The sequence below is a fragment of the Pseudophryne corroboree genome, chromosome 11 (genome assembly GCF_028390025.1).
Source record: "Pseudophryne corroboree isolate aPseCor3 chromosome 11, aPseCor3.hap2, whole genome shotgun sequence".
Taxonomy (NCBI): Eukaryota; Metazoa; Chordata; class Amphibia; order Anura; family Myobatrachidae; genus Pseudophryne; species Pseudophryne corroboree.
Genome location: NC_086454.1, coordinates 232,123,633 through 232,411,990, shown reverse-complemented (window position 1 = coordinate 232,411,990; position 288,358 = coordinate 232,123,633). Strand labels below are relative to the sequence as shown.

The following is a 288,358-nucleotide window of genomic DNA, read 5'->3' as shown; positions in this document are numbered from 1 at the left end:
GTCAAAACCATTCTGAACATATTGCCAATATCACCTTTTTCCACTGCACAGTGGTCCCTTGTCTGTGCTCTGTGCACCACTGAACTCGCAAATGGGCGATGCCAGTATAACTGTAATATCTTGCTCTATGGAATCCTTGTCATATTGTTTTTGATAAACTGCTCACACAACAGAATAATATTTGCAGTCATTTCATCAGCACTTGTCATGCGTGGCACTTCTTATCCATGCACAGGACCCTGCAGCATGCGCATCCACCCACTGTTGCCCTTTACCGATGATGTTTTTCTCCCGGAGGTTCATGATAATATCATGAAACATTAGTGAGTTGAGATATGTTTATAATGGGATCCGGTCAGGATCCTGAACGCCAGAATCCCGATCAGGTCTTCACTGGTAAGCCGCCTACTGTACATGCATACGTTTGCATGCTTCTTCATTACTCAATTCAACTTCTAAGTAGAAAGAGATGTGACCACATCCGCATATGGATAGAACCTATTTTATGCGCATGCACAGTACGAAAATGCAGATTTTTATATCAGTATCAAAAACAGAATACATCTGACCAGGGGCGGATTGGGAACAAAAAGCGGCCCTGGAAAAATTTGTACTAGTGGCCCCACTTGGGCAGCACCAGAGGTGTAAGGCCTAGCCATGGGCCATGGCAGCAGCACCCTCCCCCCAAGACTTTCCAGATAGTGGGCATGTCCAGCATCAAGGGGTAGTTAAAAAGAAATAAAATTAAATGTTATGAGCACATTATATAATACACCTTCAGAATTTAGGAAACTATATAATTCTTTAGAAAGATATATTTTCTTGCTTATTACACCAACCGTATCCCAATCACTATTCACTCAATGTTATATGTCAGCCAAGCAGTCAGACAGAGCATACACTAGATCATCTGCAATCACAGGCTAAGTGGCAAAGTAATTTTCATATATGCAAATTATTTTGCATCTTATTCATTATGTCTATAAATAGGACCACATGTCCTCAAACTAAACAGGGTGCGTCTGCCCACCGGGGATCTTCCCTATAAACCCTATGCATCCCTCTATAAACCCTCTGCATCTGACTGTACATCCTGCCCTATATTGCTGTTAGCTCAGATGCATTCTTTCATGGCAATAAATATAGATAAGCTAACCCGTATGTTATGTCATATTTCATGTGAATATTGCTGGCTTGCGGATTCAGAACAGTTTCTCGGAGTGGCAAACTGGTTTTTCTCAGGTTTGTGGTAGCTCCAACCTAGAGAACGCTGCCGGAGTGACGCAAGACAGAAATTGGTGAGTTCTAAAAGGAAATGAGGTCAGCAGAGTATTCCACGTGAAGCAGAGTATCTCATTTCCTCATTTACAACAACCCGCAAAGTAAACAAGCAATCGGTAAAAGGTACATCAGCAGGTGTGCTTCAGTACCCACTGCAGGCATGCAGCATGCACTTATGCTAATGTAACTAATTGCAATTTAGCCAGGAAGCATCAATAGTTTATACATCACTGGATTCAAATGTCTGACCTAGCAATAATAATCGCTCATCATCATATTAAAGTAAACGATTGCTACAGGAGAACAAAAGACATGCCACTTCATAAAACTCCAATTAGGAAGAAGCTACTCGCATTCCAAATGGAATAACATGCTCTATTATTCAGAACAACTTTTATTTTTAGCAAGCTTTGCTTTAAAGGAGATAATTTGAACTTTATCTCTTAGTATCTACCTCCTTAATTAACAAGTGCCAGCTCTCATCTTCGTTATGCAGAAGAAAAAACAATTGCCACATTGCTCATTGTACTGTACCGCGGTCCTAGCAATGCTGACACCCTCTGCTGTCCCACTTTTCTCTGGCAACTTATTGCTGTGCTGGGATGTGTAATAAGACAAATTTAAAAGGACAGATTTCAGCTTCTCAAACAATAGGAACATGATTTGCGTCACCACAAATTACAGACTGTCAACGCACATGTTGGAACTTTGGAAAAGATTAAATTGCTGCTGCAAAGCTGCCCTGTGTCAAAGCTTAACTTTACAGGAGTCGTTCCTAACCAGCGTGTGGTAACATACAGTAGTAGCTTAGTAGACTGAATATGACACAGTAAGGTTGGAATGTTCTGGCAAATATCTTGTACAGAGGTTTCATGGTGTGATAAAGTTAATTAAAAAATATTCAATTTCACAATACTTTTTTTTTTTTTGGGCGAATATCACAGAAATGGAAGAGTATTGATTTCTGCACAACATATGTCCCTAAAATGATATCAAAGACTTCTCCCATGCTGCTCTTGTCCTCTAGAACTCGCTCTCTCTGACTTCCTACCCGCCTGCATTCTTTAAAAGATAAAGCACCTGTCCAAGATAAAGGGGTCTATTTACTACTAAACCTTGGATGGAGATAAAGTTGCTGGAGATAAAGTACCAGCCAATCGGCTCCTAACTACTATGCCACAGGCTGTGTTTGAAAAATGACAGTTAGGAGCCGATTGGCTGGTACTTTATCTCCAGCGACTTCATCTCCATCCAAGGCTTAGTAAATAGACCCCAAAGTCTCTGATAAAGCATCTGTCCATAAAGGGGGGTACACACGGAGAGAAGCAATCTGACTAGATTGCTTAGAAGTTAAGCACTGATCTCTCCGTGTGTACCCCCCACAGTGATAGCGATACGCGGCGCTACCGCCGGTGCTAGCCTGGCCTGGTGCTAGATTGGCTCCCCCGTCCGTCCCCCCTCACTCAGCATACATCACATTGTGCTGAGCTGGGGGAGAGATGTGTCCTGGGCGGTCTGTGTTAAGATCGCTCAGCACACATCTCTTGTCAGTACTGGCCTTAAGAGCCTTAAGGGGGGTATTCACGGAGCGATATTCTAAGCAATCTGACTAGAATTTAAGCCTGATCGCTCTGTGTGTACCCCTTATAGCGATGCGCAGCCCCGCGCATCGCTATCGCGGCTGCTAGATTGGCCTGCATGCAGGCCAATCTAGCGGGTCGCTCACTTCACCCGCTGGGTGAATTGAGCGCCCCCCCCCCGTCTTCCCCTGCACGCTCAGCACACATCGCGCTGTGCTGAGCGGCGGAAGAGATGTATGCTGAGCGGTTCGCTCAGCACACATCTCTCCCACATCGGCCCATCTATATGGGCCTTTATAGCCACCCTCACACTCTTATCTCGTGCACTCTACCTTTGTCCTGTTCACCACACAGTTATACTTCCCACAGACTAAAGGGGCCCATACATCAAAAATCGATTGGGGCAATTTGTCAATTTGCAGATGATTTTGCAAAGAAATTTGCAGTGTATGGGGTTGAAAGATCGCAGATTTCAGCCACAAATCGGTTGGGATTGTTAAATCAGATTTTCCAACATGTTTAATTTCACAGAACAATTAGGACTGTAGATTGCTAGTGTATGGATAACAATCAGCAGATCTGCAGACCATTTCTAGTAAACTGATGAGTATTTCAAGATTGGCAGATCTGCTTAACTGAAAATCATTGATCTGCAAATCATTGAAAAATATCTGTAATATATGGGCAAGTCAGATGGATTGCAAACACAATAAATCTTGGGGGGAAATAACAGGATCTGTGAAACAATAAATTCTGATTGGTGATGTATGGGCCCCTTGACACAAGCAAGGGTCCTCCACCTTCTTGTGCTCAAACTGCACTATCCTTGTCTCCTGTGAGCTCCTACTTGCAGTCAGTGGCTGATCCTTTCTGCCCACCCTTCCCAGGGCCCTGAGTCATTGAGTACTACTTTATTAACTGTCACTCTGTTGTCTAAATAAATCACTGCCCCTTGTATTGCTCGTGTGTATAATTGTAACTTTCATAGTTCGGCGCTACAGACACTTGGTGGCACAGGCATATTTATAATGGGTGCAGTGTGTGGTGCACATGCGGTCTCGTTGGCTCGCTGCATGCGCGACATGTTCTATTCCAACTATATGGGTGTTGTGGACACCCACAAGTGGGAATAGCCCCTGTGAGGTGGGATTCCGGCTGTAGGTATTGTCAGCAGTTGGGTTTCCAGCGTCGGTATCCTGACCGCCAGGATCCCGACTGCCAGCAAATTAACTGCATCCCCCCTAGTGACCATAGTACCCAGAGCTACAGCACTGCCGGCTAGAAAAGAGGGGACCTAGATGGAACTAGCACACTGGCCTCCTCCTCTCTAGATGCACCCCTGCTTGGTGGTGCCATATAAATAAAATCTGTAGAAACTGGTGTAGGGGCCACAGGAAAAAGTTTGGCAGCATAGATTGATTGAAAGCTATCAGACTTTCTGCCAGGGATTGGGGCAGGGACTCACGTGAGTGGATACATATTCTCTGTACAGTGCTGCACTATGGGGGTCATTCCGACCCGATCGCTCGCTGCAGTTTGTCGTAGCGCAGCGATCAGGTCGGAACTGTGCATGCGCCGGTGCCGCATGGCAGCTTTCGTTACCTAGCGATCACCTCTGAGACAGAAGCGGGAGGGGGCTGAACGGCGGCATTAAGCCACCGTTTAGGGGGAGCAGTCCGGCCAACACAGGCGTGGCCAGACCGTTGGGGGGCGGTAACGCAGCCGCTGCGGCCAGCGGGAGCGACGAGTAGCTCCCGGCCAGCCGCAGGAGCTGCGCTGGCCGGAAGTTACTCCTCAAATATAAAGGCATCGCCTCTGTGCGATGCTTTTGTATTTGTGCGGGGGGGGGGGGGCGGCACTGACATGCGGAGCGAACTAGCCCTGTGCTGGGCGTCCCCCCGCATGTCTGAGTTAACGATCGTAACTGTGCTAAACTTAGCACAGCTATGATCAACTCGGAATGACCCCCTATATGTGTGTGCTATATAAATGTACATAAATAAGTACACTGCATATATTCTTAGGTGTTTTAACTTAGTGTGATCTCGCCCTTAAATTGTCCTGAATTCCCTTGTGCTGTGTAAATGGGGTCAATGCTCATTATACTCCTCTCTACCTTGTTCCTTTCTTCTGTCTTTTGTAAAGGGCTCTTAAGGTTAAGGTTTGGTTTTTGATGGAATAATTTGACAAAAAGGCTGAAGTCTTCTTTAAATATTTGTAAAGAATCGTGCAGAAGATACTTATTCTAGTTTTACACGTGACAATGAGATAGAGCCACGTCATAAAGATGACTATCACTTGACATGGAGCTACGCAAGGATTAGAGGCAAAGTGATAGTCACTGCTAACGTTTTACTTCCAGACTTGGAGCCGGCAAGCGTAATGCACGTGTGGCTGACGTGCTATGCATGCATCAGTACAGGGGGAAATCCTACATGTTACCCATATCATCTGAAAGACTGTCCTCTTTCAATTAAAGATGCTTCTGAGTTTATTGAAACCAGGTTGAAAGAGATTCCGTCATCTCTGAACTTCATAATGATTTTTACACTGCAGGAGTATTCTCAGACGTTACCTTATCTGACATAGGGTACCCCTGAGTATGTGGGTGGCAGGATGGAGGAGAGAGAGAACTTTTAATGCTCCATTATTTACTGGCTTTAAAAGCTCTCCAATGCTTATTCTGTTGGGGGTTAGACTTAATGATGTCATCATAGGCAGACGTGATGATGCACAAAGCCCCGCCTCCTCCCTAGCACCCACAACCATAAGGGGTGACTTTTAAGTTAGTCCTACCTCCATATGAACCGCTGCAGAGCTTTGGTTGAGTCACACTCCTCGGGAAACATAGGGTTTAGAATGGGCTTATGAAATGGATGCAGAAGAGGCAGACATTTTGTACCTGTTACCTACATACAGTGAATGTATCATTCTGGTATGCAAAACGAATATTCAGAATACTGTAATGCAGTCTTTGAACTCATCAGGATCCTAATAAACTGATGTATGTTGTTACAGATACACAGTAGCGGCATTAACTATTATTAAGGTATGGGGTGTGTGAAGACCAGTAATACTATAGGACAGAATGCTAGGTACTACACAGGCTTCACATTTTTGAATACAGCTTAATTAGCACTAAGCATACAGATCATACAGATTGTTATAGTGTGTAAAAACCATGAACATGACAGTGGACAAGCTGCTTGCATTGCCAGTGGTCACAGTACGGATCGGTGCTTTGTTTATTTAACCTATTTGGGTCCTTTATTTGAGAATAGTAAGAGTTAATCTTAGTACATAAGTGTCCTAATTGTGACCTGGTTTTGAGCTTTTGCATGCTTGCTGTTTCAGGACTGGCCGTTACAGTGCGGAGAAGAATAGGCCTACAGGGTTTAGACTTTGTTTTCTGTTTCCGATCACATTGAGAGCTTGTCACAACTGATTATCATAGCTGGGGTAAGATCGGGCTGCAACCCAAACCAGACGATTAATGCAATCCCGTTGGTTCCTCCATGTAACTCATTAGGTGAGCATTGACAGTAAGTGTGTATGACTGTGGCTCCATGTCGTGTCTCTAGCGTGTACCATTAAAAAGGGAGCACACAACTCCCAGAGTATTACTTTACTCTGTGCTCACTATTCCTAAAGTCACATACTTTGAACAAGACTGACATTTCCATCCAATCCACATGGTATGTTTGCCTAGTTATATTAGAGGTTACATGTATTACAGTCTTTGTAACATCATCATGAATAGTCATCAAATTACAAGGTATGAGAAAACATTAACCCATTAACAACATTCAATCATTTTGACACGCTTGTTGCAAATATTGGCTTTTTAAATGTTTCTTTCTAATTGTCAAAAGTACCTTTTTTTCCTGCTGAATTCATTTCAGATTAAGTCACATGATTTATTTAGAAACTGTTCCAGCTTTTGTTGGATTATGGTTTATAATTTGGATTTAATTAGAGGTGGTTTAACACAACAATGTTCCTACAAGGGTCATAACTAGGGCCTGTGAGCAGTGCCGTCGACCCTGGAGACGGCACCATCGCTGCCCCACAACATCTCCATGTGGCTTACAGGGTGCCTAGGGCGGCACCCTGCATCCAGTGGCGCTACTGCAGAGCCACCCGGAGCATCCAAGTACTCTACTTCCTAGTCATGATCTGGAATCTACGTTATAAGGATAAACTCAGATGCATCAAACTGTAGAGAGAGATAAAGTACCAACTAATCAGCTCCTATAATTTTTCAAGCACTGCCGGTAACATGACAGAAGCTTATCAGTTGGTAATTTATCTCTCTCCACTTTATCTCCAAGGTTTGATACATCGCCCCTCTGTTTTCTGTCATCAGATTAGTTTCTGTTGGAGACTGCCAAAAGAAAACACTTCTTGCATGTTCTAGCATAAAGATAGCTAAAATGCTGCTATAGACTTTCACTCTAAGGGGGAGATTTATCAAATCTTAGAGATAAATAAAGTGGAGAAGTTGCTTATAGCAACCAATCAGTGATTTACCCCTTCAGTGGCAAGTTTTCAATTTAAAAACACCCGGGGGGGGGGTTTAAATTGAAGTGTGAGCAGGGGGGGGGGTGCAGGGGGGGGGCGTCTGATGGGGCAGGGCGAGGTAATCGCCTGATGATCACCAGCGCTGATTCAGCATAAGTGGTATGAACCACAGGTAGTGGTTCATTCCTATTTTATGTTTATAGTTGTCTTGCAGGCCAGGTTTTCCCGTTGCTCTGGTTTAAGAATATTCTTGTTTGCTGCCAGTGGTGAGTCTGTGTAATTGCAGCTTGTTCCCATGTGTTCAGCCTCACCTGTCTGTTGATTGCACCTCTCAGTTGTGCAGCAGGGCAGCTGCACGACATAATTAATTAAGACTCTCTGTTAAATGCTGGCTCAGTGCAATTCACAGACGCTGGTGATATTTCCAGGTTTCTAGACTTCCAGAGTTCTTGCGTTCTGAGCTAGTCCCTGCCAGTTCCTGAGCTCCTGTCTAGCAGTGTCTGTCTAGCTGCTTCCAGTGTTGGTTCCTGTGTCGATTCCTGTGTCGGTTTCTGTGTCCTGCCGTGAAGTGTTCCTGTCCAGAAGTCCTGTGGCTTTGTCTGTGCCTAGTCGAGTTTCTGGCTTCTTGGTGTCCACCGGTCTGTCGTTTGGGATTCTGCCTGTCCTCCGGTTCTGAGAGTCTGTGTCGGCTACATTGGGGGTTCCTGTCCGTTTGCCAGTGTTTGTACCGGTTCCGTGAGTAGCGGCTTTGCCGCGCCCGTCGGCCTAGGCCGCAGTATTCTTTGGTTATATTTTGTTACTGGTGTTTTGCAGAGGGTTCTGCTTATGCTGTCACCGCCGGTACACAACAGTATTGTGTCGGCGAGTGGACAGCATTTCCTTGGTTGTTCTTTTCCTTTGGCGGCGTGCCGCACATATATTTAGTTTTAGGGTAGTATAGCCCCTAGCTTTCTGTTGTTTTAGTCAGAGGTCCCCTTGTTATTATCCTGTCTCGGTTCACGCCTTGTCTCACGCTAAGACCTGGGGGCATCGGAGTTGGGCAGACATAATCCGCCCTTCAAACGCGGCTGCCGTGGGCCCAAGAAACCATAGTCACTCAGGCGTGAACTGACCACACGGGTAAAACAACGGAGGTAGGGTGCTAGGGGCTATTTCCACACCACACCTTATTTCAGCGTCACGTTCTGGTGCTCTGGACTCACTACGCAACATCTCCCTTGTTCTGAGCACCAGGAACCTAACAATAAGCAATTTTACTGCTAAGTCTGCCCCCTGGCAAATGGGAGTCCGGGGGGCGGGCTAAACTCCATAATGGAGTATTGCTGATTCCCGTGTGCCGTGCAGTCAGGGAATCAGTCAGTAGTATGCCCGGAAGATTTCCAGGCAAACCACTTAAGCAGGTTAACTGTCATTTTGTCTAACACAGGCTGTAAAATAACAGAAGCTGATTGATTGGTATTTTATCTCTCTCCACTTTATCTCTCTTCAAGATTTGATAAATCTCCCCCTATGGGGCATGATGTCTCAAATCTTGGAGAGAAAGAAAGTACAGCTAAATCAGCTCCTGTCACTTCACAGATTGTGTGTTTGAAAAATGACAGATACAGTAGAAGCTGATTGGTTGGTACTTTGGGGAGATGTATTGTATTATAGCGGCACGGATCGGGCTGCTATAGCACTTCCTGCTTAGTCTCATTACTGGGGCGAAATAAGAAGCTACACTGACAAGATGTACTGTAGCAACATCTTGTTTGCCAGAGTGGGGGAATAAACCCCCCCCCCCCCCCCCCCCGAGCGATCCCACCCTGAGCACACAGCGCTTAGTGTGGTTGCGCTGTTTCTCCCCTGGCCGGCTCCTCTGGGCATGCGTGAGATCTTGCTAGCATCTCCTGTGCAGCCCGAAGCCAGCAGCCACCGCAGTGCTTAGGAGGCTGTGGTGAATTGGTTTTTTTTAACCATATATGGTGGACATGCCCCAAAATAGCTTTATACTGGGATATGTATCAGGTATATGTATATGGTCAGCGTCCCTGTATACACCTGGTCTTTTCTGTTAGGTCTACCAATTACTACACTAGATACAACCATTGGCAAACTGTTAGACCACATACTAAATGCAGCCAGATGCTAGTTGTGCTACACTGGAAACACGTAGAGACCTCTCCTCTCCGCCTAGTTATCGCCAAAAATCTGATATCTAGCGAGTATGGAAAAAATTACTGTATGCCTTAATAATAGATCCTACAGACTCTTACAGATTTGGGATCCATTTGGGATCCATGGTATCGCTTTCAAAATCCCACACATAGCTTACATGTGCCCTGTGGACTTTCAGCCCTGTGGACTTCTGTTCTGAATGTTTTCATCTTCTTTGTACTTAATGTGCACTTCCTCTAATCTATATCAGTACCATATACTGTATAACTAGCCCCGCCTATGTTTATTTTTACTGTAGTAGAAGTACTATATGTTAGGAGCCTGTGTAACGTCCAATACTCTTCAGGGAGCTGTACCAGCAAGATCCCCTCTCCCTTATGGTGGAATATAGTGCACTCAGGGGGTCATTTCGAGTTGTTCGCTCGCAAGCTGCTTTTAGCAGCTTTGCACACACTAAGCCGCCGCCTACTGGGAGTGAATCTTAGCTTATCAAAATTGCGAACGAAAGATTAGCAAAATAGCGAATAGACACCTCTAAGCAGTTTCTGAGTAGCTCCACACTTACTCGGCATCTGCGATCAGTTCAGTGCTTGTCGTTCCTGGTTTGACGTCACAAACACACCCAGCGTTCGCCCAGACACTCCTCCGTTACTCCAGCCACTCCCGCGTTTTTCTCAGAAACACACCCATAAAACGGCCTGTTTCCGCCCAGAAACATCCACTTCCTGTCAATCACATTACGATCACCAGAACGAAGAAAAAAACTCGTAATGCCGCGAGTAAAATATCTAACTGTATAGCAAATTTACTTGGCGCAGTCACACTGCGGACATTGCGCATGCACATTAGCGACTAATCGCTCCGTTGCGAGAAAAAAATACAGAGCGAACAACTCGGAATGACCCCCTCAGTACCTTGTCTCCTGTGTATACATTACACTTGGTGCGCATCCTCTAGTGTTTACCCTCTAGTGATGGAGCATCAGGAAGGTGGAGATTGATGACACTGTTCCTCCTACAATGGAAAGAGAGAGACAGTTCCTCCTGCAGTGGAGAGAGACAGTTCCCCCTGTAGCGCGTGTCACACTGCCTGTGCGGGACGGAGAGCAGTGGGCGGTGTGTGTTCCTTCCAATGGGAGTCAGTTTGCACGGATGTACAGCCTTCCATCCCAATCTGTCAGAGTCACTTCCACAGCCGCATAACGTATAGCGATTAGTACCACGCTTTCACTGTACCAGCCTGTTATATACTGTATATGAGTGAGTTACTGCTGCTGCAGAACATCTTCTGCATTAACAAGTGTTGTCTTTGTATGTTAATAAACAAGCGTTCTGGTTAACTATAAATCAAACACCGCAACAGTCTGCCAACAGGTTATGGGCTCAGCCCCGCATGTTTGAGTGATAGCACAGAACAGAGGTACACAGAGCAAAAGTACAAAAGATTAATTTAAAGAAACATTTTATTAAAATGCTGAGAAGATGCATAGCACAGGGCACAGCATGAACTTTGCAAAAGTGAAAGGTTCAGAGAACTACACTACATGGAAGTTTGCCATTGAGATGCAGCTTAAGCAGGAAAATTGTGGAAAGTCACAATAGACCCAGGAGCAGGTCCTAACCCAGATGATGTAGACAGCCATCGGCACGAATGGCTTAGCTGTGGAGCAGCATGTTTATTCTATAATCAGTGGGAAAGTGTCAGCTAAGGATATGTGGACAGAAGTACAAAAGGCATATGAGGACAGAGGTCTGATGAGAAGGATAAGTTTGAGACACATGCTATATGGAACAAAATTGTGTGCCTACAAGGACATGAATGATTACATTGATAAGATATTGTCAATAGCTCAGCAATTGGCATATGTGGGGGCACAGGTGGATCAGGAAGTGGCAATGGCGATGTTACAAAATCTGACGCCAGAATTTGTTTTTTTAGTGGTTGCTTTGGAGTCTAATGATACCAAGCTCACAACAGAAATTGTAAGGGCCAAGCTACTACAGGTCCAAGAACGTATTCCTGTCGAGACCATAGCTGAGGGTTCTGCTTTACTCACAAAACGAGACAAAGTCCAAAAAGCTCAAGTTCAATTGTTTTGTGTGTCACAAGTTGGGGCATGAGGCTTTAGATTGTAGGATGAGAAATTCCAGTGGTGCTCAGAAAAAGTGTGACAAACCAAACGAGTGAGCAATGAATGTAGCAGATAGTCACAAGAAGGATTGCTGGTACATGGACTCGGGGGCCACTATGCATTTCAGTTGCTATCAACATTGGTTCAGTTCTTTAACACTGTGTGAACCCACTACAGTAAAAGAGATTGGAAATCAAATCCTTACTGCATCACAAGTTGGGACAATCACAGTGCATTTAAGAATTGGAGGAGAAACAGTTGTTACAGATATCCAAGATGTATTATTCGTGCCAGATTTGGGAAGTAATCTCATTACTGTCAGCGTCCTAGAGAAAAAGGGTTACAGAGTCCAGTTTGCGAAGGGCAAGTGTATGGTGTAAAATAAAAGAGGGGCTGTAATTGCTTCAGCAACCCGGTGCAACCAACTATGTCCTGGACACTGAGGAGTGTACTGCAATGATGGCTACTGATCCAAACCAATCAATGGAGCTGTGGCACTAACGTTTGGGTTATCTAGGATATGACAACGTCCAGAAACTGCTAGATGGAATGGTAACCGGGATCACCGTAACGAAAGACCTATGTGTGAGAGCTGTATAAAAGGAAAGCAGACTCGCAACCCGTTTACAAAGTCAGTTAGTAGAGTAGAGACACCACTAGTTTTAGTGCACACCAACGTATGTGGTCCAATGGAGGTGGAATCAATCAGTGGCTACAGATATTTCATGACTCTCTTTGATGACTCCACAAGAATGACATATGTATATTTTATTAAAGAAAAGAGTGACATTGTCAACAAAATTGTGGAATACGAAAACCTGGTGGAGACTCATACGGGTCTGAAATTAAAGGTCTTGAGATCCGACAATGGTAGAGAGCATGACAACAAGGTGTTAACTGCATTCCTTAAAAAATATGGCATAAAGCATCAACTAACAATTGCCTTTACACTGGAATAAAATGGCATGAGTGAAAGGGCAAACCGCACAATTGTTGAGAGAGCACGGACAATGTTAAGTGACGCGGGCCTGGAAAAAAGATTTTGGGCAGAAGCAGTATCTACTGCAGTATACCTAAGAAATCGTGCACCTACAGTAGCTGTAAAGGGTAAAACGCCACTGGAGGCATGGTCCAATAAAAAGCCAAGTGTCAGTCATCTTTGTGTCTTCGGGAGCAAAGCTTTTGCACATATACCTAAGGAGAAAAAGGAGAAAGTTTGATCCAAAATCCACAGAATGTATTATGCTCGGATACTGTGAAGAAAGCAAAGGATATAGACTTTGGGATATTACAAACAAACATCTTCTTAAATCCAAAGATGTGGTGTTCCATGAAATAGCGCCAGTAACTGGTGCAGTGTAGCAAGGGGAAAAACAACATGTATTATTGGATGTACAGGCAGCAGAAAGCGTATCTAAAACTGAGATTGTCAATGTAGACAACCAATCAGGAAACAGAAGTTCCATGAGGCGCAACAAAGGTGTTCCAGCCAAGAAATACAGTGAGGAATATGCAAACATAGCTTACTGTGAACCCCAAAACATACAAGAAGCAAAGTCAAGCAGTGATTGGACAGAGTGGAAGTCAGAAATTGATACAGAGCTGTCAGCACTGGATGATAACAGTACATGGACTGTTACAATTGATCAACAAACATACTGTATAGTGAAGCAATACTCTCCAAGTATGGAATGTCTGACGCAAAACCAGTAAGCACTCCCATTGACAAAGGTGTAAAAATGGTAAAGGCCACGTCACCAAACAGCCAGGAAGAGATAGAGGAAATGAAAGAGATTCGTTATCAGAATGCCATTGGTAGCTTAATGTACGCAAGTATTGGGACTCGTCCTGACATCACACATGCAGTAAGTCGAGCAAGTCTGCTTGCAATCAATCCTGGGGGGCAACACTGGATTGCAGTTAAAAGAATTTCAAGATACCTTAAAGGTACAAGTTCACTAAAGTTGGGATTTACAAAGTCCAAAGATTCCAGCTTAAAAGTTTTCTGTGATGCCGACGGGGGGTCAGATGAGGACGACCGTCGTTCCTACACAGGGTATCTATTTGTATTGGCAGGTGCAGCCGTCAGCTGGGCGAGCAGGAAGCAATCCACAGTTGCCCTTTCTACTGCAGAAGCGGAGTATATGGCACTTACAGAAACATCAAAGGAAGCACTATGGATAAAAGAGACTGTGAATTAAGTCTTCTTTATCACAGTGAAACCATCAACATTGCGTGTGAGAACAAAGGAGCAATAGATTTGTCTACTAGCACCAAGCATTATGGATGGTTTAAGCATATTGCCATAAGACGTCACTTCATTCGCAAATTAGTGGAGAATAAGTCCATCAATGTGGAATATGTGGCAAGTGAGGACAATGTTGCCGACATGTTAACAAAGAGACTATCATCATACCTGCTAAAGTTGATTTTGATTTATTCTTACTGTTTTTGCTTCTTAACCATGTTTTCCGTAACAGGTATGACTATATTGAAAAGTTTTGATAAAATGTTCTTTTATATGTGACCGGAGACGGTCCTGAGCAAGGGGGGGCTGTTGGAATATCGTGCACTCAGTACCTTGTCTCCTGTGTATACATTACACTTGGTGCGCATCCTCTATTGTTTACCCTCTAGTGCTGGAGCATCAGGGTTGTGGAGACTGATGACACAGTTCCTCCTGCAGTGGAAAGAGAGAGAGACAGTTCCTCCTGCAGTGGAGAGAGACGGTCCCCCCTGTAGCGTGTGTCGTACTGCCTGAGCGGGACGGAGAGCAGTGGGCGGTGTGTGTTCCTTCCAATGGGAGTCAGTCTGTCAGTCACTACCTTACCACAGCCGCAAGGCGTATAGCAATAAGTACTGCGCTTTCACTGTACCAGCCTGTTATATATATGAGTGAGTTACTGCTGCTGCAGAACATTGTTTGTCTTTGTATGTTAATAAACCAGTGTTCTGGTTAACTATCAATTGTGTGGATTAACATCACTATCAAACACCGCAACACTCTGCCAACACCTTACTCCCTTTCCCGTTCCTTCTCTTTCACCTTCCTCTTTTCCAACCACCCTTTTATAGCAGCTACTGTATTTCTAGCGTGTTAAGCATACTGTATTTCTAGCGTGTTATCACACTATATATGACTGTCTAATTTTGCTAGCGATACTGTTTTTTACATTGTCATTATTGTATATTACAGATGTAAAGTTGTTCCCACCATGTATACCTATTGTCATCTGGATGTTTGTGATTTTTTAATCTTTTATACTTAAAATTATAAATAAACCATAAAAATAAGAATTAAAATGTTCTGATTTGAAATAAAGTTAAATAAATTTCTTAGCATCAACATGATATTCCACTGATGCTTTGACAGGAGGAAAAGATCGTCAGGGTCAAAAGGTCGACACAAAAAAGGTAGACACATTTTTGGGGGTGTTTTGTCACTTTTCTGCCACATACAAGCCACTTTAGTGTACCATGTCCCCTATGTACCATATGTGTGTCGACCATTGTCATGTTGACCTTTTGAACTGTCTGCCTTCTACATGTCAACCTTTTGACCCTGTCGATCTTTCCCTACTGTCAACCTAATGCATGTCTACCATTAGTGGTAGACCTAATGACCTTTTTATTGTACTGTGGTGCTGCGGATCTCTTGTGACACCATATAAATAAAGGATAATAATAATAATAATATGTTCCTTGAGATCCTACAGATGTAGCCACGCTAATCGTGACTCCGTCTGTGCCAGGGCATGCCCATCGCAGCATCTGGGCCACGCGCACGTCCATTCGCTGTAATGAGAGCATCTCAGAGCACAGATGATGTTGCATTATCTTAGATCAGTGCTCGAAGTGGGCCGGTATACACCGATATGGCATACTGGCACTTTGAGCACTGACCGCTGAAGTCCCCCGCCGCCAATATCCTTTCAAATTTAGCGCTATTCAAGCGCCAATTGGAGCTCTCGAACTGGCATCCAATGAGTAGCGGCCACTCCTGATTGGCTGCTGGTCTGCAACAGCTCTGGAATAATAGGTGGACTGGATGCAGGGGGGGCAACAGAGCCGCACTGAAGGCCACAGCAGCTGTCACCATCGACCACAGCCTCCTCCTCTGTACCGCCGCCACCGACTATGACCACAGCTTCCTCCTCCACACCACCGCTGCAGCTGACCACAACCTTCTCCATACTGGCGACGACGACCGCAGCCTCCTTCTCCTCCTCCGCACCGCCGCCCATTAGGTAATCTTAACCTGCTGCCTTTCTCTCTCCCTACTGTATGTCCTTCCTGTCCCTCTCTCTCTCACTGTCCCTGCTGTCACTCTCCCTGTCCCTGCTGTCCCTGTCCCACTGTCATTTCTCTGTCCCTACTGTCACTCTCCATGTCCCTGTATTTTGGCTCATTCCGTGTGATGTAATGTGAATTTTGGCTCATTCCGTGTGGAGCAATGTGAATTTTGGCTCATTCCATGTGGCGTAATGTGAATTTTGGTTAATACTGTATTGCGTAATGTGAATTTTGGCTCATTCTGTGTGGCGTAATGTGAATTGTGGCTCATACTGTGTGGCTTTATGTGAATTTTGTCTCCTACTGTGTGGCATAATGTGAAAGGGGCATCAGTACTAGGTAGTATAAGGGGTCCTACTATTGTGGTGCATAATGTGTATAAGCGGTATATGGTGCAGTACAGTACACTTTAGGCCACACCCCCTTTTGAGAGGCCACGCTCCTTTTCCAGAGGGCGTGCATAATTAGAGCCTTTACATTTCCATACCCTCGCTTCAAAATTTCCACTTCGACCACTGTCTCAGATACAGTAAAACAATGTGAATAGTATTTAAGTCATTATAGAAGTTGGGTAGGACTTACTAGAAATAACTTATTGCAGGTAGCTTCAACAAGAGCTTATAAAGTGCCGGCATGCATAAAGGGGGGTGTGAGGATACGGGGTTCTTCTAATCACTCATACACAGAGCCGATGAAGCCAAAGTAATGGTTTATTTCTCACCGCACACAGGAGTAGACAATTCACAGGAAACAGAGGTAAATATAGCCCAGAAACAATACGCAGGTAGCAGTCCAGATAGTAAGTCCCAGTAGAGGATTTAGGTCCACAGCAATTCAACACAGAAGTTACAGAAAAACAGGTCCACACAGCAGAACTATCACTGAGTCCACCCAGCAGTGATAGTAGATTAGTCCATAGGAGAATATTTGTACTATTTCCATGCAGGAGTAAATACGTATAAGTCCACACAGCACTGGTGATGCGTTCCACAAGGTACCCTGGCAGAGAATCACCCCTTAGCCAAAGTCCTGTGACTAACATGAGGAGCTGACCTGCGCAACCTCTTTTAAAATCTTTCAAATGCCCATGATGCCGTGCTCACCTGGGGAGGATACACAGGTTCCTGATTGGTGTATTCTGTACAGTACAGAAAAACAGGTCCACACAGCAGAACTATCACTGATTCCACCCAGCAGTGATAGCAGATTAGTCCACAGGAGAATATTTGTATAAATCCATGCAGGAGTAAATACGTATAAGTCCACACAGCACTGGTGATGCATTCCACAAGGTACCCTGGCAGAGAATCACACCTTAGCCAAAGTCCTGCGACTAACATGAGGAGCTGACCTGCGCAACCTCTTTCAAAAAACCTTTCAAAAGCCCATGATGTTGTGCTCACCTAGGGAGGATACACAGGTTCCTGATTGGTGGGATTCCATTTCAGGTATCTCCCTCCTCCCTCCCACAGCTGGCCTTCTCCTGCTGACCACATGCTGGGTCAGGCTCCGAGTTGTCTATCAGAGCCCAGATTTTAACAAAAGAAAGTAAACAGAAGGAACAATGACAGGGAAATTGGTTTAAATCCTGATTGTCCCCTGTGGAGGTGCTTCTTCAGTGAGAGATTATCTGTCCCTCATGTTTACTTCCTGTGTGACCATATAAGGATAACAGATGGGTTAATTAGTATTATCAATGCTAATTTGTAACCTCATACACAGAATGGCATCATAACGTAAAACCGCAGCATGACAGTACTACAGTATGTGTCAGGTCTCCGCACACCTGTATTTACCTGAGTAAGTTTACAGTACAGAATATACAGGTTAATTCAATAGTTATAGTCCTATAAATGAACACGCACATGGGGGAATAGTGGATACAAGCCAGAGAGACAATGGAACAGAAGGAATAAAAATTACATTAATCACTACAAAGAATGAAACACCATAAATACAGTTTTACCCTATGCCTCATATCTTCACAGGGGTAAAGATGCCCAATAAGTGCACATAACTTTAAGCCATACCTCTATGTAAACTAATTAATTAAAACACATAGGGGTAAGACATGTCTGCAGTGAGCTCCTGCTCTGTGCTCCTCTCCCCTCGACTAGTCCCGATTCCCTCACATGTCGGAACCCGTGGTGCCCTTTTTGACACCCCCGGGAGGGGGTAGCTGAGCTGATCCTGCTGGGGAGCGCGTCTGAATGCTCATCTGTGTGCGGCCTCTGAGGAAGGGGCCCTGAGTGTGATCTGGCGCTGCTGTCTCGGTTATCGCGGGTGCACCTGGCACAGGGGCACCCTGCTCTGGCAGATTGAGCTCCTGTGTGGCGGTAAAGCCGCTCCCGCTCCTACTTGTGCAGTGCTGCCCAGCACCTGGAGGCTCCCTCTGTTGCTGCAATACTGCTGGCTGCACTGAGATGGCTGGGGCTGAGCTGGCTCATTAGGGGAAGGAGGCAAGCTGCAGGGAGATGTAAATATATGCCAGCTTCAGTAATTTTATCTAGCTGGCGAATGCCTTATTCATCCAAGAGGTTTCTATTCCTTAATTTTTGTGGATTATCCAAAATTATGCTCCTGTTATTTACTATCTGCTCTCCAACTGTAATGATATCTCTCAATGTCCTGGCGCGCCATCTACTGGCTGTCTGTTTCTACTGTGGATATATTTCACTTATTGCTTCTACAGAACTGGCAGGATTTTAGGAAGTGCTTACAAGCTCACTACTGACCTCATATTTTATTTTTGAGATGGTTCTGCTCTATCCTAGAGGGAGCTCCCTCTTGATGGAGTGACATGCCTTTAATCTCCTGTCGCTCATTTAATTGGTGGAATGATATAACGTTTCTCTTTGTGGTGGAGTTGTAATTTCAGCTATATTTGCTTTGTTACTAAGTCTCCTTCTGCATCTTTACATATAGCCTCATTATGCCTCCTAAAAAATTTAAGGTGGCTAAGACTGTTTCTCAAGTTGCTTTTTTTAAGCCGTCGCCTAAAACCTCTAAACCTAAGGTATCGGAAGTGTCTCCGTCCGGGGGAGATTACGCTGCTTCATCTTCCAGTAACAGTGCCTCTTCCCTAGTACAGGATAACGCTGAACATAGTTCTTTTGATGACAATGCCGTACTGACTGTTGGGACTATGAAAGCACTGCTATCAAACTTTAAAGATGAAGTAACAGCTGAATTTAGAGCCACCCTTCAAACCTGTCAACAAAATATAGATGAATTGGAAGGCCGAACCGATCATCTCAATACCAAAATGGGAGAGGTAGTCGGTCCCACAATGGATTTGTAACATCACACGTAGCTCTAGAATTAGCGTTGAGGGATAAGATAACTGATTTGGAGAACAGGTTTAGAAGGAACAATCTGAAACAGAGGGGTGCCAGAAATCTCTAACAGTAGTTTACATGATTATGATGTCATCTTATTAAATAAACTGATTCCTTCATTAGCAGCATCTGACCTTCTTTTAGATCAAATACATTGGTTACCCAAATCCAGGAATGCACCTGATGACCTACCTTGAGATGTTCTGATGAGGGTAGATTTCTTTCATATAAAAGAGACACTATTGAAAGCTGCTAGACCAAAATCAGAAACAGCGGATGCTCTCTGCTCCCTCCAATTGTTTGGGGATTTTTCAAGAGGGACATTACTGTAAAGACGTTCATTTCAACCAATGGCCAGCATTCTTAGAAAAGCTAATATTCCCTACAGATGGGGGTTCCCTACTAAATTGTTAATTTCATTTGACAACTCCACAATTGCAATTAATAGCCTTGCGGATGGTATGAAGTTGTTGGAGCGGTGGAACTTAGCAGAACCTTCCACTACTGTATCCCCGACCCGTGGACTTCAGCAGAACTGGTCTATGGCGGGGTCTAGTTGATAAGTAATCTGAGTGTCTCCTTCAGTTTCCATACTGTCATTTGGCAACAGTTGGTTCTGAGGTTTAAAAGGTTTATTGAATACTGAAACCGTGGGGCGAATAATACTGTTTTTTTCTGCAATGTTCTTTCCACTTCTAAAGATTCATATCTTAACGGTATGGTTTATTATGAGTTTCTACTGTTATATTTACTATTTTTTTGGTGGGTTCTTCTGTGCACCTGGATGTCTATTATCGACTTACTGCCTGAAAGGTGGTGGTCTGTGTGTTTATTTCCAGGGGCACAGGAGTAATCCAATAATAGTGTTATTGGGAGTGACGGGAGAATGGCCACTAGTCCCCCGTGATACTTTTCAGGCGGCCATGGTATGGCGCCTGTTTTAGCCCCATTTGGGGTCAATTTGGTTTACCTTTTTTTTCTTATGTGTTTGTATGTATTTTTCTATTTGTGTCTTGTTTTCCCTAAATGGCAGATTTGTCCTTATTGCAGTATTTCATGTGACCGTAGCTATACGCTGCTCTGTCTTAGATTACAATGATTAATATAGTCTATATTAACGCTAAGGGGCTGAACTACCCCCAGTTGCTCTGCACTATTTTCATAGATTGAAAGCACATATTGTTGCGGTTCAAGCAACCCACTTTAAAAAGGCAGCACCTCCACTATTTTACAATCCCAAATATCCCCTTTGTTACACAGCAAATGGTGCAGAGAAAAAAGTAGGTGTCGCTATCTTAACCTCCCAACACTGCTCGTTTAAGCTTTTGTCGCAATTTTTGATCCAGAGGGTAGATATTTGATTTTAGTAGGGAATCTGGAAAATATTGCTGTCACCTGGTTACATTTTATGCCCCCAATAGTAAACAATTTTTTTTTGCAAGATGTTCTGTAAGGTTTTACAGAGCCATGTTAAAGGAGCTCTTTTAATTCTTGTGGACTTTAATATGGTATTAGATCTGATTATGGATAGGTTGTGACCAACTGTTTCCCATAGCTCTTTGCCTCATGTCTCTGCTAAAGGATTTCGTCAGCTCATAGCAGAATATGATCTTTTTAATATCTGGAGGTCTAAACATCCTACGGTGAGAGACTTCTCATTTCATTCCCATGTGCATAGGTCTTATTCTAGAATTGATCTAGCATTTTCAGACAAATGGACCCTAGTCTCTATATGTAAAACAGATATTTTGCCAATGACATGGTCGGATCATTCCCCTTTGATGTTAGTTTGGGAGATAGGTGCTAGGAAAATTGGTATTTCATGCTCTCTCTCAGCCAGAGGCTCGACAAGCCATACTGCAATTTGTATCTTTTTATATTGGTGCTAATGATCCTAAAGACACTTGAATATTTAAACATTGGTGTTCCCTCAAGGCTGTAGTTAGAGGCTCAGCAATACAAATTGCTGTTAAATTAAAGAGGGACTATAAACGTACATATGAACAGGCTGAAACAGAGGCTTTTGATTTAGAGAGGGTGCATAAGGTGAATCCAGCTGCTAAAATGCTTATTCAGCGACTTCTATTAGCTCGGGAGAAGGTTCATTCATTCTCATTAAGAGAAGTACAGCGTAACTTGGCGCGCCTTAATCAAAAGTCTTATGTTATTGGTAACAGAGCCAGTCAATTGTTGGCACGTAAATTAAGGGGGCGGAAAGCAAGGGATCGAGTGCAACATGTTTATACCACTAGAGGTTCTAAGGTATCTGATCCATGTGAAAACGCTAACGCGTTTGCAGAATATTATTCAAGTCTCTATAACTTGAAGAACGATTTAAAAACGCTCCTCAACCAACAATAGCTGATATAGATTCTTTTTTACAAACCTTATCTCTTCCATCACTAGACTGTCTTTAAGCTCCCCCTGGTTAATAGATGAAGTTGTAGCAACCATCGATTCCCTACCACCTGACAAAGCGCCTCGGCCAGAAGGGTTCCCTTCAAATTTCTATAAAGTATTCAAAGTGGACCTTGCACCAGTCTTGACATCTGTGTTTAACGAAGCTTCAGCTGTTAAATGCTTCCCGAAAGAAATGTTGATTGCGCAGATTGTTACCATCCCTAAGCCAGGAAAATAATAATAATAATAATTTTATTTATATAGCGCTCTTTCTCCAATAGGACTCAAGGCGCTTAACAGATACATAGCATAATATAGTACAGAAAATAATGACGTACAGAAAAGCTTTTCATAAAATACAGAAGCATGTAGATACTAAAGGGACATTATGGGAATGCTTGAGTAAACAGGAAAGTCTTGAGTCTACTTTTGAAGGATTATATAGCTGGGGCCTCTCGCACTGTGCTGGGAAGTGAGTTCCATAGAGTCGGAGTCACATGACTAAAAGCTCGACCCCCAGATGAATTACAGGAGATTCTAGGTACTGCTAAAAGTGTGTCAGGAATCGACTTACCGCTGTTATGTCTGTCCGCCGGAGCGGACTCCGTCCGGGGTCACTGCATGTTGCTGTCGCCTGTCACCCTGCTCGTGGGTGCCATCTCGGGCCTGGGAGCGCCCCTGGAGTCAGCGGGCGTGTGGGCGCGCCGCGTCCCAGCCGGGCCGCGTCATGGGCGCCGCCATGACAGTTTTCCCCAGTGTAAGTGCGGCAGCCAATCCGGAGCTTGGCCGCACCTCCTCGACTCACTCCAGCCAATACCTGCCGGTCAGGGGGTATATCAGGAGCTGCAGGGTGAGTCAGAGGTTGTCCTGAACTTTGTGTCACTCCTGCGACCCGTGTGTCTGGACCTGTTCTCCTGTTCCTCCGTGTTCCTGGATATTCTCCTGATCCTCCGTGTTCCTGGATATTCTTCTGTACCTGTTACTCCCGTGGAACTACAAGTACCAGCACCAGCAATACCTTTCTGGCTTCACACCTTCTACACCTGCAGTGTGCTCCAGCCTACAGCAGTAGAGACTCCCTCTCCAGGTGCATTCCGTCATCTCACCTGTGATTCAGCCTGCATGCTGATTGTGCACTTCCAACAGCACAGTGAACATTACCATCCAGTCTCCTGCATTGCTACCAGGTTTGCTACCATTATTCCACCTCTGCTGGCTCCACGTTTTAATTACTCTGGTTCCATTTCTGCATTACAAACTCTGCCATAGACTTTCAGTTTCAAACCATATTATATCATTGCCATTACCATTGCCGTTACCATTGTCATTTCCATTGCATTCGTTTGTTTTACTTTCTGCTGCATTATTATCTGGACTTTCTGTTATTAATAAATCTACATTGTGCACATGCGCAGAAACCCAATACTGCCTCCTCACTTCATTCCACCTACCTCCACTGACCCACTAGCGCCCCCTCCGGGGACACAAACTAAACCGACTCTGACAGTAAGTTCAGGACCGATGGACTCGGACGGTGGTCAGAGTGTGGGGTCAGGGGCCTTACAAAACCTGGTCTCCCGTTTGGATGGACAAGAGGCTGTGCAGCAGCAGATCTTCCAGTTTCTGCAAGGGATGTCCTCCCGGATTGATACGTTACAACAATCTCTGCTAAGTGCGCCTGCACCTCCAGTTCCTGTTACCCCTGCACATGCAAGTGTAGGGGGTTCTTCTTCTCCGGCTGCATCTGCTCCTGTATCTCGTTTGCACCTGCCTGTGCCTAGCAGGTATGATGGCAGTCCGAAGTTATGCCGTGGGTTCCTCAACCAGTGTGAAGTCCAGTTTGAACTTTTACCTCATAATTTTCCCACGCCAAGATCCAAGGTTGCTTATATTATTTCACTGCTCTCCGGATCAGCCCTGAGTTGGGTGTCTCCTCTGTGGAAACGTGCCGACCCGTTGATGAACAACTATGCCGAGTTTGTTTCCATCTTCAGACGCATCTTTGATGAACCGGGTCGTGCAACATCAGCCTCCGCAGATCTTCTCCAGCTCCGTCAAGGGACTCGCAGTATGGGCCAATACGTCATCCAGTTCCAGACGTTAGCCGCAGAGGTTCAGTGGAATAACCAAGCCTTGGTAGCAGCCTTCTGGCATGGACTCTCGGAACGGATAAAAGATGAACTGGCAACCCGTGATATCCCTGTGCAATTACCAGAATTAATCTCCCTATGTATCAAGTTGGACTCTCGCATCCGCGAACGCAATAGTGAGCGTGCTCGTGCTGAGTGTCGCAAACCAAGTATGGTACCTCCTGTACAGTTTCAGCCTCCACCTTCTGACGAGCCTATGCAAATTAATAGGTCCCGCTTAACCTCTGAGGAGCGGTCAAAGAGACTTCGTGAGAGACTGTGTCTTTATTGTGCGGCAGTAGGTCACCAAATAAACTCTTGTCCAGTGTGTTCGGGAAACGCCAGATCCTGACTTGTAGGGGAGGAGTCAAGTTGGGATCTTTCAAGCAAGCTCCTTCAACCCAAGATTTCATTCTTCCTGTGACCTTAGAGACGGCGGCTGGACTCCAATCTGCAACTGCGTTGGTAGACTGTGGTGCAGCGGGGAATTTCATCACTCAAGCTGCGGTAGACAAGTTTCATCTGCCGGTCTATGAACTTCCATATCCAGTCTACATCACGGCAGTTGATGGTAGTCGTATTTCTAAGGGGTATATCACTCAACAAACCCGGCCAGTGATACTGGGGGTTGGGTTCCTGCATTCTGAGTTAATAAAATTTCTAGTTATTCCTCAGGCAACTCAGGAGATTGTGTTAGGTATGCCCTGGCTCCAGCTACATAACCCACAGATTGATTGGGCTACCTTACAACTAACTGCTTGGGGTTCACATTGCCGTCAGTCCTGTTTAGCCCAAGTTGTTCCTGTCAAGACTTCTGAAATCAAGACCCAGTCTACTCTTCCTATGGCCTATCAAGATTTCGCTGACGTCTTCAGCGAGAAGGCCGCTGATGTCCTGCCGCCCTATAGAGAGTGGGATTGCCCCATCGACCTCATTCCTGGCAAAAAACCACCTAGGGGGCGCACCTACCCGTTATCTGTTCCTGAAACCGAAGCGATGAGCGAATACATCAAAGAAAACCTACAGAAAGGATTCATCCGTCCCTCATCATCACCTGCTGGGGCAGGTTTCTTTTTTGTTAAAAAGAAAGATGGAGGACTACGTCCATGTATTGACTACCGGGGACTTAATGATATTACCGTTAAGAACAGCTACCCGTTACCTCTTATCACCGAGTTATTTGATAGAGTCAAAGGAGCCCGCATCTTCACCAAGTTAGATCTCCGCGGTGCCTATAATCTCATCAGAATCCGCAGCGGTGACGAATGGAAGACAGCTTTCAATACTCGGGATGGCCATTACGAGTACCTGGTAATGCCATTCGGGTTGAGCAATGCTCCAGCAGTGTTTCAACACTTTGTTAATGAAATTTTCCGTGACGTTCTGTACAAGTATCTCGTTGTTTACCTGGACGATATCCTCATCTTCTCTCAAGACCTCCCTTCTCATCGTCTCCAAGTCCGTGAAGTCCTCCGACGTCTTCGTGAGAATTGTCTTTACGGCAAATTATTTAAGTGTACTTTTGAGGTTACCTCCATACCCTTCCTGGGGTATATAATTTCTGGATCGGATCTCCAGATGGACCCGGCAAAATTGGAAGCTATTGCCAATTGGTCCATTCCGAACACTCTCAAGTCCATTCAACGATTCCTGGGCTTTGCCAATTATTATAGGAAATTCATCCGAGGCTTTTCAACTCTCATTGCTCCTATTACTAGCTTAACTCGGAAAGGGGCAGATCATTCCAACTGGTCAGAAGATGCCCTGGCTGCGTTTCAAAAAATCAGGATGGCTTTTGTTACCGCTCCAGTTTTGTTACAGCCCGATATTAATAAGCCATTCGAGTTGGAGGTGGATGCTTCCACAGTAGGAGTGGGAGCTGTTCTCTCTCAGATGGGAGCTGACGGGAAGATTCATCCCTGTGGATTCTTTTCCCGTAAGTTTCTTCCTGCAGAAGTTAATTATTCCATCGGAGATCAAGAGCTTCTGGCGATTAAACTGGCCCTTGAGGAATGGAGGTATCTCCTGGAAGGGGCGAAGTTTCCATTTAATATCTATACGGATCATAAAAACCTGCTCTACTTGAAGGCAGCTCAGTGCCTTAATCCTCGCCAGTCCCGATGGGCTATGTTCTTCTCCCGTTTTAATTTTAAGCTCCATTTCCGCCCAGGTTCTCAGAATACCAAAGCAGATGCCTTGTCTCGATCCATGGAATCTGAGGACGAGATATCCGATCCAGTACCACGCTCCATCCTGGATCCTGTTGCTTTTGCTTCTTCACAAGTTTCTCCAGCTCCGCCTCCTGGTAAGACTTTTGTTGCTCCTGAACTCCGTTCTAAGTTGTTGTCTTGGGCTCATCAGTCTAAATTTACTGGGCATCCTGGTGTCCTAAAGACTTTTAAATTTCTCTCTGAAACATACTGGTGGCCGAAGATGAAAGTCGACATCAAAGACTTTGTGGCGTCTTGCCCTAAATGTGTGCAGCACAAAACTCCTCGTCAGTCTCCAGCAGGTCAGTTACAGCCATTATCCATTCCCAGCCGTCCTTGGTCACATCTGTCTATGGATTTCATCTCTGACCTTCCCTCCTCCCAAGGATTCAATACCATCTGGGTAGTGGTCGACAGATTTACCAAAATGGCTCATTTTGTTCCACTCCAAGGACTTCCTTCCGCTCCAAAACTGGCTCAAATCTTCCTACGGGAGATTTTCCGTTTACATGGACTACCCACTGAAATAATATCTGACCGTGGAGTTCAGTTTGTGGCAAGGTTTTGGAGAGCTCTCTGTTCTGCCATGCAGGTCCATCTCAAGTTCTCGTCAGCGTATCATCCTCAGACGAATGGGCAGACAGAGAGGGTAAACCAGGAGTTGGAAACTTTCCTGAGACTGTACATATCATCTTCCCAAGATGACTGGGTAGATTTGCTCCCGTGGGCTGAATTCGCTCACAATTTCCGCTACCACACAGCTACTGAAACTACTCCGTTCTTCGCTGTTTATGGGCAGCATCCACGAGTTCCTGATTTTCAAGACCTTCCTAGCATCGATGTTCCTGCTGCCACTACTGTCCTCAGTCAGTTCTCAACAATCTGGAGGAAGATTCATACTTCACTCAAAAAGGCTTCTGCCCGGTACAAATTCTTTGCCGACCGCAAGAGACGTGCAGTTCCCAGCTTGAAACCTGGGGATAAAGTCTGGCTGTCAACCTGGAATCTTCGTCTTAAAGTGCCTTCGATGAAGTTTGCACCACGCTTCATTGGTCCTTTCTCCATCGAAAGAGTTCTAAATCCTGTGGCTTACAAGCTCAAGTTACCCTCTTCATTGCGTATTCCTAATGCTTTTCATGTCTCTCTCCTCAGACCATTAGTCCTAAATCGCTTCCAAAGAGCTCTTCCAGCTGGCCCCAGCATTCCAACTCAGCGGGGCATAGAGTTCGAGATAGAGAAGATCCTGGACTCCCGTCACCGGTATGGTCGTCTGCAATATCTCGTCGACTGGGCCGGCTATGGTCCTGAGGAGAGGAGTTGGGTGAACTCTGCTGATGTCCACGCTCCCAGGTTGGTCCGTGTTTTCCACAGGTCTCATCCTTCCAAGCCACGTGGGTGTTCGGTGCCCACCCATAAGGGAGGGGGTACTGTCAGGAATCGACTTACCGCTGTTATGTCTGTCCGCCGGAGCGGACTCCGTCCGGGGTCACTGCATGTTGCTGTCGCCTGTCACCCTGCTCGTGGGTGCCATCTCGGGCCTGGGAGCGCCCCTGGAGTTAGCGGGCGTGTGGGCGTGCCGCGTCCCAGCCGGGCCGCGTCATGGGCGCCGCCATGACAGTTTTCCCCAGTGTAAGTGCGGCAGCCAATCCGGAGCTTGACCGCACCTCCTCGACTCACTCCAGCCAATACCTGCCGGTCAGGGGGTATATCAGGAGCTGCAGGGTGAGTCAGAGGTTGTCCTGAACTTTGTGTCACTCCTGCGACCCGTGTGTCTGGACCTGTTCTCCTGTTCCTCCGTGTTCCTGGATATTCTCCTGATCCTCCGTGTTCCTGGATATTCTTCTGTACCTGTTACTCCCGTGGAACTACAAGTACCAGCACCAGCAATACCTTTCTGGCTTCACACCTTCTACACCTGCAGTGTGCTCCAGCCTACAGCAGTAGAGACTCCCTCTCCAGGTGCATTCCGTCATCTCACCTGTGATTCAGCCTGCATGCTGATTGTGCACTTCCAACAGCACAGTGAACATTACCATCCAGTCTCCTGCATTGCTACCAGGTTTGCTACCATTATTCCACCTCTGCTGGCTCCACGTTTTAATTACTCTGGTTCCATTTCTGCATTACAAACTCTGCCATAGACTTTCAGTTTCAAACCATATTATATCATTGCCATTACCATTGCCGTTACCATTGTCATTTCCATTGCATTCGTTTGTTTTACTTTCTGCTGCATTATTATCTGGACTTTCTGTTATTAATAAATCTACATTGTGCACATGCGCAGAAACCCAATACTGCCTCCTCACTTCATTCCACCTACCTCCACTGACCCACTAGCGCCCCCTCCGGGGACACAAACTAAACCGACTCTGACAAAGTGCTTCATCTACAGATCGCAGTAATAGAGTGGGGCAGTATGGGGTCAAAAGCTGCTTCAGGTACCTTGGGCCCTGGTCATGTAGTGCTTTGAAAATCAGTAAGCCAATGTTGAAGATGATTCGCCATCTTACAGGCAGCCAGTGAAGGGAGTAGAGTATGGGTGTTATGTGGCTAGAACGGGGCTGGTCGGTTAACAGCCTGGCAGCTGTGTTTTGCACCAGCTGTAAGCGGTGCAATTCTTATGCTGGGAGACCAAGGTAGAGGGCATTACAGTAGTCTAATCGAGATGATACAAATGCATGGATGACTTTTGGCAGATCATCTGAGGGAATTAAGTGCTTGACCCTGGCTATGTTCCTCAGGTGAAAGAATGTGGATTTGATTGTGGCTGATATCTGATATTTATCTCCATCTTCTGTACAAAATTATCGGCCCATAGCGTTGCTGAACACAGATGTCAAACTTTTTGCTAAATTGATTGCCAATCGTATCTGTCCTTTGTTGCCTACTCTTATAAAGCCGGACCAGATGGGATTTGTACCGGGCAGACAGGCTCCATACAATACACGTAGAGTTATTAATGTTATAGATTATTGTGAATCTTCCAAGTCCCCTCTTCTAGTTCTGTCTCTAGATGCTGAGAAAGCCTTTAACAGACTCCACTGGGGGTTCTTGCAAGTCACGTTCTGCTGTTTTGGCTTTCAAGGTCGTATACTTAATTCTATTCTTGCGCTTTACTTCTCTGCCTCTGCTAGAGTTTATACTAATGGATGCCTCTCACTGGGCTTTGATATCACCAATGATATGAGACAAGGATGTCCTCTATCGCCTCTTATTTTTACGTTGGCGCTCGAGCCCCTGGCTGAGAGAATTCGATTATTAGACTCTATCCATGGTCCTATCATTGGGAATATTTCTAATAAAATTAGTCTCTTTGCGGACGACATTCTCTTATGTTTACTGAAACTGGAGATTTCACTTCCCCAACTGCACTCAGTCCTGAGGCAGAACTCGGAGGTTTCATACTATAGACTAAATACCTCCAAGACAGAGGCCCTTACTTTTAATATACCTGCGGAATTATTGAAGGAATTACAAGAAAAATATAAATTTGCTTGGCAACTTAAATCTCGCAAATATTTGGGTGTTAACCTAGCTAGGGACTGTGACTTAATAGACTGCAACTATAGACCCTTACTGAAAGCTTTTGAAGATCTGACTAAAGAGTCGATGCTGCAAGAAGTTTCTTGGTTGGGATGTATAACAGCTACTAAAATGGTGCTCTTACCTAAATTGATGTACCTTTACCTTACTATTCCCAGACCCCTTCCTAGACATCTTTACAATAGACTTAATTCTTATGAAATATATTTGAAATGGTTCTAGGCCCAAAATAGCTAGGAATACTATTTCTCTTCAAAAATCCAGAGGAGGTGCTGCCTTTCCAGATTTTGAAGCATACCATTCCGCCTGCATATTGAGCCAGCTTAAAGATTGGTTTCAACCTGACTTTTTAAAACCATGGGTGATTATCGAAAGTGCTTTGATGTTACCATTTAGTCTTTCAGACCTATTATGGCTACCCACAATGGTAAACCCCTCACAAATTAAAAGTAAAGCAGTGTACACGACAATCCAAGTGTGGCACAAATTTATATCTTTTAGTAAGGAAACTGCATTGCCATCTCTGGAGCTTCCCCTAAATGCTGTAGCTGCCCTAATTCCGTCTCTACAACTTGACTCATGGGGTAGACTGGGCTTAATTTCCCTGAAAGATGTGTTTCAAGAGGAGGGATTGGCGCCTTTCTATCCCTTCAAAATAAGTTTAATGTCTCGACTCAAGATTTTTATAAATACTTCCAATTGAGACACCGGTTACAGAGTTATGTGTCGCTGCCATTTAATAAATTACTGCTTCCCCTACTGCCAGTGTCCAAACTTAAAAGTTCAACGCAGAGAGGTAACATCTCCTGGTGGTATCAATACATGCTTTTGGAAAGGTCGAGTGGGATATTACCCTCCCAAGTGAAATGGGAGAAAGACTTTTCTCAAGTTCTGAACAAAGAGGATTGGGTTGTTATCTTTAAAACTTGTTTTAGGATATCTAAGTGTGTTTATCATTCTGAGAATTATTATAAAATTATTCATAGAGCCTACTTCACTCCTGAGCAGCAACACAAGATATGGCCCTCATTGTACCAGTTTTGCTATAGGAATTGTGGCTCGATAGGAGACATTTTTCACATATTTTGGGTATGCCCAGTTCTACAGCCACTCTGGAAAGAGGTATTTATTATGATTAGTGAAGTGCTAGGATTTGCTGCCTCTGTAGACCCATTGACAGCTTTGTGTCACTTTTACCCGGGTAGCATGTCCCAGGGAGATAGGTACCTTTTGGTGCGCAATTGTGGAAATCCCCACTGATCCCTACTACTGCAGATTCATAAGCACTATTTATATGAAACGGCAGGGAGCGAATACTCTTCTTCTGCTTTATCTATCCATATGAAATGGTTTAGATGGGGTGAGTCAGAGGCGTCACTAGGGTTAATGTCACCCGGTATGGTAACTCATGGTATCACCCCCATGGCACAATGTGTATAATGTGATCTACCTGGTGCAATGTGTATAACGTGCTCTACCTGATGCAATGTGTATAACATGCTCTACCTGGCGCAATGTTTATAACGTGCCCTACCTGATGCAATGTGTATAACATGCTTTACCTGGCGCAATGTATATAATGTGCTGTACCTGGTTCAATATGTATAACCTGCTCTACCTGGTGCAATGTGTATAACGTGCTCTACCTGATGCAATGTGTATAACATGCTCTACCTGGCGCAATGTTTATAACGTGCCCTACCTGATGCAATGTGTATAACATGCTCTACCTGGCGCAATGTTTATAACGTGCCCTACCTGATGCAATGTGTATAACATGCTTTACCTGGCGCAATGTGTATAATGTGCTGTACCTGGTTCAATATGTATAACCTGCTCTACCTGGTGCAATGTTTATAACGTGCTCTATCTAATGCAATGTGTATAACGTGCTCTATCTGGCACAATGTGTATAATGTGCTCTACCTGGTGCAGTGTGTATAATGTGCTCTACTTGGTGCAATGTGTATAACGTGCTCTACCTGGCACATTGTGTATAACGTGATCTACCTAGTGCAATGTGTATAACGTGCTCTACCTGCCGCAAATGTGTGCAACTTGCTCTACCTGGAGCAAATTTTATAACGTGCTCTACCTAATGCAATGTGTATAATGTGCTCTACCTGATGCAGTGTGTATAACGTGCTCTACCTGATGCAATGTGTATAACGTGCTCTACCTGGCACAATGTTTATAACGTGCTCTACCTGGCACAATGTGTATAACGTGCTCTACCTGATGCAATGTGTATAACGTGCTCTACCTGGCACAATGTTTATAACGTGCTCTACCTGGTGCAATGTGCATAACGTGCTCTATCTGATGCAATGTGTATAACGTGCTCTACCTGGCGCAATGTATATAACATTTTTTACCTGTCGCAATGTGTATAACGTGCTCTACCTGGTGCAGTGTGTATAACGTGCTCTACCTGGTGCAGTGTGTATAACGTGCTCTACCTGGCACAATGTGCTCTACCTGGTGCAATATGTATAATGTGCTCTACCTGGTGCAATGTTTATAACGTGCTCTATCTAATGCAATGTGTGTAACGTGCTCTACCTGGCGCAATGTGTATAATGTGCTCTACCTTGCGCAAAGTTTATAATGTGCTCTACCTGGTGCAATGTGTATAACGTGCTCTACCTGATGCAATGTGTATAACATGCTCTACCTGGCGCAATGTTATAACGTGCCCTACCTGATGCAATGTGTATAACATGCTTTACCTGGCGCAATGTGTATAATGTGCTGTACCTGGTTCAATATGTATAACCTGCTCTACCAGGTGCAATGTTTATAACGTGCTCTATCTGGCACAATGTGTATGATGTGCTTTACCTGGTGCAGTGTGTATAATGTGCTCTACCTGGTGCAATGTGTATAACGTGCTCTACCTAGTGCAATGTGTATAACGTGCTCTACCTGCCGCAAATGTGTGCAACTTGCTCTACCTGGAGCAAATTTTATAACGTGCTCTACCTAATGCAATATGTATAATGTGGTCTACCTGATGCAGTGTGTATAACGTGCTCTACCTGGCACAATGTTTATAACGTGCTCTACCTGGTGCAATGTGCATAACGTGCTCTATCTGATGCAATGTGTATAACGTGCTCTACCTGGCGCAATGTATATAACATTTTTTTATCTGTCGCAATGTGTATAACGTGCTCTACCTGGTGCAGTGTGTATAACGTGCTCTACCTGGTGCAGTGTGTATAACGTGCTCTACCTGGCGCAATGTGTATAACGTGCTCTACCTGGTGCAGTGTGTATAACGTGCTCTACCTGGTGCAGTGTGTATAACGTGCTCTACCTGGTGCAATTCATACAACGTGCTCTATCTAATGCAATGTGTGTAACGTGCTCTACCTGGCGCAATGTGTATAATGTGCTCTACCTGGCGCAATGTGTATAATGTGCTCTACCTGGCGCAATGTGTATAATGTGCTCTACCTGGCGCAATGTGTATAATGTGCTCTACCTGGCGCAATGTGTATAACGTGCTCTACTTGGCAAATGTTTACAACGTGTTTTACCTGGCGCAATGTGTATAACGTGCTCTACTTGGCAAATGTTTACAACGTGTTTTACCTGGCGCAATGTGTATAATGTGCTCTACCTGGCTCATATATACATATATACACACACTTTTTTAAATAAAATAATACTGGATTATATTGAAATTAACCATTTGTTAGTACAAACAAATGGTACTAATTTCATTATAATCCATGTTTACCACATACAATTGACAGTGTATAATATTTTTTAACTGTAAATACTAACTTATTATTAAACTTTCCACACTCAACTGGCAGCTGAAACGACTTGCAGGGAGCCAGGGAGTGACAGCAGAAGGTTGAGATTGAGGTGCGCACTGAGGGGCAGATGTATTAACCTGGAGAAGGCATAAGGAAGTGATAAACCAGTGATCAGTGCAAGGTGATAAAGGCACCAGCCAATCAGCTCCAATATGTAAATTAACAGTTAGGATATGATTGGCTGGGGCCTTTATCACCTTGCACATATCACTGGTTCCAAGGCAGGTCCTCCCTAGGCTCCCTGTAGTAACAGCAGCACGAAGCAGAGCAGCTCTTCCCACTTCTCCCTCCCAGCAGTGCAAGTGGCCCGGCCGCGGCGGAGTCTTCCAGGCGGGGGGGTGTGATTTCGAGTCAGCAGGGGTGCGATCATAACTGTAGTGCTTGGTGCCAGACAGCAAATAGAGCACTGCAGTTACGATCGCACCCCCGCCAACTCAAAATCACACCCCCCCGCCTGCAAGACTCCGCCGTGCCGCGGCACAGTTACGATCGCACCCCTGAACTGACTCGTGTGTACGCCGCCGCGGACATGTCAGGAAGGGAATGGGATGCAGCAGGTGTGAGTGCGCAGCTCTATTTGGTGTCACCCTATTGAAGGGTGACACCCGGGTGCGGGCCACACCCCCCGCACCCACCTTCTGACGCCTCCAGGGTGAGTTCAGGGAACGAATGGGGCATTCTATCATATACAGCACCCCATTTGATTTTTAACATTCTGAATTCCCCTATTTCGAGTTTTAAGTTATCATTTTGAACTGAGTTGACATCTGTGATATCTTACGTTACTTATCTTGAGTGACATTGTTTGTTTCTCTTTTTACATGGGTCTTCTTGACCCTCTGAAGCAAGACTTTCCTGGCGATCCCCCCCCCCCCCTCCTTTTTATTTTCTATATAATGCATCTCTCTGTGTATTCTTTTTTTGTGTTCTGTGCTTGTTTTCTTTTACTTTTTATTTGTTTAGAGTCTGATTGTATGAGGTTTTTTTTTCTATGTTTGATGTAAACTTGAAAACCTAATAATCATTATTGTGAGAAAAATAAAACACATAGGGGCAACTTTATCACGATATACATGTCAGATGCAGATGAGATATGAGAAATTTGCCCCAATTTGCACTGCGATTATTGAATACATCGCAAGGATGTATCAAATATTGCATACAGGGAAAGTTCTGTCCCTGCGAATCTCTCTCCATATTTTTCACGGTATTATTCGCAAAACATACCCTGAGTGTAACCGTGCGTGCGCCACCGAATTCTACAGTGCCCCACCCTATTGTGTGCGACACCTTACACTTATCTGCACTTTACAAACAGTGCCTGGTGCGCTTGCTGTGACCCCTGTGATCGGTAAAGTGAACAGAGATACCGGCCGGGACTTTGCATCATCTTAGCTCACTGTACTGATCAGGTGACCAGAGGAGTACAGGAACAGATTACTTTTTCACATTATTTTACTAAAAATAATATTGATAAATATGCCAGATAGTATGGTATGGAGTACGCAACATGCTGACCTATCGATAGACATACATGTAGTGGTCAGAATTCTAGAAGAACCTGGGTAAATGGTCTTCAGGAATAATGAAAGCAAGGGTTTCCACCACAAGTGTAACACGTGTTAATTAAGAAAATAACACCCTAGCATGGTCAGGGGCTATGTATACAAATGCTAGACTGCACTGGTTGTTAGTGGGGTGCTGCAAGAGAATACATTAATGACTTTGAGAGAGCCTTGATTGTTGGAGCACATCTGTCATGAGCTGTAAAGCCTGATTCTGAGGTGGGAGTAAAGCAAAAGGGAGCATGATGATGTGACTTGACCCGAGGGAAAACCATACTGCACTGCAAGAGATGCAAATGAATAGTTTACATGCAGGCCAAACGTTTGCTGGTTTTGCATGTAGCCCACAAATACTGGACTGCTTTACTTTTACACTGCAATTTAGATGGCAATGCCCATATCAAATCTAAGGGGGGAATTAAATTGCCGGTGAAGGTGGTGAATTGCTGTTGCCATGGTGTTTAAACACCATCAATGTTACCCGATTTACACCCTTCGCCTGGCCTGATTCGCACCCCTTTCTCCCAAAAGTGCTTGCTACCCTATGGGGTAGTGAACACTTTTGAGCGCGATCCCGCCTTCGTAAAGTACGGTGTGTGTCACGCTAATTTGGCCAGAGGAATCTGTTCACCCATAATTGAATTCCTACCTTAATCGCTGTACATTTTAAATCTGTCCCACCTGCAGTATAGCATGGTTTGTCCAGATGAATAGTTACTTGCTCTTTTTTACTTTATTCCCACCTCAGAATTAGGCCTTTAGTGGTCAAAACAACTCAGCATATCACTGTTCCATGAGGTGTCTGAGGTGATGAGAATTGAATGCATAGGAGAGAACATAATTTAATTGAGGCGTGTGCTGGGCAAAACATGGTGTGTACATATAGGAGGTTATTCAGATATGGAAATAAACCAAAAAAGCAACTGGGCAAAGTCATGTTGCACTGCATATGGGGGGTAATTCCAAGTTGATCGCAGCAGGAATTTAGTTAGCAATTGGGCAAAACCATGTGCACTGCAGGGGAGGCAGATTTAACATGTGCAGAGAGAGTTAGATTTGAGTGGGTTATTTTATTTCTGTGCAGGGTAAATACTGGCTGCTTTATTTTTACACTGCAAATTAGATTGCAGATTGAACACACCCCACCCACATCTAACTCTCTCTGCACATGTTAAATCTGACTCCCCTGCAGTGCACATGGTTTGGCCCAATTGCTAACTAAATTCCTGCTGCGATCAACTTGGAATTACCCCCATGGGGCAGATGTAACATGTGCAGAGATATTTAGATTTGGGTGGGGTATGTCCAAACAGTGTAAATATAAAGCTGTCTTACATTTGTGGGCTACATGCAAAAGCAGCCAGTATTTACCCTGCACAGGAAAAAAATATCCTAAACTTAGGTGCTTTTTCTGCCTTGCTTCCAAGGCCCATAGTGATGATGATCACAGAACTACACTTGGACTACACTTTGTGCCAACTGAATTCAGGCTGCATGCACAGGGAATATGGTGGGCTGGTGGTGTGATGATGTAATCCCTGTCATGTAATTGATTTCATATGGTGGTGGAAAGGACGCTGAGGGGGCAGGTGGGTTTTACAAGCTAAACATGATTACAGTAAGAGGTGGGCAGGGATTCATAAGGTTGTGGAATAACAATTTGTTCTGCTTGCAGAAAACGTGTGAGTGACTATAGTAATTCAGCCATTAGTGGCATTCCTATGCAGCTACTGGTGGTGTGGTATGACTAGAGCCATCTTAACATATATGCTCACTGGGCAGCTGCCCAGGGCCCCACAATTTTTGGGGCCTCCGAGGAAGGGTGGGTGGTGGTCACACAAACAGAGCCGTGAGGTAGCATTCTAAGCCTGCCTCCCAGCCTGCAGCCAGACCGTGAATAACTGGAGCTATCCTCCATTCAGAGCGCTGACAGGCAGCTATTTGGAGAGATGGCATAGGACCGCAGGAGGGGCATGTTATGGATTTTATTTTTAAATAGGTTCCCGTGAATGGTTGTTTTAGGGGCCCAGGTTCATTGCTTTGCCCAGGACCTACAATGATATTAAGACTGCGTGGATACGACTGAAATGAGAAGAGATGGTGGTAGGTTGAGCCATGAAAGATGAATATTGATATGTTATGTGAAGGAAAGTTGAAGATTGTTGCAACCTAGATCATCTCTGTGCTCCATTTCCTGTTGTCATCATTCTCACATATGTAAAACGTATTCTTTGTGGAGGCAGTGGGAAATTACTGATCAGTACTGGGGAGTTTCATTGAACTGAGGATGGGGTTGTTGAAGACCGTTTAGGCAATTCTGGTTTATTCACAGCCTGTTTGTGTACCAGACTCCGCTAAGCAACCAGACTTCAGTTCTTACCTGCATGGGAATGCCACATCTGGGGTACATTTGGCCGGTGCTTGGGATCCCGGTACTGGGATCCCGACCGCCGGAATGCCGGCAGCAGGGCAAGCGCAAAAGTCACAGGTGTCACTGGTGAAGAATAGAGGCTCGTCTGTGCTTCTGCGATTGCCAGCATAAATCCAGATTGCAGCAAGTGAGTCAGCTAACCAGCTTGATATTGGGATACATATATTTATATGATATAACTGGTACACTTACATGCTAGTTTCTTCTGATTTGTGTGTTACTAACTGTACAGTGCTATGGAATTTGTGGAGCCTCGTGAATAAATGATGATGATGATGATGATGATGATGAAGAACTACTGTAGTTATTGTAGAAATCTTAAAACCGACAGCTGCTGGCAGCCACAACTACTATATCTTTTATCTTCAAGACAGGATTTCATTATGTGTCTCTGTCAAAGACCATAGAACAACTTAAAAGGAAACAGAAACGTGCAATATTAAGTACTGCAATAGAGCTACAAAGGAAGCCTAACCAGATTGTGTTTGTTTACACTGGAAAAAATGGCCCCTCAGAGAGGACTTAATTAACATGTACAAATATATTCAAGGTCAATACAAAGATTTGTCTAATGAATTTTTCATATCCAGGCCTGTGCATGTGAACAAACGAGACATCCTTTAGGGATGTAAAGTATAGTGTGTTCTAAATATTACCTGCAGCTATTTTAATTGTTTCTCTTTCCATAAATGTACAGTATACCACTACAGAACCATAACCCCAAAGGAAAGAATTGTCTCTGAAACAAAATGGCATACTATACAGTTGGATCTATATATTGCATAAAATAGCATAAAAGTCCTACAGATACCCAAACTACTGGATGTGGTTATGTACTTACAACTTAATCAGACTCAATCATCTCCTAACTGCCATGTTACAGGCTGTGTTTGAAAAATGACAGGAGCTGATTGGCTTGTACTTAATCACCATGAAATGTATCACTTTTCAAGGCTTAGTACATCTCCCCCTTATTGGGTTTAGTGGTATCAACATGTGCCCCATTGCATTTAACAGGCTCATTAGACTGTGTGGGTTTTTTTTGCCATTGAAGTAAGGGATTAAATTAGCCTTAATAAAAAAAAAAAAATTGCATAAACTTCCTAGGTCTGCTTATAATTCACATAGCTGCTATCAATGGGTACACAGATTTTAAATTTTTAGATCTTTAGAAGAGAAAACATACATTTGTGCAGTCGTAAAAAAAAAGGCATGGAATACAGCCAAACTGAGCATCGGAGAAAATACAGCCACAGTAGTACCCAATAGTAAGATATAAAAACGGGCGCGGACATCCATTATCTAGTGGGTCCTGTTACAAAGATAAGTAAAATATAGCTGAGGATCAAATGACTGACAATTGAAAATCGGACATACACTAATGTTACCGAAACAAATAACAATAAAAGTAGCAAAAGAGAGTGAAAAGAAAACAGAAAAAAAAGAGAGACAAAACTAGAGGGGGAAGGGAAGGAGGGACATAGGGCACGAAGTCTGAATCAAAAATGCACAAAAAACATTTGTAACAAGCGTAAGACATAAAACAAAGCGTGTGATATGACCAATGAAACATGGATGGAGGCCAACGGTGATCAAACAGCCCTCTCAGGGGTCATTGGCAATTCGACGAAGCAAAGGCCATTTAGTTGAGTCAAATAGAGACAGTACATGTTGTTGATGAGAGGAGTCTAAAGATTCTATAAAGGGGCCCCATTTTCTATAAAATCGTATAACATTACTTTCAACATTTGGCAGAGTGGACTGACAGTCCAAATATAGAGTGTGGATAAGGCGAGAACGTAAAGTATCAAGCCTAGGAGGGGATTTAATAATCCAATTAGTGAGGATTAGTTTTTCCCCAACGTCAGTATAACATATAATAAAGGGATAAGGTGCCTCGTTTGTGATGGGATGCCCCAATCTGAAAAGTGTAAACCAAGCATTGCTTTGCAGTCTAACTTCAACCTAAGATGGAACGTTGAGTTAATAAATCATAAAACCTTAAACCAAAATTTCTTTATTTTGGGGCAGCTCCAGAAACAGTGTAAAAATAAAACATTGGGAGTCCCACACTTTAAACATTTCCCATATTCGGACAGGACCATATGTTTTCTTTGACCAGGAGAGATATAAGCTCTGTGTGTAAATTTTATGTGAGTCTCCTGCAGTTGTCGAGTGGAGTGCTTTAAGGATATGGGAAAAATTGTCCGTCAATTCCTTATATGATATAGGAGAAAGGTAATCAATTTCCCAACTCTTAACAGTCTGGGACCACAGTTTTGTTTCAAACCCAGCCAAAACATCCCAATAAAGATATCAAGTTTTATATGGGGAGAGCTGTACTAGAGCAACAATATGTGTGAGAGGATCAATTTCCAGGGTTGAGTCATATGGGGGAGGTAAGGAAAGGACATAATGTCTTAATTGTAAGTACATAGAGAAGTCAGCACGTGGGACCTGAAATTTGTCAGATAAATCAGAGAAGGACAGTAAAACACCACCAGGATCGAATATATCCTTAATTGATTCAATGCCCTTTTGTTGCCAACGAGAGAACTTCACATTGTCTAGATCCGCTGGAAAACATGGATTGCCACAAAAGGGTATAAATTTGGAGTGAGCCGGGTTCCTCTTAAGCTATTTGTTCACATACCACCATGCCATGTAGACATCCCAAAAAGGAGGGTTATCACGAGCAAAGGGGGGAAGAGTAGCTTTAGGGGCATGAAGTAAAGCCCGCAGATCATATGGAGCGCAAAGTGTTTGTTCGAGGGGGTAGTTAGAGTAGGTAGAGCGGGAAAGCAACCAATCAAACACATACCGGAATGCTACCACTTTGGTAAAAGCAGATATATCTGGCACGGCCCGACCATCCGCACATTTACATAGCTGGAGCTTAGCTAAAGCTATACTGGGGGCGTCTTACCGGACCATAAACATTCAGTAAAAAGTTCATCACAGTGGCGGAGATCCGGCCGTGTCAGAGCATATGGCAGCATCTGAATAAGGTAGGAAAGTTTAGGAATAATGATGCTTTTCAGCACCGCAACCCTCCCCATGAGGGATTAAGGTAGAGATGACAAGGATTCTAATTGTGTAGCAATTTTGTGTAATATGGGAGTAAAATTGAGGGCACAGATATCAAATAGAGAAGGCGGAATATAGATTCCCAAATATTTCAGTTTAGAAGTATTGTGTTTAAATAGAGATAGGATAGAAGAAGAGGTAGAAGAATACAGTAGAGTGGTTGCAGCAGAGGTCAGTGGGAGGAGCTCAGACTTGTCATGATTAATCTTAAACCCTGAGAAGCGGCCAAACAAATTAAAGAAGTGAAGAATGGCTGGAATAGAGGTGAGGGGGTCAGAAATAAAAAGCAACATATCATCCGCAAATAGTGCAACCTTGAGGGAATGGTGGGCAATATGGATACCGTGAAATTCAGGTAAGTTGCGAAGGGCAATTGCTAAAGGTTCAATTGCCAATGCAAATAAAAGTGGGGAAAGGGGGCAACCTTATCTGGTGCCTCTGCCTAGGGGTATAGGAGCTGACAGGTAGCCATTACAAATAATTCTAGAATATGAGTCGTTATATAGTATTCGTAGAAGGGAGACTAATAGGTCAGGGAAGCCAAATTTATGAAGGGTGTTAAATAAATGATCCAAGAAAACTAAATCGAATGCTTTCTCAGCGTCAAGCGATAATAAATAGGAAGCGTTAGAATCTGAAGTGGAATGCAGCCAGTGGGAAGCTGCAATAACCTTGCGGATGTTGGCCGAGGATGCCTGCCGACTATGAAGCCCCTCTGGTCCGAATGAATAACCCCAGGGAGCAGGTATTTTATCCTGTCTGCCTTAAGCTTCGTGAACAGTTTATAGTCCACGTTGAGTAGATATATAGGTCTATACGAGCCAGGTAGGTGGAGGTTCCTGCCCGGTTTAGGCAATAAGCGAATAATAGCATCCGTAAAATATTTGGGCATAGAGGGAGCAGTAAGTAGGGCATTAAAAACCGAAACCAGAGGTTCTATGAGCTTCGGTGATAGTATTTTGTAATACTCCCCGGAGAATCCATCCGGGCCAGGGGACATCACAGGTTTAAGATGTTTTATAGCATCCTCAATTTCCTGGGATGTGAACGGGGCACAGAGGGACGACCGTGACTCCACCAGAATGGGGGGGAGGTAGTAATAGATTCCCAAAAGGAAAATTCACCAGAGATATCCCTAAGTGGTTGGGTATAAATATCTCTATAAAAATCTTGCAACAAAGGCAATATCTTTGCCAGTGGAGGCAAATGTGCCATCAGGTCGCTGAATGGAGTGTATAAGTGATGGGGGAGTAGAAGACTTCACTAAATTGGATAGTAAGCGATAGTAAGGTTTTATTACCGAACCTGTAAAACCTGTGATCTTTGTAAAATGTGTGCCTATCACCTAAAGAAGAAAGAAGCCCATCAAATTTGTGTTTTGCCAAAACAAAGTTAGATTCGTTACCAGGAGTCGGGGTGGTTTTATAAGCTTGGTATGCCGCCATTAATAGAGATTGTAGTAGTTTATATGAGGAAGTACGATCCCTCTTTACCTGGGAGATATATTGGATTATACGCCCCCTAATTACAGCTTTAGACGTCTGCCAAAATAAAATAGGGTCAGATTCTAGTATGGAAAAATTATCAGGTCTGAACTCCTCCCAAAATAAATCAAGTTTATTACGAAATCCTAAAGAAAGGCAAAATAAGAAATAAAGCACCATAGTTTATAAGAACCTACATCTAAAGAAGAAGAGAAGGATACCCAGATAAGGGAGTGATCTGAGAGGAACATTGGCTCAATATGTGCATCGAGTATATTAGAAAATATGGAGTCTGACACGAGAATGTAGTCTATTCGTAAAAGCGAATCATGAGCGGCAGATGGACATGTGAAGTCCCGCTCAACGGGGTGTACGGCCCTCCACGCATCAGTTAATAATAAATGTTGAGTAAGAAAAGGGATACCGACCCAGGGAGGTGGTCTTCTAGGTGTAATAGAATTGGAGTCCATATAATGGGAGGAAACAATATTAAAGTCACCCCCCAAAACTAAACGGTTGGACATAAATGGAGCCAGTTTATTCAAAATCATGTGAAAGAATGGGGTGGAATGAGAATTAAGAGCATATATATTACAAAAAGTACATCAAGAGGCATAAAGGTTGAGGTCTACCAGGAGATACCTGCCGTCAGGGTCAATATCAGTATGTAATACTTCTATAGCAAGGCGCTTCCTTGCCAAGAGAAAAATCCCCCGAGCCTTTGAAGTATAAGGGGCTGCTGCAAGGACCATCCACCCGAGGGTGGACAGTTTATTTATTTCTGGAAGCAGGAAATGGGTTTCCTGCAATAGTACCAAATCTAAATGCAACTTATTTAAATATAGGAGGAGCTTTTTTCATTTAATCGGGGAGTGTATACCCCCCACATTCCAAGAGCCCACCTTAATCGCTGCCATATATCACAAAACACATAAAATAAACAATCAACTCAGACTTCCTGGCAATCAAAACAGTAAAACACAGGGCGGGAGAGAAAGAGAAGGGGAGAAAAAGAGAACAATAGGGGAGGAGCATAAATTATACTTCAACAACAATTCTAAGAAAAAGAACTTCACAATTCGCATTTCTGAGAAAAAACAGAGTACAAATTCTTGGAAGGCGGAGCTCTCAGCCTAATCCGCTTTAACTAAGAATGTGTAAGAGGGAGGAATAATCCCTCCTAAAACCAAATCAATGACCAATATAAAAACAACAAAAAAGACATTATGGCCACAAAAAGCAATAACACTTGGAAAAGAACAAAAATATAATATAATGCTACATCCCCTGAGTCGAGATAAAAATAAAATAGCATTCTGCATAGCAATATAGCGATCAGCATATAACAGATATTACGACAACAATAAATAGGAAAAATAGAGGGGTAGAAATAAATGCATAACCAATACTTCACCACAACTGAGTATGCCAGAGTGTAGTCAATGGTAAGAATACTGCGAAGAACCGGCGAGCAAACAAGTCTCAGTAGAACCCCTGCAGGTGTAATGAGGCAGCAGGAGAAGAGTTTGTGGAAGCAAATCGCCAACCGTGGAGAGAGTCTGACATGGCGAGACCAAGAAAGCAGGAGTCAGTGTCCGATATCATCTTCCACCACAGGATGAACCTGCTCCTGTAGAAATGCAGCTGCATCATCGGCTGAAGTAAAATCCTTGAGGGGTGAACCATTGAAGATTCTCAGACGAGCCGGGTAAAGGAGGGCAACGTTCCCTCCCCCCCCCCGCCCCTTCCCCTTGAGCCAACTGCGAGCACACTGGGTTAAATGCTTTACGAATCCTTGTCAATTCAGGGGAATAATCCTGCAAAATAAGTCGTTTGGTATCTTTCCACATAAGAACCCTCTTTCGTCGAGAAGTGGACCAGATGGTCTCCTTATGTATATAGTTCATGCATTTAAACAATACGACACAAGGTCTAGAAGAAGAAGAATCACGGAGCTGTCCCGTACGGTGGGCCCGTTCAATCACAAGATCCAAACAGACGTCTTGAATTTCAAGTAGTTCAGGCAGGGTCTGTTTCAAGAAATTATATAATGCTGGTCATTTAAGAGATTCTGGCAGTCCCACCACCCTCAAGTTGTTCCCATGGGAACGATTCTCCAAATCGTTGAGTTTTGCCCAGCCCTGCATTTCAGATTGTTTCAGCTGCGCAGTTAAATCTTGCATGGATGAAATGGCTTGGAAATTTTCTCCAGTAGTATGTTCAACTGCCAATACCCGCTTGGCCAGCTGTTTACACTGGCTCTTAATGTCATTAACTGCTTGTTGCAGAACAGCTGCATTAATTGTGGCTTGTTCCTTTACATGGGCTGCACTGTCTCCCTCACAGCCTGCACAACATCAGCATAGGTGAGGGGAGAAGAGGGGAGAGAAGTGGGGGCATGGTGTGCCTTAGCTGGGGCTGTAGAAGGTGGCTGGACCTCAGTGGGAGCTGCAGAAGGTAAGAGTACCTGGGGGAGGCTAATAGTAGATGCCTCCATTCCTGGGTCTTTCGCGGCGGCCATCTTGTGAGGCACGCTGCAGTCCACTTCCAGGCACGGATATTTGTCGGGCATCTGGATTGACAAATATTTGTTCATACGGTGCCCGGGGTGTTGCTGCAGCCTAGTGGGAGGTCGCTGGACTGGCTAGGCAGACCGGAGAGGCCCTACCAGGGTACAGTAGGCGGACAGCACCGGAGCTGAGGAGGATGCCGCATCACATCAGCCGCGCTGTAACCGGAAGTCACATTTTTAGATCTTAAAAGTGGAACCCATTAGCATGTAACAATAAAAGGACCATATATAGTTTTTGGTTATTTTTTGGGAAGGACGGCTGTCCGTCTCTGGATGCTGTCATGGCTTTCAGGAAGGCAGTGATGACTGCTGTACTTTCTGAGCACTGTATTGCAAATAGTGGACCCAGCGGTGTACTAAGGCAGAGATGCAGACCCAAATGTTGTTTGTCACATATCTTGTGCTCCTGGTTTTTCCTCACAAGTATCCCTCTATCAGAGCAGATGTTATCTCTCATTCAGATTCAGTAGCAGATTCTAATAAATCGGAAAATCTTCTACTGGAAAAATCTCATGCTGGGCGCTGCCCAGCACAGGGCAACGCCGCCTAGCATGAGAAGCACTGCCCAGCGCTGCAATCGCATTTAAAATGTGATCGCAACGCAGGCATTTCGACCTTCAAGCTTACCAGTAGCCCCCTGCATACACAGCGTGGCTGCGTAAGCATGCGGACCGGTGCCATATTTTCCCTGCAACGGCTTCATCCCGTAAAATGGTCCAGACATGCCTGCATTGTCCGGACCACTCCCTCCAAATGCAGCATTTCCAGTATCCGCCCCCACCCCTGACGGCCGCCACTGTCAATCACAGTGCTATCACATCATGACGGGATGCGATCGCACTGAGATGCATGTGCAGTGCAAACACTGCACATGCACAGACAGCTGATAATCGGTCAATCTGTGTAAACATTGCTTACTGAATGAGGGCCTTTGCATTGCTTACTGAATGAGGGCTTTTGTATAGGAAGTCTCAAAGGGAAACAGAGATGTCAAGCAGATTAATTCTTCTGCGCATGGTCTAGTATTGTGTTGAAGTATGCAAATGTAATAGAAAAAAAAGTTTATTTGGCCTTGGGCCCAATGGACAGGGGAACGCCAATTTTTATATCCATATTATTGATACCCTTGTTTCATCAGTATGGAGTTTGTTGCTACCAAATATGAAACTTATAAACTGTGGCTCTTTTTTCCAGCCCCACAAATAGCCTTGTCATCATTCTGTGCCCTGTGTATTGTACTGTGGGTCACATTCCTGTCCTTCCTACACCTCTTGTGATTGGCAGGATTGACTGTCATGAGAGTAGGGTCACTCGGCCATCACTTCATCTCTGGCTCTTTATTGGGGGATTGGAAGTGATAAATATTGTTGGGATATATTTAAGGATATACTTAGTATTGCACTTTAATCCTGTAACAATTCCTTGTCGCTGTCCTGCTTCTATACATTTTTCAAGACTTACCAAGTAAAGGAGTTCCATGCACCTTCCTCTGGATGTGTTTAATATACCGCCTGTCAGGATCCCGGCGTTCAGGATACCGACGCTGAAATCCCGACAGCCGGGAAAATGCCGGGGGCGGAATCCCGACCACAGCCCGGTATTCCCACTCGGGTGGTGGATCCACTCCACCACTCAAGTGGGAATATATTCTGTGGTGGGCAAAGCTCGCAAGTGGGACCAAAGTATGGTGAGCGCAGCGAGCCTGCAAGGGGACTTGCTGCCTCGCTGCTGGGATTCCGGGTGACAGGATGCTACTGTTGGTATAGTGACAGCCGGCATCCCGTCTGTCGGTCTCCAGTATGTATTCCCATTCCTCATACCATAATGGTTATCCTTTATTTATGTATAACTTATTTTTTTATTTCATTTAAATTCATTTTGTTTCAGGGAGGGCGGTGATTGTAGTTAGATGCTTAGACAGGAAGTGTAATGTATAGTTACGATCTTATCAGTCTACAACATAAAAACTCCAGGAGAGCCGCCCATGCTGAATACTGTTCCATAGCCTGTTTCAAATCTTATTAGCCAGTTTCTGTATGGAGTCTTTGGTATTAGCAGGGTTTTCCACCCACAGAGAGCTTTCATTTACTGACTTGTAAACTCCTATCTGTGACTTTTACTAAATACATAGAAATATACACAATGTCAATGTTTATTTGGTCGACATGTGAATGTTAATATGGTTGTAATGTTGACATTAAACATGCCGACTTGTTCATAATGTTGACATTCTTGAAATGTTGACAGTGTCTATTGATTGTAGTTCTATCCTTAATCCTAATGCTAACCCTAATACCACAAGAGATGTCAACATTATGAGAATGTTAAAAAAATGTTTTTTGCAGAAGTCAGCATTAATGATGTTGAAACCATGTCGCTATCGCAAATGTCGATATTCTGAATGTCGACATTTTAAACCAAGACATAGTGACTGCATACCGTGCACAGACTCCAGTAGAACTTTGTTATATCACAAGGCAGCCAAAATAACAAACTGTACATGAATGACATAATACATGGCTAAAAAGCAAAGACAAAGCTATGCATTTAATAAAATTTGCATGAGGACATGTACAAGACAATATTTATTTATTTATCAGCAGTTTCTTATATAGCGCAGCATATTCCATTGCGCTTTACAATTAGAACAACAGTTATAGAACAAAACTGGGCAAAGACAGACAGACATAGAGGTAGGAAGGCCCTGCTCGCAAGCTTACAATCTAAATGAAAGTAAACTAAAACTTTAATTTTCCACTGTATTGCCTTTCTGATAATAAAATCCTGGTAGAATTGGTAAAGACCAGCACTGAATCGGAAACTTTTTTTTTTCAAAAGCTCAAAATAACAGAAAGACTAAGTAAAATTTAAGGCTTTAAAGAATTAGAGAAAAAGGGGGGAGTCGGAAAGTTGGTGGGTTATCTATATATTTTTTATTTTTGTCCGTCTTCATATTTTTATGTTATAGTGGGCTCGCACACTTATAAACCAGAGGATTTTTCCATTAAAATATCCCAATTTTGTGTTCGAAACTTCCTGATCTCACTCATCGGGGACCTTGGTACTTGACATCTCGGCTGATATGTTTATTACTTTCTGTAGCAAACAATAGCACCACAACTGCTCAATAATTAAAGTAACAGGTGCAGAACCAAGCAAAGATATAATTGGCGTACGTGAAGGAAATTGGGTGGTGATCATAAAGCGGCATTTTGTCCAGCAGGGCAGTGCTCGCAGCACTTGTAATGATTGTGTTGTGTGTTCCCCGTCTAAAAGCAATTTAACTGTGAGTTATTGAAAGCTGAACAGGAAGAGTCTAAATTGGATGGCTCGACAAGGAATATTGCAGTTGTGCTGTAGAGAGTTCAGAAGGCAAAATGCCATGGTATCCAGTCTGTCATCATGGAGCTGGAGCATGACTACTTTACATATTTGAATTTGTCCCTTAATAATATTTCTTTGCAAGATTTCATTTTACCTAACCAACTGGAACTGCTGGGGACATGTCTTATAAGCTTCTTTCTGCGGAAATACTTTTTTGTTCTATTACACTATTCACATAGATATTATGTATATAAGGGACAAATTTTACTTACAAAGAAAGCTACAGCTCATGCAAATATTGACCAATGTACGGAAACATATATATTTATATATGTCAACATAGAGGAAGAGATTAGTCAAATCTTAGGGAGATATTATTGGGCAAGTTGTTTGCAGAAATCAGTTAGCTTCTAACATTCATAGAAGCAAAATTGCTATGGGTAACTTCTACACTTTTTCTCTCTATAAGGTTTGATACATCTCCTCCATAGAAAAACATTTGTGTATGACTCCTACAAAGAAAGAAAATGGTAGTAAATATTGGTAGACGTGTAGGTCAGAGTCTCAATAAGATCCCATGAGGTGGCTGGTATTCATATGACCAGCGGTCGTTAGACCAACGGTCACATGACCTCCACCAACATCCCTCCCCTTCACTATCCCGACAGTTGGCATGCCGACCAACAGGGACTATTTCCACTCGTGGGCGTCCACGACACCCATAGAGTGGGAATAGAACCCATCTCCTGACTTCCGGTCAGCCATACCACACCTGTGAGGCACTGTCCAAGATACTGGTTTGGTCCCCCTCTCTGTTTGTAAATAAATAAAACAGGTTAGAGTAATGTGGGCTGAACATCTATGGCCTGATTCCCCATTCTGCCGGAATCTCATTCACCGATCTGTGGACATCATTGATCTGTTAAGGAATCGGCAAAACACAGCTTGCTAAAAACCCCAGACTTGCAAATCCCAATTATTCCTTTGACAGATTCTGTGAATCAAGAATTTCTAAAACGTTTAACTTCCTAATCTCCTAAAGCAGACTTCGGGAGAATGGAGAATTTCCCTGATACTCCCCTAATGTGTGAGCCCCATATAATCTGGGTTCTTCAGTACTCACTGTGACCCAGACAGTAGAATAGGCTAACTAATAGATGATCCCTCTGTTATATATAAATTTAAGTAAAACATAAAGACTTACTGTATATAGGGGGTGTTTCAGACCTGATCATAGCAGCAAATTTGTTAGCAGTTGGGCAAAACCATCCAACCCCTATGTCTGTCTGTTTTTACCCAGTTTTGTTCTATTACTGTTGTTCTAATTGTAAAGCGCAACGGAATATGCTGCGCTATATAAGAAACTGTTAATAAATAAATGTGCACTGCAGGGTGGGCAGATATAACATGGGCAGAGAGAGTTAGATTTGGGTGGGGTGTGTTCAAACTGAAATGTAAATTGCAGTGTAAAAATAAAGCAGCCATTATTTACTCTGCACAGAAACAAAATAATAACCCACCCAAATCTAACTCTCTCTGCACATGTTATATCCAGTGACGTGTGGTGAAGTCAGTGTCTAGGGAGGCACTGGCAGCTAACACCCCCACCCCCCTCCCATAGAGGGGAAAAAAAAAGTGTAGTCCCCCACACATCACTAAAACCAGCACCAGGCAGAACCAGCCAGGGGGGTTAATGCCATAGCAGGGGAGACACTCAGTGTGGGGTCCCACTGCCATAACATTGATCAGCCCCCAAGCCAGTCAGCCCAGGGCTGGAGTTCCTCGGAAAGTGGGGAGCCCAAAAAATAAAAACTGGGGTCCCCCCTCCCGAGCAACAACCACACCCCTGGTGGCGGTGGGTGTGGGGTTAATTGTATGTTAACATTGTTCTTTACAGGTGGCCTACAGGTCCCAGCAAGCCTGCCCCATCATGCTGGCACTTGGAGAACCACAAGTGCCAGCATGCCCAGACATAAAGGGCCCGCTGGTACCTGTAGTCCACTTGTAAAGAAAATATTAAAATAAAACACCACACTGTCTCCAAAAAAAGTTTTATTAGACAGGGTCTTCACCTGGGGGCGGCGGCCTTTAATCTCTTTTGAATGGCCGCCACCTTCCCAGGGCTTCCGTCGTCTTCACCTGGGGGGCCGCCGCCTCCCCAGGGTTTCCGGCGTCTTCACCTAGTGGGCGGCGGCCTTTAAGCTCTTTTGCATGGCCGCCGCCTCCCCAGGGCTTCCAGCGTCTTCACCTGGTGGGCGGCAGCCTTTAAGCTCTTTTGCATAGCCGCCGCCTCCCCAGGGCTTCCGGCGTCTGCACCTGGTTGGCGGCGGCTGTAAAGCTCTTTTGCATAGCCGCAGTCTCCCCTGGACTTCCGCAGTCTTCACCTGGTGGGCGGCGGCTGTTAAGCTCTTTTGCATAGCCGCCACCCATCCAGGACTTCCACGGCGTCTTCATTCTTCAGGAGCTCTTCACTGCTCCTCCTCCGCCGTCGGACTGACGCCGCTGCCTCGCGCTGACTTATACAATGTAGTTGAGGTAATAATATTTTGTAGTGTCGTATGTTTTGTTTAAAGTAATATAAAATGTGTCCATGCAGTCTAGAGGCTGATTCATAGGTGGACGCTATTAACACAGACACTGCGCAAAATTATGCAAGAGCACTTAGGCACTTAAGTAAAAATACGCCCATTGCCAGCTTCTGTGATCCGCAGATGGGTCCGAATAGTTGATCCCATGACCAGCAAAATCATGCTGCTGGTGCTAGTGAAGCTGTGTCCGAGTATGCAGACACTGGCTTCATCACGCCCAGAAAACGGGGCTGAACGGATTATAACATTTGTGCACAAGCATGGATATCCATATAACCTCTACTGTTAGGGTGACTTGAGGATTACGTTTTGGGTAACCCTGGCATAAACTTCAAAATAGCAGCCACCTCTGAATTTGCCCGATAGCGTGCTATTAATGAGTGGGTATTAATGTGTTGGGAATTACAGTAGTGTAGGGGCTGGTAGGGGCTATTAACTAAATGTGATTATCCTATCTGGGTTATTAATGTAATTAGTGTTATAACTAGGTAGGGTGAACAAGACTTATTTATTAAATGTGGGTATTATTGATTTAATGTTTTGCAGGTAAGGAGAGGGAGAGTGCTCAATCATTGCTCAGCTTGTCAGGAAGTCACATTATTATTCTCCATGATGTGGGCATTCTGTGTAGAGCACTCAGGGTCGTCACTACATAAATGGTGGTGGGAATTGCTGCAGAAAAGACCAGATCTGAGTGCCAGCAGGGTGGGTTGGGTGTTTGGGTATATGGGAACAAGGGAGAATAAGACATTGATGACCAGCGTATGTGACAATGGGCAAGTGGGAAGAGTATATGCCTTCACGATTTTCCACTGTCACGTATTGTATGCTCCTCTATGGTTTGACAAGCCTTTTCTCTTACTGTTATGTAGGATACGAAACAATAGAAGAGGGGTTAGAGAGCGTATGTGTCAAGATACTATGGGTGTGGGCACAAAGTAACCCATGACCAGGGCGGGGTTCATTGATTAGAAACCTTTATTAGATGTGATAGGAAAATTAAGTATTGCTTATTTTATCTCAACATTTATGTTGGATGATTTGTTGAGTAATTACTGATTACTGGTTACTTTATATCAGCTATATTTTATCCTAAGTCATTTTATAACGATATTCTACCCAGGGGTAGGCAACCTGTGGCACTACAACTGCTGTGGAATTACATATGCCAACATGCCCTGCCACAGTTTAAGGATACCCCAACAGCGAAACTGTGGCATGGCATAGTGGGAAGTATAGTTCACCAACAGCTGGAGTGCCACAGGTTGCCTACCAATATTATACCCTATCTATACACATACTTAAGAATCATTATATTTCCAGAATACCTAAAAGCAGATCATGTAGCTCTGATATGCCGTAGCCAGGCCAAAGATTAAACTATAAGATGCATTCATGATTGACACAAAATATGGCTGTCGGTGTAAAATAAGTTGCGCTGTTTCTCAAGCTGCCCAAGGGACAAATACAGTTGCTCAGCCAGAATTACCCAAAGGATCAGTCAAATACTACCATGTCCCCAACAATGCGCCTCTTGTTCTACTCAGATAAGAAATCTAGAGGACAACCCCCTATGTCAGTGGTTCCCAAACCTTTTTGAATCACAGCACTTTAGAGTATCAGAATTGTTTTTTTACAGCACCCCTATGCCAAAGGTTTCTTATTGAGAAATATAAAATTAAATGAAGTAAATTGTGTTTATATGTCATCCTTAGGGTCAGTTACGTGGTGAGGGACAGGATTCACTTCTGTTTGTCCACATTTCATTATTGGAAGCCGCCAGCACTGGTTTTTCCTAGGTATTCGGATGATAGATCTACACTGTCAATAGTTAGACAGTCAATAGGTAGAAAGAAACCATATGGTCGACATGCATTAGGTGGACAGGTACAAAGTGTCGACAGTGCTTAAGAATGACATGTACAAAATGGTCAGCATGATAATGGTCGACACGTGTTTTGGGTATTTCACTTTTCTCAGTACTTGCTTGATTTACAATCCACATGTACTGCAATTGAGAATAGTAACCTGGGCGAGTGCAGTGATCCATTTTCGCCAGAGCGTGGTGAGCGAAGCGAGCCTGAGATGGCCTACATTTCTGCTGATGGTGGTCACAGAACATGAAGTATACAAGACGTGGCCAAAAAAACATGTTTCGAGTCGACCATAGTCATGTCGACCTTTGTACTTGTTAACGTATTGACTGTCTGTCTAGACCAGGGGTGGGGAACCTTTTTTCTACCAAGGGCCATTTGGATATTTATAAAACCCTTCGGGGGCCATACAAAATTTATCAACTGAATAATTAGCCTGCTCCCAGTAAATATGCCCCCAGTCAGTAGTTATGCCCCCAGTAGATATACCCCCAGTCAGTTGTTATGCCCCAGTAGATATGCCCCCAGTCACTTGTTATGCCCCATTAAATATGCCCCCAGTCGCTTGTTATGCCCCATTAGATATGCCCCCAGTCAGTTGTTATGCCCCATTAAATATGCCCCATTAGATATTCCCCCTAGTAGCGCCACTTACACACACACATTAAAAGAAAAAAAACACAATACTCACCAGCCCCACTCCTGCTTCCGGACCGTTGCCCTCCGCCTGGCCGCCCGCTCCTCAGAACTATGGGAGAGACGTCATGACATCTTTCCCATAGCACCGCACAGCCGCACATGCACACTGCCAGAGCCGTAAGCCGGAGCTCAGGAGTGAGCTCCTGCCTCTGGCTGTTGCTGAGGGGAAGAAGCCAGGCGCCCACTAGTAACAAAATTTCAGCGGGCGCCCGGCATCTCCCTCGGTTAGGTGAGCATGGCCTTATACGGCCCGCAGGCCTCAGGTTCCCCACCCCTGGTCTAGACAGTGTAGAGCTTCTATACCACACCCTTTTGCCTATTACATTGACCATAAATAATTTGAATTGGTCCTGGACCACCAACTCAGGGCACCCCTCCAAGTTATCTGAGGTACCCCAGGGTGCCGCAGAACACAGTTTGGGGAACCACTGCACTACGTGGATCTGTCTTAAAGTAGGGCAAGACAAATTATATTGCAGTTTAGCCCATGTTATAACTACTGGGTAGTGGCATTTTCCAGATTTTTAGTACATGACTTTACGATAGGATATTACAATGGATTTTTTTTTTTTTTTTTTGGGGGGGGGAATATATGTGTGGGTTGCCCATTTTAGTACAAACAAGAGAGGAACTGTGACCTAGACAGAAAGTCTGACTCTTTTTCTAATGGTGCATGGTAACTTATTCCTCACTAACCCACTTTCCGAACTTTCCTTCAACAGTTAGAACATGGCAACATGCCAAACATTGCAGTTCTGTACAATAATTCTGACTTAGCAGAACAATACTTGATATGAGGAGCTGAGCCTTTGTGGGGACCTATATTGATAATAAATATGATTTTTTTATTATTTTTTTGTTGTTAATTTCATGAACCATTAATGTAAATGTTTATCTGATTGTTTTGGAATAGGAAAGTAAAGCAGTTCACATAGGCGATTATCTGCATAATGCAACAGCAGCACATAACAATGAGTTCTAATTGTGTCCTGTGGGCCCTTTGACATGTCCGCATACAAATGCGGTCATCACATTAATGCAACTTGATGTAATGATAGGGAGGGCTGCATACTGTAAGGCTTATTTTAATGCAGTTGTTAGAATTACGCGTGAATAGAAATATTAATAAAGCACAAATATTCATTGATTGTGTTCTGTAATTGCTACTGCTATTGTTTAGCCCTCTTAGCTATGTACATTTAAAAGTAACACTATGATTTAAAAAAAGAGGATTTTAATAAATACAAAAACTACAATGGATGCAAAAATGGTAATGCATAAATCAAGCTGGAAATGAATTATAGTGGCACAAAGGTGCAATCACAAATTGGATAAAACATGACAACAATCTTGTAATAAATTGTAGGGAAATTACTTTGTAATACATAATGGCCAGATTTGCATAGTAATTTGAAGTTCTCTGATTGCACAGAAGCTTTACAAATGCACAATTGATAAAAAATTTCTTTTAATTTATACAAGTAATTTTCGTTCCAAAACACCTAGTGGCTTAACCTAGTCCCCTGTAATATGTTAGATAATGCACTTTTTTTTTTTTTTTTGCAGAGCTATACAATAAGTGGAGTGCACATTAAGCAAACCCTGGAGCAGGGTGACATTACAGGGTTAAAGCAAGGATCAGTAGATTAAAACAGTATGGAGTAATCCGGTTTGGGAGAAGGAAGCTAGGACTGAGTAGTGTCCAAGCAGACAGTAGAAGATTTTCCAGGTCCACCATTCTAGGCCACCTTAAACCTCATATAATGGATTGGGCAGCCACTGATTTTACACAACTGGTTGTTCTATTTCATTGTGATCGCATAAATTGCTTTTTATCTGGCAACGTTTGACATCAGGCATAGGTCCTTAACCTCCAGCCACCAGGGAAGACACTGTCTGTAACTTGCAGTGTCTTTCTTAGATTGGGAGGAATCTGATTGACTGTACTGACTAATGGCCCCCATACATCTTAGATGTATTAGGGCAAGGCCCCGTTCCCACAATGGCCGGGACCAGGGATTGGGAACAGTAAACAAGTTTAAAAATCCTAATAACTCGATCCCGACCATTTTCGTTTGGGATCGGGGAATCTGGCATTTTTAACATGCTTAATTTACCTGATTCCCTTATGGATTGCTGATAAACGCTGGCCGCCAATCTGCGGGTCGGGGCATTGCGGTCAGTGATGGATGGGGGCCATAATATATTTGGATTGAGACAGTTTTCACTTGGATGCAATTAGACAAGGGGTGGCTGAACATATATGCATAATGAGCCTTTTGATATCTTTTGGTATGCCTTGGACCAAGAGGGGAAATAGAAATAATTTGGAAGCACTAGGTATTTGGATGCCTGTGACAGATCATATCTGGATACCAACCTTTGACCAACATATTTTACTTAAATGTGACAGCTTGACCACAGTTCCTCCAGTAAAATTCAGATGTGGAAAGTTAAACAACATGTCCGTTTAATGTGGACAAAAATTGTCTAATCCTGACCCAGTTCTTGGTGTCTAAGATCCCTCCCAGCGCATGTTTCTGTCTGATGACCTGTGGCTTTTACATTTGTACTGATGGGGATAATACCATGTTACTAGTCCTATCGGAGTTATAGTGGCCTCCATGGGTTTTTTTTTTGTATTTCATAGATGGTAGCCAACTATTCTGTACCGGCTCTATGTTGTTGCCCTGTGTGTTAGTTCTGGGTTGAACATTGGCATTGACAGTACAGCAATTTTCACATGTAGTGGCACAGTGACAGGTGATGTAATACAGGTTGAGTATCCCTTATCCAAAATGCTTGGGACCAGAGGTATTTTGGATATCGGATTATTCCGTATTTTGGAATAATTGCATACCATAATGAGATATCATGGTGATGGGACCTAAGTCTAAGCACAGAATGCATTTATGTTTCATATACACCTTATACACAGAGCCTGAAGGTAATTTTAGCCAATATTTTTTATAACTTTGTGCATAAAACAAAGTGTGTCTACATTCACACAATTCATTTATGTTTCATATACACCTTATACACACAGCCTGAAGGTCATTTTAGCCAATATTTTTTATAACTTTGTGCATAAAACAAAGTGTGTCTACATTCACACAATTCATTTATGTTTCATATACACCTTATACACACAGCCTGAAGGTCATTTAATACAATATTATTAATAACTGTGTGTATTAAACAAAGTTTGTGTACATTGAGCCATCAAAAAACAAAGGTTTCACCATCTCACTCTCACTCAAAAAAAGTCCGTATTTCGGAATATTTGGATATGGGATACTCAACCTGTATTTCTGTATATGCAATATGACTAATGTAGTAGTATGGAGTTAGAGTAGCATTGCGTATTGGCTTCTGAGACAATCTAATGTTACTGTGGAGATACTGGGTCCAATTGTATTATGCGTATAACATAACATTATTTTTATGGTGTGGTTGTACAGCAAAAATGACAGATGGAGCCACGCTAATCATGGCTCCATCTGCGACTAGGTGCACCCCGCCGGGAACGAATGGGATGCGCCCCATTTACTTTGAATGGGAGCGTCTATGTACGCTCGGCGGCAGGCCGAGGCGCAGGCACACCTAAGCACGCTGCTCGTGCCCACCTGCGTAGGTTGTTTAGAGCATTTTTTCTTTATAGGGGCACCACAGGGTACAGCACTTCAGTAGAGCCCTGTGCTTAAGTACCCAAGCAGTACCATGGATTGAGTGCACTGGTTCCCAACCTCATTCCTCAAGGACCCCCAACAGTACATGTTTTCCAGATCTCCTCACAGAATCACAAGTGAAATAATTAGCTCCACCTGTGGATTTTTTTTAAATGTGTCAGTGAGTAATGAATACACCTGTGCACCTGCTAGGTGACCTGGAAAACATGAACTGTTGAGGACTGAGTTTGGGAACCACTGATCTAGGGTAACTACATAAATACTGAGCGCAGATGCAGAATATATCTTTTGGTTACCTCCTGACTTCCTTAAGCATTGCAGAAGTGACATAAAGATTGCCACAATGCTGCCAATGGACACAAGTCTAAAGTACAGTAAGTAATAAAAAACTAAGAATGGGAATAAAAGGGGTGAGGAGGAATGGGGAGAATGCGTGTTGGAGAGAGGGAAAAATTGATTTTTAAAATTTGAAGGAGGAATAGAAGCCAGCAGTTTGAGACAACCGGAATACATATTGGATTCAAACACTTCCATCTAACATCTAAGTCAGAGGAAGTAGGGTCAACAAAAATTGATTGACTATATTGATTGAATATGTAGAACAATAGTCCAAATCTGACTGGAGAACATTCTTAATTCAATTAAGAATTGGGAGAAGTGCCCTAGACCCAAAAAGTAAACCCTATAGCCATTAGCCATACATCAGAGAATAATGTTTTGCATGACAAGTACAAGTAACTTGTATACCGTTGTGCCTGGGGGTATAAATTGCAATGTCACATAAATTCAGATCTATTATTAACATGGCAAAATAGGCAGAACTACCTGATGGGGAGCACTCTCCGTGTGTGTAAAAATGTGTTAAAGTAGTTAAATTGGCCATTAAGGTAGAAGGAATATCTGCCCACTGTCCTGAATAATCAGCATCTTTCCATGTGGGAAGAGTACTGAAGAAGTAGTGCAGAAGAGCAATATTACCAATAGGCATGTGTCTATTGGACATTTCCTATCAAAAGGATAAACCGCTTATTGGGATTCAGCTTTAGACCAAGCAGTGTGATTTGTACTGTGTGCATAATCATTGTTGACTAGTTACCAGCCAGTCAGGATGACAGACCAACATAACAGTGATGTCAGCGCTGGCGGCTGTGAGCGCCCAAACGGAGTAGCACTTGAATTGCTCCATTGGGCACCATCTAGTGGCCACTGGCATGCATAACACTTGAATTCTCCCCATAGAGGTGAGGAGCAGCATTAGCCTTTTATTATATAGGATTCTTCCTAAGATGTTGGGTAATGAGCAAATGGTAAATCAAACAAATCCAGCCTCACCAAGCAGACAACACATTACGTGATAAGTGTCTCCTGAAAACATGTTGTAAGAGTAATAATTACATTCATATTTAATAGAATCTAGTACTAGTGATCAGGGTTGCCACAACCTTTTTGGTTGGGGGGGACAAGATATAATTTCAATTTGGTGCCCCTAAATCACTGAATGCCGCCCCTTCAGGGTCACCTGGACTTACACACCACCTACCTAATGACAGAGCTATTTATCTGTCTACAGATGCGGTTGCGGTTGGCTGCGTCCACACTCGACACGTGAATGTGTGCGTACACAACCATGCAATCCTATGGGTTTTGTGTGCAGACTTTACAGGGTACATTTTCAGCTGAGCCCAGTTGGAAATGGGGGTAAGTCAGGGGGTGCTGTGAGGTAAGGGGCAGGAAGGGCCCTGAGGGCAAGCAGAGAAGGTCTGTGGGGAGGATGTAGAGCAACCAGAAAGGGGATTATCTTCCTCCTGACTCTGCCTGTATTAACTGCAGATGGCAGCCGCACTGTGCCGCTCAACCTAGTACTTTGACTGGTGCCCAATATTTTGGGGAGTGGGGATGTGTGGCCTCCTTGCCCCACGTCCTGTTCCAGCGCGTATGCTACTAACCTCTTAAGTCTATTAATTAATCTATTCCATTATATTAACCTAAATAAACGCTGCCAACGATACCACAACTCACCCCTATCTCGTCCCATACTATGATAAAGCCAGATAGCAGGAGGACAGTAATTTGAGGGTTTCCAACCCCATAGTCTGACCCCACAGCAGTGGAGACTGATCTTGATTTTTTTTTCACTCTCTAAAAATACGCCCATGTTGGTGTAAATGCTGGCAAGAGGTCTTTTCCCAGCTTATTAAAAACCATCCTCCACCCCCAATTTTTTTTATGGGGGAAACTAGACATAGACCTTCTCTATATAATAAAGGCTTTTCAAAGGTAATAAGGTTTCCTTTATATATCATCATAAATCATGAAAATGCTACTTCATTTTTTTGGACCAATCAGGATGAAATAGTTAACAGAACAGAAACAAGAGCTGCTTTCATGATTTCACTTCAGCATGCCATCTAATTTAAAATGGAAGGGGCCAAACCCGATGAACGCATGTCCACGCATGTGCTGAAACGGGGAACACAGTAGATAAATGTCGCCTTGTATTAGAAGACAGCAAATTTTCAGGAGAGTTCTTCTGTGAATATTGATAGTTAATACCAAGTTGACATTGATTATGATGTAAACCTTCTCCCAAGCATCCTTATGTTAGCATGAGAAGAGGGCTGCAGTCACAGAAGGGTTAATAGTTTTTCTCCATAACATGTGTCAATATCATATGACCTTTAGGATTCCACTCTGATCATAACAGGCTTTGCATAAGCATCTTCCCTCACACTGTCTGTGAATATCGCCTAATCCATAGTGCTCATTTTGTGGCTTAGAGATCTCAGCTACGACCCTTCCCAATTCCGAGATATCTCTTCGGTATTAAGGGCAATGCTTCGCCGCATCTTTTTAATATTAATCAGGAAAGTTCTGATGCCCTGGTTATTACCTCGTATAAGATGCTTTTGCACTTCCATATGCACTATTATGAATCAACATTATTGCTTTTTAACCCTTTCAGTACCTCAAAGAGTAGCACACACAGTGGAAAAATCATGTGAGAGCTGTGTTACAGATGGTGCTTTCCAGTCACAGACATATCAAATGGGAATAATACTGCAGCTACTCTAACAATGGATGCTTTACCCTTCACAAAAGGGTGATTGTTAAAAGTAAAAGATATTGTACTGTAGTTACTCTGGGTTCCAGTATGCCTTCCAAGCCTGTAGGTGTGCCAGTGGACACCGATAATCGATGCAATACAGGTACACCTATTGGCTTACATTTGAACTCTTGCTACAGTATCTCTGGTGAAAATGGGTGCTTTTGCCATAGATGGCACATTTCCCTATTTACGTATTCATAGCCGCCAGTCGCTTCTCCCCCTCTTATTGCTATGGCCATCTCAGGATTGTGCTCGCAGGAGAGCTCTACCCTGATCATTGATAAAGCATTTTTCCACATTGATATATTTCTCTGACGTCCTAGTGGATGCTGGGAACTCCGAAAGGACCATGGGGAATAGCGGGCTCCGAAGGAGGCTGGGCACTCTAGAAAGATTTATGACTACCTGGTGTGCACTGGCTCCTCCCACTATGACCCTCCTCCAAGCCTCAGTTAGATCTTGTGCCCGGCCGAGGTTGGATGCACACTAGGGGCTCTCCTGAGCCCTTAGAAAGAAAGTATAGATTCAGGTTTTTTATTTTCAGTGAGACCTGCTGGCAACAGGCTCACTGCAGCGAGGGACTAAGGGGAGAAGAAGCGAACTCGCCTGCTTGCAGCCGGATTGAGCTTCTTAGGCTACTGGACACCATTAGCTCCAGAGGGATCGACCGCAGGCCCAGTCCTTGGTGTTCGGTCCCGGAGCCGCGCCGCTGTCCCCCTTACAGAGCCAGAAGCAAGAAGAGGTCCGGAAAATCGGCGGCAGAAGACATCAGTCTTCACCAAGGTAGCGCACAGCACTGCAGCTGTGCGCCATTGCTCCTCATACACACTTCACACTCCGGTCACTGAGGGTGCAGGGCGCTTGGGGGGGGCGCCCTGAGCAGCAATAAAAACACCTTGGCTGGCAAAAATACCACAATATATAGCCCCAGAGGCTATATATGTGGTAAATACCCCTGCCAGATTCCAGAAAAAAGCGGGAGAATAGGCCGCGGAAAAGGGGCGGAGCTATCTCCCTCAGACACTGGCGCCATTTTCTCTTCACAGTGCAGCTGGAAGAAAGCTCCCCAGGCTCTCCCCTGTAGTTTTCAGGCTCAAAGGGTTAAAAAGAGAGGGGGGGCACTAAATTTAGGCGCAATATTGTATATACAAGCAGCTATGGGGGAAAATTCACTCAGTTATAGTGTTAATCCCCACATTATATAGCGCTCTGGTGTGTGCTGGCATACTCTCTCTCTGTCTCCCCAAAGGGCTTTGTGGGGTCCTGTCCTCAGTCAGAGCATTCCCTGTGTGTGTGCGGTGTGTCGGTACAGCTGTGTCGACATGTTTGAGGAGGAGGCTTATATAGTGACGGAGCAGATGCCGATAAATGTGATGTCGCCCCCTGTGGGGCCGACACCAGAGTGGATGGTTAGGTGAAAGGTATTAACCGACAGTGTCAACTCCTTACATAAAAGGGTGGATGACGTAACAGCTGTGGGACAGCCGGCTTCTTAGCCCGCGCCTGCCCAGGCGTCTCAAAGGCCATCAGGGGCTCAAAAACGCCCGCTCATTCAGATGGCAAACACAGATGTCGACACGGAGTCTGACTCCAGTGTCGTCAAGGTTGAGACATATACACAATCCACTAGGAACATCCGTGACTTGATCCCGGCAATAAAAAATGTGTTACACATTTCTGATATTAACTCTAAAAATGGGTTTTTATGTTTGGGGAGAAAAAGCAGGCAGTGTTTTGTTCCCCCATCAGATGAATGAATGAAGTGTGTGAAAAGCGTGGGTTCCCCCTGATAAGAAACTGGTAATTTCTAAAAAGTTACTGATGGCGTACCTTTTCCCGCCAGAGGATAAGTTACGCTGGGAGATATCCCCTAGGGTGGATAAGGCGCTCACACGGTTGTCAAAATAGGTGGCACTGCCGTTTTAGGAACGGCCACTTTGAAGGTACCTGTTGATGAAAAGCAGGAGGCTATCCTGAAGTCTGTATTTACACACTCAGGTACTAGACTGAAACCTGCAGAGCGTGCTGCTGCAGCGTGGTCGGTGACCCTGTCAAACATACTAGTTTGCTAACATGAGAACATATTAAAGACGTCGTCTTATATATGAGGGATGCACAGAGGGATATTTTGCCGGCTGGCATCCAAAATGAATGTAATGTCCATTCTGTCAGGAGGGTATTAGAGACCTGTCACTGGACAGGTGATGCTGACTTTAAAAGGCGCATAGAGATTCTGCCTTATAAGGGTGAGGAATTATTTGGGGATGGTCTCTGGGACCTCGTATCCGCAGCAACAGCTGGGAAGAAATATTTTTACCTCAGTTTTCCTCACAGACTAAGAAAGCACTGTATTATCAGGTACAGTCCTTTCGGCTTCAGAAAAGCAAGCGGGTCAAAGGCGCTTCCTTTCTGTACAGAGACAAGGGAAGAGGGAAAAAGCTGCACCAGTCAGCCTGTTCCCAGAATCATAATTCTTCTCTCGCTTCCTCTGAGTCCACAGCATGACACGGGGGCTCCACAGGTGTAGCCAGGTACGGTGGGGGGCCGTCTCAAAAATTTCAGCGATCAGTGGGCTCGCTCACAGGTGGATCCCTGTTTCATTCAAGTAGTATTTCAGGGGTACAAGCTGGAATTCGAGATGTCTTCCCCCCGCCGTTTCCTCAAATATGCCTTGCCGACAACTCCCTCAGGCAGGGAGGCTGTGCTAGAGGCAATTAATAAGCTGTATTCCCAGCAGGTAATACTTAAGGTGCCCCTACTTCAACAAGGACGGGGTTACTATTCCACGCGGTTTGGGGTACCGAAACCGCATGGTTCGGTGTGACCCTTTTTTATATTTAAAATCCTTGATCACATACATAAAAAAATTCAAGTTCAAGATGGAATCGCTCAGGGCGGTTATTGCAAGCCTGGACGAGGGGGATTACATGGTATCCCGGGACATCAAGGATGCTTACCTGCATGTCCCCATTTACTATCCTCGCCAGGAGTACCTCAGATTTGTGGTACAGGATTACCATTACCAAGTCCAGACTCTGCCGTTTGGACTGTACATGGCACCGAGGGTGTTACCAAGGTAATGGCCGGAATGATGATACTCCTTCGAAAGAGGGGAGTTTTTAATGATCCCGTACTTGGACAATCTCCTTATAAGGGCGAGGTCCAAGGAGCAGTTGCTAGTCGGGGTAGCACTATTTTGGAAAGTGCTACAACAGCACTGTTGGATTCTAAACAGTCCAAAGACACAGCTGTTTCCTACGACACGTCTACTGTTCCTGGGGATGGTTCTGGACACAGACCAGAAATAAGTGTTTCTCCCGGAGGAGAAAGCCAAGGAGCTGTCATCTCTAGTCAGAGACCTCCTGAAGCCAAAACAGTTATCGGTGCATCATTGCACGCGAGTCCTGGGAAAAATGATAGCTTCCTACGAAGCAATCCCATTCGGCAGGTTCCATGCAAGAACTCTTCAGGGGGACCTGTTAGACAAGTGGTCCGGATCACATCTTCAGATGCATCGGCTGATACCCTGGTCCTTGGAGACAGGGTTATCTCTACTGTAGTGGCTGCAGAGTGCCCATCTTCAAGAGGGCCGCAGGTTCGACATACAGGACTAGGTCCTAGTGACCATGGATGCCAGCCTTTGAGGCTGGGGGGCAGTCACACAGGGAAGAAGCTTCCAGGGACTTTGGTCAAGTCAGGTGACTTCCCTACATAAATATTCTGGAACTGAGGGCCATTTACAATGCCCTGAGTCAGGCAAGGCCTCTGCTTCAAAACCGGCTGGTCCTGATCCAATCAGACAACATCACGGCAGTCGCCCATGTAAACCAACAGGGCGGCACAAGAAGCAGGATGGCGATGGCAGAAGCCACAAGGATTCTCCGATGGGCGGAAAATCATGTGTTAGCACTGTCAGCAGTGTTCATTCCCGGAGTGGACAACTGGGAAGCAGATCTTCTCAGCAGACACGACTTCCACCCGAGAGAGTGGGGACTTCATCCAGAAGTCTTCCAAAGGATTGTACACCATTGGGAAAGGCCACAGGTGGACATGAAGGCGTCCCGCCTCAACAAAAAGCTATAAAAGATATTGCGCCAGGTCAAGGGTCCTTCAGGCGATAGCTGTGGACGCTCTGGTAACACCGTGGGTGTACCAGTCGGTTTATGTGTTCCCCCCTCTGCCTCTCATACCAAAGGTACTGAGAATAATAAGAAGGCGAGGCGTAAGAACGATACTCGTGGTTCCGGATTGGCCAAGAAGAGCCTGGTACCCAGAACTTCAAGAAATTATATCAGAGGACCCATGGCCTCTGCCGCTCAGACAGGACCTGCTGCAGCAGGGGCCCTGTCTGTTCCAAGACTTACCGCGGCTACGTTTTGATGGCATGGCGGTTGAACGCCGGATCCTAAAGGAAAAGGGCATTCCGGAGGAAGTCATTCCTACGCTGATTCAAGCCAGGAAAGATGTAACTGCAAAACATTATCACCGCATATGGCGGAAATATGTTGCTTGGTGTGAGGCCACAAAAGGCCCCTACAGAGGAATTTCAACTAGGTCGATTTCTGCATTTCCTACAAGCAGGAGTGTCTATGGGCCTAAAATTAGGCTCCATTAAGATACAGATCTCGGCTCTGTCGATTTTCTTCCAGAAAGAATTAGCTTCAGTACCTGAAGTTCAGACATTGTAAAGGAGTGCTGCATATTCAGCCCCCGGTTGTGCCTCCAGTGGCACCTTGGGATCTCAACGTGGTGTTGAGTTTCTTAAAATCACATTGGTTTGAACCACTAAAAACCGTGGATCTAAAATATCTCACACGGAAAGTGGTCATGTTATTGGCCTTGGCTTCGGCCAGGCGTGTATCAGAATTGGCGGCTTTGTCATATAAAAGTCCTTATCTGATTTTCCATATGGATAGGGCAGAATTGAGGACTCGTCCCCAGTTTCTCCCTAAGGTGGTATCAGTTTTTCACTTGAACCATCCTATTGTGGTGCCTGCGGCTACTAGGGACTTGGAGGATTCCAAGTTACTGGACGTAGTCAGGGCCTTGAAAAATTATGTTTCCAGGACGGCTAGAGTCAAGAAAATTGACTCGCTATTTATCCTGTATGCACCCAACAGGCTGGATGCTCCTGCTTCTAAGCAGACTATCGCTCGCTGGATCTGTGACACGATTCAGCAGGCGCATTCTGCGGCTGGACTGCCGCATCATAAATCAGTGAAAGCCCATTCCACAGGGAAGGTGGGCTCATCTTGGGCGGCTGCCCGAGGGGTCTCGGCTTTACAACTTTGCCGAGCTGTTACTTGGTCAGGGGCAAACACGTTTGCAAAATTCTACAAATTTGATACCCTGGCTGAGGAGGACCTTGAGTTCTCTCATTCGGTGCTGCAGAGTCATCCGCACTCTCCCGCCCGTTTGGGAGCTTTGGTATAATCCCCATGGTCCTTTCGGAGTTCCCAGCATCCACTAGGACGTCAGAGAAAATAAGATTTTACTCACCGGTAAATCTATTTCTCGTAGTCCGTAGTGGATGCTGGGCGCCCATCCCAAGTGCGGACTGTCTGCAATACTTGTAAATAGTTATTGCTAACTAAAGGGTTATTGTTGAGCTATCTGTGGAGAGGCTCAGTTGTTTTCATACTGTCAAACTGGATATAGTATCACGAGTTGTACGGTGTGATTGGTGTAGCTGGTATGAGTCTTACCCGGGATTCAAAATCCTTCCTTATTATGTCAGCTCGTCCGGGCACAGTGTCCTAACTGAGGCTTGGAGGAGGGTCATAGTGGGAGGAGCCAGTGCACACCAGGTAGTCATAAATCTTTCTAGAGTGCCCAGCCTCCTTCGGAGCCCGCTATTCCCCATGGTCCTTTCGGAGTTCCCAGCATCCACTACGGACTACGAGAAATAGATTTACCGGTGAGTAAAATCTTATTATTATCATTACTATTTTTTCCTTTATAATGAAAGTGCAGCTGGAAACCCGAGGCCATGCTTTTAGTGTACTGCGCATCTATGATTCTGCTTTGTCAATACATGCAAGTGTAGGTGTAGGGGTAACCAGGACTGGATGGGGAAAGGGTAGGACTTCTGTTACCACTGCCTTTGGGGATCACTAGGGAGCGGAGTATCAGTCAGCTGCCCAGGTGATATTCTAATTACTATGGCTGCAATAGTCCTCTTTATAAATAGAACCATATAGACACATGATCACACATGTCATGCTGATTATACCGGGGTACATATGGATAGCAACAATGATCACATGAAAGGACTGTCAACACTTACATTGACACACAGGTAATGAGGGTCATTCCGAGTTGATCGCTAGCTGCCGTTGTTCGCAACGCAGCGATCAGGCTAAAAATCTGCATTTCTGCGCATGTGTATGCACTGCAATGCGCACGCACGACGTACGGGTACAAAGCCATTTGTTGTTTTGCACAGGTTCTAGTGAAGTTTTCAGTCACACTGACGGCCGCAAGAAGATTGACAGGAAGGGGGCGTTTCTGGGTGTAAACTGACCGTTTTCAGGGAGGGTTTGCAAAAACGCAGGCGGGTCTGTGAAAAAACGCAGGCGTGGCTGGGCGTTCGCTGGGCAGGTGTATGACGTCAAATCCGGACACGAATAGGCTGAAGTGATCGCAAGCGCTGAGTAGATTTAGAGCTACTCAGAAACTGCACAAACTGTTTTTGCAGAGCTCGGCTGCACATGCGTTCACACTTCTGCTAAGCTAAATTACTCCCCAGTGGGCGGCGGCATAGCGTTTGCACGGCTGCTAAAACTAGCTAGCGAGCAATCAACTCGGAATGACCCCCAATGTCTCTAATACATGATAAACCTGCATAGTTACATATTCATGGATGCAGAAGGATGGATGCAAATGTACAATGAAGGGATCATGGTAAGAACACATTACATGGAAGAGAATACTGAATGAGCTAACATTTAAGGAATGTGGGCACACATTATACAGAAAGGAGCTGAATAACAATAGGTCGGGAAAGTGTGTATGGCTATTGTTAGACAGCACTATTTCCAGCCTCCAATAATAAAGCATTGCTGACTGGTATTTCTGTGCAGCTACCTGTGGAGCATTACAGGTGGAACAAGGAGAGGCAGCAGACAGTGGATGCATGAAACATGAACCAGTCACTGTAGAAATCTAACAATAGGAACTGCAGCCATCACCATAACTGTCTTGTACTGTAGTTATCTGTCCATGTGGAGTAACACTGTGTAGCTCGCTGTTCTTCTGTCACTGCTGGAAAGAGACCCAGAACATTTATTCCCAATCACTTATCATGGTCAATGTTACTGTAGCCTCTCCCACTGTTATCCACTACCTAGTTAAAATTATCACTGCCAACTAATTATAATTGTGTCCAAGGCTGGATTAAGGTTTGAGGAGACTTCAGGGCAACTAGCTTGTGGGGGCTCCTACCAATAAAACTGTCCATATAATATGCTGGCAGAGTCGTAACTAGGGGTGTGCGAGCAGTGCCATACCACAGAACACATGGCTCTGGGTGCTGCACAGTTCCTGCCCCACAGCCCTTGCTTCTGTCTGTCAGGGTGTTAGTTTTGTAATCAGTATTGCTGCTGCACTGCCGCCCATAGCAACCTCTGGAAGCTCTGGCAGACAACCTGCGGTCTGTGCACTGCAGCAACTCAGAGCCTCCTCAGGACACTCCAGCCAGTGCTGAAGTGCAGTCCTGTATTTTAAGGTTGCAGTGGACCCGCCCTCTATGTGTGATGCCATACTTAGGAGGAGGGGCCGGCACAGGGCACTCCGGAACCCTGTTATGCCGCTGTATGCTGGTATTGTGTAATGTGTTAAACACACTTTAGGGGCCCCAATTCTCTTATACTACGATCATGCTGGTGATTTAGCTATGTGTGGGAGCCCCATGTGTTTGGGGGTCCCTGGGAGAAAGCTCGTTGCCACCCTGTTTTTAATTTAGCACAGATTGTGTATTGAAAAGCAGTTAAGTGAAGGAAAACTCCATACAGGAAAATTAAAGACATTAGATAAAGGTACATTTTGCAGCCATAAATAGCATTGCTGATCTTTGCAATGTGAGAACAGAATTGGGGTCACTGCCGCTAACCATTTCACGCTTGGTAAGGATCTCATACCTCTGTTGGCTATGATACCCTGCTTACTATACAGCAGGAAGAGGCCTGCCAGTTTGATTTCAGGGCTACCTGTTTAAAATCTTAATCAATTAATGGCAGCGCGCTCTAGGCGACACTAATTGTTCACGGTAATCAACTTTAATAAATCCTTGCAAATGTTTATACCCATGGTAAAATAACAATACCTGTGTGAATTCTATCTCCCACCTGCTTCCATTGCTTGAATTTGTCTAAAACCATTTTCCTCTCTATCAATTATCTTTTCTTGTTCTACATTGTAAACTTGTTTAAAGGCTTTATTGTTACCTTTGCAGGAATATAACAGCATTGTGATTTTTTTTTCATTACTGTGCATATTAAAGAACAAAGATTAATCTCCCACTAAGACTAACAAAGTACACACTAAGGAACCTTTTAACTCATGCCACATTTTAGTGCAGTACTGATGTGGTAATAAATATAGCCCTAAAATATAGGAAAAATCTCTTGAGCCCTGATTTTGGACGCTGGGCTGGGCATGCATTCTTGAGCCCTCTTTGTACAAAAAAAAAAAATGCGGAAAAAATAAGTACATCATCTAAAGTTGGTGTTAGGGAATAGTATGATATACTGACGGTCAGGATGTCGGCCGTCAGTATACCGACAATGGTATCCCAGACGTCAGTATGCCGGCAGCGGGGAGAGCGCAAAGAGTCCCCTTGTGGGCTTGCTACGCTGTGGGCTCGGTGGCTTGGTGTGCTCGCCACAGGTTCTATTCCCACTCTGTGGGTATCTTGGACACCCACGAGTGGGAATAGCCCCTGTTAGCCGTGATTCCGGCAGTCGACATTGTCAGTGGTCGGGATTCCGGTGTGGGTATCCTGACCGCTGGGATGCTGACCGCCGCAAAATTAACTGCATCCCAGTGTTAGCTACTGTAGCTTGAAGCTGTAGCTCCATCTGCCCCATTGTTAATCTGGCTCGTATCCTCAGTCTTGGTAAATGTCACAATATAGCATTTCTCATAGAAGCCTATCTGTTGTAGTTCCCACCTAGATTATGGATGTAAAATATATTTTAATAAATATATCCATAACACTAAAATAAAGTATTTTTAAGGTATATAATGTGAAATTACAAATCAGCACAAAATTGCATTTTCCATGTGTTTACCTTGCATTGTGCTGCGGTGTGGTGTTGTTGTTTTTTAAATAATTATTTTTGTTCCATTTCAACACCTCTGTGGTGCGTCAATGAGTGCATACGGATAATGCAATGATATGCAATTAAGACGCAGTAATAGAGGTGTTTCCGCAGGCACCCGGCTTAGATAGGATTTTCCTCTATTATCACAAACAGATGTTTAGAAAAACACAGATTGCATAGAGTTTTAGACTCATACAGAGCACATATACAACATAAATGAAATACATACTTAACCGTAATGTGGTTTATATGTGCTTTATTTCTCTTTCTAACGTGATAAAAGACACTTTGCAAAAGCCAGTGGAAGTGAAGGTAGCCTTATAAATACCAAAAAAGGTGAGTGTGCATGCTGGCATTCATTGCTCACTTCACATACAAGAAATTAACCCATGACTCTTACAGTGTCGAAAAAGTAGAGGGAAGGGGATCGTATCTTAAGAAAATTGTGATGTAGAGGCCAAATGTTTCCAATAGGAAGCACTTTTTATACCCGCTCAGTCTTGTGTGGGCGAATAATGTAAATCATCTTTCTTTTCCTTATAACTGGTGAACTTATTGCTGACACCCATGCCCCGGAATAACCTATTGCACACTTGACTACTTTTAATCCTCCCCTCCATTAGATTACAAAGAACAGGTAGCAGTTGGAGACCATTCTCTCTATTCATCATAGTCTTGCCCTTGTACAGTGCGGGGATTTGCCACCAGACCACCAGCTTTGCTGGACAGGATATGGGAGTCTGGACTGCTCTCCTGGGAGTGTGGGAGAATTCCTAAATTTGTAGGTCTCCTGAACATTCCTGGAGAATAGACAGACATGGCCTATTGAGGTGGGTCTATGTACGGATGCAGTTAATTCCCTATGTCCGAGCTGTCAGTCTTGTTCTGATTCAGCACTGCCTATTCAGTGAGTAGACAGCATGCGCTGCAAGAAATCCACCTGCTTCCTAAGCTTACTACACAGGAGTGTTAGACCTAGGAATGAGAGCGCATGCTTGTGATTGGTATTTCCTGTCATGACGGACAGCTCTAACATGTACCTCTCCTAATAGGCAGCTTTATAGGGTGTCAGCATACTAATACATTGAACACACTTATTTCTTAAAAGAAGATGAGAATTATAACAATTGGTCAGTAATATTCCGTTTATGTATATTGAATCGAAAACTCTGTATTATATATTACTATTCCCTGTCCTGTATATAATTTTATTTGTTTGAGAAGTATTAAAGATACCATACAATTACATTTAGTAATCATGGTGGGAGTAGAACCAAAATGTCCACGTAGGCTGTGTGGAGTGTAATGTGCTTATACATAGCTGATCATCTACAAGTTGTGTCTATGCAAGTATCAATGTTCTTATTACAGACCAACATTAGTCCCAAGCCCTACAATGACTGATTACAATTTTTTCTTTAATATACGGTAACCCTTTTACTGTTATTGTGTATGGAAGCTGCTCCAGTCATACATATTTTTTTGTCTAAAAGTGGAACTGGAAACTCAAACTAAGTTCTCAATTTCAGGCATCTAATATTCAGTACACCCGTTCCCTCGTCATGGCAATTACTGCTAATTGTGGCCCTGTTGGATCCCTCCAGCACCTTCAACCACATGTGATTTGGTATGCTTGGTGATGTCCGCAATTAGTGATTGCCAGAGTAAAGTGATGTACTGCCTCTGCACTACACAAAAGGGTACAGGAGGGTCTCTGGAGAGTATGAAGACACTGGATGTCATTCCAGCCTGAAGAAAGTCTTTGGTGCCAATCCTGAGCCATCTTTTGGCAGCGGTGGCTGCATCTTCTTCTAAGGGGTTGAACCTGACTGTCCTTCTCCCTTTGTGACTAGGGCCGGGAGGGAGCCATGGAAAACGTTTACAAAATTACTTTGCTTCAAACAGAAAACTTATTTTGGATGGTGCTGTTCTGCTCTAGAAAAGGCTCCACAGTAGGTATGTTTGTATTTGTGAAAGTGTTCACTGACATAGATTGTGTGCTATTGACTTTGTGGTCAGTTTAAATTGCACTTGAATTCTTAAGTTTTTAAATGACTTGTGTTTTAAATAGAAATTCAACAGTAAGGAGGAACCACAAATAATGTTACCACTGATTGCATATCATATGACCACTATATCATGATGTTTAGATCTTTAATGACTTATTGCCTATAAGACGGTATTCTTGCATGCCGCCATCCATTTTCTTTATGTAAAACTAGCGAGACTCTTGTCACTGACACCTAATGACCTGTGACATCACCACCCCTTACCATCGAGCATTGTCTGTTGGTCTCATTAACATCTCTGACAGCATAGGTCGCAATCACATATGACATCTCCAGATGCCTTTGCTCCTCTGTGTTTTTACCTTGTCCTTCATGATAAAAGCTCCAATACTAAACCTTTACAATGATCCAGGTTGTAGTTCTTCTTGTAGTTTTCCCAGTTAACTTCCCATGTCTCTGTGTTTCTAAAGGACACAAAAAAAAAATCAATACATCTCTTCGTCAATGTAGATTCTTAACACGGCTATAAATTAACAGGGTTGTATTGATATTTTTGACTGAGCTTTTAAAAATCTGCATAGCAAAGATAATTGGGCTCTGGAGACTGGAAATGTCTATTGCTATTTTAATGACCATAACTTGCACTGGCTGGTTCTGAGATTGGAACTAAACGCCTGTAGAAGATTCAAGCCTACATACTGTGTTATGCTATTCCTCTCAATTAAAGCTTGTTTCCTAGATCAAAATATTTTCTTGTTGGAAAAAGCACATATAGTGAAGGAACATGTAATATCAATGACTTTTAGCTCTCACAAACTAACAGTGACAAATTACACTTAAATATATAATTGTTTTCTACAGGCCTGGCAGAATGCTGCTGTGACTTAATTGTCTTTGCCCGGAGAGCATTTTACCAGCAACAAAACACACAAGGAAAATAGGTTTGACAGAAGGCTGAGTTGTTATTTTGTTCCTGGCCTACAGAGGATCTAGGTAAAGTGTGATTAACAATAATTCGGTAGAATGCTCTTCATACAGTGATGGGTTTTAAAACAAGCATTATTATGCTCATTGCTCTCTCTATATTAGGTGTGGATTTTTTTATTATTGGCTACGTCACAAGGTCCAAAATCTTTGGTATAAAGACCAAGGGTAGTGCTGGTACAAATGCATGCTGATATTGATGACAGACAGTTTCACGAGGTGCTGTATAGGGGCTGTGTAGATGCATTGAAGTCCACATATGGATGGGGTTTTTTTAAGCCATTTTATTGCTATCCATTGTAGGGGGTGGGCATTGAGGGTTGCTTCCATTCAGAGCCGGCCATAGGCATAGGCAAACTAGGCAATTGCCTAGGGCATTTGATATGCCTAGGGCAGCCTTTTTCAACCAGTGTGCCGTGGCACACTAGTGTGCCGCGACCAGTTGCAAGGTGTGCCGTGGAGCCAGAGCAGCTTCCTGCACCTTCAGAGTGAACTGTTGCCCCAGGCTCCTCTTAGAGGATCAGTCGTGCTCCGGACGTGACCTATGCCTTGAAAACGGTGTGATATCATAGGTCACGGCCGCCGCGTCTCACCACCCAGCCAGCCCACCTGCCTGCATACACATCTTCCAGTTCCCACCTGCATACACATCTTTCCTTGCCAACCCAAATCCACACCTGCCCGCCCACCCACTGCTCAGTATTCGCAGAACTCCACTATGAACAACCCCCGCCACTGAGGGACAGGGAGGAGGACAGCTGATAATATTTATTTTATTTCTCCTGTGGGAACAATAGGATTTCAATAGGATTTATGTGGGGAGAATAAGAATTTATGGATTTATGGGAGGAACAATGTGAATAATTCATGTGGGGAGCAATAGGATTTATGTGTGGAGAAATGTGATTGATTTATGTGTGGAACAATAGGAATTATGTAGGGAGCAACATGATTTATGTGGGGAGCAATGTGATTGTTTTTTCTGTGTAGGCCAATGTATGTGTGGATTTTTTTTTTCTGTGAGGGCCAATGTGTGTGTTTTTTTCTGTGGGGAACTGATGGTGTGCCTTGGCAATTTTAAAATATCGTTCGGTGTGCCGCGAGTAAAAAAGGTTGAAAATCACTGGCCTAGGGGCATCAGCAGCTTCTGCTGATTAAAATGATATGCAGCATGCCTATATTCTGTGTGTAGCATTTCATGTGCAGATACAGCCACAGTCTCACACAGTATATAGGCATGCTGCATATCATTTTAATCAGTAGAAGCTGCTTGTGCATCCTAGCCACATAGCAATGCAAATAAGATGCATTTTCATTAAAAAAAAGGTGCCAGATGTTAGCATTGAGGCAAGATTTATGAGGGCACATCTGTATCCAAGCAGAGGCAGAGGCCACAGTGTTAGTGGCAGTGTGAGTGCTGTGTGCATGTGAGTGGGTTGGTTGTGCAGTAGTGTTCGGAATATGTGTAAGGAGCATTATGTGTGTCATGTAAAAATGCATTAATAATGTGCAACATATGTGTAAGGGGCACTATGTGTGTCATTATGTGTATAAGGGGATTCATGTGCGGCCTATGTGTAAAAGGGTACTACTGTATGTGTGTCATTATGTGTATAGGGGCACTAATAATGTGCAGCAAATGTGTAGGGGGCACTATGTGTGTCATTATGTGTATAAGGGCATTAATAATGTGCGGCATATGTGTAAAGGACATTATGTGTAAAAGGGCATTAATAAAGGTTGTCATAATGTGTAAGGTGCATCATGTTTATAAGGACATTAATAGTGTGTCTCATATGTGTAAGGGGCATTACTGTGTGGAATTATGTGTATAAATGCATTACTAATGTGTGGCATTATGTGTATAAGGTGCTCTACTATGTGCCGTTGCGTATAGAAAGGGCACTACTGTGTCATCTAATGTGAATAAAGAGCAATAGGGTGTGGTGTAATGTGAATAAGGAGCAATTCAGTGTGATGTAATGTGAATAAGGGGCTCTACTGTGAGGAGTAACGTTTATAAGGTAAAGTAATACTACTGTGGGATGTAATATGAATTATGGACACTATCGCATGATCAAATGTGAATGAAGTTGCAGCACTGTGTGGCGTAATTGGAATTGGGGTTACTATTGTGTGGCCATGCCCCTTGCCAGCAAAAACACACCCCTTTCTGGGCTGTGCGCCAAATGTGCGAACTGTTCCTATTTAAAATATAGGGGGTACAAACACCAAAATGAGGACTGCTATGGGTGAGGGGTGATGGTGCTGGGAAAGAGGTGCAAGGTCAGAGGCGGAACCAGCGGTTGTGCTAGGGGGCACCAGAGAAAATCTTGCCTAGGGCATCATATTGGTTAGGGCCGGCTCTGCTTCCATTTATTTAGTACACATGCCTTGTATCTCTATTTAAGTTTAATTCCAAAGGCTGTAGACTGATTAGACTGTTTGGTGCATATTGTTCTAAGTCAGGGGTTCCAAACCATGGTCTTCAAGGCACACTAACAGTTCAAGTTATAAGGATAGTCATACTTGAGCACAGGTGACTTTATTAGTACCTCAGTTATTTTGATTTAACCATCTGTGTTAGTGTGTTTTGAGGACCGAGGTTGAGAAACCCTGTTCTAAGGGGGTAATTCAGACCTGGTCGCACGCAGGATATTTTTTGTACTGCTGCGACCAGATAATCGCCGCCTACAGTGTAGGGCATGGGCTGCCAGACTTTTGGAGTCGGCGATCTACTTTGAAAGCTAAAAAGCTTTTGTGATCTACCTAGGAGCTATAATAGGGGCGTGGTATAACAAAAAGTGGGCGTGGTATAACAAAAAGTGGGCGTGGTATAACAAAAAAAGGGACGTAGCCTTGCTGCACAGAGTGTAATGACTGTCTCGCACGAAATAACACATTGGCCCCCACAGGTAAAAACCTCAAACACATATGCCCCCACAGTGCCAGATACACATATGCCCCCACAGTGCCATGTGCCCACAGTGCCAGATATGCCCCCACAGTGTCAGATACAGATATGCCCCCACAGTGCCATGTGCCCACACTGCTAGATATGCCCCCACAGTGCCAGATTACAGATATGCCCCCACAGTGCCATGTGCCTGCAGTGCCAGATATGCCCCCATAGTGCCAGATATGCCCCCACAGTGCCAGATATGCCCCCACAGTGCCAGATTACAGATATACCCCCACAGTGCCATGTGGCCGCAGTTCCAGATATGCCCCCAGTGCCAGATATGCCCCCACAGTGCCAGATATGCCCCCACAGTGCCAGATTACAGATATGCCCCCACAGTGCCATGTGCCCGCAGTGCCAGATATGCCCCCACAGTGCCAGATATGACCCCACAGTGCCACATATGCCCCACATTGCCACATATGCCGCGACTGTGCCATGTGCCCGCAGTGCCAGATATGCCCCCACAGTGCCACATATGCCCCACATTGCCAGATATGCCCCCATAGTGCTCACCGTGCTATGTGGAGAGCGCAGCGCGCGCTTCTCCTGCCTGCCGTCCTGCCCCTCAGTCTGGTCTCCGGCGGTGACGGCAGCGTGTATGGCTCAAATCAGGCGCCGGTTCGCGAGCTCTGATTGGCTAACAAACCGGCGCCTGATTTGAGCTATACAGTCCGCCGTCACTGCAAAAAGGGGGTGTGGCATTTTTCTACCTTTGCTAGTGCCAATTACGGGGGATATGGGGGGGGGGCGCCGAAGGATTTTTTTGGCTTGGGGGAGAAAAATTTCTAGTTACGCCACTGGGTGTGATTTCAATGATAATAATCATTTTATTTATATAGCGTTTTTTCTACAATAGGACTCAAGGGGCTGAACAGGTAGTAAGTTCATGATATAGAGATTTACATTTTCAAACACAGTACAGATTCTGAACATGAGAAGGAGATTTAGCTTTGCATGAAAAACAGGAACCATGAAGATAATACAGAGGTGAGGCAGCCATTTTTAGGCAATCAGTTGCAGGGTTTTTCATCCTATCTATAAGGGATCCAGGTGAGATAGCCATTTCAGATGCACTGCATATGATCACACTGGGCAGAATAGGCAATCCTGGAATCGATGACACAGTTCCAGGTGAGATCCTGACAAGTTTAGCAGAACTATGCATTTTTAATTTCGCACAGAGGGAGTCATTCCGAGTTGATCGCTAGCTGAAATTGTTCTCTGCGGTGCGATTAAGGACAAAAATGGCACTTCTGCGCATGCGGCGCAATGCGCACGCGCGATGTACTTTCACAACTTCCGATGTATTTTCACACAAGGTCTAGCGAAGCTTTTCAATCGCACTGCTGACCGCAGAGTGATTGACATGAAGGGGGCATTTCTGGGTGGCAAATGACCGTTTTCAGGGAGTGTTCAAAAAAACGCAGGCATGCCAGGAAAAATGCAGGCCTGGCTGGCCAAAAGCAGGGTGTGTTTGTGACGTCAAATCTGGAACTGAACAGTCTGAAGTGATCGCAAGCGCTGAGTAGGTCTGAAGCTACTCAGAAACTGCACCATTTTTTTTTGTAGCCGCTCTGCGATCCTTTCGTTTGCACTTCTGCTAAGCTAAAATACACTCCCAGAGGGAGGCGGCACAGCATTTGCATAACTGCTAAAAACTGCTAGCGAGCGATCAACTTGGAATGACCCCCAGAGTACCAAGCGAGGCAACCATGTTAGGTGCACTACATTGGTTACAATGTGTGACTAAGCTATACATGGAAATAAGATGCACAAGGATAAAATGAACAGTGATCTAACATGGTACTCCCTGCATTACTATTTCAATGGTTTGCCCTACCCTTGAAAACACCAGATGAGGCAGCCATCTTGGGTGCACTACATAGGGTGTAGTATGGCTGACCGGCGGTCTCCTGACCGCCGGTCAGCTTACCGACGCCGGGATCCCGGCAGCATAAAGACGCCGGGATCCCGGCGGGGAGGGGCGAGTGCAGCAAGCCCCTTGCGGGCTCGCTGCGCTCGCCACGCTGCGGGCTCGGTGGCGACCTGCGCCAACTAAATTTGCTATGCAGTTAGGTTTTTTTACTCACGGCATTACGAGGTTTTTTCTTCGTTCTGGTGATCGGAGTGTGATTGACAGGAAGTGGGTGTTTCTGGGCGGAAACTGGCCGTTTTATGGGTGTGTGTGAAAAAACGCTACCGTTTCTGGGAAAAACGCGGGAGTGGCTGGAGAAACGGGGGAGTGCCTGGGCGAACGCTGGGTGTGTTTGTGACGTCAAACCAGGAACGAAACTGACTGAACTGATCGCAGATGCCGAGTAAGTGTGGAGCTACTCAGAAACTGCTAAGAAATTTCTATTCGCAATTCTGCTAATCTTTCGTTCGCAATTTTACTATGCTAAGATACACTCCCAGTAGGCGGCGGCTTAGCGTGTGCAAAGCTGCTAAAAGCAGCTTGCGAGCGAACAACTCGGAATGAGGGCCTAGGATCCTGTCATAAAATAAATTCTCACTATTCTGCTTGTTGATAGGACTGATAACTTTACATATGTTTTCAATTAAAACAATGGCTGATGATATTTGAGTCCATTATCAAGTTTAAAATGACTGCAATCTGCTGGATAAGTTGCATCATAAAGAACAAGGACCTGGTTTTAGAACGTAGCTCTGACAGTTGTCTATTTAGCACACACACATAGCATGGCACATTATGTAGAATATTTTTATGCACACCTATTGCGCCGGAAAATAAAATGTGTAAAAAGAAAAATCATATACTTCCTTTCTCAGTCCTGTCTGTGCAATTGTCCTTTAATAAATATTGATGATGATGATGATGATGATGATATATCTAAACAGGTTGACAGAGAAGGTGCAGCCATGAGACAGAGGAGAAAGAAGGCCTTGCTCATGACAGCTTACAGTTTAAATGTATAAGGGGCCTAATTCAGACCTGGTCGCACGCAGGCTATTTTTTGCACTGCTGCGACCAGGTAATAGCCGCCCACAAGGGAGGGGTAAACGCTGTGCAGGGCTGCAAAAGTTTGTCCAGTCTCTGCACAGCTCAGGACTTACTCACCCGCTGTGATGAACCAGGACGGAGCTGACGTCAGGATCCCTTCCTGGAAACGCCCAGGCACGCCTGCGTTCGAATGGACACTCCCTGTAAATGGTCCGTTGACGCCCCCGAATAGCCTCTTCCTGTCAATCTTCTAGCGATCCCTGGTGCAATCGCTTTCTTCGTTAGATCCGTCACTCCCTGGCAATGGGCGTCGCCAGGGAGCGACGTGCCTGCGCATTGCGACCTATGCGCAGGCGCACTTCAGACCTGTGAAAAATGGCAGCGTGCGATCAGGTCTGAATGACACCCTAGGTCTATTCCTTTTGAGACTTGTGACAAATTTAGACAAGTGTAATTGTGATATCCTACAGGTGACATTTTGGAAAAAGGCATAGAGGTCATTGCTATTTTAAATAATTTTAATATAAAAAAGAGCAGTTGGAGTAGTAGCACTGGGCAAAACTATGTTGCACTGCAGGTGGGGCAGATGTAATGGGCACAGAGAGTTAGGGTGGGTACACACTATGCAATATCGCATACGATCCGTCTGATATCGGGTGTTTCGTTGCGATATTGTATAGTGTGTACGCATAGCCAGATTAAGGGGGGGATGCAGGGCATACTGTACCCCGGGACCCCCTTTGTCATGGGCACCTCCGGCCAGAGCACACTCACATCACTAGATTTCCCTCTTAAGCAGCAGCAGAACCAACAGCCAGAATGTAAGTAGGACAGTAGTGAAGGCAGAGACACAGGACTATCAGGTTTCATGAGCTACAGTACCGATAGTTCTTTCCGACCAGAGGAGAGATAGGAGGGTGGAGAGAGCTATAAGTGACACAGGGATCCCAGTTTCTCCTCTTCCCTGCTTGGGTGTCTGAGTCTTGTGTAAACTGTTATACCTCCCACCGTAACCCATTTCAGGAGGGACAAAATGCTCTCTACCTGGATTTCCTTCTTAATTTATGATTGCAGTCACCTGTGTTGAAATACCTTTCCTATCAATTAAATAGTTCAACATAAGTGATGTCAATCATATATTAAGTGGGAAGTCCAGGTAGAGAGCATTTTGTCCCTCCTGGAATGGGTCATGGGCTTAATTCAGGTCTGATCGCTGGGCTGCATTTTTTGCTGCCCAGCGATTGGATAGCCCCCACCTACAGGGGGAGGAGAAATCGTTGTGCAAGTGTGCGATCGCTTCGTTAGTAGAGCTGCACAAAAATCAGTTTGTGCAGTCTCTGCGGAGCCCAGGACCTACTCAGCCGCTACGATTGACTCCTCCTGATCGAGGCCGGTGCTGACGTCAGACACCCTCCCTCAAAACGCCTGAGTCTGCCTGTGTTTTTCCGGACACTCCTGGAAAACTGTCAGTTGACACCCACAAATGGCCTCTTCCTGTCAATCTGCTTGCGAACGCCCGCGCAAATGGATCCTTCGCACAATCCCGACGCTGACTGGCAATCCCCTTCATAGCCATGCAATGTGCCGGCGCAGTACAGCTCAGATGCATGCACAGTTCAGATCTGATCGCACGGTGGGAGGTATGCACAATCTAATGTACCCCTCTCCCTTCCACTGGGGCCCCCCTGTTTTAAGTGCCCTGAGCACCCCCATTGTTTAATCCGGCCCTGTGTGTACGCCCGATACAGGATATGATGCGTGCTCCTGTGGGCCCTATCCTGCATGCAGGTCTGACGTGAGATATTGCTCACGCTCCACCCCCGCTCCACCCCTCATCGTAGCCGACATCGGCAAGTGCGTACGTACTTGCCGATGTCAGGGCCCCATCACAGACGATGTCGCATCAAGCAAACTTCCTTCTGATGTGTTCACAGCCTTGGGTTTTGGTTGGTGCGTTCACACTGAAATCTAAATTGCAGTGTAAAAATAAAGCAGCCTGTATTTACCCTGGACAGAAACAATATAACCCACCAGTGGCGGAGCGGGATAGCACACATAGACATACATGCAGGGATGTATGTAACATATGTGCTGGCTGCAGGTGTCCGGGGATCGACAGCGTTGCATGTCTTCCAGCCGCCGCTGAACCTGGGATGCTGCTTTCAGGTCTCCTTCAAAACCCGTCCCTAGACTCTTGTGAAAACGAGCCAATGGGATTCTGAGGGCAAGCTTAGCAGGAGGTGCTACGCTAAATATGTGCTATCCCGCTCCCCCCTGCACAAAGTGGTGTGAACTACAGCTGCCACTGTAACCCGCCCAAATCTAAATCTCTCTGCACATGTTACATCTGCCCCACCTGCAATGTAACATGGTTTTGCTCATTAGTGAGCTTTTTTGGTTTGCTAACAACTCTGAATAACCCCCATTATACAGACGTTTGCACATATACTGTATAAAGACTTCTGGCACTACTTGCAGACCACTGGTATATGTGTACCCATATAAGATGCAGTCAATGTTTCACATTTCCAGCACTGTGTCCATGGTGTAAACGTCCCAGTGTGGTACAAATAATCTTCATTCACTTCATTTGAAAAAGGCTAATAACGATCAGCTAATTGTTGATGCAAGTGAGCTAAGCAAGGAAAAAAGGATTACTTCATCTCTGTTTAGGTGTGTGATTTTTCTGCATGAACTCAGTGTATATAAATAGTCTGAAGTAATACTCTGCTGTGCAGTTTTGAAGTGGCGAGCCCCAGGTGATGGTGACAGCTGACACATTGACTTGTCTAATAGTAGAGCATTTAGGATGAAAGAAATAAAACAAAAGAGGGTGTAATCACAAGAGCCCTGCAGGCTCTGAAGTGGGAGCGGTAGAAATTGCTTCTGATGCGATCCAGCTTTCCCCATCCCCTACTAAAAGAAACGCTGAGGCTAGATGCTACACTCACAGTGAGGATTTTACAAGGATTTTTATTTGGTGTGTAATCTGTGTGTGGTTTGTCCAGCTGTGCAAAGGGTTTAGCTGGAGTGACATGAAATATTATTTACGAGTAGCGTATATACACTGTGTACTTTATAAATGCAGTGCAAGTATACTTCCAGCTTCAAATGTTTGGTGCAGGAAGTATAAGTAAATAGCGAAATAAATACAGAAGTGTGCACACGGTAGTTATGTTTCCTACAGCTTGTATAGGTTCATTCAGCAAGAGCCATAGGACTAGATTTACTAAGCAGTAACTTTCGCAAGCCGCTGTCCCCAAAATTTAAAACGGCAACAATATTAAACGCAAAACCATGGAAGTTCTCCATTTAATAAAATTACCGGTTTTAGGGTCAAAACTGAAGAGAACCGGAAGCTTACAAAAGCCACCATTTAGTAAATCTAGCCCCTAGTCTGAAGATAAAAGTTGACATAGGGTCTTGCTTTACTACTTCACCTTTTATTATGTGTTTAGGAGAGCTCTGTTCTTTTTAAATCAATTATTGCCATTATATTGCTCAGTGTACACTTCCATATTCCTGAAAAGGTCTGTTCTACTTCTAATACTGTGTGTGTGTACACTGGTATGGCAGGAAGGATGTCAGTATGGGGGTAATTCCAAGTTGATCGCAGCAGGATTTTTGATAGCAATTGGACAAAACCATGTGCACTGCAGGGGAGGCAGATATAACATGTGCACAAAGAGTTAGATTTGGGTGGGTTATTTTATTTCTGTGCAGGGTAAATACTGGCTGCTTTATTTTTACACTGCAAATTAGATTGCAGATTGAACACACCACACCCAAATCTAACTCTCTCTGCACATGTTATATCTGCCTCCCCTGCAGTGCACATGGTTTTGCCCAATTGCTATCAAAAATCCTGCTGCGGTCAACTTGGAATTACCCCCTATATGCAGATGTTTGTGTTTATTTCTACCTTTCAAAAAACATTGAGAACATGATACTACTTATTATATCCATTGTCACTCTAAAAAAACCCACTTCTCATACTATTGCAGACAAGGGATCAGTAGCGCATCCTAGGTTGGTACTTACAGTCCATTCTATTCCTAAATACACACATACAGTTTACATATGTTAAAAGTCATTGAGAGCAAAATGAAGCATCTCAATAGAATCTGAAGAACATAATAATATACCACTGAATGGTAGGATGGGTGGCTTCATTATATGCTGCTATTCCATTTTTAAAAAAGCTAATTATGCATAGACAGTCTGGATGGTATGTGGTTAAAATACCCCCATGGGATCCCAGCAGTCTCAATACTGACGCTGGGATCCGGACAGGGGTACTATACTGCCACCGGAATACCAGCAAAGTAGGTGATTCCCCCTCTGTGGGTGTCCATGACACACATAGTGGGAGAATAGAACCTGTGGTGAGCTGAGCTCGCCACCGAGCCCACAAGGGGCTTCGTTGCGCTCGCCCCCTGCCAGCATTCTGGCACACGGAATGCCAATGTCGGTATACTGACATTCGGCATCCCATGCATCGGCATCCCATACCTATGCCGTCTGGATGTGGAACATGTAGAGTGGGTGTCATCCACCTACTGTACAGAGCTAGAAGTATCCAATATTTTGCAGCCTCCCTTTATGTATAGGACAAAGGGGCGATGTATGATACTGGCACAGATTGTGGCACTATCCTGCTTCTAAGAGAAGTGAAGCAAGAAGCACTAGCTACGAGATTTATGATCATCTCGTTTGCCAGAGCGAGGGAGTGAAAGCTCTCCCCTTTGGTGATCCCTGCCAGTGCCCCCAGCACATCAGCGCTGTGCCTCCCTGCCCAGCCGGCTCCAGTGTGCATGCGTGAGGTCTCGCTGCTGTCACAAGATCTTAGATGCAGCCATTACAGTATTATTGCTTCCCCTCTGCACATCATGTAGACATGTGCTGGGTTAGGAGAGTGGCGTGTGCTGGGCTAGGCAGAGAGGCTGCAGCCACTCACAGGTAAGAGGTGTGCAAGTGTGTGTGTGTTTGGGCGTGGGGTATTTGGAACCGCAGACCCACGCCACTCTAAAAAGCCCAGACCCAGGTAATTACAAGAGATGAGTTTTGTTTTGAGGATCCGAGGAGTAGACTGAGTTCCGAGTTGGGTCTTTCCTCAAGTTTGGAACTCGGATTTAAAAAATGAATCCGGAGTTTTGGATTGCATGTAAGTCCCTCCCTTGTGACTTCAGGTGCCATATCACTCAGAAGAGTGTATGCTGAGGAGGGCAGAATTGACTGGAAATTAATGTTATTGATGTTAATAATACTATGGGAACAAAACTGGTCCAAGTTACATGATTTTAGCTGTTTTTATCAATTTATGTAAAAACCCAGATCCAAAACCAAACCCGAAACACTTGAGGGTGGTTAAGCAAAACGAAAACACGCCAATGATATAGAATCAAAACCAAAACACAGGGGTCTGCGCATATCTCTAGTAATTGGTACCCCTCCCCCCCTTGGCACCGCTACCCACAAATGCACGCACACAGCACAATACATACTGTAAGGAGAAGGCGTAATTTAAAGCATAATGCCCAGGTGTATCCACAGCAAAATAAGATGCACATTCCTGTCACTTCTACTGTATATGTTAGAGCTCTATCAAGGGGGAATGGTGGGAACTCCAGTCCTGGGCCTGGAGTGAGATGGGGCCCGGGTGGCTGCAGTCAGGATCGGGGGCCATGCCAGCTGCTTGCCTGTGCGCCGGCAGGCAGCCTGGAGGGACAGAGCAATCAGGACCCATACTCCAGAGATGTTCAAGCAAAATCCGGCCAATCTTCACCTCCTATAAGTATTGGCTATGGGCCTAATACTGATACTGTAGTGCAAACACAACTCCAGAAGTGAATTGAATGCTAATACACTTGAAGAGACATGTATTTATCCAATCCTACTACCCCACTCTTTCTGACATGAGAGTGGCAGTCATCATTATCATCTGCAATTATACCTACCCCATGCAGGGTGAAGGAGATCCCTTGGAACTTGGACAAAATAGTTGTGGTAACTGAACAACTTTTATTTAGAAAGTCACCATTGGTTTATGCTTTCTAGACAAATATAAACCATTCATCTAATTTGAGTGCACCTTGCGGGGTAGATTCTGAGTCAGAGACATTCACAATTGATTTTCCAGATGACTGTCTTTGTACAGTACTTTCTCCAGTACTCCAGATTATGGGCAACACCAGCCCTGGCCTGAAAATTATAGAGGGTCTATTGTGAGAAGTGGAGAAGGTGTGGCCAGTGCTGTGTGGGTGTGGCCAGTGTTGTGTGAGTGTGGTCAGTATCATGTTTGCATGTGCACTCCCTACATTTTCTACCCCAGTGTCTCCAAATACATCAAAATAGAGGAAAATAGAAATAGAATTGTAATACTTTTGCTTTATGGCTGACCATGTGTTCACCTGGGTGGCAGGTTATCATCATGTTGTTATGATGATGGGCCTATTTTACTATGAAAGCCTGGAGCTGTAGTTCCATCTGCATCATTCTGTCTTGACTTTCTCTAATATTCAAATACTAGCTGTTCTACCCGTTCTTCACACGGGAGTTTCTGATTTTCACGTTTGTAAATATAAATGAGTTTTTAAAATTTGGTAAATCTATAGATATGCAAATCTGAGACGTCTTAATGTAAGTAAATATTAATCTATGGTTCTTACCGTTACTCATCCTGCTACTTTACTACCTCTCCTCTTGTTCCCATACCCTCACAAATAAGAAAAGTTCTGTCTCCTGTGCTCATCCCAACCTTAACTAACTGTAATCTCTCTCTCTCTCTCTCCTGGTATCTTTCCTTCACTATTTACGCATGCAGTGATTACTCCCATTCTGAAAAAACTAAATTCTGACCCTAACTCTCTCTCAAACTACTGTCCCATCTCTCAGCTCCCATGTCTCTCCAAGCTACTTGAGAAACTTGCCTACTCTCGCCTCACACACTTTTTTTTAACTCATACAACTTATTGGACCCACATCAATCAGGCTTTCGTTCCCAACACTCCACAGAGACAGCACTGACCAAAAGTAGTGAATGATCTAGTTACTGCGAAGTCTAATGGCCATTACTCACTTTACTAGATATCTCTGCTTTTGACACTAGAAACAGAAAGAGGCGATCTCCCAGCGATGCTATATATAGACTCCAGATCCGTAAATGTTCCTGGTTCTCAAACACAGAACATAATATCCGTTAGCTGGTAATAAAAATTTCCACAGAGATTCTGACGTCACTATTCTCAGTGACTGACCTTTATTAAATATGATGCATTCACATAAAGGTTTCTTTCATATTTCATATAAACGACAGCCCACGGCTTATCTACACCAGGCTTACCTTTATGATAAGCCCTATATGCACTCAAAGGTTTCTTTTCCAGTTCTCATTCGTACTGGGAACGTAGTTATCTTCAATCAAATTGTTCCAAAAGGACAGCAAATGGTAAAAAAGTGTCTTTATTTAAACTGACCCACCAACAGTGTGGGGTTAAAATCAAAGACAAGTAAAAAGCAAAAACAAAAAATATAAAATATCACAAAAAGGTACCCTAATTGTAGTAGGGGCCACTTCTAGTGGTACCGGTAGGAAGGACAGGGTATATACTCCCAATTCAAAGGGATTATAAAAGAGAGCAACAAATTACCCAAAGAATAATGCCAACCACCGTGAAGAAGTAAAGCCCAGGGTCCTCCTGTGAAACACCAACGCGTTTCGGATAAAATCCTTCCTCAGGGTATGTATATATCCGAAACGCGTTGGTGTTTCACAGGAGGACCCTGGGCTTTACTTCTTCACGGTGGTTGGCATTATTCTTTGGGTAATTTGTTGCTCTCTTTTATAATCCCTTTGAATTGGGAGTATATACCCTGTCCTTCCTACCGGTACCACTAGAAGTGGCCCCTACTACAATTAGGGTACCTTTTTGTGATATTTTATATTTTTTGTTTTTGCTTTTTACTTGTCTTTGATTTTAACCCCACACTGTTGGTGGGTCAGTTTAAATAAAGACACTTTTTTACCATTTGCTGTCCTTTTGGAACAATTTGATTGAAGATAACTACGTTCCCAGTACGAATGAGAACTGGAAAAGAAACCTTTGAGTGCATATAGGGCTTATCATAAAGGTAAGCCTGGTGTAGATAAGCCGTGGGCTGTCGTTTATATGAAATATGAAAGAAACCTTTATGTGAATGCATCATATTTAATAAAGGTCAGTCACTGAGAATAGTGACGTCAGAATCTCTGTGGAAATTTTTATTACCAGCTAACGGATATTATGTTCTGTGTTTGAGAACCAGGAACATTTACGGATCTGGAGTCTATATATAGCATCGCTGGGAGATCGCCTCTTTCTGTTTCTATTGCATTTAAAGAGGAGTGGTGCTCCTTTTGGAGATCTGCCGAGCTGAAGCTAGGGCGCAAGTTAATTTTTTAAATCCTTGTTTTAAAGTTGCTTTTGACACTGTTGACCGCTCTCTTCTCATACAAAAACTGCAATCCCTAGGTCTTCAGGACACGGCCCTCTCTTGGTTCATAACCTACCTATCTAATCACTCTTTCAGTATCTGTTTCTCTGAGTCCACACCTCTTCGCTACCTCTTTTAGTTGGAGTACTGCAAGGCTTGGTCTTAGGTCCTCTGCTTTTCTCAATCTATACCTCATCTCTTGGTATATTAATCAGCTCTTTTGGATTCAGTATCATATGATACTCAAATCTACCTATCCTCCCCTGATTTGTCCCCATCTGTATTGGGCCGTGTCACTGAATGCTTCTCTGCTGTTTCATCTTGAATGTCATCTCGCCACCTCTAATTTAATATTTCCAAAATTATATTTCCACCGGCCAATAGCAGTTACAACCCTGATATTTCTATCACTGTTGAGAACTCGACAATCTACCCTACCCCACAAGCTCGCTGCCTAGGTGTCATCTTTGACTCTGAACTGTCCTTTGTTCCCCACATTCAATCTGTCTCAAAATCATGTTACATGCATCTAAAAAAACATATCCAAAATATGGTCATACAAGACACAGCAAAAACTCTAATCCATGCTCTTATTATCTCCCGCATTGATTATTGCAATAGTCTTGACTCGCACCATTAAAATCCATTCTGAATGCAGCTGCGAGGCTAATCTTCCTAGCTAGATGTTCATCGTCTGCAGACCCTCCATTGGTTACCTGTATTTTACCGTATTCAATAGAAAATACTTTTACTTACACACAAGGCTATTAACCATACTACACCAACATGCATCTCTTCTCATCTCAAAATATCTCCCAACCCATCCCCTTCGCTCTTCACAAGATCTACGCCTCTCATAAACACTCATTACTTGCTCCCATGCACGATTGCAGGTCTTTCTTCGGGATGCACCCACTCTGTGGAATACCCTACCACATACACTAAGACATCTCTAGTCTCCAAACCTTCAAGTGTTCCCTGAAAACTCACCTATTCAGACAAGCTTATCAAATTCCACAACCACTCACATTACCTTCATAAGCTTTCCTATCCAATTATATCACCACTGTACAGTCCACACATCCCCCACATATTTTCTCTTTCTTCACTTTCCCTTCCTTCTGACCCTCGTTAATCACTAAAAATAATAATAAAATAATTGCCGCGCTAATGTATGTTATATAAGCAGCTCCATATAATAAATACAATGGAAAGATTCTAAAAGTAAGGAGCGCTGGAATAATTAAATTAAATATAGAACGCACATACCTGTAAATAAAAGAGTAGTTAGTAATAATGTTACAGCTCTTTTTGTGAATAATTGGTGGAACGGGGATGTTGCTAATATTAGCTTTTCCAATATAGAACAGGTTGGACAGTCTTTGTGAGCGGATGTAAACTGTCCCTACTTTCCCTGCTTGTACCTTTTAGCAGCTTGATGCTCCTGCACAAGTGTCTGCCGCAGTTGTCATAAAGCCGTCTTCCCGTTGCTGCGGCCGCTCCGGCTTGATCTCTTCATGCGGTCACGAAACGCGTTGGAGACTACCACGGTGAGGAAAACGGAGGACCTTCAGTCAGTGCATGCAAACGCTAACACGCTAAAAATACGTGACCGCATGAAGAGATCAAGCCGTCGCGGCCGCAGCAACGGGAAGACGGCTTTATGACAACTGCGGCAGACACTTGTGCAGGAGCATCAAGCTGCTAAAAGGTACAAGCAGGGAAAGTAGGGACAGTTTACATCCGCTCACAAAGACTGTCCAACCTGTTCTATATTGGAAAAGCTAATATTAGCAACATCCCCGTTCCACCAATTATTCACAAAAAGAGCTGTAACATTATTACTAACTACTCTTTTATTTACAGGTATGTGCGTTCTATATTTAATTTAATTATTCCAGCGCTCCTTACTTTTAGAATCTTTCCACTGGTTAATCACTGCTGTGTTGTGATATCATGCAGCCCACCAAGAACCTTTGCAATCTGGTGGATAACTATGCAATAGATAGCACCTATACTTATATATCAATGCCTATTTTCCCATAGATTGTAAGCTTGCGAGCAGGGCCTTCCTACCTCTGACTGTTTGTTATTACCCAGTTTTGTCTTATTATTGTGTCCAGTTGTAAAGCGCAACGGAATTTGCTGTGCTATATAAGAAACTGTTAATAAATAAATAAATAAATAAATAATACCCGAGGTGCACCCGTAGCAGATATGGTAAAAAAGTGACAGGACCATTTTTGTAGTTTATTAAATTCTACCCACTGGAGGTGCAATCCAAATTTTGATCCGATTGTCCGTTTGGGCATTATCGTTCTGGCAACGCAATGCATCACTAATGATGTCATTATGTAAACCCCCTGTTTATCCCCTTAGGGGAGGTTTATTAAAATTCATATTACGTAATTTTTCTGTTTCCCACATGAAGAATACCTATGTTAAATTTCAGCTTCCTAAAATATGGGGAAGTAAGAGAATTAGTGATGAGTAAGTGAGTGAGTGAGGGCTTTCGCATTTATATATATAGATGACAATCCACCTTTGTGTGTCTGAAGTCAACGCATCAAACTGAATGTGCTAAGCCATAGCACTGCCGACTGTGTTAGTATCTGTGCCAGCGCTTGCCCCATGATTAGTCTTAAAAGGAGTTGGTTTACTTTGCAACAAAAACCCAACAACATTTTACTTCCTTGAAATCCATGAGGAAATGAGCTTTACTGTGCTGCCCAGTTGCTGGCCATTTCAGGCTAACCTGTTACCACCCATGAGTGCACACGGATGAAGATACAAGCAATTTCAGACTGCTAATTTGACGCATGCGCAAAGCACAGTCTCAGAAAAAGACATATGTGTAGTAGGGAAAAAAATTGCAGGTTCTATGCATGAACTCCTTACGCCTAACTTCAAATCAGCCCAGGGTGAGTACTTAGTTTCCAGAATTTACCCTGATTTTACATACCCTCCAGCTGTACCTTTTTGGCAGGTACAGTACATTTTTTCTATGGTCTGTACCGATTTTTGACTCTCCATTTTTCCATTGAAAGTATAGGAAAAGCCTTTATCTGTGGCCATGCCCCCCTGCCTAATTTGTACTGATTTTTATATATAAAATGTTGAAGGGTATGATATTATCTGTGAGTAAATGCAGGGCCGGCTCTAGACCTTGTGGCGTCCAGGGCGAAAGTTTCCTGTGGTGCCCCCCCCCCCCCCCCACGACAATTGGTGCACGCCGATGGTGCGTGCCCCAAAACAGGGGCGTGGCTTCTTCATAGGGAAGAGGTGTGGCTTCTATAAGGGGAAGGGGCATGCCCACAGTTATCCCCCTGTACTTGTGCCCCCCTGTAGCTGTGCCCCCAGTAGTTGTGACCCCAGTTAATTTCCCCCCCAGTAGCTGTTCCCCCTGTAGCAGTGCTTCCTTTAGTAGCGCCCCCTGTAGATGTGCCCCTTGTAGCTGTGCCCCCAGTAGCTGTGCCCCCAGTTGATTTGCCCCCTGTAGGAGTGCCCCCTGTAGTAATGCCCCAGTATTTGCCCTCAGTAGTTGTGCCCCCTGTAGCTGTGCCCCCAATTAATTTCCCCCCAGTAGCTGTTCCCCCTGTAGTAGTGCCCCTAGTAGCTGTGCCGCCAGTAGCTGTGCCCCCTGTAGCAGTGCCCCCTGTAGTTGTACCCCCTGTAGATTTGCCCCAGTAGCTGTGCCCCTTGTAGCTGTGCCCCCTGTAGGGGGCTGCCCCTGTAGTAGTGCTTCCAGTAGCTGTGCCCCCTGTAGTAGTGCCCCCTGTAGTAGCGCCACTTTGAAACCCTAAAATAAACGAAACAATACTTACCAGCCTCGCTCCTGCTTCCGGACCGCTGCTGCTGTCTCCGAGCGCCGGCTCCTCTCTATGGGAGAAACGTCATGACGTCTCTCCCATAGCAGCGCCGCACTGACACTAAGGGTCAATTTTGACCTCTGGCGTCAATCAGCAGCGGCGCCGGATGCGTGCGCCCGCAGCAGCCGGGAGCCGGGGCTGGGGAGCAGGTGTGGAGGGAGGGTGAATTAGTAGCGGCTCTTGCCACGGTGGCGGCGCCCCGGCCAAAAAGCCTGCTTGCCCGTGGCAAGAGCCGCTATTCAGTAAATGGAATACTGCAGACATTTCTGTATGTTCTCTGTATGAGGAAGACGTGGGAAAATGAAGTAGAGTTTATTTCATATGAGTTATCATTTTATTTAAACACCCCCAATAAAAATGCATTGCCCACTGTATACCACATAAACCTGGAACTTATTGTATATACATTTCAGCCACTAATTAGCTTGCCTATAAACTGTCTTCTGTCTATCCATTTTATCTCTGTAGCTCAAATTTACTAGTCCAACTTTAATATTTATTACTGAATCATTAATTACAATAAAACAAAGCCCTAGATCATTTTGCGAAATGGAATTGTACTCTGAAGGGTCATAAATGTAAATACTGCTTAGTTTCAGTATATGAGGCTGTAACATTATTTTAAGATTGTGATTAATAATGGTTATTGTATCAGGAAAATAAAAGCAACATTTTGCCACATGAGCTGGAGGTCTGAACTGTGTATGGCTATAAATCAAGAGGATAGTACAATGGCTTTAACATTTATTAATTAGCTGGTATTATGTAGGTAACTGTTAAAGTGGTAGATGAATTCATGTTCACTGGCTGAATCATTAAACTGGAAATATCTCTAATTAGTACAGCAGGTGAGTAATACTCTGACAACTGTCTAAATAAAAAAAATTATTGTTAGTTGCAGTAAGCAGTGTCAACCTTGCGTACAGTAGATTGCATCACGCCATCCATTCCAACATTGAAACCCCCCCTTGTCTGAGCCCACCCTTATCGGGGCTTGCATCACCTAGGAGTTTGGATGCCATTCATGTCCAATTAGAACTGTCAGCCATTAGGGTACTGAGAGGGACCTTTTCTAAGGTTTGTGACCTCATTTATACTTTACATCTACATTGTAGATTATTAATGTCAATCCCACACCACAGGCTCAGGCTATGGCTGTGGTTAGAGATATCAGGGAGTTACATTTTGTGCTGTGCCCAACACACCCAGGGGCAAACTAAGGTTTCTAGAGGTTTTTTTTTTTTTTAAATACTTGATTTTAGAGTGTGGCAAGCCTATGAATAGGGCACAATTAGCACTTAAAAAGCTCAGCGTCCTAATTCAGATCTGATCGCTGCTGTGCGTTTTCGCCCAGCGGGCGATCAGATCTGAACTGCGCATGCATATACACCGCAATGTGCAGGCGCGTCGAACGGCTAGAACGGGCATTGCTGGTCACCGACGGGATGGTGCGAATGATCCATTTGCATGGGTGTTTGCAAGGTGATTGACAGGAAGAGGCCGCTTGTGGGTGGCAACTGACTGTTTCCAGGGAGTGTCCGGAAAAACATAGGTGGGCTCAAGCGTTTTCAGGGAGGGGGTCTGACGTCAGCTCCGCCCCTGATGAGCAGGATTCAATCGCACTGGAAAAGTAAGTCCTGCGCAGAGACTGCAGAAAATCTGTTTGTGCAGCTCTGCTACACATGCGATCGCACACTTGTACAGCGAAAATACACTCCCCCTGTAGGCAACGACTATCTGATCGCAGGGCAGCAAAAAACGCAGCCCAGCGATCAGATCTGAATTAGGCCCCTGGTCTGCTTCATACAAAGTGCAGTCTATATGTAATTCTTCAGAAATAAACTGATCGGCCCACCTGAGTTTAATGGGGGTTTTTTTCTTTCCAGGGCACCATTCCATAACTCAAATACCCTGCTCGGGTGAGCATTGGAGTCTGGGGGAGCAGCAGAAGAACCTAGCGCTGGCCCTGGACTTGTATGTACACATCGGTCTACTTACAAGATTTGTTGCTGAGGTTTTGTCCCCTTGCTTAACAATACTTCCCTGGGTATACTGGCAACCTCCTGTTTATGTTTCTGAAGCTCTGTAGGATCATACCCTCTCTCAGAGAAGCGATCCACCACTGTGGACAAAGCTTGGTCCAGTTTTGACGGGTCGCTTGTGATCCTAGCGGCCCTCATTAATTGAGATCTGGGCAGACCCTTCTTTAGCGCCCTGGGATGGTGGCTGCTGGCTCGTAGAAGGGTATTCTTGTCGGTGGGTTTATAGAATACTTCGGTGTGAATTTTCCCTTTTTCCATATTAACTTTAACATCGAGGTAATTAAGAAAGACGGGATCGCTCTGTGCCGTAATTTTTATCGGAGAGTCCCTGCTGTTGATTCCAGCGACCATTTGGTCAAATAATATTTGGCCCCCGTCCAGAGTATAAATACATCGTCGATGTAGCGTGCATAATGTAGGATGTATCGACTGGTGGTGGCATCAGCAAAAAACATCTCCTGTTCCTCCTGTATCATGAATACGTTAGCGAAGGAGGGGGAGACGTTGCTCCCCATAGCACACCTGCTGGTCTGACAATTTTTTTCCCCATCGAACAGAAAATAGTTCCTTGTCAAAGTGAGCTCTAGTAGTTTGAGAAATAATCCCACATCAAATGTTGTCAAATTTTCACTGATGAGAAAACGCTCCATGGCCCTAAGGCCACTACTGTGAGGAATACTTGTATACAAGCTACATATATCGATGGTACAGATCAAGGTGCCCTCTGGTACGTCATTAAGTAGCAACAGTTAATTTAAAAAGGAAGTGGTATCTTTAACAAAATTAGGTTGTCTCGAAATAAGCGGCTGTAAAATGCTGTCCAGGAATACAGAAATAGGCTGGTATATAGATTGATGAGCAGAAATGATTGGCCTGCCTGGGGGACAGGCCAAGTCTTTATGGATCTTGGGTACTGTAAATAAAATGGGAACCTTGGGAAATTCCTGTTTGAGAGCACGGCATAATTTGTCGGATATTAGTGAAGACACGTAGGCTTGATCTAAGATATCATCTAACTCCAGCTTAAATCGTGATGTAGGATCAGATGGGAGGCTCATATAGACAGTACCATCAGCTAGCTGTTTATAAATTTCGGACTTATAATCAGAAAGGTTCATAATCACTATCCCGCCCCCCTTGTCGGCGGGGCGGATAATGATGTCCCTGTATGAACTCAGTTGTTTCAGCGCTCTGTGCTCAGATCTAGACAAATTTTGATTAACAGCTGGAGAAGCAGCAGTATATTTAACAACAGAATCATCAAGTAACCTAGTAAACGTCTTAATTGACGAGTTGTTTGACTGTGGGTCATACGACGATTTAAGTCTTTGCTTGAGAAAGTCCTGATGCGGATCATTTGAAGAAATGGATTGATGATCCTGGAAATATTCCTGCAGATGTAATTTACGAGCAAACTGATGTAATTCAGCCTGCCAGGTAAGGCCATCAAATTTCTTTGTAGGTATAAAGGATAGTCCATTGTTGAGAACTTTGATTTCCATGTTGGTGAGTATACAGTCCGAAAGGTTATAAATCAGTTTTTCCTTCTGGAGCCTGCGGTTCTGTTGGCCCCTGCGGGTGGGCGTCCTCTTGTTTTGGTGACTTCCATGCCAGCAGGGGAAACTCCTAAAGGGACATTGGTGGTATCAGACGGACCATCAGAGTCAGCTATAATAAATTCACTATCGCTGTTGGAAGTTGTGTAGTCCCTATTCCGAGAATCATGCCGTTTGCGCCAAGTATGTTTGGCTCTCTGGTTGTAAGGTCGGTGGTTCCCTGGTTCACCGCTGGCCACCCAGCGGTACACCCTGTTGGTTTCGTAATCCTCTCTTACAATTGCACATTTGTTACGTTTAAATCTAACCAACTCTTTCCTGTAGCTATACTTATGTATCAATGCCTATTTTCCCATAGATTGTAAGCTTGCGAGCAGGGCCTTCCTACCTCTGACTGTTTGTTATTACCCAGTTTTGTCTTATTATTGTGTCCAGTTGTAAAGCGCAACGGAATTTGCTGTGCTATATAAGAAACTGTTAATAAATAAATAAATAAATAAATAAATAAATAAATAAATAATACCCGAGGTGCACCCGTAGCAGATATGGTAAAAAAGTGACAGGACCATTTTTGTAGTTTATTAAATTCTACCCACTGGAGGTGCAATCCAAATTTTGATCCGATTGTCCGTTTGGGCATTATCGTTCTGGCAACGCAATGCATCACTAATGATGTCATTATGTAAACCCCCTGTTTATCCCCTTAGGGGAGGTTTATTAAAATTCATATTACGTAATTTTTCTGTTTCCCACATGAAGAATACCTATGTTAAATTTCAGCTTCCTAAAATATGGGGAAGTAAGAGAATTAGTGATGAGTAAGTGAGTGAGTGAGGGCTTTCGCATTTATATATATAGATGACAATCCACCTTTGTGTGTCTGAAGTCAACGCATCAAACTGAATGTGCTAAGCCATAGCACTGCCGACTGTGTTAGTATCTGTGCCAGCGCTTGCCCCATGATTAGTCTTAAAAGGAGTTGGTTTACTTTGCAACAAAAACCCAACAACATTTTACTTCCTTGAAATCCATGAGGAAATGAGCTTTACTGTGCTGCCCAGTTGCTGGCCATTTCAGGCTAACCTGTTACCACCCATGAGTGCACACGGATGAAGATACAAGCAATTTCAGACTGCTAATTTGACGCATGCGCAAAGCACAGTCTCAGAAAAAGACATATGTGTAGTAGGGAAAAAAATTGCAGGTTCTATGCATGAACTCCTTACGCCTAACTTCAAATCAGCCCAGGGTGAGTACTTAGTTTCCAGAATTTACCCTGATTTTACATACCCTCCAGCTGTACCTTTTTGGCAGGTACAGTACATTTTTTCTATGGTCTGTACCGATTTTTGACTCTCCATTTTTCCATTGAAAGTATAGGAAAAGCCTTTATCTGTGGCCATGCCCCCCTGCCTAATTTGTACTGATTTTTATATATAAAATGTTGAAGGGTATGATATTATCTGTGAGTAAATGCAGGGCCGGCTCTAGACCTTGTGGCGTCCAGGGCGAAAGTTTCCTGTGGTGCCCCCCCCCCCCACGACAATTGGTGCACGCCGATGGTGCGTGCCCCAAAACAGGGGCGTGGCTTCTTCATAGGGAAGAGGTGTGGCTTCTATAAGGGGAAGGGGCATGCCCACAGTTATCCCCCTGTACTTGTGCCCCCCTGTAGCTGTGCCCCCAGTAGTTGTGACCCCAGTTAATTTCCCCCCCAGTAGCTGTTCCCCCTGTAGCAGTGCTTCCTTTAGTAGCGCCCCCTGTAGATGTGCCCCTTGTAGCTGTGCCCCCAGTAGCTGTGCCCCCAGTTGATTTGCCCCCTGTAGGAGTGCCCCCTGTAGTAATGCCCCAGTATTTGCCCTCAGTAGTTGTGCCCCCTGTAGCTGTGCCCCCAATTAATTTCCCCCCAGTAGCTGTTCCCCCTGTAGTAGTGCCCCTAGTAGCTGTGCCGCCAGTAGCTGTGCCCCCTGTAGCAGTGCCCCCTGTAGTTGTACCCCCTGTAGATTTGCCCCAGTAGCTGTGCCCCTTGTAGCTGTGCCCCCTGTAGGGGGCTGCCCCTGTAGTAGTGCTTCCAGTAGCTGTGCCCCCTGTAGTAGTGCCCCCTGTAGTAGCGCCACTTTGAAACCCTAAAATAAACGAAACAATACTTACCAGCCTCGCTCCTGCTTCCGGACCGCTGCTGCTGTCTCCGAGCGCCGGCTCCTCTCTATGGGAGAAACGTCATGACGTCTCTCCCATAGCAGCGCCGCACTGACACTAAGGGTCAATTTTGACCTCTGGCGTCAATCAGCAGCGGCGCCGGATGCGTGCGCCCGCAGCAGCCGGGAGCCGGGGCTGGGGAGCAGGTGTGGAGGGAGGGTGAATTAGTAGCGGCTCTTGCCACGGTGGCGGCGCCCCGGCCAAAAAGCCTGCTTGCCCGTGGCAAGAGCCGCTATTCAGTAAATGGAATACTGCAGACATTTCTGTATGTTCTCTGTATGAGGAAGACGTGGGAAAATGAAGTAGAGTTTATTTCATATGAGTTATCATTTTATTTAAACACCCCCAATAAAAATGCATTGCCCACTGTATACCACATAAACCTGGAACTTATTGTATATACATTTCAGCCACTAATTAGCTTGCCTATAAACTGTCTTCTGTCTATCCATTTTATCTCTGTAGCTCAAATTTACTAGTCCAACTTTAATATTTATTACTGAATCATTAATTACAATAAAACAAAGCCCTAGATCATTTTGCGAAATGGAATTGTACTCTGAAGGGTCATAAATGTAAATACTGCTTAGTTTCAGTATATGAGGCTGTAACATTATTTTAAGATTGTGATTAATAATGGTTATTGTATCAGGAAAATAAAAGCAACATTTTGCCACATGAGCTGGAGGTCTGAACTGTGTATGGCTATAAATCAAGAGGATAGTACAATGGCTTTAACATTTATTAATTAGCTGGTATTATGTAGGTAACTGTTAAAGTGGTAGATGAATTCATGTTCACTGGCTGAATCATTAAACTGGAAATATCTCTAATTAGTACAGCAGGTGAGTAATACTCTGACAACTGTCTAAATAAAAAAAATTATTGTTAGTTGCAGTAAGCAGTGTCAACCTTGCGTACAGTAGATTGCATCACGCCATCCATTCCAACATTGAAACCCCCCCTTGTCTGAGCCCACCCTTATCGGGGCTTGCATCACCTAGGAGTTTGGATGCCATTCATGTCCAATTAGAACTGTCAGCCATTAGGGTACTGAGAGGGACCTTTTCTAAGGTTTGTGACCTCATTTATACTTTACATCTACATTGTAGATTATTAATGTCAATCCCACACCACAGGCTCAGGCTATGGCTGTGGTTAGAGATATCAGGGAGTTACATTTTGTGCTGTGCCCAACACACCCAGGGGCAAACTAAGGTTTCTAGAGGTTTTTTTTTTTTTTAAATACTTGATTTTAGAGTGTGGCAAGCCTATGAATAGGGCACAATTAGCACTTAAAAAGCTCAGCGTCCTAATTCAGATCTGATCGCTGCTGTGCGTTTTCGCCCAGCGGGCGATCAGATCTGAACTGCGCATGCATATACACCGCAATGTGCAGGCGCGTCGAACGGCTAGAACGGGCATTGCTGGTCACCGACGGGATGGTGCGAATGATCCATTTGCATGGGTGTTTGCAAGGTGATTGACAGGAAGAGGCCGCTTGTGGGTGGCAACTGACTGTTTCCAGGGAGTGTCCGGAAAAACATAGGTGGGCTCAAGCGTTTTCAGGGAGGGGGTCTGACGTCAGCTCCGCCCCTGATGAGCAGGATTCAATCGCACTGGAAAAGTAAGTCCTGCGCAGAGACTGCAGAAAATCTGTTTGTGCAGCTCTGCTACACATGCGATCGCACACTTGTACAGCGAAAATACACTCCCCCTGTAGGCAACGACTATCTGATCGCAGGGCAGCAAAAAACGCAGCCCAGCGATCAGATCTGAATTAGGCCCCTGGTCTGCTTCATACAAAGTGCAGTCTATATGTAATTCTTCAGAAATAAACTGATCGGCCCACCTGAGTTTAATGGGGGTTTTTTTCTTTCCAGGGCACCATTCCATAACTCAAATACCCTGCTCGGTTGAGCATTGGAGTCTGGGGGAGCAGCAGAAGAACCTAGCGCTGGCCCTGGACTTGTATGTACACATCGGTCTACTTATATACTGGATAGTGTATGTAATATAGTCAGGGCCAGACTAAGGTCTGTGGGGGCCCCTGGGCAACAAACTTGTGGGGGCCCCTATTAATTAAATGATCAAAGTGGTATACTATATAGATAGTTATATATCTATATAGATCTATGTGTGTAAATATATATATATAAATATATATATATATATATATATATATATATAGTGATTTAGATATCTATCTATCTATCTATCTATCTATCTATCTATCTATCTATCTATCTATCTATCGTCAGAAGTAAACAGGCAGCGGCACTCAGGAGACTTTTTCAAAGTAGATAAAGTGCAAAAATTTTAATCCATATTGAAATCGGGTGACCAACGTTTTGGGGCCGTGGCGCCCCTTTGTCAAGGTGATACAAACATAAAAAGAAAACAACATTCCTTATATGCAAAAGAAGACCCGCGAACGGGACACACGCCGGAGGAGGGGGGTGAGAACTGTCTCCGTCCTGCACTCCTCGGGCTGTGGTGACGCCAGCGCGTCTGAACCGCATCTGTCGTCACTTCCTGGAAACCGGAGCTTACACGGCAACCATGGTAACCGGCGATTCCTGGCAACCAGGCTTCAGATAGGCGGCAGCGCTACTGGAAATAAACAAAGTGCAACATAGTGAAAGTAAACAAATACAGTGCCCACAAACAATACATATATGCACATACAGGTGGACCACGTCATTAAGAAAACACTTGTTAAAACCATAATAATTAGTCAAAACAAACTGCGTGATAGAAGTCGGGATATAGAACATGAATAAACATACCAGGGCAGATACAGGTGGCCAAGCTAAAATTGGTATACTTGTGCGCATTATTTATGCAAAATCTCAGTATGGATATATTTAAATCCATATATAGCTGCCTAAATATGTGGCTTCATATATATAATAAGAGCTACTCCACCATGATTAGATGGACCCTGTTATACATCACTAGATTCCATATAGGACAACCTAATTGTCAAAGTAGCACTAACTGACAAACATAATAAGTCCAGGATGTTACTGAAAGACACTCCATTGAATCTTGTCGTTGAGGCCCTTAGGTTTGATGGTGTCCAAGATGTACATCCATCTGGCCTCTTTCCGTAGGAGTTGACCACCTCGATCACCCCCTCTTATAGATTTGGGGATGTGGTCAATAATTTGAAATTTCAGTTCCTGAAGAGAATGTCCTTGTTCCGCAAAATGTTTTGCTACCGGCTGGTCCGAAGATTTCCCCGAGATAGCATACTTGATGGCCGATCGGTGCATAGCTAGCCGTTCACGTGCACAACGCACAGTTTTGCCCACGTATTGCAACCTGCAGGGGCACGTAATCAGAAACACTATATGAGTAGTAGTACAGGTGACCACATGTCTGATGGAAAATGCTTTACCTGTGGCCATAGAACTGAAAGAGGCCCCAGGCTGCATACTGGTGCAAGTCGTGCACCCGAGGCACCTATAGCAGCCTGGTACTTTGGTCAAGAAGTTAGTTGTAATACATTCCTCAAATCCTGTAATGTCCGTGTGGACAAGATGATCTTTAATGCTCTTACCCTTTTTATGGCAGACCAGCGGACGTTTGTCCCTGAATGTGGGTAGTTTTCTGTCAGAAGCTACTATAGGCCACATAGCTTTGAGGGCCCTGGGTAGTACGGGACTGGAAGTATTGTATTTGGTAACAAGCGGCAAGATTTGTTGCTGAGGTTTTGTCCCCTTGCTTAACAATACTTCCCTGGGTATACTGGCAACCTCCTGTTTATGTTTCTGAAGCTCTGTAGGATCATACCCTCTCTCAGAGAAGCGATCCACCACTGTGGACAAAGCTTGGTCCAGTTTTGACGGGTCGCTTGTGATCCTAGCGGCCCTCATTAATTGAGATCTGGGCAGACCCTTCTTTAGCGCCCTGGGATGGTGGCTGCTGGCTCGTAGAAGGGTATTCTTGTCGGTGGGTTTATAGAATACTTCGGTGTGAATTTTCCCTTTTTCCATATTAACTTTAACATCGAGGTAATTAAGAGAGACGGGATCGCTCTGTGCCGTAATTTTTATCGGAGAGTCCCTGCTGTTGATTCCAGCGACCATTTGGTCAAATAATATTTGGCCCCCGTCCAGAGTATAAATACATCGTCGATGTAGCGTGCATAATGTAGGATGTATCGACTGGTGGTGGCATCAGCAAAAAACATCTCCTGTTCCTCCTGTATCATGAATACGTTAGCGAAGGAGGGGGAGACGTTGCTCCCCATAGCACACCCGCTGGTCTGACAATTTTTTTCCCCATCGAACAGAAAATAGTTCCTTGTCAAAGTGAGCTCTAGTAGTTTGAGAAATAATCCCACATCAAATGTTGTCAAATTTTCACTGATGAGAAAACGCTCCATGGCCCTAAGGCCACTACTGTGAGGAATACTTGTATACAAGCTACATATATCGATGGTACAGATCAAGGTGCCCTCTGGTACGTCATTAAGTAGCAACAGTTAATTTAAAAAGGAAGTGGTATCTTTAACAAAATTAGGTTGTCTCGAAATAAGCGGCTGTAAAATGCTGTCCAGGAATACAGAAATAGGCTGGTATATAGATTGATGAGCAGAAATGATTGGCCTGCCTGGGGGACAGGCCAAGTCTTTATGGATCTTGGGTACTGTAAATAAAATGGGAACCCTGGGAAATTCCTGTTTGAGAGCACGGCATAATTTGTCGGATATTAGTGAAGACACGTAGGCTTGATCTAAGATATCATCTAACTCCAGCTTAAATCGTGATGTAGGATCAGATGGGAGGCTCATATAGACAGTACCATCAGCTAGCTGTTTATAAATTTCGGACTTATAATCAGAAAGGTTCATAATCACTATCCCGCCCCCCTTGTCGGCGGGGCGGATAATGATGTCCCTGTATGAACTCAGTTGTTTCAGCGCTCTGTGCTCAGATCTAGACAAATTTTGATTAACAGCTGGAGAAGCAGCAGTATATTTAACAACAGAATCATCAAGTAACCTAGTAAACGTCTTAATTGACGAGTTGTTTGACTGTGGGTCATACGACGATTTAAGTCTTTGCTTGAGAAAGTCCTGATGCGGATCATTTGAAGAAATGGATTGATGATCCTGGAAATATTCCTGCAGATGTAATTTACGAGCAAACTGATGTAATTCAGCCTGCCAGGTAAGGCCATCAAATTTCTTTGTAGGTATAAAGGATAGTCCATTGTTGAGAACTTTGATTTCCATGTTGGTGAGTATACAGTCCGAAAGGTTATAAATCAGTTTTTCCTTCTGGAGCCTGCGGTTCTGTTGGCCCCTGCGGGTGGGCGTCCTCTTGTTTTGGTGACTTCCATGCCAGCAGGGGAAACTCCTAAAGGGACATTGGTGGTATCAGACGGACCATCAGAGTCAGCTATAATAAATTCACTATCGCTGTTGGAAGTTGTGTAGTCCCTATTCCGAGAATCATGCCGTTTGCGCCAAGTATGTTTGGCTCTCTGGTTGTAAGGTCGGTGGTTCCCTGGTTCACCGCTGGCCACCCAGCGGTACACCCTGTTGGTTTCGTAATCCTCTCTTACAATTGCACATTTGTTACGTTTAAATCTAACCAACTCTTTCCTGTAGGTGTCACATTGGGCTTTCAAATTTTTTACCAAATTTTGATTGGTGTCTAGTGATAAAGTGGCTTTGTGCTCCCGCTCTAATTCCTGTATTTTGTCCCTGGTAATCTTCAATTCACGTCCAGATTCCTCCACGACTAGCAGAATTAAATCCAAACTGCACTTCTTTAAAATAGCCATCCACCTGTTGCAAAATTCAGGGTTAAAACGGCCTATGGTAGGCACGTTGCGGATTCTAAATCCGCGTGGGATCATTTTATCGCGAAAATAGTCTGACAAAGAGATGCCATGCATTAAATAGTCTATCTCACGGCGTTTAAGCTTAATGAGTTGATGATAAATGTCATCCATGCTTAATTGTTTCTCTGAGTCAGCCAAATCCTCCGTAAACAGTGCCCGCTCAGCATCCACATCACTGAAGCTGAGCGTTCCTGTTGGATTGGAAGGTATATTGAAGCAACCTGAGGATGTTCCTTGAGACATATTGCCAGAAAGGATATGCAGTAAATAACAGTCACCGTTATTACTTGTAACTGACGTGTCCAGATAACAAACTTAGTGTCCAGTGCTAAAAAGGTGCTGGTGTGCTAAAGTGCAGAATTGTGCCAAAGTGCTTGTGCTGATTCGCAGATTCTCACCTCGCAAATATAGGTGCTGTTGTTAAAAGCCGCTGGAATTGGACGTTAGTAAGGATCAATGTCCATACAAATATATGGAAAGGTGCGATGGTGCCTTGTTCCAAGATAATGAATCAATCATTAAAATTGTATACGGATGCTAGAACCGGCACTCCCCTCGATAAATAATGCTCCGGTGCCCTCTGGAAACATGAATGTACAGTCAGAAGTAAACAGGCAGCGGCACTCAGGAGACTTTTTCAAAGTAGATAAAGTGCAAAAAGTTTAATCCATATTGAAATCGGGTGACCAACGTTTCGGGGCCGTGGCGCCCCTTTGTCAAGGTGATACAAACATAAAAAGAAAACAACATACCTTATATGCAAAAGAAGACCCGCGAATGGGACACACACCGGAGGAGGGGGGTGGGAACTGTCTCCGTCCTGCACTCCTCGGGCTGTGGTGACGCCAGCGCGTCTGAACCGCATCTGTCGTCACTTCCTGGAAACCGGAGCTTACACGGCAACCATGGTAACCGGCGCTTCCTGGCAACCAGGCTTCAGATAGGCGGCAGCGCTGCTGGAAATAAACAAAGTGCAACATAGTGAAAGTAAACAAATACAGTGCCCACAAACAATACATATATGTACATACAGGTGGACCACGTGGAAGTCACCAAAACAAGAGGACGCCCACCCGCAGGGGCCAACAGAACCGCAGGCTCCAGAAGCAGCACTCCCAGAAGGAAAACCTGATTTATAACCTTTCGGACCGTATACTCACCAACATGGAAATCAAAGTTCTCAACAATGGACTATCCTTTATACCTACGAAGAAATGGTGGCCTTACCTGGCAGGTAAAATCAGTTTGCTCGTAAATTACGTCTGCAGGAATATTTCCAGGATCATCAATCCATTTCTTCAAATGATCCACATCAGGACTTTCTCAAGCAAAGACTTAAATCGTCGTTTGACCCACAAACAACTCGTCAATTAAGACGTTTTCTAGGTTACTTAATGATTCTGTTGTTAAATATACTGCTGCTTCACCAGCTGTTAATCAAAATTTGTCTAGATCTGAGCACAGAGCGCTGAAACAACTGAGTTCATACAGGGACATCATTATCCGCCCCGCCGACAAGGGGGGCGGGATAGTGATTATGAACCTTTCTGATTATAGGTCTGAAATTTATAAACAGCTAGCTGACGGTACTGTCTATATGAGCCTCCCATCTGATCCTACATCACGATTTAAGTTGGAGTTAGATGATATCTTAGATCAAGCCTACGTGTCTTCACTAATATCCGACAAATTATGCCGTGCTCTCAAACAGGAATTTCCCAGGGTTCCCATTTTATTTACAGTACCCAAGATCCATAAAGACTTGGCCTGTCCCCCAGGCAGGCCAATCATTTCTGCTCATCAATCTATATACCAGCCTATTTCTGTATTCCTGGACAGCATTTTACAGCCGCTTATTTCGAGACAACCTAATTTTGTTAAAGATACCACTTCCTTTTTAAATCAACTGTTGCTACTTAATGACGTACCAGAGGGCACCTTGATCTGTACCATCGATATATGTAGCTTGTATACAAGTATTCCTCACAGTAGTGGCCTTAGGGCCATGGAGCGTTTTCTCATCAGTGAAAATTTGACAACATTTGATGTGGGATTATTTCTCAAACTACTAGATCTCACTTGGACAAGGAACTATTTTCTGTTCGATGGGAAAAAAAATTGTCAGACCAGCGGGTGTGCTATGGGGAGCAATGTCTCCCCCTCCTTCGCTAACGTATTCATGATACAGGAGGAACAGGAGATGTTTTTTGCCGATGCCACCACCAGTCGATACATCCTACATTATGCACGCTACATCGACGATGTATTTATACTCTGGACGGGGGGCCAAATATTATTTGACCAAATGGTCGCTGGAATCAACAGCAGGGACTCTCCGATAAAAATTACGGCACAGAGCGATCCAGTCTCTCTTAATTACCTCGATGTTAAAGTTATCATGGAAAAAAGGAAAATTCACACCAAAGTATTCTATAAACCCACCGACAAGAATACCCTTCTACGAGCCAGCAGCCACCATCCCAGGGCGCTAAAGAAGGGTCTGCCCAGATGTCAATTAATGAGGGCCGCTAGGATCACAAGCGACCCGTCAAAACTGGACCAAGCTTTGTCCACAGTGGTGGATCGCTTCTCTGAGAGTGGGTATGATCCTACAGAGCTTCAGAAACATAAACAGGAGGTTGCCAGTATACCCAGGGAAGTATTGTTAAGCAAGGGGACAAAACCTCAGCAACAAATCTTGCCGCTTGTTACCAAATACAATACTTCCAGCCCCGTACTACCCAGGGCCCTCAAAGCTATGTGGCCTATAGTAGCTTCTGACAGAAAACTGCCCACATTCAGGGACAAACGTCCGCTGGTCTGCCATAAAAAGGGTAAGAGCATTAAAGATCATCTTGTCCACACGGACATTACAGGATTTGAGGAATGTATTACAACTAACTTCTTGACCAAAGTACCAGGCTGCTATAGGTGCCTCGGGTGCACGACGTGCACCAGTATGCAGCCTGGGGCCTCTTTCAGTTCTATGGCCACAGGTAAAGCATTTTCCATCAGACATGTGGTCACCTGTACTACTACTCATATAGTGTATCTGATTACGTGCCCCTGCAGGTTGCAATACGTGGGCAAGACTGTGCGTTGTGCACGTGAACGGCTAGCTATGCACCGATCGGCCATCAAGTATGCTATCTCGGGGAAATCTTCGGACCAGCCGGTAGCAAAACATTTTGCGGAACAATGACATTCTCTTCAGGAACTGAAATTTCAAATTATTGACCACATCCCCAAATCTATAAGAGGGGGTGATCGAGGTGGTCAGCCCTTACGGAAAGAGGCCAGATGGATGTACATCTTGGACACCATCAAACCTAAGGGCCTCAACGACAAGATTCAATGGAGTGTCTTTCAGTAACATCCTGGACTTATTATGTTTGTCAGTTAGTGCTACTTTGACAATTAGGTTGTCCTATATGGAATCTAGTGATGTATAACAGGGTCCATCTAATCATAGTGGAGTAGCTCTTATTATATATATGAAGCCACATATTTAGGCAGCTATATATGGATTTAAATATATCCATACTGAGATTTTGCATAAATAATGCGCACAAGTATACCAATTTTAGCTTGGCCACCTGTATCTGCCCTAGTATGTTTATTCATGTTCTATATCCCGACTTCTATCACGCAGTTTGTTTTGACTAATTATTATGGTTTTAACAAGTGTTTTCTTAATGACGTGGTCCACCTGTATGTGCATATATGTATTGTTTGTGGGCACTGTATTTGTTTACTTTCACTATGTTGCACTTTGTTTATTTCCAGCAGCGCTGCCGCCTATCTGAAGCCTGGTTGCCAGGAAGCGCCGGTTACCATGGTTGCTGTGTAAGCTCCGGTTTCCAGGAAGTGACGACAGATGCGGTTCAGACGCGCTGGCGTAACCACAGCCCGAGGAGTGCAGGACGGAGACAGTTCCCACCCCCCTCCTCCGGCATGTGTCCCGTTCGCGGGTCTTCTTTTGCATATAAGGTATGTTGTTTTCTTTTTATGTTTGTATCACCTTGACAAAGGGGCGCCACGGCCCCGAAACGTTGGTCACCCGATTTCAATATGGATTAAAATTTTTGCACTTTATCTACTTTGAAAAAGTCTCCTGAGTGCCGCTGCCTGTTTCCTTCTGACTGTACATCCATGTTTCCAGAGAGCACCGGAGCATTATTTATCGAGGGGGAGTGCCGGTTCTAGCATCTGTATATATATATATATATATATATATATATATATATATATATATATATATATATATTTAGATATACTGTGTTTATAGTGACATATATATATACACACAAATACTCATACATATATAGATATAGATATAGATATATATATGTATATATATATATATATATACATATATATTATATATACACACATATATATTATATATTACATATACATAGGCGTGCGCCATGCAGTATGAGCCAAACTCACATTACCCCACACAGAATGAGCCAAATTCACATTACCCCACACAGTATGAGCCAAATTCACATTAAGCCACAAAGAATGAGCCAAATTCACATTACGCCACACAATATGAGCCAAATTCACATTACGGCACATGGTATGAGCCAAATTTACATTACGCCACACAGTATGAGCCAAATTCGCATTACTCCACACAGTATGAGCCAGATTCATATTACCCCACACAGTATGAGCCAAATTCATATTACCCCACACAGTATGAGCCAAATTCTTATTAGCCCACACAGTGTGAGCCAAATTCACATTACGCCACACAGTATGAGCCAAATTCACATTACGCCACACAGTATGAGCCAAATTCATATTACCCCACACAGTATGAGCCATATTCACATTACCCCACACATTATGAGCCAAATTCACATTACCCCACACAGTATGGGCCAAATTCACATTACGCCACACAGTATGAGCCAAATTCAGATTACGCCACACAGTATGAGCCAAATTCACATTACACCACACAGTATGAGCCAAATTCACATTACTCCACACAGTATGAGCCAGATTCACATTACCCCACACAGTATGAGCCAAATTCATATTACCCCACACTGTATGAGCCAAATTCACATTACGCCACACAGTATGAGCCAAATTCACATTATGCCACACAGTATGAGCCAAATTCACATTACGCCACACAGTATGAGCCAAATTCACATTACGCCACACAGTATGAGCCAAATTCAGATTACGCCACACAGTATGAGCCAAATTCAGATTACGCCACACAGTATGAGCCAAATTCACATTACACCACACAGTATGAGCCAAATTCACATTACTCCACACAGTATGTGCCAAATTCATATTACCCCACACTGTATGAGCCAAATTCACATTACGCCACACAGTATGAGCCAAATTCACATTACGCCACACAGTATGAGCCAAATTCACATTACGCCACACAGTATGAGCCAAATTCACATTATGCCACACAGTATGAGCCATATTCAGATTACGCCACACAGTATGAGCCAAATTCACATTACCCCACACAGTATGAGCCAAATTCACATTACGCTACACAATATGAGCCATATTCACATTACGCCACACAGTGTGAGACAACATTTTTTGGTAACTTCTTGTATTTGGTAACTTCATGCAGACAGTATATTCCCCATTGCTGAGTGCTGACCCCCTCTCTTTCCCCTGCAGGAGTAAGGTATGCTTCTCAGCTGCAGCACTGCAGTTTACAGGGGGTTACTTACTCTCAGTCTCTGCTGAACTGTCTCGCTGTGGCGGAGGCATGGCGGCACACAAGGACAGAGAGAGTGCAAGTGGGAGAAAGAATGCGGGCAGGACTCAGAGAGAGAGAGAGAGAGCATGGGCTGCCAGAAGGGAGGACATGCGGCTTGACACCTTCCGGCGAGGCGGAGCAGGGAGGATGCCTTAACGTTAATGCACCCAGTGTGGCTGATGGCCAGTAAAGTAAATAATATGCGGCGGGCGCAGTGGGGGCAGCACAGGAATGAGCCAGAGCGCTCTGTGAACAGTGTGTTGCAGGCGCAACGTGAGGGGGGTGCTGGACATTAGGGGGTGCCTGCGCACACCAGGCACCCCCCATGTGCACGCCTATGTGTGTGTAAATATATATATATATATATATATACACATACTATATGTGTATATATATATATATATATATATATACAAAGCAGAAAAATCTGGCACTCCCCTCTGGTCAGGCTGAGCGAGGCTACTGCTCCGGTGCCCTCCTTGCAGACACAGCAGTCAGCATATGTACAACGAGATAACAATGGCGGCACTCTGGAGAGTGCCGCCATTGCAAAGTGCATAAAACAAACTTTAAATAACTTACCCAGCGGCGTGGAGCTGGGTAAGTTATTTAAAGTTTGTTTTATGCACTTTGTCACTTGTTAGTGTATCCTGAAGACGGGGGCCAGCACCCCTGAAACGTTGATTAAACAGCACTGATTTGTTCACCTCTTTAAATGAGTCTCCAGAGTGCCGCCATTGTTATCTCATTGTATATGTATGTATATATATATATATATATATATATATATATATATATATATATATATAACCCATATTTGGAAATATTATTTGCTTCTGGCATTGGTGACAGTGTGGGATTCCTGCCTGTCAGCTGTCTCTGCACTAGCTCGCGAGAGATTTCCAGCGCCTACCGATGTGGTGGGGTCCAGAGCCGCTGCGACCAGCTCTTTCCAATTCCTGCCTGTGTTGCAGCGGCTATGGACAGTCAGTGCCTCGTGGGATAATGACATGAAATCCCGCGAAGCACTGACTGTCCAAAGCCGCTGCCGCTACAACACAGGCAGGAAAGAACTAGTCGCAGCAGCTTTGAACCCCACCTCGTCGGCGGGTGCTGGAAATCGCTTGTACAGAAGATCCTCTGTGGCGGCTGCTGTTAGAGGACAGCTGAGCTGCCGCTGAGGAAGAATTATTTTATGTCAATTGCAGCGGTGAGTCTGGGGGACAGACTGTGCGGGCCCCTAATGTGTGGGGGGCCCTGGACGGCCGCCCCTGTTGCCCCTCCTTTAATCCGGCCATGAATATAGTATTAATCACTAGCACTATAGATGGTCTATAGCGGTGTTTCCCAAACTCAGGGACCCCTAACAGTGCATGTTTTCCAGATCTCCTACTTGGCCAGATGTATTCATTACTGGTTGACTCATTTTAGAAGAGCCAACGGTGGTGTTAATTATTTAAATTGTGGTATCAAGGAGATCTGTAAAATATGTGCAGTTAGGGTTCCCTGAAGACCAAATTTTTGAAACACTGGGAAGCGGTATTTCCTCTATAGGATAGGCTGTAGGGGAAAGAGTCTAAAAAAGGAACTTTCTGTATAAAACATATTTATCTCATATAAATAACACAAATGGTCAGAAAAAGGTGAAACAACCGATAATAAATATACATACATATATAATATAACCAGCAAAAGATAGAACTGAGCTTTTAAAGCACACATTCTCCCACCTCCTGATAAGACACCTGTTTATTCTTGCTGGCAGCTGCTTTCTGGTAGGGATGGCCATCTACCGTCGGTGATTCGAAATCATCATTGGTCTATGACCGATGGTAACTACTTTTACCATTGATGGGAGAGAACCAGATGGTTTCCCACCATCGATGATAAAGAGCTATAAAATATTGATTTATTTTTTCTCCACCCCCTGACACCCATGAAGCTACGCTCCAGGGCCCTGATTGGCCCGTGGTTAGCTCAATACCAAAGTAATGGTGACCATCGATGGTTCCCTTACAGATGGTTTACCACCATCGAGGTTATCCACCGATGGTACATCGATGGTAACCATCAATGGATAACCCACCGATGGCCATCCCTACTTTTTGGTCCAGTGTGCTGATTGAGTGCTCACATCCACACACAGCAGGCTTAGCAGGAAAAGCTGCTGCCATTGGATACACAGCATCTCTGTTCAGTCCCTTCTGCATGCTGTGGCCAGCTCTAGTAAAATCGTATTATATACTATTGCTATTGCCTATTACTCTTTCACCGGTAGCTGTTCCAAAATGTCTACCCAGGGGGTCAACTGAATCACCTGCATAAGACCACATTATTAGATCTATGCAGGGGCGGAACTGCCGGAGACAATGGAGTCCTTTGCCGCCGGGCTCCCAGCACTGAGGGGCACTTCCTCCATTGACCCCCGGCCGTCGCTCAGTGCCCTTCCTTCCTGCTGAGATAGAGAAACCGCTGACTCGGTGCTCTGCTGTGTGCTCTCCGTTCTGGTTGTGAACATCTGACATACAGGAACTGATCTTCCACAAGGCTGTGTAGTTGACTGCCTTTGGCCCACCTAACACCTGCTACTGGCAAAGTAATTTAATCTTTTTTATTCTTTTATATTTTCAAACTAGCACTGGCTAGGCGGGTGAGTCGCATAGACAGCAGCAGCGGCGCCGGAGCAGTGCAGTGCTATGTGTAGCACTAGCATAAGCTGCTATGTGCATCTATTACATCGTTACATAGCCAGCAGGCAGTGAGGACTGGAGAAGGGGTGGCCTCCGGTCTGTGGTGCTTTCATTCATGTAGTAGAGGCACCAGCAGCCATTATACATAGTGACCCAGCTCTGCTGGCTCTCCCCTCGGTTATTGATTGTGTACCCGCCGGTGCTACAGTGCATACCGCAGAGGCACTGCTTCTAAACACTGCACACAGTGACAGTGCACAGAGGCAGCTCTCTTCCTTCTCTACCCCGAGTCCCCGTCCCCTCCATCTCACTCCTCACCTCCGGAGACCAGAGCTCTGCAGAGCACAGACAGAGACACCTTACAGAAGTAACTGGAGAGTAAGTGTATAATACTATCACATGTGAGTGGGGGGTAAGTGTATATTACTGTCACTTGTGGGTGGGAAGGGGAGGTGTAAGTCTATATTACTGTCACTTGTGGGAAGGGGGGTGAAAGTGTGTATAACTGTCACTTGCGGGTGGGGAGGGGGGTAAGTGTATGTTACTGTCACTTGTGCTAAGGGGTGGTGTAAGTGTATATTACTCTGTCACTTGCGGGTGGGGAGGGGGGTAAGTGTATGTTACTGTCACTTGTGCTAAGGGGTGGTGTAAGTGTATATTACTCTGTCACTTGTGGGTGGGGAGGGGGGTAAGTGTATGTTACTGTCACTTGTGCTAAGGGGTGGTGTAAGTGTATATTACTCTGTCACTTGCGGGTGGGGAGGGGGGTAAGTGTATGTTACTGACACTTGTGCTAAGGGGTGGTGTAAGTGTATATTACTCTGTCACTTGCGGGTGGGGAGGGGGGTAAGTGTATGTTACTGTCACTTGTGCTAAGGGGTAGTGTAAGTGTATATTACTCTGTCACTTGCGGGTGGGGAGGGGGGTAAGTGTATGTTACTGTCACTAGTGCTAAGGGGTGGTGTAAGTGTATATTACTCTGTCACTTGTGGGTGGGGAGGGGAGTAAGTGCAAATTATTGTCATTTGTTGATAGGGAGGAGGGATGTAAGTGTATAATGTAATTTGTGGGTGAGGAGGATGGATGTTGGTGCATGTAATTGTCGTTTCTGAACAGGGGGATTTAAGTGTACAGTATATTATTGTTTATGGGGGAATGTAAGTGTATACTATTGTTTGTGAGAGGGGTGAATATATTGGAGTTATCAAGCTGGGTGGGGGGTTAGTAATAATCCCAAGTACATTCACCTAATGGGTAGGATGTACTAATGGAAAAATGCGTCCGAAAACAAGCGTTTTTGAACTTTGGCCGCGTTTCCCATATGTTCGAAACCCTGTTATGCTTCTATCCACAATTTACCCTAAAAAGGGATCCGCGATAGTGGGGGCACCACCGTGTATTTCGCCTCCGGGGATCTGGTATGAATTTACGCCTCTGGATCTATGTACTGTACTTATGGAGCAGCAGAAAGTATGGGTATGTGTCCTGACTACTTCTAATTGGTTGTATACCGTCTACATATAAAATTTCCTCCTCGCTGTATTAGTACTCGTGGGGGGAATTCAAATGTTTGAAAAGTCGGTTGGGTGTCTGTTTTTTCCTGTCTATTAGATAGGAAAAACCAGACACCCAACTGACTTTTCAAACAATTGAATATCCCCAATAGAAAGCAAAGACAAGGAAGCGATCATTCATCATACAGTGCATCCGGAAAGTATTCACAGCGCTTCACTTTTTCCACAATTTGTTATGTTACAGCCTTATTCCAAAATGGAATAAATAAATTTTTATTCCATCTGTAGACAGAGGTAGAAGGTTTTATTGGTGTGAGGGTAGGAAGCCAAATGCAGCACAGGTATTTAGGAAATGATTACAGGATTAATTTATAATAATCTGCTAAACCAATACTTGGAAAAACACTTTGAATTTATTGAATTTAGTGTGTTGCCTATTCTTTATGTGTATAGGTTGCATGGTATCATCACTCTCCACTATGTGGACATCTGATTGGTGCAGCCTGAGCTTGGCTGGATATCAGATGCTTGAATTAAAAAGGTTCTTAATTTAGAAACAAACTTTTCTTACCAATCATGTGATGCATATTGCAAATACTTCCTCCAGCATCCTGGAACCTGTCTGTTACCTGAATCTTTCAGCAGCCCTTGATACTGGTACTTTTGAGGCAAATAAGGTAATGAGCTGACAGTCATATTCAGGGAACAAGGTAGATTCAAAGAAGGTACTCCATTTATTTATGTTGGTGGCATGACTGATTAAAATGAGGTTTGTCCGGGGCTAGCAACAGAAATCTTGGGGCCCGGTACAGTGATATCTCTGAGGCCCCCTCGGATGATAACTGCCTGCAACACTGTGTGTGAGAGGCTCCTGTCACTCTGAGGCTGCGCCCACACCGCCTACTGCTTGCTGCCCTATTTGGACAAGAGAGCTTACTTCCCTGTCGTGCACTAAGTAGCATATCCTCAGGGCTCCTCTGATCCTCGCGGTCTGGTACAGGTGTCCCCTTTGATTCCCCCCTGTTGCCAGTCCTGGGTTTGTCCACAAACATCATGATTTCCCAAGGGTCAAGCCCAGTGCCAGATTAAGGTCCACATGGGCCTGGAGCTGAAATTTACAAAGGGCCTAATTGTGTGCGGCAACAAGGGATATGGCTAGCGATATGAGGGGCATGTGGTGCAGTGATCGCGCTGAGCGAAAAAAGTTGTGGGTCCCAAGGACTCCTCACTTTAAGATATTGGGGTCCTATGCCACGGTTTCTGGGTCCCATCACAATTTATGCATTATAGGCAGTGCTGGGGGAAGGCAGCAGTTGGGGTAGAGCTGGGGGTTGTGGCAGGGAACACTTGGGGCAGTGCTGGGGCTAGTGAGGAGGTAAGAGCAGGAAACAGTTTGAGAAGTGCTGTGAGTGGGTAGCAGTTGGGGTAGAGGGAGATAAGGGCATGCAGGAGAGGGTAAGGAAAGACAGCAGCTGAGGCAGTACTGGGGCAATGCTGGGATAGGAAGGGTGTAAGTGTAGGTAGGTACTGGGGATAGTGGTAGATTGCAGCTGAGGCAGTATTGGGGGCAAGGAGTGGGTTAGGGGCAGACAGTACAGAGGTAATGCTGGGGGTAGCGAGGGGGTAAGTTTGGGGGGTTGAAAGTACACTGCTTTGTAATTATACCACTAAATCACGGTGAAAGGTAGTTTTTTTTTATTGCAGCAGTAACTGGCAATAGAAAACCAGAGGTAGAGGGTGATGCCTTGGGGAGACAGAGTGCCAGGAGAGAGGGTGATGGGGAGATAGTGATGCAGGGGAGAAGCAGAGGGTGACAGGAGATTGTGATAGTGAGAGGCATTGGGTGACGCCAGGGTGTGGGTGACATAGAAGATAACGGGGAGAGGCCATCGGTGACAAGTAGATATAGGAGGAGACGGAGAGGCAGTGGGTGATAGCAAAGGGTGATGTGGATAGAGAGTGTGACGGGGAGAGACAGTGGGAGACAAAGAGGCAGTGGGTGACAGTGTCACGTCTCCTCTATGCGTGCACAGATGGAGCTTGGGCGTATGCTCCAGCTGCTGCAATTGCGATGGATATGGAACAGACCTAAAAGGGGAGAGAATGGGGTAAGGGACCAGAGATAGGGGGACGAGACAGAGCGGTGGGGATGGAGCCATGATAGAGCAGAGGTAGGGGGGAAGGCGGGACAGAGCGTGTCGGGTTCAGACGCTGGGTGATGGGCCCAATATGCTAATATGCAGAATGTCCCTAAATAACAATTAGAACACTGTCAGGATAATTATGGAACCACTGCCTGCTACAATGTCTCACCTGGTGAGTGCACCCCCAGGGCGCCAGCACCCTCAGCTATTCCACTGACACCAGATGGTGCGAATGCAGCAGTAGAGACTTCCTCCAATTCTCCCTGAGCCTGGCATTCTTGCTGCCTGCCCCGAGTCCACTCATTCCGTGTCCTGCAGAATAAGAGGGACCAGCAGCACTCCTATCCACACACACAGTGACCCGGAGCGAGCTACTGCACAGTGCACACAGCTCCTCAGCGACAGCCAGAAGGGGGCAGTGTCGTAAATTTATTCCTATTGCCCGGAGGTAAGTTAGAGTTCGGTGCCCCCCACGACCCCCCCTCCCACACAGCTATCTACCTATTATAGCTATCCCTTCCTCACACAGACACCCCCTCCACACACACCCCCCCTTAGCTCCCCAGAAACACACATACAGCGCACCACCCTCACACAATCCCCCATCACAAAGCATCTACCCCTTTCTACTGCTCCTTATCTACCCTCTGCCCGGTCCCTCCTGACTGGTCAGTGGACCTCCTTAGGTGACAAAACGGGATGAGGCTCACTCACTGATCCCCCTAATTTTCGTGCCACCTAGCTCCTCTCCAGCACCATCTTGGCATCCTTTGCCCCTAATACAGACACACAGACCCTCCCTCCCCACACACACACACACACACACACACACACACAGCTATCTACCCTATTATAGCGGGTGTAGTAGTGTGTGCCGGCGGCCGGGCTCCCGGCGACCAGCATACCAGCGCCGACATACCGACAGCTGGGCGAGCGCAAATGAGCCCCTTGCGGGCGCGCCACACTATCTATTCTCCCTCCAGGGGGGTCGTGGACCCCCAAGAGGGAGAAAAGATATCGGTATGCTGGCGGTCGGGATTCCGGCGCCGGGATGCTGGACGTCGGGATCCCGGCCGGCGGCATACAGAAGACCACCCATTATAGCTATCCCTTCCTCACTTCCCCCCACCCAAATAAATACACACAGTGCTCTCACCCATTACAGTCAGTTCCCTTGAAACACACATACAATAAAGATGTCCTGTCCTCACACAGACTCAACCCCCCATTACTCAGCTCCCCTCAAACCGCCCTGCCCCCTCACATACACCGTAGGTCACCTTTCCTCATACACACAGCAAGCTATCCTCCCCACAGACACACAAACTCTTTAGTTCACCCACACAGATCGGCTCCCCTACACTGAGATCTCCTCCAGGCGCAGAGTCATAACGGCCGGCTTTCACTTCTGCCGCAGGGGATCATCTGCTGAGCGTCTGTTTCCAGTGCAGACTATGCTGCACTGCGTGTTCCGATCACTGCTGCCCACAGTGATGGGGACACAGTGTTAGAGAAGACACCACTTCTGAGAGTGACACTCAGGTGGGGGTGGGGGGGGGGGATGTGGGCTGCCCGATCACTGACCAGCAGTGATCAGGACACGCTGGAGGCGGAGCCGCGGCTACAGGAGGACCGACCAGGTCTCAGGCGGCGATTAAATGTGGAGATGGGAGGCGCTGCTGGCAGTGATTGAATGTGGAGACGGGGATGCTGCCGGCGGCGATTGGCTGAGACAGGGAATGCTGCTGATTGGTTGGGGAGTCAGAGCGCATCCTGCAGGACCCACTCATATTTCAAAATTGAGTCCCTCACTGCCTATAGCATGTAAAATACACACACACACACATACAGTACACACACGTACACCACCTCAACACACACACACACACACACACACACACACACACACACACACACACACACACACACACACACCACCACCACTACACACAGTAGAGTACACACTACACACATACAGTACACACACACACCACTGCAGAATATACTGAGTACAACACACACACCACTGCTGCAAGCATATACACACACCACCACCACCACATATAAACACACACACAAACAGTACACACTACATATACCTTCAGTACCAGGCTTCCTGCAGCAGCTGCAGCTCCTTGTGTAGTCTGGGGACGGAGCTTGTGACAGGCTCAGTCAGGACCCCGGAGAAGGAGAGACTGGAGGGGAGAGGTGGCCCCCATACTGCCTGCACGGCTCTCTGTGATTCATCTCAGAGAGTGCTGGAGCTGGAGGAGGCGAGGCAGGGGAGAGAGGGCAGCCGCTTCCGCTGGCAGTGTGTGACAGGAAGAAGTTTTTTTCCCTGTTAACGCTGTCAGTGAGTCTCCTGTGGGCCTATTTTCAATGGGGGGCCTGGAGCTGCAGCTCCATCCGCCCCATTGTTAATCCGGCCCTGGTCAAGCCTATTCCGAGCTTAACACCAATATTTTGAGTCTAGCTCGAGCCTAGTTTATCCCATTTGCAGATTAATCTAGTTAATCAGCAAATGGGGATAAGTAGATTTGATGAAAGATACAGGCAAAAATAGAGATACTTGTGTTAAGGCAGGAACTTGGTTTATAATACCCCTTTCACACTGCCAATGCCGGATCCCACCCGGGAATTGGAAATGGGTCCTTCCCGGGTGGGATCCAGCATTGGACGCTGCTGCTGGCTTCCCCGACCCAGCAATATGCAGGGCGAGTTGCCATAGCGGTGGGGATCGGGGCCGGCTGCGGGGGCGGAGGTGGAGCTGGGAGATGAGATCATCTCCGCGCCACCTCTCAATGTTGTAGTGGACGGGTCCCGGGACGCATCGACCCGGGAACCTGTTTACGCTCCCATTGACTTGCTTTATTCCCGGGTTGAATTGCCGGATCAGGTGACCTGGGATTTCGGCTATGGCACTTTCACACTGCACGCTGACCCATGCAATATGCCGGGTCGATATCGGGTTATTTGTGCGGTGTAAAAGGGGTATAAATTAGCAATGACTCATTGTACAACCTGGCAGGTTTATATAGTGATTTATCTTCCAATCGCCAGGTACACAGTAAAATCATCTTTCTTCTATCTCACCAATACTGCTAGAATAAAATGTTTTATTCTACTGCAGAGATTTTCAACCTTTTACAACTCGCGGCACACTGAACAAGATCTAAATATTGCCAAGGCACACTCAAATATAATGGTGATGCATGGTGCAGTTGCGTGTCCTAGGATGTCATGTCGCAGCTTCTCCATAGGTAACGCCTGAGCCACATCTGAGAAAGCCAGAAGAGCCCAGCACTGCCCGGGCCCAAAATTAGAACTAGCTCTGCAACCACTAAACCCACCTGAATTGATTGTTCCAGGGCCTCCGTAGCGGTAAAACACTGACTGGCCTGGCTGTGCTTCTGTGGCGGCACACCTGGAGACTGCTCATGGCACACTAGTGTGCGACGGCACAGTGGTTGAAAAACACTGTTCTACTGAGTACATGCTTCTGTATCCTCACATCTGGGTTATTGTAATGCCCTACAGTAGCGTTAGTAAAAGAATTGCAACAATTTCAGATTATATAGCATACAGCAGCTTGCTTGCTTGCTTGCAACCAACCAACCAACCAACCAACCAACCAACCAACCAACCAACCAATGTTATTATTTCCACATTAGACATGATCCCAGTACTTTGTAACCTACTGTGCTTTGACTGCCTATTAAGTGGAGAATTGGCTTCTTAACTATAATCTAAATCCTCAGAGTCTTGGTTACGTGAGAGGACTTTTTGTAACTCACACCACTATATTTTCCCTGTCATCACTCAAGACAGTGAAAGTGAAAATACAGTGTAGCTGATGCAGAGATATTGGTGGTCATTCCGAGTTGATCGCTCGCTAGCAGTTTTTAGCAGCCGTGCAAACGCTATGCCGCCTCCCACTGGGAGTGTATTTTAGCTTAGCAGAAGTGCAGACGAAAGGATCGCAGAGCGGCTACAAATATATTGTGCAGCTTCAGACCTACTCAGCGCTTGCGATCACTTCAGCCCATTCAGTTCCAGATTTGATGTCACAAACACGCACTGCGTTCGCCCAGCCACGCCTGTGTTTTTCCTGGCACGCCTGCATTTTTTCGAACACTCCCCGAAAACGGTCAGTTGACACCCAGAAACGCCCACTTCATGTCAATCACTCTCCGGCGGCCATTGTGACTGAAAAGCTTTGCTAGACCTTGTGCCTTGTGAAAGTACCTTGCGCGTGCGCATTGCGCCACATACACATGCGCAGGAGTGACAGTTTTTTACTTAATCGCAGCGCAGCGAACATTTTCAGCTAGCGACCAACTCGGAATGACCCCCATTGTCAGGTGCTGCAAGGTGCACACAACACAGAGAATCCATCTATATCTTTGCCACGTTGCACATACACTTTGGATCTCAAGGGGTTATTCAGGTTTGCATGCAAACCAAAAAAGCATGCAACTGGACAAAACTATGTTGCACTGCAGGTGGGGCAGATGTAATGTGTGCAGAGTGATAAATATTTGGGTGGGTTATATTGTTTGTTTGCATGGTAAATAATGACTGCTTAATTTTTACACTGCAATTTATATTTCAGTTTGAACACACCCCACCCAAATCTAAATCTCTCTGCACATGTTACGCCTGCCCCACCTGCAGTGCACATGGTTTTGCTCAGTTGTGTGCTTTTATTGATTTGCTTACAAATCCGAATAAGGCCCTCAGTCATAATACAACCTGTCTAGGAAGTAGTGGAATACAGGCATGGCACAAAACTGTTCACCAGTCACTTGGTGGCAGTTAGTTTTATGTCATCGCATTGTATTTTGTGTATGTGTCTGTAAACCGTATAGCACTTTGAGTCCTACCTGAAAAATGCATAAAAAATAATTTCTATTTTTCTTTCCATTTTTACTTTTCCAATCCTTGCAAGTCTGAAGCCCAACAAAAATTGGGTAATCATTAACTAAGCTTTCTTATTCCTGCCATGTTGGCGGTTGTGGTGCTCTTATTTCACCCGGCCAAGCAAAATGTCCCTGGCAAATACTCAACCGGATTTTATAAAACATAGCAAAATATACATCAGTCTATGCTTCTAACACATATACAGTATGGCTTGTCCTAAGACTCACAGCTGCCCACTAGTATCCTAGAAACGTTTCTCGCACCCCTGCAGTCTACAGTCTCACAGTGAAACTTGTTGAGTAACTTTTCTTTCCCCTTGTTGTTCTATTGCCTGGATGAATGGTCTGTTACTATATCCAACTCACTGGTAAGACTGTTCCACTACCATCCACCTACTTGTAGCTGTTTGATCTCAGGGGCAGGAGGCAGGAACAAAAAACCAAACAGAGCACGCTCCCAATCATGGAGATTTATAGCTCTAGGTCCTGTAGCTGTATCAGTAACATCTTGCTCTGTTATTTTTAAGGATATTGCCACTTGGAAACAGAGAGGGATCAGATGTCATTGTGGTTCACGGAGGAACTAAATCATAGAGGAATGGCTGACAGCTGAGATATGGAATTATGGGAAATACAGCTGTAACATTACTGAATTTCTATATAAAGGTACAGTTAGTGTTTATGCTGCTAAAGGTCACTATGAATTAATAATTACCCCAATAAATAAAAATTAAAGCAACGCATGATTCATCTAACGCAAGCAAAATGGCACAGACCCACTCACGGAAAGAAAAAAAAAAAAGATTAAGGGAAAATTAAAAAAGCAAACATTTCATGTTTTGACTTTTGGCCAATAATACTCTAAGCCAGTGTGTTCAGCTGACATTATTTTCTCAGAAGTCAGTTGTATAACTATTGATATATTATTGTACAACTCATTTCCAGTAGACTAGCAACTCAGATCTGGTAAACTAAAGTCATAAAGTGCTAGTAATTTCAGGTGGCGAACACAGTATGATAGCATGTATTTATTATGTATTATTATTATTATTATTATTATTATTGTATTTATTAGTAATTTTATTATGTAGTATTTAAAAAGTGCAACCACGTTTTTATTATTGTCACTGGTTTATAAGGTGTAGCAGTACTTTGTGGTGGTAGAGAGTGGGGATGATAGAATATACAAGAAGCAAGGTAGACAACATACTGTAGGATGGATCTGGTATGAAAATAGGATTTGAATTACCTAAAGGTAAATCCTTTACTCGTAGTCCTTGGAGGATACTGGGGTCCATTTTGTACCATGGGGTATAGACGGGTCCACTAGGAGCCATGGGCAATTTATTAATTTGATAGCGTGGGCTGGCTCCTCCCTCTATGCCCCTCCTACCAGACTCAGTCTAGGAAACTGTGCCTGAGGAGACGGACATACTTCGAGAGAAGGATAGATAAGGATAGTGGTGAGATTCCGAACCAGCACACACAACAAGAGGAAAGCCATGCTAACCAAACTTGAAACAGGAACAGCAACGGCTGAACCAACATTACTTAACCAAGTAACAGTGCAGGACGAATGAAGCACTGGGTGGGCGCCCAGTATCCTCTACGGACTACGAGAAAAGGATTTATCGGTAGGTAAATAAAATCCTATTTTCTCTTACGTCCTAGAGGTTACTGGGGTTCATTTAGTACCATGGGGATGTACCAAAGCTCTCAAACCGGGTGGGAGATTGCTGAGTTTTCCTGCTGAACTATTGACCAAACTCAAGGTCCTCAGAGGCCAAAGTATCGAACTTGTAGAACTCTGCAAACGTGTTTGAACCTGACCAAGTAGCTGCTCGGCAGAGCTGTAAAGCCAAGACACCCTGGGCAGCCGCCCAGGAAGAACCCACCAATTTAGTAGAGTGGGCCTGTACAGATTTTGGACATGGCAAACTTGCCGTGGAATAGGCATGCTGGATAATAAGTCTGATCCAGTGAGCAATAGTCTACTTTGAAGCAGGACACCCAATCTTATTGGGATCATAAAGAACAAACAGCGAATCCGTCTTTCTGTGATGAGCTGCTCTTTTCTCATACACCTTCAAAGCCCTCGCAACATCCAAAGACTTTGAAGTAGCAGAGGTGTCGGTGACAACCGGGACCACAATAGGTTGGTTCGGTTGATGTGAAACGCAGACACCACCTTAGGAAGAAATTGCTGACGAGTTCTGAGTTCAGCTCTGTCCTCATGGAAAATTAAATAGGCACTTTTGTGAGATAAAGCCCCCAGTTCTGACACGTGTTTTGCTGAAGCCAAGGCCAGCAGTGTGACGGTCTTCCACGTAAGATATTTTATGTCCACCTCATGTAATGGCTCAAACCAGTCCATTGGAGGAAATGCAGCACCACATCAAGATCCCAAGTATACCGTGGGAGGCACAAAGGGAGGTTGGATGTGCAGAACACCGTTCAAGAATGTCTGGACCTCAGGGAGAGAAGCCAGTTGTTTCTGAAAGAAAATGTACAAGGCCGAAATCTGGACTTTTATGGAGCCCAGACGTAGGCCCACACCCACTCCTGCGTGCAGAAAAAGCAGGAACCGTCTTAGATGGAATTCCACTGCAGAAAATTTGCTGCTCTCACACCAAGAGACTTATTTCTTCCAAATACGATGGTAATGCCTAGACGTTACCCCCTTCCTGGCTTGGATCATAGTCGGGACAACCTTGTTAGGGATCCCTCTCCTGGCTAGAATCAGCCATTCAACTTCAATGCCATCAAACGTAGCCACGGTAAGTCCTGATAGACGAACGGGCCCTGTTGCAGAAGATCCTCGCGTAGAGGTAGAGGCCACGGATCTTCGAGGAGCATCTCCAGAAGGTCCGCGTACCAGGCCCTTCTTGGCCAGTCCGAAGCAATTAGAATTGCTTGAACCTTTTCCCTTTTTATTGTCTTTAGAATTATTGGGATCAGAGGAAGTGGAGGAAAAATGTACACCATCTGATGGAGTCGTCAGGGCGTCTGCCGCCACCGCCTGCGGGTCTCTCGACCTGGAACAATACTGCTTGAGCTTCTTGTTGAGACGAGAGGCCATCATGTTGATCTTTGGATATTCCCATCGACTTGTCAAGCACCAGAACACTTCCAGGTGAAGGCCCCACTCCCATGGGTGCAGGTCATGTCTGCGGAGGAAGTCTGCTTCCAAGTTGTCTACTCCCGGAATAAAGACCGCTGACAACGCTACAGCGTTTCTCTCTGCCCAGAGGAGAATTCTTGACACCTCTGACATCGCTGCTCTGCTTTTCGTTCCGCCCTGTCGGTTTATGTACGTCACGGCCGTCACATTGTCCGACTGGACCTGAATGGTCCGATCTTGAAGAAGATATGAGGCCTGCAGAAGGGTGTTGTATAAGGCCCTGAGTTCCAGAATGTTGATTGGAAGGATGACTTCCTGACTTGACCATCATCCTTGAAACTGCATCCCCTGAGTGACTGCTCCTCAACCTCTGAGGCTTGCATCTGTGGTTAGCAGTATCCAGTTCTGAATTACGAACCACCGACTCTCGACGAGGTGAGAAGTCTGTATCTACCACAGAAGGGAAATCCTGGCTTTTGGCGACAGACTGATCCTCTGGTGCATGTGAAAATGCGATCCGGGTCATTTGTCCAACAGATCGAGCTGGAAGGGTCTTGCATGAAACCTTCCCTATTGAATAGCCTCATAAAAGGCCACCATTTTCCCCAGAAGGCAAATGCATAGATGCACAGATATCCGGGTTGGCTTCAGAACATCCCAAACCATCGACTGGATTACTAATGCCTTTTCCAATGGAAGGAACACCTTCTGCGACTCCGTATCCAGTATCATTCCCAGGAATGGGAGCCTCCGTGTTGGCTCTAGGTGAGATTTCGGAAGATTCAGAATCCACCCATGATCCTGGAGAAGTCTGGTTGAGAGAGCAATGCTGTCCAGCAACCTTTCCATGGACGGTGCTTTTATCAGGAGATCGTCAAGGTACGGATTTATGGCCCTCATTCCGAGTTGATCGGTCGCAAGGCGAATTTAGCAGAGTTACACACGCTAAGCCGCCGCCTACTGGGAGTGAATCTTAGCTTCTTAAAATTGCGACCGATGTATTCGCAATATTGCGATTACTAACTACTTAGCAGTTTCAGAGTAGCTCCAGACTTACTCTGCCTGTGCGATCAGTTCAGTGCTTGTCGTTCCTGGTTGACGTCACAAACACACCCAGCGTTCGCCCAGGCACTCCCACCGTTTCCCCGGCCACTCCTGCGTTTTTTCCGGAAACGGTAGCGTTTTCAGCCACACGCCCCTGAAACGCCGTGTTTCCGCCCAGTAACACCCATTTCCTGTCAATCACATTACGATCGCCGGAGCGATGAAAAAGCCGTGAGTAAAAATACTTTCTTCATAGTAAAGTTACTTGGCGCAGTCGCAGTGCGAACATTGCGCATGCGTACTAAGCGGATTTTCACTGCGATGCGATGAAAAATACAGAGCGAACAACTCGGAATGAGGGCCTATGTTCACTCCCTGTTTGCGGAGTAGAAACATCATCTCTGCCATCACCTTGGTGAACACCCTCGGTGCCATGGAGAGGCCAAATGGCAGGGCCTGGAACTGGTAGTGACAGTCCTGCAGTGCAAACCGTAGATAAGCCTGATGAGGCGGACAGATTGGAATGTGAAGGTATGCATCCTTGATATCCAGAGACACTAGGAATTTCCCCTCCTCCAGACCTGAGATCACCACTCTCAGAGACTCCATCTTGAATTTGAACACTCGCAAGTATGGGTTCAACGACTTCAGGTTCATAATTGGTCTTAGCGAACCGTCTGCTTTTGGTACTACAAACAAGTTGGAATAGTACCCCTTGTTTAGCTGATGATGTGGAACTGGAACAATGACGTGAGTCTGCACCAGTTTGTGGATGTCATGTTGTAAAGCTATACTTGCCTCTTGTGAAACTGGCAAGCCTGATTTGAAGAATCTGTGAGGTGTGATCTCTTGGAACTCCAGTCTGTAGCCCTGGGAAACAAGATTTATGACCCAGGGATCCTGGCACGAATTTGACCAGATGTGACTGAAGAATTGTAGGCGAGCTCCCACCTGAAAGCCTTCCAGGCATTGCGGTCCTCCGTCATGCTGAAGTCTTTTAGGAAGCAGAGCCTGAGCTCTGTTCCTGAGCACCTGCTGTTGCTGGTTTGCGTGGTTTACCTCTTGTAGAAGCACCTCTGGATTTGCCCTTGAACTTGGCCGTCCGAATGACTGTAACTTAGAAGCTGAATATGTCATCTTGGTTGGGGAAGGGGGGGGGGGCCTGCGGCAGGAAGATACAAAGACTTAGCCGCAGTGGCTGTGGATATCCATTTGTCTAATTCATCTCCAAACAAGGCCTCTCCTGTGAATGGTACGCCTTCCACACCTTTCCTGGAATCCGCGTCAGCAGTCCACTGGTGTAGCCACAAGCCTCTGCGTGCCGACACTGCCATAGCAGTGGTGCGTGCGTTAAGCACGCCTATTTCCTTTATGGCTTCCACCATAAAGTTCGCAGAGTCCTGTATATGCTGCAGGAGTAAGACAACATCCCCCTAGATAAGGAATCTTACCCCTCAATTAGGTTACCTGACCATTTTGCAATGGCTTTAGTGATCCACGCACATGCAATAGTGGGTCTTTGGGCAGCAGTTGTGTACAATGATTTGAGTGTAGTCTCAATTTTACGATCAGCCATGTCTTTCAGGGAGGCTGCACCAGGAACAGGCAACACAATTTTAAGTGACAGCCTAGAGACTGATGTGTCCACTATTGGTGGATTTTCCCATTTTTTCCTATCCTCCAGAGGAAAAGGAAAAGATGAGAGCATCCTTTTAGGGATCTGAAACATCTTATCAGGATTAACCCACTGTTTTTCAAACAGGGTATTCAATTCTTTTACACAGGAAAAGTGACGAGGACTTCTTTTTTACATTAAAATAAGATTCCTCACACTCCTCTGACACCCTATCAGGAATATGCAGAACATCTCTGATAGCCTCTATAAGAGCCTCTATTCCCTGTGACAGAGCTATACCACCACCCCCCCCACCCCGAGACCACCTCCCCCTCCTCCATGTCTGACCTGTCAGCATCAGAGTCAGACTGCAGGATATGGGCCAGAGATCGGTTTTGCGGACAGATTGGAGGGGATCGAGATGCTGTCTTGGGGACTGAGTCTCTGTCCATAAACTAATCCAAGGTCTGTTTTAAGTATTGCATCTCTTTCTCATTACGGGACAATTTTGTAGAAAGAGTTGAGATCATTCCCTTAAGAGAGTTAACTCATTCCGGTTCAGCCCCACTAGTCTGTGAACCCTGAGTACCCAGTAGTGAGCCCCCTGGTCAAGAGGAACACTCTGCGGTACAAGACACACACTCTTTGTCTGACATAATGTAATGTGCCAGCACACACACAGAGGAAAGGCTAAGCACAATGAACCCACAAAGAGCCCTTCAGGGAGACACAGAGATGTTTGGAGCCAGGCCCCACCGTGCCCTTATCGCTTAGTACACTAATAATCGCTCTCCCCTGCTATGACCCCCTGGTACCGCTGAGGTAATGTGGAGTCGCACTGGAGGAGCTGCGCTGTCCTGTCAGCGTCTGTGTTCACTGCAGAGGGAAAATGGAGCTGGTGAGCTGCTGGATCCTCTCATAGTGAAGACCCGCCCCTTCAATGTTGCGCAGTCTTCCCGCTTTTTTTATATTGGCTGAGGAATCTGGTGCTTAAAATGGAGAAAACCGTTTTAAGGCTGTTGTGCCAGTATGGGTACTATGTACAGTGTATGGGGACACAGTTGTGTACTGTGTCCGGAGACGCATTCCATCCCGTTTAGAAGCCATGTGTCTCCATACCCTTATGCCGCCATAATGGCCGGTGCCCGCTAGCCGGGACGCCGGCTCTGTACTCACCACTCTTCATGCTTCTGGCTCTGCTAGGGGTGGCGGCGTGCTGCAAGACTATATGCTCGCCATGATGGGCTTGCGAATAGGTACCGCAGGAGCTCAGTGTCCTGTCAGCGGGGAACGGAACCATTAACCCTTCAAGAGGTTGGGCCCCCCCCCCCCTCTGAGTCCCACGAGCCCTGCCAGAAAATAACAAACATTTAAAATAAATGCAGAAAACTCTTCAGGAGCTTCCTTCAGCTTGACCGGCTCGTCCGGGCACATTTTCTAAACAGTCTGGTAGGAGGGGCATAGAGGGAGGAGCCAGCCCACACTATCGAATTCTTAAAGTGCCCATGGCTCCTAGTGGACCCGTTTATAACCCATGGTACTAAATGGACCCCAGTATCCTCTAGGACATAAGAGAAATACCAGTAGACTGGATGCCGGCTGTAAGTATAGCAACAGCAGCATTCTGTCTGCTGGAATCCCGGCAGCGAGCTTTGCTCGCCACAGGTTTTATTCCCACTCGGTTGCTGCCGTGGACCCACCAACTGAGTGGTAATACGGGCGGGTGTCGGGATTCTGGGCACCGATATAATGTCAACTGTCGGGATTCCGGCTTCTGTATCCTGAACTTTGCAAATGTTATATCTGCCACACCTGCAGTGCACATGGGGGTCATTCCGAGTTGTTCGCTCGTTGACAATTTTCGCTATGCTGCAATTTCTTGCAAACTGCGCATGCGCAAGGCACGCAGGGCGCATGCGCTTAGTTATTTAACTAAAAACTTAGCAGATTTGCTGTGGAGTCTGCGGCGCTTTTCAGTCGCACTGCTGTTCGGTAAATGATTGACAGGAAAGGGGCGTTTTTGGGTGGTAACTCAGCTTTTTCCCGGCGTTTGCAAAAAAAAGCAGGCGTGTCAGGGAAAAACGCGGGAGTGGCTGGAGAAAAGGGGGAGTGACTGGCCGAACGCAGGGCGTGTTTGTGACGTCAAACCAGGAACTAAACGGACTGAGCTGATCGCAATCTGTGAGTAGGTCTGGAGCTACTCAGAAAATGCAAAGAATTATTTAGTAGCAATTCTGCTAATCTTTCGTTCGCTATTCTGCTAAGATAAAATACACTCCCAGAGGGCGGCGGCCCAGCGTGTGCAATGCTGCTAAAAGCAGCTAGTGAGCGAACATCTCGGAATGAGGGCCCTGGTTTTGCCCAACTGCTAACAAATTTGCTGTATCCGACCCGCAGTGTATCCCACACTGTATCCAACCCACACTGTATCCAACTTGCACTGTTTCTGACCACCACTGTGTCCCACACTGTATCCAACCCACACAGAATCCAACCCACACTGTATCCTGCACTGTATCCAACCTGTCCTGTATCCTGCACTGTATCCAACCTGTCCTGTATCCTGCACTGTATCCATCCCACACTGTATACCGCAGTTTAGCCAGCCAGCCTTTTGGCCAATATTGGTGAAAACAATATTTTGAGCTGTGAGGTGATCCAAATTGAGTGAAAATGACTGGAAATTAATGTTATTGAGGTTAATAATACTCTATGAACAAAAAAGGGCCCAAATTAAGTGATTTTTTTTTTTGTAAATTGTTGAAAAAAATCCAAATCCAAAGCCAGTCACAGCGGTTTGGCAAATCTAAATAAAAAACTGGGCGACGAATTAGAACCAAATCCAAATCCAGCAAAAATAGCCCAGCGAATATCCCTACTTATTATATAGTCTTTCCTTTGCTTTGTATAAGTAACTCCTTAATAAATATAAATAAAAAATTGTTCATCAGAAAAAGGCTTTTTTTTATTTTTAAATGCGATTAATAGACTCTGTAGTGAAGGTACACCCAAAAATAAATAAATATATTATTCTAACTATATTTACATTTTTTTTTAGAAAACTACTTCCCAATAAGATAATGCTTTATTTAAATAACAAAGGACTTTTTCATTGCATTTTCTGTTAATGCCATTCTGAGATGTTGATAGCTGAAGTAAAAAAATTAATAAAAAAAAGAGAAAAGAAATATGGCACACATAGCTGGAATAGCTAAGACCGCAAGTTATCTTATCTGTCAGGACTTAAAAAAAACCCAAATAAACATTTAAAGAACCTCTCGCCCTTACTTCCATGTTGACAACCCCTACAAACTCAACACTGGGCCTAGTACTCCGTGGGAAGGCCAAACAAATGAGTAGGTCCCCACACACATTGAAAATACATTCCCAGTTATGAATGGCACTGGGCCCCACCTTGTATTTGGGCATATTGCTGTCATACTGTCAAAATATAGTGCACATTTTAACAGCACTACAAATGCAAGTAAGCACTGCCACAGTAGCTTGCTGGGACCTTTGCTACTCAGCTTTGAGCCAGTATTCTCGAAGTGTGAGTGATCTTGCTTTGTTTATGTCTACCTCTAGAGAACTGGTCTGATGCTGAGTATGTTGGGCTGCTAGGGAGAGTTATGAAAGAAATAAAACACAATCTTTCCCATGCTTTTTACAGCGTTGTTTGTAGAGATGAGCGGGTTCGGTTCTCAGAGAACCGAACTGTACCGAACTTCACCATTCGAGTCCGGTTCCGAGCCAGGCTCGGGTTTTCCCGCCTGACTCGGAAACCAGAACGAGGCAAAACGTCACCATCGCGCTGTCGGATTCTCGCGGGGTTTGGATTCCATATAAGGAGCCGTGCGTCCCCGCCATTTTCACTCCGGTATTGCAGAGTGTAGAGAGAGAACGTGTCTCCGTCCTCAGTGTCCTCAGTGTCCTCTGTGGTGGTGTATTGTGCTGCATCAGTCCAGTGGTAGTGTCCTGTGCATCATCCATCAGTCATTCCAGTGACCACACAGTCACAGTGTTTGTGTCCTCTTGCTGCCATATGTCCATTGCTGCTGTATTGTGCTGCATCAGACCAGTGGTAGTGTCCTGGCCATCAGTCATTCCAGTGATGATATACGCTGCTGCTATATGTCCACTGCTGCCGTATTATAATAATAATAATAATAATAATAATAATAACAGCAGCAACAAGTCCCTTACAGTGTTGCTGTGTTGTACTGCATCAGACCAGTGGTAGTGTCCTGGCCATCAGCCATCAGTCATTCCTGTGCCGCATATTGTGTTATATAACTCCAAAAAAATAATGGAGAACAAAAATTTGGAGGATAAAATAGGGAAAGATCAAGGACCACTCCTCCTAGTGCTGAAGCTGCTGCCACTAGCCATGACATAGACGATAAAATGCCATCAACGTTATCTGCCAAGGCCGATGCCCAATGTGATAGTAGAGGGTATGTAAAATCCAAAAAGCCAAAGTTCAGTAAAAAAGACCCCAACAATGAAATTTAAATGGTCTGAAGAGAAACGTAAACTTGCCAATATGCCATTTACGACACGGAGTGGCAAGGAACGGCTGAGGCCCTGGCCTATGTTCATGACTAGTGGTTCAGCTTCACATGACGATGGAAGCCCTCATAACTGAGGCCTTGACACTTATGTTGGTGTTAGACGTGCGTCCAGTATCCGTCATTAGTGCAGTGGGATTTAGACAATTGATGGAGGTATTGTGTCCCCGGTACCAAATCCCATCTAGATTCCACTTCACTAGGCAGGCGATACCGAGATTTTGCCATTTAATTCCAGTGATTTGGACGTATAATTCCAGTGATTTTGCCATTTAATTCCAGTGATTTTGCCATTTAATTCCAGTGATTTGGATGTATAATTCCAGTGATTTTGCAGTATTATTACAGTGATTTTGCAGTATAATTCAAGCGATTTTGCCACTTAATTCCAGTGATTTGGACGTATAAAAATGACAGGGGCGTGCTGGAGATGCTGTCAGTGGACCGAACAATTGCGGCCCACTCTTGACATTCAGCCACTGCGTGACACTACTAGATGGTCCAGGTGGTTGTGTCGTTTAGCTTAGTCATACAGCAACCTCGGTGCACCTTTTTTTCTTCTTTGCATCATGTGCTGTTTGGGGACTATTTTTTTTAAAGTGCCATCCTGTCTGACGCTTCGGTATATGTCCAGTGGTACTGCCATTTAATTCCAGTAATTTGGACCTATAATTCCAGTGATTTGGACATATAATTTCAGTGATTTTGCAGTATTATTACAGTGATTTTGCAGTATAATTCCAGTGATTTTGCCATTTAATTCCAGTGATTTGGACGTATAATTCCAGTGATTTGGCCATTTAATTCCAGTGATCTTGCCGTATGATTACAGTGGTACTTGCGTATAATTACAGTGATACTGCCGTATAAATCCAGTGATCCTGCCGTATAATTACAGTGGTACTGGCGTATAAGTCCAGTCCAGTGATACTGCCGTATATATATATACCCTGTTGCAAAGCCGATTACTGAGGCCGTAACAACTATGCTGGTGTTAGACGTGCGTCCGGTATCCACCATTAGTGCAGTGGGACTGCAGTGCCAACCCTAGATGGGCCAGGTGTTTGTGCTGCACACTTGTGTCGCTTAGCTTAGTCATGCAGCTACCTCATTCCCCTCTTTTACTTCTTGGCATGATGTGCTGTTTGGGGACTATTTTTTTAAAGTGCCATCCTGTCTGACACTTCCGTATATGTCCAGTTGTACTGCCATTTAAATCCAGTGATTTGGACGTATAATTCCAATGATTTTGCAGTATAATTACAGTGATTTTGCCATTTAATTCCAGTGATTTTGCCATTTAATTCCAGTGATTTTGCCATTTAATTACGGTGATTAGGACGTATAATTCCAATGATTTTGCAGTATAATTCCAGTGATTTTGACGTATAATTCCAGTGATTTTGCCATTTAATTCCAGTGATTTGGACGTATAATTCCAGTGATTTTGCAGTATAATTCCAGTGATTTTGCCATTTAATTCCAGTGATTTGGACGTATAATTTCAGTGGGAATTTTTTGTGTCGCTTGGCTTAGTCATACAGCTACCTCATTGCACCTCTTCTACATCTTTGCATGAGGTGCTGTTTGGGGCCTAGTTTTTGAAAAGTGCCATCCGGTCTGCCACTGCAGTGCCACTCTAGATGGGCCAGGTGTTTGTGTCGCACACTTGTGTCGCTTAGCTTGGTCATACAGCCACCTCGGTTCAACTTTTAGGACTAAAAACAATATTGTGAGGTGTGAGGTGTTCAGAATAGACTGGAAATGAGTGGAAATGAATGTTATTGAAGTTAATAATACCGTAGGAGCAAAATTACCCCCAGATTCTATGATTTTAGCTGTTTTTATGGTTTTTTTTCCAAAATCATCCAGATCCAAAACCAAAACCAAAACACGAAAGGGTGGTTTTGGCAAAACCAAGACAAACCCAAAACCCGAAAGTGGAATTAGAACCAAAACAAAAACACAAATCACGAAAAGTGCCATCTGCACATCTCTAATCTTCACCAGTCACAGAGCAGCAGCCTTTGCAGGGACAGCATGCTGATTGCCGACTCAACTCCTTCAACATCGCAGCGGCCGCGGGCAGCTCTAGCAGAGTGTCTTGTGGGGTTGACTTCACTCCCACGAGACTGACTGACTAGTGAGAAGTTCCTTAGTACTTAGCAGTAGCTGTAAAGGACCGGCTGAGCTGTCGAAGAGGAGGTGGAATAGAGACACAGCTAAATGCTGTGCTCCAGTTTAAATAGCAGTGTGTGGTGGCCCTTAATGTGAGGGTATGACTGCCCCTGTCACCTCTCCTATAATCCTGCCCTACAGTATGTCACCCCATTCAGGCTGGGCAATGGGTTGGACCTTGGTAGAAAACTTTATGACCTGGGTCCAGGGCCCGCTAAGCATCTGAGCCCCATAGTAAAGGCACCCCCTGCTATGCTTATGGAAAGCATATAGACTAACATATTCTGTACACTACATATTCTGTACACTAACATATTCTGTACACTACAGACCATAACATATTCTGTACACTACATATTCTGTACACTAACATATTCTCTACACTACAGACCATAACATATTCTGTACACTACAGACCATAACATATTCTGTACACTACAGACCATAACATATTCTGTACACTACAGACCATAACATATTCTGTACACTACAGACCATAACATATTCTGTACACTACAGACCATAACATATTCTGTACACTACAGACCATAACATATTCTGTACACTACAGACCATAACAAGCTACCTATGATGTTTTTAAACTTTCCCAGATTTCCCCAGACTTTGGAAAGATTCCTCGTTGTGAGCAGTTTCAGATGTACAATCCTCATTTTCATCCATTTTTCATAAAATAGGTTGACAGACAGTTGAATATTGACTTCAGTCGGGAAGTACCTTATCCGCTACATTTTTTTCAGAAACTGAATGTAGCAAATACTATTTTGCGAAGGTATTCATCTCATCCATAATATAATATATAGTAACATACCATAGAGATAGTGTGTTAGATTGAGGCACAATAGTTCAAGCATGGATTAGTACAGAAATATCTTAAATGAGTGCTCATTAAAAGAGGATCTAACAAAAGAAAATTAGCATTCTATAGAGGATTATCTTTAGGCCATGATAAATTTTGTTGATATTTAAATCAATGAAAATTGGTACAGCCTGTGATTATAATAATTATAGTAACAGTATGTAGGAGCAAATAATGAATATTCTTAAGACTTCATCTTCTCTTTCGAAAACCTGAATCACTTCAAAGACTTGCCGCTATTTTTATCATCATGGTGAATGAATGTGTCCCTTTCTACTTTTGATCACCTTGTGTGTGCCCTAGTGGCATTTGGGCCAGCCAGTCAATAATATAGGGCCTGATTCATAGTTGTCTGCAAACCCTTTTTTGTTGTTGATGCATTTAAGTGTTTATTGACAGCTGTCACAGAAAGGATTTGCAAAGTGATTGACAGACAGGGGGCATTTAGGAGGAGGTAACGCAGAAGTGGCAGCAAAAAAGCAGACGTGACGCAACTGATTTATGACCAATGGTGCACCTTTGTGCCCAGGGCTAGGATCTGCAACTATAAACTTCTGCTTATGACTTAAGCCACACATAGCTAAGATTCTGGAGCTTGGTAAATCTTTCAACTTTGCAGCCTCCATAGAAACCTACAGTAGATATCTGCTGTGATCCCCCCTTTCATACATTTCAGGGATCCTAAGCAGTGTCTGGGCTGCAGCTCACACCACATCATGCAGGGGGAGCAGGTTAGCACATATAAACATATATGTAGGGCTGTATTTAACATACGTGCCGGCTGCAGGTCCCCGGGGATCGGCAGTGGTGCGTGTCTTAAAGCCGCTGATTCCCGGGTTCAGCGGTGGCTGTAAGACGACACGCAGCGCTGCCAATCCCCGGGGACCATTGATCCTAAGGGCTGTAACACACTGGCCGGTTTCTCCCGGATGGCAAAAAGCCGGACAAAGTTTGTCCGGCTTTTTGCCATCCGGGAGAAGCCGGCAGAGTCTCGCACACAGGACGGCTTTGAGCCGTGTGTGATGCTGTGCACATGCGCAGCATCAGACACGGCTACCGAAAAAACCGTTGTGTGTGAAAGCTCCCCTTCACACACACGGTTCACTGGCTGCAAAGACGGCCCGGCGGCCGCCCGGCCGCCGGACCTTCCAGTGGTGAGACCTGGCTGCAACCCGGCAGCCGGGCCGGGGCCGTGCAGTGTGAAGGGACCCTACCCCTCACACTGTTAACTACAATGCCGGCACGGGAAAAAGCCGTCCGGCTTTTTCCCGGCCGGCAAAAGCCGGTTAGTGTGTTTTAGCCCTAAGTATTTGTGTTTATCGCCCCACTGCCGAAAACATGTGTTTTGGGTCATATGCTGCAACTATTGTTTGATAAATAGGCCCCAAAGAGTCTTTAACCACTTAACTGGCATGGTCAGATTTCATGCAACTGCACCATCCCACCCTGTCCCCTCGTTTTTGACGAGAAGATCCGTTCTGCAGATGTGCATAATATAATGTTTAAATATTTTAAAAAATACTTTTTCAACTTTATTAAAAAAATTATAATTTAAAAAACAATGGCCCTCATTCCGACTCCGAGTTGATCGCTCGCTAGCTGCTTTTAGCAGCAGTGCAAACGCTAAGCCGCCGCCCTCTGGGAGTGTATCTTAGCTTAGCAGAAGTGCGAACGAAAGGTTAGCAGAACTGCTCGAAAATTTTTTCATGCAGTTTCAGAGTAGCTCCAGACCTATTCCTACCTTGCAATCACTGCAGACAGTTTAGTTCCTTTTTTGATGTCACAAACACGCCCTGCGTTCGGCCAGCCACTCCCCCGTTTCCCCAGGCATGCCTGCGTTTTTACCTGACACGCCTGCGTTTTTTTAGCACACTCCCGGAAAAACGGCCAGTTACCTCCCAGAAACACCCACTTCCTGTCAATCACTCACCGATCAACAGAGCGACTGAAAAGAGTCGCTCGCCCTTGTGTAAAACTACATAGTTTTGTGTGAAAGTACTTGGCGCGTGCGCACTGCGGGCCATGCGCAGAAATGCCGATTTTTAGCCTGATCGCTGTGCTGCGAACAATGGCAGCTAGCGATCAACTCGGAATGACCCCCAATGTTGTTAACGGTTTTGAAGGGAAAAATCATCAGTTAAGTGGTTAATGGTTAGTTTAACATACTCTAGCTGCATAATTGGCATCTTGTAGCTGACGGACTCAGTAAAATGATTTCGGGAACAAGCAACAACTGAAGATGATTAAAAGAAGCCCAGAATTTCTAAGGATAGTTTTTGGATACTCATCAGCTTATGAAGGTCACTGTAGGTAACCAACCACAAAAAAGTCAAATACAGTTACATTCCTTTAGCTGGAAAATAAGTGACATTACTGTATATTTGCTAATGTTACAACATGACTTGTCTATTTTGTAATGGCCCTTAAAGAGTATATTTACAATAAAAGCTCTATAAGGGAAAGGAATGTTTAGGACTGAATCAGTACCCCAAATGATTTTGAGTGCAGTGTACTCCGAAATGTAAAACGCTCCTGTGAAATTGGCTTCTTGTTTGATGTGTTTGTTTTGGACTGACAAGACGGTTACATGTAAGATTAAACCACAGCCGCAGTCTGCGAGTAGCTGGGGACAAGCAATTCAAAAATGTACTGAGGTCTAGTCCTGTAATTGTTATGCTCGCATTGTGCATCCCGGTTCCAAAGCACGTAAAAAAATGATGGGACTACAGCCTGTTATTATACATGCAGCCACCTCAGGGGTCAACATTCTGGAAACAATTATAACATAATATGAACTGAATCTTAAATGACTGAAGAGGTTAACCAGGAATGGCCATTGTAATATTTCTAAAGTCTGCTTTTATGGAAGAGAGCAGCAACTTGTCAGGAATGAACTGACACAAGCCTGGTCTGCAGTGTTAACTATAAGTGCATCTCCGGCCTAGGTATGACTCTGAAGACACAACCCCCTGCACAGATACTTTTGTTTCATGCCGATAATTCAGTGCCACTCCGATATACTCTACAGGCAGTGAAATAATTCTTCATATGCACACTTTAAGGCGAGGTTTAAGGGGCCCATATATTAGGCAGCTATAGGGGAAATTCTCCATTCTGCCGAGGCCTGGGTCAGAGGATTGGGAAATCTAACATGCTGGAAATTCTTGATTCACTGATTCTGACCAAAAATTTATCGGATTGGTGAGTCAGGGATTTTTTTTCTTGGTGTTTCCCAGAAATTTTGCTGATCATCAACGTCTGCCTATCAGCAGATCAGATTGACATTGGTAGAACAGGGAATCAGACAGTAGATGTATGGCCTGCATTACTTAGGACCAGTATACAGACTGCTACACATTGGATGCAGCATGGAGGCTGAAAACTCAAAGTACATGTGATTTGTGGTGGTTTACAAACTCCTAAACAACATACAGCTTGCATGCAGTGTAGGCCAAACACCAGACAAGTAACATATGTGGTGTGTGTGTTGTGCGTGTCCGTGTGTGTGTGTCCCACTCCCCCAATGCACTGCACCTATAGTATCACAGGGGCATAATACTAGCGGATGTGTGCGTGGGGGTGGGGAATGTTTTGGGTTTTTGCCAACAATTTTATTTGTGGGGACCCCCACAAATTAGTTGCCCCTTGGCCCCAACAAGCCTTAATCTGGCTCTGTGTGTAGTGGATAGTTTAATGGTAAGGGACACTATAGTGTGGCTTAAATTTAACTGGGCACTGTAATGTGAAATATGGGGTACTATACTATGAACTGGAGGCACCGTAGTATGGCTAAATATGAACAGGGGTCACTGTAATATGACATAGTATAAAATGTAGCATAATATGAACTTGGGGTAATTCATTGTGGTCTAATATATACTTGGAACATTGGGGGTCATTCCGAGTTGTTCGCTCGTTGCCGATTTTCACAACGGAGCGATTAAGGCAAAAATGCGCATGCGCATGGTACGCAGCACGCATGCGCTAAGTATTTTAGCACAAAACTCAGTAGATTTACACATGTCCGAACAAAGAATTTTCATCGTTGAAGTGATCGGAGTGTGATTGACAGGAAGTGGGTGTTTCTGGGCGGAAACTGACCGTTTTCTGGGAGTGTGCGGAAAAACGCAGGCGTGCCAGGATAAAACGCGGGAGTGTCTGGAGAAACGGGGGAGTGGCTGGCCGAATGCAGGGTGTGTTTGTGACGTCAAACCAGGAACGAAACGGCTGAGCGGATCGCAGTGTAGGAGTAAGTCTCGAGCTACTCAGAAACTGCTAAGAATTATTTATTTGCAATTCTGCTAATCTTTCGTTCGCAAATCTGCTAAACTAAGATACACTCCCAGAGGGCGGCGGCCTAGCGTGTGCAATGCTGCTAAAAGCAGCTAGCGAGCGAACAACTCGGAATGAGGGCCATTGTTTACTGGAAGCACTACAATGTGGCATATTATGAACTAGACACTACTATGGGGCATACAATTAACAACTGCTGTGGATAGAGGTGTTTCTCTAGAAGATTAGGGAGTAGGACCTTTAAAATGTTGCTAAGGAAACCCACAAAGTTTTTGCTACACCCCTGATGCTTTCCTGATCTCTCTCACACTCTCATGGATAGCCATACTGGTCAGCAGGGTTAATCGAGTTCTACTTATTCTTTCTTGTATCAGCTGGTAGGATTGAATGGTTGTCTATGGGGCAGATGTATTAAGCCTGGAGAGGTGATAAAGCAGTGATAAGCGGAAGGTGATAACGCACCAGCCAGAGAAAGACTCCTTCCACAGCTCTCAGCATTGGCTTAGTGGCATCTTTTTGCCTGCTACCTCTAATGCGCCCTGATTAGCACCATAACATGAATAAATTCATTCATTTGGTGCCTGACATGTTTTTGAAATTTAGAAGGTTTGTGTGGTGACATTATAATGAGCAGCTTCGCCTTAAACAGGGAGGTAACCTTACCATGCTCTGGGTAGTAAGATTGTTGAGGCCTGGTTAGCGGTCACCCAGGACACCAGGGTTTCTCAGGAGGGTGCACAGGGTAAGAGAGGGAGCCCCCCAGCTCCTGGGCATTTGAGGATACTTGCAAATGATTCTAAGTACCTCCTGGGGTGGGGGTGGGGGGTTGTTCCATTTGTAATGGTGAGCACCCCACCAAGGAGTGTAAGTGGACCCAAAGCAGTTCTGGTGGCAGAGGCGCTGTCTCCGAGGGCCGGTAAGGTTTTATCTCCAGTGGTTCTAATGGAATGTATACTATTTACTGGCAGACGGGAACCAGCTGTCAAAATCCCAACAACGGCATCCCGCCTGCCAGAATGGCAGTAGTGGGGCGGGCGCTACGAGTCCCCTTGCGGGCTCGCTGCACTCGCTACACTGCAGGCTCGCTGCATTCACCACAGGTTCTATTCTCACTTTTTGGGTGTTTTGGACACCCACGAGTGGAAATATCCCCTGTGCGCTGGGATTCCGGCTGTCGGCATTGTGGGCTGTTGGGATTCCAGTGGCAGTATCCTGACCGCTGGGATCCCGACAGCCGGCAAATTGATTGCATCCTGTTCTTAGTTGGCTAAGTGGTTGGGCTGGTATCCTCTGCGGGATGACTCATGTTTTTTGATGGATGGTTTTAGTTCAGCTTTTCGTTTCTGGCCTATTTCTGTTTTTTTGCCCGTGGTTGTAAATAGGAATCTGTGTTTGGCCACGAGCTTCCTTTTGTGCTGTGGCAGATGGTGTTTGCTGAAGTGGCATTGGTGTGTGTGTGTGTTGCCCTGTGTACTCCCTCACTGGTAGTTGTGCCCAAGAAGGTCCCATGGAAGTATTGCTTAATCCAACACCTATCTTACCTGTGTCTGTGGATGATGTGATTCCTCACACCCTTTGCAAGGTTTCTTATCAGTTGTTCAATGAAGCACTCTGTTTGATTCGTGGTTTTGGCCCAGGCCACAGCTGGATATTGATCTGTTTTTCATCTCCAGCCTTTGCATCTAGACTGATGGCAAAGCTGGATATTGAATCTGCTTTTCGTCTTCAGCCTCTGCATCTGGATTCCCTGCATTTTATGAGTTTTAAGTTTTATGGACGGTTTTTCGTTGACAGGTGCAAGGGCGGACTATCTTATGTGCTTATTTTGAAAAATGTAGTTCTTTCCTGTATTGGTGTATCAATGTTGGTATAGGCCATGCAGGGATCACCCATTACCTGGATGAATTTTTGTTTGATGGATCCATCTGATAGTGCAGTTTGTGTGGATGTGCTGTTTTCATTCTAGTATTTGTTTTGCCCAAAATTGCTGCTTGTTTTACAGTATCTGGGCACAAAGGTTGAAACGTTGGCCGGTTTCTCTTGACAAGGAGCAGCTCCTTTTAGGGCGAATTCATGTTTGTTAAAGTTCCCATTGGATGCAGTTGCATCGGGCCCAGTCTGTGATCAGTTCTTTTCATTTTGAGTACCGTATCATTCCGATGGGGAGAGTATTCTTTCCATAAGCTAGAGCAGGCCATAGAGGGGGGTCTCTAACCTACAGTGTTAGGCAGTCTAGGGAGATGATTATCACTGATGCGGCTGGCTTGACTGGTTCTAGGGCGTACTTTTAAGGGGAATTATGCACTGCGCCTTGGCCCCAGTTGTATATTTTGCTTGGTTTCCACTTCAACCTTATTGGAACTATTTCTGGTAATTGTTGTGATGGAATTATGGGCTGACCTATTGTCTAATCGAAAAATGTATTTTTGTGGTGACAATGTGGGAGTGGTGTACGCAATTAATAATCAGTGTTCCTCCTCTTCTCTGGCTCTGCGAGGTACCTTGTTTTGTACCAGGGGCAGAGAATGTGGTAGCAGATGCACTGTCGTGTTTTCAATTTGATAGATATTGAGAATTGGCACCAGAGGCCAATCCATGTGGGGTATCCCTCTTCTGTGTGGCCCCGTCTACTTTGCGGGTCTACAGTATATGGCTGCTTGTCGTGACTGTTAGGCATATCAGGTTAGTTATCTGTCCGTGGGTAAGTCTTTCGATCAGTGTTTGGTTAAGTTTGTTTGGGGCCATTATTAGCTGCTATGTCTTCTGCTCTAGCTGGGATATCATTTTTCTCCCGGCTTCATGGAAGCTGTGACCTCATCAAATCTTTTGTGCTGTCCAAGGCGTTAACGGTTGGGATAAGGAGACACCCATGGTGGGGGATTATTGCTGGAAATGTGATACTGATTTGTTGAAGAGTTTAGTTGGGGTGGTTCCATTAGTTGCTTCATGTGAGTTAGCGCTTTCTTCAGCTTTATTCTGCGTCTTTTGTGTCAGCAATTTGCTTGCAGCTAGTAAGACATCTGTGGGCATGGGTTTATTACACAAAAATGTGGATCTTCAGGTCTGGTCTATCCTTTGAAAAATTCCCTGATTGAAGATGGACCAGTTAGGGTGGGGCTGTTGGATGACTATCAAGCCTCATTCTGTCCCTGAGATTTTTCCTTTGCACTTGGCTGGTTTATATGTGGGACTGCACTCTGCAAGGGATTCTCAATGGTTGTTGCATGCTGATACTTTCCCATAGACAAGTTTCAGTTCTTGGATGTGCTCAAGCACTGTATGAGGCAATCGTATTTAGACGGCATGCAGTATGGTACTCACTCCTTTCATATTGGGGCAGCCACATGTGCAGCGGCTAAAAGTTACCTTCATATGCCATTCAAACTATTGGCTGGGGGAAATCTCTTGCAAGTCTTATGTTAGATGTATGTGTTGTTTAACCAACAGTTTTTGAATGGCTAGCATTCAAGAAGTGGGGGAGTTTTAAAATGTTTCCTCTGAGGGGGCCTAGATTACAATTGGCTTATATCATGGTCCACAGGAGATATTTAAACTTTTATATTTCACTTGGGTTGTACTGTTAGGTTACTGTCATTTCGAGTTCTGTTTTTTACTTTACAGCATTGTCTGTGTCTGCTGAGCAATTATGGCTGGTAGGCCATTCATCCATTTATTAGGCTGAGAGACATGGAGGGTCATTCAGACCTGATCGCACGCTAGGATTTTTTGCTGTGCTCCAATCAGGTCAGAATTGCGCATGCGTATGCACCACAATGTGCAGGTGCGTCGTACGAGTACAAAGCGGATCGTTGCTGGGCGATGGATTGTACGAAGAATCCATTCGCACAGCCGATCGCAAGGGGATTGACAGGAAGAAGGCGTTTTTGGGTGGCAACTGACCATTTTCTGGGAGTGTTTGGAAAAATGCAGGCATGTCCAAGTGTTTGCAGGGCGGGTGTCTGACGTCAATTCTGGCCCCGGACAGGCTGAAGTCCTGGGCAACTCAGAAACTGCACAAAACGTTTTTGTACCGCTCGGCTGCACATGCGTTCACACACTTGCAAAGCAAAAATACACTTCCCTATGGGTGGTGACAATCTGCTCGCAGCAGTGCAAAAAAGCCCTAGTGAGCGATCAGGTCTGAATTTGGCCCCTGGTGTGGTGAGCAAGGTATATTTTTGTGAGGGGGCCGTCAGTTTAGGTGGTTTGGGGTCTCAGGGTTGCATTGGTCTGTCCTCTTGGACCTTTTGTTTCAGGAAGGATGGCACTGGCTGTATCTGGGTTGGTTGGTGCTTCACCTTGGTGGCAATGTTGTGGGCCAGTTGCAGGGCATCAAATTGATCTTGAGAATGAAGGCTGATTTATGCGCTTTTCAGGCCCAGAAGTCTGGGGTGTATATCGTTTGATCGTATATAAGCACTTTAGTTTGTGTGGACGGGTTACCATAGCGCTGGTGACCATGTGGGAAGGTTACCATAGCTATTTTTTGTTTTGTTTCCAGGTCTGCCGATTTGGTGGTTCGACGCACATGTTTGCATTTTACCACCCCAATGTGGTGCATTTGTCTGTGTTAGAACTTGCCGTTATTTGGGGGATGTGTTTCCTAGTTGGTTTGTTTGGATGACAGACTGTGGTTCTTAGAACCTGGTGGTGGCAGGAAGGTGCTACAAACCATATGGCCAACCTCTGTAGGCTGACTTTAGGCATTTGTCTCTGTGGTGGCGCTCGTGCTATACTTTATTTAGGAGTGGTGAGTCTTGGCAGCGTAGTTTACATTTGACATGGGGGGGGGGGGGCAGATTAGTCACCCCCTATTTAGTTAGAAATTATTGTAGCATCCTTCTTTGCCTCCCTAGTAAGTAAAAACAGTGCCATTCTTTTAATGAAATTAACTATGAAATTGAATGCACTCTTTGCCCGTGTTGTTATTTTTAGTGTTAAGTTAGTTATATAAGTTGTATATATTGTTGGTTATTTGCAGGGCTGCCATCAGAAATTGTGGGGCCCAGGACTTACAAAATAAACAGCCTGCTCCATTCCTCTTTAACTTATTCATGCACATAAAAATGTAGTCACATAGCAAAAAATCATATTTATAGCACTAATGTATAGTAATGAAAATGTTCAAACACATAAAAGTATGATAAAGTATGGACCAATGTGCCCTCACTGTGAAGACATTGATAAAGCTAAACAGAGCATCATTTTAGGAGAATTTCTTAAAATGTAAAATGTAGTAGTTGCTCTTAAGTAGTTGTAGTAGGTTGAACTTTGTCTCTCCAGCCCTGCACTGTGTCTTACGTCAATTCCAGTCCCGGACAGGCTGAAGTGATCACAGCGTCTGAGTAAGTCCTGGGCTGCGCAGAGACTGCACAAAATCAGTTTGTGCAGCTCTGCTACACATGCGTTCGCACACTTGCACAGCTAAAATACACTCTCCTAGTAGGCGGCGACTATCTGATTGCAGGGCTGCAAAAATCACTGCACAGCGATCAGGTCTGAATTAGGCCCACAGTCTTTCTGTGTCCAGCTCTGTCTCAGGCACAGCCAGCTCCCTCATGATACATCACTTACACTTGCCTTCTGGCTGCTCCTTATGCAATGTTGCTCCTTTCTCTTACAGAAGCGGGGCAAGATGCCATGATGTTATGCTACGGGAAGCAAAAAAACCCAAGTTATTGTACAGTGAAGACAGCAGCGTATGGTAGGAGCCAGCGGCAGTGGATATTGGTTGGACCAGAGCTAGCGGTAGGTGCATGCAGCATGCGTAGGACTGCAGTCAGCAGTAGGAGCCAGTGTCGGTGGCTGATGGTAGAACGAGAGCAGGCAGCGGGTGTAGGACAGCAGCTGGCAGTAGGGGCTAGTGGCAACAGCTGATGTTAGGACCAAACCAGGCAGCGGGCATAGGACAGCAGCCAGCAGTAGGAGCCAGCGGTGGTGGCTGGTGGTATTTCTGGAGCTGGCAGTAGGAGCAGACAACTGGCAGGCACAATCTCCGTTTGTGGGTCCGTACCAGGGACTACAGAACCCCCCTGTGGCGGCCCTGGTTATGTGCAATACATTTATTGACACCTTATTCATTTTAACTTCCTTATACATACAAATGATACAATATCATCTTCACTAAAATAACTCAAATAGATTACATACTTAATATATAATATTGTCTCTTTTATTTTAGAATATTTGATCAAATTCACTTTATTTGTATGTGCAGTGTGTTGTGTACATTTTAGTGCACCATATAAATATATTAATTCACACACACCCTAGTAGATGCATCACTACCACATAGTTCCCTACTAAACACTAGCGTAGCCAGTACTGATTTCTTCTGTAGCAGCCCTTTGAAGTCAGGATAATGGAGACCAGTGGCACAGACACAAATAGCATTGGCAGAGACAATGGGGGTCATTCCGAGTTGATCGCTCGCTAGCAGTTTTTAGCAGTCGTGCAAACACTAAGCCGCCGCCCTCTGGGAGTGTATTTTAGCTTAGCAGAAGTGCGAACGTAAGGATCTCAGCGCGGCTACAAAATAAAATTGTGCAGTTTTAGAGTAGCTCCAGACCTACTCAGCACTTGCGCTCTCTTCAGACCATTCAGTTCCGGATTTGACGTTACAAACACGCCCTGCGTTCGGCCAGCCATGCCAGCATTTTTCTTGGCATGCCTATGTTTTTTCGAACACTCCCTGAAAACGGTCAGTTGACACCCAGAAACGCCCCCTCCATGTCAAACACTCCAACGCATCCTGTTAAGGTTTTTTTGGCCCGGCATCTATGCTTCCGTTAAGAGGTATTGTCAGGAATGCCCAGTCTTCCAGAGGACAGCCACTCGGCCAGAGTTAAGAGCTCCACTGGTACCCCTCCCTATAATTTCCGTACCTTTTGAGTGGATTGGTATGGATCTGATAGGTCCAGTGAAAAAATCTGCTCGAGGGCACCAATATATATTGGTGGTAGTTGATTATGCCACCAGGTACCCAGAGGCTATACCCCTGTGCAATATGAAATCTGGCACTATTGCCAGAGAACTACTAACCATGTATACCCGCTTAGGAATACCGAAAGAGGTCTTAATGGACCAAGGTACACCTTTCGTCTCTAAACTCATGAAAGATTTATGCCGGTTGCTAAACGTAAACAGGTTTGCCACCTCGGTGTACCAACCGCAAACAGATGGCCTGGTAGAAAGATTTAATAAAACCCTTAAGCAAATGATAAAGAGGGCAGTGTCACAAGAAAAATTAGATTGGAATCTGCTCCTACCTTACTTGATGTTTGCGGTCAGAGAGATACCCCAATCCTCTACAGGGTTTAGTCCCTTTGAGCTCCGCTATGGGAGACAGCCCAGAGGAATTCTAGATCTCTTAAAAGAAGGGTGGGAAGAACAACCATGCCAGAACTCTAACGTCGTTCAGCTTGTGGCCCAGTTATATGGCCGTCTAAGGCAGATTGCGCCACTACTGAACAAACACGTGGAAAGGGCCCAACAACATCAGAAACAGAGGTATGACGTCACCTCAGTCAATCGGTCCTTTAATCCAGGAGACAAATGTTAGTGCTGGTGCCCACCACAGAAAGCAAGATGTATGCACAATGGCGGGGCCCTTATGAGATCATCGAGGCAGTGGGACCGGTAAATTACAGGGTCTGACAGGAGGGTAGAAGGAGGGAGTTACAAATCTACCATGTAAAGCTGTTAAAACCCTGGAAGGATATTGCCAATCGGCCCACTTTGGTAGCTAAAAAGATTTCAGAATGCCAGGTACCCATTGAAGTCACGCTTACTCCTGAACAGAAACGGGAAGTGGTGAACTTGACTAAACGCTACCAAGATGTGTTTTCTGCCATTCCGGGAAAGACACAGATCATCCATCATGATGTTGTGACTCCACCCAGGGTGGTCATTAAACAGAGGCCATATCGCATACCCAAAGCGAAGTGGGCAGCGGTAAAGCAGGAGTTGGAAGAGATGTTACGCCTAGGGGTTATAGAAGAATAGAATACACAAGTGAGTGGAATAATCCAATTGTTTTAGTACCGAAACCTTCAGGTGCCTTACGGTTCTGCAATGACGTCCGTAAATTAAATCATGTGTCCCGGTTTGATTCTTACCCTATGCCCTGGGTTGATGAGTCGGTAGAAAATTTAGCCAATAGTCAATATCTCACTACACTTGATTTGACAAAAGGTTATTGCCAGATTCTGTTAACAGAAGCTGCTAAGGAAGGCAAAACAGCCTTCTCTACCCCAGAAGGCTTATTCCAATATAAAATGCTCCCATTTGGTTTACATGGTGTCACAGCAATCTTCCAGAGGGCTTTGAATAAGTTGTTGCGGCCCCACAGGGAATATGCGACTGTATATTTAGATGACATTGTTATTTTCAGTTCTGACTGGGAGTCACACCTACCAAAGGTAGAAGCCATTTTACAGTCTCTATGGGCACACAGGTTTACCGCCAACCCTGAGAAATGTGCCATTGGTATGATTGAGGCCAAGTATTTGGGGTACATTGTGGATAGAGGACAGGATAAACCTCAGCCTAGTACGGTAGAAGCCGTCCTCACCTGGTCTAGACCTAAATGTAAATAACAACTTAGGGCATTTCTCAGTTTGATCGGATATTATCGCAGGTTCCTTCGAGATTTCGGCGCTAGAGCGGCTCCACTAACCGAATGTCTTAAAAAACAATTCCCAGACAAGATAACGTGGTCTGGACCAGTGGAAAATGCTTGGCAGGATTTAAGACAAGCTTTGTGTACTGAGCCTGTCTTGCAAGCTCCTGACTTTAAAAAGCAATTTGTGTTACAAACGGATGCCTCTGGGACAGGATTAGGAGCAGTCCTAGCCCACGAGGTAGATGGAGCGGAGAAGCCCATCCTCTATCTTAGCCATAAATTGTTGCCCAGGGAACGCAGGTACTCAACTGTAGAGCAATAGTGCTTGGCCATTAAATGGGCAGTTGAGTCATTAAGGTATTATTTATTGGGACAAGAGTTTTTGTTGGTCACAGACCATGCACCCTTACAGTGGATGCATACAAACAAAGAGGTGAATGCTCGTGTGACACGTTGGTTTTTGGCTTTGCAGCTATTTAAGTTTGAGGTGAGGCATCATCCTGGGAAAGAGCACCTCAATACCAATGCCCTTTCCAGTAGGTTTATAGGTCCTGTTCCTCCAAGCAACCCTATGGTAAAGCTAGGGGAGGAGGAAGAAGGCGAGGTGGGTGACCTCTGGAAGGTAGTGGAAGGCTGTGTACCTGGGCGGATGACAAAGGTAGGGGTGGGCGAGGCAGAGAGCTTGCCTGAAAATAGTGTAGCTTCACCAGGTTGGTTGAATCTAAGGGGGGGAGGAGTGTGACAGAGACAGCATTTTTCCATGTGAAAGTAAAGTGGAGGATCCAGACCAGGTTTTGGAAGCAGTAGCAGAATCCCTGGTGTGTGATCAGCAGCACCTGGGATTTCCTGATATAAGGGTTTCCAGGGCAGAGTCACCTTGCTCTTGATGGTGGAATAGCTACCCAAGTGATAGGCCGGGTTGTGTGGGTTAGATTAGGGACCACTGGAGCCTATCAAGAGTCTGCTATGCTGAGAGTGCCTGTATGCTACTGCCTGTAATACCGACCGCATATGGATTTAACTTGCTATGTGATATGACCTGCTGTTCAAAATAAACACAGAAAGTGTACATCTGAGTCTCCGTGTTTGTGATCCTTGTCACAATATATATATATATATATATATATATATATATATATATAATATGTGCAAAAAGTCGCAACTCCTTCTTGCCTTGTCAATCCATATGCGCCGGTGCCCTCCTCAGACCATGAAATATAGAAATCCGTAAAGGCAGCACTCCAAACGAAGTTTAAAAAGACAATAAGTGAGCGTTGTGTTTTCGTTTCAGAACTTGTTTACTTCAGCTCTTTTGTTGGTATCCTGATGATAGAACTGAAGTAAACAGGTTCTGAAACGTTGATAACACAACGCTGACTTATTGTCTTTTTTAAATGTCGACTAGAATGCCGCCATCACGGATATATATATATAGAGTGCATAAATATATGTATATAGATAGATGCGCTTCTCAACTTTATGTGCACCAACAACAAATATATTAAAGTGCAAACAAATTGTGTATAATAATTTGTGTAGTCCCAAACTCATTGTGCTTGGTGTAGCTATTGAATAACCAGACTACTTGTAAAAAAAATAAACCACACTGTGTGAGTTAGAAGGGAATGGGGGAACAGTGACCTTGGACTATCTCAAGTTTTCCAAGTTTCAACCCTCTTGCACAAATAGTTTGCTGTCTCACAGTGTTCTAAGAAGTTGTGTTTTTTACATGTGTTGTCAAAATGCTTAGTTCAAAAGAAGAACAATGTGTTAACTTAATGTTTTTTTGTTAGATTGAACAAAAAAAGCCAAACAAATCTTTCTGTATGTTAATCGAGACTTACGGGGCAGATTGTATATCATGTGCACGTGTGTTTGAGGGGCATAAAAGATTTGGTGATGGCCGTGAGGATGTCAAAGATGATGAACATGCCAGAAAGCTTTGCACAAACCAAAATATGGAAAAAAAATTAGAAATAGTTCAAATTGACCATCGTCTCAGCATCTGAATGATAGCAGAAATGGTAAACACTGGCAAAAAAAACTGTTAGGCAGGAGTTGCATTAAGATCTTAACACGACAAAAGTTTATGCTAAGTTGGTTATAAGGCTTCTCACTGCCGAACAGAAAGAAAATCAAAAGCAAATTTGTACAGACATTTTGGAACAAACTCAAGCGGATTCACATTAAAGTTAATTACTTGTGATTAAACATGGATCTTCCAATATAATCCTGAGACAAATCACCAGTTCATAACTTGAAAACACCATCATCACCAAGAATAATGAAAGCACGTCAAAGCAAATCCAAATTCAAAGCCATGTTAATTGTTTCCTTTAATATCAAGGGTGTTTATTTGGCAGACTGGGTACCATAAGGTGCAACAGTGAATCAACATTACTACAAAAATGTTCTAGAAACTTTGCGGAAATGAATCAGAAGTAAAAGGCCAAAGTTAGGGAAAAATGGTTTCATCCTCCATCAGGACAATGCGCAAGTTAACACAGCTCTATCTGTGAAGCAGTTTTTGGCTAAGAAACAGATTGCAGTGCTAGAACATCCACCATACTTGCCAGACCTAGCACCGTGAGACAGCTGACAGATAATGAGCTACAGTATGACTTTGACCAATGAAAAATAAGAATGCAGCAGTGTAAGGATGCAGGAGGTGAGTACATGGAAGGGAAACAGAATTAAACTGTACTTAATTAAACAGAAATTATAGCATCAGTCTCATTATTTAATAGCCACACCTCTCCTCTATCTGGGTGGCAGCCAGTCTTTGTTTAAAACCAGTTATACCATGGGGAATAATCTAATAAAGGAGTAAAATAAAAGGCACCTTCTGGGTGTAGTAATTTAAAGTTTATAAGTGAACACATGTGTACTTATCCATCATGCAGTATCATCAGGAAAGTGTCTGATTGGCTCCAAATTTATTCTGCAGCAGGACATCGACCCCAAACATACAATGTCATTAAGAACTATTTTCAGCATAAAAAGAACAAGAAGTCCTTGAAGTGATGATCTGGCAACCACAGAACCCTGATCTAAACATAATTGAGCCTGCCTGGGATTACATGAAGAGACAGAAGGATTTGAGCAAGCCTACATCCACAGAAGATCTGTGGTTAGTTCTCCAAGATTTTTGGAACAACCTCTCTGCCGAGTTCCTTCAAAAACTGTGTGCAAGTATACCTAAAATCAGTGGCGTCACAAGGTGGGTTCGGGCGGTGCGGCCCCCACCCAGGTGTCACCCGCCGAGGGGTGACACCAAAATGCCAGCTCCTGCTCAGTGACAGGAGGCAGGAGCTGCACTGTAACATTATGTGCAGCACCTGGCTCCTGTCACTGTATAAGAAGCCGGCACCTCCCGGACCACCCGAGTGACAGAAACAGGGTGCTGGGACACCTAGCCCCGTCCCATGTATTGAAGCCACACACCCTTTTTAGTGGTTGTGCCATCGTTCCTTTAAGCCATGCCCCTTTACTGACCGCACCCCCGTTCTGTGAAGCCACGCCCCATGTAGCAGTCACGTCGACACAGCCACGCCCCCTTTTTATTGGCAGCCACACTGGGTGACAGCAGAGTAAGTGATGCCACTGCCTACAATTGATGCTGTTTTGAATGCAAATGTTGATCACACCAAATATTAATTTGTGTTAGATTTCTCTTCACTTCATTCATTTTGCATTTTGTTAATTGATAATAATAAACTAATAACACTTCTATTGTTGAAAGCAGTATTACTTTGCAGTATTTTTTCCACACCTGCCTAAAAGTTTTGCACAGTACTGTATACAGGGATGGACTGGAGCTCCGAAACGGCCTGGGCCTTCGACACATGAGTATGTCATGGGGGGTGCACGGACACGACGCACGGGGCGTGCTCTGAGTCAGAGGGGTATGGACTCGCAGCACGCTCCCAATGCCATGGAGATGCACACTTCGGGCAGTGGAGCGAATACACGCTGTGAGTCAGAGGTGCGGTGAACTCGCGGCACTCCCCCATTTCCATGGAGACGCACGCTTTGGGCGGTGGGGGTGGCTAAACCAAAGAGCAGGAGGCTGCGCTTTGCGTGGCCTTCCCTACTCTTTGTGGTGAAAACTGAAGTAACAGCATCTTATCCTGCACATGTTCAAACAAGGCAGCATCTCATGCAACTTTCACAAAGACCCCTGTCCAAGTCTCCATCCATTGCATGCATTTTCCTGTTGGATTTTTGTAGGCCTTGTTGTCATTGCATAGTCTTATTCCAAAAGCATCATACAGATGAGCATTCTTTAATACTCTATGATGTACGGGTGGTTTTTTTTATGTGTTGTTTGTGGCAATAATTAAGATTTGTGTCATTGTCATATTGGTATCCGTTCACATGGTCGACCATGTTATGGTCGACAGTCATTAGGTCGACCACTATTGGTCGACATTGACATGGTCGACATGGACACATGGTCGACACATGAAAATGGTCGACACATGAAAGGTCGACATGAAAAGGTCGACATGAGTTTGTCGACCAATAGTGGTCGACCTAATGACTGTCGACCATAACATGGTCGACCATTCATACCGGAACCGTCATATTATATTGTGCTATGTTGTGCTATTCATCTTTTATATCTGAGAATATTGCCCATGTGGATGAGTTTTGCTCAGGGAGACCTAGAAGGATCTTGCTTGGGTGCTTTTCAGACATACCCTTGCAGATAAGCCTGTTATACATTGCAATAAGGTACACAGCCTGATTATAGGGCTGTAATTACAGTAATCTGAATGTTTTCCACTGTGGCTCTTTGTTTCTTTATCCAAAATTGACTACTTGTGAATAAAGCTGTAATTTAACCAATTTGTATGAACGACAGGTTTTGTCCATTTTCTAGTGTTTGGGAGCAAATGGACAATTGTCATTTGCTCTCATCGATTACCAGATCTTCATTCTAACCAGCCAGACCTGGCAGATGATCTGCCAGCTAATTGTATAGTGTATGTCCAGCGTCTGGTTTCTGTTTTGTTGGTTGAGGAATCCCAAACTGTGGATCCAAGAAACTGTGGATTGGAAATCTCCCGTTGCACCTAATGGCCTCATTCCTCACCTGTTTTGTGGGTTTTTACTGCTTGCAGTATGCAAGACACTTAGAGCTTGATTCAGAATTGTAATTCCGATGGTTTACGCACAACTCTGATGTTTACTGATCAACGCATGTGCAGGGATGGCGATGGGGACCGTTTCATAGGCGTGCAGTGGCCAGGGTTTTCTGGCTGCGGCAGAAGAGTTCTGTCACTCTATTTTAGTAATCTTAGACTTACTTAAATGGGTGATGAATGCAACCATCGTGATCGGAGATCTGATGCTGCATCTTCGGACGCAGCACTCAGATCTACATTTATGGTAGAAGACGTCCTTTTTCTTCAGACATCTCCTGTAGCATTAGCATATTTTCACATAGCTGCTGCATTGAAAGACGCAGCTACAATGCGAATAGCATCCGCCTCTAATCAAATTTGAACTTAAACACTTTGCTAGTAATTGATCCTCCATTGTTTACTAGTACAGGAAAATAATCATGTGTATCACTCAATGATTTGGAAGCATGCACAGGCTTGCCTGCCATCTTAAAGCCTGCACCTTAAGCATGTCATCTGAAGCATGGTGTTATGATTGGAGTTTGGACTGGATTTGGACTTGGGCCCACTCAAAATATGTGCTATTATTTTTTTCTTTTCTCTGTCTCAGTCTCTGTTCACTGTCTCTTGCTGTTCACTGTCTCTTGCTCTTCACTGTCTCTTCACTATGTCTTTTTTCAGGTCCGTATACAGCTTATTTCCCACAGCATAACCTTCGTAGTGCGCCCAACATGGCTGCCTCACCTGGTATGCTCGTGGATGGAATGAATAATGACATGGATCTGACAATTATGTTGGGTCACTACCTCTAGCGCTAGGATGCTGCAACCACCCATTGTGTGTCATCTCTTCTGGGCATGACCTATTCCACCCAGGGTAATCCTGCGCAGTGCATCCAAGATGGCTGCCTCACTTGGTACCTATCATGGGTGGAATATATAACCCCTAGAAGTTATAATCCATAATGTGTGTGCCATCCCTGCAGTATGCTTATTGTGCACTCTAGGTTTTGTTGTTTTTAATTATTTGTGTATGTTTTTCAATTGATGTAATTCTAATGCCTTACTTCTGTGTACCATGTTTTTGATGTATGTAAAGCAACTTTGAGTCCTACGGGAGAAAAGCGTTATTTAAATTATATTATTATTATTATCTTTAATATATTAGTCCAGATCTGTCACTCTGTGACTGTGTGGCTAACGCTGGACGGAGTCTCAACGCTGGGCAGAGTCAGACTCAGAGTCACAGATCCTCCCAAATATATAAGAGATTGACCCCAGTATGTGACCAGTATAGCCAGGTGCTTGCCAGGTACTTGGAAAACTTATTGGGCACTGGAAAGGGAACGAGCAGCCTAGGTCACACCTACGGGGTTTTCCTTCTTACCCCAAGGAATACAAATGTCAAGGGATGGTGGTGTACCTTGGGTGCTTGACCTTTTAGTGGACTTATAGCAGGACCAAAGCAATGGTCACCTCATAATACAGATAATTGTATGGGTATGAATTTGCAAAACTAATCACATACAGGGTAATTATAAAATTAACACATTGTTTAATAATCCATAAAACAATATCATAAAAAATACACAATACAATGAGAGCGTTCCAAAACGGTAAGCTAGGAGCCGCAGGTGTTAAAAATGGGGCAGGGTGCTTGAAATCTTCACCCTGCTCTGGCCCCTAAGCTTAAGTGTGGATCGATGTCCCCGAATGGATGAAAATACTTGTGGAATGTTATTCAAAAAAGAAGCTGAAAACGTACCGGTAGGGTAAATTAGGAGCCGCGGGTGTTTGAAAAAAGCAGGGTGGTCCAGACTTCACCCTGCTCTGGCTCCCAAGTATTACCACTGGTCGATGTTATGTGTATCAACGGTCAGAGTCCTTCCTTTGGTCCAGTTTGCTAAAGATCAGGTAGCCAACGCGTTTCGAGATCCCTTTATTTGACTTCACTCGTCCTCTAGATTTTACTATCAATTCACTTATCCCGCGATGTCACTTCCGGTCAGTGACATGCATCGTCGAGCGCCACTTCCGGTCACGGCATTCACGCTTGTTTCAGGGTCTACATATGCACTTCAGTACCCTATCAAGCCTTTCTATACCTCCTGTATGTGGTCTAAACAACCACATAAATCGGATTTTAGACTTCTTTTACGGCCAAATGTCCCGCCACGTCACTTCTGGTTCCGGCGACACTCACTTCCGGTCGCTCGATTTTTAGATTGTAGTGGGTTAAAATACATTACATACACTTTATCTGTCTGGTATACTTTTTCACAAGCACCCTAATCATATGCACTTGAAGTAAATTAGTAATATAAAACCTTTTGAGACTTTACTCAGTACTTCCGGTCCCAGTGACCTTTTGACCTGGAACCAATTCCCCACCATCTTTAAAAGCCGAATCTGAAGAGGAGATAGACCATCAAGCCCTGAGGAAGAGATTGCAGATCTCGAAACGCGTTGGCTACCTGATCTTCAGCAAACTGGACCTAAGGAAGGACTCTGACCGTTGATACACATAACATCGACCAGTGGTAATACTTGGGAGCCAGAGCAGGGTGAAGTCTGGACCACCCTGCTTTTTTCAAACACCTGCGGCTCCTAATTTACCCTACCGGTACGTTTTCAGCTTCTTTTTTGAATAACATTCCACAAGTATTTTCATCCATTCGGGGACATCGATCCACACTTAAGCTTAGGGGCCAGAGCAGGGTGAAGATTTCAAGCACCCTGCCCCATTTTTAACACCTGCGGCTCCTAGCTTACCGCTTTGGTACGCTCTCATTGTATTGTGTATTTTTACAGTATAGCCAGGTGTTGTGTATCAGTGTCCCCAGTGTGTGACCAGTACACTCAGGTGCTGTGTATTTAGAAGTGTCCCCAGTGTGAGAGCAGTACAGCCAGTGCGTTACAAGTACACCACAAGCATCACTCACCCGGGAGTACAGCTCATACACCGACATGCTGATCCGAGCGGTGGGTTACTGGATCTATGCACTCTCCATGGGCTGATCTCCCTACAGCGACCTTTAGCTCCTGGTCCCGGCATCAGAGTAGCTCCAGTACCCGGCAGCGGCTGCTCCACTCCCCACTCCACCTCACGCCGCTCCCTGCTCAGGTATATGGGAGGGGGGAGGAGGAGGCGCCGGGGAGAGTGCGCCGGTAGCAGCAGCAGCACACTCACACTGTGTGTACCACACACTCACTGCTGTATACAGTGCGGCACACACTGCTCCTGCACCACACACACAGTACGGCTAGCACATACTACACACTGCACACACACTCCTGCAGTGTCGGACTGGGGCATGTAGGGCCCACCGGGGAAATGCAGTGGTAGGGGCCAATGTTAGGGGTGTGGCCAGTCTGCAGAGGGGGGGTGTCCTGCCACCTCTTTGCTTTGACTAACCATTACAGAGTGCAACTTTTGGGCCCCTTCATAAATATATACAGTAAATTCAGATGCTGCATACATGATAATGTACCAGATTTATAACAGATTAATAAAAGCAATGCACTGTAGAAAATACACCATAGTCCAGTATAAGGTAACATATGTATAATGTAGAATTCAAGTGCACAGTCTGGAACCTGATCTTTAGAGCAGGAGGTGGGCCCCCAGGCAGTGGGGCCCACCAGTGATTTTCCCTGTACCCCTGTGGGCCAGTCCGAGCCTGCACTCCTGTAGCAAACAAACACACACACACACACACACACACACACACACACACACACACACACACACACACACACACACACACACACACATTAGTATATTAGTATAAACAGTGCACCAGCCGCACACACACTGCTCCTGTAGTACAGACTGCCACATACTTCACGCTCACTGTATAACACTCTTCCAGTGTACCACACACTCACTACTTTATATATAGTGTACGGTGTACCAGCTGCACACACTCCTCCTGTACACACAGTGCTATATACACACACACTGCACCATATACACACAGTGTACCAGCACCCACACTGCACCACTTACTACCATATACACACAGTCTACTGGCCACACGCACACTCCTCCTGTACACACATTGCACCACTTACTACCATATACACACAGTGTACTTGATCCACACACACTACTCCTGTACACACACTGCGCCCCTTACTACCATCCACAGCACCTCCGGCCCCCTCCCCCACCTGCAGCACACCCGCCCCTCCCACACCTGCGGTGGCTCCGGACTCCCACCCCCCACGCGGCACCCCCGCGCCCGCCCATCCCCCTCCCACGGCACCCCCCTCCTTTATCCGCCTCTCCCCCACACCTGCCACTCCCCCAACCACAGCACCTACTAGGTGATTCATTATGCTTTGCGTGCGCTATTCACGCTGTCGCAAGGGGCTACGGCCCCTTAACCATCTCAAGCTCTTTGTCTGTGCAATATTTAACCACTCACAAAATTATGTTTGGAGGTAATACTTCATATAATAAACATATTGCACGCCCCAAGGGTGTGCAAGGGTTAAGGGGGCGTAGTCCCTTGCGACGGTGTGAAGTGCGCCCCGTAGGGCGCGATGAGTCACCTAGTTATTATCAAGTGCTTAAAAGAATATAATTACCCTTTACTAAGCTACACTAATAGACCAGCTACACAAAACATAAACAAAAACATAACAAAAAAATAAGCGTTTTCATGGGCAAATGACTAGAGATATAAGTGTCTTAGTATACTGATAAACCTCTACATAAAAATATGTTCAAACATGGTGAATGATTTACGTAGCACCTACTGAATTAACAGCAAATGTCGCACAAAATCTAAACATTATAGTGCTAGCAGGGGATTACGTTATGCCTTTTTATGCCACATCATTTTTCTACATTCATATTAATTTATAAAATGTATTTGGTCTCAATATTTGTAGTCTCTAATCTTTAAAACCACAGCATGGATCTGCCGACACAGTGTCAGCTATGATATGCCACGCTCCACACTTCAAATACAAAAGGGAAAAAAAACAGTGCAAAGGAACAGAAGTAATACTGTTATATCAACTCCAAGCCCCACTGTTTACTTCCAGCGCCATGACCTCATGCTCAGGAGAAAATGGAAATCTCGAGCATGCCAGCGATTAGACAGTCCTCTTCCCAACAGACGCTGTAATATAAATGCACATAAATTGAATTCCTTCTTGAAAAGAAATCTGAATACCTTTGGAGCGTTTTAGCAAATCATCTCCAGCTCTTATGGCAGAACTTCAAGGAGCAGCAGAAAGGGGATCTCTACACTCCCCCCCACCCTTTCTCATGGCACGGCTACTTCTATAGAAGGATATGGAAGAGCTGGGGACCGCCAAGAATAACACTGAGAGCTTTATTGGGGATTCAGAATGGATTTTTATTAAACTCACTCAAAGGGATTTGAAGATGGGATATTTGGTGAATCAACCACTGTGATGCATGCTGCTGCCTGCTACAGAGGGAGGGGTAATAATATATGTATATAGTAGCTAATAACATAAAGAATGGGAGCCCGTTTCAATGAAATAAGAAAATAAATACTTTACAGTGAAAACTTGTGCTAAGAGCTTACAATCTGACACAGTAAAGAGTCATTTAAATCAGAATATTTACAACTTGATAAGCAGCATACTGTACAACCTAGAAATAGCGGAAAATAAATTACTCTTAAATAAATACTTTTATAATTATGGTGGATAATTTAACTATTTCCGTTGATGGAATACGTACGTATTCCCGGGCGGACGGGAAGCCGGCTGTCAATATCCCGACAGCAACATCCTGCCCGCCAGAATACCGGCAGCAGGGCGAGCGCACAGAGTTCCCTAGCGGGTTCGCTGTGCTTGCCACGCTGTGGGCTTGGTGGCTCGTTGCGCTCATCATAGGTTCTGTTCCCACGCTATGGCTGTCATTGACACCCACGAGTGGGAATAGTCCCTGTGCGCCGGAATTCCGGCTGATGGCTGTCAGGATTCCGACGTCATTATCCTGACCGCCGGGATCCCGACAGTCGGCAAATTAACTGCATCCCCGTTGATGGAGGATCAGAGCTTCGTGATAGGTTCCTTTTAGTTTACTTTTTTTTTTTTCCATGTGTTTCTTTTGATTGGCAAATTGTAATGGTGTTATATATTCTACAATCCTGCCGAAGAAGCACTACCCAATGGGTTAAATAAAGAGATTATACCATAAGCTAAATTCATGTCATTAAATAGACACTTTAGTGTTCAATGAAATTCACCTCAACGTCCTGCATTAAGGGGGCCAGACTAATAAAAAAAAGTGTGTCAGCCCATAGCATAGTAATAAACGATAATAGAAAATGCAATGCTCAAGGATCTACCACCTTGCATCTAGAACTTTGGATGTGGAATTAGAGAAAGTTGCTGTGATCGGTGAAAACAGACAATCTTTTGTACACTTTCCCATATGAATGGAACACTGCAAGGTGCAATATTACACATAGATATAACTCAGTGGGTTGCCCATTAAAAAAAAGTCACTTTATATCTTGCTGCAAACAAATGCTGAAAATCAACAATTTTGACAAGTTGCAGCTCATTAAATAAACCCCTGTGAGTTTGAATGTGTTGTATCCTAGCTAATCTCTAAATTGCACTTTAAACATAAATCTACCTAGTCTTTAGTTACGTGTTACATGCAAAGGCATCTGTTGGATTGCAATATGGTTTGTCCAGGTTCAAAATTCAACCCTAGCTGGATTTGCTTTTAAGGATGGTATTGAATTAGTGGCTATGGGCTTGATTCAGAAATGCACATAAATGTCTTCGCAGCTGCGAATTTGTATGCAGTGGCTGTGTGAAAATATGCTAGTGTCACAGCCAAGGGGATTTGTATTTAGGTACCCACTGGTGGCGTCTCTGTACTGCAATTTACGTATAAATGTAAACCATCAGCCACACATCGATTGATTGCAGTCGCAGACAGTTACACCCCCCCAAAACCATCCCAACACATTTGCAATTTAGTAGCCCCCCCATTACTGCCCACAAATGGAGCCTGTCAATCACTTTGCGACTAAATCATCATTACTGGGACTGATGTCGCTAGACTGCCGTGGCACATGCGCAGTGTGACTTCTATGCATGTGCGGCGAACACTGTGCCCATCTCTGAATCAGGCCTTTTGTGCGGTCACGGAAAGTGATTGTGCATATCAAACCTTAATACGTAGTGAACGTCTATCGGGTACAAAGAATAATCGCGATGTTAGTTGTCAGTGTCACTCACATTTATTACCTCTAAATGTTTAAGAGCCTATTGTTAAAATAATATATGTGGGATATCCGGAAATATTAAGGATCCCCAGGATGTAAGAAGGAGAGATTGCAGCAGTTATCACAAATATCTGCTGTGGTCCCTTCATTTCTGACAGCAACAGTAGCCCCATAAGTTTCTATGGGGGTGGCTGTATTGCTGGCTTTACCAAGATCCAGAATGCAAAGCCTATAGTAGCTTATGGGCTACATTTCACTGTTATTTTTGAAGGCAGGCAGGAAGGAAGTAATCACAATGCCGTAACTTTACTACTCACTGATAGCTGGTATGGCTGTCTTAACAGAAGTGTGGGCCCCTGGGCAAAGCAATGCACTGGGGCCCCTACCCTTCCTCCAGCGGTAGGGGTGGGGTTGCTATCGGCGGCAGCTTTGATGTCCAACAGGTGGTAGGGGGTGTTCTATCTTCCGCTCAGCATGTAGGACCTGGAGCAGTAATTTCTGCTAATTACCCCTTTACTGCATAGATGGTGGGAGAAGGGGCAGGAGTATGAACACTAACATTTTGAAGAGGGCATTGGGCTGAATGAAGGGGCCCACGGTATATGACTACCAGGGTGGTATGAGTTATTTAATACGCAGGGGAGGTTTGCATAGTGGAGTGGGCTTAATATTAATCATTTTCCGGCGGTGGTTGTGGTGGTGGGGGCAGCTTGCTTGACTGCAGATATCTCCAGTTCCTGGAAATACATTTATTAGCTTTCACTAATCTAGAGAGTCCCACCTTTCAGGAGGCACTGGGGACTTGCGAATCAGAGTTCAGGAGCCAGAGCAATCCACCGACAAAGATATAAAACTGCATACCAGGCATGTGGAGCTGGAGCAGGGACCAGCTGCTGGAAGGCTGATATCTCTGGTTCTGGGTATAGTAGAGACAAGCTACCAGTGGCCACTAAAATGGGAGAGTCCCAGCTCTTAAAATATATAAGAAAAACTCTAAATCAGGCAGAACCTGAAATATCCGGCTGGGAAGAGCAATTAACAGTCTTGGATGGGGACCTCTGCTTTGAAGTTGATATCTCCGGGTCCCAGAGGCCGATTTTGAAAAATCTTGTACACCTGGAAAAAGGGGAACCTCAGCTATCAGCCTAGGGCCCTTATACTCCTGGGTCCTTTTGGGCAACTGCCAATTGAACCCATACGAAAAGATGTCCCTGATCACTGGGGTGGTTTTTCACAGTTTGATCAATTGCAGCGCCTTGCAGTCCCATAGCATTACTCTTAAGCACAGTAGTAAGCTAAATTAATACAATTAATCAATGAAAAGGGCACCTGTCTGGAAGAACATATCATCAGGCCAGGGAAGGGGGCCTGTGTGCATGAGCAAAACTCAGGGAAAATGTTTTATGTATTATTTTTCCGGTGATTTCTGCAGCTGCCGCTGCAGCGCTGATGGGGGACTATTGAGAGGCGAGTATAATAATGAGTGCAAGGTGTGCTAGGGGCTTATGTGCACTGCACACCCTGCACCCATCATAGATACACCAAAGCATCAGGTCTTTTAAACTATAACAAAGCAGGAAGGACCTGGGGGCTGCCAGCGAAAGCCCCCACTTGCCCATCACTGCTGTTGGTGCCAGCACTCCCCAAATAAATAATACAATTAATCATACAAAGGGTTAGAGAGTTTCATTCTGTGAGTTTGGCCTGCAGTGTCCTAACAATAGAAAGGTTTAAATGCATCACATTCTGGTACATCTAATGTAATTTCCCTTTCCTGTTTTTCTTTAAAAAAAAATAAAATCCTTTTTGCCATTGTGTTATTTTTTTTTTAAGTAAATCCTGACTGTGATACAGATTAGCAAGTGGCACATGAACACTTACCTGCTAACGTGCCAGGCATTCATGCTATTCTTCCATGTGTGGGTATTTGAATGTGAGCACTACAGTATATAAGGGCCTATTTATTTATTAATGAACAATTTTATTTAGCAAAAAAACCAGCTTGACGTATACAGAAGTGTATATTAGTCACACTAAACCCTGTACGTTTATTATGAGTCTTTTTTTTTATTTTCACTTCTTTTTCTCTTTACTCATCCAAAGATGTTCACAGAACAGGTACGCTAGAACAGTGATACTACTTGTGTAATAGGATTATCCCTGCAAAAGCATGGGCAGCCTATTCCATTGACAGTCTGCTGGTAATAAACCCCTAAATATACTGTATAGGACGATGTGAATAAAAATAAATCCTAAAAAATAATTTTCTCCAGCAAAGGCTCTTTTTGTTCATTTATAAATGTACCTGCAAATTCAATACACAGCGTATATAGAGCCTGATTCACAGGTGTGCGCAAACCTAATGTTTTTGCAGTTGAGCGATTAGTATCCAACTGCGTATGAGCCATGAGTCACACTGGGCATGTACTGGGATGGTCTTCCGAACAGCAGTTGCAGAGGATTTGATTGGCAGTCAGGGACCATTTGGAGGAGATAACGGGAAAACGCACAGGAGTGCCACAACCATTTTCTGGGCATGTCTCAGCCTGTGTCTGCTATTCTGTACATAACAACAGTGGCTCTAGCACCACATGCCCATTTTCTGGGCGTGTCTCAGCCTGTATCTGCTATTCTGTACATAACAACAGTGGCTCTAGCACCACATGCCCATTTTCTGGGCGTGTCTCAGCCTGTATCTGCTATTCTGTACGCAGTAACAGTGGCTCCAGCATCTCACTATCTGTGACTATGCTGCGCGACAATAGGGCTACTAAAAAAATTGATAATAGACTGCATTTGCTGCTTTATATGCAGCCGCTGGGACACACAAAGCTACCAGTGGGCGTCTCAGTACCAATCCAGACGGCTGCAGCATTTGCATATTTTTGCACAGTATCCGAGTACGTATTTGCAGCTGTGGCAGCACTAGTATACATTTCTGTCCCATATGACACTAGCCTTGGTAAGATGACCCCTAAATCTGATCAAGAGTATCAATGAAGAATGATTGACAAAATAAAGTAACATTTAATAGAATATGTTTTCCCTCCCAGGGTTGATGGATGATTTAAAAACTAAAAAGGAAGCTTTATGCACAGTAATTTAGCAACACATCGAAGAAAAAAAATCATAGCCAAAACCTAAATTGAATTAGAGTTGTCCAACAAAATCTGGCTGGTAACTAAGAAACTCACTATTATTTATAGCGAAGAAACACTCAAGGTTCTGACCTCTTCCACTACAAGCCACAAAATCTTTTCCAGTGAAGTTTGAACTGTACTGTAAGAGTAGAAGACAGCTGACTGGCAATGTCACACATATGATGTTTCAGCTTCATTCCTTCCTAGGAATTAGCTAACCACTTTTAAATTAGAAGTGAAAACAGATTGGGTCTGAGAGTGGACATAATTTCCCAGTACAATTATACTACGCAGTTTACCTGTTTGCTTGACTCTAGGATCTGAGGCTAGTCCGTATAGTATTCAGTCATCTCGTGCTGGTCCATTATGTTCCCACTTTTGGTGGGTGGGTATTGAAGAAGCTCTATCCGGATGTCACTTACAATCTTCACTGTGCACTTATGAATTAAAGTATATCAAACTTATCTGAAATGAAGGTTTATCCTGAAGCATTCCCAAAATTTCAATTAAGTAAATCAACATATAACAATATGTAGAATATTTGATGACCAGGGGAAATCCTCATAGAGTAATACTATGGAGTATACACACAGTTACTGAATGATTAGCCAATTTTACGTGTTTCAAATGTCTCATACTTCATCAACAGTATGAGACATATGAAACGGGATGTAGTTATGTGACCGGCGGTCCGGTCACAAATACCCAACCCTATGAAATGCATGAGTACTGTTTTCATAGAAATGTTTTTTTTTCCAGTTAGAAGTTCTCCAGAATATCCATGTATTTGGATATTTCAAGTGACACATTGTTTAAATTTATCTTATACCCCAGTATAGAAAATATGATCTCTGTTAAGCAATCCTGAATTTCAAGGATATATATGTGGTGCTTTACGAGTAATCGGCCAGTGTCCATATTGCATTATGTTTTTTTACCCAAAATATGTGCATGGATCTCCTAACCTGTGGCAGCCATGTGCTTCAGTGAAAAACACCTCTTGACATTCACAGCAGCGTTCAGATTTTGTGTGCCACCTGTTCATTTGCCCTTGAGTCAGACCTCAAAGTCTTAAATAATAAAAGATTAAGGTTTGGGATATTCCTTTTTTATTTTATGTCAACCTAAGGAAATTTATTTGGCTCTCTGTATACACAAAATCCCTTTTATTTCCCTTTGCAAGCATAGAAAGAAAAAAAAAAACATTAGTGTGCCAAGATAGAATATTCCAGCCAACCAAGCTCAAGAAATGGTATGTGGCCACAATAGAAACCTCAAAACACATGTACAATCCGGAATCACGGCTTGTCTAACACGCTTTGCACGCAGCCATCTTGCTGGCAGCACTCAGAAGGAGCTTGTGCAAGCTGTTTGCTCTGAGAGGGTGGAAGCCAATATAAAGATTCTGCAAAGATGAATACACAGGGTCAGTTGTCATTTCTGTCCGTGGTATGCCTAAAATCCACAAGCTATCCTCAAAGCTGGAATCCCTCCCTGGGCACTTGTGGGAATGGCACAGCAATGTAAATTCTGTATTTCTCTGCTTAATCCATCTGTATAAACTACTTTATTCATCACATATTAGAAGTATGGTTTTGGCTTTTGGTGTCAATGAATCCTAAAATGACATTAAGGCAAAAGCTGCTTTCTCTCTTGTTCCAGTAGTATTTTGATCTAATTAAACATACCATGCACTATAATTGACTGAAATCAAATTGCATTTTGATTTTACGTTGGTCACTAAAAGGTTCCGCTTAAGGCAGAATATTGCCATTATATAAGCAAAATGTATAGCATAACAGATAATGGGAACTGAAATGATCAGGTGACAGGATATGCAGTGTCATCTAGCTGACTATGGCCACTGCAGGTGTGACTCCAGTCAGAGCCGGCACTAGGCATAGGCCATATAGGCAAATGCCTAGGGCATTTACTAAGTGGCTAGGATGCACAAGCATATGCATATGTATAAGAGGCATTGTGTGTCATGTGTATAACATAGTAACATAGTAACTAAGGTTGAAAAAAGACAATTGTCCATCGAGTTCAACCTATTTGTGGTCTCCTATGCAGTCTTATTATAGGACTAGTTTTTTTAATGTTAGGACTAGTTTAATTAACTATAATGCGTGTCTACGCACCATAACCCTGAATATCTTTATCCAATAGGAATTTATCTAACCCATTCTTAAAGATGTTGACTGAGTCCGCAGTTACTACTCTCTCAGGCAGGGAGTTCCAAACATGTATTGTCCTTACTGTGAAAAAACCTTTTCGCCTCAATGTGCGGAAACTCCTCTCCTCTAACCTAAGTGAGTGACCACGTGTTCTCTGTGCTGATCTTATAGAAAACAGGTCCCTCCCAAGCTCTGTGTATTGACCCCTTATTTATTTGTAGATGTTGATCATGTCCCCTCTAAGTCTCCTCTTTTCCAATGTAAACATGCCTAACCTTGCAAGCCCCATCCTCTTATTCCAGCGTCTCCATGCCCTTGATTAGTTTGGTCGTCCGCCTCTGAACCTTTTCTAGCTCCAGGATATCCTTTATGTGAGATGGTGCCCAAAATTGCACACAGTATTCAAGATGTGGCCTCACTATTGATTTATATAATGGGAGTATAATACTCTCTTCCCTTGCATCAATTCCCCGTTTTATGCATGCTAATATCTTTTTAGCCTTCTTTGCTGCACTCCTACTTTGGGTACTGCTGCTTAATTTGTTATCTATGTGAACCCCTAAGTATTTTTCCAGTACAGAATCCCCTAATATTACCCCATTTAGTATGTAGGTGTAATTTTTGGTCTTGCCCCCACAGTGCATTACCTTACACTTGTCTGTGTTGAATCTCATTCTCCATTTTGCTGCCCATGCTTCCACTTTAGTTAAGTCGTTCTGAAGAGACTCAGCATCCCCCTCCGTATTTATAACCTTACACAATTTGGTATCGTTTGTGAAAATGACACCATGCTCTCTAGACCTACTGTTAGGTCGTTGATGAAAATGTTGAACAAAAGTGGTCCAAGTACAGACCCTTGTGGCACACCACTTAGTACTTTGGTCCAATTTGAAAATGATCCATTGACCACAACGCGCTGCTCCCTATTATCTAACCAATTACTGACCCAAGTGCATATTGTGCTCCCTAGCCCTATTTCTTGTAGCTCATAGATAAGACGCATGTGTGGTACAGTGTTGAAAGCTTTGTCAAAGTCTAAAAAGATTATATCCACCTCCTTACCCTGATCCAGGTTTGCACTTACTGTTTCATAAAAGCCAAGTAAGTTGGTCTGACATGATCTGTCCTTCACAAATCCATGTTGGTTCCTTTTAATGACCTTATTTGCTTCAAGGAACTTTTGAATACTGTCCCTTAGAATACCTTCCAATACTTTCCCCACTATAGATGTAAGACTAACTGGTCTATAATTACCTGGTTCAACTTTGCTCCCCTTTTTAAATATCAGCACTACCTCCGCTATACGCCAGTGCTTTGGAACCTTACCCGATTTAACCGAATCCATGAAGATCAAAAATAGAGGTCTTGCTAGTTCAGCTCCATAAGAACCCTCGGGTGAATTCCATCTGGATCAGGTGACTTATTAATCTTTAACTTTTTTAATCGGTCACAGACTACCTCCTCTCTCAAATAAACATTTAGCAGTGGGACATTATCTTTGTTGAGACTATATCTCCAGAAGGATATAAATACATTAGAGAGTGTACAAAGAAGTGCAACTAAAATGGCGCATGGCCTACATCACAAAACTTACATGGAAAGGCTAAAAGATCTTAACATATATAGTTTGGAGGAGGAAAGGGAAAGGGGAAACATGATAGAAACTTTCAAATATACCAAGCGTTTTAACAAAGTTCAGGAGGGAAACATTCTTCAAAGGAAGAGAAGTATTAGAACTCGAGGACATATACTGAAACTGGAGGGAGGCAGGTTCAGGGGAAATTTAAGGAAAAATTACTTCATAGAAAGGGTAGTGGATAAGTGGAATAGCCTCCCATCAGAGGTGGTAGAGGCTAAGGCTGCAGAGCAATTTAAACATGCTTTGGATAGGCACATAAATATCCTTACAAAGAATTAAGGTTCAAAAAGGGTTGAGATTACCTAAAGGTTTAAAAAAGGGGCAAATTAGATGGTCCAAGTGGTTCTTATCTGCCGTCAAATTCTATGTTTCTATAATGTGTAAGGCGCATTACGTTTTTAAGGACATTAATAATGTGTGTCATATGTGTAAGGGGCATTACTGTGTGGTATTATGTGTATAAATGCATTACTAATGTGTGGCATTATGTGTATAAGGTGCCCTACTGTGTGGCGTAACGTATAGAAAGGGCACTACTGTGTGGTCTAATGTGAATAAAGAAGAGCATTATGGTGTGAAGTAATGTGAATAAGGGGCACTACGTTTATTAAGTGGTACTACAGTGTGATGTAACGTAAACTAGGGACACTATCACATGATAAAATGTGAATAAAGTTGCACTACTGTGTGGCGTAATTTGAATTGGGGATACTATTGTGTGGTCATGCCCGTTCCTAGCAAGAACACACCCCTTTTTGTGCTTTGTGCCGCATGTGCACACTGTTCCTATTTAAAATATAGGGGGCAGGAACACCAAAATGAGGACTGATATGGGTGAGGGGTGATGGTGCTGGGAAAAGGGTACAGGGTGAGAGGTGGAACTAGCAGCAGTGCTAGGGGGCACCAGCCAAAACCTTTCCTAGGGCATCATATTGGTTAGGGCTGGCTCTGACTCCAGTCCCTGTGGACCAATAATGAGCCACTTACTGTCTACCTATAGGTCTGCGACATGACACCCTTCTAAACCTTGCATGCAACACACACCTCCACTTGCTGCGCTGATGTTCTTTCACAATCCGCCTGTGGAAATGTTGTTTTCTAATTACCAATCAGACTTATTTTTCTCTGACGTCCTAGTGGATGCTGGGAACTCCGAAAGGACCATGGGGAATAACGGCTCCGCAGGAGACTGGGCACAACTAAAGAAAGCTTTTAGGTCACCTGGTGTGCACTGGCTCCTCCCACTATGACCCTCCTCCAAGCCTCAGTTAGATTTTGTGCCCGGCCGAGGTTGGATGCACACTAGGGGCTCTCCTGAGCTTCTAAAAAGAAAGTATATAATTAGGTTTTTTATTTTACAGTGAGACCTGCTGGCAACAGGCTCACTGCAGCGAGGGACTAAGGGGAGAAGAAGCGAACCTACCTGCTTGCAGCTAGCTTGGGCTTCTTAGGCTACTGGACACCATTAGCTCCAGAGGGATCGACCGCATGGAACTGGCCTTGGTGTTCGGTCCCGGAGCCGCGCCGCCGTCCCCCTTACAGAGCCAGAAGCAAGAAGAGGTCCGGAAAATCGGCGGCAGAAGACATCAGTCTTCACCAAGGTAGCGCACAGCACTGCAGCTGTGCGCCATTGCTCCTCATACACACTTCACACTCCGGTCACTGAGGGTGCAGGGCGCTAGGGGGGGGCGCCCTGAGCAGCAATAAAAACACCTTGGCTGGCAAAAATACCACAATATATAGCCCCAGAGGCTATATATGTGATAATTACCCCTGCCAGAATCCATAAAAAGCGGGAGAATAGTCCGCGAAAAAGGGACGGAGCTATCTCCTTCAGCACACTGGCGCCATTTCTCCCTCACAGCTCCGCTGGAAGGAAGCTCCCTGGCTCTCCCCTGCAGTCTACACTACAGAAAAGGGTAAAAAAGAGAGGGGGGGCACTAAATTTAGGCGCAGTATATATAACAGCAGCTATAGGGGACATAATTCAGTTAGTCCCTGCATTATATAGCGCTCTGGTGTGTGCTGGCATACTCTCACTCTGTCTCCCCAAAGGGCTTTTGTGGGTCCTGTCCTCTGTTAGAGCATTCCCTGTGTGTGTGCGGTGTGTCGGTACGGCTGTGTCGACATGTTTGATGAGGATAATGATGTGGAGGCGGAGCAGATGCCTATAGAAGGGATGTCACCCCCTGCGGGGCAGACACCTGAGTGGATGGACTTATGGAAGGAATTGCGTGCACGTGTCGACTCCTTACACAAAAAATTTGACGACATGCCAAATGCGGGACAGCCGGCTTCTCAGCTCGTGCCTGTCCAGGCGTCTCAAAGGCCATCGGGGGCTCTAAAACGCCGGCTACCTCAGATGGCAGACGCGGATGTCGACACGGATACTGACACCAGTGTCGACGACGATGAGTCTAGTCTAATGTCCACTAAGGCCATTCGTTGCATGATTGAAGCAATGAAAGAGGTGTTACAAATTTCTGATATAAACCCAGGTACCACTAAAAAGGGTATTATGTTTGGGGAGAAAAAACTACCCGTAGTTTTTCCCCCATCAGAAGAATTAAATGAAGTGTGTGAAGAAGCGTGGGCTTTCCCTGATAAAAGATTGGTAATCTCTAAGAAGTTACTAATGGCGTTCCCTTTCCCGCCAGAGGATAGGTCACGTTGGGAGACACCCCCTAGGGTGGATAAAGCGCTCACACGTTTGTCTAAAAAGGTGGCACTACCGTCTCCGGATACGGCCGCCCTCAAGGAACCTGCTGATAGAAAGCAGGAGGCGATCCTGAAGTCTGTATATACACACTCAGGCATTATACTTAGACCAGCTATTGCGTCAGCATGGATGTGCAGTGCTGCCGCTGCGTGGTCAGATTCCCTGTCAGAAAATATTGGCACCCTAGACAGGGACACTATTCTGCTAACCATAGAGCATATAAAAGACTTAGTCTTATACATGAGAGATGCACAGAGGGAGATCTGCCGGCTGGCATCTAAAATGAGTGCATTGTCCATTTCTGCTAGGAGAGGCTTATGGACTCGCCAGTGGACAGGGGATGCAGATTCAAAAAGGCGCATGGAAGTTTTGCCTTATAAGGGTGAGGAGTTATTTGGGGATGGTCTCTCGGACCTAGTTTCCACAGCAACTGCTGGGAAGTCAGCATTTTTACCCCATGTTCCCTCACAGCCTAAAAAGGCGCCGTTTTATCAGGTACAGTCCTTTCGGACTCAGAAAAACAGGCGTGGAAAAGGCGGGTCCTTTCTGTCCAGAGGCAGAGGTAGGGGAAAAAGGCTGCAACAAATAGCAGGTTCCCAGGAGCAAAAGTCCTCCCCCGCTTCTTCCAAGTCCGCCGCATGATGGTGGGGCTCCACAGGCGGAGCCAGGTACGGTGGGGGGCCGCCTCAAAAATTTCAGCGATCAGTGGGCTCGCTCACAGGTGGATCCCTGGATCCTGCAAATAGTATCTCAAGGGTACAAACTGGAATTCGAGGCGTCTCCACCCCACCGGTTCCTAAAATCTGCCTTGCCGATTACTCCTTCAGACAGGGAGGCTGTGCTAGCGGCAATTCACAAGCTGTATTCCCAGCAGGTGATAATCAAGGTGCCCCTACTTCAACAAGGACGGGGTTACTATTCCACACTGTTTGTGGTACCGAAACCGGACGGTTCGGTGAGACCCATTTTAAATTTGAAATCCTTGAACACATACATAAAAAAATTCAAGTTCAAGATGGAATCGCTCAGGGCGGTTATTGCAAGCCTGGACGAGGGGGATTACATGGTATCCCTGGACATCCCTGGCATCAAGGATGCTTACCTGCATGTCCCCATTTACTATCCTCACCAGGAGTACCTCAGATTTGTGGTACAGGATTGCCATTACCAATTCCAGACGCTGCCGTTTGGACTCTCCACGGCACCGAGGGTGTTTACCAAGGTAATGGCGGAAATGATGATACTCCTTCGAAGAAAGGGAGTTTTAATTATCCCGTACTTGGACGATCTTTGGTCTGAAAAACTCAACACCATCCAGGAATGCATATACAGCTATTAAGGATGTTGGTATTATGTTAAAATGTGCAACTTTAGAAATAACCAATATACTGGATGGGGTGTTTGAAATCAGTGATTCCAGTACTTAATGATAAAGCAGAACACATGATGTAATTACGAATTACTAGTTATATGACAATTGTATTACCTTCATTCAAGTACTGTAGATTTGTCCCCTAGGTACATTTGGTTAGTATACAAAAATATACATGCAAATTTAAATGTGTAATTGAAAGACGTGTGTATTTATGTATCTATGTGTAAACATGTGTATATATTTACATACGTATGTGTATAATTAATTAGTTCTAAAAATATACAAACAAATATTTTCTTATTAATCATTAATAACCTTTAGTGTCAAATTTGGGTTTTTCTTATTTTATTTAATTTTATTTTATTTTATTCAACTCTATTTTTCCATCGTTCGTTTTGTTTTTATAATATATAAAAATTCTTTTCATATATATATATTAAATTTAATTTTTCACATATGTTAGTATATTTATATGTACTCTATGTTACTGCTACCCTTCTTAGCCATATCACGAATTCTATTATCTAATCTATGCTCTATTTAGCTGCTTGAACCAGATAGTATACTTACACTTATAGGAATTACTAAACATGGACGGGATTTTAAACTACATATCCCATAATGCAGCTCGTGCAATCTAAATTAACTCTATTCACATTGTAGCAGACCATATGTCCGTTATGATTGGCTAAAGGAGCTACACCTAAACAGGTAAATAAGATGACCAGCAGGTAGAGCTTCATTACCCCTGACGAAGCCGTCCAGGTGAAACGTGCACGTTGGGTAAACGACGTGTGTGGATGTCACCCAAACTGCATCTGCTGCCTTTCTACACTGACTCAGCGGCAACGACGGGCTGCGCGCTGCCCGTAGCGGTCTCTTATACCAGGTACTCGACTGTGACCAGGCATCCCGAGGTCGTCCTGGACTTAGGATATCCTGAAGGGAGGCGCACGGCATTAACAACAGTTTACACACTGCCCGGTAATATGGACTCTGAGACAATTGATTTATGATGAGCCGCACGCTGACAGCAGCAGGGAGCATTTGCAGATAAGTAAAGTTCCTTACTTCAATTGATTTTCTATCAGCAATTATTTGCACTTCAATTTAGGAATTAACTTTCCAACAGTACAAAGTGAATCATTTTAGAGGAATTGGTAAGGTTAATTTCTCACTGTAGATGTGCTGTTTGGGTTACATCCATAGATACAATGTCGTTTTGCAAATAAGATGCAACTTTGTGATAAATGCAAATATAATGCAAACTTGTTTATATTGGACACAACTTTGATATTACCACTATGTTTGTATCTAATGTATCACGCAAATTGTGCTTCTAATTAACTAACCCATATCTTATTGGGAATATCAACCCTGTGTATAATTATTTCTACATGTAAATTATATGGGAAGGAGAAATTTGCTAGACATTGAGTCAATCCTTATACATCTGTGATTGCAGTGAATAAATGATGCAAACTTGTTTATATTGGACACAACTTTGATATTACTATTATGTTTGTATCTAATATATTACGCAAATTGTACTTCTAATTAACTAACCCATATCTTATTGGGAATATCAATCCTGTGTATAATTATTTTTATATGTAAATTATATGGGAAGGAGAAATTTGCTAGAAATTGAGTTAATCCTTATACATCTGTGATTTGCAGTGAATACACTCATAAAAATATACCTTATTTACAGTATTAATTGAAACAAAAATAAATTTTCCTCCATTTTTTATTTTTTCTTAAATTCGGTGCTCTCTCATCGGCTTGACTCATTTATTGAGACAACGACAGCAGAAGCACATTATTTTCATATTGCACTAACACCCAATAGGACTCTCTCATCCTCAATTCGATGTCATTTGACAAGATTGGGGACAGTAGACATCCTGGTTGTCACTGCATATGAAAGCTGTATTTCTTAGAAATTATTATTTTCAATGGTTTTGTTACAAAAGCAATTTTGTTTCTTTTTCTTTTGAGTGGTTTTTCACAAATTGTGATACAATTTACTGTGATTATAAACAACAAGGTGTTATTACGAGTAGAATATTATGTTTGTCACTTATCAAGGGCCTGCAAGCAGTCAGCATTACAGGTATTAAATACTGGCTAGGGACCTCTCCCCTGCACTCTCATCAACTTTGCCCTAGATTGGGCAGGTGAAGTTGACAGCAGATGCAGGCCTTGGGAGTGGTGCATATGCTCCAGTTGGTTCTCTCATTGGAGATTCGATGCTTTTAAAGCAGATCTCCAAAAGCAGAAACCAGGCATTTAGTCACCTGTTCCTCCCTACCTTCCTTCTGACTCTTTTTTTCCCCTTTCCCCTTTCTTTCTAAGTTCAGTCACATAATGGACACATACCATCTATTGACCTTGAACCATTATCACATTATGTACTATGATTAGGTGTATGGTGATGTGTGATTTGTGATATTAAGGGAATATTAAATTACCAATAGGGGTTAGTTATATCTATTAACTGGAAACATAACAGATGGAGTCAAGCTAGGAGGCCTAGCCAGCTATACCACAAAATATTTATTTAATAAATGTTTTATGTTGTATGTCATTGTGAGTCCGATTTCAATAAAAGTTAAGTTTTAGATTAAGAATAAGAGTGCCCCATAAAAAGGAGTTGTCTTTCCTTCTTGTATATCAGCTGATTTGTTTTCCACAACTCAAGGGAGCACCACCGGGTGTTTGTTTAATTGATAAGTCAAAAATTTTTTTTCAATAGTCAATGGGTAACATTGAAGAATAAAAAAAAAAAAAAAAAAAAAAAAGGAAAAAAATCTTTTGTATTCCGGTTTTTGTATCAGATAAATACCGACAGACAGGTAGCTCAGTGCACTGTTTCCCCCACAACAAATCCAGTCTCACCAGGAGTACCTCAGATTTGTGGTACAGGATTGCCATTACCAATTCCAGACGCTGCCGTTTGGACTCTCCACGGCACCGAGGGTGTTTACCAAGGTAATGGCGGAAATGATGATACTCCTTCGAAGAAAGGGAGTTTTAATTATCCCGTACTTGGACGATCTCCTAATAAAGGCGAGGTCCAAGGAGCAGTTATTGGTGGGAGTAGCACTATCTCAGGAGGTGCTACACCAGCACGGTTGGATTCTGAATATTCCAAAATCACAGCTGGTTCCGACGACACGTCTACTGTTCCTGGGTATGATTCTGGATACAGTCCAGAAAAAAGTGTTTCTCCCGGAGGAGAAAGCCAAGGAGCTGTCATCTCTAGTCAGAGACCTCCTGAAACCAAAACAGGTGTCGGTGCATCACTGCACGCGGGTCCTGGGAAAGATGGTGGCTTCTTACGAAGCAATTCCTTTCTGCAGGTTCCATGCCAGAATCTTTCAGTGGGACCTGTTGGACCAATGGTCCGGATCGCATCTTCAGATGCATCGCCTAATAACCCTGTCTCCAAGAACCAGGGTGTCTCTGCTGTGGTGGCTGCAGAGTGCTCATCTTCTAGAGGGCCGCAGATTCGGCATACAGGACTGGGTCCTGGTGACCACGGATGCCAGCCTTCGAGGCTGGGGGGCAGTCACACAGGGAAGAAACTTCCAAGGACTATGGTCGAGTCAGGAGACTTCCCTACACATAAATATTCTGGAACTAAGGGCCATTTACAATGCCCTAAGTCAGGCAAAATCCCTGCTTCTACACCAGCCGGTACTGATCCAGTCAGACAACATCACGGCAGTCGCCCATGTAAATCGACAGGGCGGCACAAGAAGCAGGATGGCAATGGCAGAAGCCACAAGGATTCTCCGATGGGCGGAAAATCACGTACTAGCACTGTCAGCAGTGTTCATTCCGGGAGTGGACAACTGGGAAGCAGACTTTCTCAGCAGGCACGACCTCCACCCGGGAGAGTGGGGACTTCATCCAGAAGTCTTCACGCTGATTGTAAATCGATGGGAACGGCCACAGGTGGACATGATGGCGTCCCGCCTAAACAAAAAACTAGAGAGATATTGCGCCAGGTCAAGGGACCCTCAGGCGATAGCTGTGGACGCTCTAGTGACACCGTGGGTGTACCAGTCAGTTTATGTGTTCCCTCCTCTGCCTCTCATACCAAGGGTACTGAGAATAATAAGAAAACGAGGAGTAAGAACAATACTCGTGGTTCCGGATTGGCCAAGACGAGCGTGGTACCCGGAACTTCAAGAGATGATCTCAAAGGACCCATGGCCTCTGCCGCTCAGACAGGACCTGCTGCAGCAGGGGCCCTGTCTGTTCCAAGACTTACCGCGGCTGCGTTTGACGGCATGGCGGTTGAACGCCGGATCCTGAAGGAAAAGGGCATTCCGGAGGAAGTCATTCCTACGCTGATTAAAGCCAGGAAAGATGTAACTGCAAAGCATTATCACCGCATATGGCGGAAATATGTTGCTTGGTGTGAGGCCAAAAAGGCACCAACAGAGGAATTTCAACTAGGTCGATTTCTGCATTTCCTACAAGCAGGAGTGACTATGGGCCTGAAATTAGGCTCCATTAAGGTACAGATCTCGGCTCTGTTGATTTTCTTCCAGAAAGAACTAGCTTCACTACCTGAAGTTCAGACGTTTGTGAAAGGAGTGCTGCATATTCAGCCCCCGTTTGTGCCTCCAGTGGCACCTTGGGATCTCAACGTGGTGTTGAGTTTCTTAAAATCACATTGGTTTGAGCCACTTAAAACCGTGGATCTAAAATATCTCACGTGGAAAGTGGTCATGTTATTGGCCTTGGCTTCAGCCAGGCGTGTGTCAGAATTGGCAGCTTTGTCATGTAAAAGCCCTTATCTTATTTTCCATATGGATAGGGCGGAATTGAGGACTCGTCCTCAGTTTCTCCCTAAGGTGGTATCAGCTTTTCACTTGAACCAACCTATTGTGGTGCCTGCGGCTACTAGGGACTTGGAGGATTCCAAGTTACTGGACGTAGTCAGGGCCTTGAAAATTTATGTTTCCAGGACGGCTAGAGTCAGGAAAACTGACTCGCTATTTATCCTGTATGCACCCAACAAACTGGGTGCTCCTGCTTCTAAGCAGACTATTGCTCTCTGGATTTGTAGCACAATTCAGCTGGCGCATTCTGCGGCTGGACTGACGCATCCTAAATCAGTAAAAGCCCATTCCACAAGGAAGGTGGGCTCATCTTGGGCGGCTGCCCGAGGGGTCTCGGCTTTACAACTTTGCCGAGCTGCTACTTGGTCAGGGGCAAACACGTTTGCAAAATTCTACAAATTTGATACCCTGGCTGAGGAGGACCTTGAGTTCTCTCATTCGGTGCTGCAGAGTCATCCGCACTCTCCCGCCCGTTTGGGAGCTTTGGTATAATTCCCATGGTCCTTTCGGAGTTCCCAGCATCCACTAGGACGTCAGAGAAAATAAGATTTTACTCACCGGTAAATCTATTTCTTGTAGTCCGTAGTGGATGCTGGGCGCCCATCCCAAGTGCGGATTGTCTGCAATACTTGTACATAGTTATTCTTAACTAAAGGGTTATTGTTGAGCCATCTGTTGAGAGGCTGAGTTGTTTTCATACTGTTAAACTGGGTATAGTATCACGAGTTGTACGGTGTGATTGGTGTGGCTGGTAGGAGTCTTACCCGGGATTCAAAATCCTTCCTTATTATGTCAGCTCGTCCGGGCACAGTGTCCTAACTGAGGCTTGGAGGAGGGTCATAGTGGGAGGAACCAGTGCACACCAGGTGACCTAAAGCTTTCTTTAGTTGTGCCCAGTCTCCTGCGGAGCCGCTATTCCCCATGGTCCTTTCGGAGTTCCCAGCATCCACTACGGACTACGAGAAATAGATTTACCGGTGAGTAAAATCTTATTTTAAATGAAATCTCCCCTGTCCTCAGCTAGTAAAACATAAAGTTCAAATGTACTGAATCACTGCAGTTTGGGGGATACGTACTATGCTCTACCCTGGCATCTCTACTGTATTCACACAAATACTGAATGTATACTCTCAGGGCCGGCTCACCCTAAGCAAGAGTTTGGCTGGTGCCCCCTTCCACTATGGGACCCTTTGCACGCAACAAAGGCACCTAAAAAAAAGGATGTGGCCCAGGGGCTGGCTGGCAGCTTTCATCTTGGGGGGCAACGCAAGCAAGTGGCCTTAAACTTTCTATAAAATAAACTATGATGGAAAAATGGGCATCATGTGTACATATCTATCTATCTGTCTGTCTGTCTGTCTATCTATCTAAATCATGTGTACGGGGAGTGCCACCCCTGTACACACTATTGAAAGGGTTTCTGTCTGGCTCTCCTCTTTGTGCCGGCTGGGGAGCGGGGATGTTGTGCTCCTGATGTCGAATGCACAAACCATCCAGACGTGCCAAAGCGGCCACCAACAGTCAGTCGCTTCGCTCGCCACGCTTCGGGCACGGTGGCTCGCTTCGCTCGCCACCTGATTACTAAAGGTAATAGTTGGTGGCGTGGATAGTAGAGGAACTATCCCGCTGGCGTAGCTCCTCCTCCTAGTGTCGTGGCTCCTCCCCCTTACGGAAAAGGTCCCTTAGCCCACTTGATTCTAGCATCTACCATTAGCTGATAGGCGGCAGGATGTAATAAACTAAAAAAATGTAGCCAAAACTCTGAAAACTGCAGTTTTCTAAGTTTTAAACACAATAGAAGCTTATGGGTTTCTCTTTTCATTTTACACAGAGAGGGATCCAAGTGGATCCCTTCCAGGGTCCCCTTTGGCGCGAGCATCATCTGAAGCATGCCCAGAAGGACTCCCAAGTCCCAAGTCATAAACTTGGACAGCTCTTATAGAGAAACCTCCTTTGTCATTTTCTTGGTACATATCGGTGTTATTAACATCGTAATGTACCGAATAAGTAAAACTAATCAGATAAAACAACAGAAGGGGGGGATGGGGGTGTCATTGTTACGACTGTTAAAATGATTTTGTTTTTTATAATGTCCAATTTTCATGAACAGGTTATTATATAGCATCTTAAATCCAAGCTAGACAACTCCAAGCGGGTGGTATTCATGTGACCGCCGGTCAGCTGACCGACAGTCACATGACCTCCTCCACCAGCCCGACGGGTCACTGTCCCGATGGTCGGCATGCCGACCAACAGGGACTATTTCCACTCGTGGGTGTCCACGACACCCATAGAGTGGGAATAGAACCCGTGGCGACCGCAGGTCGCCACCGAGCCCGCAGCGTGGCGAGCGCAGCAAGCCCGCAAGGGGCTTGCTGCACTCGCCCCTCCCCGCCGGGATCCCGGCGTCGGTATGCTGCCGGGATCCCGGCGTCGGTAAGCTGACCGGCGGTCAGGAAAACGCCGGTCAGCCGTACTACACCCCTCCAAGCCATAGGACACCTAAACTACATCCAAAGCCAACAGCAGTATTTTCATAGGAAGATTCTCATTCCACTTTTGCTTTTCACCTTCTTCTTCTAAGTATATGTCTCAATATTGCCTGTGACAATGGCCATTTTCAGTCCTGCAACCCACACTGTGCTGTAGGAAGGGGCCAATGACAGGACATATGCTGAGCCAAAAAGGACAATGGGCCTAATTCAGATCTGATCACAGCAGCAAATTTGTTAGCTAATTGGCAAAACCATGGGCCTAATTCAGACCTGATCGCTAGCAAGAGATTTTTGCACTGCTGCGATCAGATAGTCGCCGCCTACAGGGGGAGGGTATTTTAGCTGTGCAAGTGTGCGAACGTGTCACACGCCAGGGGCAGCGGCCGCCGCACTTACCCCTGCGTGTCCGCTGGTCCTCCTGGCGGTCCCCGCCTCCGGTGGTCGCTGGGTCCCGGCGTCTGGCGGCGCTGCTCCCGGAGGTTCCCCGGAGCGTGGGCGCTGCCATTGCGCCTGGCTGTCACGTGGGAGATGTGCAGGTGACGTCACTGGCTCCCCTCCACCAATCGGAGGAAGGCGGGGAATTCAAAGGTGGACGCCGGACAGAGCCCGGCGCCTGAGTATCGTCTCTCCTTAGTGACAGACTTCAGTGCTCCCTTGTGCAAACGTGTTCCCTGTTCTACAGTCTCCAGTGTTTCCAGCAGTCAGCGGGTCCTCCGTCTCACAGTCTCCAGCATCTCAGCGTCTCCACGCACCTCCGTGCCTCCAAGCACCTCAGCGTCTCCACGCACCTCAGTGCCTCCAAGCACCTCAGCGTCTCCACGCACCTCAGTGCCTCCACGCACTTCAGTGCCTCCAAGTACCTCAGCGTCTCCACGCACCTCAGTGCCTCCAAGCAACTCAGCGTCTCCAAGCACTTCAGTGTCTCCACGCACCTCAGTGCCTCCAAGCACATCAGCGTCTCCACGCACCTCAGTGCCTCCAAGCACCTCAGCGTCTCCACACACCTCAGTGCCTCCAAGCACTTCAACGTCTCCACGCGCCTCAGTGCCTCCAAGCACCTCAGCGTCTCCACGCACCTCAGTGCCTCCAAGCACCTCAACGTCTTCACGCACCTCAGTACCTCCAAATACCTCAGCGTCTCCAAGCACCTCAGTGTCTTCCAGCTCCTCAGTATCGCTCTCGGTGAGCTCACGGTATTCTTCACCAAATTCATCAGCACCTCTTCAAGTCTTGTCTTTTCAGGAGACCTTCCGCATCCACACGTGCTTCCTGCCTGTCATCCAAATCCTGCATGAAGAAAACCTACATTTGGCCATCTCTGCTGCGGCCCAGTTGTGGGTCCTCTTCCTGGTCATCGGAAGAAACCCCGAGTCCACAACACTCCCAAACCAGGTCAGTGATAGTATACTCAGGCCACATGGACCCGGGGGATCGGAACACAGAGTCGAGCGCCATCCAAAGTTTGGCTTCCCGAGTTCAGACTCAGGAGGCGACACAGGGCCAGGTGATGCAATATCTCCAGGAATTCTCCGGCCGACTGGATCAAATTCAAGCATCCTAAGCTTCCGTAATTCCGGTTTCAGTTCCCGTAACTGCTCCAGTTGCCGTTTCCAGTAACATCCAACCTCCGGCCGGTACCAGGTCACGCCTTCAGCTTCCTACTCCTTCCCGCTGTAATGGGAATCCAAAGAATTGCCGTGGTTTTTTAAACCAGTGCGAGGTGCACTTCGAGCTTCTCTCTCATAATTTCCCTACGGATCGGTCTAAGGTGGCGTATATTATTTCCCTGCTCGAAGGGTCAGCGTTGGATTGGGTGTCTCCGTTATGGGAACGATCTGATCCATTGGTTTCCAATTACACCAATTTCATCACGTCCTTCCGGAGAATCTTCGACGAGCCCGGCAGGGCAACCGCAGCTTCCTCTGATTTGCTTCGTGTTCGTCAAGGCTCCCGTTCTGTGGGGCAGTACGTTGTTCATTTCCAGACCATTGCCTCAGAACTACGCTGGAATAATGACGCTCTCAGGGCCGCCTTTTGGAACGGGCTCTCTGACCGTCTGAAAGACGAGCTGGTCACTAGGGATCTGCCGGATCCACTAGAAGAGTTGATCTCACTCTGCGTCAAAGTAGACCTCCGCATGGTGGTGATCGTAGTCGGTCGGATCGGTCCAGGGTTCGGCCTCTTCCTCTGAGGCAAGCGGTTGTACCATGTTCGGACGAGCCCATGCAAATTAACCGATCTCGACTGCTCCTCGACTAGTTCGGATCTTCCATTCCAAACATCCAACGAAACCCGGAAAGTGTCCAGGGGCCACTTCTGGAGGAGGGGGTACTGTCACACGCCAGGGGCAGCGGCCGCCGCGTTTACCCCTGCGTGTCCGCTGGTCCTCCTGGTGGTCCCCGCCTCCGGTGGTCGCTGGGTCCCGGCGTCTGGCGGCGCTGCTCCCGGCGGTTCCCCGGAGCGTGGGCGCCGCCATTGCGCCTGGCTGTCACGTGGGAGATGTGCGGGTGACGTCACTGGCTCCCCTCCACCAATCGGATGAAGGCGGGGAATTCAAAGGTAGACGCCGGACAGAGCCCGGCGCCTGAGTATCGTCTCTCCTTAGTGACAGACTTCAGTGCTCCCTTGTGCAAATGTGTTCCCTGTTCTACAGTCTCCAGTGTTTCCAGCAGTCAGCGGGTCCTCCGTCTCACAGTCTCCAGCATCTCAGCGTCTCCACGCACCTTCGTGCCTCCAAGCACCTCAGCGTCTCCACGCACCTCAGTGCCTCCAAGCACCTCAGCGTCTCCACGCACCTCAGTGTTAGGCGCCGGGGTCCGCTCGGCCGTGCGGCCCGGCGCCTAGCAACCAGGGACGCCGTGCGCGTTCAGCCGCCGGCTCCCTGGCAACGCTAAGACGCCGGGCGCACGGAGCCGCTCTGACCTTAGCAACGGGGACGCCACGTTCAGCCGCGTTCCCCGTTGCTGGGTCTATTCTCATTACCCTGATTATGTGCTGGCCGTGCAGCATGCAAGCTGCACGGCATTTCTATTTGATTGTCCTGTCTGGATCCTGATTGGAGGGTGCCTGAATAAAGGCACCCTCAGGACTTCTTACAGACGCCGGTGATAGCTTCCTGTTTGCCTGTGTCTGCTGCAGAGAGTTCCCAGTCCCGGTCTTTTCGGTTGTTCCTGTCCTCAGAGATCCTGTACTCGGAAGTTACCATCTGTTCCTGGAGTCTGACCGAGCACCTTTAACATCTGGTGGTGTTCGTGAGTCGCGGCGCAGCCGTGTGTTGCGGCTTGTCCGCTTCTGTTTATTATTTTGTTTAATTGTGTTCTGGAGCTTTGCGGAGGATTCCGCTTCCACAGATCCACTCTGGTGTCCGGCGGTGCCGGATAGGAGTGTCGGATCAGTGGATCCTTGGTTGTCCTTTTTCCTGGCGGCTAGTCCGCACATACCTTTTGATTTAGTTAGTTAGCTTGTAACCCCTGGCCTGGTTGCTTAGTCAGAGGGCCCCTTGTTATCACCCTGTCTCGGACTTCCCCTTGTCTCCCATTAAGACCTGCGGGGGCATCGGGGTTGGGCAGACATAATCCGCCCTTCGAACGCGGCTGCCATGGGCTCAAGCAACCATAGTCTCGCAGGGGATTTCTGATAACACGGGCGAGACAACGGAGTTAGGGCGCCAGGGGTTACTAGGCTATCCAGCTCCCACAACCAGCTTATTTTCCTGTACTCAGATCCCTGCCATAAGATCTCCTCCGGTCTGGAGTACAGGAATCATAACATTATCACCGGCCTACAAAAGAAAAGATTTAACTTACAGTAAATTTTTTCACTTTTTAGTTGGGAGATTTTTGTCGGCCTTATGAATCCCACCGGTGTTGGGCCAAACCCTGGCCAGCTTCTTGTTAGTCAGATTCAGGAACTTACTCAGATGGTTCAGGATCTGTCCCTCCGGGTGAGGTCACAGGAAGATCTGTTACGGACTTCCCCGAGGGTCATCCCTGAACCAAAAATGCATCTGCCTGACCGTTTTTCTGGGGATAGAAAACAGTTTTTTAATTTTAAAGAATCTTGCAAACTGTATTTTCGTTTAAGACCAGTTACCTCAGGTACAGAGGCTCAGCGGGTTGGGATTATTATTTCTCTACTTCAGGGGGATCCTCAGACCAGGGCTTTTGGTTTAAAGACAGACGATCCGGCCTTATCGTCTGTAGACGCCTTTTTAAAATCTTTAGGGCTATTGTATGACGACCCTGATAGAGAGGCGTCCGCAGAAAGTCAGTTGCGTGCTCTTAGACAGGGTAGGAATCCCGCAGAGAATTATTGTACGGAGTTTCGCCGTTGGTCGAACGACTGTGGCTGGAATGACCCAGCCCTGCGCAGTCAGTTTCGCCTCGGCTTATCGGAATCTATAAAAGACAGTCTCCTCCAGTATCCCGCTCCTGAGACCCTCGATAACCTCATGGAGCTATCTATTAAAATAGATCGTCGGCTCAGAGAGCGGAGGGCTGAAAAAGGGGCATCTGTCGGGTCCTCTCCCTGGGTTCCTTCCATTCCTGTAGACATAGAGGAGCCTATGCAGATTGGTCTCTCCAAATTGTCTCCGGAAGAAAGAACCAGGAGGCAAAATGATGGTCTGTGTTTATACTGCGGAGGTAAGGGACATTTTGCCCGTAGTTGTCCAAACAAGTTGGGAAACTTCCTGACCAAGTGAATTGTGAGGGGGTTCACTTTGGTCTGCAGCTCATCTCCTCAAATAATTCACTGTTGGTTCCTGCTAAAGTTTCCTATGGCAGCCTCTGTTCCTCGGTCTCTGCTTTTGTGGACAGTGGAGCTGCAGGAAACTTTATGGATTTAACATGGGCCAAGGCCTTAGGTATTCCTCAGCTAACCTTAGGTAGGTGTATCACCATGCATGGTTTAGATGGGAGTCCTTTATCCAATGGGGTTATTTCTCTATGTACACCTCCTGTTTTGCTCTCGGTGGGAGCTCTGCATTCTGAAAAAATTGAGTTTTTCCTTACCCATTGTCCAGCAGTTCCTGTGGTTCTGGGTCATCCTTGGCTGGCCTTTCATAATCCCGTCATTGATTGGCAGTCTGGGGAGATCCTACAATGGGGTACCATCTGTGATAAAGAATGTATTACGCTTCCTATCCGAGTAGCTGCCGCCAGTTCCGCACATATTCCTGGGGAATACCAGGATTTTGTTGATGTGTTTTCCAAGGGCAATGCGGATATTTTGCCTCCCCATAGGCCTTATGATTGTGCCATTGAGTTAATTCCTGGTGCCACGTTGCCTAAAGGAAGGTTATATGCATTGTCTGGTCCTGAAACTGTGGCCATGAATGAGTATGTGAAAGAAAGCCTTGGGAAAGGGTTTATCAGGCCATCTAAATCCCCTTTAAGTGCAGGTTTCTTCTTCGTAGAGAAGAAGGATGGTTCACTCAGACCCTGCATTGACTTTAGAGCTTTGAATAAAATCTCAGTAAAGAATACTTACCCTCTGCCGCTGATCTCTGTCCTCTTTGATCAGCTACGTTCGGCTGTTATTTTTTCTAAGATTGATCTTAGAGGAGCATATAACCTCATCAGAATCAGGTCAGGGGATGAGTGGAAAACGGCATTTAGTACTCAGTCGGGCCACTATGAGTATCTGGTCATGCCATTCGGCCTATCTAACGCTCCGGCAGTTTTCCAGGATCTCATTAATGATGTGCTCCGTGAGTTTCTGGGAAGATTCGTCGTGGTCTATTTAGACGATATTTTGATATATTCTGACTCCGTGGAACAACATGTTACCCAGGTGCGTCAGGTGCTAAAGAGATTACGTGAAAATCACTTATATGCCAAGCTGGAGAAGTGTGAATTTCATGTCACGGAAGTATCCTTTTTAGGGTACATTATTTCCCCTCGGGGATTCCGAATGGAACCAAAAAAGCTCCAAGCCATCCTTAGTCGGGCGCAACCCACCAATTTAAAAGCAATTCAGCGCTTTTTAGGGTTTGCAAACTACTATAGAAGATTTATTCACTCTTTCTCTGACCTAGTTGCTCCCATTGTGGCACTTACTAAGAAGGGAGCAGATCCTACCAATTGGTCATGTGAAGCGGAGTTATCTTTTCAGGCCTTAAAACAAGCCTTTGTCTCAGCCCCTGTTCTTAGACATCCCAACCCAGAATTACCTTTCATTATTGAGGTGGATGCCTCGGAGGTTGGAGTAGGGGCTATCCTTTCTCAGAAGGATCCAGATTCCCTTGAGTTACATCCTTGTGCCTTTATGTCCAGGAAATTCTCATCTGCAGAATCCAACTACGATGTTGGTAACCGGGAATTGCTGGCTATTAAATGGGCTTTCGAGGAGTGGAGACATTGGCTTGAAGGAGCTACCCACACCATTTCAGTTTTGACTGATCACAAAAATCTTCAATACATTGAATCGGCTAAACGACTGAATGCCCGACAGGCTCGTTGGGCTTTATTTTTTACTCGTTTCAAATTCATTATCACCTTCAGACCAGGTTCCAAGAATACCAAGGCAGATGCCCTGTCACGCAGTTTCCTTCCGGTTCAAGACAACAGTCCTGTTACTCCCATACTTCCGCCTTCAGTCATTCAGGCAGGTCTCACACAGGATGTATTTTCCCAATTAAAGCTGCTTCAACATCAAGCTCCGGGAAATACTCCTGCTAGTCGTCTTTTTGTTCCTGAGTTTTTGAGAGCAACTGTTTTGGCGGAATTTCATGATAGCAAAGTTGCAGGGCATCCGGGAATCGCTAAGACTTTGGAATTAGTATCCCGCTCAGTATGGTGGCCTGGTCTTTCCAAAGACATTAAAGAGTTTGTTTTTTCGTGTCAGGTCTGTGCACAGCATAAAGTTCCCCGTTCTTTGCCTATTGGTCAACTTATGCCCTTGAAAGTTCCTCTTAGGCCATGGTCGCATATCTCCATGGATTTTGTGGTGGATCTCCCTCTGTCAGCCGGATGCCGAGTCATATGGGTGGTAGTGGACCGTTTTAGCAAGATGGCCCATTTTATTGCTCTTCCCCGATTGCCATCTGCCCAGGGATTGGCAGTCTTGTTCCTCCGTCATGTTTTCAGACTCCATGGGTTACCCACTGATATTGTTTCTGACAGGGGTCCACAATTCATTGCGCAATTTTGGAAGTCTTTTTGTGCTTCATTAAAGATGAAATTATCATTAACCTCCGGCTATCATCCACAATCCAATGGACAGACTGAGCGAGTTAACCAATCTCTAAAACAATATTTGCGTTTGTACTCGGCCAAACTCCAAAATGACTGGTCTGAGTTTCTTCCATTGGCGGAGTTTGCTTATAATAATGCCTGTCATTCCTCCACCAATGTGTCTCCATTTTTTGCAGTTTTTGGTTTCCACCCCAGAGCTAATTCATTTTTTCAACATTCCTCTGTCTCCTCTCTGGCCCTGACCTCTCATCTTAAACTTATTTGGAAAAAAGTGCACCTGGCTCTCAGAAAAGCAGCTTTCCGGGAAAAAAAAATTTCTGACAGGCTCCGGCGGCCGTGCACTTTTAAAGTAGGAGACAGGGTGTGGTTGTCGACTCGCAACATCAAACTTCGACAAACCTCAGCCAGATTGGGTCCTAGATATATTGGACCATTTCTCATTATCAAAAAAGTAAATCCAGTTGCTTTCCGGTTACGTTTACCAAAAACTTTACGGATCGGAAATACCTTCCATTGCTCATTGCTTAAACCATATGTTTCGTCCAGCAGATTTCCTCGTAAAAAATCTCAGGGGAGATCACCAGTTAATGTACAGGGTCAGCAAGAGTTCTTGGTTGAGAAGGTTCTCGATTCCAAGTTGTCCCGGGGTCGGCTTTATTTTTTGGTGCATTGGAGAGGTTATGGGCCAGAGGAAAGGTCGTGGGTCCTGGATGAAGACCTTCATGCCCCAAAGCTCAAAAGGGCATTTTTTCGTGAATTTCCTCGGAAACCTGGCTTTAGGGGTTCCTTGACCCCTCCTCAAGGGGGGGTACTGTTAGGCGCCGGGGTCCGCTCGGCCGTGCGGCCCGGCGCCTAGCAACCAGGGACGCCGTGCGCGTTCAGCCGCCGGCTCCCTGGCAACGCTAAGACGCCGGGCGCACGGAGCCGCTCTGACCTTAGCAACGGGGACGCCACGTTCAGCCGCGTTCCCCGTTGCTGGGTCTATTCTCATTACCCTGATTATGTGCTGGCCGTGCAGCATGCAAGCTGCACGGCATTTCTATTTGATTGTCCTGTCTGGATCCTGATTGGAGGGTGCCTGAATAAAGGCACCCTCAGGACTTCTTACAGACGCCGGTGATAGCTTCCTGTTTGCCTGTGTCTGCTGCAGAGAGTTCCCAGTCCCGGTCTTTTCGGTTGTTCCTGTCCTCAGAGATCCTGTACTCGGAAGTTACCATCTGTTCCTGGAGTCTGACCGAGCACCTTTAACATCTGGTGGTGTTCGTGAGTCGCGGCGCAGCCGTGTGTTGCGGCTTGTCCGCTTCTGTTTATTATTTTGTTTAATTGTGTTCTGGAGCTTTGCGGAGGATTCCGCTTCCACAGATCCACTCTGGTGTCCGGCGGTGCCGGATAGGAGTGTCGGATCAGTGGATCCTTGGTTGTCCTTTTTCCTGGCGGCTAGTCCGCACATACCTTTTGATTTAGTTAGTTAGCTTGTAACCCCTGGCCTGGTTGCTTAGTCAGAGGGCCCCTTGTTATCACCCTGTCTCGGACTTCCCCTTGTCTCCCATTAAGACCTGCGGGGGCATCGGGGTTGGGCAGACATAATCCGCCCTTCGAACGCGGCTGCCATGGGCTCAAGCAACCATAGTCTCGCAGGGGATTTCTGATAACACGGGCGAGACAACGGAGTTAGGGCGCCAGGGGTTACTAGGCTATCCAGCTCCCACAACCAGCTTATTTTCCTGTACTCAGATCCCTGCCATAAGATCTCCTCCGGTCTGGAGTACAGGAATCATAACACCTCAGTGCCTCCAAGTACCTCAGCGTCTCCACGCACCTCAGTGCCTCCTAGCAACTCAGCGTCTCCAAGCACCTCAGCGTCTCCAAGCACCTCAGCGTCTCCACGCACCTCAGTGCCTCCAAGCACCTCAGCGTCTCCACGCACCTCAGTGCCTCCACACACCTCAGTGACTCCACGCACCTCAGCGTCTCAACGCACCTCGGTGCCTCCAAGCACATCAGCGTCTCCACGCACCTCAGTGCCTCCAAGCACCTCAGCGTCTCCACGCACCTCAGTGCCTCCAAGCACTTCAGCGTCTCCACGCACCTCAGTGCCTCCAAGCACCTCAGCATCTCCACGCACCTCAGTGCCTCCAAGCACTTCAGCGTCTCCACGCACCTCAGTGCCTCCAAGCACCTCAACGTCTTCACGCACCTCAGTACCTCCAAATACCTCAGCGTCTCCAAGCACCTCAGTGTCTTCCAGCTCCTCAGTATCGCTCTCGGTGAGCTCACGGTATTCTTCACCAAATTCATCAGCACCTCTTCAAGTCTTGTCTTTTCAGGAGACCTTCCGCATCCACACGTGCTTCCTGCCTGTCATCCAAATCCTGCATGAAGAAAACCTACATTCGGCCATCTCTGCTGCGGCCCAGTTGTGGTTCCTCTTCCTGGTCATCGGAAGAAACCCCGAGTCCACAACACTCCCAAACCAGGTCAGTTATAGAACGCATGTGTAGCAGAGCAGCACAAACAGATTTTGTGCAGTCTCTGCGCAGCCCAGGACTTAGCCGCTGTGATCACATCAGCCTGTGCAGGACTGGAATTGACGTCAGGAACCCTCCTTGCTAATGCATGGACACGCCTGCATTTTTCCAGACACTCCCTGAAAACGGTCAGTTAACACCCACAAACACCTTCTTCCTGTCAATCTCCTTGCGATCGCCCATGCAAACGGAACCGTCGCAAAAACCCATCGTTGAGCGGTGATCCACTTTGTACCCTTGCATGCGCAGTTTGTGCCTGATCACCCGCTGTGCGAAAACGCACAGCAGCGATCAGGTCTGAATTACCCACCATGTGCACTGCAGGGGAGGCAGATATAACATGTGCAGAGAGAGTAAAGGGCCCCATACACTGCAACGATATGTCTGAGGCTGAAGTCGGATGTAATTTCCCTTGAACTCATCTGGGACCTTCCCGGGAGTGATTCCATACGATTTGGTACTTTTGTGCTATTTGTGCATAAGATATATCGCATGCGATTGATGAAGCTGCTATACATAGCATGCAATATATCGTACGGCATACAGTTGTACCATGAGATATATCTGATGGGCTGGATAGAGGGCTACGGGGGCTGGGAGTGTCCTGAGAATGCCAGTTACACTTCCCTGTGATACATCGCATGCGATATATCACATTTACAAAAAAGACACTTTTTCCATCCGATTCCATCCAATTCCGATATATCATTAGTGCAGCACCAACGACCTAGGGGATCCTATCCGACAGCCACAGGGACGCGCATCAGCTTGGATACGATCTAAAACACATACGATTGTACACAATTTCATACAATGGGTGGTATTCATGTGACCGCCGGTCAGCTGACCGACAATCACATGACCTTCTCAACCAGCCCGACGGCTCACTATCCCGACGGTCGGCATGCCGACCAACAGGGACTATTTCCACTCGTGGGTGTCCACAACACCCATAGAGTGGGAATAGAACCCGTGGCGACCGCAGGTTGCCACCGGGCCCGCAAGGGGCTTGCTGCACTCGCCCCTCCCCGCCGGGATCCAGGCGTCGGTATGCTGCCGGGATCCCGCGCGTCGGTAAGCTGACCGGCGGTCTCCTGACCGCCGGTCAGAAGTACTACACCCCATACAATATATCAGACGGATATATCGGAATTGTATGAAATAGTGTAAAATCGTACTAGTGTATGGGACCCTTTAGATTTGGGTGGGGTGTGTTCAAACTGAAATCTTAATTGCAGTGCAAATATAAAGCAGCCAGTATTTACCCTGCACAGAAACAAAATAAGTTCTAGGGTGACCATAATATCCCTTTAATCTGGGACACCTATCAGGGGCGTAGCGAGAACTTTGTGGGACCCGTAGCAACATTTGGAAGGGTCCCCCATCCCAATGCTTCTAGAGAGACACTTCTCTGCAACCGTTGTTAAGTTTATGCCCTATAATAGTGCCCTAGTTCATTTTCTGAACCATAGTAGAGTCTTATTTAATGTTATGCCCCTAAGTAGTGCCCTAGTTTCTTTCATGAATCGCAGTAGTGCTTAAGTTCACCCTATGTCACATTTCAGAGCTGCCAGTACACATTATGCTGCACAGTTCCCCCAATTCCCTGTTCATATTGTGCCCCACATTACAGTGCCCGGGTTCATATTACACAACATTAAAATGCCCCCCAGCTCATTTTATACCACACTACAATGAGCAGGTCCAGGAGCATACCTAGATATATTGCAGGCCCTAAGGAAAAAGTTTGAAAGGACCCCTATGTACCACCCAATGGCGAAAAACTTATATAACACATGTAATTTGTACAGGGAAGGTCATCTCTGGGCCCCATAGCAGCTGCTCTGTCTGCACATATGGTAGCTACGCCCTTGGGTACTGCCATATATGTCCAGTGATCCTGCCGTATATAGACATAGATTAAAACATCGCACTTTAGACTTTAAGATACTTAGATGTAAATATATTGGTATATATTTATAGGCTGTGTACGTATCAGAAAGAACTTGGGAGAATTCAATTATGCATTAAAAAAATGTACATTTATTTTATAATAAACACACATGAAACAACAAAAAAAAAAATACAATGTTAAAAAGGCAATAGCTAAAATAACCAATAGGGACTGGTCCCTGAATGTCCCATATATTTGTTGCAGGATAGTTGGTAAATTCCTTAGTGTTTCCACAGTGAAACACTAAAAGCACAGCTGTTACTATTCTGTCCTTTTGAGACCAATTTGAAACAAATGTTACTAATGACTGCTTCACTGTATCCACGGCTAGGAGTAATTGTGCTGGTATACTTTAATGCCGGCATCCCGGCTATAGTCATGCACAGTTCATATGAGGGAAATTGCTGGAATAGTTACCCTCTTATTGATGTGAGTTCTCTCGCAGTAGTTTCCCTTCCGTTGCTCCGTTCCTGGTGGTGAAGCTTTCACCGCCCCTGGTGGTAATACCGTCAGTGCACTGAATGCTCCGTAGAAGTGGAGCGACGGGTCTCCACAATACTTCTCGCTCACCTTGGCCGTGGGAGTGCTTCCCATATTATGCAAGGCCAGGTGATCCACGATGCCCGGATATCACAGCAGTGGGAGTGCAGCACAGTGTCTCTGATAGCTGCAGCGGCGGGGCCGTGGTGGATGTTCTAGGTAGCTGGGTCTCACAGTGTCGGTATCTGAGTCGGTGGTACAGTGAAGTTTTTCCCGTGAGTGTGCTGTCAACGCGTTTTGTACCACAATGCCTTGGGACTTCCTGAAGACTACCACTCATTGTGCTCTTTCCCTTTTTAAAGCTGCCCGTGCTCATTAGCTAATTACAGCTGTGTTTAATAATTTGTTTCAATTGGTGTATCTGCTTTATTTTTTTAATATAATCCACACATATATTTTCAGTATTATCAGATTAAAGATGCATCTCTGTGTCCAATAGACAAAGGGATTACAGTATCCATTGTATTGCTTTTGGAAGTAGTGTATAAAAAGTAGTGATGTGCACCGGACATTTTTCGGGTTTTGGATTCGTTTTTTGGATTCGGTTCCGCGGCCGTGTTTTGGATTCGGACGCGTTTTGGCAAAACCTCCCTGAAATTTTTTTGTCGGATTCGGGTGTGTTTTGGATTCGGTTTTTTTTTTACAAAAAACCCTCAAAAACAGCTTAAATCATAGAATTTGGGGGTCATTTTGATCCCATAGTATTATTAACCTCAATAACCATAATTTACACTCATTTTCAGTCTATTCTGAACACCTCACACCTCGCAATATTATTTTTAGTCCTAAAATTTGCACCGAGGTCGCTGGATGGCTAAGCTAAGCGACACAAGTGGCCGACACAAACACCTGGCCCATCTAGGAGTGGCACTGCAGTGTCAGGCAGGATGGCACTTCAAAAAAATTGTCCCCAAACAGCACATGATGCAAAGAAAAAAAGAGGCGCAATGAGGTAGCTGTGTGACTAAGCTAAGCGACCCAAGTGGCCGACACAAACACCTGGCCCATCTAGGAGTGGCACTGCAGTGTCAGACAGGATGGCACTTCAAAAAAATAGTCCCCAAACAGCACATGATGCAAAGAAAAAATGAGGCGCACCAAGGTCGCTCTGTGACTAAGCTAAGCGACCCAAGTGGCCGACACAGACACATGGCCCATCTAGGAGTGGCACTGCAGTGTCAGGCAGGATGGCACTTCAAAAAAATTGTCCCCAAACAGCACATGATGCAAAGAAAAATGAAAGAAAAAAGAGGTGCAAGATGGAATTGTCCTTGGGCCGCCCCACCCACCCTTATGTTGTATAAACAGGACATGCACACACACTTTAACGAACCCATCATTTCAGCGACAGGGTCTGCCACACGACTGTGACTGAAATGACTGGTTGGTTTGGGCCCCCACCAAAAAAAGAAGCAATCAATCTCTCCTTGCACAAACTGGCTCTACAGAGGCAAGATGTCCACCTCATCATCATCCTCCGATTCCTCACCCCTTTCACTGTGTACATCCCCCTCCTCACAGATTATTAATTCGTCCCCACTGGAATCCACCATCTCAGGTCCCTGTGTACTTTCTGGAGGCAATTGCTGCTGGTGAATGTCTCCACGGAGGAATTGATTATAATTCATTTTGATGAACATCATCTTCTCCACATTTTCTGGAAGTAACCTCGTACGCCGATTGCTGACAAGGTGAGCGGCTGCACTATACACTCTTTCGGAATACACACTGGAGGGAGGGCAACTTAGGTAGAATAAAGCCAGTTTGTGCAAGGGCCTCCAAATTGCCTCTTTTTCCTGCCAGTATACGTACGGACGGTCTGACGTGCCTACTTGGATGCGGTCACTCATATAATCCTCCACCATTCTTTCAATGGTGAGAGAATCATATGCAGTGACAGTAGACGACATGTCAGTAATCGTTGGCAGGTCCTTCAGTCCGGACCAGATGTCAGCACTCGCTCCAGACTGCCCTGCATCACCGCCAGCGGGTGGGCTCGGAATTCTTAGCCAGTATCAATTGCAATGGCCTACTACTATATATACTGCGCACAACTGAAATGCACCACAGGTATGGATGGATAGTATACTTGACGACACAGAGGTAGGTACAGCAGTGGCCTACTGTACCGTACTGCTATATATTATATACTGGTGGTCAGCAAACTGCAAAAATGAAATGCACCACAGGTATGGATGGATAGTATACTTGACGACACAGAGGTAGGTACAGCAGTGGCCTACTGTACCGTAATGCTATATATTATATACTGGTGGTCAGCAAACTGTGCAAAAATTAAATGCACCACAGGTATGGATGGATAGTATACTTGACAACACAGAGGTAGGTACAGCAGTGGCCTACTGTACCGTACTGCTATATATTATATACTGGTGGTCAGCAAACTGTGTAAAACTGTGTAAAAATACTGCATTTCATTTTTGCACAGTTTGCTGATCACCAGTATATAATATATAGCATTACGGTACAGTAGGCCACTGCTGTACCTACCTCTGTGTCGTCAAGTATACTATCCATCCATACCTGTGGTGCATTTCATTTTTGCACAGTTTGCTGACCACCAGTATATAATATATAGCATTACGGTACAGTAGGCCACTGCTGTACCTACCTCTGTGCCGTCAAGTATTCTATCCATCCATACCTGTGGTGCATTTCATTTTTGCACAGTTTGCTGACCACCAGTATATAATATATAGCAGTACGGTACAGTAGGCCACTGCTGTACCTACCTCTGTGTCGTCAAGTATACTATCCATCCATACCTGTGGTGCATTTCATTTTTGCACAGTTTGCTGACCACCAGTATATAATATATAGCAGTACGGTACAGTAGGCCACTGCTGTACCTACCTCTGTGTCGTCAAGTATACTATCCATCCATACCTGTGGTGCATTTCAGTTGTGCGCAGTATATATAGTAGTAGGCCATTGCTATTGATACTGGCATATAATTCCACACATTAAAAAATGGAGAACAAAAATGTGGAGGTTAAAATAGGGAAAGATCAAGATTTACTTCCACCTCGTGCTGAAGCTGCTGCCACTAGTCATGGCCGAGATGATGAAATGCCATCAACGTCGTCTGCCAAGGCCGATGCCCAATGTCATAGTAGAGAGCATGTAAAATCCAAAAAACAAAAGTTCAGTAAAATGACCCAAAAATCAAAATTGAAAGCGTCTGAGGAGAAGCGTAAACTTGCCAATATGCCATTTACGACACTGAGTGGCAAGGAACGGCTGAGGCCCTGGCCTATGTTCATGGCTAGTGGTTCAGATTCACATGAGGATGGAAGCACTCATCCTCTCGCTAGAAAAATGAAAAGACTTAAGCTGGCAAAAGCACAGCAAAGAACTATGCGTTCTTCTAAATCACAAATCCCCAAGGAGAGTCCAATTGTGTTGGTTGCGATGCCTGACCTTCCCAACACTGGACGGGAAGAGCTTGCGCCTTCCACCATTTGCACGCCCCCTGCAAGTGCTGGAAGGAGCACCCGCAGTCCAGTTCCTGATAGTCAAATTGAAGATGTCACTGTTGAAGTACACCAGGATGAGGATATGGTTGTTGCTGGCGCTGGGGAGGAAATTGACAAGGAGGATTCTGATGGTGAGGTGGTTTGTTTAAGTCAGGCACCCGGGGAGACACCTGTTGTCCATGGGACGAATATGGCCATTGACATGCCTGGTCAAAATACAAAAAAAATCAGCTCTACGGTGTGGAATTATTTCAACACAAATGCGGACAACAGGTGTCAAGCCGTGTGTTTTGCTTTTGTCAAGCTGTAATAAGTAGGGGTAAGGACGTTAACCACCAAGGAACATACTCCCTTATACGTCACCTGGACCGCATTCATCAGAAGTGAGTGACAAGTTCAAAAACTTTGGGTGACAGCGGAAGCAGTCCACTGACCACTAAATCCCTTCCTCTTGTAATCAAGCTCCTGCAAACCACACCACCAACTCCCTCAGTGTCAATTTCCTCCTTACACAGGAAAGCCAATAGTCCTGCAGGCCATGTCACTGGCAAGTCTGACGAGTCCTCTCCTGCCTGGGATTCCTCCGATGCATCCTTGAGTGTAACGCCTACTGCTGCTGGCGCTGCTGTTGTTGCTGCTGGGAGTCGATCGTCATCCCAGAGGGGAAGTCGGAAGACCACTTGTACTACTTCCAGTAAGCAATTGACTGTCCAACAGTCCTTTGCGAGGAAGATGAAATATCACAGCAGTCATCCTGCTGCAAAGCGGATAACTCGGGCCTTGGCAGCCTGGGCGGTGAGAAACGTGGTTCCGGTATCCACCGTTAATTCAGAGCCAACTAGAGACTTGATTGAGGTACTGTGTCCCCGGTACCAAATACCATCTAGGTTCCATTTCTCTAGGCAGGCGATACCGAAAATGTACACAGACCTCAGAAAAAGACTCACCAGTGTCCTAAAAAATGCAGTTGTACCCAATGTCCACTTAACCACGGACATGTGGACAAGTGGAGCAGGGCAGACTCAGGACTATATGACTGTGACAGCCCACTGGGTAGATGTATTGCCTCCCGCAGCAAGAACAGCAGCGGCGGCACCAGTAGCAGCATCTCGCAAACGCCAACTCGTTCCTAGGCAGGCTATGCTTTGTATCACCGCTTTCCAGAAGAGGCACACAGCTGACAACCTCTTACGGAAACTGAGGAACATCATCGCAGAATGTCTTACCCCAATTGGACTCTCCTGGGGATTTGTGACATCGGACAACGCCAGCAATATTGTGCGTGCATTACATCTGGGCAAATTCCAGGACGTCCTATGTTTTGCACATACATTGAATTTGGTGGTGCAGAATTATTTAAAAAACGACAGGGGCGTGCAAGAGATGCTGTCGGTGGCCCGAAGAATTGCGGGCCACTTTTGGCATTCAGCCACCGCGTACAGAAGACTGGAGCACCACCAAACATTCCTGAACCTGCCCTGCCATCATCTGAAGCAAGAGGTGGTAACGAGGTGGAATTCAACCCTCTATATGCTTCAGAAGATGGAGGAGCAGCAAAGGGCCATTCAAGCCTATACATCTGCCCACGATATAGGCAAAGGAGGGGGAATGCACCTGACTCAAGCACAGTGGAGAATGATTTCAACACTGTGCAAGGTTCTGCAACCCTTTGAACTTGAAACACGTGAAGTCAGTTCAGACACTGCCAGCCTGAGTCAGGTAATTCCCCTCATCAGGCTTTTGCAGAAGAAGCTGGAGACATTGAAGGAGGAGCTAAAACAGAGCTATTCCGCTAGGCATGTGGGACTTGTGGATGGAGCCCTTAATTCGCTTAACCAGGATTCACGGGTGGTCAATCTGTTGAAATCAGAGCACTACATTTTGGCCACCGTGCTCGATCCTAGATTTAAAACCTACGTTGGATCTCTCTTTCCGGCAGACACAAGTCTGCAGAGGTTCAAAGACCTGCTGGTGAGAAAATTGTCAAGTCAAGCGGAACGTGACCCGTCAACATCTCCTCCTTCACATTCTCCCGCAACTGGGGGTGCGAGGAAAAGGCTAAGAATTCCGAGCCCACCCGCTGGCGGTGATGCAGGGCAGTATGGAGCGAGTGCTGACATCTGGTCTGGACTGAAGGACCTGCCAACGATTACTGACATGTCGTCTACTGTCACTTCATATGATTCTCTCACCATTGAAAGAATGGTGGAGGATTATATGAGTGACCGCATCCAAGTAGGCACGTCAGACAGTCCGTACGTACGTATACTGGCAGGAAAAACAGGCAATTTGGAGGCCCTTGCACAAACTGGCTTTATTCTACCTAAGTTGCCCTCCCTCCAGTGTGTACTCCGAAAGAGTGTTTAGTGCAGCCACTCACCTTGTCAGCAATCGGCGTACGAGGTTACTTCCAGAAAATGTGGAGAAGATGATGTTCATCAAAATGAATTATAATCAATTCCTCCGTGGAGACATTCACCAGCAGCAATTGCCTCCACAAAGTACACAGGGACCTGAGATGGTGGATTCCAGTGGGGACGAATTAATAATCTGTGAGGAGGGGGATGTACACAGTGAAAGGGGTGAGGAATCGGAGGATGATGATGAGGTGATGATGAGCCAGTTTGTGCAAGGAGAGATTGATTGCTTCTTTTTTTGGTGGGGGCCCAAACCAACCAGTCATTTCAGTCACAGTCGTGTGGCAGACCCTGTCGCTGAAATGATGGGTACGTTAATACAACATAAGGGTGGGTGGGAGGGCCCAAGGACAATTCCATCTTGCACCTCTTTTTTCTTTAATTTTTCTTTGCATCATGTGCTGTTTGGGGACAATTTTTTTGAAGTGCCATCCTGCCTGACACTGCAGTGCCACTCCTAGATGGGCCAGGTGTTTGTGTCGGCCACTTGTGTCGCTTAGCTTAGCCATCCAGCGACCTTGGTGCAAATTTTAGGACTAAAAATAATATTGTGAGGTGTGAGGTGTTCAGAATAGACTGGAAATGAGTGGAAATTATGGTTATTGAGGTTAATAAAACTATGGGATCAAAATGACCCCCAAATTCTATGATTTAAGCTGTTTTTTAGGGTTTTTTGTAAAAAACACCCGAATCCAAAACACACCCAAATCCGACAGAAAATTTTCGGTGAGGTTTTGCCAAAACGCGTCCGAATCCAAAACACGGCCGCGGAACCGAATCCAAAACCAAAACACAAAACCCGAAAAATGTCCGGTGCACATCACTACCTAAAATAACCCACCCAAATTGAACTTTCTCTACACATGTTATATCTGCCCTACCTGCAGTGCACATGGGCCCTCATTCCGAGTTGTTCGCTCGCAAGCTGCTTTTAGCAGCATTGCACACGCTAAGCCGCCGCCTACTGGGAGTGAATCTTAGCTTAGCAGAATTGCGAACGAAAGATTCTCAAAATTGCGAATAGAAATTTCTTAGCAGTTTCTGAGTAGCTCGACACTTACTCTGCCACTGCGATCAGTTCAGTCAGTTTCGTTCCTGGTTTGACGTCACAAACACACCCAGCGTTCGCCCAGACACTCCCTCGTTTCTCCAGCCACTCCCGCGTTTTTCCCAGAAATGGCAGCGTTTTTTCACACACACCCATAAAACGGTCAGTTTCCGCCCAGAAACACCCACTTCCTGTCAATCACACTCCGATTACCAGAACGAAGAAAATTCCTCGTAATGACGTGAGTAAAATACCTAACTGTTGAGTAAAATAACTAAGCGCATGCGCTCTGCGAACATTGCGCATGCGCAGTAAGCGACTAATCGCAAAATAGAGAAAATCGTCAACGAGCGAACAACTCGGAATGAGGGCCATGGTTTTGCCCATTAGCTAAAAAATTTGCTGCTGCAATCAGATCTGAATTAAGCCCAATGTTGCAGCCTCCCTTTGAAAAGGGAGGAATCTGGACAGCTGTAATTCCACCTGTGCATGTCTACTTACCTACTTTTGAAAAAGCATTTCAGGGAGATTGTGAAAGTAACACCTATCAGCACTGACGTGTACTGCTACATCTGAGAGGCATGTCATAAACATCACTTGCATCCAAATGTAAATGAGCCCCAAAGTTAGTAAGATCTACTAGTTGAAGATATTTTGAAGGATTTGTTTGTGTATTGTGTTTTACAAGAGGTTCCATATACTGTAAGTGGCCACGAGAAACCATTGTTTAAAATGCATGTAGCCATACGGAGCATTGTGCCTTACTGTATATAACAAATGCAGGGAAATGGCACTGATGATCCCATTTGAATGTATGTATTTCTGATTTCTTTTTTCCCCAAGAATATAACAGCTATATAATGGGAATAAGGTGCAATCAGGGAGATTGATGGACTATTCAGGGAGTCAGGGAGATTGCTATTATTTCAGGGAGTCTCCTGCAGAATGAGGGAGGGTAGGCAACTATGGTCTAGTCCAAGTGCTTTATTTCTGGTTCACAGGAATGGTAAAGAACATTTAGTATAGCACATAGCCAGATTAAGGGGGGGATGCAGGGCATACTGTACCCCGGGCCCCCCTTTGTCAGGGGGCCCCCGGCCAGAACACACTGACATCACTAGCTTTCCCTCTTAAGCAGCAGCAGAACCAGCAGCCAGAATGTGAGCAGGACAGTATGTAGCAAAGGAGAAATACACAGGAGTATCATGTTTCATGAGCTACCAACAGTGCTTTCTGACCAGAGGAGAGATAGGAGGGTGGAGAGAGCTGTAAGTAACACAGGGATCCCAGCTTCTCCTCCTCCCTGCTTGGGTGTCTGAGTCTGATGTACACTGTTATGCAACTAACCATTTGGGTCTAGAGATAGAGAGACACACAGAGAGTCCTCCTGAGTCCTCTCCCAGTATGTAAGTAGTACAGAGGCTGCTGCTATTCTTGCATCTAACAAGATAAATTATTTTATTTTTCTATGTGTATTTTAAGGTTAAGTTGTCTTTACTACAAGCACATTTTATAAAACAGTTGTCTTTCAATTGGGTGGAGCTATAAACAGTGCCCAGCCATTATTAAACTATTAGTTTAAAACTCATATACACCATTGGTTTAAATTTCATATACACAATCCATACCTCCCACCATGACCCATTCCAGGAGGGACAATATGCTCCCTACCTGGACTTCCTTCTTAATTTATGATTGCAATCACCTGTGTTGAAATACCTTTCTTATCAATTAAATAATTCAACACAGGTGACACCAATCATATATTAAGTCCAGGTATAGAGCACTTTGTCCCTCCTGGAATGGGACATGTTCGGAGATATGCAAAAATCTAATATACACTCCCCACCTTTCACTGGGGCCCCCCTGTATTAAGTGCCCTGGGCACCCCGAAGGCTTAATCCGGCCTTGGTATAGCACTGTATGTTGCAGAACATAATTGGCCATTTACATTTACAGAAAGGAGTGTTGATGTAGACTAAGTAACTTTATAGTATGCACTATGGGGGTAATTCCAAGTTGATCGCAGCAGGAAAATTTTTAGCAGTTGGGCAAAACCATGTGCACTGCAGGGGGGGCAGATATAACATTTGCAGAGAGAGTTAGATTCGGGTGGATTATATTGTTTCTGTGCAGGGTAAATACTGGCTGCTGTATTTTTACACTGCAAATTAGATTGCAGATTGAACTCACCACACCCAAATCTAACTCACTCTGCACATGTTATATCTGCCACACCTGCAGTGCACATGGTTTTGCCCAAATGCTAAAAATTTTCCTGCTGCGATCAACTTGGAATTACCCCCTATATACAGTGCATCCGGAAAGGATTCAAAGCGCTTCACGTTTTACACATTTTGTTATGTTACAGCCTTATTCCAAAATTTAATAAATTATTTTTTCCCTCAAAATTCTACACACAATACTCCATAATGACAACGTGAAAATTTTTTTTTCAGATTTTTGCAAATTTTGTATTAATAAAAAACTAAGAAATCACATGTACATAAGTATTCACAGCCTTTGCTCAATACTTTGTTGATGCACCTTTGGCACCAATTACAGCCTCAAGTCTTTTTGAATATGATGCCACAATCTTGGCACGCCTACCACTGGCCAGTTTCACCAATTCCTCTTTGCAGCACCTCTCAAGCTCCATCAGGTTGAATGGGAAGCATTGGTGCACAGCCATTTTCAGATCTCTCCAGAGATGTTCAATCGGATTCAAATCTGGGCCCTGACTGGGCCACTCAAGGACATTCACAGAGTTGTCCTGAAGCCACTACTTTGATATCTTGGCTGTGTGCTTAGGGTCGTTGTCCTGCTGAAAGATGAACCGTCACCCCAGTCTGAGGTCAAGAGCGCTCTGGAGCAGGTTTTCATCCAGGATGTCTCTGTACATTGCTGCATTCATCTTTCTCTCTTACCTGACTAGTCTCCCAGTTTCTGCTGCTGAAAAACATCCCCACAGCATGATGCTGCCACCACCATGCTTCACTGTAGGGATGGTATTGGCCTGGTGATGAGCGGGGCCTGGTTTCCTTCAAACATGACGCAAAGAGTTTATTCTTTGTCTCATCAGACCAGAGAATTTTGTTTCTTATGGTCTGAGAGTCCTTCAGGTGCATTTTGGCAAATTCTAGGTGGGCTGCCATGTGCTTTTTACTAAGGAGTGGCTTACGTCTGGCCACTCTACTATACAGGACTGGTGGATTGCTGCAGTGATGTTTGTCCTTCTGGAAGGTTCTCCTTTCTCCACAGAGAAATGCTGTAGCTCTGACAGAGTGAACATTGGGTTCTTGGTCACCTCCCTGGCTAGGGCCCTTCTCCCCTGATCGCTCAGTTAGCCAGCCAGCTCTAGGAAGAGTCCTGGTTGTTCTGAACTTCTTCCATTTATGGATGATGGAGGCCACTGTGCTCATTGGGTCCTTCAAAGCAGTAGATATTTTTCTGTACCCTTCCAAGATTTGTGCCTCGAGACAATCCTGTCTCGGAGGCCTACAGACAATTCCTTTGACTTCATGCTTGGTGTCATGTGTGGGGCCTTATATAGACAGGTGTGTGCCTTTCCAAATCATGTCCAATCAACTGAATTTACCACAGGTGGACTCCAATTAAGCTGTAGAAACATCTCAAGGATGATCAATGGAAACAGGATGCACAGGATGCAATTTTGAGCTTCATGGCAAAGGCTGTGAATACGTATGTACATTTGATTTCTTAGTTTTTTTATTTTTAATAAATTTGCAAAAAACAACCCCTAAAACAACGTGTTTTTTTTACACATTGTCATTACAAAGTATTGTGTGTAGACGTTTGAGGGAGAAAATTTATTTATTCCATTTTGGAATAAGGCTGTAACATAACAAAATGTGGAAAAAGTGAAGCGCTGTGAATACTTTCTGGATGCACTGTAGATAATATACAGCATAGATCAGCAACCCCCAGCACCCAGAACAATTTTAAGTGGCCCTTAGTTCAGAAAATTTTCTCAGATAGGACCAATATATAAGTTTTTGACTTTCCAGTTGGGGGGAGGGGGGCAAAGATCAGAAAAAGTGGGAGGAGGATAAATATGAGAAACTGATTGGGATAGAGATGTAAGACACAAAGGAGGGAGGGGGACGAAAGGTGTCAGAGGTATGTGTGGCATGACACTGGAGAGACACAGTGGGGCATGAGCTGGAGAGACACAGGGAGGCAAGAGGCTGGAGAGACACAAGGGGGGCTTGAGGCTGGAGAGGCAAAAGGTGACATTAGGCTAGAGAGACATCAGTGGCATGAGGCTGGAGAGACACGGGATGGTTTGAGGCTGTAGAAATACAGGGTGGCATGAGGCTGGAGAGACACAAGGTGGTGGTGATGTGCACCGGCCATTTTTCGGGTTTTGTGTTTTGGTTTTGGATTCGGTTCCGCGGCCGTGTTTTGGATTCGGGTGCGTTTTGGCAGAACCTCCCTGAAAATTTTTTATCGGATTCCGGTGTGTTTTGGATTCGGGTGTTTTTTTTACAAAAAACCCTCAAAAACAGCTTAAATCATAGAATTTGGGTGTCATTTTAATCCCATAGTATTATTAACCTCAATAACCATAATTTCCACTCATTTTCAGTCTATTCTGAACACCTAACACCTCACAATATTATTTTTAGTCCTAAAATTTGCACCGAGGTCGCTGGATGACTAAGCTAAGTGACCCAAGTGGCCGACACAAACACCTGGCCTATCTAGGAGTGGCACTGCAGTGTCAGACAGGATGGCACTTCAAAAAAATAATCCCCAAACAGCACATGATGCAAAGAAAAAAAGAGGTGCACCAAGGTCGCTGGATGGCTAAGCTAAGCGACACAAGTGGCCGACACAAACACCTGGCCCATCTAGGAGTAGCACTGCAGTATCAGGCAGGATGGCACTTCAAAAAAATAGTCTCCAACAGCACATGATGCAAAGAAAAAAGAAAGAAAAAAGAGGTGCAAGATGGAATTGTCCTTGGGCCCTCCCACCCACCCGTATGTTGTATAAACAGGACATGCACACTTTAACAAACCCATCATTTCAGCGACAGGGTCTGCCACACAACTGTGACTGAAATGACTGGTTGGTTTGGGCCCCCACCAAAAAAGAAGCAATCAATCTCTCCTTGCACAAACTGGCTCTACAGAGGCAAGATGTCCACCTCCTCCTCATCGTCCGATTCCTCACCCCTTTCACTGTGTACATCCCCCTCCTCACAGATTATTAATTCGTCCCCACTGGAATCCACCATCTCAGGTCCCTGTGTACTTTCTGGAGGCAATTGCTGGTGAATGTCTCCACGGAAGAATTGATTATAATTCATTTTGATGAACATCATCTTCTCCACATTTTCTGGAAGTAACCTCGTACGCCGATTGCTGACAAGGTGAGCGGCTGCACTAAACACTCTTTCGGAGTACACACTGGAGGGTGGGCAACTTAGGTAAAATAAAGCCAGTTTCTACAAGGGCCTCCAAATTGCCTCTTTTTCCTGCCAGTATACGTACGGACTGTCTGACGTGCCTACTTGGATGCGGTCACTCATATAATCCTCCACCATTCTTTCAATGGTGAGAGAATCATATGAAGTGACAGTAGACGACATGTCAGTAATCGTTGGCAGGTCCTTCAGTCCGGACTAGATGTCAGCACTCGCTCCAGACTGCCCTGCATCACCGCCAGCGGGTGGGCTCGGAATTCTAAGCCTTTTCCTCGCACCCCCAGTTGCGGGAGAATGTGAAGGAGGAGATGTTGACGGGTCACGTTCCGCTTGACTTGACAATTTTCTCACCAGCAGGTCTTTGAACCTCTGCAGACTTGTGTCTGCCGGAAAGAGAGATCCAACGTAGGTTTTAAATCTAGGATCGAGCACGGTGGCCAAAATGTAGTGCTCTGATTTCAACAGATTGACCACCCGTGAATCCTGGTTAAGCAAATTAAGGGCTCCATCCACAAGTCCCACATGCCTAGCGGAATCGCTCTGTTTTAGCTCCTCCTTCAATGTCTCCAGCTTCTTCTGCAAAAGCCTGATGAGGGGAATGACCTGACTCAGGCTGGTAGTGTCTGAACTGACTTCACGTGTGGCAAGTTCAAAGGGTTGCAGAACCTTGCACAATGTTGAAATCATTCTCCACTGCGCTTGAGTCAGGTGCATTCCCCCTCCTTTGCCTATATCGTAGGCAGATGTATAGGCTTGAATGGCCTTTTGCTGCTCCTCCATCCTCTGAAGCATATAGAGGGTTGAATTCCACCTCGTTACCACCTCTTGCTTCAGATGATGGCAGGGCAGGTTCAGGACTGTTTGCTGGTGCTCCAGTCTTCGGCACGCGGTGGCTGAATGCCGAAAGTGGCCCGCATCTCTTGCACGCCCCTGTCGTTTTTTAAATAATTCTGCACCACCAAATTCAATGTATGTGCAAAACATGGGACGTGCTGGATTTTGCCCAGATGTAATGCACGCACAATATTGCTGGCGTTGTCCGATGTCACAAATCCCCAGGAGAGTCCATTTGGGGTAAGCCATTCTGCGATGATGTTCCTCAGTTTCCGTAAGAGGTTGTCAGCTGTGTGCCTCTTCTGGAAAGCGGTGATACCAAGCGTAGCCTGCCTAGGAATGAGTTGGCGTTTGCGAGATGCTGCTACTGGTGCCGCCGCTGCTGTTCTTGCTGCTGGAGGCAATACATCTACCCAGTGGGCTGTCACAGTCATATAGTCAGTCCTGAGTCTGCCCTGCTCCACTTGTCCACATGTCCGTGGTTAAGTGGACATTGGGTACAACTGCATTTTTTAGGACACTGGTGACTCTTTTTCTGAGGTCTGTGTACATTTTCGGTATCGCCTGCCTAGAGAAATGGAACCTAGATGGTATTTGGTACCGGGGACACAGTACCTCAATCAAGTCTGTAGTTGCCTGTGAATTAACGGTGGATACCGGAACCACGTTTCTCACCGCCCAGGCTGCCAAGGCCTGAGTTATCCGCTTTGCAGCAGGATGACTGCTGTGATATTTCATCTTCCTCGCAAAGGACTGTTGGACAGTCAATTGCTTACTGGAAGTAGTACAAGTGGTCTTCCGACTTCCCCTCTGGGATGACGATCGACTCCCAGCAGCAACAACAGCAGCGCCAGCAGCCGGAGGCGTTACACTCAAGGATGCATCGGAGGAATCCCAGGCAGGAGAGGACTCGTCAGACTTGACAGTGACATGGCCTGCAGGACTATTGGCTTTCCTGTGTAAGGAGGAAATTGACACTGAGGGAGTTGGTGGTGTGTTTTGCAGGAGCTTGGTTACAAGAGGAAGGGATTTAGTGGTCAGTGGACTGCTTCCGCTGTCATCCAAAGTTTTTGAACTTGTCACTGACTTATGATGAATGCGCTGCAGGTGACGTATAAGGGAGGATGTTCCGAGGTGGTTAACGTCCTTACCCCTACTTATTACAGCTTGACAAAGGCAACACACGGCTTGACACCTGTTGTCCGCATTTGTGTTAAAATAATTCCACATCGAAGAGGTGATTTTTTTTGTAATTTGACCAGGCATGTCAATGGCCATATACGTCCCACGGACAACAGGTGTCTCCCCGGGTGCCTGACTTAAACAAACCACCTCACCATCAGAATCCTCCTTGTCAATTTCCTCCCCAGCGCCAGCAACACTCATATCCTCATCCTGGTGTACTTCAACAGTGACATCTTCAATTTGACTATCAGGAACTGGACTGCGGGTGCTCCTTCCAGCACTTGCAGGGGGCGTGCAAATGGTGGAAGGTCAGGCATCACACCCGATACAATTGGACTCTCCTTGGGGATTTGTGATTTAGAAGAACGCACAGTTCTTTGCTGTGCTTTTGCCAGCTTAAGTCTTTTCATTTTTCTAGCGAGAGGATGAGTGTTTCCATCCTCATGTGACGCTGAACTACTAGCCATGAACATAGGCCAGGGACTCAGCCGTTCCTTGCCACTCCGTGTCGTAAATGGCATATTGGCAAGTTTACGCTTCTCCTCAGACGCTTTTAATTTTGATTTTTGGGTCATTTTACTGAACTTTTGTGTTTTGGATTTTACATGCTCTCTACTATGACATTGGGCATCGGCCTTGGCAGACGACGTTGATGGCATTTCATCGTCTCGGCCATGACTAGTGGCAGCAGCTTCAGCACGAGGTGGAAGTGGATCTTGATCTTTCCCTATTTTACCTTCCACATTTTTGTTCTCCATTTTTTAATGTGTGGAATTATATGCCAGTATCAATAGCAATGGCCTACTACTATATATACTGTGCACAACTGAAATGCACCACAGGTATGGATGGATAGTATACTTGACGACACAGAGGTAGGTAGATAAGTGGCCTACTGTACCGTACTGCTATATATTATATACTGGTGGTCAGCAAACTGTGCAAAACTGAAATGCACCACAGGTATGGATGGATAGTATACTTGACGACACAGAGGTAGGTAGAGCAGTGGCCTACTGTACCGTACTGCTATATATTATATACTGGTGGTCAGCAAACTGTGCAAAACTGAAATGCACCACTGGTATGGATGGATAGTATACTTGACGACACAGATGTAGGTAGAGCAGTGGCCTTCTGTACCGTACTCCTATATATTATATACTGGTGGTCAGCAAAATTATGCACTGTACTCCTACTATATACTACAATGCAGCACAGATATGGAGCGTTTTTCAGGCAGAGAACGTATAATACTGGTGGTCACTGGTCAGCAAAACTCTGCACTGTACTACTCCTATATAATACTGCTGGTCCCCAGTCCCCACAACAAAGCAGTGTGAGCACAGATATATGCAGCACACTGAGCACAGATATGGAGCGTTTTTCAGGCAGAGAACGTATAATACTGGTGGTCACTGGTCAGCAAAACTCTGCACTGTACTCCTCCTATAATACTGCTGGTCCCCAGAATAAAGATATTTGCACTGCAGCCCCCTGAAACAAAGTGAGAGGACGCCAGCCACGTCCTCTCACTATCATTTCCAATGCACGAGTGAAAAATGGCGGCGACGCGCGGCTCCTTATATAGAATCCGAATCTCGCGAGAATCTGACAGCAGGATGATGACGTTCGGGCGCGCTCGGGTTAACCGAGCAAGGCGGGAGGATCCGAGTCTGCCTCGGACCCATGTAAAAAGGGTGAAGTTCGGGGGGGTTCGGATTCCGAGGAACCGAACCCGATCATCACTAGGTGGAAGTGGGGGATTCAGGCTGTAGAGACACAGGTACCATGAGGCTGGAAAGACAAAGGCAGGATATGAGGATGGAGAGACACACAGGGGATGAGGCTATATGGCGGCTACAAAAACTATTGATTTGGCAAATGCATGTATATAAAATATATATATGTAGAACTGGTATGCTGAGCTTAAATAAATTAGCCGACACACTGATCGCAGAAGGTTTCCAACCTCTTTTATACAATATAGAACATAAATATTTGCATCCATCTACCTAAAGCCAATGCAACAAAAAGGATATTGCTTTCCTGATATTGTAAAGTATATGCAGGCAGTGGCGTCATGAGGCGGGTGCGGGGGGTGCGGCCCGCACCCAGGTGTCACCCTTCAGTGGGGTGACAGCAAATTGAGCCACACACTCGCACCTTTCTGCATCCCCATTCCCTGCTGCATGACACTGTCACACAGCACGGAACTGGCCGTGGCGGAGTCTTCCAGGCGGGGGGGTGATTTTCAGTCAGCGGGGCAGGGGAGACATTGGGGGTGCAATCGTATGGAGTCGGGGGGAGGGGGGAATGCGATCATAACTGTACCGTAGTGGAGTCTTCTTGTTGCAGGCGGGGGTGTAGGATTTTGAGTTGACGGGGGTACGATCGTAACTACATTGCTCTATTTGTCGTCTGACACCAAGCACAACAGTTACGATCGCACCCCCGTCAACTTAAAATCCGACACCCCCGCCTCAGAGGCGTCACTAGGGTTGGTGTCACCCGGTATGGTAACTCAGGGTGTCACCCCCATGGACCTCCTTCCGTATCACACCACACAGAACCCGTAGTAATGGTTTTGTACTAGTTTTACTTGTAAATCATAATTCCCGTATATATATTCCGTGCTCTACGTGGAGCAATGTGTGTAACGTGCTCTACCTGGCGCAATGTGTGTAACGTGCTCTACCTGGCGCAATGTGTATAAGGTGCTCTACCTGGCGCAGTGTGTATAAGGTGCTCTACCTGGCGCAATGTGTATAAGGTGCTCTACCTGGCGCAGTGTGTATAAGGTGCTCTACCTGGCGCAATGTGTATAAGGTGCTCTACCTGGCGCAATGTGTATAACGTGCTCTACCTGGCGCAGTGTGTATAAGGTGCTCTACCTGGCGCAATGTGTATAAGGTGCTCTACCTGGCGCAATGTGTATAACGTGCTCTACCTGGCGCAATGTGTATAAGGTGCTCTACCTGGCGCAATGTGTATAACGTGCTCTACCTGGCGCAGTGTGTATAAGGTGCTCTACCTGGCGCAATGTGTATAAGGTGCTCTACCTGGCGCAATGTGTATAACGTGCTCTACCTGGCGCAATGTGTATAAGGTGCTCTACCTGGCGCAATGTGTATAAGGTGCTCTACCTGGCGCAATGTGTATAACGTGCTCTACCTGGCGCAATGTGTATAAGGTGCTCTACCTGGCGCAATGTGTATAAGGTGCTCTACCTGGCGCAGTGTGTATAAGGTGCTCTACCTGGCGCAATGTGTATAACGTGCTCTGCATGGTGCAATGTGTATAAGGTGCTCTACCTGGCGCAATGTGTATAACGTGCTCTACCTGGCGCAGTGTGTATAAGGTGCTCTACCTGGCGCAATGTGTATAACGTGCTCTACCTGGCGCAGTGTGTATAAGGTGCTCTACCTGGTGCAATGTGTTTAAAACGTGCTCTACCTGGCGCAATGTGTATAACGTGCTCTACCTGGCGCAGTGTGTATAAGGTGCTCTACCTGGTGCAATGTGTGTAAGTGCTCTACCTGGTGCAATGTGTATAAGGTGCTCTACCTGGCGCAATGTGTTTAAAACGTGCTCTACCTGGCGCAATGTGTATAACGTGCTCTACCTGGCGCAGTGTGTATAAGGTGCTCTACCTGGTGCAATGTGTTTAAAACGTGCTCTACCTGGCGCAATGTGTATAACGTGCTCTACCTGGCGCAGTGTGTATAAGGTGCTCTACCTGGTGCAATGTGTTTAAAACGTGCTCTACCTGGCGCAATGTGTATAACGTGCTCTACCTGGCGCAGTGTGTATAAGGTGCTCTACCTGGTGCAATGTGTTTAAAACGTGCTCTACCTGGCGCAATGTGTATAACGTGCTCTACCTGGCGCAGTGTGTATAAGGTGCTCTACCTGGTGCAATGTGTTTAAAACGTGCTCTATCTGGCGCAATGTGTATAACGTGCTCTACCTGGCGCAATGTGTGTAACGTGCTCTACCTGGTGCAATGTGTATAACGTGCTCTACCTGGCGCAGTGTGTATAACGTGCTCTACCTGGTGCAATGTGTGTAACGTGCTCTACCTGGTGCAATGTATATAACGTGATCTACATGTCGCATGTGTAAAAAAAAAAAAGTGTAATTATACATACACACACACTTTAAAAAAAAATAATAATACTGGATTCTATTGAAATTAACCATTTGTTTGTACAAACAAATGGTACTAATTTCAATAAAATCCATGTTTACTTCAGGAAAAAAAAATGTAATTCATTGACTGTATAATATTTTTTTACTGTAAATACTAACTTATTAATGAAGTATCCACAATCAACTGGCAGCGGAAACGACTTGCAGCCAGCCAGGGAGTGACAGCAGAAGGTTGAGAATGAGCCTGAGGTGCGCAAACAACTTCAAGGCAGGTCCTCCGGTCCGACCCTAGGCTCCCTGTAGCAACCGCAGCTCTAACCTCCTCCCACTTCTCCCTCCCAGCAGTGCAAGCGGCCGAGCGGTGGCGTGATGACGTCACAGGACGTGCACAATGAAGACGTGATCATGGGTACCGCGTGGGGGGGGGGGGGGGGGAGGGGGAGGGTCATAAGTGTACCGTAGTGGAGTCTTCTTGTTGCAGGCGGGGGTGTCGGATTTTAAGTTGACGGGGGTGCGATCGTAACTGTTGTGCTTGGTGTCAGACGACAAATAGAGCAATGTAGTTACGATCGTACCCCCGCCAACTCAAAATCCTACACCCCCGCCTGCAACAAGAAGACTCCACTACGGTACAGTTATGATCGCATTCCCCCCTCCCCCCGACTCCATACGATTGCACCCCCAATGTCTCCCCTGCCCCGCTGACTGAAAATCACCCCCCCGCCTGGAAGACTCCGCCACGGCCAGTTCCGTGCTGTGTGACAGTGTCATGCAGCAGGGAATGGGGATGCAGAAAGGTGCGAGTGTGTGGCTCAATTTGCTGTCACCCCACTGAAGGGTGACACCTGGGTGCGGGCCGCACCCCCCGCACCCGCCTCATGACGCCACTGCCCCGCCTGCAACAAGAAGACTCCACTACGGTACACTTATGACCCTCCCCCTCCCCCCCCCCCCCCCACGCGGTACCCATGATCACGTCTTCATTGTGCACGTCCTGTGACGTCATCACGCCACCGCTCGGCCGCTTGCACTGCTGGGAGGGAGAAGTGGGAGGAGGTTAGAGCTGCGGTTGCTACAGGGAGCCTAGGGTCGGACCGGAGGACCTGCCTTGAAGTTGTTTGCGCACCTCAGGCTCATTCTCAACCTTCTGCTGTCACTCCCTGGCTGGCTGCAAGTCGTTTCCGCTGCCAGTTGATTGTGGATACTTCATTAATAAGTTAGTATTTACAGTAAAAAAATATTATACAGTCAATGAATTACATTTTTTTTTCCTGAAGTAAACATGGATTTTATTGAAATTAGTACCATTTGTTTGTACAAACAAATGGTTAATTTCAATAGAATCCAGTATTATTTTTTTTTTTAAAGTGTGTGTGTATGTATAATTACACTTTTTTTTTTTTACACATGCGACATGTAGATCACGTTATATACATTGCACCAGGTAGAGCACGTTACACACAATGCGCCAGGTAGAGCATGTTATACACATTGCGCCAGGTAGAGCACGTTACACACATTGCACCAGGTAGAGCACGTTATACACACTGCGCCAGGTAGAGCACGTTATACACATTGCACCAGATAGAGCACGTTATACACATTGCACCAGGTAGAGCATGTTACACACATTGCGCCAGATAGAGCACGTTTTAAACACATTGCACCAGGTAGAGCACGTTATACACATTGCGCCAGGTAGAGCACCTTATACACATTGCGCCAGGTAGAGCACCTTATACACATTGCGCCAGGTAGAGCACGTTATACCATTGCGCCAGGTAGAGCACGTTATACACAATGCGCCAGGTAGAGCACGTTATACACAATGCGCCAGGTAGAGCACATTATACACATTGCACCAGGTAGAGCACGTTATACACATTGCACCAGGTAGAGCACGTTATACACATTGCGCCAGGTAGTGCACGTTATACCATTGCGCCAGGTAGAGCACGTTATACACATTGCACCAGGTAGAGCACATTATACACATTGCACCAGGTAGAGCATGTTATACACACTGCGCCAGGTAGAGCACGTTACACACATTGCAGCAGGTAGAGCACGTTATACACATTGCACCAGGTACAGCACGTTACACATATTGCGCCAGATAGAGCACGTTTTATACACATTGCACCAGGTAGAGCACTTACACACATTGCACCAGGTATTGCACGTTATACACACTGCGCCAGGTAGAGCACGTTATACACATTGCAGCAGGTAGAGCACGTTATACACATTGCGCCAGGTAGAGCACGTTATACACATTGCGCCAGGTAGAGCACGTTACACACATTGCACCAGGTAGAGCACGTTATACACATTGCGCCAGGTAGAGCACGTTATACACATTGCGCCAGGTAGAGCACGTTATACACATTGCGCCAGGTAGAGCACGTTATACACATTGCGCCAGGTAGAGCACGTTACACACATTGCTCCACGTAGAGCACGGAATATATATACGGGAATTATGATTTACAAGTAAAACTAGTACAAAACCATTACTACGGGTTCTGTGTGGTGTGATACGGAAGGAGGTCCATGGGGGTGACACCCTGAGTTACCATACCGGGTGACACCAACCCTAGTGACGCCTCTGTATGCAGGTTACCAAAAATATGTTGAGTAGCTTTCAAGGGAAACTTTATCTAGGATTTTGCGTTGCCTCACTGGCAACATATGTCTGTATGTCATGCATCCCCTTGCCACTTAGCTGTAGCCAGGAGTCAGGCTGTCTATGATGGTAGAATATCTCTTCAGAGGCTGAATTACAGCCTCTGCTAATTAAATGGCTTATTACCACATACCATAGAAGTAATCTTCCTTAAAGTGGTAGTTACTTATAATGAAAAGACACATTGCAAATATTTTCATTGGTCCCCTCTGTGAACCTTAAATTGACTATTATTATGAAGTAAAAGTAAGAATTCCTCTGCTTTGTTTAACACCTTCATTACCAAATAGTCATATATACCTTTGTAGAACATAAGGTTTAAAATTAGTCTGGCTGTTGAAAGATTTACAGTATCTCTTAAATATACATTATTATTATTATTTATATATATCTATATATTAGAGATGAGCGGGTTCGGTTCTCAGCAAACCGAACCGTACCAAACTAAACCATTTGAGTCCGGTTCCGAGCCAGGCCCGGGTTTTCCCGCCTGACGCGGAAACCCGAACGAGGCAAAACGTCATCATCCCGCTGTCGGATTCTCGCGGGATTTGGAGTCCATATAAGGAGCCGCGCGTCGCGGCCATTTTCACTCCAGTCTCGGAAAGCGTACAGAGAGGACGTGTCTCCGTCCTCAGTGTCTGTGTGGGGGCGGTGCAGTGGGCTGGCGAGTCTAGTGCTGTGTTGTGCTGCTCAGTCCAGTCCAGTGTAGTCAGTGTTTTATGCTGCATCAGTCCAGCCAGTCACAGTGTTGGTGTCCTCTGCTGCTATATGTCCCCAGTGCTGCTGGCTGCTGTATAAGTCCCTTGCACTTTTGCTGTGTTGTCTTGCATCAGACCGGGGGTAGTGTCTTGTGCAGCATCAGTCCAGTGACCAGTCACAGTGGTGGTGTCCTCTGCTGCCATATATCCAGTGTAGCTGTATAAGTCCCTTTCAGTGGTGCTGTGTTGTCCTGCATTAGACCAGGGGAAGTGTCTTGTGCAGCACCAGTCCAGTGACCAGTCACAGTGGTGGTGTCCTCTGCTGCCATATTTTCAGTGTTACTGCTGTATAATTCCCGTGATACTGACGTATAATTTCCGTCATATTGCAGTATAATTCTCGGAATACTGGCGTATAATTCCTGTGATACTGCCATATAATTCCCGTGATACTGGCGTATAATTCCTTTGATACTGCCATATAATTCCTGTGATACTGGCGTATAATTCCTATGATACTGCCATATAATTCCTGTGATACTGCCATATAATTCTCGGAATACTGGCGTATAGTTCCCGTGATACTGGCGTATAATTCATGTGATATTGCCATATAATTCTCAGAATACTGGTGTATAATTCCTGTTATACTGCCATATAATTCCTGTGATACTGCCATATAATTCCCGTGATACTGCCGTATAGTTCCAGTTATCCTGCCGTATAATTCCATATAAGTCCATAGAATTCCGTATAAATCCAGTTCAGTTGTGCTGCCATATAAGTTCAGTGGTGCTGCCCTGTGCTGTATATTATTTACTCCAAATAAAGGAGTTATTAATATTTAATCCAAATAATTTTTAGTGTTTGCCCCATGAGGTGTAGGGGTACGCTCTCTTGTGCCGCATATTGTGTTATATAACTCCAGAAAAATAATGGAGAACAAAAATTTGGAGGATAAAATAGGGAAAGATCAAGAACCACTTCCTCCTAGTGCTGAAGCTGCTGCCACTAGCCATGACATAGACGATTAAATGCCATCAACGTCATCTGCCAAGGCCGATGCCCATTGTGATAGTAGAGGGCATGTAAAATCCAAAAAGCCAAAGTTCAGTAAAAAGACCCCCAAAAATAAATTTAAATGGTCTGAGGAGAAACATAAACTTGCCAATATGCCATTTGCGACACGGAGTGGCAAGGAACGGCTGAGGCCCTGGCCTATGTTCATGACTAGTGGTTCAGTTTCACATGATGATGGAAGCCCTCATAACTGAGGCCTTGACACTTATGTTGGTGTTAGACGTGCGTCCGGTATCCGCCATTAGTGCAGTGGGATTTAGACAATTGATGGAGGTATTGTGTCCCCGGTACCAAATCCCATCTAGATTCCACTTCACTAGGCAGGCGATAGCGAGATTTTGCCATTTAATTCCAGTGATTTGGACGTATAATTATTAATTACAGTGATTTTGCCAATTAATTCCATTGATTTGGACGTATAACTACAGTGATTTTGCCAATTAATTTCAGTGATTTGGACACATAATTATTAATTACAGTGATTTTGCCAATTAATTCCAGTGATTTGGATGTATAACTACAGTGATTTTGCCAATTAATTTCAGTGATTTGGACACATAATTATTAATTACAGTGATCTTGCCAATTAATTCCAGTGATTTGGACGTATAATTCCAGTGATCTTGCCAATTAATTCCAGTGATTTGGATGTATAACTACAGTGATTTTGCCAATTAATTTCAGTGATTTGGACACATAATTATTAATTACAGTGATCTTGCCAATTAATTCCAGTGATTTGGACGTATAATTCCAGTGATCTTGCCAATTAATTCCAGTGATTTGGATGTATAACTACAGTGATTTTTCCAATTAATTTCAGTGATTTGGACACATAATTATTAATTACAGTGATCTTGCCAATTAATTACAGTGATTTGGACATATAGGTGGTCATTCCGAGTTGATCGCTCGTTATTTTTTTTTTCACAACGGAGCGATTAATCGCTAATGCGCATGTGCAATGTCCGCAGTGCGACTGCGCCAAGTAAATTTGCTATGCAGTTAGGTATTTTACTCACGGCATTACGAGGTTTTTTCTTCGTTCTGGTGATCGTAATGTGATTGACAGGAAGTGGGTGTTTCTGGGCGGAAACTGGCTGTTTTATGGGTGTGTGTGAAAAAACGCTGCCATTTCTGGGAAAAACGCGGGAGTGTCTGGGCAAACGCTGGGAGTGTTTGTGACGTCAAACCAGGAACGAAACTGACTGAACTGATAGCAGTTGCCGAGTAAGTCTGGAGCTACTCAGAAACTGCTAAGAAGTGTCTATTCGCAATTCTGCTAATCTTTCGTTCGCAATTTTACTATACTAAGATTCACTCCCAGTAGGCGGCGGCTTAGCGTGTGCAAAGCTGCTAAAAGCAGCTTGCGAGCGAACAACTCAGAATGAGGGCCATAATTACAGTGATCTTGCCAATTAATTCCAGTGATTTGGACGTATAATTCCAGTGATTTTTCCAATTAATTCTAGTGATTTGGACATATAATTCCAGTGATTTGGACGTATAATTCCAGTTGGAATTGTTTGTGTCAGTTGGCTTAGTCATACAGCTACCTCATTGCACCTCTTTGACATCTTTCCATGAGGTGCTGTTTGGGGCCTAGTTTTTGAAAAGTGCCATCCTGTGTGACACTGCCGTATGAGTCCAGGAGTACTGCTGTGTTAGTCCTGGGATACTGCCGTATAAGTCCACCAATTGCAGATTTTTTTGAAATGACTGGAGCGTGCTGGAGATGCTGTCAGTGGACCGAACAATTGCGGCTCACTCTCGACATTCAGCCACTGGGTGACACTACTAGATGGGCCAGGTGGTTGTGTCGCTTAGCTTAGTCATACAGCAACCTCGGTGCACTTTTTTTCTTCTTTGCATCATGTGCTGTTAGGGGTCTTTTTTTTATATCTGCCCTCCTGTCTGCTAGAGATGAGCGGGTTCGGTTCCTCGGAATCCGAACCCGCCCGAACTTCATGTTTTTTTTCACGGGTCCGAGCGACTCGGATCTTCCCGCCTTGCTCGGTTAACCCGAGCGCGCCCGAACGTCATCATGACGCTGTCGGATTCTCGCGAGGCTCGGATTCTATCGCGAGACTCGGATTCTATATAAGGAGCCGCGCGTCGCCGCCATTTTCACACGTGCATTGAGATTCATAGGGAGAGGACGTGGCTGGCGTCCTCTCCATTTAGATTAGAAGAGAGAGAGTGAGATTGATTTTAAACAGAGACACTTGATTTACTGGAGCTTAGGAGTACTGTAGAGAGTGCAGAGTTTAGTAGTGACTGACCACAGTGACCACCAGACAGTGCAGTTTTATTTAATATAATCCGTTCTCTGCCTGAAAAAAACGATACACAGTGACTCAGTCACATACCATATCTGTGTGCACTGCTCAGCCCAGTGTGCTGCATCATCTATGTATATATCTTACTGTGCTCACACAGCTTATAATTGTGGGGGAGACTGGGGAGCAGTGCCAGTTATAGGTTATAGCAGGAGCCAGGAGTACATATTATTAAAATTAAACAGTGCACACTTTTGCTGCAGGAGTGCCACTGCCAGTGTGACTGACCAGTGACCTGACCACACTGACCACCAGTATAGTTAGTAGTATACTATATTGTGATTGCCTGAAAAAGTTAAACACTCGTCGTGTGACTTGTGTGGTGTTTTTTTTTTTATTCTATAAAAAACTCATTCTGCTGACAGACAGTGTCCAGCAGGTCCGTCATTATATAATATATACCTGTCCGGCTGCAGTAGTGATATATATATATTTTTTATATCATTATTTATCATCCAGTCGCAGCAGACACAGTACGGTAGTTCACGGCTGTAGCTACCTCTGTGTCGGCACTCGGCAGTCCATCCATAATTGTATACCACCTACCCGTGGTTTTTTTTTCTTTCTTCTTTATACATACATACTACATCTCATTATCAACCAGTCTATATTAGCAGCAGACACAGTACAGTAGTCCACGGCTGTAGCTACCTCTGTGTCGGCACTCGGCAGTCCGTCCATAATTGTATACCACCTACCCGTGGTTTTTTTTTCTTTCTTCTTTATACATACATACTACATCTCTTTATCAACCAGTCTATATTAGCAGCAGACACAGTACAGTAGTCCACGGCTGTAGCTACCTCTGTGTCGGCACTCGGCAGTCCATCCATAATTGTATACCACCTACCCGTGGTTTTTTTTTCTTTCTTCTTTATACATACATACTACATCTCATTATCAACCAGTCTATATTAGCAGCAGACACAGTACAGTACGGTAGTCCACGGCTGTAGCTACCTCTGTGTCGGCACTCGGCAGTCCGTCCATAATTGTATACCACCTACCCGTGTTTTTTTTTTCTTTTTTCTTTATACATACATACTACATCTCTTTATCAACCAGTCTATATTAGCAGCAGACACAGTACAGTAGTCCACGGCTGTAGCTACCTCTGTGTCGGCACTCGGCAGTCCGTCCACAATTGTATACCACCTACCCGTGGTTTTTTTTTCTTTCTTCTTTATACATACATACTACATCTCTTTATTAACCAGTCTATATTAGCAGCAGACACAGTACAGTAGTCCACGGCTGTAGCTACCTCTGTGTCGGCACTCGGCAGTCCATCCATAATTGTATACTAGTATCCATCCATCTCCATTGTTTACCTGAGGTGCCTTTTAGTTGTGCCTATTAAAATATGGAGAACAAAAATGTTGAGGTTCCAAAATTAGGGAAAGATCAAGATCCACTTCCACCTCGTGCTGAAGCTGCTGCCACTAGTCATGGCCGAGACGATGAAATGCCAGCAACGTCGTCTGCCAAGGCCGATGCCCAATGTCATAGTACAGAGCATGTCAAATCCAAAACACCAAATATCAGTAAAAAAAGGACTCCAAAACCTAAAATAAAATTGTCGGAGGAGAAGCGTAAACTTGCCAATATGCCATTTACCACACGGAGTGGCAAGGAACGGCAGAGGCCCTGGCCTATGTTCATGGCTAGTGGTTCAGCTTCACATGAGGATGGAAGCACTCAGCCTCTCGCTAGAAAAATGAAAAGACTCAAGCTGGCAAAAGCAGTAGCACCGCAAAGAACTGTGCGTTCTTCGAAATCCCAAATCCACAAGGAGAGTCCGACTCCAATTGTGTCGGTTGCGATGCCTGACCTTCCCAACACTGGACGTGAAGAGCATGCGCCTTCCACCATTTGCACGCCCCCTGCAAGTGATGGAAGGAGCACCCGCAGTCCAGTTCCTGATAGTCAGATTGAAGATGTCAGTGTTGAAGTACACCAGGATGAGGAGGATATGGGTGTTGCTGGCGCTGGGGAGGAAATTGACCAGGAGGATTCTGATGGTGAGGTGGTTTGTTTAAGTCAGGCACCCGGGGAGACACCTGTTGTCCGTGGGAGGAATATGGCCGTTGACATGCCTGGTGAAAATACCAAAAAAATCAGCTCTTCGGTGTGGAAGTATTTCACCAGAAATGCGGACAACAGGTGTCAAGCCGTGTGTTCCCTTTGTCAAGCTGTAATAAGTAGGGGTAAGGACGTTAACCACCTCGGAACATCCTCCCTTATACGTCACCTGCAGCGCATTCATAATAAGTCAGTGACAAGTTCAAAAACTTGGGCCGACAGCGGAAGCAGTCCACTGACCAGTAAATCCCTTCCTCTTGTAACCAAGCTCACGCAAACCACCCCACCAACTCCCTCAGTGTCAATTTCCTCCTTCCCCAGGAATGCCAATAGTCCTGCAGGCCATGTCACTGGCAATTCTGATGATTCCTCTCCTGCCTGGGATTCCTCCGATGCATCCTTGCGTGTAACGCCTACTGCTGCTGGCGCTGCTGTTGTTGCTGCTGGGAGTCGATGGTCATCCCAGAGGGGAAGTCGTAAGACCACTTGTACTACTTCCACCAAGCAATTGACTGTCCAACAGTCCTTTGCGAGGAAGATGAAATATCACAGCAGTCATCCTACTGCAAAGCGGATAACTGAGGCCTTGACATCCTGGGTGGTGAGAAACGTGGTTCCGGTATCCATCATTACTGCAGAGCCAACTAGAGACTTGTTGGAGGTACTGTGTCCCCGGTACCAAATACCATCTAGGTTCCATTTCTCTAGGCAGGCGATACCGAAAATGTACACAGACCTCAGAAAAAGAGTCACCAGTGTCCTAAAAAATGCAGCTGTACCCAATGTCCACTAAACCACGGACATGTGGACAAGTGGAGCAGGGCAGGGTCAGGACTATATGACTGTGACAGCCCACTGGGTAGATGTATGGACTCCCGCCGCAAGAACAGCAGCGGCGGCACCAGTAGCAGCATCTCGCAAACGCCAACTCTTTCCTAGGCAGGCTACGCTTTGTATCACCGGTTTCCAGAATACGCACACAGCTGAAAACCTCTTACGGCAACTGAGGAAGATCATCGCGGAATGGCTTACCCCAATTGGACTCTCCTGTGGATTTGTGGCATCGGACAACGCCAGCAATATTGTGTGTGCATTAAATCTGGGCAAATTCCAGCACGTCCCATGTTTTGCACATACCTTGAATTTGGTGGTGCAGAATTTTTTAAAAAACGACAGGGGCGTGCAAGAGATGCTGTCGGTGGCCAGAAGAATTGCGGGACACTTTCGGCGTACAGGCACCACGTACAGAAAACTGGAGCACCACCAAAAACTACTGAACCTGCCCTGCCATCATCTGAAGCAAGAAGTGGTAACGAGGTGGAATTCAACCCTCTATATGCTTCAGGGGTTGGAGGAGCAGCAAAAGGCCATTCAAGCCTATACAATTGAGCACAATATAGGAGGTGGAATGCACCTGTCTCAAGCGCAGTGGAGAATGATTTCAACGTTGTGCAAGGTTCTGATGCCCTTTGAACTTGCCACACGTGAAGTCAGTTCAGACACTGCCAGCCTGAGTCAGGTCATTCCCCTCATCAGGCTTTTGCAGAAGAATCTGGAGACATTGAAGGAGGAGCTAACACGGAGCGATTCCGCTAGGCATGTGGGACTTGTGGATGGAGCCCTTAATTCGCTTAACAAGGATTCACGGGTGGTCAATCTGTTGAAATCAGAGCACTACATTTTGGCCACCGTGCTCGATCCTAGATTTAAAGCCTACCTTGGATCTCTCTTTCCGGCAGACACAAGTCTGCTGGGGTTGAAAGACCTGCTGGTGAGAAAATTGTCAAGTAAAGCGGAACGCGACCTGTCAACAACATCTCCTCCTTCACATTCTCCCGCAACTGGGGGTGCGAGGAAAAGGCTCAGAATTCCGAGCCCACCCGCTGGCGGTGATGCAGGGCAGTCTGGAGCGACTGCTGATGCTGACATCTGGTCCGGACTGAAGGACCTGACAACGATTACGGACATGTCGTCTACTGTCACTGCATATGATTCTCTCACCATTGAAAGAATGGTGGAGGATTATATGAGTGACCGCATCCAAGTAGGCACGTCACACAGTCCGTACTTATACTGGCAGGAAAAAGAGGCAATTTGGAGGCCCTTGCACAAACTGGCTTTATTCTACCTAAGTTGCCCTCCCCAAGTGTGTACTCCGAAAGAGTGTTTAGTGCCGCCGCTCACCTTGTCAGCAATCGGCGTACGAGGTTACATCCAGAAAATGTGGAGAAGATGATGTTCATTAAAATGAATTATAATCAATTCCTCCGTGGAGACATTCACCAGCAGCAATTGCCTCCACAAAGTACACAGGGTGCTGAGATGGTGGATTCCAGTGGGGACGAATTGATAATCTGTGAGGAGGGGGATGTACACGGTGATATATCGGAGGATGATGATGAGGTGGACATCTTGCCTCTGTAGAGCCAGTTTGTGCAAGGAGAGATTAATTGCTTCTTTTTTTGGGGGGGTCCAAACCAACCCGTCATATCAGTCACAGTCGTGTGGCAGACCCTGTCACTGAAATGATGGGTTGGTTAAAGTGTGCATGTCCTGTTTATACAACATAAGGGTGGGTGGGAGGGCCCAAGGACAATTCCATCTTGCACCTCTTTTTTCTTTTCTTTTTCTTTGCGTCATGTGCTGTTTGGGGAGGGTTTTTTGGAAGGGCCATCCTGCGTGACACTGCAGTGCCACTCCTAGATGGGCCCGGTGTTTGTGTCGGCCACTAGGGTCGCTTATCTTACTCACACAGTCAGCTACCTCATTGCGCCTCTTTTTTTCTTTGCGTCATGTGCTGTTTGGGGAGGTTTTTTTGGAAGGGACATCCTGCGTGACACTGCAGTGCCACTCCTAGATGGGCCCGGTGTTTGTGTCGGCCACTAGGGTCGCTTATCTTACTCACACAGTCAGCTACCTCATTGCGCCTCTTTTTTTCTTTGCGTCATGTGCTGTTTGGGGAGGGTTTTTTGGAAGGGACATCCTGCGTGACACTGCAGTGCCACTCCTAGATGGGCCCGGTGTTTGTGTCGGCCACTAGGGTCGCTTATCTTACTCACACAGTCAGCTACCTCATTGCGCCTCTTTTTTTCTTTGCGTCATGTGCTGTTTGGGGAGGGTTTTTTGGAAGGGACATCCTGCGTGACACTGCAGTGCCACTCCTAGATGGGCCCGGTGTTTGTGTCGGCCACTAGGGTCGCTTATCTTACTCACACAGTCAGCTACCTCATTGCGCCTCTTTTTTTCTTTGCGTCATGTGCTGTTTGGGGAGGGTTTTTTGGAAGGGACATCCTGCGTGACACTGCAGTGCCACTCCTAGATGGGCCCGGTGTTTGTGTCGGCCACTAGGGTCGCTTATCTTACTCACACAGCTACCTCATTGCGCCTCTTTTTTTCTTTGCGTCATGTGCTGTTTGGGGAGGGTTTTTTGGAAGGGCCATCCTGCGTGACACTGCAGTGCCACTCCTAGATGGGCACGGTGTTTGTGTCGGCCACTAGGGTCGCTTATCTTACTCACACAGCTACCTCATTGCGCCTCTTTTTTTCTTTGCGTCATGTGCTGTTTGGGGAGGGTTTTTTGGAAGGGCCATCCTGCGTGACACTGCAGTGCCACTCCTAGATGGGCACGGTGTTTGTGTCGGCCACTAGGGTCGCTTAGCTTAGTCATCCAGCGACCTAGGTGCACATTTTAGGACTAAAAATAATATTGTGAGGTGTGAGGTATTCAGAATAGACTGAAAATGAGTGGAAATTATGGTTTTTGAGGTTAATAATACTTTGGGATCAAAATGACCCCCAAATTCTATGATTTAAGCTGTTTTTTAGGGTTTTTTGAAAAAAAAAACCCGAATCCAAAACACACCCGAATCCGACAAAAAAAATTCGGTGAGGTTTTGCCAAAACGCGGTCGAACCCAAAACACGGCCGCGGAACCGAACCCAAAACCAAAACACAAAACCCGAAAAATTTCAGGCGCTCATCTCTACTGTCTGCCACTGCAGTGCCACTCCTAGATGGGCCAATTGTTTGTGTCGCTTGGCTTAGTCATACAGCTACCTCATTGCACCTCTTCTACATCTTTGCATGATGTGCTGTTTGGGGCCTTTTTTTTATATCTACCCTCCTGTCTGCCGCTGCAGTGCCACGCCTAGATGGGCCAATTGTTTGTGTCGATTGGCTTAGTCATACAACTACCTCATTTCAATTCTTTTTCTTCTTTGCATGATGTGCTGTTTGGGGCCTTTTTTTATATCTGTCCTCCTGTCTGCCACTGCAGTGCCACTCCTAGATGGGCCAGGTGTTTGTGTTGTCCACTTGTGTCGCTTAGCTTAGTCATCCAACAACCTCGGTGCAACCTATTGGCTTAAAAACAATATTGTGAGGTGTGAGGTTTTCAGAATAGACTGGAAATTAGTGGAAATGATTGTTATTGAGGTTAATAATACCGTAGGAGCAAAATTACTCCCAAATTCTATGATTTTAACTGTTTTTATGTTTTTTTCAAAAATCATCCAGATCCAAAACCAAAACCAAAATCAAAACCCAGTGTTGGGAAGGTCAGGCATCTGCCTACACACTTGGACTCTCCTTGGGGATTTGCCAGCTTAACTCATAATTTTTCGAGCGGGAGGATGAAGGTTTCCATCGTCATGTGAAGCTGAACCACTAGTCATGAACATAGGCCCTCATTCCGAGTTGATCGCTCGCAAGGCGATTTTAGCAGAGTTACACACGCTAAGCCGCCGCCTACTGGGAGTGAATCTTAGCTTCTTAAAATTGCGAACGATGTATTCGCAATATTGCGCTTACTAACTACTTAGCAGTTTCAGAGTAGCTTCAGACTTACTCTGCCTGTGCGATCAGTTCAGTGCTTGTCGTTCCTGTTTTGACGTCACAAACACACCCAGCGTTCGCCCAGACACTCCCCCGTTTCCCCGGCCACTCCTGCGTTTTTTCCGGAAACGGTAGCGTTTTTTCCCGCACGCCCATAAAACGGCCTGTTTCCGCCCAGTAACACCCATTTCCTGTCAATCACATTACGATCGCCGGAGCGATGAAAAAGCCGTGAGTAAAAATACTATCTCCATTGTAAAATTACTTGGCGCAGTCGCAGTGCGAATATTGCGCATGCGTACTAAGCGGAATTTCACTGCGATGCGATGAAAAATACCGAGCGATCAACTCGGAATGAGGGCCATAGGCCGGGGCCTTAGCCATTCCTTGCCACTCCGTGTCGTAAATGGCATATTGGCAAGTTTATGTTTCTCCTCAGACCATTTAAATTTATTTTTTTGGGTAATTTTTCTGAACTTTTGCTTTTTGGATTTGACATGCCCTCTACTATAACATTGAAAATCGGCCTTGGCAGACGACGTTGATGGCATTTCATCGTCTATGTTGTGACTAGTGGCAGCAGCTTCAGCACTAGGAGGAAGCGGATCTTGATCTTTCCCTATTTTATCCTCCAAAGTTTTGTTCTCCATTATTTTTCTGGAGTTATATAACACAATGGGGGTCATTCCGAGTTGATGGCTAGCTGCCGTTCGCAGCGCAGTGATCAGGCTAAAAATCGGCACTTTTGCGCATGCGTATGCGGCTCAATGCGCACGCGCGACGTACTTTCACAAAAGCCGATGCAGTTTCACACAAGGTCTAGCGACGCTTTTCAATCGCACTGCTGGGCGCAGAGTGATTGACAGGAAGTGGGTGTTTCTGGGTGGTAACTGACCGTTTATGAGTGTGTGTAAAAACGCAGGTGTGTCAGATACAAACGCTGGCGTGCCTGGAGAAACGCAGGCGTGGCTGACCGAACGCAGGGTGTGTTCATGACGTCAAAATAGGAACTAAACAGTCTGAAGTGATCGCAAGCTAGGAGTAGGTCTCGAGCTGCTCAGAAACTGCACAATCTTTTTTTGTAGCAGCGGTGCGATCCTTTCGTTTGCACTTCTGCTAAACTAAGATACACTCCCAGAGGGCGGTGGCTTAGCGTTTGCACGGCTGCTAAAAACAGCTAGCGAGCGAACAACTCGGAATGAGGGCCAATATGCGGCACAGGAGAGCGTACCCCTACACCACACAGGGCAAACCCTGTAAAAATTATATGTGGATTAATAGTTAATAACCCCTTTATTTGAAGTAAATAATATACAGCACAGGACACTACCACTGGTCTGATGCAGGACAACACAGCGACACTGTAAGAGACTTATTATACAGCAATACTGGACATATGGCAGCAGAGGACACCAACACTGTGACTGGTCACTGGACTGACTGATGCACAGGATGCTACCGCTGGTCTGATGCAGGACAACACAGCAACACTGTAAGGGACTTATACAGCAGCACTGGACATATGGCAGCAGAGGACACCACCACTGTGACTGGTCACTGGACTGACTGATGCAGCTAAGACACTACACTGGACTGAGCAGCACAAGACAGCACTATAATCGCCACCCCACTTTCCCGCCCATACAGACACTGAGGATGGAGACACGCCCTCTCACCACACTCTCCAGGACTGGAGTAAAAATGGCAGCGACACGTGGCTCCTTATATGGTATCCAAACCCCGCGAGAATCCGACAGCGGGATGATGATGTTTTGCCTCGTTCTGGTTTCCGAGTCAGGCGGGAAAACCCGAGCCAGGCTCGGGTCCGAGATCGGGACATGAAGTTCGGTAGGGTTCGGGTCTCTGAGAACCGAACCCTCTCATCTCTATTTTTAATGCTATCGCTGCTTCCGCAGCTTTACAGTACCAAACAACATTAAATCAGGCACTTTGTCATTGTTTCTCAGACAGTCCGGGTTATAAGGATGTCCATGCATAGATGGTTAAAAGTAAATGACTGAGTACTAATTAACTCACCTGTCCTCAACGTGGATATACTTAAAACCTGGACTGTTATAGTACCTTGAGGAACAAGTTTGGACACTGCACTTAGGGTGTCATTCAGGCCCGATCGCACGCTGCCTTTTTTCGCAGCCGTGTGATCGGGTCTGAACAGCGCATGCGCATGAACCGTAATGCGCAAGCGTATTGGCCGCCGGCAACAGGAATCGCCGTGCAGCGACAGAACTAACAAAGAAAGCGATCGCAAGAAGATTGACAGGCAGAAGGTGTTCGTGGACGGCAACTCACCGTTTCCAGGTGGTGTCCGGAAAAACGCAGGCATACCCAACCGTTCGGGAGGAGGATTCCTGACGTCAGCACCGGCCCGGATCATCGCAGCGGCTGAGTAAGTCCTGGGCTGTGCAAAAACTGCACAAACTTTTGTTTGTGCAGCTCACTGCACAGCCGATCGCACCCCTGCACAGCGTTTACCCCTCCCCTGTAGACGGCGATTACCTGGTCACAGCAGTGCAAAAAAACGCCTGCGTGTGACCAGGTCTGAATTAGGCCCTTTGTTTAATATGGGGACTGTGCTTGTTATGAAAACTTACTGCAGTAACACAGCTGTATAATAGAAAATGTCATCACTTCATCTTATGTGGAAAACACAAGATTAAAATAATTCATTATATTATAGGATTATATAAGATCTAAGATGTTTTACTTTTGTAGTAGGATTTAAGTACCAAGGGCCTGATTCAGAGATGTATGCAATGTTGATACTTATGGAGTTGAGCAATTATCGTCCGACTGCATCATGGACACACTGCAGATTCCTTAGCAATGTTGCTCGCAGTAAGGATTTCTTCGCAAAGTGATTGACAGTCGGGGACCATTTGTAGAAGGTATCGGGAAGTGGCGGCAAAAATGCAGGTGTGTCTCCAGCGTTTCAGATCCTGCGGCTATTCTGCACAACCACAGGGTTACTTACATGGTTGATTATCAAAGGATCTGGGACCACCGCTGTATGTTTGTACAGAGTTCCTAAGATCTGCGACTACCGCTATGTTTTTGTATGCAGTTCTTTGGATCTGGGGCCACCGCTGTGTGTTTGCATGCAGTTCCTTAGATATGCGACCACCGCTATGTATTTGTACGCAATTCCTTGGAGCTGAGACCACCGCTGTATGTTTGCATGCAGTTCCTTAGATATGCGACCACCGCTATGTATTTGTACGCAGTTCCTTGGAGCCGGGACCACCGCTGTGTGTTTGTATGCAGTTCCTTGGATCTGGGACCACTGTTATGTATTTGTACGCTGTTCCTTGGATTTGCGACCACCACTATGTATTTGTACGCAGTTCCTTAGATATGCGACCACCGCTATGTATTTGTACGCAGTTCCTTAGATATGCGACCACCGCTATGTATTTGTACGCAGTTCCTTGGAGCCGGGACCACCGCTGTGTGTTTGCATGCAGTTCCTTGTATCAGCGACCACCGTTATGTATTTGTACGCTGTTCCTTGGATCTGTGACCACCGCTGTGTGTTTACATGCAGTTCCTTGTATCAGCGACCACCGTTATGTATTTGTACGCTGTTCCTTGGATCAGTGACCACTGATGTGTGTTTGCATGCATTACCTTGAATCTGCGACCACCACTATGTATTTGTATGCAGTTCCTTGGATCAGTGACCACTGATGTGTGTATGCATGCAGTTCCTTGGATCTACGACCACCGCTATGTATTTGTATGCAGTTCCTTGGATCAGTGACCACTGATGTGTGTTTGCATGCAGTTCTTTGGATCTGCGACCACCGCTATATATTTGTACGCAGTTACTTGGATCTGCGACCACCACTATGTATTTGTACGCAATTCCTTGGATCTGGGACCAGCGCTGTTTTTGCATGCAGTTCCTTAGATCTGCGACCACTGCTGTGTGTTTGCATGCAGTTCTGTATTTGTACGCAGTGTTTGCATGCAGTTCCTTAGATCTGTGACCACTGCTGTGTGTTTGCATGCAGTTCTGTATTTGTACGCAGTGTTTGCATGCAGTTCCTTAGATCTGCGACCACTGCTGTGTGTTTGCATGCAGTTCTGTACGCAGTGTTTGCATGCAGTTCCTTAGATCTGCGACCACTGCTGTGTGTTTGCATGCAGTTCTGTATTTGTACGCAGTGTTTGCATGCAGTTCCTTGGATCTGCGACCAGCGCTGTGTGTTTGTACCCAGTTCTTTGGATCTGCGACTACCGCCGTGGGTTTGTATGCAGTTCCTTGGCTCTGCGACCACTGATGTGTGTTTGTACGCAGTTGCTTGGATCTGTGAAGCCCAGTGGGCATCTCAGTACATTTCCAGATACAGCATACCCTCCAACTGTACCTTTTTGGCAGGTACAGTACCTTTTTTTTATGGTCTGTACTGATTTTTGGCTCTCCAAACTTCCATTGAAAGTATAGGAAAAGGGGCATGGCCACGCAACTTTACCCATGGCCACGTCCCCTTTTTGAATTTGTACCAATTTTTATGTGTAAATTGTTGGAGAGTATGCTACAGTATTAGCATATATTCGCACATCCACTGTGTACAAATTGTCGATGTTAATGCATTAGCGTATGTCTCTTAATCAGGCCCCAATAACTGATTTTAAAAAAAATGACAGCTATGCAATAACTGCCAGTTTTTGGTCACATTACAAAACCTTAAAACCATTTTGATCACTATATTTCTACAGAAAAGTCACAGTTGAAACACTATTCTACGTATAGCCAATATTAAACAGCCTGCGACTATATGCTAATAGTAGTGAAAGCCATTCCCCTGGTGTACAGGAGTGCTTCTGTGCAAGGACTGAAATAGCCACTTACTGCATCTTTAGACACGAAAATTCCTCTTGCTGCGGTTTTAGATGCAACCATTGGATGCAGTGTCAGACTGGGGCATGTAGGGCCCACCAGGGGAATGCAGTGGTAGGGGCCCATGTTTAGGGGTGTGGCCTGTCCGCAGAGGGGGTGTGGCCTGCCACCTCATTGATTTGACTAACCATTAGAGAGTGCAACGTCTGGGCACCTTCATAAATATATACAGTAAATTCATCTGCTGCATGTATAATAATGTACCAGATTAATAACAGCAATGCACTGTAGAAAATACACCATAGTACAGTATAAGGTAACATATGTATGATGTTTAATTCAAGTGCACAGTCTGGAACCTGATCCTTAGAGCAAGAAGTGGGCCCCCAGGAAGTGGGGCCCACCGGTGGTTTCCCCTGTACCCCTGTGGGCCAGTCCAAGCCTGATTGGATGCACCACCAAAACGGGCACAAGTACCAGGTGCTGATTCTCCATCAGAGTATGGCATTCAATATAAGTGATTAAGCTTCTGAGTTTGCAACCTGCTAAGCGTCACTCCCTTTCTGAGATTGTGCGTCTTGATCGCTACTGCGGCTCACACCATGGGGTGCATGCACTGTGCAACTTTTTATCTACTTAGATGCATGCGCAGTTGAAAAACATGGGGCCTAATTCAGACCTGGTCGCACGCAGGTTATTTTTTGCACTGCTGCGAGCCTGCGACCAGGTAATCGCTGCCCACAGGGGAGGGGGGATTTGCTGTGCAGGGCTGCAAACGCTTGTGCAGAGAGCTGCACAGCTCAGGACTTACTCAGCCGCTGCGATGAACCAGGACAGAGTTGATGTCAGGATCCCTCCCTGGAAACGGACGGGCACGCCAGCGTTCGCATGGACACTCCCTGAAAATGGTCAGTTTACGCCCACGAACGGCCTCTTCCTGTCAATCTTCTAGCGATCGTCGTTGTGATCACTTTCTTCGTTAGATCTGTCTCACCCTGGCGATGGCCGTTGCCAGGGAATGACGCGCCTGCGCATTGTGACCCATGCACAGGCGCACTTCAGACCTGATCGCACCGCTGCAAAAAACGGCAGCGTGCGGTCAGGTCTGAATGACCCCCATAGACCATTTGTATGAATATCAACATTGCGTTCCACTCAGAATCAGCCCATAGGTACCATTTCCGTCACCATAGTTGTAAAAATATAATTCTTTATATTTGAAACATACGTTGCCATCATTTTGCTTATAAACTATTTTGCTTTTACATTCAGATTTTTCCTACAAAATTACACTGCATATATCTCTTAGTAAATCTGGAAGTATTGCTGTCAGGTTTAGACTATTGTGGGGACATTGCACACATGTGACAAGCACACAGCAGCTGTCCTCTGACACGTCCTGCCCTGTCCTGACCTTACTTTCTCAGCTGATGTGAAAATGACTTCTTGTTACTCACACACGATTTCCACATTCCTAACAACCATGACAAATAAAATGGATCTATGTGAAAGTACAGGTCTGCTGACCAGAGGAAGATGTTACTTGTAGAGGGTAGAGGACTCAGACGTGGTTAAACCCACAGCTGTTGGCACTTAGTGCTTGGATGGAGAAACATGGAAACTAGCAGTCAGTAGGTGTCATGTAGTCTGAGCAGGCTGCGCCTGTTTCTCGGGTGGGCCTCAGTGGCTACTGCTAACACATTCCAGATGATGGCTAAGTACAGTGTTAAGCTAACAGAGCATTATCAGCTGGTAATTTGGGAGAAGGATACTCTTATTGGGATTACACACCGTCATCCCTTTTCCCAAAACAGTAACCGTATCATTGCTTTCTTTCTCCACAAACCAAAGCTACACACTGTGAACAACTAAACAATCATAACCTTTGCTAGCTCACGTCATATCTCTCCTATCATTATGTGCACTCATATCATTATGTGCACTCATCCAGCAATCCAACTAAATACAGCTACCATATATATGATTTGTTCTTTGCTCAGAACACAATTCATGCCTTCAACATTTTACCTAGCCATGTGCCTGTTTTACCTAAAATCAATACCTTGCACTCACAGTCACAACGTTCCACTTGCTGGGGTGCTCCTGTAGTAGGAGAAATCCATCCACCCAATGGTCAATCTCCAAACATAGAGAGCAGGGTACTCACCAGACTTACAGAAATGTAAAATACCATTTTATTTATCCATTCAGAAGTTTCTGGGCTGTATGGCACCCCATAGGTCTGATATAAAAATGTGTTTGGAAGGCAAAGAGGTTGAACAGCCAGTAGTGTGCCACTTTAAAAATGCTGGACAGATCTAGCCTGCTTTGAAATATTTTTTAATTGATCACAAGGGGGCTAAATATGCTGAAAAGTGGACTGCAAGAACCCATGAATGTTCAAACCTACCCTCTGCCCATCTTTGGCATTTCACTGTTAATTACGGGGTATATACAGTACAATTGTTCTTTCAGTTGCCATGTAGAGGATTGTTATTTCTGTAGGCATACTGTTCACTTTCAAAATGTGCTCTTATGTCATGTAAGCCATACTGTGGGTCTAGGTTTAACCCAGACCCGAAGGAGAGATTGTGGCCAACGTTTCAGGGCTCTCAACATTGTATATAAATATATGTGGGTTGGGATACTGCCGGTCACCATACTGTCGACGGGATACCGGTGTTTGCAAGCAGGGACAGACCAATCCAGAGTTGACTGTACCAAGGGTCTTTATTGGCTGGATCAGACCTGGAATGGACCCTCTCACCAGAAAAAATAATAATCAAACATTGTTTTATTTTGACAATGTGTTACTTAAAAATACTACAAAAAAATTTGTCTTTATAGTATACATGTCCATGTACGGTAGAGATGTAACCCACCCTCACCTTAGCAAAGGTGTGAGCTCTGGGTGCGAGGCACAGAAACAGAGACACGATGCGTGCAAATTGGTGAACCCTACGCGATTCGTCACAATGACTTCTTCTGGGGTATTTTAGACTTTTTGGGTGATAAAAAATAAGGAGAAGAGGAATAAGGATAGGTTCCAATTACGGAAGTCCAGAAGAAGGCAGTCGAACTGCAGGTACAGATAAGGGGCGTAACTAGAACTTTGTGGGCCACATAGCAAACTTTTTAAGGGACCCCCAACTTTAGGTCTCCATCAGAGTGGGTATGGCTAGTGCCACATAAGGGGCGTTGCCTATAATTTTAACACCTAGAGCAGCAAGCAACCCACTGCACCGTGCAGACTTTTTTATTTTTTATTTTCACCGTTGTCCATTATTAAACCTCTGCGGGTTTGGGGGCAGTGGCCCGGCAAGGGGGGTCACCAGGACTGTGTGGGTCACTTACTATGCTTCCGCCCGCCATTCTGTAGCATAGGGGTAGGACTCTGTTTATCTATCTTGTCCATCTCATATCTTTCTTTCTTTCTTTCTTTCTTTCTTTCTTTCTTTCTTTCTTTCTTTCTTTCTTTCTTTCTTTCTTTCTTTCTTTCTTTCTTTCTTTCTTTCTTTCTTTCTTTCTTTCTTTCTCCTTCATAACCTCTCTGTCTCTCTCTGACACACATCTCCTTTTATTTCTGCCACACACCTCTATCTCTTTCTAATTCGTCTCTCTCATATATTTATTGATTCATACATAGATACATACAGACACTGCCTCTCTCATACTGACATATATACATACATATACTGCCTGGGGCATTTCTATAGAGGAGGAGGCCTGTTTGCAGGCTCCGTCTGGGTACCCTCCTCTCTAGCCGGCAGCGCTGTATTTCTGAGCCGAGTCTATAGCGCATGCGCAGATCACCAAGAAAATGGTGCCGCGGCCAATGTACCAGTGATTTTACTACTGCGCATGTGTGAAACACCAGGAAAATGGTGCTGCACCATTTTCCCAGTGATTTCTGCAGCGCTGCTGCTGTTCCGTCAGGGCCGTCTTTTCGTATGGGCTCAATGGGCTCTTGCCCAAGGGCCCCAGGAGTAAAAGGGCCCTAGGCTGATAGCTGAGGGTCCCCTCTTTCCAGGGGTACCAGATTTTTGAAAATCGGCCTTGGGGAACCAGTTATCTGACTTCAAAGCAGTGGACCCCATCCAAGCCTGTTAATTGCTCTTCCCAGCCAGATATCTCAGGTTCTGTCTGACTTAGAGTTTTTCTGAGGGTATGTTCCAAAAGATTGGACTCTTCCCTTTCGGTGAACACTCGCAGCTTGTCTCTACTATGCCCAGAACCAGAGATATCAGCCTTCAAGCAGCTGGTCCCTGCTCCAGCTCCACATGCCTAATGTGCAGTTTTATATTTTTGTTAGTGGATTGCTCTGGCTTCTGAAATCTGATGCCCAAGTCCCCAGTATCTCCTGAAATGTGGGACTTTCTAGTTTTTTTTTTTTTTAATCCCATTAAAGCTAAAAAATCTATTTCCAGGAACTGGAGATATCTGCAGACAAGCAAGCTGCCCTCCCACCTTAAAATTATGAATTATAAGCCCACACCATACTTGCCTACTTTTGAAAAAGCATTTCAGGGAGATTGTGAAAGTAACAACTAAAAGCGCGGACGCGTACTGCTACATCGGGGAGGCGTGTTATGAAAATTACTTAGATCCAAATGTAAATGAGCCCCAAATTTAGTAAGATTTATTTGCTGAAGAAAAGACACTGACATTTTTCAGGATTTGTTTGTGTATTGTGATTTACAAGAGGTTCCAATGTAGGGAAATGGCACTGATGTTCCCATTTGAATGTATTTATCTCTTTTTTCTTTTCCCCCCCAAGAATGTAATAGCTACAATGAGGATAAGGTGCAATCAGGGAGATTGCTGGACTATTCAGGGAGTGAGGGAGATTGCTTCTATTTCAGGGAGTCTCCTGCAGAATGAGGGAGGGTAGGCAACTATGGCCCACACTACTATTGACCCCTCCCCTACGCATTAAACACCCCCTACCACCCTTATTTCAGCCCAATGTCCCCTTCTACAGTTTAGTGTTCTCCTTCCCGCCCCATCTGTGTAGTAAAGGAGTTATTAGCAGAAATTACTGCTCCAGGTTCTACATGCTGAGCAAAAGATAGAACCCCCCCTACCGCCCACGGGACATCAAAGCTGCCGCTGAATGCACCCTCCACCCCTACCACTGATGGGTGGGTAGGGGCCCCAGTGCATTGCTGTGCCCAGGGGCCCACACTGCTGTTAAGATGGCTCTGTGTTCCGTGGGACTCTGAAGGCTAAGTAAAAATAATGCGTACAGGGTGTGGGCCCCCCTGGACCCCGGGGGCCCATGTGCACCGCACACACTATGCCCATTATAAATACGCCAGTGTATACTGCCCCTCTCATACAAACATTCACTGCCTCTCTCATACATACATTCATACATACTGTGACAAGGATCACAAACACGGGGACTCAGATATACACTTTCGGTGTATATTTTGATCAGCAGGTCATCACATAGCAAGTTAAATCCATATGCAGTCGGTATTACAGACAGTAGCATACAGGCATTCTCAGCATAGCAGACTCTTGATAGGCTCCAGTGGTCCCTATTCTAACACACACAACCCAGCCTATCACTTGGGTAGCTATTCCACCATCAAGAGCAAGGTTACTCTGCCCTGGAAACCCTTATATCAGGAAATCCCAGGTGCTGCTGATCACACACCTGGGATTCTGCTACTGCTTCCAAAACCTGGTATGGATCCTCCACATTACTTTCACATGGAAAAATGCTGTCTCTGCCACAATACATACACTGCATTTCTCATACACTGCATCTCTCATATAAATATGCATACGTATATATATATTAGAGATGAGCGCCTGAAATTTTTCGGGTTTTGTGTTTTGGTTTTGGGTTCGGTTCCGCGGCCGTGTTTTGGGTTCGAACGCGTTTTGGCAAAACCTCACCGAATTTTTTTTGTCGGATTCGGGTGTGTTTTGGATTCGGGTGTTTTTTTTCAAAAAACACTAAAAAACAGCTTAAATCATAGAATTTGGGGGTCATTTTGATCCCAAAGTATTATTAACCTCAAAAACCATAATTTACACTCATTTTCAGTCTATTCTGAATACCTCACACCTCACAATATTATTTTTAGTCCTAAAATTTGCACCGAGGTCGCTGTGTGAGTAAGATAAGCGACCCTGGTGGCCGACACAAACACCGGGCCCATCTAGGAGTGGCACTGCAGTGTCACGCAGGATGTCCCTTCCAAAAAACCCTCCCCAAACAGCACATGACGCAAAGAAAAAAAGAGGCGCAATGAGGTAGCTGTGTGAGTAAGATTAGCGACCCTAGTGGCCGACACAAACACCGGGCCCATCTAGGAGTGGCACTGCAGTGTCACGCAGGATGGCCCTTCCAAAAAACCCTCCCCAAACAGCACATGACGCAAAGAAAAAAAGAGGCGCAATGAGGTAGCTGTGTGAGTAAGATTAGCGACCCTAGTGGCCGACACAAACACCGGGCCCATCTAGGAGTGGCACTGCAGTGTCACGCAGGATGTCCCTTCCAAAAAACCCTCCCCAAACAGCACATGACGCAAAGAAAAAAAGAGGCGCAATGAGGTAGCTGTGTGAGTAAGATTAGCGACCCTAGTGGCCGACACAAACACCGGGCCCATCTAGGAGTGGCACTGCAGTGTCACGCAGGATGTCCCTTCCAAAAAACCCTCCCCAAACAGCACATGACGCAAAGAAAAAAAGAGGCGCAATGAGGTAGCTGACTGTGTGAGTAAGATTAGCGACCCTAGTGGCCGACACAAACACCGGGCCCATTTAGGAGTGGCACTGCAGTGTCACGCAGGATGTCCCTTCCAAAAAACCCTCCCCAATCAGCACATGATGCAAAGAAAAAGAAAAGAAAAAAGAGGTGCAAGATGGAATTGTCCTTGGGCCCTCCCACCCACCCTTATGTTGTATAAACAAAACAGGACATGCACACTTTAACCAACCCATCATTTCAGTGACAGGGTCTGCCACACGACTGTGACTGATATGACGGGTTGGTTTGGACCCCCCCCAAAAAAGAAGCAATTAATCTCTCCTTGCACAAACTGGCTCTACAGAGGCAAGATGTCCACCTCATCATCACCCTCCGATATATCAACGTGTACATCCCCCTCCTCACAGATTATCAATTCGTCCCCACTGGAATCCACCATCTCAGCTCCCTGTGTACTTTGTGGAGGCAATTGCTGCTGGTCAATGTCTCCGCGGAGGAATTGATTATAATTCATTTTAATGAACATCATCTTCTCCACATTTTCTGGATGTAACCTCGTACGCCGATTGCTGACAAGGTGAGCGGCGGCACTAAACACTCTTTCGGAGTACACACTTGTGGGAGGGCAACTTAGGTAGAATAAAGCCAGTTTGTGCAAGGGCCTCCAAATTGCCTCTTTTTCCTGCCAGTATAAGTACGGACTGTGTGACGTGCCTACTTGGATGCGGTCACTCATATAATCCTCCACCATTCTATCAATGTTGAGAGAATCATATGCAGTGACAGTAGACGACATGTCCGTAATCGTTGTCAGGTCCTTCAGTCCGGACCAGATGTCAGCATCAGCAGTCGCTCCAGACTGCCCTGCATCACCGCCAGCGGGTGGGCTCGGAATTCGGAGCCTTTTCCTCGCACCCCCAGTTGCGGGAGAATGTGAAGGAGGAGATGTTGACAGGTCGCGTTCCGCTTGACTTGACAATTTTGTCACCAGCAGGTCTTTCAACCCCAGCAGACTTGTGTCTGCCGGAAAGAGAGATCCAAGGTAGGCTTTAAATCTAGGATCGAGCACGGTGGCCAAAATGTAGTGCTCTGATTTCAACAGATTGACCACCCGTGAATCCTTGTTAAGCGAATTAAGGGCTCCATCCACAAGTCCCACATGCCTAGCGGAATCGCTCCGTGTTAGCTCCTCCTTCAATGTCTCCAGCTTCTTCTGCAAAAGCCTGATGAGGGGAATGACCTGACTCAGGCTGGCAGTGTCTGAACTGACTTCACGTGTGGCAAGTTCAAAGGGCATCAGAACCTTGCACAACGTTGAAATCATTCTCCACTGCGCTTGAGACAGGTGCATTCCACCTACTATATCGTGCTCAATTGTATAGGCTTGAATGGCCTTTTGCTGCTCCTCCAACCTCTGAAGCATATAGAGGGTTGAATTCCACCTCGTTACCACTTCTTGCTTCAGATGATGGCAGGGCAGGTTCAGTAGTTTTTGGTGGTGCTCCAGTCTTCTGTACGTGGTGCCTGTACGCCGAAAGTGTCCCGCAATTCTTCTGGCCACCGACAGCATCTCTTGCACGCCCCTGTCGTTTTTAAAAAAATTCTGCACCACCAAATTCAAGGTATGTGCAAAACATGGGACGTGCTGGAATTTGCCCATATTTAATGCACACACAATATTGCTGGCGTTGTCCGATGCCACAAATCCACAGGAGAGTCCAATTGGGGTAAGCCATTCCGCGATGATCTTCCTCAGTTGCCGTAAGAGGTTTTCAGCTGTGTGCGTATTCTGGAAAGCGGTGATACAAAGCGTAGCCTGCCTAGGAAAGAGTTGGCGTTTGCGAGATGCTGCTACTGGTGCCGCCGCTGCTGTTCTTGCGGCGGGAGTCCATACATCTACCCAGTGGGCTGTCACAGTCATATAGTCCTGACCCTGCCCTGCTCCACTTGTCCACATGTCCGTGGTTAAGTGGACATTGGGTACAACTGCATTTTTTAGGACACTGGTGAGTCTTTTTCTGACGTCCGTGTACATTCTCGGTATCGCCTGCCTAGAGAAGTGGAACCTAGATGGTATTTGGTAACGGGGGCAGACTGCCTCAATAAATTGTCTAGTTCCCTGTGAACTAACGGCGGATACCGGACGCACGTCTAACACCAACATAGTTGTCAAGGCCTCAGTTATCCGCTTTGCAGTAGGATGACTGCTGTGATATTTCATCTTCCTCGCAAAGGACTGTTGAACAGTCAATTGCTTACTGGAAGTAGTACAAGTGGGCTTACGACTTCCCCTCTGGGATGACCATCGACTCCCAGCGGCAACAACAGCAGCGCCAGCAGCAGTAGGCGTTACACGCAAGGATGCATCGGAGGAATCCCAGGCAGGAGAGGACTCGTCAGAATTGCCAGTGACATGGCCTGCAGGACTATTGGCATTCCTGGGGAAGGAGGAAATTGACACTGAGGGAGTTGGTGGGGTGGTTTGCGTGAGCTTGGTTACAAGAGGAAGGGATTTACTGGTCAGTGGACTGCTTCCGCTGTCACCCAAAGTTTTTGAACTTGTCACTGACTTATTATGAATGCGCTGCAGGTGACGTATAAGGGAGGATGTTCCGAGGTGGTTAACGTCCTTACCCCTACTTATTACAGCTTGACAAAGGGAACACACGGCTTGACACCTGTTGTCCGCATTTCTGGTGAAATACCTCCACACCGAAGAGCTGATTTTTTTGGTATTTTCACCTGGCATGTCAACGGCCATATTCCTCCCACGGACAACAGGTGTCTCCCCGGGTGCCTGACTTAAACAAACCACCTCACCATCAGAATCCTCCTGGTCAATTTCCTCCCCAGCGCCAGCAACACCCATATCCTCCTCATCCTGGTGTACTTCAACACTGACATCTTCAATCTGACTATCAGGAACTGGACTGCGGGTGCTCCTTCCAGCACTTGCAGGGGGCGTGCAAATGGTGGAAGGCGCATGCTCTTCACGTCCAGTGTTGGGAAGGTCAGGCATCGCAACCGACACAATTGGACTCTCCTTGTGGATTTGGGATTTCGAAGAATGCACAGTTCTTTGCTGTGCTGCTTTTGCCAGCTTGAGTCTTTTCATTTTTCTAGCGAGAGGCTGAGTGCTTCCATCCTCATGTGAAGCTGAACCACTAGCCATGAACATAGGCCAGGGCCTCAGCCATTCCTTGCCACTCCGTGTCGTAAATGGCATATTGGCAAGTTTACGCTTCTCCTCCGACAATTTTATTTTAGGTTTTGGAGTCCTTTTTTTTCTGATATTTGGTGTTTTGGATTTGACATGCTCTGTACTATGACATTGGGCATCGGCCTTGGCAGACGACGTTGCTGGCATTTCATCGTCTCGGCCATGACTAGTGGCAGCAGCTTCAGCACGAGGTGGAAGTGGATCTTGATCTTTCCCTAATTTTGGAACCTCAACATTTTTGTTCTCCATATTTTAATAGGCACAACTAAAAGGCACCTCAGGTAAACAATGGAGATGGATACTAGTATACAATTATGGACTGCCTGCCGAGTGCAGACACAGAGGTAGCCACAGCCGTGAACTACCGTACTGTACTGTGTCTGCTGCTAATATAGACTGGTTGATAAAGAGATGTCTATGTAACTATGTATGTATAAAGAAGAAAGAAAAAAAAACCACGGTTAGGTGGTATACAATTATGGACGGACTGCCTGCCGAGTGCCGACACAGAGGTAGCCACAGCCGTGAACTACCGCACTGTACTGTGTCTGCTGCTAATATATAGACTGGTTGATAAAGAGATAGTATACTCGTAACTAGTATGTATGTATAAAGAAAGAAAAAAAAACCACGGTTAGGTGGTATATACAATTATGGACGGGCTGCCGAGTGCCGACACAGAGGTAGCCACAGCCGTGAACTACCGCACTGTACTGTGTCTGCTGCTAATATATAGACTGGTTGATAAAGAGATAGTATACTCGTAACTAGTATGTATGTATAAAGAAAGAAAAAAAAACCACGGTTAGGTGGTATATACAATTATGGACGGGCTGCCGAGTGCCGACACAGAGGTAGCCACAGCCGTGAACTACCGCACTGTACTGTGTCTGCTGCTAATATAGACTGGTTGATAAAGAGATAGTATACTCGTAACTAGTATGACTATAAAGAAAGAAAAAAAAACCACGGTTAGGTGGTATATACAATTATGGACGGGCTGCCGAGTGCCGACACAGAGGTAGCCACAGCCGTGAACTACCGCACTGTACTGTGTCTGCTGCTAATATATAGACTGGTTGATAAAGAGATAGTATACTCGTAACTAGTATGTATGTATAAAGAAAGAAAAAAAAAACACGGTTAGGTGGTATATACAATTATGGACGGGCTGCCGAGTGCCGACACAGAGGTAGCCACAGCCGTGAACTACCGCACTGTACTGTGTCTGCTGCTAATATATAGACTGGTTGATAAAGAGATAGTATACTCGTAACTAGTATGTATGTATAAAGAAAGAAAAAAAAACCACGGTTAGGTGGTATATACAATTATGGACGGGCTGCCGAGTGCCGACACAGAGGTAGCCACAGCCGTGAACTACCGCACTGTACTGTGTCTGCTGCTAATATATAGACTGGTTGATAAAGAGATAGTATACTCGTAACTAGTATGTATGTATAAAGAAAGAAAAAAAAACCACGGTTAGGTGGTATATACAATTATGGACGGGCTGCCGAGTGCCGACACAGAGGTAGCCACAGCCGTGAACTACCGCACTGTACTGTGTCTGCTGCTAATATAGACTGGTTGATAAAGAGATAGTATACTCGTAACTAGTATGTATGTATAAAGAAAGAAAAAAAAACCACGGTTAGGTGGTATATACAATTATGGACGGGCTGCCGAGTGCCGACACAGAGGTAGCCACAGCCGTGAACTACCGCACTGTACTGTGTCTGCTGCTAATATATAGACTGGTTGATAAAGAGATAGTATACTCGTAACTAGTATGTATGTATAAAGAAAGAAAAAAAAACCACGGTTAGGTGGTATATACAATTATGGACGGGCTGCCGAGTGCCGACACAGAGGTAGCCACAGCCGTGAACTACCGCACTGTACTGTGTCTGCTGCTAATATATAGACTGGTTGATAAAGAGATAGTATACTCGTAACTAGTATGTATGTATAAAGAAAGAAAAAAAAACCACGGTTAGGTGGTATATACAATTATGGACGGGCTGCCGAGTGCCGACACAAAGGTAGCCACAGCCGTGAACTACCGCACTGTACTGTGTCTGCTGCTAATATAGACTGGTTGATAAAGAGATAGTATACTACTAATATTATATATACTGGTGGTCAGGTCACTGGTCACTATTCACACTGGCAGTGGCACTCCTGCAGCAAAAGTGTGCACTGTTTAATTTTAATATAATATTATGTACTCCTGGCTCCTGCTATAACCTATAACTGGCACTGCAGTGCTCCCCAGTCTCCCCCACAATTATAAGCTGTGTGAGCTGAGCACAGTCAGATATATATATACATTGATGCAGCACACTGGGCTGAGCAGTGCACACAGATATGGTATGTGACTGAGTCACTGTGTGTATCGTTTTTTTCAGGCAGAGAACGGATATATTAAATAAAACAAACAACTGCACTGTTTGGTGGTCACTGTGGTCGTCAGTCACTAAACTCTGCACTCTCTTCTACAGTATCACAGCCTCAGGTCAATCTCTCTCTCTCTCTCTCAACCCTAATCTAAATGGAGAGGACGCCAGCCACGTCCTCTCCCTATCAATCTCAATGAACGTGTGAAAATGGCGGCGACGCGCGGCTCCTTATATAGAATCCGAGTCTCGCGATAGAATCCGAGCCTCGCGAGAATCCGACAGCGTCATGATGACGTTCGGGCGCGCTCGGGTTAACCAAGCAAGGCGGGAAGATCCGAGTCGCTCGGACCCATGAAAAAAAACATGAAGTTCGGGCGGGTTCGGATTCAGAGAAACCGAACCCGCTCATCTCTAATATATATATATATATATATATATATATATATATATAACAATTGCCACAAGCCGGCACTCCTTGGATAGCTTCCAAATAACTGGCCAGGGTGCTCTCATAAGGCCATCCGACCCCTTGATATAGACTGCAATACACAGAGGCACTCCCGGACTGAATTAAATCACTGCATTTGTTTTACCTATTCTGAAGTCCGGGAGTGCCTCTGTGTATTGCAGTCTATACGTGTATATATATATATATATATATATATATATATTCACAGCTGTGAAGTGAATCCTGAGGTATTACTAAGGAAATACTCACAGCAATCCAATTCATTGTGTATATTGATACATATTGGTGAAGCCAAATTGATATCTTATCCATTTGAATATTGTTTATTTCCACGGCATTGTCTGGATGGGACATTGACATTTGCAAATATAGATATTTGATTATAACCCCAGACGTAACGCGTTGGGTTTCTAAGAGTTTGTGGATTAGATCATACATCTGAACTTTCTGGTTGAAGAATTGATATCTTACCTAATAGCAGATACCATCAAATGATAACTCACCAGACAAATGCAAATTAATGTACTGTTGTTCAATTGATGTATATGATCTTAAGTAAGAATTTCTATCTACGTCATGGCCTTTTTTCAACAATGCTATAGTATTTATTGTTAATTTTATGAATATACAACTTTTGATTGTATTCTGTGATATTTGTGGTGGTTTAGCTCCCATGAGAATTTTTTGTTCTACTCTATTCCAATTCTAGTACCTCTTCTGACAGGAGGTATTTCTCAGTGGTTTGAGCTCATTTAGATACAGCGCAAGAAAGGGTCTTAATTGTTTCTATATATATATATATATATATATATATACACACACACACATACAGGAATCCACCGCATTCGCTATTCCCAGGTTGGGGTGCAGTAGGCTGTGACCACCTGCTATCATATACATGTACAGTAGTCAGTTGGCAGGTGAGCTTTAAACCAGGTAGGCACATGAGTGGAGTTGTGTTGGTGATTGTTTAACCTTTAAAAGCCAAATGTTTGTTGGCAGGTGAGCTTTAAACTAGGTAAGCACATTTTCTCCTATTGGATAGCAGTTGCCAGGTTTCCAATAAATCTATGTGAAAAATGTATGTGATAGAGTAGAATATGCAATGAAATGGGGTCCCTTGATGTGGGCTGCAAGCTTAAATGCATTGTACAATTCATGAACTAAAACCCCATTATTTATCTAGTTATGCATTAAAGTTTAGAAGTGAATGAGGTTACTGAGGTGAGTGCTCAGTTCTCTGTTTATGTATGTATATATATATATATATATATATATATATATGTATATATCAGTGGCGGTATACCGCCAGTGCAAGCAGTGCCTTGCACTGGGGCCCGCCACTGTCAAGGGGCCCAAAGCAGCGTGGCATGTAATGAGTCAAACTGACTCATTACATGTCACTGTGTGCTGCGGGCCACCGCCACCCGCAGCACACAGCCGCCCACCGAGGAGAGGAGCGCAGCGGCCACGGGGGAGAAGGAGGAGGAGGAAGGTGGAGGAGGGAGCCGCAGCAGCACTGTGTAATTGGTGGAGGCGCTGCTGCTGCTGTCCCTCTCCTTCACCATAGGCTGTCCTCCGCCGCTGTGAATGCTGGGAAGCTCTTCCAAGCATTCACAGCGGCGGAGGACAGCCTATGGTGAAGGAGAGGGACAGCAGCAGCAGCGCCTCCACCAATTACACTGCGCTGCTGCGGCTCACTCCTCCACCTCCTTCCTCCTCCTCCTTCTCCCTTGCCCGGGATCATCATCTGCCAGAAGCTGCACAGAGGAGCCTGACTGCCAGCGGAGACAGTAAGTATAATCTATTATTTCTTTCTTTCTTTCTTTCTTTCTTTCTTTCTTTCTTTCTTTCTTTCTTTCTTTCTTTCTTTCTTTCTTTCTTTCTTTCTTTCTTTCTTTCCTTCTTTCTTTCTTTATATTCTGTCTGCCTTAATGTGTAAAAAGGGGGACGCTGTCTGCGGTAATGTGTAAAAAGGGGGACGCTGTCTGCCATAATGTGTAAAAAGGGGACGCTGTCTGCCATAATGTGTAAAAAGGGGACACTATCTGCCTTAATGTGTAAAAAAAGGGACGCTGTCTGCCTTAATGTGTACAAAAAGGGACGCTGTCTGCCTTAATGTGTAAAAAAGGGGACGCTGTCTGCCGTTATGTGTAAAAAGGGGACGCTGTCTACCGTAATGTGTAAAAAGGGGGACGCTGTCTGCCGTAATGTGTAAAAAGGGAACGCTGTCTGCCGTAATGTGTAAAAAGGGGATGCAGTCTGCCGTAATGTGTAAAAAGGGGACGCTGTCTGCCGTAATGTGTAAAAAGGGGACGCTGTCTGCCGTAATGTGTAAAAAGGGGACGCTGTCTGCCATAATGTGTAAAAAGGGGACGTTGTCTGCCATAATGTGTAAAAAGGGGATGCTGTCCGCCGTAAGGTGTAAAAGGGGCTCTACCTGGTGTAGTGGTGCTACTGTGCGGAATAATTTGAATAATAGAGACTACTGTGCACCGTTATATGAATTGGTATTATTTTGTGACCACACCCCTTCCCCACGAAGCCACGCCCCTATATTTTTTATGCGCTCCTATGGCGCTCACTGCCCCTGTTTTACACAGAGGGGGGGGGGGGGGGCTCCGATTCCGTTTCTTGCACACAGTGCTAAAATGTCTAGTTACGGCACTGTTGCTAGGTATCCATTTCTCTGGCCCTGAGCAGGTCCCCCTCACCAGATCCTCTCCAGGGGTGAGGGGGTGAACTTCGATGGGATGAGGAGGGGGCAAAGCATTTTGTCACACCTGGGCCCACCGCTCGCCAGTTCCACCACTGGTGTATATACATATGTGTGTAGATATATTACTACTCAGCCTGAGCTATTTATAGCAGTACCCATTAGTCAATGTAAAGTACACTCCCACTACCAAAACCAGAAGTGGCTCAATACAGCACTGTTACTTCATAAGGCATCAGTACGAGATCCCGGCGGTCGGAATCCTGGCGGTCAGGAGACTAACGCCGGGAGGCCGACAGATGGGATTTCGGCGGTGAGCTCAGTATGTCCCCTTGCAGGCTCACTGCGCTCCCCCTTTAGTGGCCACAGTTTTCTATTCCCCACCGGTTGATGGCGTGGACCACCACCCAAGAGGGGTAAGCAGCTGGCGGTCAGGACTCCGGCTGCCGGTATTTCAGCTGGTGTCGGGATTCCGGCGTCTGTATCCTGACTGCTGGGAGCCTGACAGGCGGTCAATTGACTGCCTTCCCTCCATAAATGTCCCCCATTTGTCAGTATGAGGATAATTGGCCAGCAATTAGACCACCACATTTTCTACATTACCTAAGCGCTGGCTAACTATATGTATACTGGAAAATGGGAGACATTTATGAAGTGGCAATGCTGTTTTGAGTCACTTCCGGTTTTGGTAGTGTGAGTGTTATGGTAAGGGTAATCTGCTGTGAACTCACTGAGCTGTCCTGTCTTGATAAAGATCCTGAATGGATTGAAACGTTAACCACTAATGACTAATGTGTACTTGTGAGCAGCGGTGCAAGTATGCGGGTACACTCGGGAACGGAGTACCCTTAAGAATTTGCCAGCGGGTACGCAGTACCACCTGCCACACACTTTGCCATTATCCCAATTATAATATGCAAAAAAGCAACAATTCTATGGTGCTTGGCAGCATGACGAATCCTCCCACTTTGTCAGGGTTACTGGGAGTGCAAGAGTGGCTGTATTTTCCTGTTATAATGGAGGCATTACTATATATTGTTATTAAATTGGGGGCATTACTATATATTTCTATTATACTGGAGATATCACTATATATTTCTATTATGCTGGAGGCATTATTATATATTTTTAGCCTTGCCTCCAGATTCCAAAAAAAAAGGGACTGTCGTGTGGCCACGCCACTAGTGTCATGTAGCCACTCCCACTGGCAGCATGTGACCACGCCCCCTAAAACACATGACCACGCCCATTTTTCGGCACTCAGTACCACTAAGAAACTATTTCTACTTGCACCACTGCTTGTGAGTAATAATAAACTACCTGGAGAGTTCCCATAATCTTTCTTATATTATTGGGCTGATGGTCCTTAATGGAACACCATCAAAACTTTGACCGCTAATGCCTCATTGTGCAGCTGTTAATAATGAGCTAATAATAAACTACCTATTGGCTTTTTGTAAAACTATGAAGAGTGCCCATTATCTTTGTTCATATATATATATATATATATATATATATATATATGTAAAAGAGGGGTAGGGGTAATAGCGACTAACAATGTCTACACATAAGGATATAAATATGAAGAATGAAAGGATACGTGTTTGTATAAAAAGGTGGGATATTTATTAAAAAACAGATAATTATAAAAAAAAATATTATTTTTAAATATGAATAAATGGGGGGGGGTTATATAAAAGAATGGGTTTAAACAATTAGGACAAATAGTATGGCTGACTAGCATATAAAATCACAGCTGGAAACATAAAAACATAAAAGTGCTTGAGATAAGAGAAAGGTGCTTATCTTAAAATGGAAAGTCACTTGAGGTACACCCAACGCGTTTCGTCCATCTGACTTCATCAAGGGGTCCCATTGATGAAGTCAGATGGACGAAACGCGTTAGGTGTACCTCAAGTTTTTATATAAACCCCCCCCATTTATTCATATTTAAAAATATTTTTTTTATCTGTTTTTTAATAAATATCCCACCTTTTTATACAAACACGTATCCTTTCATTCTTCATATTTATATCCTTATGTGTAGACATTGTTAGTCGCTATTAACCCTACCCCTCTTTTACATTTTTAATTAATAGGCAGCTTATCCCTGCCACTTTTTCTGGGGTCAGCTGACGCCTTTTACCCCTAAAGGAGTGTCTACACCTCCGGGTATTTTTAAACCCTGCACTCGGCCTGCCCACATATACCTGTGGCGCCATACTTCTACCACTTCATATATATATATATATATATATATATATATATATATCACTAGATAAACTCAAAGTACATCGTGAATTTACCAACTTCACCTGTTTTCTGCTCTATTGATTCAATGGATACTTTCATGTGACTGGTCCTTAAAAATAGCATCATCCTCCTTTATTTACCCTAGAAGAAGTAGAACTTTTCTTTGTGACTACGTCTGATAGTGACAAAGGGTAGAGCTGTATAAAGGGGTTTAGTGGTACAATGGCTTCAAAGCTAAAGTGAATGACACTATGATCTTCAGGTCTCTGGACATGGGTGGTTGAGAAACTAGAGCTTTGCCTGTGAAGTGTCAGTTCACAAAACAAGAGTGACAGAGAAGTCTATAACCTTTATACTGCTGACCCCCACACACACACTCACATGCTACATGCAGCGTCCATGTCAGTGATTCCTGTGGCAGTTCTACCTACATCTGATTAAGTTACTTTGAAACTCTCATCAATGATCTGAATGACGATTGCTCCATTTTTAAATTGGTCAGTGAGTTTTAGATTACTATGCTGGGCTAAAAGAAATCCTTTCATTGAACCTTTCAGTTCTGTGTAGTCAAGCGTCATCATCATTGTTTCACATAGCTCTAACAATTCAGGTAAGAAAGGTTCCTTTCCTTCCCTGTCAAATGAAACAATTCCAACCAGATTGTCCAATAAGTATAAACTCTGCAAAGTATTGCTAAGTTTTATGTGAGGCCTTTTAAAAATTTGTATGTAATGAGTGTAATGTAATGTACAGAATACATTATCCTGATTTCCCAGTGTGTACTTACAGAAGGCCAGAGACAAGTCAGTATGCAGATTTCATGTTTTAATAACATCAAACACTGCAATACAGGGACAGGTATTCACTAAGAAGCCAGGTACAGGTTCTCCTTGGGGGTACACTTTAAACTATTGCTGGCAAGCTGGAGCCATGGATGTGCAGACAGAGCGGACGACCCCTGTGCCCAATAATTGCCCCCCTACGCACTATAATTAACCCCCCACCCGGGCACCAGTTACTAGAAGGAGGGTGGAAGATGAAAATGAAACAGGGACTCAAACAGTATTCACACCAGCAGAGAGTAGTGCAGAGCTGACATGCTATTCTCCTTCCTCTAAGTAGTATATCTGACACATGACCTGCTGGGCCTTAAGAAGGGGTGGAGCTGCAGTGGCAAACGCAGGATTTCTAGAGGGGGGTTTCCAAATGTAATCCACAGTCTACCACTCTGCAGAACACGGAATACAGTATTAAATTAATATGCAACACTATAGATGTTCTATAGTATAGACAGTATCCAACATTTAAATAATATAAATAAGATAAGTGGTCATGAAAAAGGTTAAACATACTATAATAAATAAATATGCAAACACAATGGAACCAGTACTACACTTTCTAAGCACACATTCTCCCACCTCATGATAAGGCTCCTGTCTCTTCTTCCTGGCAGCTACTCTCTGGTCCAGTGCACTGATTGAGTGCTCAGATCCACACACCGCAATTTTGATAGAAGAAGCTGCTACCACTGGGCATGTGTAGCAGCTCTGCTCTGTCTCTTAACTTGCCTGATGTGGCAGCAGCTCCAGTAATCGTATTATATGCCGTTGGTATTGTCAAAATTTGAGCCAAGGGGGGTTTCCAAGCAACCAGAAACCCCCCTTGTGTTTGCCTATGTGCTGTCCTATGCTGATGGCGAAGCTGACGCCACCATCATTTATGGCAGACTCCCACTCTCTGGAAATATTAGCTACTTATTCAATACTACTGGGTAAAGGGAATATTACCTTGACCATTTTTAATGATGACAAGACTACAGAGACAAGCAGAACATTTCTGTTAAACTAATTCCCCTAGTGGATAGATACTGAATAAGAAAATGTACATTGCTTGTGTCAGGCCCAGGAATGAAGACCCAGTGGTTGAAAGGAAAAGTATTCTTTACAGTGGGGATAGAAAGCATCCATGTAATTTCTTTCAAATCATGATTATATCATCTAGTTTATAGTTATGTGATAATATGTAATGTTGTCATGGAATAAGCTATCTGTTATACAGTATACTGTACATTCTAGGCATATTTGATATCTCAGAAATATCTTTTGCAAGGCAGTAGATATAAAGCATAATTTCTTACAAAGGAAATTCCATATGACCAGGAACCTCTCTATAGCATTCAGAGTGAATGGCATTCCTTATTTCCATGTTGTAAGACCACATAAACATACCACTTACTATCTAATGTTGATGACCTCGTAACCTTGGATATGATGTCGGCCCCATAAATTTTAACACCTGTAAAATGTTGACATGGATAGAATGTCTACATATGAAGTGTCAATATTGTGAAAATGTTGACATGACCATAAGGGTTAGGGCTTGGTTTAGAGCAGCGGTTCCCAAACTTTTTTTTAATCATGGCGCTCTAGAGTATCAGAATTTTGTTCACTGCACCCCTAGGTAAAAGTTTCTTATTGATAAATGTAGAAGGAATTATTACATTAATTTAATTTAATTGTGTTTATATGACATCCTTAGGTTCAATTGTGTGGCGGGGGACAACATTTGCTTCTGTTCCACATATTTTATGGTTGGAAGCCACCTGCACTGGTTTTGCTTAATACATTGACCATAAATAATTTGAATTGGTCCTGACCCACCAACCCCGGGCACCCCTGCAAGAACCTCACCGCACTCCGGGGTGCCACGGTACACAGTTTGAGAACCACTGGTTTAGAGGTTAGGGCAGCATTAGGATTAGGGTTACACTTACCTTAATATTTTTTTTTATATTAAGACTGTGTTGACATTTTACAAGTGCCAACATGCTGAGTGTTGACCTGATGAACATGTTGACATCTTTACTGTCCTCATTATAACCATACCTACATTCACATTCAATTTATGAATGACGACATGTGCCGGGTGTAATAAAGTCTGAGTTCGGTGGCCATGCAGGATGCCGGCCGAACTCAGACATTTCTCTAAAGGGGCAATCATTTACAAGGCTAAACCATGCCTTGTAAATGATTGCCCCTTTAAAAAAACATCTGCATCCTGCATGGCTGCCATACTTGGACTTTATTACAAGCTTATTTGAAGTCATTGATGAGTTTTGAAACGATTTTTTGATCAGTGTGAGTTAATAGTGAATGGGAGATTAAGGAGAGGGAGGATTCTGAATCCAGTGATATGAGGACATGTTGTGTGTTTAAAAATAAATTAATTGCACTGAACATTTTTCATAAAGTTATTTATTTTTCCTTGTTTCTTATTTAGGCCTCCGCATAAACAGTCACTGATGCTGGAACACGAGGGAACTTGCAGCTGCGCACGCACATGTGCCATCTGGGCAGAGCTTCCAGCACCTGTGGCCAGAAGCTGCATGTGGCCACAAGACATCGGTACTCACTGGGGATTGCTGATGTCAGGTAGCTGACAGCCCTTCATTAGGCTTTGAAGGCATATACTGTATGTAGATGCAGTTTTCATCTGTTCTGACTCTTCATCTAATGTGTCAGAAAAATTACTCTAGAGCTTAGACATAGAGGCAGTTATTGCGCGAAATATCTTTACAATAGACAATAGTAAATAATATTAAGAGAAAGATGTGTATGATCACCCAACATGTGCTACCAGCGCAGTACTATCAGCTGTACAATGCTTGCATGTATTCTGCTGCTGGGGAAGAAAGATCTGCTTTCTTGTTATAAAGTTTTGTTTAGATGCAAAGACAAGTGAAGTGACATGTTTTCTCTGAGCATGTGTTCTCCTGGCCTGCACACATTCACACGTGACAAAGCCCTGACCTAAATAGAGCAGTCAACGTCTACGACTCAACATTGTTCAGCGTATATTTTGATTCCATGCAAACTATGAAACTTGAACCCTTGCAGATGACACTGACAGGATCTGCAATCTCTTCTTGTTTGCTTATTGCAGTACAGAGGGTACACATGGGCACCTAAACATTCACTCAGCAATAATAATTATTTGCATTACTATCTGTAACAGTAACAGATTAATGAGCAAACCTTTCTTTTGAGCGATTCAATAGATCTTGATTTGGGAAACGGTGATTATTTAAATGATAACGTCTATTTCTGTGCCCTACATTATCAGTGCTATAAATACAGCGCGTGGTGTTTGCATGCTGCTAATGGTGCTCTCACTCTGCTCCTGCACACCTTGATAATATTTGCAGCTTAGCTGGTATTTGCATAACTAGCTCAGACAGCAACCCACATCCACAAGGGCTGATTGACAACATTTTAGCACCAAGAGGATTTTTACTATTCAAGTGGGCCAGTTTATTTTTATGTCGGTACGTTAACCTCTCAACAGTCCTAGAGACTGAAACACTTGGCAAAAAATATATCAGTCAATATGTAAAAGGGTTAATATGTTTTTTTGTGGAAATAAAGCCTGTATTGAACATGTGTTGTAATTAAACCCTGTGTAATGGGTCTACACATTTAAAGATCCGCCACCAAGCTGCCCGACAGCGGATACAGCCGACGGGCGACTCGGCGGCGAGGGGTAGTGACGAGAGGGGAGTGAAGTTATAGGCCCTACACACTGGGCGATAAAAGCCAAAGATATGAACGAGATACCGTTCATAACTTTGAGTGTGGAGGCTCCAGCGATGAACGTTGCGTGGCCCCGCGCTCGTTCATCGCTGGTGCCCCGTCGGCTGTGCATGCATGTGCATTTGCCTGCACTTCTAAGGAGCCGTGTGATGGGGGGAGTGAAGAAACTTCACTCCCCCCGTCACTGGCCCCCTGACGCTGGGTCACCCGTCGGCCATATCCGCCGTCAGGCAGCTCGGCGGCGGATCTTTAAATGTGTAGGGCCCTTTACTTCACTCCCCCCGTCACACGGCTCCAATGAAGTGCAGGCAAATAGGGATGAGATTGTCCATATTGGCCTGCATGCACAGCCGCTGGGAGTGTAGTATGGTATGCCGGCGGCCGGGCTCCCGGCGACCAGCATACCGGTGCCGGGAGCACGACCGCCGGCATACCGACAGCGTGGCGAGCGCAAATAAGCCCCTTGCGTGCACGGTGGTGCGCTACGCTCGCCACGCTATTTATTCTCCCTCCAGGGGGGTCGTGGACCCCCACGAGGGAGAATATCTGTCGGTATGCCGGGTGTCGGGATTTCGGCGCCGGTATACTGTGCGCCGGGATCCCGACATTCGGCAACCTGAAGACCACCCGCTGACGGGGCACCAGCGATGAACGAGCGCGGGGCTGCACATCGTTCATCGCTGCTGCCTCCACACTCAGAGATGTGAATGGTATCTCGTTCATTAATGAACGAGATCGTTCATATCTTTGAGTGATATCGCTGAGTGTATAGGGCCTATTAGTGGGCTGGTGGATCTGCTGGTAATAGCTGACGTTAATGTAGGTACATACATTTCTGCCCGGGCTTCTTTTAAACCAGGGGGGGAAATGTAGCATAAGAATCATTGAATCCAGTGGGAGTACATTAATAAAGTGATTTTAAATACGTTCAAATGTCAATGACAAATAAGAATTTACGATACCAATGATTTCTCTATTTTTTCTCCAGATCAACTATTGCTTGGCCTTGGTGCTTTTACTAAGAGTAGAGGTAGCGCTGTCAGTGTTCCTATAATCCACTACATATTACCAAAATACAAACAAACAGTAGCAGCGCTAATTAAATTAATAATATATGAAGGATTGAGTAATAAAAATTCTATTTAATAAAATGGCAATCTATAGCCACAATTGAACAACACATGTACACAGCTCATGCAATCAATAATTAAAATGGGTCTCAACTTATAATTGCCTCTGATAAACAATCCGTTCCTATTTGGTGAACTGGATAAGCAGATGGTATGATTTAGATGAAAAAAAAACAGACTGACTGCGCAGTCTTAGCCTTCCAACTTTACCAGTGCCGCTAGAGGTGTAGTCCCTTGGAAATCTTTAGTGTGTATAAACGTCCAAACGGGTTCCTCAGTATTTTGCGGTGTACATCTCCTTAAGGTGGTAATTTGTTTGGTGTTGGAGGTCGTTTCCACAATCTGTCTGCAGCAATGAACGTCCAGTTCTGGTCCGGATTTGAGCAAGTATAAAGTGGCAGATGATGACCCAAAAGATTCCTGACGCGTTTCGCTGTAAGCACTACAGCTTTTTCAAAGTTCCTTTGATAAAGCTGTAGTGCTTACAGCGAAACGCGTCAGGAATCTTTTGGGTCATCATCTGCCACTTTATACTTGCTCAAATCCGGACCAGAACTGGACGTTCATTGCTGCAGACAGATTGTGGAAACGACCTCCAACACCAAACAAATTACCACCTTAAGGAGATGGACACCGCAAAATACTGAGGAACCCGTTTGGACGTTTATACACACTAAAGATTTCCAAGGGACTACACCTCTAGCTGCACTGGTAAAGTTGGAAGGCTAAGACTGCGCAGTCAGTCTGTTTTTTTTTCATCTAAATCATACCATCTGCTTATCCAGTTCACCAAATAGGAACGGATTGTTTATCAGAGGCAATTATAAGTTGAGACCCATTTTAATTATTGATTGCATGAGCTGTGTACATGTGTTGTTCAATTGTGGCTATAGATTGCCATTTTATTAAATAGAATTTTTATTACTCAATCCTTCATATATTATTAATTTAATTAGCGCTGCTACTGTTTGTTTGTGTTTTGATATCTAATTGGGTTTGACTACCCCACCATAATTAGCAGCTGCATTAGAGGTGCGGCAACCTACAGCGCCCGATCTTCTACCTATTGGTATATATCTTTTTTACATATTACCAAAATGCTGCTTGTTCCATGCCCCCAGTTTTATACATTTAATACTTTAAGGAGGGTTCTTGGTCTTGCACTGCTCTGTAAGGGAATGTGAACTGCACAGAAGATTAAAGCTTCCCTAAATTGGAGTCACTGACTTGCAGTGACCATTTTCTGCAGTTTTAGGGACTTCATACAAAACACATGATCAGTAATGTCACTACATGTTTAGAGAGGGAAAGCATGCATACTGTATATTATGCTATATGAGCGTTTGTCCAGTGGTGGGATTCAGCCGGTTTGCACTGGTTCTGCGAACCGTTTGCTAATAAGCGCCACCAGGGCTATATTTGCGCCGGAATGCTATTCTGAACTGCGTTCCAGAACCAGTGGCGGAGCCCTCTGTCATAGCCTGAGCTGCCACCCGCACACCCACCCACCCACCAGCACAGACCAGCTCCCGCAATAGGGCCGAGCGTCTCTGTTTGTGCACCACTGCAGAGTTCCTCCGCACCCGGCGCTAGCCTGCTGAATCCTCCTCTCCCTAGTGGCCTGAGTCCTGACATGCACAGTAAGCATGTCAAGACGCTGAGAGAGGGTGGGCCGGGCGGGGAGGAACTCTGCAGTGCTACACAGAGACGCTTGGCCCTGTTGCGGTTTATGCTGGCGGGCGGGTGTGTGGACGGCAGCTCAGGCTAAGCAGGGGTGACAGAGTGCTACGCCACTGGTTCCGGAACGCCTGTTCCTATCAGACACCATTTTCGGGAGCAGAGTGGTCACTTACCCACCACCAGCGTGCAGCTGCATCGAGGAGTCAAGTGCAGGCCCTGTCCTGGGGAAGGCTAGTTGGCTGTGGGTATGTATGTAGTCCCTCTTTTCATCTAGTTTTGTGTAGCTCTTTTATTGTTCTTATTTCAGTATTAAATGCATGAATTATTAAACTACCTTTCGGTACATCTTTTGGTATACTTAAAATGGTCATTAGGACATAGAACCTGTTGTTAATTTATTTGAATCCCACCACTGGTTTTGTCATATATCAGCAGCCTTTTAGTCATGGGCTATGTTCTTAGCCATTTCTGATGGAGGTGCTGGAAATACTGGAATATAGTTTAACTTTAACAATACTACATCAAAATTGCACGTTAAGATTAGACACTGCAATGGTTCAAAGCTGAAGATTTCTATGTTTAGGCTGTTTTTATCCTGCAATCCACAAAGAGAACCTAGAGTGCCGACTAATATGGAGATGTGACTCTATTTTGTATTATAGATAATATGATTGGCTGGTACTTTATCACCGTGCAATTTTTCAATCTCCATGGCTTGATAAATCTGGGCCATAATGTGGCTCTGCCAGGCATAATGTGTGCAAGGGGCTCTACCAGGCGTAATGTTTATAAGTGACTCTACTTGGCATAACATGTATAATGAGCTCTACCTGGCGTAATGTGCATAAGTGGCTCTACCTGGCATAATGGGGGCTATTCAATTGTGTGTTCTTTAGTGATAATTAAAGGGGGCCCATTGTTGCTATTCAATTGTTCTGGATGCCCTTTATTATCACGCTTATCACACACACAGACAGCGTTTAGCAGTGTAAAGCAGCAAAACCCATATAAACTAATGGGCGCAATGGGGAAAAGTCCTATTGGGCACCCAGACAGCCGACTTTTTACGCATTTCAGCTTGCAGCTTCCGGAGGTGCAAGCTGGAATGTGACTGCTGCTGCTAATGGGTGTCTGATCAGAGCAACATTTGAATAGCTCCAATAAATGCCCATTAGTATTCCACACCTTGCAAACATTTGAATAGCCCCAATGTGTGTAATGAGCTCTACCTGGTGTAATGTGTATAAGTGGCTCTGCCTGGCATAACGTGTATAATGGCTCTACCTGGTGTAATGTGTATAAAGGGCTCTAGCTGGAATAATGTGTATAATGGCTCTACTTGGTGTAATGTGTATAAGGGGCTCTGTCTGGCATAATGTGTATTATGGGCTCTACCCAGTGTAATGTGTATAAGTGGCTCTACCTGGCATAGAGGGGCAGATGTATTAAGCCCAGAGAAGACATAAGGAAGTGATAAAGCAGTGATAAGTGCAAGATGATAATGCACCAGCCAGTCAGCTCCTGTCATTTTTAAAATCTGTAATGATTGGCTGGTACATTATCACCATGCGCTTATAACTGGTTTATTAATTCCTTATGCCTTCTCCAGGTTAATACATCTGCCCCAATGTGTATAATGAGCTCTTCATGGCATAATGTGTATAAACAACTCCACCTGGCATAATATGTATAATGAGCTCTACCTGGCATAATGTGTTTAAGGGGCTTCCTGGCATAATGTGTATAGTGGGCTCTACCTGGCGTACTGTGTATACGCGGCTCTACCAAGCATAATGTGTATAATGGTCTCTAACTGGCGTAATGTGTATCAGGGGCTCTACCTGTCTTAATGTGTATAATGGGCTCTACCTGGCATAATGTGTATAATGGACTCTACCAGGTATAATGTTTACAAGGGGCCACTCACTCCCAGCTACTCCATACAGTTCCGTACAGGTACAAGTGACCTGTCTAAGGTGTCCAGAAGTTAAGGACTCCAAACTGAGATTTTATCTTGCCCCCCACTCAACCAAAAAACATTCTGACATCCCTGCTCCCAACATATTATGCAGTGCAGTACATGGAGAGAATAATGACACAAATGCAACTGAATGGAGTATAAGAAAGGTATGTCATCTGGAACAGAACATATTATGGGACAGTGATGGAATTACTGGCCCTGCTACCAAGGGGTTTGGAGGTAAGGGACTATAGAAGTGCAGATCAGTGGCCTATTTTGGGTGTGCAAGGGTCACCACTGTGTATACACTGGCCATTCACATGCTTAAACTACAGTAGTCAAGGAGGTATGTGTGTGTGTGTGTGTGTGTGACTGGTAGATTGGACCTCTATAGCTGGGTCCTGTCTCAAAATTTGCTATTTGGCCCGGAGATGTCGCTTGCCATCCTGATTGGGGGATTTTCTAAAGACGCACATTATCTTCAAGCTTGGCGGATTTATATTCACAACCAACAGCTAAACCAGAGGTCCCAAATTGGGTACCATAGAGCCCTGGAGTGCCGCAGGGCACATGCACGGTGCCACAGGTTGGTGGTTCAGGACCATATCTTTATGGTCAATTTAATATGCAAAACCAGGGCTGGTGACTGACAATCATAAAATATGGAGACAAGCAGAAGTGCAACCATCTACCACCAGGGTCTGGGACTGAGGGTCGACAGCACAAAGGTCGACACACCTTAGGTCGACGCCAATTGGTCGACACACCTTAGGTCGACATGGACAAAATGTCGACATGGACAAAAGGTCGACAGGAACAAGGTCGACATGGAAAAAGGTCGACATGAGGGGTTTTTTTTGTGTCGTTTTCTTCGTAGAGTGACCGGGAACCCCAATTAGTGCACCGCGTCCCCTCGCAGTGCCTTCGCTCCGCTACCGCTTCGCTCGGCACACTTTACCGTTCCAATCGTAGTCCACGTGGATCGTTAAGTATGAAAAGGTTCAAAAAAAAAAAAAAATCGTGAAAAACTCATGTCGACCTTTTTCCATGGCGACCTTGTTCCTGTCGACCTTTTGTCCATGTCGACCTTTTGTCCATGTCGACCTAAGGTGTGTCGACCAATTGGCGTCGACCTTTGTGCTGTCGACCTGGAGTCCGGATACCCTACCACCAGGGGTTAAAGTGAGCCGGAATGTCAGTTCAACTTGGAGACGGAACACAGTTCCTCCTCCTTCGGCTTACCTAACCCGATGTGTGCCGGCGCCACAGGGAGATGCCGGGCGCCCGCTGAGATTGTGTTACCGGCGGCGCCCGGCTCTTCCTGCACAGCCGGCGGCAGGAGCTCACTACTGAGCTCCTGCTTCCGGCTCCCGGCTCAGTACGCGCTATTAAGAGAGACGTCATGACGTCTCTCTCATAGTGCTGGGGAGCGGAGTGAAGCGGACGCCAGGAGGATCACAACGGGAGCGGGGATTGGTAAGTATGTTTTTTGTTTGTTTTTTAAATGTGTGACTACTACTGGGGGCATAACTACACGGGGGCTAAACTACAGGGGCTAACTACAAGGGGGCAAGCTACTGGGGGCATTACTACTTGGGGCAAACTACTGGGGTCAAACTACATGGGGCAAATCTACAGGGGCGCATTACTACTGAGGGCATAACTACATGGGCACATTACTAGTGGGGGCATAACTACAGGGGCGCATTACTACTGGGGGTATAACTACAGGGGCATTACTACTGGGGGCATAACTACAGGGGTAAACTACTGGGGGCATTACTAATTGGGGCAAGCTACTGGGGGCATTACTACTGGGGGCAAACTACATGGGGCAACCTACAGGGGTGCATTACTACTGAGGGCATAACTACAGGGGCACATTACTACTGGGGGCATAACTACTGGGGCGCATTACTACTGGGGGTATAACTACAGGGGCATTACTACTGGGGGCTAAACTACTGGGGGCATTACTACTTGGCGCAAACTACTGGGGGCAAACTACATGGGGCTAAACTACAGTGACGTATTACTACTGGGGGCATAACTACAGGGGTGCATTACTACTGGGGGCATAACTACAGTGGCATTACTAGGGGCAAACTACTGGGGGCAAACTACATGGGGCTAAACTACAGGGGCATATTACTACTGGGGGCATAACTACAGGGGCGCATTACTACTGGAGGCATTACTACTGGGGGCATTACTACTTGGGGCTAAACTACATGGGCTAAATGACTGGGGGCATTACTACAGGTGACATTACTACTGGGGGCAATATTACACAGGGGCATTACTATTAAGGGCATTACTAATGGGGGCACTACTAATGAGGGCACTGTAAAGGGGGCACTTCATAAGGGGCATCACTCCTGGTGACATATGGGGCACTATCACTAGGGACATTGCATAAGGGGCACCTCTACTATGGGCTCTATATAAGGGGCACTACCACTGTGGGCACTACCAGTACAGTGGACATTGCATAAGGAGCACTACTACTCTGGGCATTGTAAAAGGGGCGTTACTGCTGTGGGCATTGTGTATTACGGGGTGCTACTACTGTCGGCATTATGTGTATTGGGAGTGCTACTACTGTGGGCATTATTACTATTGTGTGACCACGCCCCTTTCTTTTTTAGATCACGCCCCTTTTTGGGGGGCGCGCCTACGGGGCGCAATACCTTTATTGCATTGGCACCGGGGAGGAGGTGGGGGATGAGTTCCACCACCTCTCTACGACCACTTTAAGCACTGTCTACCACCATATAACGGATCCTAAGGAAAACAGGAAAGCACAATTTACTTAATTTAATTGTTTTTCCCCCTGAATTTATCAATAAGAAACTTTTGACCCAGGGGTGCTGTGAAAAAACATGCTTATACAGTTCCTTAAGGTGCCGTGATTCAGGTTTGGGAACCACCGAGCTGGACCAATAAGGAAACAAATCACAGAGTATTCATTTTTATTTTGCCCAACTGATTGGCTACTGGCTGTGAACACAGCACTGTGAAGTTGTGGGAAATGTTCACATTCATAGGCAAATGCAAGGAGTTTTCTAGCTGCTTGGAAAACTTGGCTCCTCAAATCATGACTATAATAGTATCAGTGTTCAATATAATATTATGTAGCAGTAGCAACAACATGCAGTATAAGATGCAGAATGGAGCTGCTGCACATGCCCAGTGACAGCAGCTTTTCCTACAGTCTACTGTTTGCATGTGAATCTGCGCACTGAATCCACACACCTGACCAGAGAGACCAGACAGCAGCTGCAAGCAAGAAGAGACAGGCAAGTTTGACATGAGCTGGGACAATGTGTGCTTAAAAAGCTCAGTTCTGTCTCCTACTGGTTATATTATGTATGTGTCTATTATGGGAAGTTTAGGTTTTTCCTAAATACTTGTTATTTCTATGCAATAAATATGTTGATACAGAAAGTACTTTTTTTTTCTTTTTCTTTTTAAGAAATCTCTAACCTAACTTCCTATACTATAGACCAGTGGTTCTCAACTCAAATAATTCCAATCCTCAAGTACCTCCAACTGCTCGTATTTTCAGGATATCTATCTTGAGACAGGTGGGATAATTACTGACCCAGCAAAATAGATTCATTCATCTGTACATAATGAAATAAATTAGCAAAACACCCTCTTGGGGGTACTTGAGGACTGGAGTTGACACTGCTATAGACTATTAATAGTGTTAGTGTCAATTTTTAATACCCTATTACATACCCTATCCAGTGCATAAAGAAACTAATGAGTACATATATGGCTAGGTCCATTGCTAAGTTCTTCTGCTGCTCCACCAGACTCCCAGAAGTGCTCCAATTAACCACAGAGTGGCAGTAGCATAACTACAGGGTGGCTAGACTGGAAAATGTCCAGGTGCCCACAAGGTGAAGGGGGCCCTCTGAGCTCCATCTGGATAGACCCAAAGCCATGGCCTGGATTTCTGGACTCCCCAATCATCATCTGCGACGACCATGCCGATGCTGCTGCTTGCTGGGTCTGCCTACTGTCTGCTGCTTACCTGAGGAGGCTCCTCTGTCATTAGGGTCCACCTGTGGAGGTTGGTGTCCCTGCAGGTACCCCCGCGACTGCCCTTTAGTGTGTCTGTCTACTAAGCAGGCACATTTGTCCTGAAAAGGGGGCGGTGTTGTGCCAGAAAGGAGGCGTGACCTTGTGACAAGGAGCGTGTGAGCTGTCCCGTTAAAATTGGACATTGACTTTTACAAACACAGAAAACACAAAACGTCCCTCACAGAAGAAAAGATACATTAAATTGCCACCCCCCCCCCACAGAAGACTGACCTGACCTAGCCTGATTCTTATTTGCTGCTGATGAGACACCTGACAGCAGACATACCCAGCAGTGACTTCAGCGCTACAGCCAATAAAAATTACCCCTATTCTTGTTGGTTGTTGGTTGCTGGTTGTTCACCATGATCAACTGGTCACAATCCACGGTTGACTAGTTGATTGCAATCAACACTTTTGGCCACCACTACCCTAAGGTATAATTTTTTGTCAGAGGCCAATTAACCTACCAGTATGTTTTGGGGATTGTGGGAGAAAACCCACACAAACATGGGGAGAATATAACAACTCCACACAGATAACCCCTACGCCATCTATGTTGCCTGCAGGAAACCCTCCACTAGAAACCATGTATTTGCCCCTGATATTTAGGAAATCACCCCCCACAATTGGCAATGAACAGAAGCAAAGACAAAGGTACACAATACCTACAATGAGTATGTACTGTAACTCTGTGAGGAAATGAGAGCAGAACATTGTGTACATAACGGGCAATTGGACTATCCATGATGTGCACACAACACAGATAATGAAGGGAAAGCAACATCTATGGGGGTTCCAAAGTTCCAGCTCATCAGTAGTATCAATCCCATTAGTCTGTAACAATTTATCCACATATTCTTTTCAGTTTTGACCAAACATAAAAACCCAACAACGCCAAAAAACAAAAAAACAAAAAAACAACAACACATTGTATTAATTATATTTTAACAACAATATCTTAGTTTATGTATTTATTTATTTATTTATTAACAGTTTCTTTTATAGCACAACATATTCCGTTGCGCTTTACACATTTTAATCTATATTGGTAACACAAAACTCCTCTTCCTTACAGCATTTCCAATGGACATCAAATACTATATTTATATAAGTTTCAATTATTTAAGTTAAGTAAAACATTGAATGTTGTTGTTGTTGAAAATAAGGTTATTTTTAAATAAACTGTGCAAAAAAAAGAAGAAACTCCTCAAACTATTGTATATCATTGTATATATTGTAGATATGTTATTTATGTATGTTCATTTACACATACATCAGTTTTGTTTTTGTGTTTTAAATAGTGAAGACAAGCATGCATATAACACAAGTTGTGTATACACAGATATTGTTAGAGTTGACTTCTGTTCCATCACTCAGTTTTCATTGAGACAAGCTGACCAACTGTTTGAAAAAATAATTAGCGTTGAATATGTATAGTATGCTGGTATAGCATTACACTTCCACGCTCTTGATTTGTTTGGCACATTCCAGACCTTGTTAAACCTCCTGTAACCTTTTAGTCAGTGTTGATAAAACCCCCATTTACACGTGTTTTCAACATGCATACTGCATATTTCCCCTTCACGCACAGGCTGTAAATTAATTAGCTCACATGATAATTGTGTTAATGTTTAAAGAGCAGAGACTGGAATCACAAATATTGATTTAAATATAGCACAGAGATCCTTAAGAACACTTAATCACTCTATTAAATATGCATCTGCTACTGAAACAGATCTGAATTATGAAAGAGTTATCAAGCTGTATTTTTTATTTATTTTTTTAGATTATAATGTGATGTCAGTTCCTGGAACAATAGGAACGCAAAACACTTCCTATTGTCTTATTAATCTGTTCAAAATATCCCAGCTCTCAGGCTGGTTGTAATGTAACTCAACCGTCAGCATTATATAAGTTTAAGTATATTTGATTTTATACATTGTAGACTCTATTTACTAACATACATTTGAGGCCCCATCCTCCATTTTTATTGAGGTGACACAGGATTATGGCACAAGTAAGAAGAGGTACAACCAGGATGCAGAACAAATAGTAATTTCTGTGCGCGCTCCCTCGCTCCTTCCCAAATCCTCCTGTAACCGTGCTCCCTGACTTGTAACTTCAGAAAATTTTCTAGTGACTTGAACATTGACTCTACAAATGATGTGCCTTTTACTATTATTTGTTTTATGTCTCATGCATATTAGTTTGTTTTGCTATTATTTACTTTATTGTAGACAAATAGCAGTTTATATTTTATATTTGTAGTTTGTATTTTATTGTAAAAACAAAAATAGTAGTTTGTGTTTTAATATGTATTTATCAAAGCTCGGAGTGAGAAAATACTGTGAGAAATAAAGTACCAGCCAATCAGCTTCTGTCTTCCATTTTACTGGCTGTGTTTGAAAAATGACAGTAGCTGATTGGTTGGCACTTTATCTCTCACAATTGTATCTCTCTACAAGCTTTGATAAATACACCTCACCTGTTTTGTTTTAGTTTTTTATTTAACATTTCAAGTTTTAAATCTCATCATCCGTATTATTTTGTTTTTGCATGATCTATTTTACTGAAGACTTTTCAAATCGAAAACTCCCCCTCCGTCCAAATAAAACTAACAAAATGTGTTATGGAGCAAAAGCATTTTGTAATAGATCACTTCAAAACCAGCTTATGCCCCATTACTTTTAACAGTAAACCAATAAACTTTCAGTCTCAAACCACTTTAGTGTCACAGGCTCACAGCACTTGATCTTTGAAATCAAATCCTTGCTAAGCAGGCATCCCAACTTGGAAGAATTTCACTAGTCTGTAACTTCAAAACTCTGCATGTCTACCCCACAGAGTGGCAGGGCTGTAAGTTATTTCACTATTTTGCATTCCTAAGCCTTTGGCGTATTTTAGATTGAGAAAAAAAAGAAACAAAGTTTAAAGTAAGTATTGAAAATCTACTATGTTCAATTAAACAGAGATCTCAGCATTGGTGGTTTTAGTGTTGTTAGAGCTGATGTTTCCCTAGGCATTATGGGAGGTATTCAACTGCAGGTGATGTCCGTAAAATGCCTTTCGGCAATCAGAACAGTAATAATTTGTGAAAACCAACATCGCCAGTTTTGAAATGCACCCCATAGAAGAGCACAGGAAAATTGTCAATGTTGGGTACCATATTCTATAGACACAAATTGCAGAGAACTGAATACAGACCTATGGTATGAGCAGATACTCTGTAAATACATTACACACTCCACTCTATAATACCTAGTCTTGTCTTATAACTGTTCTGTTCCCAATTATAAAGTGCAATAGAATATGCTGCCACACTGTAAATAACTGTCAATAAATAAATGAATAAATCCACTCCTCAAAGGGTTTACATTTTGTCCCACACTGCATTGGTGTGCCTCTTACTACAGTAAAGTCATCATGGAACAATTATTAAATCTGATGAGGTCAGTGAATACCAATGTTATGCTAAAAAAATGTGCAGGCTGCATGTTAATATGTACATTTAAAAACAAGGCTACTTGTGTTATGGACTGGTAAATATCTCTCATATATGCTTATGTTTAAATGACTGAAGGAATACAGATGTGTCATTATCCTAGCATTTTTCCCCATATATACTTTTTCCTAAATTAATTTGTTTCCAGCGGCGACTGCAACCCTAACCACACAGTGCAGGGGTGGGGGGGCTTAACACATATAAACTTACATGTAATGGTGTATGTAATATATGTGCTGGCTGGTTATCCCAGGGATCGGCAGCGCTGTGTGTACTAAGCCTCAGTGCGGCACTGGGGACTCAGCATTAGGCTTCACTCTCCTTCTAAACCCACCCCCAGACTCCTGTGAAACTTGACAATGATGCCTACTGCTGAGTCCCGGATGCCGCATGGCATCTTAATCAGTGGTCCAAGTAGAAAAAATTCTTAGTGGTGCTGTGTGCGCACGCCGAAGGCACGCGGCGCAAAAAATGGGCTTGGCCAATGAAAATGAGGGTATGATACACATATGGGGGGCCAGATACAGATATGACCCCAATAGTGCAGTGCCAGATACACATATGCCCTCACAGGGCCTGATATGTCTCCACATTGCCAGATATGCCCCCACAGTGCCAGATACACATATGCCTCCCCAGTGCCAGATAGACATATGCCCCCACAGTGCCAGATACACATATGCCCCCACAGTGCCAGATACACATATGCCCCCACAGTGCCAGATACACATATGCCTCCACAGTGCCAGATAGACATATGCCCCCACAGTGCCAGATACACATATGCCCCCACAGTGCAAGATACACATATGCCCCCACAGTGCAAGATACACATATGCCCCCACAGTGCCAGATACACATATGCCCCCACAGTGCAAGATACACATAGGTTCCCAGTAGTGCAGTGCCAGATACACATATGCCCCCAATAGTGCCAGATAGACATATGCCCTCACAGTGCCAGATAAACATATCCCCCCAGTGCCAGATAGACATATGCCCCCACAGTGTCAGGTATACATATGTCCCCAAAGTGTCAGATGCACATATGCTCTCCTATTGCCAGATATCTCCCCCTGCTCACCGCTGCTGCTGCTGTTGCTGTGTGTGAGGGGAGGGGAGTGTGCACCTCTCCTACCCCTCAGTGCTCAGTCTGGTCTCCACTCTCCTGCGGTGGCGTGTCTCTCAAATGAGGTCCCGGTTCATTAGCCGCACAGCGGCAGCTGCAGGCATGGTGGTCAGGCCGGCGGTACTGCGTACTGGCTGCCAATTTCTTACTGGTATGCAGTACCGCCCTCCGTACCTGCCATACTTGCAGCAATGGTCTTAATACACACAGCGCTGCAGATCCCCGGGATTACCAGCCAGCACATATATGACATAGACCATAACATGTATGTTTATATGTGCTAAGTGCCCTTCCCCCCACACTGTGTGGTTGGTGCTGCAGACGTCGCTGTTTGTATCATAGCCTCATACTAAATTGCTCACAGTGATCCAGGCACACCAGATTAGTACTTTTGCCTCAGATTAAGCATAATGATAAGTGGCACAAGACATGGCTTGTATCAGAGCTCTGTTTTATTTATTTTTTGCCCAAATTAGTGACAGAGGCACATACAAGCTACAGGAAAGTCAGTATCGGTGTTCAGTGGGGTGTAGTACTGCTGACCGGCGGTCAGGAGACCGCCAGTCAGCTTACCGACGCCGGGATCCCGGCAGCGTAGCGACGCCAGGATCCCAGCGGGGAGGGGCGAGTGCAGCAAGCCCCTTGCGGTCTTGCTGCGCTTGCCACGCTGCGGGCTTGCTGCGCTCGCCACGCTGCGGGCTCGGTGGCGACCTGTGGTCGCCACGAGTTCTATTCCCACTCTATGGGTGTCGTGGACACCCACGAGTGGAAATAGTCCCTGTTGGTCGGCATGCCGACCATCGGGATAGTGACCCGCCGGGCTGGTGGAGGAGGTCATGTGACTGTCGGTCAGCTGACCGGCGGTCACATAAATACCACCCGTTCAGTGTACCCCTGCACTATACTTTTGTCACATTAGTGATGAAAATAAGATGTATATTTTGAGGTACAGTAGAAGTCTAGTTTGGTGCAGTTAAACCTCAAAATCCATGTTGTGCCAAACAAGGTTATTTGAACCGATTTGCGCAAAGCTGAATATGTAACTCAATAGTTGCTGAAAACACAAAAATCTTCATAAGAAACAAGTTATTTACATCATTCCAACTCAGTATTTGTGTTTGTATTATTTGTTGCATTCCACTCTGAGGGTTCTCTTCAGATACTAAGTGATGTCATGGAAGAATGTTAATTGACTACTACAGAGGGACAGGTGTGACAAGTTTAAGGGGTGGCTTTTACATTTGGTCAAAGATACTTAAAAGGCAAAAGAAACTTTAAACAAATTAATATAAAACAACAGTACAAGAGTATAGCAGTGTTCAATGCAACTCTGCTTACTAAAGTCTTAACAAGGGGAGTGACAGTGGCTATCAGGGCGTTCTGTGAATCAATATTCCCTTTTCCTATGATAAGTTAAATTACCTAGAGAGAATGTTTTTTTTTTTAGAATAGATATAAACCGTCATCGCAGACATAGTAATGGCAGCAATTAGGGAGGTTTTACATGTGAGAAGCTTTAATGGGAACTGTTTTACTTAATTCACATAGGCAATACACATGAGAAACTCATTGTTGTGACTGCCTTCAACTCTGCTGCTGCAAAGCCAGCCATGTGAATCTAACCTAACAGAAAACAATTAGAATAATATTCAAATCAAGTATTTATATGACCAGAGAGGAACGTAGTCAGTAGTAATTGTAGAGAGCAGATTAGGGACATGTTTATGGGATGGGTTGAAGAGCAGGCAGTGTTGGCAGACAGGAGGCGTTATGAAGGCCCAGACATGCTAGACTAGTGCAGTACACTATTACGATGACAGCAATGAGAATTACCAATTCTCTGCTTTTTAAGGACATCTTAGATTTATTTCTGGCTGATAAAATAATGGCACACAGCATTGTCACACAGACTTGGTAACAACCAGTAGGGCAGATTGACATCTACACAGGGTTCAGGGCTAATTGTAACTAGAAACTAGAAATACAGCATCATTTACATTTATATGTAGAGTTATAGAACATTCCTACTGATTATGTCAATGTTAAACTATTATAATAGGTTGTTAATATTGGTGTTTCTGACACATTACAATTTTCATGTCAGTCACAATCATAAAGTGACATTTATATTCTCTAAAATAACTATAAAGCAAGGAAAGCTGACAGAACAAGGTGTGTATTTCTATCCTGCAGCTGCTGGTATAAACAGCAATGCAGAGAGCAGGCAAGCCAACATTTCACAAAGGATTATGGGTCATTCCACACAAGCAGTTTCTGGGCTGTGAAGACTCTCACTGCAGTATGTTTGCAGGTAAGGTCTAGCAGACTCCTAACCCCATTTCCCCTCAATAGCCTAACCTTGGCTTCTTATCCTCCCATCAGAAGCCTAGTCAATAATCCTCCTCACACCCAACTGAAACTCCCCTGGGCTGGCAAGGGCCTAACCTAACCCCATATCCTAACTCCTGCTGTTCTTGCCTGGACCAGTAAAAGGACAGATAATGCTTGAGACAGCAGGAGCATCAAGAGTAACAAGGATAAATAAGTGTAACGATTAAGGGATTTTTCACTTTATTTATTAAATCCCCTCACATGCCAATGATAATACGTTGGTGTGGAACATCACTATTGTCTTCAGTTTGCAGGATTCTTGCCCATATTGCCAGGACCTCTGCCAATCACCTTCAAATATCTGACAAAGCAGCTGTAAGGATTTCACTTAAACTACTGCATTGAGTCTCTTTTGCTACAGTGTGTGTGAATAATGTCAAAGGTGACTGGCAAGTCCTGATTATACAGAATACTAAGGAAGGACCACAAAACATACTATTATTAGGGAAAAAATCAGCGTCTTAAATGAATAGAACCCCACTTTCAGCAAAACCCCATATATACTGTATCAGGATTTATTATACTTTGAATAAACTGTTTCATGGTTCATACACGTGTACATACATTTCTGTGCTTTTGGATATAAACTGACATAATACTGTCTATTACATATAGACCTATGGGATCTTGACCGCATCCCAGACCTATATGTACTGTATATGTGTGTGTGTGTATATACACATAAACATCTTCCTAGCTTTCAATCATTTGCAAACAGGGGAAATACCCAGCTGAAGAACATAAACTACATATTAGCAAACTTTAAATTATATATTACTGTAATTAGAAATCCATTGATTTTATCATTATATTATCAGTAAAATATTTTATGGTATACATGCTACATTAATGTAACTGACATTTACATTTTTTTTAAAATAATTACTTTTCATGTCCATCTGTCTGTTCTTCTGTTCCTAGAACCCTGGTCTTTATATGACATATCTGGATTTGTAAAAGGGTGGCATTTGCTGTGTATATGACACAGTCCTTGGTTGATCCTAATTTTAACAATTGACATCTGTGCAGTTGATAGATTGTACCTTACATGTGAATAGAAACATTTACAGCGCTGCCCATAACTCCGCCTCAGAACAAGAGTACACACATGGAAAGATGAATGTTTATTTTTACACCCATTTATATGTGGTTTGCATTCGGCACGTTGTGTCTGCACCTCTCTTCCTGTTGTATCTGCACATATGGCAGCTTGGTCAATTCTGGGCTACTGTTTGCAGCTATTGCATGTTTTAATATGAGCGCAGTTCCCCCGGAATATATGTTTTCTATATCTTAACTAGAATTGCAAGAATTCCAGCGCTTCCCTATTTACATGTCTGGCCATATCTCCCTTCACACTATCTCTCAGTCTTTGCTCCACAAATGAATGGCACTTCTCCTCCTATCTGATTACTTCCTCCCACTTTCACCTCAAAGTTTTTGCCCGTGCTGCTGCCTACCTCTGTAATTTTCTCCCTATCAGACTCTCCACCTCTCTACAAAACTTCAAATGGGTTCTCAAGACAAACTTCTTTATGAAAACCTTCCAGCTCTCATCCTAACTCACTGCCCCATGCTCCTTGGTCACTGTCTGTCCCTTATGTGTCACCCCTGTCTGTTTGCTCCTCCCCTATAGACTTCAAGTTCTCATGAGCTGGGTCCTCTTCCCTTATGTGCTTTTCCTTCCTATACCATCATCTCCTCCCCACTGCCTACAACAGCACCAAACCTTTGGGTTTGGCTGCCCTGCTGCTCATTTGGGTATTATGAACGCTGATGCAGCAATGTTTATAAACATGTCCATCTCCTGCAATATTCTGTGCTGTAATTTCCTTTTTTCTTGTTTTGTCTTAACTGTTTCTGTTTATGTACTGTATAAGTCACTGCGGACCCATTGTGGGACCATATAAATAACATAATAATAATAATAATAATAATAATAATAATAATATGTTTTAACGTTACAAACATCACCCTCTAAGATTTCATATTTTATCTCTCTTGGTGACCAGAAAACTATAGATCTACAATACAGTATTTCAGGCTTTGGACAGGGAATGGATTAACTATCACTTAAGAGACCAAAATCAGATATATAGAATGCTACATTATAAACAGACCTGTGGAAGGATTTGTATCTGTTCAATTCAAGATGATTATTATTATTATTATTATTATTATTATTTTGATACTGAATTAAATCATTAGTGCAGAGGATCCAATGAAATAAAAATGCATATTTTCACAATGAAAGGTGCCAGCAATGTAACCCTTCTATTGGATATGCATGCATCTGTCTATATACTTGAATATTCTTGGATCTCCAAGTCACATTTAGAGGGCACCCATTATACTGCTTGTACTAATACTTTGCAGGTCACTAGTTTACTGATTGTCATGTTGCCAATTTCCAAGTCCCCCTTGAATTAGAATTCCAAACATGTTTTGAAAGTAAGTAAAAAACGGGCTCAAATCTCTGTTTCTGTGCTTATAGAAATTTCTTAAATTCTTAACATTACCACCAAATGTATGTATGTATGTATGTATGTATGTATGTATGTATGTATGTATAGATACTGGTGGTATATATAAATAAAATAATAATAAAAATAATAATTTTATATATATATATATATATATATATATATATATATATATATATAATGTGTATGTGTGTTAATCTCTGTCCCTTAGTGTTCCAGTGCGGGCAGTACGGATGGTGTAATGGTTAGCATTACTGCCTCACAGCACTGAGGTCATGGGTTCAATTCCCACCATGGCCCTAACTGTGTGGAGTTTGTATATTCTCCCCGTATTTGCGTGGGTTTCCTCTGGGTGCTCCGGTATCCTCCCACAAAAATTAACCCTAGCATGAATGTGTCTGTGTGTACACGTGGTAGGGAATATAGATTGTAAGCTCCACTGGGGCAGGGACTGATGTGAATGGGCAATTCTCTGTAAAGCGCTGCGGAATATGTGTGCGCTATATAAATAACTGGTAATAAATAAATAATAATAAAGTAGTATAAAAATAAAAGCATACAAGTAAATTGGCCAGAAACGAATTAAGAAGTGACATCGCACTCACATAAATGGATAATTTACAGCTATTCTTAAAATCAAAGTACACATTTGGATAAAGTGTTTTTACCCCCAATGCTGAGCAAGTCAGGAAATATAAAATGAATGTTAAATCCTATGCAATATTGTGTTACAGTACAAGTATGCTATTTCTTTGCTATTATGTTAAATCATTTTGTAAATTACTGTATGACTTTGCTCGCACTATAAATACACATTTACACCAGCAGAGCCTGGATGTGTCCTATATAATAAGGCACAGGCCATGCATTCTTATCCAGTTCTACAGTTTGGAAACAGGCACGCTTGTTTCTCCTTATAGTGCAAGTGTATGAAAAAATATTTAATTTCTGATCGCATATATATATTAAGTTACACCTCAAATTAAACATATTTCTTACATAAACCTCATAGAACACATCAACAAAAGAAGTATTTCGGATTCCCAATCTGAATTTTCGATTTACTTCTCTATCATCTGCAAGTTCACAACCCTATAGGAAGCATTGCAGAAACAGGGAAATTAAGTTTCCATAGGGGGCGCTCCAAACCCACATTTCATGGCTGAATATCCTGTCCAGACCCATTATGTTATCAGTGGCATCTTGAACAAATCCGTTCACAGTAAAAGACCTTCAAATAGCTCTTTCTTGAAAGAAAACACAATAACATAACATTTGCAATCAATTAGTACACTGGATTTGATGATGAGCTGTAAGTGTGATCGTTTAAAATCTGCACAGTTTCCTTTACCTCCTTTAAACCCAACATTCAATAGGTAAACTCAGCAGTGTATTATGATTTCATTAGTAACTGATACGTCAACTGCTACGACACAAATTCTTTAATGTTTATTTTTAAGACCCAATTATTTAGCAGCTGTTATGCCCTCTGTAGGACCACATCATGCCCCATTTGTCATAACTCATTTCCCCCCTATAGGAATATGACAAACTTTGGCGTACTCATAGGGGAGACACAAGGACGGAGTTCTTCACATTGTGTCTACATTAGACAAATTCATGGCAACCATTTCAGTAAATTCTCAACAATTCATTTATTAACCAAAAATATATACTTTCTTGTACAATTTGGTTTCTTTTAAGACATATGTACATTTTTACTCTATATACAAAGGGGCATAAAGAAATTAGGGACTCTTAATTATCACAGAACAAACCGTACAAATTCAACTAACCTGAATTAGAGTATAGAAACTGATATTATTTCTCCATCTTATACACAGACATGCTTACAATACGTAACTGGTCAGAGAATGTGTTTTTACAGTCATTACAACAACGTAAAAAATAATAAAATAAAAATAAAAAATTATAATAATAATTAAAACAAAATGTTAGGACGAAGACAACGCAGAGAGAATCATAGCAGCGTCGAGTTGATTTTGCGACCTGAAAATAAAATATTGCATATATTAGTTATTGTAAACCTTTCCACCATGCTAGCCCTGAAATTGTTTGTACAGATTAAAAGTTCCATGTACTTAATATGTGCCTAAATCGACATTACACCTACGTAAAATAAATGACATTGCTTTAGGCATTTGTACTCTGCAAAAATACATGCTTTTCATTTTTCTAAATTAACCACGTAATAACATCTGTACTTTTATGCAATACAAAATAATCCTGTAAAAGGAGTTTTCTTTAATAATCCAGTTCAAACAGGGCATTATCTTCCAATATCTAATAAGTATTCTGAGGAGCTCTCCTATACAATTATGTGGTCATAATGACAGACATAAAATGAAATATAATTGTAAAGTACTCAGTGATTCATAGGCCATTAAGAGCAATAAGGGGTTGCTTTAAACAAAAGCCGCAGTGCAAACACAATTAAAATAACTATAAATTAAGTATATATTATTTTGCATGTCTATATATATATATATATATATATATATATATATATATATATATATATAAATGTTCATTTAGATCACATTTTCTTACCTTCTTTGAACGGGTTGGAAAGCTGTACTTAGAATTTTTTTCTCTATTTCCAACGTGCTTGGCCGATCTGTAAAAAAATAAAATAAAACAGACCAGTAAGTAAAAAAGATTTTTCTAGAGTTTATTACAGAATATTCCATTTTGTCCGGTGTATATTACAAAAACATAATTCTCACCAACGCTGTATAATTGGTAAGGCGGGCGATAAATTGTAACAGAAAACTTTTTGAGACGTGAAGTTGTCAGACTATTAGTTGTCAGAATACAGTAAACTTAAGTTACAAGTTGTTAATACATTGTTACAAAAATATTTTCGGCATATTGCCGTCACTAACGTAATCTGTATATAATTACGGTACAAATGAGCAAACGATTAACACCCCAATTACAGCAGAGGGAACTTACATATTTTGTTTTTATCATCCTTCTTAGTTTTCTAAACTAAATAACAAAAATTATAACTAAACTAACACAAAAAAGTATGGAGACTATATAAAATGACATACATGCGTCTTTATAATGTCAGTTTTCATTACAAATAGTGATTCAGTATGTGAAGAATAAATTATATAAATAAGTCTTGTAATAATATTTCCTCAAAAATGTCCCTGAATAATATTGTACCCGTGAAAACTAACTATATCATCAGTGCGTGTTAGTGTGTGTGTGTGTGTGTGTGTGTGTGTGTATATATATATATATATATATATATATATATATATATGTGTGTGTATATATACATATATATATATATATATGTGTGTGTGTATATATATATACATACATTCATATATATATATATATATATATATATATATATATATATATATACATACATACACAATAACATACATAAATGCATACATAGAATATATACACACGCGCGCGTGTGTGTGTATATATCATGATAAATTAGTATATGTTTATGTCTTTGTAAATACTTCCATTAGCTCGTCTTAAATGTGTGTATATGTCTCTCATGAGTTAAGATACAGCTGAAAATCATTCTCTTTAGCGATCATTCCTTATTTTGTTATTTGCTGTTCGGCTTTGCACTCATTATACCTTATGGAACAGATCTGAATGACTGTGGTATATTTTGCTAGGCACACATGTACTTTACTATGCACACTGGGCTGTAGTCACCTGTTACTGGGTCTGTGCAGTGAGTCTGGTCCCCGGCTTTGTGGAAGCCTGTATTGCCTGCACCGGCTGCTGTGTGAGTGGCACTGAGTCCTTGCAGAAAGTGAGCAGAGTTCAGTAAAGATAATTGCTGAGCAGAAAATGTCCTCCCTCCCCAGCTCTGGAACCTGCTCCCTGGGCAGGGTATGAGTCTGTGTTGTGCCATCAGGCTCTGAGTGGTCACTGAGCCACTACTGTGAGGAGACTTGCGTGGGTTATCTGGTGCTGTGGCTGTCTCTGCCAGGGACCATATTTTGGGTTTGTGGGCTGCTGGCAGGCTGCTTTCCTGGGAGGGATTTGGAGATATGCTGTCCAGTTTGATCTGCTCACATTCGGGCTGGAGAGACTTGGCCTGGACAGAGAGCTCACACTTGTCATGCACCCTGCTGTCCCCAACTACTGACTTTAGGAACCTGTCCTCAGGGACATTCAAGTCCTCAAATCCATCGGAGCCCTCAGAGTCACTCCTTGCGTCGGTTTTAGAGTCTGAGTGTATATCAGTGTCCTGGTCATCCAGGTCTTCTTTACCTTCAATGTCCTCAGTGTCAATATTTTCCAAATCGATCTCTTCTTCGTCCTCACGCTTGTCCTCTTCATGGTCACTTCCATAGGAGTTGCCCTCCTCATCTGTCCTGCTCCTGGGGGCCCAGGTCATTTTATTTTCCTTTTTAAGCCTCCTCCGAGCATTGGCAAACCAAGTGGACACTTGGGTGAGTGTCATCTTGGTGATGATGGCTAGCATAATCTTCTCTCCCTTGGTGGGGTAAGGATTCTTCCTGTGCTCATTTAGCCAGGCCTTCAGGGTGCTGGTGCTCTCCCTGGTTGCATTTTTTGGCCTGGATGGATCTCCAAACTGGTACTGTCCATATGGATAAAACGCGGGGTGGTGGTGTGAGAAGGCTGCATGTTGTACTCCCGGGCTGTCCTTCATCTCATATTGGGTGCCCTGTAATAATAAAAGTATAGACCTCAGAACACCATCAAATGGAGAGCCTACATATCATCTCAGTATACAGAACCCTGCGTAATCAGCATTGGATCTTACGTGCACATATTGTAACGTGGATTCTCATTGTAGTAGTATTATTATTATTATTATTATTATTATTATTATTATTATATAAACTCGCATTACATTCATTCTCTCCACCAAATAGAGGAAATAAGTTACATTCCAAAACATTGTGTTATGTTGTTTTTCTTTTCTTTCTTTCGTAAATATTTCCCCTCTCATCTGTTTCCTTTCACAAGGTTGGTATCTGCATCTGTCAGCAAAGCACAGCTAATTTTACAATGAAAACAAACTTTTAGTTTAACCCCTGAGACTAGAGCAAACACTCTCCAAGCTTTCCTTACAGAGCAGAAGACGCAGCTACAGCCGTCCACGCACACACCGTAATATTCAGAATCACACTCCTAATAAAGCATCGCTCCGTGCTGACTTCCTGGTGCACAATGTACAGGGGACCGGCGATACAACCTGCAAACCAACAGCTTAACAATACGTGTCTATCAGTTCTGAGATATATATGTATATATATATATATATATATATATATTTATATATATATATTTATATATATCTCCAGTACATGAAGCACATGACAGGTATTTCGCCTAGAGACAAGCACTCGGTTACAGCCGGGGTATTTGCTCTCATTACAGTGACACTGAGTAGCTGGGATCACAGGCAGAAAGTGGTGTCAGTAACTTTTGTCTCTGTGACTCTCGCTGTACAGCAGTGGTCAGTAGCAGAGAGGGGAGCAGCTATACCAGGGGTACCCTGCAGACTGGAGGTGCCCTTACCAGCTGTGTGAAGAGAGGCAGCTCGGTGGCGTAGGGCAGGAAGGCTCCATAAGCCTGGGCTGCAGCAGCTGCTGCATAGGGAGCTCCATACATAGACGAGAGAACATTCGAAAGAGTCCCAGCCGAGGAAAGCTCTGCTCCGCTCCTGGTGCCCCCCACCCCCGGCCTGTCAGAGGGGTACAGGGGTCTGACGTACTGGTAGCCCAGCTGTGGAAAGGACATGGTGCAGCAACAGCAGGCACAACAATGGGTGACTGGGTAACGTGGAGCCCCTCTAGGACTTGGGTCTCTCCCTCAGCCTCCAACACATCCAGCAAGAGGGGGTAGAGGGTCCAGGCTGGTATGGTCCTTGCAGGGCTCCCGGTGACTCTGTCCTCTCCCTCTGGTGCTATTGATCTGAGTGGACCCAGGTCAGCTCCTAACAGATTGCCTCAGATCATTGGCACTCACCCTCTGATTGACACTTCAAGTCTAGCGCTGGCTCCTCCCAAACCTTCCAGTCTAAGTCAGCTTTCTCTTTTATCCACCACCCCTTCCCAAATCTCTCCACTCATCTCTGCTTAACTAGTGCAATGCCAGAGGGCCCTCTCTGCACAGGACTGTCACTCTGCACGCGGGCAGTGCCTTTCCTGGGACAATGCAATACTTCTATTTCTTCTGCCTTATATGTTACATAGAGGCAGGAGAAACATATGCCCCGCAAGCTGTATATACACAGAAACAATTATATGTAGGAATATATAGCTAGATAAATATCGTTTTACTGTTATGCGCAGGATGCTGTTATTTGTTTTTGTTTCGGGAAAAAATAAGCTTGTTGTCTGTAAATACCTATTTGTATTTAATGTCACAGGGGGTCCCCGGTATGCGGAGCAGTTATACCCCATGCTCCCTGCCTCCTCCCTGGGTATTGCATTAGAGTATAAGAGATAAATAAGTGGGTGCATGCAAATTAGATATCTGACTATGCAAATCGGGATTAGGGGGGCAGAGGGGAGACTGGTTCCTTGGGATTCTCTCTGCATCACATCTCACATTTTTGAAATCTCTTAAAAAAGGGATCTGGACTTAGTATAAATTATCAGCGGGCAAAATAGGGGGTTACTTTTCTCCTAATGCGGGACTTCAAAGGCCTAGGGGGTCACAATTTTACATCAAAGAGGGGTAAGAAAGCTGGCAAATTGAAATCCTAACAAAGGGAAGCCAGGGCAGCCCTCTGGGCGGTGTGTACATTTGTAGTGTGAGGAGGGACACAATGGGAGGCACAGGGACTAAACCCATTAACACCTTTTTGTCTTGGTGTTAAACTGTAATTAGAAAATTTATGATCACTTTTTCTTCTCCGGGATTAGTCGCTACTAGCATCGCAGGACACTACAGATGGGTTTATTAGTCTGGGTATGGGGCAGATTTGTTGCCGGGTGCGATGGTGCTCGGATGCCCATCACTCGGTGCTCCCAGCCCCTTCTGTGTGTAGCATTTAGGGGATAACACTCAGGATTTGTGGAATATATATATATATATATATATATATATATATATATAATATATATATATATATATATATATATATATATAAATCAAACTTTAAATCTGTTTATTAGAATTATCTTAATGTTATATTACGAGCTTCTTATTTTATTTCCATTTTTTCTGCTTAATGTCTGATAAACTTGTATTTAAATAGGCGATCTCTGTTCGGTTTCTCTTCCCCACATCTCTCAATCACGAATGCCGACCCACGGAAGCTTGTGCCAGGGATGTAGTTCGACCTTCACTGAAGCTTAGTCTGAAGACAATGTTTCATCTTGTAATAGATACAGATTATTATATAACAAGTTTCAGAATTAAAATTCCCTGAATCAATATATGGAAATCTGAAAGAGACATCTCTAATCGTATTAAGGCTATCCTCCTATTAATCCCTATATGCTAATCTATCTCCTAATAACTCAGGATCTGCTAGGGGATTTATAGCCTACCAATATATTGCAGTACCCGGTGATATATGAAGAGACAGATGAAATGCAGACAATTAATTGTTTTATGTAATCAGTCTGCAAAGAAGATTCTCATCTCCTGGTATTTATCTGCGTTTCAAGTTATATTGATATTTGCAGATCTGGAACATCCTGGATAAGCGAGGCATTATACGGGCACATAATATTACCCCCCCCCCCCCCCCCATATTATTGTGCATATTTGTCTGCATGCTAACGATTGCAAACAGGTTATATGTGACATTTATAACTAAACAGTGCACAAGAACAGAACATACATACATACAGTGTGTATGTATAAATAAGGTGTTGCATTTTAAATAAAAGGACAAATAGTTTCCGCAAAAATGTACACACACAGACATTTAAATCTATTTAGATATCATATGAAAGTGCTTTCAGACTGCAATATATATATATATATATATATATATATATATATAAAAAAAATATAAAACTATACATTCAGTATACACACACGTTTTCATTCATACATGCATTATGTAAGTTTAACATTCGCATAATATATTGTGTGTTCAGTAATTACTCTACATCTGCATTAGAATATTAGTAACTACTTCTATACGGATATTAGACCCGCTTCTATACGGATATTAGACCCGTGTGCTTATTGCAACTTCTTATTTTTAAACCGACAATCGCTCCCATTTACTGCTGCAACGTCCTCCCACGATCACAGAGAGCCCGGTGCCTTATTTTATAGCAGTCGCGTTTATTGCTTAAACTTGTGTCTGATGGTGATCAAAATCCAAATACTGTTATCTTGTCTCAGAAAGTGTCACTGTAGTCCTCCGTGTTAAGCCATTATTCTTATGTATACAAGGGGAAGAGAATATGTTTATGGGACTAGTGTAATCTTCCACATAAATTATATTTTAGACTGGTAAAGCAATGGAAATCTCCTGAGTAGCGCTGCATGTATGCAGCTTATTAAACTGCGTTTAAATGAAGCTGGTTTATCCTGTGTAGATCTGGATGGAAGTAAAATGCACACTTTACCCATTCTCACAGCTAAGTTCATAAAGCCAAGGTGATGAGTTTATTATCTGGGCTTGCTGTCTAGTGTCATGAAGATAGATTCTTAATGAACAAACAGAATCAATAGAGACTCTCCCTGCAGTGTGTGGAGTACATGTGTTTACATGGGCTGGGGGAGAGAATGCTGGATACAATGGGAAGGTGGGGGGACTGTGTATGCAGAAGAGATCAACTTTTATTTCTGAAGAAAGAGCACAAATATTAGTAGGAAAGGACGTGATGGATTGTTCAGGTGAGATGGCAGCAGAGGATGACAGACTGAGTGGGGATGAGCAAGCCAGGGGCTATAGGTACTGTATAGCAGGAGGGGAGGATGGTCAGAGTCTTCCCAAATAGGGGGAGGTGATACATTTATGAGTAATACGGAGTTCAGGTCAGTATGGGAGTGAGTAATGGTTTATTAATGGGAAAGAAATGGACAGGAAATGCAGAGAGATCTGGAGGACCAGAAAATAGATGTCTCTAAGTTAGGGTAAAAGGAGCAAGTTTCTAATATTATTCAAAGAGCCTATAATGAAATAAATGTGTGGTGTGGTGTGTAGTGCAACAAGATAGAGGACATAAGTTATAGGGAAAAGTAAGGACAGAGAACTGCTACAAATGCTGGGAAACAAGGTCACATCTGGGAGTCTGAGATGAGGAAAATAAATGGGGATTCCGGACAGTTCAAATAATGCTCCCTATTTGCACTATAAATACATATTATTAATGAGACTACCACTTCTATTGCATGCCCCCTGAATATTGCATTCTTTGTAGAACACTATGCTTTCATTAACTGTATATGGTTGATGTCCCTTTCATTTCTTAATATAGGGTACATATTAGTGTGACTAAAATGTATAGCTACCACTGCATGTATTACATGTGTGTATATATGTATCATGCAAATACTATATTATTTTGTATAAATTATATAGTTTGTAGAAAAGACAACTCTCAAGCTTATTTCTCTATGTGTTTTTCCTTCTCTTACTTAGACTATTATCTACTATTATCTGCTCCATACTCCCTACAATGGCAGCTAACCTTTGATTTCTGCCACCCTGTTTCTTACTTCAGTGTCATGTCCGCTGATGTAGCAATGTTTATATGTAGGGTGACCATATTATCCCTTTTACCTGGGACGCTGATGGATTACACAGGTTCTGTGGCTGGCTGACTTCAAGCCTACATTTCTGCTGGTTTTAATCAGCCACAGAACCTGTGTAATCCATGAGCGTCCCAGGTAAAAGGGATAATATGGTCACCCTATTATATGCCATGTACATACCTTAAGTAGACAATGTAGCACAGTAATGTTATTTGTTTATGTACTTTGTTAGGCGCTACAAAACCCTTGTGGCGACATACAAATAAAGGTAATAATAATAATTATATATATACACACACACACACACACACACACACACACACACACACACACACACACACACACACACACACACTGTATGTATATATATATATATATATATATATATATACATGTAAGTATGTATGTATAGCTAGTACAATCCTACTGCAAACAATTTGTATTTAGCAAACCGGTTAAGAAACTGGAATAGATATTTGAACAATAGCTGCATTGGATGTTTAATTGAAAGTGACAGCTCTTCAACCAGGGTTAGTATTTGTACAAGGCATTCAAATTATTTACCCTATTTTTGAATGTAATAATTAATCTTAAACTATTGATTTCCACTAACATTGTATTATGGTAAATGTTGTTACAATGTATTATGGGAAATGTTGATGCACTACATTATTGGCTGTGACAATACAAACACTGTGATGTTTAATTAGTCCTATTGGAGTGAATTAGATGGAAAACTGCTTTATATACTTATCAGAAAGTAGTAAGGGCAGTAACTGTAGGACTTGCAACTGTAGACTCTTGTTCTATACATTTTTAAGCAGGTCCATTTTACCATTTTTATAATTGTTTGTTAATACAGTCTTACTTATTACTGTTTTTGTTCCCAATTATAACACGCCATGAAATAACGTAGCACTATAATAAAGTTAATGAATAAATATTAATGATGGAATGACAGTTTAGACTACAAGGCCACTGGACTTCTTCTTGTATCATTATCATAATTATAAAATGGGGTTTGTCTTTACAGAGTGAAGGATAACATTTAAACTGTTAATGAATATGAAACTGTTTAATTTTGACAGTGTTAGTGTGAAACAATGAAGCTGACAGGAAGTGCACTCAGCACACAGTTAGCTCTTTGTTACTGTGCACCCATATTACTCCTCAGATTGTAAACTGCACTCACAATTGTCACTTTGTTGCAAGTTGTAAACTTAACCCCCCCCCCACAGCCCCCATAGAAACAATACGACTTTCATTGCCTTGTGTTATAAACAATGTAGCAATGTTCTGGAGGGGTTAATAACTCTTTGCTTTGTTTGCTGTTATTCCTATTTAGTTGTGCATTTTTTTGGGAAATGTGTCAACCGAAGAGAAATCCGTTTAATCCTGTAAGTGCTCTGCACTGTGGAGTGCAAGATGTCCTACCGCAACTCCTGGGTTTGTGTCTGTCTATCACTCCACTGAAAACTCACGCAGATGTTAAGCTACCCAGATATGCCTGAAAATAAAATAATAAATGAATAAATAACCTGTCTGTCACTAATAGAGTTTATGCAGAGCACTAGTACAATTTATATATTTTTTTGCAGCTATTTATCTAAAATAAGAGACAGGGTTATGGATGTCTAAATACACAATAACATAAAATATATACTTTCTGCCGACATGCAAGTGCATTTAATTCAGGGAACTATTCAACTTGTCCATTTGCACTACAGTTCCATCTATCTATCTATCTATCTATCTATCTATCTATCTATCTATCTATCTATCTATCTATCTATCTATCTATCTATCTATCTATCTATCTATCTATCTATCTACCTACCTACCTATCTATCTATCTATCTATCTATCTATCTATCTATCTATCTATCTATCTATCTATCTATCTGTCTGTCTATCTATCTATCTATCTATCTATCTATCTATCTATCTATCTATCTATCTATCTATCATCTGTCTGTCTGTCTGTCTGTCTGTCTATCTATCTATCTATCTATCTATCTATCTATCTATCTATCTATCTATCATCTGTCTGTCTGTCTGTCTGTCTATCTATCTATCTATCTATCTATCTGTCTGTCTGTCTGTCTGTCTGTCTGTCTGTCTGTCTGTCTGTCTGTCTGTCTATCTATCTATCTATCTATCTATCTATCTATCTATCTATCTATCTATCTATCTATCTATCTGTCTATCCCCACTGCTTTCCATTATTTGACATAGAAAGATGTCATAGTGCAGGCCTGGCCAACCTGTGGCTGTTTACCTGTTGTGACAGTACACATCCTAGCCTGCGCTGCCACAGTTTTAGCATTCCATTTTAGCAAAACTGTGGTGGGGCATTCTGGGACTTGTAGTTTCACAACAGCTGGAGAGCCCCAGTTTGACCAGGCCTGACATAATGGTTAAGCATTAGTGAACCACGAGGTCATGAGTTCAATTCATGACCAAGGACCTATCTGGGCGGAGTTTGTATATCCTCTTCTGTTTCCGTGGGTTTCCCCCAAGAGCTCTGGTTTCCTTCCACACTCCAAAACAAAACTAGTGGTATAAATGGCTGCTGGCAGAAAATTAACCCTAGTAGTCGATTGTGTGTATGTGTGTGTGTGTATGTGTGTTTGTGTCCATGCAATAGTGAGTATTGATTGTAAGCCCCATTGGGACAGGAACTGATGTAAAACACTGACATATTATCAATAAATATATGTGTAATATGTGTATAGCAAGGGCGTCTGGATGGAATTGTGGTTATATGCAATTAGGCCTTCTTTCCATTGAATATTTTGCATGAGAGATAAGGTTGGTGAACTGATAATGATGATGGCTATGAAGCCAATATGGAAATGGGTGATCGAAGCGCAAATATCAATAGAACTCAGCATACAGGAATGTATCTGCATTATATTCCATGCACACAGGGCAGCCATCAGGGGGAACTGTGGGGACTGGTGTCCCAGGCCCTTACAGAGAGGGCGGCCCACCCCTGGCTCCTTACACCAATACCTGGAGAGCTGCAGCAAGCTGTGAAATAACAGTGGGCTGATGCACAGGGAGGACTTCTTAAAACAAGCCTTTAACTACACATCAGCTCTCCGTAAACCTTTCCTGTAGGTCCACAACACTCCACCTATATGTAATAATACAATGTATGACATCACATAGGGGTGGAGTGGTATGGCAGAATCTTTTTTTTTTTTTGGGGGGGGGGGGGTTGTGGAGGGGCCCTGTTTCTTTCGTCAGTCCCGGGCCCCACAATTTCTGATGGCAGTCCTGCATGCACACAGTGTGGGTGCAATTATGGCTAGCTAGCATTCCAGTCTGAATTTGCCCCATAGCTTTTCTTTTTACACAAACCCATTGGGCACTGGTATGGCAACTTTGATTTGCCTAGGAAAATGTAATGTTGCTATACTGTAGTAATATAGTTTATAAGATAGAAATGGACACACATTTATCAAGTTAACCTTTTTCTAATTTCTAAATGGAACCACTTAGAAAAAAGCAAACAAAACCGTTCAGTGAGGCAACTGCTAATAATAAGACAAGAGGAAAAGGAATCTTGTGGAACTACTGAGCCAGTAACCACAATTATTACTTTACTTACAGAGCAGAACCAGCCCACACAGAGATAAAGATATCTACCATCAAGGAGACATATTGTGAGGAAGTCTGTGGGATCAAGGTCTGTCACTCAGGCATGGTAGTTGTCTATATCAAGGTCATGGTCTATGGATTTACATGTGACAGATGCCATGCCTGGGTGGGAGAAAATGAAGAGAAATAAAGAGATATGGAAGTCACACCAGTGGGTATGGCCAGTAGAGGACTTATGCATGCTGTAATACCGAAAACAAAATACAGGTTTTCATGGTGTAATACCTGAAGCAAGATACAGGTTCTCATGGTGTAATACCTGAAGCAAGATACAGGTTCTCATGGTGTAATACCACAAGATACAGGTTATCAAACAACACAGGAAGAGAAGAAAGGATATTTCTAGGCATGAATCCTGTCGTGATCATAGCAGTCATGCTAAGTTGTTATAGCATTGTCTTGGGTATATGGAGTGTTTGCCTTGGATCCCTAGGTATAATGTGGATAGTTAAACAGCTACTCAATTAATGATGGTCTTGGGTCAGACACAGCTACTGTATTTGAGAATCCACCTGGCTCTTTAGAAGCTACCATGACTACTAGAACTGCAGTAGATTGCCTACTGACATGGACATCGGAGAGACTATGACCAGAACAGCAGCAATTCAATTCTCATGTGTAATAGATAAAACAAGAATCACCCGGTCTTGTTACTCAGTTTACATAATCAGTACATGATTCTTTTTCTGTATACAGATGTAGCTCACTGCATCTTGATGCAGTGGCCAACGTGGCACACTGCTCATCTGAATTGGCACCTAACTAAATACTTATATTTTGCCTGTGAGTCATTGAGACGTTTCAGCTGGCTGTTGTAAGATAATTACATGTCTTGTTTGGCTCATTTGAGCTATAGCTATTCCCAATATGGCAGTTCCTGCCAAACACTCGTATTAATGCAAATACCCATAGAAGACCATGATTCACAAAGGACATCAGTGATTTATGTTTTAAATTTGTATTTGAGGAAAAAATCTACTATACATTTTGACTTATTTTTCTTTAAGTATATTTACATGGAACTTAGTTGCCCTTTTAGAGCATAGGATTTACTATGTTGATTGTAATTTACTGTATTGCTTTAAAGGCGTGTATAAATGCTTAAAATGACTAGTCATTATATTAACTCAACAGTTTCATTTTAATTAATTAATTAATTAATTCATTAATTCATTCATTCATTTCCTTGGCTGTAATCTTTCATGTTGATTGGACGATTCAACCATGAACGTATGATCCTATAACTTGCCATACTTTCTTTCCACTTTGAAGTTATGTACTGTACCTACATATCAACGTGTTGCTAATTGTCCTCACCAAGACACAAGAACAATAATAAACAGGGCTGGAAACGGAAATGTCTTTACTGAGAATCCATAAACTTTCAATGTCTATTCAACAAATGTAATTGAGACCACAGAATTGTCCATTCATTTGAATTGCAAAAATACTAAAACCTTTCTGGTCATGTCTTATTACAGTATATACATCCAATATCTTTTAAAGGTTATGGTACACATATTAATAAAAACATTATACAGATATGTTCTATGTATAACATTTGCTGGGGTGTTCCATTTACCTGATTTACTCACTATGGGAATAGGCAATGTCTGGTTTATCTCTACTGGCCAGCCATCTGGTATTGTTGTAACTTAACCGTTATTCCAATTTCTGTGTATAGTTCAAGTTCAGTAGCTTAAATTCTAAGAAGTCAGCTCTCATGGACATCATGCAGCATTAACTGGTGAAAGGAAGCAGCACCTTGGAAAATGGAAGAATGGCACAGGGACATTCAGCCAATGGGAAGGACAGTCCTTTGTTTAAAATAGCACAAGTAATATCTCCTTAGCAGTGGGGGGATGTAATATGGGATCTGTGGGATCCACTCTATGGGACTAAAGGTTGTGAACTCCCCCATAGGCCCCACCTGAGTTCCCCAAATTAATGATTGTGACTGCTGATAATCCCAACCAAACTATGCTACCAACTCCTCTGATATAATGAGTAATTAACCCTAAAAATCTTAATTTGTCATTAAACACATATATTGTCATACGTCACCTCCAGGACGACTAACTGGATTGTTTCATTATATATGGAATAATGGAGATCCTATTATCAATTAGATGGATATTAAAAGTCACCAAATTCTGTAACTATAGAAAAGCACAAGACCGTAAACCAAGAGCTTTCAAAGTGTTCACAGAAATGAAAGGTGCCTTCTAATACCCAGCTAGCATAGGCAGTGACATCATAACTCATTGTTAGTACAATTATTATTTACAGTAGAGGTATCAACACATATAGTAACATCACTAGTTCATGATAAAGCGTTTCTGTGGGTTCACTGGGTGGATTATCCTACCTTAAGTACACCATACTTGCCTACTTTTGAAAAAGCATTTCAGGGAGATTGTGAAAGTAGCAACTAAAAGCGCGGGCAGGTACTGCTACATCGGAGAGGCGTGTTATAAAAATGACTTACATCCAAATGTAGATGAGGTCCAAACTTAGTAAGATCTATTTGTTGAAGAAAAGACACTGATATTTTTAAGGATTTGTTTGTGTATTGTGCTTTACAAGAGGTTCCATATACTGTAGGAGGCCACAGAAACCTTATTTAAAATACATGTAGCCATAGGGATCATTGTGCCTTATAACCAATGTAGGGAAATGGCACTGATGATCCCATTTGAATGTATTTATCTCTGATTTATTTTTTCCCCCAAGAATGTAATAGCTACAATGGGGATAAGGTGCAATCAGGGAGATTGCTGGAGTATTCAGGGAGTGAGGGAGATTGCTGCTATTTCAGGGAGTCTCCTGCAGAATGAGGGAGGGTAGGTAACTATGAAGTATACGGGTAATCAGGGATTGTACAATGATGCTCAGATCTCTGTGTAGGAGGAAAGGTCTGCACAACACCAGGCAATACAATGCTACACACTTATTTACAAAGCTCACAAAACTAAACTTGGTGATGCCACATAACAACAGAAACATGGAGAGAGGCTTGATTCAGGCTACAGTTATACTGAGATTTGTCCTGATAATTTTGCCACTAGGGGACGCTGTTCAATTAGAGTCTATGGGAAGATATTTAAATTTACCTCAGCTGAGCAAGCAGCATTGTACTTTCCTCTCACATTCACAAAGCTTATAGCAATATGTTAAATAACATACTAAGAGCAGTGACCTATTAGCGCTAATTACCTTGACCGAGGCTATCCATTTAGCCCTGATGTATTGGGGATTATCCCACAATAAGAAGCCTTTTTTTCCTCTATCGCAGCCGTGAAAATACATAGGTCCGTGGCCTTTTGCAAATCCTACGCGAGAAACACATACATTTTTGCTCATATAAAAAATGGTGTTTACTTGGATACCACCAAAAGTAAGCTGCTATTAGGACACCCCTATAAAACAAAATCTTCAAAAGTTTGTCTAAATTTGGCTAATTTCACATTTTCATATATATATATATATATATATATATATATAAAAAACTAGCCCCCCAATCCGTTTTCTTCTTTTCGCCCAAATTATGCAGATCTGAAGGCTAGGCCTCCCTCTAAGTGGTAGGAGGCTGGTCTAGACTGTATGGTGGATGACCGAGCTCCTGGATGTGTACAATGGCCAACAAATCCACCACTTTCCTGGACTTGTGGGAAGGTGCATTGTCGTGGTGGAGAAGGGCACCACAAGCGCGAACACTTGTGCCAGGCATTGGTTAGCATATAAGTCCCTAGTGATGGTGCACTGCTGCACAAGTGGTTCGGTAGCTACATGACCAGTCTTGGCCACCATCTCTGTACTCACGTCGGATCTTCTGTGGCGGTGCACCTCCAAATGAGGTCCACTGGGCTAACTGCTGTTTGGTCTCGGGATCTCCCAGACAGAGTTTAAGTGACTGCCATCAAACCTGGCCAGCATGTTTGGCACCAAGTCACCCGAGCCACCTTCTGCTCTTGAGTCAGCTGATGAGGCACCCAGCGTGCAGTAACCTTGCTGAGGCCATGCTTCACATGGAGTATCAAGTGGATGGATGCCAATGAGATGCCTAGCTCCTTCTCTAACTGGGCCACGGTCACCCTGACATCCACCTCAACTGTGGCCCGCACAGCAATAACGTTGTCCTTGGTGATGGTGGACACAGGTTGACTGCAGCGCTCCTCATCTTCCATAGACCATTTCCTGCACCAAAATACTGCAAACCACTCAAACACAGTGGTTTGGGATGGTTCTTCCTCCCCAAAAGAGGATTGCAGTTGATCAATCATCTTCTGCTGTCGCAGACCACTCTTGTAGTCATAGAAGATCATGGCTCTCCAGTGGCCTTTGTTGAGCTCTATAAAAAGTTTGTGAAGGAAGTGAACAAGACAACTTCTTCAGTGTGCAGTGCTGAATATACGGTTCTGTGTCTGGACATGTCACAGGTACTTTGTTTCTGAACTGTAAACTCTGACCAGACAGTCAGATTGTGTCTACTCTACCTATGCAATGCACCTTCGGAAACTTATTGCACACCCATCATAAGGGGGTAATTCCAAGTTGATCGCAGCAGGAAATTTTTTAGCAGTTGGGCAAAACTATGTGCACTGCAGGGGGGGGGGCAGATATAACATTTGCAGAGAGAGTTATATTTGGGTGGGTTATTTTGTTTCTGTGCAGGGTAAATACTGGCTGCTTTATTTTTACACTGCAATTTAGATTGCAGATTGAACTCACCACACCCAAATCTATCTCTCTCTGCACGTGTTATATCTGCCTCCCCTGCAGTGCACATGGTTTTGCCCAACTGCTAACAAAGTTCCTGCTGCGATCAACTCAGAATTACCCCCATAAATCATGGAATTATACATAGAAATAAAAACTATAAAAGAAAACAAAACAAAAAAAAACACAAAAAAACAACAAAACAATTTTGCTATGTACTTTTAGTATTAGTGTATATTACTAAATATAAATTGGGACTATGAAGGTAATGCAATACCACAATACAATTTAATGCTTATTATTAAATGATCAGTAACACCACCAAATTTCGGGATATCCCTATTTATTTTTACTTTTTGGGCTAAATAGTTTATAATTGTGCATGCATCATTCCTCATAAGTATTATTTTGGTGTGTGCTCTATTATTCTAGTATATATACTAGAATTTGATTCATACATAGCACAAATTCAGTTGATTTCTGGAAATGGTGTTGTAAATGTATAGTCATAATTAATTTATAGGGTATGTTTTCTGTATTAGGTGAGCTAGTAGTATAAACCATTGGTGCATGATTTTAGCCAGAATCTTGATTAGGGCATCAAATTGGTGAGGGCCAGCCCTCATCAGAATCCCAAATTAAATGTTACCATATCAAAATTAATCCAAATTCTATATTATTGCATGTAATATAAAAGGCAATAATTAAACAGTAGCCTATTGACAGGGAGGCTAAGGCATGCCATTTTTTAGTCTAGAGATTTGAATTAAACTTTTACAGAACCACCCATTCCTCTGAATGGCTGAATTCCAGAATAATTTCTGTGGTATGGATGGCACAGTCCTTAGCTGGTTCAAATAATTTCTCGCTGGCAGGTCGCGGAGAGTTTTGTCTGGAGTATACTCTTCACCATCAGTGCCATTGACTTGTGGTGTCCCACAGGGTTCTATATTATCTCCCATGCTTTTTGCAGTACATGCTACTAATGTGTGAAATAATCAGACATCATGGCCACTACTATGCAGATGATACACAACTGTACCTGTCCTTTGCTCCAGGTACTGATAACCTAATAACAACCCTACATGGCTGCTTAGCTGAGCTCCAGGAGTGGATGAGTGCCAGTTGGCTGAGACTGAACCCTGATTAAACGGAAGTCCTGATGATAGGTCACAGGACAAGACTGCAGCATAGCCAACTGACAGGACTTACGCTTGAGGTTCAGAACTGCAAAACATGTGCGGAATTTTGGCGTTGTCTTGGATAGTGGCCTGACACTTAAACATCAGGTGTCAGGCACAATCAAATCCTCATTCTTTCATCTGAATAATAATATATTATTATTATTATTATTATTATTAACAACAGTTATTTCTATAGCACACACATTTTCCGCAGCACTTTACAGAGAATATTTGGCCATTCACATCAGTCCCTGCCCCAGTGGAGCTTACAATCTATGTTCCCTACCACATGTACATGCACACAGGGCTGGATCTAGACCTTGTGGCACCCAGGGCAAAGAAATAGGGGCGTGGCTTCATGGAGAAGGGGCGTGGTCAGTTGTGCCCCCAGTACTATGCCCCCTGTATAGTTGTGCCCACTGTAGAGTTGTGCCCCTAGTAGTATTGCCCCCAGTACTGTGCCCCCTGTAGAGTTGTGCCCTCTAGTTGCACCGCTTACTAAATAAATAAATAAAAATAAATTAATACTCCCCATCCTTGCTCCTGCTTCCCGACCGCTGCTGCCCTCCATCTCCGGCCGCCGGCGCCGCTCCTCGGATCTATGGGAGAGACGTCATGACGTCTCTCCCATAGCACCGCTTAGACACTAGAGGTCAATTATGATGTCTAGCGTCTATGTGCCGCTCCCACAATGCAGTGCAGTGCGCGATGACTTCATCGCGCACCGCACAGCACTGCATCTACACAGCACCGGGCGTCACCAGTAGCGGATCTTGCCACGGTGGCAGCACCCTCCGGACAGTGGTGGCACCCTCTGGAAGGCGGCAGCCCGGGCAAAAGTCCTGCTTGCCCGTAGCAAGATCCGCTACTGCACGCACACACATACTAGGGTTAATTATGTTGAGAGCCAATTTTTGGTACATTTTTGGGAGGCAACCAGAGTACCGGAGGAAACCCACGCAAGTATGGGGAGAATATACAAACTCCACACAGTTAGGGCCACGGCGGGAATTGAACCCATGACCTCAGTGCTGTGCGGCAGTAATGCTAACCATTACACCATCCGTACTGCCCGTACTGCCCATATATATTATAGCCAGAATCAAGCACTTAATTCCCTCAGAAGACCGCCTAAAGTTATACATGCATTTGTATCATCACGCCTAGTCTACTGCAATGCGCTCTACCTTGGTCTCTCAGGAAAATAATTGCACCGCTTGAAGATGGTACAAAATGCAGCTGCCAGACTATTAACCAAGCAGCCCCGTAACACCCATTCTCTACTCCCTTCACTGGCTACCTGTAAAATGGCAAATCCTTTTCAAGATTGGCTTACCCACTTTCAAAGCCCTACATGACCAGGGCCCAAGGTACTTGAAGTAGCTTCTGATTCCTTACTTATTCGTTTACTACGATCTGTAGATGAAGGACTAGCAATGGTACCTAGAGTCTCCCTGAATTCATCTGAGGGTCGAGGTTTCAACCTTGTGGCTCTGACTCTATTGAACTCTCTTCCCCGCACAGTGTGAGAAGCCTCCACTCTAGAATCATTCAAGAATAGACTAAAGATTTACCTATTTACTCTAACATTTCACTTATATCTACTGTTAAGTTTGTTTTTTATTTTGAGCTATAAAGACAATTATAAAGCACTTTGAGTACTATTAGGAGAAAAGTGCTATATAAATATCATTATTATTATTATTATTATTATTAATAATACTATCTTGACTGTTTTTTTTTTTTACATATTGTTTTTGTAATTGACATTGTAATGGTATAGTACCTTAAAAGGAATGCGCTATGATGTATCTAATACTAGTGTCGTGCGGTGACTGTCTAGTATAGTCTATAAAATAATAGCTAGAATATAATTGGTTACTGTGGGCAATGCCCCCATTTCCTCTTATTTCTATTCCTCTTTAGATGTTTTCATAGAACTCCCCCTATTCTGGAGATATGTTTACACAATTACTTTTCTATGTGACCCCATCTTTTCCACACCAGTTCTTACTTTATCTACATCACTGTATTTTGGACAAACATGAGAACAGTTGCAGGCGGCAATCTCTCAGCCCTTATTTAGTTAACACATGTTGTTCTCTAAACTTGTACTGGATAGCACTCATAGAACAGATCATAAATGGGCTAATGTAGAGTTAGATGCATTTTGGGTAAATAATGTGAGTCCGTTCCGCATCCCCCCCCCCCCATAAAAAAAACAAAAAAACAACAACCAGAAAACAAAAGAACAAAAACAAAAAATAATATATTGTGCAGCTTGCAGAGCTGGGAGACTCTTAAGATGCATCCAACTCTGCAAGGAGAACTTATATGCCAAATTAACAATAAAGTAGTTAAGGCACCAGATTGATGCTGGGAGAAAACAGTAGTATATGTTTTTCCTGTCTATGACACCACTGTCATTCTGCCCCTCCCCTTTAGATTGTTAACTGTCACAAGCAGGGCCCTCTTCCTTCACGTGCTTTTCCTTCCCTCACATATACCATCATCTCCTCCCCACTTCCTACAATGACACCAAACCTTTGTGCTTCTTACTTGGCTATTATGTATTATGGGCCTTATTCAGGTTTGTTAGCAAACCAAAAAAGTAAGCAATTTGGCAAAACCAGGTTACACTGCAGGGTGTGTGTGTGTGTGTGTGTGTGTGTGGTGGTTGGGAGGAGGGGGGGGGGGGGGCAGATGTAACATGTGGACAGAAATTTAGATTTGAGTGGGGTGTGTTCAAACTGAAATCTACATTGCAGTGTAAAAAT

At 44.6% G+C, this 288,358-nt stretch overlaps 2 protein-coding genes and 1 long non-coding RNA gene across 3 annotated transcripts; 2 read left to right on the top strand and 1 right to left on the bottom strand.

Moving 5' to 3' along the window:
• Nucleotides 1-13,361: 13,361 nt before the first annotated feature.
• On the top strand, nt 13,362-13,871 carry LOC134968723 (uncharacterized). The gene has a single exon (XM_063944224.1). It carries the CDS (start codon nt 13,362-13,364, stop codon nt 13,869-13,871), a length of 510 nt encoding a protein of 169 aa, XP_063800294.1.
• Nucleotides 13,872-80,914: 67,043 nt separating this feature from the next.
• Nucleotides 80,915-247,409, top strand: LOC134970128 (uncharacterized). The gene is made up of 3 exons (XR_010189680.1): nt 80,915-81,055; nt 119,622-119,760; nt 246,625-247,409. It is a non-coding gene; the product is annotated as an uncharacterized LOC134970128 (long non-coding RNA).
• A 20,528-nt stretch (nt 247,410-267,937) lies between these two features.
• On the bottom strand, nt 267,938-272,304 carry IRX3 (iroquois homeobox 3). The gene is made up of 4 exons (XM_063945287.1): nt 271,861-272,304; nt 270,019-271,000; nt 268,873-268,939; nt 267,938-268,311 (listed from the first exon to the last, which is right to left on the bottom strand). The coding sequence occupies exons 1-4, from the start codon at nt 272,080-272,082 to the stop codon at nt 268,257-268,259; spliced, it is 1,326 nt and encodes a 441-aa protein (XP_063801357.1). The 5' UTR covers nt 272,083-272,304; the 3' UTR covers nt 267,938-268,256.
• Nucleotides 272,305-288,358: the final 16,054 nt, after the last annotated feature.

What these genes read in the sequence shown, in the direction of transcription:
- LOC134968723 (XM_063944224.1), top strand. Translation starts at nt 13,362, where the DNA reads ATGTCTGACGCAAAACCAGTAAGCACTCCCATTGACAAAGGTGTAAAA.
- IRX3 (XM_063945287.1), bottom strand. Translation starts at nt 272,082, where the DNA reads ATGTCCTTTCCACAGCTGGGCTACCAGTACGTCAGACCCCTGTACCCC. An exon ending in TGCCTCTCTTCACACAGCTG is followed by an intron (nt 271,001 to 271,860) that starts GTAAGGGCACCT and finishes TTATTATTACAG; the next exon opens with GGCACCCAATATGAGATGAA. An exon ending in CTGCACAGACCCAGTAACAG is followed by an intron (nt 268,940 to 270,018) that starts GTGACTACAGCC and finishes ATTTTTTTACAG; the next exon opens with ATCGGCCAAGCACGTTGGAA.